The 288,358-nt window shown below is 43.8% G+C and overlaps 6 protein-coding genes and 1 long non-coding RNA gene across 8 annotated transcripts in view; 2 read left to right on the top strand and 5 right to left on the bottom strand.

Moving 5' to 3' along the window:
- Nucleotides 1-86,053: 86,053 nt before the first annotated feature.
- On the bottom strand, nt 86,054-164,501 carry sorl1 (sortilin-related receptor, L(DLR class) A repeats containing). Its single transcript, XM_030109335.1, has 47 exons — nt 164,160-164,501; nt 145,044-145,160; nt 142,379-142,513; nt 138,866-139,027; nt 137,830-137,897; nt 129,546-129,726; nt 115,867-115,968; nt 114,613-114,782; nt 112,951-113,143; nt 112,211-112,328; nt 109,636-109,709; nt 108,916-109,004; nt 106,572-106,750; nt 106,173-106,359; nt 104,932-105,060; nt 104,692-104,777; nt 104,276-104,448; nt 104,053-104,184; nt 103,768-103,859; nt 103,379-103,625; nt 103,164-103,302; nt 102,914-103,087; nt 102,726-102,839; nt 102,517-102,639; nt 102,102-102,221; nt 101,819-101,944; nt 101,395-101,505; nt 100,608-100,739; nt 100,280-100,411; nt 100,062-100,196; nt 99,302-99,643; nt 99,028-99,156; nt 98,651-98,777; nt 98,252-98,421; nt 97,063-97,175; nt 96,267-96,371; nt 96,120-96,186; nt 95,351-95,433; nt 95,177-95,267; nt 94,416-94,606; nt 93,283-93,402; nt 92,714-92,878; nt 92,276-92,450; nt 91,140-91,246; nt 90,721-90,910; nt 90,330-90,542; nt 86,054-89,981 (listed from the first exon to the last, which is right to left on the bottom strand). The coding sequence occupies exons 1-47, from the start codon at nt 164,469-164,471 to the stop codon at nt 89,914-89,916; spliced, it is 6,708 nt and encodes a 2,235-aa protein (XP_029965195.1). The 5' UTR covers nt 164,472-164,501; the 3' UTR covers nt 86,054-89,913.
- A 3,062-nt stretch (nt 164,502-167,563) lies between these two features.
- LOC115401150 (aldehyde dehydrogenase, dimeric NADP-preferring-like) lies at nt 167,564-172,046 on the bottom strand. The gene is made up of 10 exons (XM_030109346.1): nt 171,726-172,046; nt 170,693-170,856; nt 170,388-170,619; nt 170,041-170,126; nt 169,675-169,883; nt 169,380-169,497; nt 169,160-169,301; nt 168,912-169,078; nt 168,721-168,820; nt 167,564-167,942 (listed from the first exon to the last, which is right to left on the bottom strand). The coding sequence occupies exons 2-10, from the start codon at nt 170,846-170,848 to the stop codon at nt 167,629-167,631; spliced, it is 1,524 nt and encodes a 507-aa protein (XP_029965206.1). The 5' UTR covers nt 170,849-170,856; nt 171,726-172,046; the 3' UTR covers nt 167,564-167,628.
- Nucleotides 172,047-173,269: 1,223 nt separating this feature from the next.
- LOC115401151 (aldehyde dehydrogenase family 3 member A2-like) lies at nt 173,270-178,613 on the bottom strand. Its single transcript, XM_030109347.1, has 11 exons — nt 178,556-178,613; nt 178,309-178,470; nt 177,282-177,513; nt 176,921-177,006; nt 176,483-176,691; nt 176,042-176,159; nt 175,754-175,895; nt 175,142-175,308; nt 174,961-175,060; nt 174,647-174,885; nt 173,270-173,491 (listed from the first exon to the last, which is right to left on the bottom strand). The coding sequence occupies exons 2-11, from the start codon at nt 178,468-178,470 to the stop codon at nt 173,471-173,473; spliced, it is 1,476 nt and encodes a 491-aa protein (XP_029965207.1). The 5' UTR covers nt 178,556-178,613; the 3' UTR covers nt 173,270-173,470.
- Nucleotides 176,414-214,456, bottom strand: ulk2 (unc-51 like autophagy activating kinase 2). 2 transcript variants are annotated; one of them, XM_030109345.1, is made up of 26 exons: nt 213,445-214,456; nt 208,846-208,938; nt 208,626-208,667; nt 198,172-198,204; nt 196,214-196,250; nt 194,664-194,837; nt 194,135-194,208; nt 193,953-194,054; nt 193,811-193,869; nt 193,549-193,631; nt 193,396-193,446; nt 193,235-193,323; nt 192,256-192,424; nt 191,008-191,065; nt 186,367-186,516; nt 185,327-185,472; nt 185,167-185,247; nt 184,019-184,284; nt 183,753-183,931; nt 183,100-183,574; nt 182,842-183,020; nt 182,631-182,749; nt 182,169-182,326; nt 181,954-182,089; nt 181,681-181,751; nt 176,414-176,463 (listed from the first exon to the last, which is right to left on the bottom strand). In XM_030109345.1, the coding sequence occupies exons 1-25, from the start codon at nt 213,532-213,534 to the stop codon at nt 181,687-181,689; spliced, it is 3,108 nt and encodes a 1,035-aa protein (XP_029965205.1). In that variant the 5' UTR covers nt 213,535-214,456; the 3' UTR covers nt 176,414-176,463; nt 181,681-181,686. The 2 variants fall into 2 exon arrangements, with proteins under 2 accessions (XP_029965205.1, XP_029965204.1); XM_030109344.1 differs by lacking the exon at nt 176,414-176,463 and having other exon boundaries at nt 180,121-181,751.
- Nucleotides 214,457-251,977: 37,521 nt separating this feature from the next.
- LOC115401152 (galactose-3-O-sulfotransferase 2-like) lies at nt 251,978-258,830 on the top strand. The gene is made up of 4 exons (XM_030109348.1): nt 251,978-252,059; nt 253,297-253,389; nt 255,180-255,702; nt 257,564-258,830. The coding sequence occupies exons 1-4, from the start codon at nt 252,025-252,027 to the stop codon at nt 258,383-258,385; spliced, it is 1,473 nt and encodes a 490-aa protein (XP_029965208.1). The 5' UTR covers nt 251,978-252,024; the 3' UTR covers nt 258,386-258,830.
- A 13,697-nt stretch (nt 258,831-272,527) lies between these two features.
- On the top strand, nt 272,528-276,624 carry LOC115400042 (galactose-3-O-sulfotransferase 2-like). Its single transcript, XM_030107694.1, has 3 exons — nt 272,528-272,531; nt 273,611-273,909; nt 275,809-276,624. Exons 1-3 carry the CDS (start codon nt 272,528-272,530, stop codon nt 276,622-276,624), a joined length of 1,119 nt encoding a protein of 372 aa, XP_029963554.1.
- Nucleotides 276,625-288,053: 11,429 nt separating this feature from the next.
- The window catches only part of LOC115401163 (uncharacterized), a 14,935-nt gene continuing 14,630 nt past the window's right edge, over nt 288,054-288,358 (bottom strand). Inside the window, exon 3 of the long non-coding RNA XR_003932870.1 lies at nt 288,054-288,064. This is a non-coding gene — a long non-coding RNA (uncharacterized LOC115401163). The remainder of the gene's footprint in view (nt 288,065-288,358) is intronic.

Genomic DNA, 288,358 nt, shown 5'->3' with positions numbered 1-288,358 from the left:
AATAAAGTCTCCTGCTGCCACTCCACATGATTGTCAATTCTTTCAGGCTTATTAATAGACGCTCTGTTTTTGTATTCACTCTTTGGAGGTATTTTTAAACCTTTTTTTTTTTTTTTTTTTTTTTTTTTTTTTTTTAACAAAACAGAACTTGAATCAGCCAGACACATTCTCTGGCATGTTTTTTCTTCTGTCTCTCTTCCTCTCTGCCAAGACGTCTTGCAACATGTCCTCCACTGACCACAGAGAAACCAGGCTGCAAATGGACCTAAATAAAGATCCTAATGAAGACAAAGGATGCTGGTCCACATGCTGATGCTGGACACATGGATGTTTGTGGAATGGCACAGTGATACATAATGAATTAATGTGTGTCGTGGTAATTAGACCCGCGTTAATGGGATGAATATTTAATCAGGAGGGTCTATATTGGTTTTATTAGACGTATGCAGATGATCATGAATGTTTCATGAGTCTGAGCGAACCGTCCACTCCATTTGTGTGTTTGTGCCCGAAGGAGAGAAACGCCGACGTCTGCAGTTTGCCTGTTAATACCTCCGTCTCTACCAGCTGCTCACACCTCTGTCTGTCTCTCTCTCTCTCTCTCACTCTCTCATGCTCTCTCTCTCTTTCTCTCACAGCCTGTCAGACCAGGTCAGGACATGTCGGGGGACGAGCTGTGAACATGAGACGGATATGACATCCACACACACACACACACACACACACACACACACACACACACACACACACACACGTGTGTTTTGTTTGTTTGTTTGTTTTCAAAATTAAATTATCCTTTTTAAATGTTGACACGAATAAAAATTTTAATTTTGAATACATTTTCTTGTTTTGTTTTTTCAATAGTTGCTCTTTGCACATGTTTTATGTGTGTTTGTGTGTGTGTGTGTGTGTGTGTGTGTGTGTGTGTGTGTGAGAGTGTGTGTGTGTGTGTGTGTGTGTGTGTGTGTGTGTGAGAGAGAACAGAGTCGGCATGATAAGTTTTCATGCATATGCTTTGGTTTATTCGATTAACAGAATTTTAATAGACGTGTTGCTGTCCCACATGTGAACAAGAGCCAAATAAAGTATAATGTGTTTTCTTATTTATATATGATGATTCACTGGTGGAATTCAACATACATTTAGAAAATGCAAGGCAATGTACAAACTTTCTTAAGTAATAATGACTTTTTTATGTCACATAATGTATAAAGAAGTATAAAGAAGTGTTATTTTCTTATACAGTGCTTCATTATACATGTATTGAATATAAATAAATAATCGTTTGTCGACATGAGAATGTTACCACATTTTCACAAACTCCATTTGGTGCTCTGCTAACCCTTTGAGGATCCTCTGAGTTGAGTACTATGTGAGATAATAAACTGTATTAGGCAGCAGCACATCACATACTATTATTAGTATAAATAATATTTTATCAAGTTCGTTATAACCAATTATATGTAGTTCAAATAGATTCAGTTGAAGAATAAAACTAATAATTTGTTGATTTTTTTGGGGCTAAACAGCCACGTGTTGCTCCAGAGCCGCAGGTTTCTGGAATGTTAACAGATGTTAACCTATTAAGGGGCAACCTTTTAAGTTAGCAATTCAGGAAAGATTTGATTTGTGATGGTTGACCCTTTAGCATGCTATATTTTTTTTATATAAATATATATTCCTGCAGACTGCACACTCTTCAACAGGAAACCTCCACTGTAAGTCTGCCAGGACCGACTGTCAGTTCTGCTGCAGCCGCGGACCGAGGACCTCAACCTGCTCCAGAAACCTGAAAGTGACCCCGTTTCAGTTCAGTGGTAAAAAATTTGGACGCCTTGGCAGAAAAAAAAAAATATTTCTCTTTATCATAAATGTATGTGTGTTTTTGTAAACATGCCTTCATGTGTGTCTAAAGGGTGATTAAAGTGTGAAATGCAGATGATACCATTTTATTTGAGTAAAACCTTCATGACATGTTTGCTCTGATATTTTGATCTTTAATTCACAGTAAGTCGAGAAACACGAAGAAAGACATCCTGCACTTTTTTCTTTCTTTTTTTTTTTTTTTTATGCTATGAAAGACGTTCTGAATAAAATGACTATTAATTAGGCTTTTGGTAATTGTCATTCGGGCCAAGACTAAACAATTTTTTTTAAATATGTACAAAATCAAGCAAAAAAAAAAAAAAAAAAAAAAATCCAATTAGTAAATGAGCAAGATCTCACTATAATCACAGATTTTAGGTTCAACCTGTTAAATTATGTATTAAATCTAATGAAATTTTAATTTTCATTATGAAATTAATCACTTCAAACATCTTCAAAATGGTTTTTCACAAACTAAACATCGAGTCTCTATTCACCAATATAAATGGTAATTAGTTTAATTGAAATTGTGAACTCTCAAACATGCAATCTGGTTCAGTAGGATACTGATAGAACGATTGTGAAGAATTAATCTTTTCTCATTTAAATATTTAGAAAACGGAATTTTAAATCCATATTTTTAACTCGAAGAAAAAGTCAGTCCCGGTTGTGTTTGAAAAAAGTTGTTCATTCCAAACATTTTTCATTGAAATGTTCTTCAAACATCAAGCTCTCTCTGATGACTTGTTAAAAAAGTGTTATTTCCTTTTTCCAGTTTTGATACGCAGCATTGTTTTTCCCAAAAACATGATCTTAACTCTGAGTTTTTGGAAAGCTCTCGTTCTGGGATCAAATACTCCGTCATGGTGTTTGTGACTTTGCGACTGTGAAGCAGTTTTGTTCGTTTTTATTACAAATCTTTGTCGAGTTCTTCCTCGTCTGCGCGTTCATCACAACTTTCACACACGTTTCACAGTGTTTAGCTCAACTCTCATTAACTCAACAACTCGTGTTTTACGGTAACAGCAGAAGTTCTGCAACTGCCACATATAAAAACAAACACAACAAAAGGCCTACATACGGTATATACACAAACACAGGCAAATATATACACATTCACAACAATATATAAGACACACAATCTTAAAAAATAAGTACACAATAGAAAACAAACACAACAGACACTATACACACTATAACAAACACAATGTATAACTCACATCCATTGTTATACTGTATAAAAATACACACATATGAGCACACATATAGACCTATGTATTATTATAATAAACAACCAATAGAATCAATGTTTAGCCCAATGAGACTTTAACATCCACCCACTGTATATGCAAATATTTAAGCACACACATATAGAAATACAAAATATTAAAATAAATACCCAATAGAGTGAAACACAATGTGTAACCCTGTATAAACCCAACGTCCACATGTATACTTTATTTTCAACATTGCAAATATACATACATTCAGATATTTGCACATATATACACACGCAGTAATGTAAAATAATAATATATATATATATATATATATATACTATATATATATATATATATATATATATATATATATATATATATATATATATATATATATATACATCACTAATAATAATAATAATAATAGTAATAATAATAACAACAATATTTAATAACAGCAAAGAGATTCCATCCAGAATCGCTTCAGGTTGTGTTTATTTCTCTTTAAAAAATTTTTTTACATGATTCAGCCGGAATATTCCCCCCAAAGCATGAGTGTCATTCAGAAGAGTTTATACTTTTACTTTAAAAACAATCAATACAATTGCAGAAATACCAAGTGTTTTTTTTATCTCTTCAAAACCCTGAACATAGAAAATATTTTTTTTTTTTTTTTAAATATAAGTGGATTTCCCATGCGATGATTCCTGTTACAAAACAGGGGAATTTCATTTTTAAACCATTTTGTCAGTTTTTTTCCTCAATTTAACCCCTTGAACTTGGACGCCAAGACTATGCGGTCGATAACGCAGTTAGCTACTCTATTGTTGAGTGTTATTCTGTACTCTAACCAAAACACTGTAACCAGAGTAAATAAAAGACCATTTAATTTGCTGCAGTTCATTTTTTCTTTGAGATAGTTTTCCCCTTCAGAGGTCATCATGTCATTCTGACCGATTCAAACCCTCCGAAAGGCCGGTTGTGAACCGCGGGCCTTCTGTTTGACAACACATCCAGTGGATAGCATCTCATCTCTCCGGTCTCGTGTCTCAGATTTTGCCTCTCAGTTCTTATCTCATTGTCCTCATCTCTAATCATGCCGCTCTCCTCTCTCAGTTCACGGTTCTTATCTCTCTGTTCTCTCAGTCCCTCCCGCTCAGCCTCCATCTCTCCATCTCATCCCGTGTGATCTGCTTTTTTCCCTCGGGTTCACCGGTTTCGCCGTGTCTCTCTGTGTGCCTGCAAATCCACGCTGAGATTTGGCTGAAGCTCACTGAAGCGCTCCGCTGCCAAAAAGTAGGCCAAAAGCCACGCGAGGACAGAGCTGGGGGGGCAAGAAGGGAGAGAAGGAGGGATGGTTGTAGCAGTACTTTCAACGTCTGTTCGGCAAATCATGGTTGTTGCTCGATGACACGGCCACACTGTCAGAGCAATTTCTGAAAGTTCCACATTTGGGTTTTTTTTTTCTCAATAAATTGAAAGTTTAACATTTTCTGATGAAATCATTGCCGTGTAAACAGGTTCTTCGTGTCCCCAACATCAATTCCACTCCTCACCAGCATTGATCCACTGATTACCCACACGGACGCTCAATGGATTCATTCATGTGTTGAATAAAATTGCATGAGATGATCTCTCAGACGTCGTCCTCAGACACACAGCGGTGTTTACGTGGACCCAGATAACCTGATGTAAAGTCCGATCAGAGTACAAACCTTCCTGTGAACAGATCTGTCTGCAGATTCTGGTCTGATCGGGTCCATTCAGAAAGAACCCTGGGAGAGTCCTGGTCCCCGTCCATCCCTCCTCTGAACAGAGTCCCTGCTGGTTCAGATTCTCCTCTCTGTGCATGTCTGTTATGTAACGTCACGCTTCACGATGCTGTTTAGAGAAAAATGTGTCTGTCAGAGGAAACGCTCCTCTCAGACCTCATAAAATCGTTTTCTCCTGATTGGACGTTTCCTGATAGCCTTGCTGGAGTTCCGTGGTGGGTCTGATTGTTTTACGTACATGTGAGCCATATATTAGCTCCAGTTCACAACAGACAGTGAACTCATGGCTGGGAAACTGCGCACTACTTCACCAGATGTGATACCTGAAAAGACGTCCCTCTGCTCCCCACCGAGAATCAATTTGCCCCCCTCCTCCTCCTCCTCCTCCTCCTCCTCCTCCTCCTCCCCCTCCTCCTCCTCCTCCTCCTCCTCTGTCTCTCCTTCCTTCAGCTCAGGCTTTCAAGTGCTTGCAGGGTCTCTTCTGGACGTTAAATGCAGCTTTCATTCCAGCCAGTTCCCGCTGTAATGAAACTGTAATGATGCCCATTCACTGCTGTGAGCCCTGCCAGAACAAACCCATTGACCTTGGTAGCGCATGGCATGAAGGCGCCCACCCCCCCCATCCCCCCACCAGAGCTCCGAGCAGGGCTCCACAGAGGGCCACCTGGAGCGCTCTCAGATAGAGGAGGAGTGGGGGGGGGGGGGGGGGGGCAGAGGAGAGCCATATTTCCATCTCAACCCAAATACCTCCCACCTCTTCATATCTTATTTCTGATCCGCCTCCCACTGTCCGTCCTCTTCCTCGCCTCTTTGCTGTTTCACTCAGCTGAACATGCGCGGCGTGCACGTGCATGCATTTCTTTTGCCCCTGCTGTGCAGTGTGTGGTAGCACTTAAGTCAGGGAGCAATATTTTCCATGTCCTCTGCAAGGACACGACTATCCATTTCAAATTGGAATAACTGCTTCCTGTTCCATAATCATTTCCACCTTGGTCTCAGCAACACTTTCTCTGCTACTGTGCACAGACACTCACACACGTACCGCGCTGCGTACAGTAATCACACTATATGGGGAAATTCCATTCAGTCATGAAGGTGATGAAAGCCAAATACAATCCCTTAAATTGGTTCTTATTCTCACATCCAGCCTTTTTAACTAGGGCCCTGGTTACATGGCAGCATTTTCAAGTGAAAACACTAAATCTCTATGGCATTTTGGATGAGTCGTTTTCAGCTCTTCTGCAATTTTAATGTAAACGGACATCACTTTCAAAGCGTTATCGAGAAAATGTGGTTTAAAACCAGTTTTTTGATCCGTCTGCCAGGACCTGTTGGGTAGATCAGATCTGTTGTTTAGATGTCTCCTCAGTGCCAGAGATGATCTGGTGAAACTCCAACAACAGTATGTTTTTATTATTATTATTAGATTTATTTAGTCATCCTTTATTATGCATTGAGGTAAAATGATCAATTCTTAAAAACTTGTCAGTTTTCAAAGGTTTGTGGGACTAAATGAGAAGAACAGAAAACAAGTGTGTCATCTACACAGAAGTGATCCATAACATTTGTTTTATCAGGTTTTCCTCACTGGATTTCTGCAGGAGGTTTTAAAATGTACTTTACATACCTCAAACTGACTAGTGTTACCATCATTCATTTTTTAAACATGACCTTAAAGTGTTTTTTTTTTTTTTGGCTCTTTTTATAAATTATGCCATCTTTTTGTTTTCTCAGAAGGTTTTTATAAGCATTGTTCAATTCAGCAGTGTCATGTTTCATCCAGATTGGCAAAATTATAAAAAGCCTACATGAGCATCACACAGCTATTTTATCATGCTTTTCTATGATCTCCTCAGTGGTAGAAAAGAGAAGTCTTGCCTTACAGCAAGAGCACTAGGTTCAATCACCTGGGCCTTTCTGTGTGGGGTTTGCATGTTCTTCCTGTGTGTGTGAGTTCCCTCAGGGCACTCCGGCTTTCCCTCAACATCCCAAAATAGGTTAATTGGTGACCCTAAATGGCCCTTAATTGTGAACGTGAGTGCATGTGTTTGTCTGTCCTGTCTATGTGTTGACCCTGGAATGGACTGGTGAACTTTCCAGGATGGACCCCACCCTCGCCCGTACGTTACTGGAATGGACTCCAGCACCCCGAGACCCTGGAAAGGATAAGAGTCTCAGATAATGGATGGATGATGCACTCATTAACAGTGAACTGGAGCATGTGGCAGCACTCAGATTGGTACCTCGGTCTACAGTCTACAGTACACGCAGGGCAGTGCATATGCCTTGCGTGCAGTGTAGGCTGAAAGACTGTTGGAGGTGGTTCAGGACAATGCATAGCCTTCACATATCATTTGCATTTGGAGAAAAACTTTAGGCTGCATAGCAATTAATAGGTACCTTTGTATCAGCATTAGCCAATGTTTCGTATGCGTAGTTGTCCTTTAAATAAGTGGTGCTGGTGCATCCCTGATAGGGTGTGTGGGGCGTCAAGGATGGGATCTTGGGAACTTTGGACCTGACACTTAGCCCTCACCCGTGGCCATCGGTAGCCATTATTTTGACAATGCATTCCATAATGGCCACACTCAGCATGAACGACTTCAACAGGTGCGGGAGACTGAGGGATCCAGACCCCTTAGAGACCCCAGAAACACCGAAATTACATGCGAAGATCGGCTCTTTTGTCAGAGACCTTCACTGTTGGGCTCTACAGCATGTCTCCAAGGCCAGCTGTCTTGACCTTATCCTGCTACTGGAATTAGATGATACAGCGCCTCCTTACTATAATCTTATCCATTGTGCATGTCTTCAGTCAGTCGTCATCTTTCATCCCTGAGGAGCAGTGTTGACCTTTGTCTCCTTGCTTATGATCACTGAACCATCCATCCCAATGTGGACTGTGCCTTCTTCTTTGTGCCAACATGCTACATTACCATGCATTTCTCTTTTTATTACTACCCCAACCAAAAGGGGAAAAAAGCATATTCTGGAGAAGTTGTATCAATAGAGTTGATTGGCATAAAAGTGTGTATGGGTCCTTTGCATGCCCCTGATAATTTGTTCTGTGTTAAGACTTTGGCTTGTTTCATATGATCGTAACCCACATCTCAGTGCAACCAGCTGACATTAAAAGGTTGTGAGCTAATGCTACTCCACAGGGCCTTTCAGACTATAGAAACCTGCCTGAGTGCTCACACATTATCTGGACTTCATCCACTCAATGGGGTCAGATGTCTTATGATTGAACTTATAAAACATCTAATCGCTAACTGCATTGGTGATACAATTCAGTTGTTGCAGAAGCACCTGTAATACCATGCCATAGCCCTGTTTATATGATGTTTCAAGTGAATCAATCAATCAGAGTTTATTTTTATATAGCCTTTTACACAACTCAGAGGGTGACCAAAGCACTTCACAGTGAGACATAGGAAAATTACTTAAAAGCAACACAGTAATAAAATGGAGTGAGCAGTAAAATATAGACTAAAACAATAATAAAAATAATGGTAACATAAATATTAAAATAGAAACAGAAGAAAAACAGATAAATAAAATAAAATGTTATCATGCCGCTAGGTATTATAATTCTAGCTGAAAATTAAATCTGATGCAATGTGACAACTTTTAGTTGGAGATGTTGGTGGAGGAGTTTATCCATACTATATGAGTGTGTTACAGTATCTATAGAGATGGAGAGAATGAGAGAGATGGAATTAAAGCAGATGGTCAATTATAAGGTCAAAGCTGTAGGAAAATGAAATGCGACAGAGGACATACAGTAAAGGTTATAAGGACTAAGACGTGTAAAATGCAAAGAAAGTTGACAGATAAAGGTTTTTTTTTTAAATGCACCGATATTGCACAGAGTACTTGTACTCACCAAAGCTCCCTGACAGAACCCTACGAGTATTAACTGATGCTGACCCCAAGAAAGCACGAGCAACGTCTGCGTTTTGGAGATTCTTAAACATAGTCAGCGAGGGTTAATACTCATCGTCCTTCAAAAATGTGGTATCAGTGCATCCCTAATTGAATTACAAAACTGTCATTGTGCTGTGAATGAAAAGCAGAGATGCCCTTTGTGTTTGTCCTTTTTTAAATCAGGTTGGACCCTCGGACCTGATGCTCCTCACAGCCACTGTGGATACAAGCTAATGCTGATGGGATTTACAGTGGGATGGCTTTCATGATACCTTCATCAGGACTGAGTTTGTTTGGGATTAATGATGACAGTACCCCACAAATAAACATGAGTTTAGTGATAAAGTAACAGCCAAGATAATGGCTTTGGCTCATGGTAACAGTAAGCAGGACAGAAAAAGATGGCAACTCTCAAATGGTTTCTGGTAAGACAGAGTGATAGTTTCATAAGACTGACACACTGTACTTACTTCATATGTATATTCACATACTGGATTTTTAATTGCATTAGTGCTGCATTTCTGGCAGGAAGTCGAACCTGTTCCCAGTGCCTGTTGGACTTTGGTAGGGCTGTCTTTTGCCACTGGTTCTATTTGTAATTTTTATGGACAGAATTTCTAGGTGTGGTCAGGAGCCGGAGGGGGTCCGGTTTGGGGACCACAGGACTTCTTCTTTTTACAGATGACATTGTCCTGTTGGCTTCATCAAACACGGACCTACATTGTGCACTGGGGTGGTTTGCAGCCCAGTGCAAAGCAACAGGGAAGAGTATCAGCACCTGTAAATCCCATGCCATGGTCCTCAACTGGAAGAAGGTAGTTTACGCACTCCAGGTGAGACCCTGGCCCAAATGGAAGAGTTCATGTACTTCAGGGTCATGTGCACGAGTGGGGGACGGATGGAGTGTGAGATCGACAGGTGGATCAGTGCAGGGACTGCAGTGATGCGGTCATTGTATCAGTCCGTCTTGGTGAAAAAGGACCTGAACTGAAAGGTGAAGCTCTAAATTTACCGGTCAGTCGTCTGTCCTACCCTCACCTATGGTCATGAGCTTTGGGTCATGACCGAAAGAGAAGATCCCGAATACAAACAGCTGAAATGAGCTTCCTTCGTAGGGTGGCTGGGCACTTCCTTAGGATAGGGTAAAGAGTTCAACCACCAAGGAGGAGCTCGGAGTAGAGCCGCAACTCCTCTGCATCGAGAGGAGCCAGGTGAGGTGGCTCGGACATCTGTTTAGGACGCCTCCCTGGAGAGGTGTTCTCAGAATGTCCCACTGGAAGGAGGCCCCGGGGAAGACCTACCACACACTAGAGAGACTGTTTCTCGACTGGACTGGGAACACCTCGGGATCCTCGGGAAGTCTGGAGGCAGGAAAGTCTGGGCATCCCTACTTAGGCTGCTGCCCCTGCGACCTGGTCCCAGAGAGGCTGTTGAAAATGGATGGATGGATGGATGGATGGAGGGATGGATGGAGGGATGGATGGGATTTTTAATTCTATATTGTTAACACATTTTATCAGCACAAGCATCACATTATTGGATATACAGCATATAGAATTAAAACAGGCTATAATAGGCACAGATAAGGACAGGAGTAACCACAGGCTGTCAGACGCACGGAGACACCTCCAAACAGCAGAACAAAGAAAAGCGTAAAAGCTTGCGGGTGCGTGATGCTGTCATGTGATTTGAGGGGAGACGGCTATTCGCCGCGCTTCTTCTCAGCTCGTTTGACTCCACAGATTGCTCTGTGCTCCCAAAGGTAAACCAGGAGGTCAGACCTCCCCCCCTCCCTCTCTCTCTCTCCCTCTCTCTCTCTGAAGTCACATCCCTCCATAACAAATGACGGCTGAGGATAATAGTCTGCTGTTGCCATCGAAACCAGCCAGCAGATTTTTTGTGCTACTCCACTGTCTCTCTTTCTCTCTCTCCCTCTTTCACTCTGTCTGTCTGACTGCCTGCCTCTCTCCCTCTCTCTCTCTCTCTCTTCCCCCCCACCCCCATCCATTACCCCCCTCCCACCACTCCCCCTTTTCACCCACCTCTCCTCCATGATTCTTGTTTTCACACATCGCCTTTCCCCATTAATTTTTTTAAATCTCTCTCTCGCTCTCGTCGTCTCTTCCCTCCCTTCTCGAGGAGATGCGCCACCATCTCGCACCCCCCACCACCGCCGCCGCCGCCGCCACCGCCACCGCTGCTTCTCCTTAAAGCCTAATCTGTGCTGGCTGAGCTGCAGAGTGCTGCACATGCAAGAAAGCAGGGTCACGTTGAGTTTACGCTCGGGTTTGCGTGCGTTGTTTGTCGCTGTCAGATCCGAGGAGCGAGGCCTGAAATACAATTGATTTTCTGACAATGGAAAAGGGAAAAATTGCCCCCATGCAAGAAAAAAAAAAAAACACACACACACACACACATGCACACACATCATCATCCTCCAGCTGCCGATGCCATTGTCATGCGGACGCTCCTTCTGCTACGTAGCCTGACGGGGTCCGTGTCACTTTTAAGTTTCAGGAGGAACTTTGAGTGTTCTTTCCAGCAGCACATAATGTATCATCAAAGCCAGGATTAAAAGTTTTTTTTTTCTTTCGCTCTCTCTCTTTTTTTTTTTCGTCAAGCAGCAGCTTTGGCTGCTGGAAGATTTAAGCTTATTAGCTTAAAGAGCAAGGGGAAGGGAGTTTTCAACTGATGTATGGCTGACTTCAAAGATGGTTTAATCTGTCAGTACACATGCCCCGTACAGGCTATTTATACTGGGGGAGCCATGTTTCTTCCAAATGACTTCCTCCAGCTACCCGGTGCAGCGGGCTCTTCTGTTTGTCACCGTGTCTAGACAGCTGAGATGGCTCTTCCTGTGCGTTAACACCATTTCCCCCGGCAGAGAGATTTCTCTGAGCTCCCGCGAATGATGAAAGGACAACGCGTTTGATGTACGCCGTTGTTTTGTAAGACACTCCGTGCCGTTTCCAGCTGGTTGCGTAACCGGCACAGAATTTGGGTGGTGCTGGGTGAAGTTCAAAGACAGACAGATGCTTCTGCACCCTGAGTAAACCTTTTTTTTTTTCTTATGCAAATTCTTGATTTGTATATTTTGATTTCACAAACTGTTTAAGTGTTATGTTGCATCAGATCCACCCTGAGGTAACAAAAGACTGTCATTAAGGCCAGCGTGGTTCCCGCCTCTTGCAATCGCCCCAAACAGCCGATATCAATGTGATTGATTGCCGTCATTACGGATTAGAAGTGCACTTAGAGTCAATCCCTGATAATACACCACCCTGATTCATCTTTTTGCTAAGCAGCAGACCTTTAATGATCACTTTTTATAATAGATTACGGAGTCTTACTCTGGATTAACATGAAGATTTTGGGCACAGAGGTGATTTTGACACGAAGTTCACAAAAAGCTGCTGGAAACTGTATTGATAACATGTTCATTTGCTTGAGTTCAGCACTGGCAACCCAAAACAGTAAAACTGTGTATCAGAGTACGCCAGCAAGGAAATTTGAACATAGGGTGAAAAAAATATTCAATATCGGACAATATGTTTCAGAAAGTCAATTAGCTTTGACTTCTCACGGTTTGTTTGTGTTCTTGAACATATATAGCAAATATTCCATATTCATGTAGGCAAACTCAGTACATCAATCGCGTGGGTTATTTTGTGTGACCTTTTGGAGATTGGGTTAGTAATTTATCTTTTTGAATGCACGTCGTGGAGCCAGTTGTACATATTAGCACATAATAGCTTGTCTTGGATCAGTGTTGATGTTTGGGTGACAACCTTGGTGGACAACCTTGAATTGGATGAGGCTTTTCCTGCTTAAGATGTGCAACTATTTAGTCAAGCTGATCCACCAAAAAAGGTGCATCTTCATTAAGTCCGAGCCTCCTGTTGATGTGTAAATGGACCCACAAGATGCAGAGCAACGTTTGCATTTTCACCTGAAATCTTTGTGTAAAAATCCTTGGAACTAGATCTAAACTACCTATAGACACTCATTCTGTGGGATTCTTTTTTAGACACAATTATCCAGCAAACATTGCACATCTTGATGCAAATATACGTCTGCAGTTACTAGTATTTGAGAACTTATTTCCCAGGACTCTGGTCAATGAGCCTCTGCGTACCTGCATGTCACCTAGAATGAATTTTCAGACTTTTCATGGTCCCTCAGAGATGAAGTGTAATTATTTGCTGATCACAAGACAAAGACAAATGAAACAAAATCACAAAAACATTATACAATGAACTTTAGTGTTCACTTTTTTTCTCAGCGATGCAGCCTTGTCCTTACCCACTAATGTCATCTTTGCTCGACTCATATTTCATAATCTAACAAGCAGATTGCTTTGAGATTTTCTGAGGGGCCCATTGATTTGTGGGACCTCATGTCCTCACAGTGTCCTGCTCGTGTAGAGACTAAAAACCATTAATCTGCAAAGCCGGTAAATTTGAATGACAAACATAAGTGAAGACAGTTTGAAGTGTGTCAGTGATCAGTCTGTCTTTTTTTTTTAAAGAGAAATGTCAGACCATTGGAACACGCTATAGAGCGTCTGCCTGTTTATGACTTTATATCATCGTCCATCTCCATGTCAGCAGATGATCTAACACACTGTGTGAACACTACTGATAAAGATTTCATCAGCCAAGTCTTTTTCCGAGTCCTCTCAAGAGTATTCTTGAACAGGTGCTGTAGCTACTATTAAAAGTAATAATGATTATATTTTCCAAATCCATCCTTGGCCTATTCCCCTCTTAGCTTTGTGGACATATTTTACTTAAAACCACCAGCAGTTATTGTCTGCACTCAGATGGTATCCTTTCAGTGACTGTCCCTAAGATTCACATCGAACTTGGCAAACAGGCTTGTTTTTTCTCTGCCCTGCAGCCTGGAATAACTAGCAGGTTGAACTACAGCAACAAGAATTGATCCCGATTGGGAGTTTTAAAAACATGGTGAATGGTATAGAGACAGATGGCCTCCCTTTGCAAAATCATTGCTGAATATTTGAATATTTTATACTTTTGGGTTTTATGATCTGTGTGTGTGTGTGTGTGTGTGTGTGTGTGTGTGTGTGTGTGTGTGTGTGTGTGCATCACATGACTATGAAGAACTGCTAACAGCTCTGAAAATAGAATTGCTTCTTGTCTGCCCATCTCGCAGCTAACACAAACACAGGCAGCTAATTAAACACTATATGAAGGAACCATCATGGCAATGACCGAACTATAGCTACAACACTGACAAGGTTCCAGCAATGAGGAAACCCAGCTGATCACACACCGTTGAGCAGAAACTGGATCTAGTGAAGACCTTCCAAAGCCTTATCTTAATTTATTTTGGAACCTTGATCTCACCGTTTTCTTCATTTATTTTAAGAAAAAAGGCTAGCGGTTCATGTGATCAAAAAAAGAATCTTGAACCTGAGTTGCACACCGGCCAAAGCACACTGTCACATCTGATTTGGTCATTTGGGTCAAACTGGCAAACTACAGCTTTGGATGAAATCTTTTTTTTTTTTTCTGTCCTCTATTTCAGTCTGGACTGTGTGGCTTTGCATCGACCCCAGTGCAGTAGAGGATGTTCTGGTTGCTTAGCTTGTTCAAACAGAGGATCTGATGGTCGTCATCTTATTCCTCCTGGCAGCTTCATCACACCTGTAACTGACTGCATCCAGTCAATGCTGGACCGTCTGGGCAAAGATATATCGCTTATTTCATCTACCAATGAGTCGTAACAGCCGGCAGGATGAAGAAGTGGTCTGTGTGGAGCGCCATTGTCCTGGAATGGCCACTTTGTGTCCTATCAGTTATGACCACCATTATACAGAACTTCAATTCAGTTTGTCGATGTGACCTACACTTGACTCCAAACAATATAGTAACTTGGTCATAAAGATGGTCGTTTCTGTATTTTTATGACAAATGCTGACCAAACAATCTTTACAAATCTTTAGTAGAAGCAGAAGTAGAAAATAATTGATTAATCCTGGGGGAAATCCCTCACAGTATTGCTCTACACAGAATGGTGTAGTTTTCAATGGTATAGTTTATTGTCAACAGAAATATTCACAATAGAAGCTATACTAATGACCAATTGATAGATAAAAACAGTGGGCTCGGACACAAAGGGATAAGAACACCATTTACCCTAACTATGTGCGGGAGCATTGGCGCACAAACAGGAAAGTCAACCTGAAAAAAGACGCCTGAAAACTGTTGCTCAGGTGATGGAGCATGTTAACCACCTATCCTGAACATTGCGCTAAATTAAATCGCTTCTAGACATATAAGCTAAAGGTCTGCTCTATATTCTCTAAAACGTGTGATCTTCCTATTTTTCTCACCCTTCTCGATGATTCTCCAACAGTCCCCGAGGCCGTCCACCAATCAGGAGCGAGCTGTGTTCATGTCGCTTGTATGAATGTGTTGGGGTCAACGGTTAGAAAAATATCTGCAGGAATCAGTTTGAAAGCATTAAAGAAACATATCACTTTCGAAGTACTTGTTTCTTTATCTTGTTTGACCTTTAAGCTGATGGCTTGGTGACTTATGGTAATTTATCATAATGACAAAACTGCCCGAGAGCCATTAGTCATGGATCCACTTACAGTGAGGATATGAATGGATGACAGCGCGTCGCAGCTCAGGAGTTGGATAAGTGATATTTCCACATCGGAGGGTGCAAAGGTCACCTCTATTCTGTCGTGAACTCGCCACTACAGAGGCAGACTTGCTGAAAGATTGGGAGGGCGGGGCTTAACGTGGCGATGCGTGGAGAAACGTAGGCAGCAGTGGAATGTAGCAGACCACTGAACAGAATCGCAGAGGTGTACAGTGACTTGTTCTTCACGGCGTAGTAATCCAAGAATGGAGCAGACTATCAGGTGGTGAAGACCTTTGATCTCTTCACAAAAGAAAAAAATACACTGATTTGTGAGATCAAACTATTTTTTCACACAGTATTAAAATGTTAATTTGGTTTTTGAGTGGACTGAAAAGATTAGACAAAGTCACTGAAGACCAAGGGCCATAAAACAAAAGAGAAAACTCGAATCATGACAGAAAACGGAACAAGACCAGAGTTCAGTGTTGATTGCAGGAAGGTGATCATTTTATCTAAGGATGTAGACGCAGCTCTTCATAGGTTCTCCAGTCGCAGAGCATTTGAACTGATTTGACCTGCATGGGTGGAGTGAAGGTCGAAGTCTTTCATGTGTTTCAGGTAACATGCACTCACTGGTCGCCACAGCTGTACAATCTAGAATGTTCCCATGGCAATACAGTTTATTCTACCTAATGGACTCATGTTGTGCAACATCATCAGGAACATTTTTATACAATATGTGTTCTTTTTTCTTTTGGTTGAAGCTTTCAGTGAGGTTGAGCTGAACGGCTTCATATTGAGTTGTGTTTCTAATATTTAGACCCTCACCAGTAAATGGCAGATTTTCTTCTTCTTCTTCTTCTTCTTCTTATTATTATTATTATTATTATTATCATTATTATTACTATTATTATTATTATTATTATTATTATTAACCCTAACCCTAACCATATGACCTGTTGGGTCATTGTAGTCCCTCTTGAAAAGCCCACCCACCTAAACCTAGATGGTTTAACAAGTGAAAAGCCACTTTATATGCTTTCTTTCTAAAATCCTGAAAAAACTTGTTGCAAGTCAGCTACGTGAGCCTTTATGTACAGTCAGGTTTTTGGAGTTCACTACAGCACAGAGACAACTCCGGTAAAAGTTATTATTGATCTTCTCACAGCCTCAGATAAAGGACTGATCTCTGTTCTGGTCCTGTTAGTTCTCAGTGCTGCACAGACTAGAGATTGGAATATATTGTTGGGATTACAGGGAAACCATTAAACTGGTTTCGATCATGTTTACGTATCGGACAGCTTCCACGTCGTTCATGTCAATGATGACTCTTCATCTCAGACTAAACTTAAACATGAAGTTCCACAGGGTTCTTTCTTAGGAACATTACACATTACAAGGGAAACACATGGGAAACATCTTATGTGTGCCATGCAGTTGATACACAAATCTATTTAACCATGAAACTGGAAGATACTGATCAACGTGTCAAACTAGAGCTTGACTTAAAGGAATAAAAGTCTGGATGAGTGGTAATGTTCTGCTCAGATGAAACAGAAGTTATTAAATTTTGCCCCAAACACATTTTAGCTCTTATTTTGACCTCGAATAACACTGTCAGGAACCTGAGAGTTACTTTTGACCAGGACTCACCCTTCACTCACCAGGATTGTCTTCTGATACCTGGAATGTTTCTAAACTCAGCAACATGTTCACTCAGAGCGACACTGTCAATTTAATCCATTCAGAGAAAACTACTGTCGTTCTCTATTATCAGGGTGTCCAAATAACTGCATGAGGAGTTTTCAGTTAATTCAAAATGTTGCAGCGTACTGACAGGAACTGACAGGAGAGATCACATCAGCCCAATATTAGCTTCTCTTCACTGGCTTCCTGTCAAATTGAGAATACAATATGAAATCCTTCTTTTAACTTGTAAAGCTATTAACAACCAGGCCCCATCATATCTTAAAGAGCTGTTAGTCCCATATTAAACAGCAGAGCCCTTGGTTTTCAGAGTGCTGGCTTACTGGAGGTTCCTAGGTTCTCTAAAAGCAAAGCAGGAGGCAGAGCTTTCAGCTATCAGGCTCCTGTCATGTGGAACCAGCTCCCAGGTTCAGTTAGGGAGGCCGACACAGTCTCTGCTTTTAAGGTCAGGCTGAAGACGTTTCTATTTAATAAAGTTTACAGGATGGTTCAGGACACCCTGTGCATGCAAACATGCATGTCTAATAACCACCTGACCTGACATGAAGCAGTTTCTTCCTCTCTGACATTCACTCCACATGATTGAGCCTGTCTTTTTTTTTTAAACCAGGGAACTGCAAGTTTTTCCTTTTTTTTTTTTCGGGATCTTAAAACTTCTATAAACTGCTGTCACAATCGGTTTGATTTGTGGCTTCCTGATGCCCGTTTGTATCTGATGTGCAACATGTCTCAGATTCCAAGTTGAACATGCTTGGACACGACCGAGAGGATGGGATTTATGCTGAGTTAACAGCTCCACATTCAAACAAAGACCAAGACTGACACAGGTGTTCGGGACATGTGCCATCAAATGTTTGATCTCAGGCCTTCAAAGTGAATCCATTCTGCAGACTCACACATTGTGATTGAATCATACTTTATGACTGTGGGGCTGAAATGAAGAGGCGGTGAGCGCCTCAAAACCCTACGAAACTTTCCCCTACGAAAAGGAAAATAATTTTTCTAATTGCCCCTGATATGTAAAGTTGTACTTTCAGTAGTACTGTTAAAAGTACTTTTTACAGCTGTGCTGCTTTATTCTACTGTCTTAAAGGAGTCAGAGCTGAAGAATTTTTAGAAAGTCTTATTTTTTGTTGGTCACATGACGACAGAGTCGGACCATTTTCAAGAACTCTCACCTTGGAAACTGTTTTCAAAAAACTGCGTTTTCAGTGGCAGGGAGCACTGTTGTCATGTAAATGCACACTCAATACGCAAGAAAGTTTTGAGTTTTTATTTGAAATCATTGATGTGAATAAACGCCCTGAATCATTATCATTGTCATGATTTTTTGGAAGCTGAAGGGAAAAGATGGGAGATGAGAGCACAATGGAACCCTACGAAAAAATCAGGAAAAACTGATTCAGTCTGAAAATGATGACCCCTTTAAAATGTTTGAGTTGTTAACAATGCTTGCTCAAGTTTGGCAGTCAGTTAAATCCATTTCAATTCAGTTCACCATTCTATTCCACATGAATGATGGTAGAAAGCAACAACTCCCTTTTAACAGGAAGACAACTTTGCCGAAGTGGAGACTTCCTGCAGAACCAGACTCCGAGGAGGAGACTCTGACGTGGTGAGGTGATGGAACGAGACGATAGGTTTGGGCAAGCAGACAATCAATGTGCACAGTTAGCCCCAAACCGATGACTTGAGCAGTACCTCCACCAATACGTGTTTAGCTTGTGTGCTGTGTAAAGACAAGCTTCACTTGAACAATAACAGAGATAAAGCCGAGGCGTTGGGCTAAGCTACAATGAGACATCCATGCAGCGCATTACCCTCACCAGCTAATTGTGGGCAATTGGATATTGTAATTCCAAAGCTGTAGAGCCCCAGATAAAAAATGTGCAACAAAAGAAAGAAATCCTTTATAGAATTCAGAATCCCTCAGAGAAATGTGAGTTAAATGACATAGAAGAAAAGTAATTGTGGAATATTGAATTTCTTCAATGCCAATTTAAGCACGGAGAGTTTTGGTTGTTCCCAGTCACGCTGTCACGTCTGACTTTTGCAAATTAAAATCTTTAATCTTGGGAATACTTTGCATTTGCTGTCGCAGAGAGCTTGTTAAATTCAGATTGTGGTCAGAACAGCCTGAATCATGTTGTTCTGACATGGTTCAGCATGATGCTGCCAAGACAGAGCTTCCCCGTGGAAATGGTCTGTCACTGGTTATCTGCTGCGTTTCGTGTCCACCAAACTGGCTTGGCATAAAAACATCCTCTTCTGACAATTTCATCAGACATCCAGTTGACTTTGGAGTCACTCACATCTTTGAGCAAACTTTTACAGGTTGGTAGCTTGAAAAACCTTGACTGGTCAAGAACCTGGGAAGCATGGCTAGAGTTATTGAAACTTTGCTTTCTGTATCCACTAGGGATGCAAATTTCAAGCACTCTCCTTTCTTGATTATTGACAGCAGTATCGATCAATCTTTCATTAATTTCTGTCATTAAAAAAAAAAAGCAAAAGAAGGAATCTGCTTCCTTCATCTTTTTGGTAAATTGTTCCACGCAATTCAACGCATGATTCAGGTGGTCACCAAGTCGCCATTTGCAACTAAACCAATTTTGGCTGCCAACAATCACAAAAGTCACACTGGTTAGAGGTCCAAATATTTTGTTTTTTCGGGCTCCTGGGTTCCAAATTCTAGTTTTAGCCAAGTTAAACAATGAATCATGCAATCTTCGCAGGCGGGGCTTGATATTAACACTTGTCCGATCATGCCGGATCTTCTTCTCCATTTTTTCATGTATTCCTGTGCCAGAGTTACAGCCCCAACTCAAGGCCTGGCACATGTATTACTCATTCTAAGTCATTCTTCCATAGACGAGAAACCTTTTAAGAACCACGAGAAGCAAAAACATGGTTTTGGTTCATGTGGACAGGACTTAGGAGGATGTAATTTTAATTGACTGAAATAAAATGCACTAAACATCTTCATTTGGCATACAGAATAATGATTACACATTAAGGCGCATAACGCAGAATTTAGCTTTTTGGCTACTAAAGGTTGAGTTCGGCTCCCAATAATGTCTAAAAGAACACATGTTGGTGGCTCAATAAGAAAGAGGCATTTGGACCACCAGATCTCTCGGCCTTAAATCGAGCACTGCAATACTTTAATGTCCCCTTTATTCTTTTAAGTTGACACCATCCATTATCAGATTCCAAGATGGCCACCTCACTTTTTTGTTACACAGTATGTAGATCACGTCTTCACCTGGTGGCTTATTGGAACTGCATGCTTTGAAAATATACTATTATTATGATAATTAGAGTTGCTGGAATATAATAGGAGACTGTCACATGCTGATGTATTTTTTCACAAATCGATTTAATCTCACGTGATTTAGGAAATATTTAGTCATTCTTTGATTGATTATTAGCATCCCGGGTGTCCACACAGCTGCTTTTTTTTCTTCTTCATGATATCATTGCAGCCAGATGAATGATGAATCTTCCCGTCAATGCAGTCATTTTGATGATCACCTCATTTATTCAAAGTACGAACACCTCTTTCTGATTTCTTTGAAATAACGCTTCAACGTGGGGAACTGTATGCACAATTGCTCATTGTGCACGTTATATTCATATGTAAATGCAGCGATCTCAGTCGGACACAGCTTGTAAGCTCAGGAGTGTTGTCCTTCAAATCTTTTGATCAGCAGTTCTGTGCTCAGATCTCCGCTGACACCACAAGTTCATCTATTTTCTGTGCTGGATGATTGTGTGTGTGTGTGTGTGTGTGTGTGTGTGTGTGTGTGTGTGTGTATGTGTGAATGGGTGAATATGGCTGAGAGTCCCTTTAGAGTGCTTCAAGTGCTTCATAAGTGAAGTCCGTGCACCATACATAATAAAGTGCATTATGAACTCGGTATGTTTACCATTATTCAATTCATCAAATCAATAAAAGCATCTAACAGGGAGAATATGCTGAATGACAACATTTCAAAGTGCTCCATAATATTAAAACTAGAGAGGCTCCAATACCGAGAATAGAATAGAATAGAATAGAATAGAATAGAATAGAATAGAATAGAATAGAATAGAATAGAAGAGCGTTTATTGTTATCAAACATGTTCAACGAAATTTAAAGTATTGGGTTCTGAATCCGATACTTTTAAATTATGTTCAACTAAAATGTCACGAAGAGGCAGAAGCACGTTTGTGCAACAGCAGTTGGCAACTGTCGGCCCGCGGGCCAAAATATCTGGCCCGCCGGATGATTTTGAGAATCTGAGGCTCCTTCTTCACGGAGGCAGTAACATCGTCCATTAACCTGTCAGAATCCATCTCCTCCTAAACCTCCTTCATTACCTGTGAAACACCTTGAAACCCTCTGCTTCAGTGAACAACCTGCGCCGTGCAGCTCCTGCTGCCTTCAGGGACACTTTGTAAAAGTAGCCTGCTAATAGACGCCACTGTGCCTCAGTCAGAGGTTAGCTTAGCTGTTAGCCACTGACGAACTAGCTGGCTTTGAACAATTCTTTCATGCTCAAACATCAGTGGACGGTACGCGATCTCAACTTCTGAGACGGTGGAAAGAAGATTTAAACGCTGAGCGTCTGGGACAGAATGGGAAAGGTTGTTCTTGACGGACAGTTCAGTTCTGAGAGGAAGTATCTGAGCAGCGTAGCGGCCGCTTGGAGAGAACGAGGGAAATATTATTCTGGTAGGTTCAATTTCTGGGTTTAGCGCGGCTGTTTACTGTTTTACTTGTTTTATCTTCATCTTGTTGTTCAGTGATCATCGTGTTTCTCTCGGGAGTGAAGAAGCTGGTCTCTCAGCTGTGAGACGTTCAGGTTCCAAAGTCACGATCTGGCTCTTTCCAGATCAGAGGCCTGGTAAATACTCATAGTCGACGCTTCCATATGTTCGTTTTTAAAGGGGCTGTATCATGCAAAATTAACTTTTTGTATGTTTTAACCTTGTTATATAGTTATGTACACATCAAAAACACCCCAAAGAGTTTTTTTTCCTTCGTGCCTGTGTGTTTGAGCTTTCCTTGTTTTTCTGCTGCACAGAGAGACAGCCCCTCCCGTACCCGTGAAAACGGTCTGTTTTCCCATGTTGACGTCACACGGAGAAGATGGCTTCCCCTCCCCTTCCCCAGAATTAGCCCTAGAAAGTCTTTTATTTCACACAAAATGACTTTTCCTTAGCGCCAAAAATAAACTATTACCATGTTAAAGGTCCATTAAGGAGTTTTTCAGCCTTAAAAATACTTATTTTCCACCATAAATATGTTACACATTTTTAATGATGTGTACAATGTGCCCTGACATATTCGTTGCAAGTACCGCTAACAGCGCTAAATTGTCACTTGAAAGTTGCAGTGCTGGTCCGGCACCAGAAATTTTTGGGGGAGAATTTGAAAGGAATGACATAATGCGCGCTCCGGCTGGTTAGGTTTCGTTTTGTCCGCCATTACTCCGCCAGATGCTTAGTGAGCGGGGCGCTGTTTCGCATAAAACGTGCAAACTCCTTAATGCACATTTAAGTTTTCTTTGTAAAAAAAGCACATTATAAATAAAAATTGAACTGATGTAATTTGCTTTGATTTAACTTCATGATGTCTCAAAAAAACTTACAGAATTTAAAACAACAAAGAATCGCTTTTGGAAGCAAATCATTTTTCAAAATATTGAATTTAATCATGATTATACAATTGCGCAATAAAACCATTTAGTCTCTTTACGTTGATGAAGAGGCTGTATGGATGTGGCTTGCAGCAATGCACGGTGTTTGTGTGTTGTTTGCATTTGGAGTCTAAATCAGGCTCGATGGGATTTAACTAGGACTCATATCTGCACTCAATATCAGCAAGTCGCGAAAAGTGAAAAAAAAAGTAAAAACTCATACTCATCTTTAAACCACTGGTACTGGAGCATCCATAATTGAAAACAAGCAAAATAAAAGTAAAGTGTATGTTCACCTTAAAGGTGCTGTAGGCAGGATTCGGCATCTCCACCATCTTGCTTAGGGTTACCTAAGTAAGATGGAGATTTGACTCATCTAAGATGGCGATTTGAAACCCAGCACAGCCAATCCTGTCCTGTTTTCTCTGACATCACGCCCTTACGCAAGTTAAGCCCCTCCCACAAGAACGTGCGATGAACGCCCCTCGACCAATCACGGCTAGAGCCTCATGGGCTCTTCTGATTGGTCAAAGATACCTGGAGCTGTCGAGATTCCTTTTCAGCTCAGAACAGAGACAGATAGAAACGCTGCACCCTCGCGGTAGTGCAATTATGCTACACTCCTAAAGGATTATCAATAGATACTCTAACATTTAATCCAAAGAAAACACAGAAAAAATAGCACTGACTAGCAAAATCCTGCCTACAGCACCTTTAATTAGAAAAACATTAAAATATAGTGACGTGTTTCCGGCCTGTGCTCATTATATTTGTAGCTGCAGTCAAATCACAGTCAGTCCAGTAGGGTCCAAACCTGTCTGCTGCCCACATCTCATTACCGTGAAAACAAGTGGAAGGGCTCTAATAAGCTCCGGTGCCGGGCAATATCCATGTGTAAAGTGGTACCTCAGAGGGTGTGTGGTTAGGTTTAGCTCATTTCCACTTTTAGTTCTGCACTTTTGATTGCAACAAGTGTCTAAGGAGCTCTGCTGGAGCCGTGTGAATCCTGGAGGCTCGGCCGTTCGGGAAACAGGGCACCAGTGCCCAGTTTTAATGACCTCCAACTCCCTCCGAGTTCAACATCTCCTCATTTCTACTCACTCCAAAATGTTCCTCTCCACTGGGGGTGATAAACATAAGGCTTGTGGGCCAAAACCGGCTCCAGTCTGGCCCACCAAGCCACCAAATGGCACAAATTTCTAAGAAAACAGTTTGATTTTCTATATCTATATATCTGAACATGTAAATTAAGAAACAAAACAGAAAAGTAAAACATTTGAATTTGGAAAAGTCATTTTAAAAAGACAACATGTGCTAGTTGAAATTTATAGGATTGAAGAGGGAAAAGAAGAATAAACTTGTTTGTCAGATAACTTAATTCATGAGTCAAACAACACGATTTTCTCAATTTTGCAAAAACATACGTCTGATAATATTGTTGTAGTTGGATTCTGTACAACAGTGTTTTTATATGTCGGTACGTTGAAACAACACAACGCAACACAAAAGTCGAATCCAAACTGAGATATCAGAGATGCTGTCATGAAAGCCATCAGCCTTGTTGCCATCAAACTATCCTCAAAGCCGTGCTGTCAGGCTGAGCTTGTAAAAACATGCAGAATGCAAGAGAAGTTTTTTGGACATTTCAATTTGTTTTGCACCACGATGTATTAAAATTCTCTTTATGCTGGGATTGTAGTCAGGAGGTTTTGGTACTAATTGCAATGAAAACGATCAACACAGTCCCCCTGTAGGACTCACAAGACATTACACCTGAAAACCACATGTTGCTCAACGGCCTGGATTTAGGAAAGAGTCAGAAAACTGTTATTGCATAAAAAACTGGAGAATTCAGTGAATTAAGATTCCAAGAAATATCTTTCTATTAGCAATGAACAGTTTAAAACCCTGAAAGGCCTGAAGGTTGTGCAATATTTGACAGCGCAGGAGAAAGCTTGGATGTTAGAAGCCAAGAAAAGGTTGGTGTGTGTGTGTGTGTGTGTGTGTGTGTGTGTGTGTGTGTGTGTGTGTGTGTGTGTGTGTGTGTGTGTGTGTGAATCCTGCGTGTGGCGATTGGCCTTCTTTGATCTCACACTCTCCCTTGTCCCGATTCAAAAGAATCCCTGAAGAAGAAAAAAAAAGTGTGTGTGCTGGAGAGGAAGGAAAAAAAAAAAAGGTAGGGGGAGGAAGACGAGGAGAGGCGAGGAAGGGGGGGGTGAGGACCAGCGAAGTGTGAAGAGTGTGCAACTTTCTCCCACATCGTTCCCTCTCTCACTCTAAGAATGCTTTTATATCTGTGGAAAGTGGGAGAAGGAGCAGGCGTTTGCATCCCTCTCTCTCTCTCTCTCTCTCTCTCTCTCCCTCTCTCTGTCTCTCTCTCTCTCTCCCTCGGTTTCTTAATATAGGAAGCCGGTTCCCACAGGCTGAACAATACGTTAGCCAAGCGGAGCAGCATTGTCTGGCAGCGGGGAGGAGGATTTGGTGCAACAGAAATTATAGCGCCATACATTAGCTGCTTATGGCTGCGGGGGACACGGGAGCCCTATAGTCCAGACCCGGGCGCAACTCTCACAAAGCCCAGACTAACTCATGCATTCTGAGGCTCAGCAGCAGCTTTAAACTCCACAGTTGTAATCTCCTCTATTGTATCTTTTTTAAAGGTAAACTCGCCGAGTGGAAATTTGTTTATTCCAGCTGGGCTCGCACAAAGTTGATAATGTGTGTTTGGGGAAAGATTATTGGTGAAAAGTTTTTTCAGACAAACACGAAATGGAAGAAAAGACTATTAAACAATGCAGATCGGGGCCAAGAAAAATGATCCCAACGCAGCGCTCCGCAAGAACAAGTCTACTGTGGGAACCATTGTTACATTATAAAGTTATACATCAGAGCAAACCCTGCTAAAACTGCTCCCGGCGTGTTGCAGGTTACTAAAGTTGGGCGATTCAAGCCTGAAATATTCCTAAACTGAACAGTCAAGACAACATTCGGTCATGTTTAGACAACGTTTCAAGAGAAAGCACTTCACATTTACACTGCGACATCCTAAACATACTTTTGTGACGATTACTGGTGCTGTTTTACTTTTACCGGTACTTCACTGACATAATGATGCATATTTTTCAGTGCCACAGGATCTCAGTGTGTGCAGTGCTTCATGAGGTACTGAGAGCATCAGTGTTACTGTATCTTCAGTAAATAAGTATATGAAAAAGAGAAATATGATTAGTAGTATAACTGTAGTAACTTATCTTGGTAAGATTTGCCAATAATAACTATGAAGTAAGAATTCTACTCATGAGAGCTCTACATTTAAAATGATCTAATAACTGATGCTCTGAAATATTTCCTACATAAAATCTAAAATATGAAAATTAACTAAGAGACAATGTGTAAACTCCTTGGTTATTAGGGAGCTTACGTTTATTTCCAGTTTTATCTTTGCCAAAACTTTAACATCATTGATTCATTCAGCAGATCGAGATATGTTAAGTTTTCAAGTGATTTGTAAAATCTTCCAGGTTCACGATACGAAGAAGCAAAAAGCAGTTTTTCCAAGTTCAGGAGGTACGTCATCTTAAAAAAGATGACTGTTTGCACAATTTGAAGTGAAAATGCTAAACTCTGTAGCAAATAGATGTTCTTGTAGATATCATAAGTAGATGGTAAAAAGTAAACATCTAACATGAAAATGCAAAATACGCTGCGTACAAACTTGGACTCAATCTTAACTTTGCTTTGTTTTCAGATCATCACAGTATTTTGACCATTTACTTCCAGTCTAATATGAAGTGATGAGATTTTGGCAGCATGCATTCAGGCGACTGCAGCCTTGTGCGTCCTCCACTTCATCCCTTTTATTACGCCGCTTGAAAGTCTTTAAATTTTATTAGGGACTTTGCAGGCATCATTTCTAGCCTGACGGTCTGGCTGGGGAGAACTGCCACGCTGCGGCGGTTCGACTTTATTAAAGAATTTTCTGTGAAATCTCCGCCGAGCGCTTGTGTCTTCCTACCAACGCTAAGCTGAGCGTTTCTTCCTGCACACCTGTTTCTTGGCACCGGATTTACTGACGGCTACTGAAAACCGGAGTCAATTGTCTCGTATGTGTCTGCATGCTTCAGACAATAACGGTGATTGTGTTAAAATCCTGTGGGCTCGAACACAACATGAGCTGTAATGAAGGAGCAGCTGGCGGCTGCAGGCAGAGGGGTTGAAGAGGACATGTTGGTGTGTTGGAGAGCAGCTATATGATCCTCTGTAGCACACACTGAAAGCTCCTTACAAAGACCTTTGTGAGGAAATGCAATTTTCGGCTCTCTCCCTCCTCTCTCTCCCTCTCTCTCTTATTTTCACACTCTGGCTCACAACAGCCAGATCAGAGGCAAGGCAGGCCCGGCCCGTAATAAGCCAGCAGCTGATACATATAGAGGAACAGTGGAGGAGGAAATTACAGATCCTATCAGCCAAGTTCAAGAGCATGCTTTTTTTTTTCTCCCCCTCTCCCTTTCACCTCCCCACCCTCCCTTTCTGTCTCTCGCTTTGCCACCCCCCTTCCTGCCCGCCGCCCTCCTTCCTGTGATTCTTTCTCTCTGCTCTTTCTTCTTCTACGGGCGGCTGCACAGCCAGCAGTCAGCAAGGTATGCGACTCTCCATTCAGAGCAGTCGGCAGGGGGTCCCCCACCGCCTGTGTGAGGGGTTCAAGCTCACCCAGCCGCCACTCCCCCCCCCCCCCCCCCACCCCCACCCCCACCCCCACCCCCCCAACCCCCAACCCGCCTCCCAAACCCCGGTTGGAGCAAACCGCCCCATGTTTTAAACACGGATTCTTAATTCTGTTATCTTAAACAGGAAAGTAGTACGACTCCTTACAAGAGTCCTGCAGGCACACAGACCGTCTGACAGGCTGCTATACCACCGTTTCCCAGTTTGTAATTTGATTTCTGACGGCTTTTGTCACTCTATTCTCCAGGTCTCTGCAGCTTGTATTAACAGCCACAATCCTGAGGAGCAGTTAAGATCAAATTAATTATCAACTTGGTTTTAATTAGGCACTAAAATAATGAAAACACCAGTCGAACAACTCCAGGTAATTGCTTTAAGGAAATCAGCTTTTTTAAAAAAAAACTCCTCCAACTTAAGAAGTTAAGATTGAGTCCAAATTATAGGCCGTCAAACATTTCCCTCTTGAATAATTATACTGCCACATAGAATAATATGGTCATTAGTCATGGATTAGGAGAAATTCAGGCTAATTTTTTAAAGGAAAACATGTCATGGCGGTGCGATGATGATGAACAGGCAGCGCGGGCTTTTCAGACGGGGCTGTAATTAGTTTGAAGCCCGAGCCCGGCGCATGAAGTTTTCAGCTAAAACATCGGTAATAAGATTGAATTCAGCATTAACTCTGTGAGTGGCAGATTTGTGGAGCCACCTGGCCCGGAGAGTCGGCTCATTCACACTGTAGCGGACTGCGATTGTGCAACAGCGCCGCGTTTCATCTCGGTCTGCAGGCCTGAATGAAGCCCTCCCTCAACGACATAATAGGGTTTTATTTGCCCCTTGAGAACCGGTGAGGAAGCCCAAAATGCAGCTGCGGGGCTGCAGGAGAGCCGGCCACCCCCCAAGACTTTAGAACAGGGGATTGAATGAAAGAGAAAGGAGTGTGTGTTTGAGGTGCGTTCGTTGCTCCACCTTTGGGGAACACACTGATCTGCAGCTTCACATCAGACTGATGGGTTGGACACAGGTACTGTCCTGGAAACAGGAGCCACTGAAAACGCAACTTTTTTGCGAAAGCGTATGTCAACCTGAGAATGTGTGCTTTAGCGTGTTTTTGTGTGTCTACCACAGTCTGGCTTCATTTTAATATCTGAAGTCTCAGTGTTTTCTGAGCGTCAGAACATGCTAGGACACTGTGGGCTTCCTCACGCTGCAGACTCTCAGCGTCCTGCAGCGAGCTCTGAAGTCCACGCTGCACTGAAAAGCACAGCTTGTGAGCAAGCTGTCAGCAGGAGCTGCAACCACTCTCTAAAAGCTGAGAGAAACGTTTTAATCCGCAATGAAAATAACACCAGTGTTTAAAAGTGAATGGCAGAGAAAGCAGACTGGCGATGTCCAGTGAGCAGGTAGCAAGTGATCAATTTGTAAAGTATTGGGATGTAACAGTGCTCTTTCTCCTGCCTCTTTTGCAGTTTGTTGACTTTTTCCCTTCTTTATTGACTCCTGGTCGGAAATCCCACTTAATCCGGTGCAGGGTCACAGAGTGCTGGAGTCCCAGCCCACTGTGGACGAGGACAGGTCCACCTGGACGGGTCTCCAGTCCATCAGAGGACAAACACACACTCTCACATTCACACTTCAGGAAAACACTACTGCAAAAAACTCAAAATCTTACTAAATTTCTTTTGTTTTTAGTTAAAATATCTCACTCCACCTGATTTAACATAAATTCACCTAACAAGCAATATTTCATCATGATCAAGGGACTTATTTTAGGATCTTACAAAACCTCACTTGTTCTATTGGCAGAAACTTAAATCATGTGGGATGAGACATTTTGACTAAAAACTTGATAAATATCCTTGGTTCCATTTCATAGTGACCTTCGGGTCATGAGTTAACTTACATGTTTTTAGGCTGTGGGAGGAAACCAGAGTACTGAGGAAACCTCCATACACACAGGGAGAACATGCAAACTCCACACAGAAAGGCCCTGGTCGGTATTTGAACACAACTTTCACACTGTGAGGTGAGGATCACTTTCCCACTATTATTTATTTATTTTAGTTAGTTAGTGCATTCTTACCGGTTTGATTGCCCTCTCTATAAAACATATTATTTGTAGAGCGAACCAACTGAGTTCGCTACATAGATCACATTCATGAGGGCTATAAAAATTTGTCATGAATTTTGTTTCCCTGAGTTGAATATGAGAAAAGATCCAGGTTTTTACCTCTGAGAAACAGTATGAAAGCACTTCGCCTCAGGTAAATGTGTCTGAAGCTCTAATCACATCCCTCAAATCACCAAATAGCATCAAAATGACATTCTGTTTGCAAAAATGTTGATATGTACTGTTAAAACATGTTTTTAGCAACAAGAATGCACGCTTTAACACTCACTCAGCTGGCTGTCATCTAAAGTTTTTCCGTGAGGTTTTTATTGAAGAACCTCTAAAATCCAGAATCTGTCACTGAAAACAGGAAAATAACAAACAAAAAGCCTGAATAAGCTGTTACAACTTGTGTGAATGTGAGGAAAACTAGAGGCCTTTCCTCTGAATGCTAACAGCGTTTCAGTTGAATTGAAGGTTTCTTCATTTTAAAGGTTTTAATGCAGACGGACCTGCAGTCAATATGGGCTCCATACACTACACGTAAAGACGACTGGTTCTTCTTTTCATTTGAGTTTTAAACACTTCACAGTCCAACGGACAATACATCTTTTCACAGACTTATCGTTTTATTCACAATATGTGATGGAAAAGAGAACCAGTGCAGCTTTATTCACTTCACTCTGAACGCTGAAGGTTTCTTTATTTTCTTTGCAAAACTGTAAAAAATTCTGTGTGGCTGGAATCAGATGCGAAAAGTTTCTTACAGTTGATTTTTTTTTTTTTTCTCACTCAGCCACACCACAGAATTATGTTGTAGTTGTTTTTAAATCACTTCACTTGTCTGGACCTTCTGTTTGTTCTTCCAGATGCTGTAGTTGCTTTCCAGATTCTCAGATTCCAGATATTGTTCTGTGTACATTTGGCCTCTAAGGCCTCGTTACACCACGACGTTTCAAGAGAAAACGCATCAATTTGGTGTTTTTGTTTGAGAAAAGTTTAATCTTTTACACACCAATGTTCTGAAAAGGACGTCCGTTTACACGACAATGGCTGAAACATTTAAAACAGTGTAGTTTACATGTGGGTGCTTTTGACTGTTTTTCTAATGAAACCACACACACGTACACAGAAAAAAACCACTATGAACATTTACAATGAGGCACGCATATTTGTATGGACAGATGCCCAAGTTGAAATATTGTTACAGTGAATCTTAAGAATAACACTATCAAATCCCTGAAGTTTAACGGGCGTGTTTCCATGAAGTCCTGATTTGAATACAATAATCTGCTGCGTAGGTTCCAAGTTGACTGAATGCACGGTAAATCAGCCATTATTTGTGTCCTGAACTCCGTCCTGAACAGCAGCAGCAGCCTTCAGGCCTCATTCAGTCTGTCACACAGCGGCTCAGCTCTTCCCAAGCCTCTTACCACGGCTCATCCCACCCAACACTCCCACTCCGAGCGTCCCAGACCCCTGGGAATCAGCTCTATTGGCAAATTCAGTTTGAATTACTGACATCCTGGCTGATGCAGGTTTATATATCTGTGTCCCCAAGATGAGATTGAAATCCAGTCCAGTGACATTATATAAATGAACAATGCCATTTGGAAAATGAATTATCCAGCAACTGTTTTACAAATAATGTCAAGTTCTGACTTTTGGAATCCTATGCACAACAATTGAGTAAATATGAAACTACGATGCCTGTAACATTTTATTTACCGTCTGTCCTTTCAGAAGCACCTGAACCAACAAATGATTTGATCATTTCCTTCATGCTTGAATATATATTGAATTGCACGATTTACCCAGAATGCAGTTTTTAATAAAACATTGGTGTCAAAATATAAATCTCCTGAAGTCAGAGGTGAAGTTATGTGTTTAGTTTGTCTAGTTTATCCTCGAATCGTCATTATCAGCGTCAACACATCCATTCCACCCTTTTCTCTTTCTGTCCTTGAACAACAACAGAAAGATTCTCCATTTCTGTGACAGTGAAACATCACTCTATGTACCTCGAGAAAGGAAGGAAGCTCAGTTTAGGTCTCCCAGCAGTCTTAACCTAGAGCAGCTTCACTAGAAAATGGTCCAGTTTGTCCTGAACCAGCTGTCAGCTTTATTCAACAGAAAACTCTTGAGTCTGACCTTAAAAGCTGAAACTCTCTGAAACTGTGAGCTGGTTCCACTTCAGACCAGTCAGGGCCTCACATCCACATCTCCTCATGACAACAGATGTATGGAAAATGTTCAACATTATCGGGTTATTATACTTATTTTGCCAAGAGTTCTTCAGAGCTGAAAAATAATTTGTCAGGTGGTGTGAAGAGGCTTAAATGCTAATGTACAAAAATAATTGTTACTTCGACTGAGTTTGCTCTTAAAATACGAGCAAACGAGAAGCAGTTATTTTGTCTTTCTTTACTCCAGATATGTGAACTGATTGGAGCAAGGTGATCTACCGCTATGGAGATTCTGAATAGCGTTCAGTTAGGAGTTCTGAATCAAGGACATTATTTTTGTTGTTTTCGTTACTTTTTTGTCCAATGGAAATCTCTTCAGCACCAAGGACAGTTTCCTCTTACCACTGGTTGTTAATATACATTATACCTCATGGAGGTAGTTTGCCGTGACTTCTGTGTTCCCCATTGCAGCCAGCATTGTGGTAATCTTTGGCAACATTGCTGATTTATTTACAGCCAGTGAGCCGCGGTGCTTATAAAGTGGTGTCGAAGACTGATGGCATATTATGTCAAATTAAAAGAAATAATTGAGCAAGTGATAAAATCTACAGTCACTTCAGTAGTTGTCCTTTAAATGAAGGAGGGAATGCAAACTTACCACATATTCTCACTTTACTCTTGAATTGCAGATCGAAGGATTTCAGTCTGCCAGCGTAGTGTTGAATTCAAACTATCAACATTTTTGCCACCAAATTAAAATACTGCAGGCATGCAGCTAATATAAATCCAGATAAGGCAGTCTGGTGATTGATCATGTGAGCTTTCACCAGTTAACATGATTTCAGTGAAAAAGTAACAGTTCACTTTCACGCCAGATAATGCACAAGCGAAAGCCAACAGGTGGCCTGGTGAGGAGGACAGGCAGAGACAGCAGGTGTGTGCTTCATTACTAACACTGACAAGAATAACATATTAGCGTGCACACATTCGCACACACACATATGCACGCGCACACCAACACACTGCTGATTTTAGCTGTTCAACATCTCCACGCATTGTTGCGTCCCGTCAGTCCTCGCTCTGCACATCTCCCCTCACTGATAGTGCTGCCCGAGTTTTGTTGATAACAGTTTGTGTGGAGAGACTCTGGCCGCCCACGAGCAAGCTGGGCCATGCAAGGCGGCCGGCTGCAGCCTGTCGGCCGACAGGCTGCAGCCGGCTGCGCTCGCTTGCAGACGCTGTTTGTTTTTCTTACCAAGAGGTGCTGAGGTTGTTTAATGCTCAGATAAACCACACAGTCCGATACAATCGCAATGTGTGTGTGTGTGTGTGTGTGTGTGTGTGTGTGTGTGTGTGTGTGTGTGTGTGTGTGCCATGAGCAGGGTAATTCCACCACAGCCAAACCATAAAAGGCCTCATATTACAGACTATTTATATCCAATTGCGTGGAACTACATAAACAGTCTTTGCCGTGGGTGTTTTGCGGCCTTTTTGTTGTTGTTGTATTTTTCTAATCTTGCCTGCCCACAAAATGTGCCTTTTCAACCCACCCACATAGAGATAAGTGCAGTCACAGGCCACTTATCAGTCACTACAGACACTGAGGAAACCCACAGAGACTTTATCCAAACAGCCACTTGTCAGGCAGATCAGACTGTTCCTGCAGGTATTCTCTCATGTTTCCACATCCACATGGTACAGTAGGCAGGAGGCCACACACACACACACACACAAGCACGAAAAGCAAGAAGGATGGTTTCTTTCATTTTAAAAAATCAGACAAAAGTAAGACTATAAATTATGTTCTGCCAAAACATCAAGTGGATGTGAAAGAGAGTTGGTACAATACCAGCAACTGATTAAATGCTGCTGAGGCACCTTTGGAAGGAGAGACCAAACCCCTCAGACACACAAACTTTCCTTTCCAATGTCCTGAGCAGCACCTGCTCAGACCGAGGCAGAAAGTCCTCCAAACCTTGTGGACATAGACACACTGAAACTCCAGCATTAAGATGGGTACCAGCTTGGATCATTTCATTGCTTTGACATTTGCATGTTCTTGCAATGCCTGTATGCCTCCCGTGGCTCTTTAGGGAATCTGTGTGTGTTTCTCTCTAGTTGTGGACTGGCTGCCTCTCTCAGGTGTCCTGTTATTAATTCAATGGGATTGGGTGGTATAATATTAAATAGGAATGCACCGATATCACTTTTTTCAAGGACAAGTACTAACCTTTAATTGCTTCCTGTTACCAAGCACCGGTAATATACCAGGATACCAGTATTTATTAAACGCCATACAGCTGAATTTATTTCCATTTGCAAACAATATGAACACACAGGGCCATTAAGTAGCCGTAGCAGTTCAACTAACGAGTCGCTGCGTTCGCTCAGCCTGTACAGTCGTCACTGGTGATTAAGCCGCTGGCGTTGTATGAACCATCTTTCCCTCCTCTTGCTGTTTTGGCAGAACATGATTTACAGTCTGTCTTACTTGTGTCATTGTCATTCATGTTTAAGATTCGCCAAAATGTTGCAGATGCATGATGTGGCATAATATTTGCCAGGTTGTATCAAGGAGCTTTGACTAATACGAGAATCGGACCAGATATTTGATCTTGGTATCATTATCGATGCATCCCTTACCTTAAATACAACAGAAAATAATAAAATAGCAATTAAACTAAATGAATGCAATAATCACAAAGCTGGTTTACGTATTTCTTTAAAACTAAAATTGTAAAAAAAAAAATAACACGATCTATATTGAATATAAATAAACATGCTTTGTTCTGCAGTGAAGGCTGTGGTATTTGGCCATATTAAATATCTGGATAATTATTCATCACACACGATGTTGACCTTCACAATCAAGTGTCTTTTCAGCTGCTGGCTTTTAATCACAGGAAACCAGCCTTGCATGTTCCCATGAAAGCGGCGCAGTCTGCCTGGCAACAGGCTCACACCCGGCTGCCTACCTGTGGCTCCTGCCAGTTTTGGCGTGTGTGTGTGTGTGTGTGTGTGTGTGTGTGTGTGTGTGTGTGTGTGTGTGTGTGTGTGTGTGTGTGTCGCTGCCCTGTGGGAAATTAACTCATGTGAGTGGGGAGCAGGTAGGAGGTGTGTGTGCATTTGATATGTGTGTAAACAATTAATTATGCCAACCCCTGCCATGAATGGAGGATGTGATTGCCTCTCCCTGTCTGGATCCGTTACCTCCTTTATGGGTTTTAATACATCTCCCGTGTAAACTGTCAACACGTTTAGACAGTTACATTTGTTTTTCTCGCTTTATTTCCTCCATCTGCACATTTTCTTTGATGCTAATAATTGATGTTTGAATGTCTCAAGGCTGTGGTTTAATTTCATTAGATGTACACGTGTACAAAGCTGTAGCAGAGGTGATCAAATTGATTTCCATCAGGAGATTAAAGTGTGTGTGTGTGTGTGTGTGTGTGTGTGTGTGTGTGTGTGTGTGTGTGTGTGTGTGTGTGTGTGTGTGTGTGTGTGCGTTCTTGTATTTCTATCCTTGTCGGGGCCAAATGTCCCCACAAGGATAGCAAAACGTGGAACGACGTGCCTTGTGGGGACCTTTTTCCGGTCCTAAGTAGGAGAAACAGTGTTTTCTTGACCATGTTGTTGTTACTGAAAAAAGTAAAAGTGCAAAAACATTTCTTTAGGGTTAGGCTTTGTTGTGGTGTGGGTTAGGGTTAGGGTTAGGGTTAGGGTTAGGGGCTAGACATGAATGGGAGTCAATGGATGGTCCCCACAAGGATAGAAATACAAGACTGTGCGTGTGTGTGTGTGTGTGTGTGTGTGTGTGTGTGTGTGTGTGTGTGTGTGTGTGTGTGTGTGTGTGTCTCAGCATGGAGGGGTCGTTTATGCCTCATTAGGTGTTTACATGTTTGCATTCATTCTGGATGGTCATAAATTTCTGGACTTGTGCAGATGGCGCCTCCAGAACCTCGTGGCCATGAGCAGATGGCGAGACTTACATCACGCTGACCCCAGCCAGCCTTTTGCAGATGTGTTTTGCAAAATATTCATGAAGTCATGAAGCAATGAGCAATTACAATCAAGTTTCGGAAGCACGTTGCGCATTTCCACTAAGAAAATTATAATGATGAACATGTTGCGGATATGACTTCAGCTGCTGCCCCCCAGTGGTCAAAAAAATATTGAGCGGTGAATTGGTGACAGTGATTGGCTATCACTGTAATGAGTGAATGTCTGCCCTTAAAAAACTGAACCTGATTGGTTCACTGCTTCATAATCCGATGTGGACTGTCAGGTGTGTTTTTTTTTTTTTTTTTTTTTTTTGGGACGAGGTTTGACTGATTTCTAACTCATAATAACTCATGAAACATTTGATTTTCTAGCTGGGCAGTGTAGCTTGGAAAACTTTCTGCCTTTATTTCCCTCCTTTTTGGACTTTTTTTGTTTTTTGACAGCATTCAAATTAGTTTTTATTAGATATGCATGGTTCATACTGTCATTAAATTAGATCAGGTGTGGACCTCATGCTGAGCCTTGGGAGGAAAGCTGTCACTACCGTGGAAACTAATGGGGATCTCTGGGTTATGTGCTATAGGTGTAGATTGCTGGTAGAACTTTACTACACTCCATGTTTCAGAGGAACTTCTATCCACTAACTCCAGTCAGAACAGCAGAAAGATTCCTGGATCTGCAGGTTTCTTCCAGTTAAAAAGGGAGGTTTTCCTTTCCGCCGTCTCCTCAGCTTGCTCCTGTAGACTTGTAGGATTTCTCTATGAAAGCATTTTGAAATGACCATGTTGTATTTGGCGCTATAGAATTAAAACTGTCATACAAAGACCGGACGGCCCTTAACAAGGGGCCCCGGACTCCGTATTCCCGGAGCACCCCCCACAAGACACCACGAGGGACGCGGTCGAATGCCTTCTCCAAATCCACAAAACACATGTGGACTGGTTGGGCAAACTCCCACGAACCCTCGAGCACCCTATGGAGGGTATAGAGCTGGTCCACTGTTCCACGACCAGGACGAAAACCGCATTGTTCCTCCTGAATCCGAGGTTCGACTATCGGTCGGATCCTCCTCTCCAGTACCCTGGAATAGACTTTCCCGGGGAGGCTGAGGAGTGTGATCCCCCTATAGTTGGAGCACACCCTCCGGTCCCCCTTTTTAAACAGGGGGACCACCACCCCGGTCTGCCAATCCAGAGGCACCGTCCCCGACCGCCACGCGATGTTGCAGAGACGTGTCAACCAAGACAGTCCCTGCACATCCAGAGACTTGAGGTACTCAGGGCGAATCTCATCCACCCCCGGTGCCTTGCCACCGAGGAGCTTACCAACCACCTCGGTGACTTCAGCTTGGGTGATGGACGAGTCCACCTCTGAGACCTCAGCCTCTGCTTCCTCCACGGAAGACGTGGCGACGGGATTGAGGAGGTCCTCGAAGTATTCCTTCCACCGTCCTGTGATATCCCCAGTTGAGGTCAGCAACTCCCCACCTTCACTGTAAACAGTGTTGGCGGAGACCTGCTTTCCCCTCCTGAGGCGCCGGACGGTTTGCCAGAATTTCTTCGAGGCTGACCGATAGTCCTCCTCCATGGCCTCCCCGAACTCCTCCCAGACCCGAGTTTTTGCCTCCACAACTGCTCGGGCTGCAGTTCGCTTGGCCTGCCGGTACCCGTCAGCTGCTTCGGGAGTCCCATGAGCCAGCAAGGCTCGATAGGACTCCTTCTTCAGCTTGACGGCAGCCCTTACTTCCGGTGTCCACCACCGGGTTCGGGGGTTGCCGCCACGACAGGCACCGGAGACCTTACGACCACAGCTCCGAGCAGCTGCTTCGACAATGGAGGTGGAGAACATGGTCCACTCGGACTCAATGTCTCCAACCTCCCTCGGGACATGAGAGAAGCTCTCCCGGAGGTGGGAGTTGAAAACCCTGCTGACAGAGGGTTCCACCAGACGTTCCCAACAGACCCTCACAATACGTTTGGGTCTGCCAAGTCTGTCCGGTTTTCTCCTCCGCCAGCGAATCCAACTCACCACCAGGTGGTGATCGGTCGACAGCTCTGCTCCTCTCTTCGCCCGAGTGTCCAAAACACGCGGCCGAAGGTCAGATGACACGACAACAAAGTCGATCATCGACCTCCGCCCGAGGGTGTCCTGGTGCCAAGTGCACTTATGGACACCCCTGTGCTCGAACATGGTGTTCGTTATGGACAAACTGTGACTAGCACAGAAGTCCAATAACAGAACACCACTCGGGTTCAGATCAGAGAGGCCATGCGATCCAATCACCCCCTTCCAGGTCTCACTGTCGCTGCCCACGTGGGCATTGAAGTCCCCCAGTAGAACAATGGAGTCTCCAGTCGGAGCACTGTCCAGCACCCCTCCCAGGGACTCCAAGAAGGCCGGGTACTCTGCACTGCTGTTCGGCCCATAAGCTGAAACAACAGTGAGGCACCTATCCCCGACCCGAAGGCGCAGGGATGCGACCCTCTCGTTCACTGGGGTGAACTCCAACACATGGCGGCTGAGCTGCGGGGCTATAAGCAAACCCACACCAGCCCGCCGCCTCTCACCGCGGGCAACGCCAGAGAAGTGGAGAGTCCAGCCCTTCTCGAGAGGTTGGGTTCCAGAGCCCAGGCTATGTGTGGAGGTGAGCCCGACTATATCTAGCCGGTATCTCTCAACCTCCCTTACAAGCTCGGGCTCCTTCCCCCCCAACGAGGTGACATTCCATGTCCCTAGAGCTAGTCTCTGTGTCTGAGGATCAGGTCGCCGGGCACCCTGCCATCGGCTGCCACCCAATCCACATTGCACCCAGCCCCTACGATTCCCTCGGCGGGTGGTGGGTCCACCGGAGTAGGAGTCTGGTCCGCATTGCCGGCAGTAAGTCGGACCTGTTCCCGGTGCATGTTGGACTCCGGCAGGGCTGCCCTTTGTCACCGGTTTTGTTCATCATTTTTATGGACAGAATTTCTAGGTGCAGCCAGGGGTCGGAGGGGGTCCGGTTCGGGGACCACAGGATTTCATCTCTGCTTTTTGCAGATGATGTTGTCCTGTTGGCTTCATCGAACCAGGACCTACAGCATGCACTGGGGCGGTTCGCAGCCGAGTGTGAAGCGACAGGAATGAGGATCAGCACCTCCAAATCCGAGGCCATGGTCCTCGACCGGAACAAGGTGGCTTGCCCTCTCCAGGTAGGTGGAGAGACCCTAGCCCAGGTGGAGGAGTTTAAGTATCTTGGGGTCTTGTTCACGAGTGGGGGACGGATGGAGCGTGAGATTGACAGGCGGATCGGTGCAGCGTCTGCAGTGATGCAGTCGTTGTATCGGTCCGTTGTGGTGAAGAGGGAGCTGAGCCGAAAGGCGAAGCTCTCGATTTACCGGTCAATCTACGTTCCCACCCTCACCTATGGTCATGAACTTTGGGTCATGACCGAAAGGACAAGATCCCGGATACAAGCGGCCGAAATGAGCTTCCTCCGTAGGGTGGCTGGGCGCTCCCTTAGAGATAGGGTGAGGAGCTCAGTCACCAGGGAGAAGCTCAGAGTAGAGCCGCTTCTCCTCCACATCGAGAGGGGCCAGCTGAGGTGGCTCGGGCATCTGTTCAGGATGCCTCCTGGACGCCTCCCTGGGGAGGTTTTCCGGGCATGTCCCACCGGGAGGAGACCCCGGGGAAGACCCAGGACACGCTGGAGAGACTATGTCTCTCGGCTGGCCTGGGAACGCCTTGGGATCCTCCCGGAAGAGCTGGAGGAAGTGTCTGGGGACAGGGAAGTCTGGGCATCCCTGCTGAGACTGCTGCCCCCGCGACCCGGCCCCGGATAAGCGGCTGAAGATGGATGGATGGATGGAATTAAAACTGAAATCTGGCCCTGAAACAACAAACAGTACGCACTCTGGAATCTGCTCTTCACGTTGAAATCTTCACCTCCTGACACATTTTTAAACCTTCAATATATGATATGAAAAAAAAATATAGAATTTATTTCCACATTTGCTTTATATAAAGGATTTTTGTGGATCCCTCAAAATTAAAAATTAAAAACATTCATCATTCCACTTATCAAAGTGCCATTTTTTTTTCTCTTTATTTCTGTTGACTGTAAATGATAAATGAAGTGTCCCCTCACTGACGCCACTGACAGATTGAGCAATGATGGAAATAAGTGTTTGGCGCAGCTGTAAATTGAACTTTCAGACAGATCTGCTGCCGTAGAGTATTCTCTGCAGGATACTTTACTGACTTGGCACTTCACTAGTGTAACACTGTCAGTTGTGATGGATCAATGCAGCAGATGCAGAGATATTGTGTTTTTAATTCCATGCATTCTTCTCTCTTGTCAAAGCTCGGCACCAGCATTCCCCACGGTGCAAATGAGTCGTTTAGGGAAAATATTAACCAGCGCAGACGCCAGAAGAGCTCCTCACTCAGCCCACCAGTGTTTTAGTCAGTTTTAGTCAATGTGAGGACCATAGAGGGGTTAATCATCACAATCAGAAAGCTAAATTCAGACCGAGCAGATAATTACCGATTTATTCATTTGCTTCCTAAAGCAACACATTAATTTCAAGGCTCGTTTACAGAGAAAGCCCAACAATTTGAGTACAACTGAAAAGTAGTTTGGCTGTTGTTAGAATAACTTCTCTGTTCATAATCTCTGACACAATGTATTAATTTTTTGTAAAACTGGTTCACCAGCTGCAGAGAGTGAAGATGGGAGCCACGCCGCTGCTCGTCTTTTCAATAATTCAACAAAAAAGCAGCTCCAGCTAGAATGTTCCATTTGAACAGTAAGTTTGGATTATAGACTGATCTGCAAGTTCATCCCAAGTTTCTCTCATTTAACAGATTACAGGGTCATTAATTGGAATCGATGGAATACGGTGAAACCTCACCCACTACTGACTCACTGACGTGTAAACTATAAGCTCTGTACGTTTATGGCAAAGTTGTTTGACTGGACCACATTCAGCTGTACAAGTGTAACTCATAAAGCGACCACTGAGCGTACATCCAGAAATAAACACGAAATGAGAGACCGACATATAAACCAAAGCCTGCTCTTCTTATTTTATGACACAGAAAGGCGTGAATGTTGCAGGAAAATTGAAGGGAGAGAACTGAGGCACGCACATGAACCAGGGGAGGGCTTAGCAGTGTGAATCTGGCCAGTTGTGCCAGCCAGCAGTACTTTAGGAATGATTATGTTATCTATTCAGACAGATCTCCGGGGGGAAATATTTGAAGCCATAAAACTGCCAGTTCTCTGTTCTCCCCGCCTTGGTGTGTGTGTGTGTGTGTGTGTGTGCGCGCGCATGTGTATGTGTGTGTGTCTAGGCGAGCTGGGTGACATTGCTGAGTGCAATGAGCCGATGGCATCTGAAGGCTATTAGCATGGGGAGAATACATTCCGGAACTGGCCGGCCAATACAAACACTCGGCTCGCCGTAATGAGGTGTGACTGGACTGCTCGGTTTCCGTGGCAACCCTCAACACACCGGCGTCTCTCGCCCTCTCTCTTTCCCTCTCGTTTCTCACTTTTAAACACCTATTTTGGTGGATCTCATTTGCAGGCTGGAGTAAAGGCCGGGCTGCTGCGGTACGCTGTGAGGAGGAATCTGCTCCTCTCCTGCGCTCACAGATACACCCCAGATTCATGACTTTACCTTGTTATTCCACGTTTTTACAACTGAAGGTGATAAAACAGTATCAACGCCAGCATCGGGTAGCGCATGGTTCTGTCCAGTGCATTACATGACGTTATGCATCGGCAGCCAGGAGAGCACGAGAGATGTCAGCGGTTTGGAGATTCTTTCATTTTAATGACAATGACGGACATAGAGCAGACTTTAAATAACATTCTGCCGAAATATCAAGAGGAGAACAGTAGTTCAATGCAATACCAACAGCTTCATCACCAGAGATTCATCCGTTTAACTGCTCCGTGGATCCGGGAGGGTGTAGCTACAGCGAGCTCCGTCCCTTGGTCTGCAGGCTACAGTATGCATAGTGCAGTGTGTAGATAGACAGAACACAATGAGAGGCTGTAGTTCCAGTAGTATACTGGATCCTTCAAGGCTGTTAGAGGTGTGTGTAACTCGACGCAGACACTGTGTTGGGCGACACATAACCATCCCCTGTCACTTAGCATCAATAAAGCTGAAGGGTGTTTAATAAGTACTCGTACTGGGACTTGTAATCAACAAGTAGCCAAAGTTTAAGACTCATACTTGTACTCATCCTTCAAAAAAAGTGATATTGGTAAAATTCAATATTTAGTCTTTCTCGTTTACGTTATGTAAGTTCTCAAAATTATTTCTTAAAAGTATATTTCTCCATTTTTATCCTCCAGTTTTTTTTTTCTGTAATGATTCACCTCCATTAAAAAAGAAAAAAGACAATGAAAAGCAGCGACTGAATCCTTTAGGAGACTATTTGACTTTTATTTGTTCTGCCATTATTATTGCTCAGCACTGTCACAGTCAGTTGGTGCCTTTTCTGTCTCCGTCTTCAATAAATCTTCAAGATCTCTTTGGGACACACCTGACTGAACACCTCGAACCAGGCCAGGTCAGTGAGGGATTTACTCCGGCAGGTACATTCCAGCCTCTTGGCCAGTTTTGTGTTTATTTCCAAGGAAGGCTCTTTTTCCCAGGTCTCTCTTGGCCTCACAGCAAAGGCTCTTGGCTGAGGGCCATGCTGCACAAAGGGCCCGGGCATTCCAGCTGTCTGCCTTTAATCCAGTGTGTCAGCTCGTGTTAATGTTGCAGCGTGAAATCTGAGGGCGCAAAGCGGCGTGGAATATCTACAAGAAGAAAAAAAACCCACCCTAAGAATTCCTCTGGAAAAGGCCACCTTGCATCGGCGGCCAGCGGGCTGCTGGTGGTGGACGTGATGGGTGGTGGACGGAGCAGGTTCAGGTCGATCGTCCGGGGTGTGTGTGTGTGTGTGTGTGTGTGTGTGTGTGTGTGTGTGTGTGTGTGTGTGTGTGTGTGTGTGTGTGTGTGTGCGTGTGTGCGTGCAAGCAGCAGGGGAATAAGGTAACATTCATGAATGGAGCCGCCTCACTGTCAGAGGAGGATGTTGGGGGGGGGGGGAGCTGTGCCCACGGACTAATGTGAGACTAAATCAGCATTTCCGCTCCTCCTCAGGACCCCCGCGGTCCACTCTGACACACAATGGAGGAATGACACGCTTCTGTGGACGGTTAATTATCTTAGACACACACACACTCTGACACCCGCTTCCACTCACACACACACACAACACGTGCATGGATGAACATATGCATACGTCGCACGCACACACATTCACATAATCGCTCCACACCCCTGCACACATCTTCCTCGCCTCCCTCACTTCCACCCAAATCCGGCTTTATTCACCCAAACTCATTGTCTGCAATATTTGCTGCAAGCAGCATCTATTCAGCCTTGGCATAACGTTTTGTGTGTGTGTTTGTGTGTGTGTGTGAGTGTGTGTGGACAGGAGACATACCCCTCAGGTGATGGGCCCCCCACTGAGGTCCCGATGCCACCCAGGAGGTCCTGATGCTGCCAGTCGGTGCTCATCCCCGCCACAGGGGGCTTTCACACATATTTGGATATTATCACTTCATAAAGCAGCTTTGCTTTGCCTCCATTCTTTCATTGTGTTCACCTATTCAAACATATTACAGTTTAAAATACAATGAGTTTGTGCAGCTTTTGTCAAGCTGAGTGCAGTGCTATAACTTTACCTGTCGTTATCAGAGGTGATGATACCAGCTCTGGCTTTACTCAGTATAGAATCATAAAGCAGGTCAATGAACACACACTCAGTAAAAACATAAATCACATGGGTTGGTAACCGACTCTTCCTGCTTTGCATTAGTCGAGCTCTTGTCATATTTTGATAATGATGAGTTAAATAATAATCCTTGAACACAGCGATGTGTTCTCCTCCCACGAAGCACTCAGCTTTACCTTTGTCTTCAGTAAATAAAGGCTTAGGTGTCCACATCCTGTCAAACGTTTGACAATCTGTTTTAACGCTTTAGCGTGTTGTGGAGCCATTTTGTGTTTTTTCCACAAATAAAATTTGGGTAAAGCAGCTTCTTTAAAGGGTTTTGAATAAATCAGTTTTATTGTAGGAGTTTGAGGTCAGTAGGAAGTTTTGTCTCATTGAATTCTTTCTGATCGTGATCCGACTGTCCAGTTACCTAAACTTTAAAAGGAAGTATTGAAGAAGGTGTGCTAGCTGGTTTTGTTTATTTAGAAAGTGAAACACAAGCAAAACACCATGCATTGAGATCCACGTGGTGATTTATGCAACAGACATACGAAAAGCTCCAACAGTGGGAATCATAAACAAAGCTGCACCACCTTCTCTGATCCAACCGTAGTTTCGATCAGAAACAGTCAATCTAATCTGACAGTAGTTTGTAGATGACCTGACTCACTGTGATTACTTTCAGTTCATGTAACCACTGCGAGTGTCTGGTTAGCGACTGGTTTGGTGGTTGAGCTGTTTCTGTTCTTCATTCTCAAGTTTGTAGGTTAGATTTGCCCATTCGCCCTTCTAATGAAATGTCCATGACACCCAGACTGCTCCCATCAGATGGATCGTGCAGCCACGTCCATTGGTTTTTTGATTCTTAAAGAATTTATCACAGGATTTGTATTCTGTTTCATTATATTCTGTAGAAACGTGGGACTGTGGTCAAAATGTTCTGGCATGATGACAATGTGGACTTACTTACTTTTCTTGTGAAAAAGTGATCTTTATAAATCAAGACACATTGTGTGACAAGTGCAAAGGATCCATTATAAACACTGCTGATGAGTCATTTATTGTCAGTCTGCTTCAGGATTATGAAAAGAGCCACGAGCCAGTGATTGATGACTTTGTACTCCGTTATGAGGACTTTTAGCTCTCAGTTAACATTAAAAAAACTAAGTGAAGTTTATTGATTTCAGGAGGAAAACTCACCTCAATGCAACCTGACGAGAGTGAGGAGTCTTCTCAATGCATCGTACTTTGTACAGCCTTTGATAGATGGACGTATGAATAGATGGACGGAGATACAGACAGAGATATAGCTAGCTAGCTAGCTAGATAGCCACAACAAATAAACCTACACAGGAGTTTGAAGAGTGAATCGCCACTGCTTCTTCTGTTAACACCGTGGTCTTTGTTCCTTTGAGAGTGGAGCACAAGTGGCTTGAAGTGTGGCTACGAATCAGACGTGTATTATGATTGCTTCAATAAACTGGAAGAAACAATGAAGCTAAAACTTATACATCAGTAGGCGTGCGTGAGTGTTCCCTGAACCCAATGTTGTCCTGTCCTTTGGAAAGACTTTAAAGGACATTGTCCCTCATTTGTAGTTTGAACAACTAAATGCAACAAAAAATTTTGGCATATTCTTTGGGCAGTTTTCGAGTGACACTGCTATAGGTTTGCTATAGGTCTCGACCTACACTGAGCTTCTTTTCTTGCTCGGTAAATTTCTTCCTTTCCACCACATTCTCTGCTCGCTCACACAGAATTGATTTTCCTCTGTTATATTGCTTTGAGTAGGCCGTGTTGGTGTGATTGATGCTGTAAGTAAAGTTGAATTAAATATAACATCATCATTTAGCTTAATGAAGTCATTTTATCTCAAGAAGCGCTAACGTCCAGATTATTGAGCATCTCTCTGCGGCTGACTGATCATTTATTTTCTGACTGAGTGCTGACATGTCAGCTAATATGTCAAAGTAACACGAAAATAATAATGATGTGAAAAATCAAAAGAACACGCCAGTTTTCTATTGTTTATTTTCTGTAACTCTTAAGGAACTGAAGTGACAAACACAATATTTTTTATACTCTGACAAAAAAAAAAAAAAAACGTAACTGTGTCATGACTATCGGTCTGCTTCTGCTTCTAGATGGAGAAAGACGAAAGTGAAAGAATAAAATGGAGGAGTGGCAGTGTGTGGGAGTTGCAGGTGTTGAAAGCGTCCTGGCAGGCTAATTAAATGCTTAGTGTGAGCAGATGGCGGCTGATTTCTGATGATGCTGCAGTATTTTCAACTTTTTCTTCTACTGCAGGGTGAGCTTTTCATTATCACATCAGTGTCATCTTCCTCCAGCCAGATCTCTCACTCTTACACATACACACACACACACACACACACACACACACACACACACACACACACACACACACACACACACACACACACAAACACACACTTAACATTTCTTTTGTGTCTGGAGTAAAGAATTTCTCTGGTGCAGACATATATAAACACCACATGTTTGCACGAAAATTTTTTCTTTTTCTTTTGCAAGAGTATCAATGATGCCTCAAAATTTCAGTAAAAGAAAAATAGAGGTATTCTCTCGTTTTTCCTCTCTCTTTTATTTCTAAGTAAAACAAAAAAGAGATCAAACTTTCTCATTTTATTTGGGCTAATGTGAAAATATAAATAAAGGATCGAAATCAAAGGAAAATGAAATAAAAAGGCAGAATGTTCTTCATTTTGCTTCCCATTCAGTCCTCTTTGTCTTTCTTGCAGATTTGGCTGAAGAGCTGATCTTTCCCAGGAGTTTCCTATCATTCATTTTCACGATGAACAAGAGGGATATTTCCTCTGCAGGTTGTCTGGAAAAATAAAATTCCTTCTCAGCGCCCACTTCTACATTCAGTGAAGCTGAACTTCGTAGTTCTGTATTTTTGTAAATTTATCAAGTGTTATCTGACTGTAAACGACACCATTAAGGTCCTCTTAGTTCCTCTTGTGTTTCTTTCACCTTCAGTCGGTCTGTCATTCAACAAGCGATCTTCACTCAGACACGCTGACCTCCTGCTGAAGTTTTCCACTAAAAACTAAAGATAAGTAATTGTGCCTGTTTGTGATATTTTCTCTTGAACTTTGACAGTTTGCATAAAGTGCTTTGGGTTGCTGCCATGTGAATGTCTTATTATTATCTTTGTGAGCAGGTGTATATGATATTTGTGAAGGTAGAATGTTTGACCCAGATGGGAAAAATACCATCTTTTCATGTTTTAAACACTCATTTATTTCATATTGATCAAGGCTGGAAAAACAAAACAGCTGTTTTTTTTCCTTTGAATGACTTCATTCTAAGACTTCATTTTCCTTTGAATGGCATATTTTGATGAAAGTTAACTGCTGCACGGAGGACGTCAGCTTTGTTTGTACAGCTACTGGGGCCTTGACACGTTCACGGAGAGGCTGACTTGCTGTGGCGATGGAGGCAGTGAGAGGCTGAAAATGTCCTTCATGAGATGAGTGCTAAACAAAAGAAATACAGTAAACAAGTGAGTGATGGAGGAATAACAAAATATCCATTCAGCCTGATTATTAGGCTAATGCATGCAATTAGGAATGTCATGGCTAAGTGGCCCCCGTCTCCAAAGAATCCGTAACCATGGCAGCAGAGGGCATCTTCATGCTTTTGTGCAGGCATCCTTTTTTTTTTTCAATTGCATGATAATGTCCCTGTCTTGATCATGTGGAGCGTCGAGGTGTCTCATGCCTCCCGTTGCTATCAGCGTTGATCTCATGCTTTCGCCTCCCGTGCTTGCTGTAATGAGATCCGGGCTTTTCAAGGGCGTCTGAACCGAAACCTGTTTTCCCCGCCAAAACGAAGCACGGAGGAGCGCGGGAAAATATGACCTCACCCGGCGTAAAGCGCTGCATATTCTCACCCTCCCAATCGAGCTCGTCAACCATCTCCTCTTTGTGTGCTGAAGGTCGACAGAATGTTCTCAAAGGCCTAAATGTGCTCGGCTATCGGGGCCTCTCATCTACGCTCTCGATGCCGACTAAAGCCAACCTGCTCCAAACAAGAGAGAGAAAAAAAAAAAGGGGGCGAGAAGGTAGAGGGAACGGGAGATGGAGAAACAGAGCCAGACAGGACAAAGCTGGGAGCGGGGAGAAACTGAACACAGTGTCTGTTGTGTGTTTGAAGGGAGGACTTGGCACAAACACTGGCCAGTCTGTAAGAGTATCCTGTGCTCCCTGCTCCATGCCTGCCTCCTTCAATACTGTCTTTGTCCTCCCACTGTGCACAGTGACACTGAGAATCCACACGCAGCAACACCTGGCCCCTGCAGCACTCCGCCGGTCCTCTGCCGCAGGACGCGACGGGGGAACGACACCGGCCGGGACGAGGACTCACCTCAACGGGGGTGGGGAGGAAAGAAAGAGGCATGGCAGTTCCTGGTCCAGCTGTACAACAAGTGCATTTGAATTAGCAGGACAAGCCCCCTCTGGTGGCCATGTGAGGAACCAGCTCAGTTCAGTTTATCTTCGTAGAGGTCATTTCAAGAGGCTTTATAGAGAAAAACCCAACAGTTTCACATGAGCGGTGAGCAGGAAAAACTCCCTTTAACACTTGAAGGCCCAGGGTTTTCTTCACTACCCATAAAACCCAAACAGGGGCCAAATGGCCTCTGATTTTAAATGTGCAACTCAACGGCCACCGTTAGCCCTTCTTTTCATTTGTAGATGCAGCCAATACCTTCCAGCTTGTTGGTTCATGCAGACCTTTTAGGGGGAGGAGGAGGCTTCAAAAGGCCAGGAAGTACTTAGAGCTTTTCTTCTGCATAGAAGATTCGTTCCAAACACACTGAATTTTTTTTCAGACATCACAAACAGTCTAAAAAGCTTTTGACCTTCCAACATTTTCCACTTACCTTTGATTTAAGTGGTTCGAGTTTGCAAAGCCATCGAAATATTGTACAAATAGCCTGCATTACAGCCAGATGTGATCCCAGATGGACGGTTCTATTCTGGCCAAAATACTGTTTTATCATATATTTATTCTGCAGATTGGTTGGATCTTTCAACCCTTTACCAGGAAGCAATACACAGACATGATTAAGTCCTTTTTTTCTTCGTTTTAGTGCAAACGACGTGCAGCGCTGCCACGGCCCACAGACAGAGGAGAGGAAGCTTATTTCTGTTTCTTCGTGCTTTTGCAAATCTGTGGTTTAGTGGTAGTAGTTATAAAGCTCATAAATGAAAGACTGCCTTGTACCTTGGAAGACCACTCACTGGTGACTTGACTGTATGCTTGATTTTATGATAAACCAACAATGTATGTGCTTCCTTTTCTCTAAATAATCTGAAATTGAAGAGCAGATAAACAGCTGGTGGAGCCGATATAAATGACATAAAAATAAATCAAATAGTAAAACTTTTTCTGGTATTACTACTCTGTGATAACAGAGATATATAAAGGGGTATGAGTTGATGGTTTTCTGTGAAAACTTGCTTGTTTTGTTGTTTTTATCAAAACGGTTTGTGTCACTGACACCACAATCCTTGCGTTTACACGGGACTTTTTATTCCTCTATAAATCAGAATTTAGCCTAATTCCGCTGTAAAATGACCATGCAAATGCCTGAAACTTTAATGATGTTTGAATCCGATTAGAACAGCGGGTTTATTCCCCTTTGGAAACATAATTATATGTAAATTAGGTGACAAGGTAGAAAGACCAAATGACCCCTCTCTGGAACTTCTATGCCATAAAGCCTATTCATAGCCTTCAATTTAGGCGTTGTGTTTCCATGAACCACCTCCGTATAGTTCTCTGCGTCGACGTTACACACACTTCCAACAGCTCTGAAGGCTCCAGTAAACGGTGTGTGTGCTATACGCACTGCTCCATACTGAACGTACTGCAGGCTGAAGAACCAGGGACCCAGCCCGCTGTCACTGAGTGCACCAGTCAACATGGAGCATCACTGGTGTGTGTGCACTGAAACTCTGACATGTAGCATGTAGTTGGGCTCAGAGTAAATCCTCCAGGATCCACTGAGCAGTGGAACATGACAGCTCAACAAATCTCAGCTGCCTCTGGTGGCAGCGAACCTGTCATTATCTACGTTAGCGGGTGGGATGTAAGTATTACTCTGATTACTTAGAAATGTGTTTTTTTAGTCATTTTATCGATTTTTTGTTGCTCTTCTGTTCGTTGTTTGATTTCATTTGACTATCTGATTGACAGCTGGTCTGAGGAATAAAGTTACTTTGTGATATTTTGAATTAGGAGTGCGGAGACTAATAACAAGTCATTTAATTTTAGAGGAAGACTGCTAATATTTTCTCATTGGGCCCGCATTAGTAGTTAGCTTTCTCACCTCATATATCCCCGAACATCCCCGGTTGAAGTCTAGCTGATGTGGAGTTTGCATGTTCTCTCTATAGATGGGTTGCTTCTCAGTTTCCTTCCACAGTCCAAATAACATGCGTGTGAGGTTAGAAGGTGACTGCAGATCTGTGCAGGGATCAGCTAAACTCAACAGGTTACACAAACCAGGACACAAGTATTTTTCTTGTCTTTGATGAAAGCATCAGGTTTTCTGTTTGAATTAAAGGCTGCATTCAATGTTCCAGGTGAACAGAAACTTAATCTTTGCAATGTATTAGCTTCCAAATAAACTTAAGCTTGATCCGCTTTTAAAAATCACAAATCTGTTTGCAGAATTAAATATTGGATTGTGACCCCTGTACTGTTAAATGTTTGAATCTGGTGAAGACACAGCCTGAAAGCAACACATAGTGTCCTGCTGGTGAGGCTCTGCTGTCCTGCAGCCGTGTGGAGTCAGAGAGAGCACACTTTGAACAGAGCGGGGAAGAAACAGATTCTCACTGCCACAACAAGGACAGAAAGGCTGTAATCAGAGCAGTGTGTGTGTGTGTGTGTGTGTGTGTGTGTGTGTGTGTGTGTGTGTGTGTGTGTGTGTGTGTGTGTGTGTGTGTGTGTGTGCGTGTGTGTGTGTGTGTGTGTGTGTGGAGATAGGAGGGTTAGTGGCGGGCGGCGTTCTTCTTTTAGCAACCTGATCTGAGCGGGGAGCGAAGCGGGGTGAGATAAAAGGAGAAAGGAGCGTTGTCCGAGCCCGGCTACAGGAAGAGGACGATTAGAGCAGAGCCTGGTATCAGGTATGCAGGCCGGGCCGAACCAGCCAATCACACCGCGAGTCCACGAGGGCCAGACGGCAGCTTGACTCCACTGCACTAACCCCATCGCCCACCCCTCCACCCCCACCGCCCCCCACCACTCAGTCTCACTCTCTCTACATGTTGCGCTTCTCTGTTCGTCCTGTTGCTTCCATCCAGCTTATTGATCCAGGCCACTGAATAATTCATATCAACTAATCAAACCAGGGTATGATGGCTGATATTGATAAATCTAACATATCTATACCAGAGTCTATTGTGATTTATTGTTGTCTTGGTGACAAACGTCAGAATTTGCAGACATCAACGCAGTATCCCTAATTTATGTTGACAGTGTTATTCAGCTTGTGTGTCTCAGATCATTATAAAGGAATATCTGAACTACAACAATTATGGATGAAAGTTCAAATGTCTCCTCAGGTAACTGCATAATCCTAAAACCATTCCTATTTTTTAATATTTTTAATCTCGTTTTAAAAATTGGCTGCTGACGACTGAGGCACATCACACAAACTGCCAACACAAAGACGGACTTAGCGTTTGTATACTGAGGCTTTATCTCTGCGCTGTCTGAGGTATCCAAGTCAATGCGGATCCTCGCCGTTAATCCCAGTCCTGATCCGAACAGAAGTCTCAGGAAGTTGGATCCTTTCAGCTGGAGTTTAATGGGTGAAGCGTTCCATCTGTCCTCAAAGTCATTTTGGAAATATCATCCACCTCATTAACGGCTCAGTTGCACAACAGTGACACTTGTGACTCATTTAAATTTCCATGACTGTTAATTACTACGTCCAAATGTAATTTTGCTTCGGGGAACGTCTGCAAACGGAATCATCTGAGAGCTCCAGAGGAGGATTCTCTCCGTGTTGTCTTCTCACAGCAGTAGAGTTCGGTCCTGTTTACTTCAGCTTTCAGCATGGAAACATCTTCGTCTGCGTAGAAGTCGACGTAGTTAGCTGTGAAGTTCTGAAGTGAGTCTTGAAAACTTTTTCTTTTTCCTGAAGGAAAGTTCATTGAAATGCCACAATAAACACTTTATTGCTGCGTTTGTACTTCATGAGTTGATGAATAGATTTTTAGTGCAGAAAGAACACAGACATTCGTATGGACAGAACTGTTTTCCCAGGTGACTCTCAACTAGAAAACTTCCAAATCCCAGGAGAGTATGGACACTGAAAGCAATGATTGTTCATCTAATCACATATGTGCACAAGAATTCTTGGTAGCACTTTATAATACGGCCCGCGTCTTACAGAGTAACTTCCCTTCTCTTACAGTGTAGTTTCCTCAACTGTGAAGGTAACTGTCGGACATGTACAAGTTATTTCGCGGAACCCGAGGAGTAGGGGAGAGCGGGGTAATTTGTGCCAAGGGGCAAGTAGTGCCACCTCTATTATTTAGAAAACCATAGTAGTTTTTGGTCATGTGACCACATATTTTTGAAGAGGCGTCCATTCCGGTCATCTTGCAAAAAAGGGAGACACATGGCTTGAGAGTTAGCACAATTAAGTTCAAAAAACATGTTTTTGCCCTTCAAAGTAAAATTTCTATGGTTAAGGTTTTTTGATTGCTGTGTTTGAACAATTATAGAAAACTCTGAAAACATTTCACACATGTTTTATTGCTTTAGTAAGCTACTTCATGAGTCTATACAGTTAACATGATGCTAGGTCAGAACAGCTGGGGGAAGCATTTTTTTTCAAAATGGTGGGCCTGGGGTAATTTGTGCCACTGGTACAACTTACCCCAGGTCCTTTGGCCTGGGGTAAGTTATGATTATTTACGTGTTATGATTATGATTATTTATGATTATTTACTATATATGGCTTTTTTTGTATTTTACTGTTATTGTACATCTTATTCTTCCATTTGATCACTCAAACTATGTGTCATTCTTAATTTCAGATCAAAATCCATCATGTCACGCAGATACAAAAGGAAGACAGACAGGGTTCCAACTTTTCAAAGTTTCTGAAGCAAAGTGATGCGGCCTGTTGATGGAAAGTCCATCTTCACATTTAGAGAGAATGATGAAGGAGTCATCCCTCGAGGTGATGTGCTTAAAAAATTTCCCACACCATAAAAGCGTGGTGACAGAGCCAGAAGGGAGCGCAAGTTCATATTCCTCTGCAGCAGTGACAAGTGGAACGTCCAGCAGTAGGTCGAATCTGTGAAGATATTCAGATGCAGATGCAGTCAGGTGCTCATTTTTGATTTTTGATTTTGTTCTTAGCATGTGTTCATGTGGCACTAGACCTTGTTGAAGCAAATTGGCCTTTGATTATGTTAAAACTTTAATAAGCATTAAACAAGTACTTTTGTATTTAATTTGTTTTGTTTTTATCTAGCATTATCATTTTTATATAAACTTTATTTCAGACACAGGTCCTCCATATGAAAATACAAAAAACATTACAAAACACTAAATTTTTTATATTAAAATTATCTTTTTTACTTCAGTTATCAGTGGTATCAGTTATCAATTTACCCCAGTGTATTCTGACTAATGGCACAATTTACCCCGCACTTGGGGTAAGTTGTGCCACAAAACCACTTTTTTTTTCCAAAGCTATATTTCTCACACAGTTTATTTAAGATCCAAAGTGATTGCTCCCAGGGATGCACAACATCCTAAACTATATGAACATATTTTAGTTGCAGGCATTCCTGTTATCCCCTTGTGTAAAAGGCACTTTAAGTAAACATTGGCACTACTTACCCCGCTCTCCCCTACTTACACTTGTGTCTGACAGCGTAAGTGCAGTTGTCTTACAGTGTAGTTTGATGTGTCTTAATAGGTAATTTCCCAAAGTGTGGAGGTAATTTTCATAAATGTAGCATGACATTTTACAGGCTTTTATGGGGTACTTACGTTCGTGTCTTACAGTGTAAGTCCTGGAGTCTTACACGGTAGTTTCCTGTGTTTTACCATATAGCTACTTGTCAAGACAGTGTAATTTTCCTGAACATATGTGTTGCTCCCGTAGTCCCCGGCAATGAAGATCCACGGGATGGATTTTTAATAGATAGATTTTATTTTCGATTCCGAACAAGATTCATGACGTCTCGTCAGCTTCAACTGCTCTCCGACACTCTCAATGTGTAGTTCAAAGACGCACGTTTTTCTGTGAGGCATTCAATGACATTCAGTGCCTCCAGAAACAATGAAATAAAATAAAATAAAAACACAGGATATGAATTAAACAAATATGGGGTGCCTACGAACAGCAAAAAACATTAACAATGGTTCACACACTCTTAAAATGGCAAAAACTGTTCATATCTCTCACATATGCTTTTACTGTACAACCTTGATGTGCCACTTCCTCTTAAGAATCACCATGGACCCGACAGATTGTGTGACCAATGACAAACTGAAATACTGTAACGTATTAATTAAAATGTGTTTCACATAATAATGACAAGACATGCAGACGTACAAAACATCTTTATTTAATGTCTTCATTTTTCAGATACACCAATTCACCTTTTAAAGTTACCCAGCCCTTAAGATCACCCCTGTCTTTCTTTACTGTCTAACTATCCGGTACTTCCACTGCAACTACCGAGTACTTACCTGTAACTACTGCTCAACGACAGGGAACCGGGCCGTATTCTAAAGCGAACACTTGTCGGCTTCACTTACTGTGCAACTACTGAGTACTTTGCCAGTAACTACCTTCCCTACCTATGCAGGTACCGGGTACTTACACTCTAAGTACCCAAGACTTACCTGTAAGTACAAAGGGTTATGTGACATTGTTTCCATTGTTAAAGAAATTTATTTTGAAAATAACCAATTCACAAATCAGAGTAAAATAATCAAAACATGATGCATTATTGATAACTTTTACTTTTAAGAAAAAAAATATTATATTTATTTAAACTAACTATAGGAAACTACTACATAAGCTAAACCACTATATAAATAATATTCAACTACTATATATGAAAGTACTGCTAATTTTCACAAAAAACATCACTGTGCCCAATTCGCCAAAATGAAAGTGCCACACAAACTCCACTAAAACATCGAAAATAACAACTGCAACAATAGTTTTTCATTCACATAGATAGTCTACTTCTTAGACCTTTTCTTTTTTGATTTCTGCTTTTTCTTCTTTTTTTTCTTGGGCTTCTTCTTCTTCTTCTTCTTCTTCCTTTCGTCCTCTGATGAGAAACTTATTGATGACGATCTAGTTGAGATGTCTTTTGGTTTTGCTGTTGTGAGTAGAAAAAAACAATACATCTTAATTAATGTCATTAATGTATTACAGATTGATCAATGACCACATCACATGTTTAAGGCTTACAAGTATGTGTGCTTCTGTTACATCCTGTAAAGAGATAGTAAAGGAAAAACACAGACACGCTGCTTCTTGAGTCATATCCAAAGTATCTTTATAATGACTTAAATCAAATTTAAACTATACAGTCTGAGTGTTTCGTATGAACTGACATTTTACATCTGCTTAAATTTACATATACCGTAAACTGAAAATATCAATCTTAGTCATGTATAGCTGTCATAACCAAAGTAATATCAGCGTTTTACCCATAAAATATAAACACAGAAACATGAAACATGAAACACATTTTCTTATTAAATATATACTCATCAAATGCTTAACAGTGCACAGCAAAATAAGCATGGCTCAGAAACAATGCTGCTTGTGCCGCCAAGCAGTCAGCAACGAATCTGCAATGAGTGTGACGTTTTGTGTGACGTGTGACTTTGACTCTCAAAGTTACTGCAGACACCAGTATCTTACTTTCCACGTTTCTCTCGACAAACAGAAAACATAAATACTTCTACACATGCATTATCATGACGTTTCTTACCTGTAAATGGGGACAATAAAGGAAAACACAGACAGCGGGCAGCTGTCTGTGTTTTCCTTTATTGTCCCCATTTACAGGTAATAATATAATAATATTTTTTTCTTAAAAGTAAAAGTTATCAATAATGCATCATGTTTTGATTATTTTACTCTGATTTGTGAATTGGTTATTTTCAAAATAAATTTCTTTAATAATGGAAACAATGTCACATAACCCTTTGTACTTACAGGTAAGTCTTGGGTACTTAGAGTGTAAGTACCCGGTACCTGCATAGGTAGGGAAGGTAGTTACTGGCAAAGTACTCAGTAGTTGCACAGTAAGTGAAGCCGACAAGTGTTCGCTTTAGAATACGGCCCGGTTCCCTGTTGTTGAGCAGTAGTTACAGGTAAGTACTCGGTAGTTGCAGTGGAAGTACCGGATAAGTACTCGGTAGTTGCAGTGGAAGTACCGGATAAGTACTCGGTAGTTGCAGTGGAAGTACCGGATAAGTACTCGGTAGTTGCAGTGGAAGTACCAGATAAGTACTCGGTAGTTGCAGTGGAAGTACCGGATAAGTACTCGGTAGTTGCAGTGGAAGTACCGGATAAGTACTCGGTAGTTGCAGTGGAAGTACCGGATAAGTACTCGGTAGTTGCAGTGGAAGTACCGGATAAGTACTCGGTAGTTGCAGTGGAAGTACCGGATAGTTAGACAGTAAGGAAAGACAGGGGTGATCTTAAGGGCTGGATAACTTTAAAAGGTGAATTGGTGTATCTGAAAAATGAAGACATTAAATAAAGATGTTTTGTACGTCTGCATGTCTTGTCATTATTATGTGAAACACATTTTAATCAATACGTTACAGTATTTCAGTTTGTCATTGGTCACACAATCTGTCGGGTCCATGGTGATTCTTAAGAGGAAGTGGCTCATCAAGGTTGTACAGTAAAAGCATATGTGAGAGATATGAACAGTTTTTGCCATTTTAAGAGTGTGTGAACCATTGTTAATGTTTTTTGCTGTTCGTAGGCACCCCATATTTGTTTAATTCATATCCTGTGTTTTTATTTTATTTTATTTCATTGTTTCTGGAGGCACTGAATGTCATTGAATGCCTCACAGAAAAACGTGCGTCTTTGAACTACACATTGAGAGTGTCGGAGAGCAGTTGAAGCTGACGAGACGTCATGAATCTTGTTCGGAATCGAAAATAAAATCTATCTATTAAAAATCCATCCCGTGGATCTTCATTGCCGGGGACTACGGGAGCAACACATATGTTCAGGAAAATTACACTGTCTTGACAAGTAGCTATATGGTAAAACACAGGAAACTACCGTGTAAGACTCCAGAACTTACACTGTAAGACACGAACGTAAGTACCCCATTAAAGCCTGTAAAATGTCATGCTACATTTATGAAAATTACCTCCACACTTTGGGAAATTACCTATTAAAACACATCAAACTACACTGTAAGACAACCGCACTTACGCTGTCAGACACAAGTGTAAGTACTCCTCGGGTTCCACGAAATAACTTGTACATGTCCGACAGTTACCTTCACAGTTGAGGAAACTGCACTGTAAGAGAAGGGAAGCTACTCTGTAAGATGCGGGCCGTATTATAAAGTGCTACCGAATTCTTTACCACAGCCATGTTGGTCATGATCAGTAGCAGAACTTCCACCTTCTACTTGAATTGAGCCTGATCATTTCCAAAAAGTGTCATTTTCGCCCGTCTACACGACAATGGAGCCCAAGTCTTTATCGAAATGTTCCACCTTGGGAACCCCTATCTTGTAAGTTGCATCTTCAGCAGCTCCAACCACCGTTGTCTTGCAAATGGAAAACCAAAACACATCCAAAGTTTTGCATTCTCACTTGAAATCCTTTCCATGTGAACGAGCCCTCGAGGAAACAGGATTCTGGTGCGAATTCTTTAGTGTTGTTGCTGGTATTTTGCTTCCGAACCCGCTTCTTCCTTCTGTGTGCTGTATTTTAGAGCAGTGGATTCCAACCTGGATGTCCAGAGATCAAACTATAAAGATGATAAGCTATGCACATGTCAAAGAAAACTATAATAAGACACTTTCTAAAATCTAGAGCAGCTCTGATGTTGATGTTATGGGTGTGTCTGCCAGCGTTTGGGTTCACTGTAATGTTTCAGGAAACGAAAGATCAGAAAAGGGATTCAAAGCCTTTCTGAGAGGCAGTTTTTGGCAGCATATGAAAAGGTTGACAACCGCTGAGCTTGATCAAATGAAACATTTTTAATCAACGGGATCTCACTGCGAAGTCATTTTCATACAAGCAATAATCACGCAGGATTAAATGAAAGTTCTGATAGCATTCCCCATCTTCCCCGGTAAGAGTTTTGTGAGAAACAAATTAAGAGCCTGTCTTTTGTAGATGTCCTGAATACAGTTTAATGCAGTTCAATTCTTTGAGGTTTCACTTGTTACAAATGAAATAATAGGATAACAATAAAACAAAAAAATAGAATATGATGCATGTTGCACTTAACCAAAACGTTTCCCCTGTTTTTCTTCTGTTTTAAACTGAGGCCACACCCCTATATAACTGATGAGTCTACAACTCTCAGAGATCCAGAACTTTCCTAAGTTGCTTGTAAGGAGAGGATCTAGAAAACTGGATCTGGATCATTCAATGGATTGGGATGATCCAACATCCATAGTGAGGTTGATTCTGCACAATTCCTCCTCATTTCAAAGCAGTTCATTGCAATTTTGCTTTGGAATATGTTTCTGTACCATCAAGACATCATTATACACCTGGGAGAAAATGTTCTCATCATATTAACGATGGCCCACTTTTAACTCCTGATCCCTCTGAACAAATTAAACAAAAGGAGAAGGGTAGGTTTGGAGGCTTTGAGGAATCCCGAGCCTTTCAATCATATCACATGACCCTCAACAGCAGATCAGGTTCAGGCTCTGTCAGGCCCTTTAAGCCACATTAAGCCACTCATCCTAAAGTGAGCCTCGTGGTGGATAATATTTTCTCATTTTTAACAGTTATATAGAGGACGCTGTTTGGCCGCTCAGTTGGGTTTATCATTTATTTCAATAATATACTTGATCTGTATTCAACATCATCATTAGTTAAAGGTAAAATGCAGTTGGTTTGTGAGTTTTAGGCTTCAAACCTTGTGATTAGATGCAGTTAAAGCAAGCTCAAGACCTGTTGCCATTGCTCTGGACTGCTGTCTCTCACTATTACTGAATTTATCATCATCATTCATTTTCTACATTTTCACTTTTACCCTAATAGCTCCAACACGTCGATGCAGATGTTCTCGCCCGTGATTCTGAAGAAGATGGGAAAAAGTACTGAGTGTGTATATTTTTCCGTGGTTGCTTCTAAATGTCGGCAGAGTGTCTTGAAAGATGTTATGAGCTTTCTCTTTTCTATTATCACTTGGAGCGATGTGAGGATGACTGCACGTGGCAGCTTAGGCTTTGGCAGTTTTATCAGTTCATCATCCCCCTGCCTTTGGCTCATCGTGGCATTGCAGCAGTGCAGGAATATTTTTCAGCAGCGTCTTCAGATAGTTTTACAATGTAACAGTGAATTTGTTCCCAGATGTATTGCAGGAAGGGGGAAAAAAAAGTAGAAATGGTGCATAAAACCCCCAGCTTCTGGCAAGTTTAACTTTGACTTTACCAGGTTGACACCCAGTTGAGTTGGTTTACCCAGCTAGAATGATAATTTCTGAACCAGAGGTTCTCAAAGAATTATGAGTGGTTTCACTAACAATGAAGAAATTATTTCCTCATGTATTTCTTCAAAGTCCTGCAGCAGATTCAGATACTGACTGTGAACTGGTCAGAGGAGCGATAAACCGAGAAACACTGCAATGCCTCACCTGTCGAATGCAGCTTAACGTCCTTATATTTATATTTGGCTTGCACAGTTTGTAGTAGATGTTACTGAAGTAAACAGTGTACCGAGTATTGCTCCCTGTGGTACCCCACCTGTATATATTTGGCAAACAGTATCTCACTGCCTGTATGTAGTTATTACTGCAGAGCACAGCTGCTGTATCCAGCGGTCCAGCAGCTTCTCTCCATCTAATACTGATCTCGGTATCCCTGCACCTTTCTGTCAGGTGGCCGTCTTAAGTCATATGCTCCATAAGCCCGCCGCAGCAAATGAGGTGTGGGGTATTCTCAAAGCCACAGAGCGCCCATTCAACTGTCAGTGGGAAAAGCCAACAGAAGGCTTCCATCTGTATCCTTTCATCTATATCCTATAAGCCTTAAAACTAATCACATCAACTCAAGCATGATGTGTCTGTGGAGACGCTTCCCAGAAAGTCCTGTGAGAACAAAAGAGGATGAGGAGGGGCAGAGCTGGAGAGGAAGGTATACACCAAGTCTTTGTCCCAAAGTGTGACATCCGACAGTCATTTTCAGGCTGCAGAAGCACAATTAGTCATGTTGGACTTTCAGATCACCATTTTGGTTTTATCTCTAACTGAGTTTGATTTTTGTTTTTTGTTTCTTTTCTTCCCTGAGGTTAGAAAAGAGCCACTCCGGAAAGTCTGTTTACCAACTGTTCTGGAGATTTAAAAACACACACAGTTAGTCACGCTCAAGTCAAAAGTTGCTTGAAAGATTAATTTTGCTCCTTAAGATCAGCACATCCTGAAAGTCAAATGAGGGAAAAATTGTCATCTTAACGGTTTATAAAAATAGACCACAATCTGCATGTTTCGGGAATCCCTGCCCCTCAACCTGAGTCAGACAATCTGTCTGTCTGCCCGGTGCTTTTCTTCCCTTCTATCTCCTAACAGCTGAAAGGCTTCACCTCTGAGTCTTGTTCTGCAGGTTTTTTTTCCTTTGAAAAGGGAGTTTTTCCTTTCCACTGCCTCCTATTCTTGCTCCTGTGGAATTGTTGGCTTGTTCCTGTAAAAGTGTCTTGAAATAACCGCGCTGTATTTGGCTCAATAGAACTTAAATTGAAGTGAACATTTTCTTGATCTTGAAATACATGATATAATATAAAGCCTATTTCTAAGGACATGGTGAGAATACTGATGGGATGTAACGCAAAATAAATGTACACTGATCACTGATGAATCATGAAGCTACAAGTTATATTGAACTGTCCTGCAAATGCATCAGTTTCACTATTTCCCAGGTCACACAAAATTGTCCTCGTTACCAGTTTTTGCATCTTGATGCAGGTTTTTCTGTCTGACTGTCCTGATGTGGTTTCTTTTACAATGAACATACATTTATACAGATAAATCTTCATTTCATGATTATCGAGACAATTCAAAGTGATCAACGTATGACAAGGAGAAGGAAACAACTTCTTTAAAAATGGTTTAGACATTAAAAAAAGCTCAGTCCGTCGGTCCACAGTACAATAATGGCGGTGTGTATGTGTGCTGTAGACGCAGCAGTAGCTATATGCTGGAGCCTTCAAGGCTGCTGGAGGGGATCATCGCGTCGACACAGAGGAAGTGTGGAGGTGTCTCACAGCAACACATAGCCTTCACATATTGTATGCTTATGGAGTATCAATTGGATTTAATGGCATTGATTTAGTACTCGTATCGTCACTCTGTATCACCACAGAACTAAAAGTTAATACTTGTACATGTACTTGTCTTTTAAAGAAGTGGTGTCAGTGCATCTCTTGAAGTTATAGTTTCTAAACCACCGGTTTACTTTTCCCGTGTGTGTATGTATATATATATATATATATATATATATATATATATATATATATATATATATATATATATATATATATATATATATATTTATGTGCGATGGAAGTGCTGCGTATGCTAATGATAAGAGAGACTGACAGTATTCGGACTGTGAGCTCTGCCTCGTCTGTTCAGTTCACTTTTCTGTGCAATTATAAAGCAAAGCTCCCATGCAACTTCTACTTTTACTGAATTAGAGTTTGTTCTCGGGGCAAACTTTTCTGCCATTACAAAGCAGAATAAACTTCCGCCCGTGTGTGTGTGTGTGTGTGTGTGCGTGTGTGTGCGTGTGTGTTCGCGTCTGCCTGTCTGACCGTGTTGTGTTCCAGTAATGACATCGGAAGCTGGCAGAGCTTCGTGTCTCTCTGACTGCATTCAAAAGGGACTAAGCAGCCCCCCCAGGCCGGGCTGTCGGCAGGGGGGTGGGGGGATGGGGGGGGGGGCGTTGTAGGGTGGTGAAGGGGGAAACGGTCTGAGCCACTGAATTGGCAAACAGAGGAGCAACAAAAGACAGGAGATAAGGGAGGAGACAGAATGATGGGAAAGAAGGTGCAAACAGGGACGAGTGGAGCTGGAGAGTCGCAAGTAAGGCAGGATGGGGGGTTGGCGGTGGGGGGGGGGGGCAGTCAGATGGACACCAAGAGATGTCGTGTTGGAGGGCCGCAAATTGTGGACAAATTGAGGCTGTGGAGGGGGGAAGAATATGTCAGATGAGGGATGAGAGAGCCTGAGGAAAGGGTGAGAAAGTGGGAGGCAAGTCAATGGATGCCGAGGAGTGATGGGGGGAAGATAGAAGGAGCCCAGCGGATATGGAGGCGGAGAGCAGAATAGCTTTGGCTGACATTCAGACATGTGGAGGGCCAGGAGGGTGACAGGGGAGTATTGTAAATGAGGCAAACAGGGGAGACGGAGTGGCAGGGAACAGAGGGGAGAGCTCGGGTGAGAGAGAGCGAGCGGGAGTGAAAGTGGGGGTGTGGGCCGGTTGGACTTGGCTGGTATGACGGGGGGGGGGATGATGATGGGGATCTTGCCCAGACCAGCTAAACAGTCTGTTATGTTTTCATTAACCACAGGAGATTGTCGGCGAGGCGGGGCGGCAGGCTCAGAGTGTCTAAAATTAAATGGATGAGGGTTCATCACCGGGGAGAACTTCCCTCATTACACAGCCGGAGCTCACACGGACAGGGCCATTGTTCTGAAGCAGCAGAGCCCGGTCATGTTAACCCGCAAAGCATCCACAGCATACTGCAGCAGGAACAAAAGAATCAAAGCTCCCACTGACAGCAGTCGCTCACACATTTAATCAAATGAGAATCAAAATGAGGCTCGCTCAGGTGATGAAGCTCAACAGGTTTTATCAGTTAATTCATTTGTCTCAGCCTTCAAATTCCTTGTGACTGAACACATTTCTTGGAAAGTTGGATTCAAATATTGAAATCATATAATTAATTTTTAATTTATTCCTCTGTGGATTTTGCTGAAACAGGTTCAATTTAAGTGATGTCCTCACATTTTCCTCCACAACCTGACCGAACAAAACTGACAGAAAGACTAACAAGTCATCTGACTGGCCGATCGACCGACTGTCCAACTGATCAGCTGACAGAAACACTACACGAATGATCAGCTGATGATTTGACCAAACACCAGCCAATCGAACGGACTGACCGACTGATCCACTGACAGAAATAATGGAGAAACCTGAATGAGCCACTGACGTGTACCGCCAGCTCAATCAACCAAGCAACCAACCAATATCAGTCAATCAATACTTTGGTAAATAAGATCAGCACAAAAGTTTCCATGGATGCACCAATTCTGTCACCAGTATCAGGTATCGGGTCTGATACTACACAGAGTATTGACACTTGTACTTGTGAAGGAGCCTCGAAACAATCCGGTGAATCAGGAACGTCTCCCACAGGTATGCAAGAAAGCCCGAGCGATGTCTGCAGTCTGGAGATTCTATAATATCAAAGAGAACGAAAAAAAGTGAAGTACACGCCACATACTGAAGGGACATGTTGCTCTCCTTTGGAGCTCACACACCAGTGATGCCACAAGCTACATAGGATTAAAGCATGACTGACTGAAAACAGTGAGCTCAGTCCCTCAGTCGACAGTCTACATAGACATTACGCATAGAGGAGTGTGTAGATTATTAAAACTATGCACTGCACTATATACTTGAAATACAATCCAAATACTAACTTCATTTTAAGCATTATTCTCCTGTTTAAATGCCTCTTTTCTTTTAAAAGCTCTTTTATATTCAGTTTTGCTTTGTTTCTATGATTTTACAGTAATGTATTTCAGTGTTTTTTGTCTTTGTAAAGCACTTTCAATTTCCTTGGGTACGAATGTTGCTATCCAAAAAAACTTGCCTCGCCTTGCCATATGCTATGTGTACCGTAGACTGTAAAGCTGCTTGAGGTGCGCGTAACATCTGTGCAGAGGTGCTTTGCTTTGCAGAAATACATGACCTTTGCATCTCATTTGTGGATCATGAAGTAGGCTGTAGGACATTAAATAAGTACTCATATTGGTACTCAGTAACAGGGGGTAGCTAAAGGTTGCTACTTGTACTCGTGCTTTTCTACAAATTTCCTTTATGCACTGTTTAAACAGTTGAATAAACGTAGTGCAGAAAAACAATTGAATCACTAACTGTTCATTAACACCAATCGAGAAGAACATTTCCACTACTGAAATAAGCTTCTTGGCTTCAAAGAAAGAATTTTAGAGGACCTAACTAGACTCCATGATAGACTCCATTGATTCATTCCTCGAAAAAATGTTGAGTCACTGCCTGTTGATTGACTGTAATGTTTAGTCTTCACATCAAATAAGTCATTATCTTAAATATTTGGGACAGATTTGTTCTGGTCCTTGATTAACTGACAGAAGTTAAAACTAGTGAGTATTTTCCACAAGGTTTCACGTTTGTGGGTTCAAGCCCATGCCTCTCTCTCTCTCTTTCTCTTTCTCTCTCTCTCTCTCTCTCTCTCTCTCTCTCTCTGCATGGATGATTCATCCAGATATTCCAGTTTCTTTGTGAGCAGCTGAATGTGCTTCAATAGTCTGATGAGAATGACTGAGGAGAGGAGCTGCTGACATGTATGAAGAGAGAGGCAAATCTTCCTTTTCAACAGAAACCACAAAACAATGATTTCCTGCTCATCCTGTTCTCGTAGGGCTCAGGAGGCATTCACCGGGATTATATGTGTATGAAGCAGAATTACTTTACAGCCCGGCGGATCACACACACAACATGGCGCTGGAGCACCTGAGTTCCCAGGTTTCAAAAACCGGAGTCTTGAGAATCATGTGTTGGGTGGAAACACCGCCGAGGAAATGAAGGGAATTGAAGCAGACACCATTTGATTTTTAGAGAAGTGTGTCTTAATTACATGACAAAAAATGAACCTCAGCCCAAAGTGATCATGAAAGGATAAGCAGGTATTTTGTGTGAGCGGCTTCCTGGAATATCATAACCACCAATATGTTATAAACAAGTTTTTTTGTTTTGTTAGCTGTTTTTTTTTTTTTTTTTTTTAATCTTTATTCCCACAACAGACAGGTTACTACTTTTGGTCCTTGAGCATGACTGTATAACTTTCCAGTGAGGGAAGAGAGAGAAATATTTTTGTTAGCTTTATAAGAAGGATGCATATTTGTGTTTGATTATTCTTCATTATTTGCTCACACGTGCGGGTGGTTGATGCGTGTGGGAGGGATTTGTGTATATAAGCTTGCCGTAAGGGGGCGTGGTTTGTGGTGCGTTCATTGGGAGGTTTTCATTCAAGAGTGTACACGGTGTCGGTGAGTTAAAAGTTAAGAACAATCATGGCATAATGGGGCACAATATTTCATGACTGATGTGGAATTGTGGGGTTTGTTTCAGGTTTGCAACCTGCAAGATCATCAGATGCATGTGTGAAAATAAAGTGTTGATCTGCGAGTTACCTCCGCCGTGCATTCTTGGCAGCCCTTCCAGAGGGCATTCCGCTAATTACAGAAGGTAGTTGGTCGAAATCTGGACAGTTGCAAACCGCCGTCGGAGCCGCAGAAGGAAGTAGACGGCCCCGGGCGGAGAGCGAGCAGCGCGCCGAGTGGAATTGAATGGGCGGCCGGGAAGTAGACGCATCCCGGCGGCACCAAACGGCGCGACGAGAGCGGGTAAAGCCACCAAAACCACCCAAGCAACGGGGGCTGAAGCCACGAGCCGACGGGACCGTTGAGGGCAGTGAGTAACAAGGCGATCACTGTAAAACAACCGTTTTACTGCGGTTTGTTTCACCCGGAATCCAAGATGGCGGACGACGAGTATGACTTGGAAAGTCTGAAACAGAGACGCACAAACGCACAACGGGCTTTTACAACGCGTGTTAACCGTCTAAATGTCAGTGCTGATAGATTAAATGAAACTGAGTTGTCTGAAGAGTTATCAAGAGTGAAAGAAGATTATAATAAACTTCTTGATGCAAATAACAACTACATTGATGCACTGGAGGAGAAAGAGTCACCAGGGGGCGATGATGAGTTACAAGATGCTGTGAAAAAGAGGGCCTTCTGTGAGCAAAAGTACCGTGAGATTGAGGGAAAGCTTATGGAAATGTTGTGGTCCAAATTCTCAGATCAGAACATAGAAGAACTTGTGACACAATTTAAAGCAGCTTTTACTCTGGCTGAGAAACAGTGGAAAGGCCAAGTCGTGCCCTGGGAGCAGCAGAGCATTGAGTCCAGTAAACTGGACAGAAAGCTCTCTGAGCTCACTCACATTGTTCATCCCTGGAAAGACTATCGCCCGCACGGTAAAGAAAGATGGAAGCTCTTGTCGTCATTAAAGGAGGACAAGGAGCAACTGATGGATGAATGGAGATTCAAGCGTGATCATGAGAGTATGAAGAGGGATGGCACAGAACATGGGAGTGATGACAGCAGCGAGGAGGGTGAAGCTTCGGAGGGAGGCGGTGTGGTTAACGAACCTGCTACTCTGGCTAAAGCCAGCCCAGCATCCCCACCTGTAACCACTACCTGTCTTACCTCACCTACCAAAGTTCTGCCTACCGCCGCTAGTGGCGCAATCCCCAAAGTTACTGCTCCACAGATTGCAGCCATTACATATCCTCCAAAGAGTGGTTATGTTGCAGCTACTGTACCCAGTATGCACCCACCAACCCCACAGCCCACACTACAGACACAACAATCTGGAGGTGGGTTCTATGACGGTTCTGCTGTGCCCCCAGCCATCACATTTCCACCATTGAGTGCCCATGCTGCACCTTACGCCAACCTAAGCGTGAGGCAAGATAGCAACATGTTTCAAGGTGGTTCCGGGGCATATGATGCAGGGAGTAATACCTTCCAGTTTGCCCGGCCCAAAATTAGACTCACGCCCATAAGTTTGCCGAAGTTCTCCGGGGATAGAAGAGACTATTGGCGCTGGAAGGCTGAGTGGGAGTGTATTCAAGTGCAAGCAGAACCAACGGGGTCACGTGAGTGTAAAAAACTCCATCTACTGGACAGCATAGATGATGTTGTGAAAGACAAACTCAGGTTGATGCGCTGCAGAGATGCAAATGACATTTTCAGAGAGCTTGAAAACCATTATGGTGATAGAGCACAAACAGCAGAAGAAATCGTGTTGGAATTACAATCACGACCAGCTGTAAAGAACCACCAACCAAGAGAGATGTTAGAATTAATCCTAGCGGTGGAAAGAGCAGCACAGGATCTCAGAGACCTGGGCTGTGTTGAAGCTATGCAAAACCCGCTTGTGATCCGATCATTGGAGAGTAAACTCCCTGATGTCATGAAAAGAGAGTGGCTTATGTGTGCACGAAGCACCAGCAGCAGTGTTTACCCAGGTAATTATCTAGATCGGTTCTTATTATTCCTGGGTGATCAAAAGTCATTACTCGTGAGGTTGGAGCAGCTGCTCCCCAGTAAGCCATGGTCTACCAATGCTCCTGAGAAACCGAGCTACCGGGAGAAGATGAGTGACAGGAGGAATGTAAAGACATCATTCACTAAAACTACTGCGAGTGACACCAAGAGAAACACCCAGCAGTCTCCTTGCGTTGTGTGTGGTGATGTGGAACATGGAGGAAGGCTGTTTCGGTGTAAAACTTTCAGGAAAGCTCACCTGACGGAGAAGAAAGCTCAGTTGAAGAGGGCAAAAGCATGTACAAAGTGCCTGGGTATTCATGAGGCTGGCGGTACGTGCACGCCAAGGTTTCTCTGTCGTAAAGAGGAGTGCAGGGAAAATGGTAATCCCGCAGACCACCACTACTTTCTCTGCCCAAAAGCACAAATGAAGAAGGTTTCTGTGATGGGAGAGGACGAAGGAGAGAAGAAGAAGAGAACCTGCGGTCCAACAGAGGAGCAAGAGGCTTTGTTCGCGGAGCTGGGATTAACTCCACGGCAGCTCGAAGCTGTTCGCAGAGCCTGCACCAACAAGGCGTCAACAAAGCGTCCCGGTAAGAACTTGGTCGAACAGAGTGGTCTAGGGGAACACCCAGTCCTCATGATGCTCGTCCCTGTCACAACAAAGAGAGGTGACAGCCTCGGGGCCTTGGTAGATCTCGCCTCTGATACCAACTACATTACACATCAAGCTGCAGAGAGCCTTGGACTAACTGGTGAATCCATCTCACTTGTTGTGTATGGTGTTGGCAGGATGAAGGTGAAAGTTAAAACGAAACGGTACCTTGTCACAATTAAGGTGTGGACATCTCGAGGTACCTTGAGGCTCCATGAACTGATCTGCTACGGGATGGAGGACATCGCCAAAGTTCATCGTGTAATAGCATCTGACCAGCTGGAGAACTTTTTCCCAGAAGTTAAGCCGGGGGAATTAGCTCGTCCAAAAAGGATCGACCTGCTCATCAGCATGAGAGAAGGACGTCTGGCCCCACAGAGTCTGCGGAGAGTTGGCGACCTTGTGCTGTGGGACGGTCCTCTTGGGAAGATCGTGAGTGGAACGCACCCTCAACTCTTCGAAGAAATAGAGGTAACCACACAGCACTCAAAGACTCATTTTGCATGTTCTATGAGGTCACTAGCCGTCAAGGTCGAAGAGCGTGCCGTGGGGAAGACGGGAGGTCTCCTGGAATGCGAAGGTGAGCTGGAAATCTGTTCAACAGCAGTATGCAACACGGAAATCCTCGAGTGGCTGAAATGGGACAGCATTGGAGCTGCTTGTAATCCTGCTTGTGGGGGATGTCGGTGTGGGAAGTGTTCTCCGGGTGGGAAAGAGATGTCCCTGGCTGATGAGAAGGAGCTGGAGGTAATAAGGGCGGGCCTGACTTTCAGAGAAAGTGATTCTCACAGCGATCAGCCACACTGGGACGCCAAATACCCATGGAAAGCGAACCCAACCTCCCTTCCTCACAACCGGAAGGCTGTGGAAGCTACGTTTCTGAAGACAGAAAAGCAGCTCATGAGAGACCCCATTTGGAAAGAGGCTTATGTGAGGCAAGTCCACGAGATGGTCGAGAGGGGGGCTGCTGTGAAACTCACAAAAGACGTGTTGGACAGCTGGAACGGTGCCACATGGTGGGTGAGTCACCTGACAGCACCCAACCCCCACTCAGTGACCACGCCCGTGCGCCTCGTCTGGAACAGCAGTCAGGAGTTCAGAGGGGTGAGCATGAACAGTATTCTGCTCAAGGGCCCGGATGTTCTCAACCCCATCCGGGCGGTACTTCTCAGGTTTCAAGAGGGGGAGCATGCAGCCATTGGGGACATCACTAAGATGTATAACTCAGTGTGGCTGGAGGAACAAGAAGTTCACGTGCATCGATTCCTGTGGAGGGACTCCCCAGAAGAAGAGATTGAAGATTACGCCATTGTGAGAGTGAACATGGGGGACAAGCCTGCAGGATGCATCGCACAGGTGGCCATGCGGGAGACTGCAAGGTTGCCCCAGTTTTCAGACATGAGCGAAGAAAGAAGGATCATCGAGGAAGACTCTTATGTCGATGATCTCCTGACATCACACAATGACCCGCAGTGCCTAGACAAGATCCTAGATGGGGTGGAAAGGATTCTGAAGACAGGAGGCTTCTACCTCAAACCCTGGGTCCGGTCTGGTCATGGTGGGAGGCAGGAAGAAACAGTGACCAAGTCAGTGGCGTTGGTGTTGCCCAACCAGCTAAGGGAGGGAGATAACAAAGCCCTGGGGGTTGGGTACCTCGTGCAAGACGATGAGCTCTTTGTGATGGGGTCCATTAACTTCTCGAAGAGGAGGAAGAAGATGAGGACTGAAGTCAACCTCACAGAGGAGGAAGTGGATGTCCAAACACCGAACCCATTGACTCGTCGTGGTTTGTTGAGCCAAGTCGCCGGCCTGTATGACCCAATTGGATTGGCTACACCTCTGAAACAGAAAGGTGTGATCCTTGTGAGAAGAGCCTTCCAGGAAGCTGGCAAGTTGACCAGGGACACCTGGGATGAGCCCTTATCTGACGAACTCCGTGGGAAGGCCATAGAGCTATTCAAAGAATACATCCGTTTGAGTAGAGTCAGATTCCACCGAAGTCTCACACCCTCTGGCTGGAGAGGTAAACCTTGGGGGATCACATTCTCTGATGGGAGCTGTGAGTCCTATGGTGCTGTGCTGTACCTAAGGTGGGAAACACCTGATGGTGTGGTTACTCGACTGGTGGAATCCAAGGCCAAGCTGACGCCACTTGACCAAAAAGGTGATGCAGTGAAGGCTGAAATCTGCGGGGCTGTCTTTGCCACACGCCTGAAGGATTATGTGGTGAAGCACGGTCGAATAGATGTGGAAAGGTGGTACCACTTCGTTGACAGTCAGACGGTACTGGGAGCCATCCAGAGGGAGAGCTACGGATTCCAGACCTTCTTTGCGAACAGAGTGGGAGAAATTCAGAAGGCTGGGCCCGTAGGTGACTGGTGGTGGATCCCCGGAGAGCTCAATATCGCTGATTTGCTCACAAGAGGATCCTCTCCTGAACGGCTTGATGGAAAGAGCACATGGCAACAAGGCCCCGCATTCCTGTCTGGTCCAGTCGAAGGATGGCCAATGAAATCTGCTTCCGAAGTGGCGGCTGATGCTCGAGAGACTGTGAGCAAACTCCAGAGAAAAGCCTTCTCTGCCACTCTCACAAGAGCCCAGGCCAAGAAAGTGGCCATGAGAAAAAGTCCCGTCAGTGATGCTCAAGCAACCACAGATGGAATCAGTGAAGTTTCAGATTCAAAAGTAAATAAAACAGATTCAACCTCAAATGAATCTGACGAACCAGAGGCAATGTGGGGAGCTGCACTCATCGACCAAGTGAACCCAACGAAGTACAGCTCTCTAGCTAAGCTCTGTAGAGTAGTTGCCTACGTTCGCAGGGCCGTGAAGAAGTGGTTGGCTAAGGTTAAAAAGATCCCTGTTCCAGCAAGGTGGGAGGTAGCCCTGACAGTTAACGAGCTCGAAACTGCATTCCAAGACCTGTGCCTGGCCTCCCAGAAAGGAGTCACATTTCCTGTAACAACTCTGAACAGACTCGTCGTCAGCCAGAGCAAAGTTTCAGGACTCCTGTGGTGCCATGGCAGGGTCCAGAGTGTCTGCCAGTTCAAGACGAGAGTGCCCTTGGTCCCTTACAGAGCATGGATTAGCACCCTCATTACACAAGAGGCCCATGAAGCTAACCACGAGGGTGTTGCTGGCACGGTTTTGCGGGTGAGGTCTAAAGCCTGGGTAATACAGGGGCCAAGACTGGCAAGAAACGTCATTGATGCATGCATGCACTGCCGGAAGTCCAGAGCTAAGATGTGTAAGCAGGTGATGAGTGAGCTTCCACTCGAACGCACAGAACCAGCTGCACCTTTCGAGTTTACATCGCTGGACCTCTTCGGTCCTTATATTGTGAGAGACACTGTGAGGCGAAGAGTGAAAATGAAAGTTTGGGGTGTGGTGTTTAGCTGCATGGCGTCAAGAGCAGTGCATGCGGACGTCGTGGAAGATCTATCAACCGAAGGGTTCCTGAAAACATACCAGCGTTTCACAGCGCTCAGAGGTCACCCAAGAAAACTGTGGTCGGACCAAGGGACCAACTTTGTGGGCGCAAGACCAGTGCTGAAAGATCTGTATGACTTCCTCGACAGCGTAGACAAGGATCAAATCCAGCAGAAAGCAGCAACGAAAGGAACAGACTGGGTGTGGGTTTTTCACCCAGCAGACTCCCCTCATCGCAATGGGGCGGCGGAGGCAGCAGTCCGTGTACTGAAGAGAGCACTAAGTAGTGTGTGTGAGGAAGGTAACCTGACGGTACTAGAGTTTCAAACCTTCCTCTATCTAGCTGCCAACCTGTCAAACGAAAGACCTATTGGCGCTAGGGCCCAGGTGCAAGATGGGGCCGTGGAAGTCATCACTCCCAACTCTTTGCTACTTGGTCGTGCTGGGCCCAGTGGAGATACTCGTGGATTCGAGTATCCAGCCTACCCTGTCGTGCGTCTGAGGGCCATCCAGATTGAGGTGGACAAGTTCTGGAGGCGATGGATCCAGCTGGCAGGCCCTGGACTGTTTGTCCGTCAAAAGTGGCATGCACCTGCTCGGAACGTCAAGATCGGGGATCTGGTGTGGTTGGCTGACCAAAACGCACTCAGGGGTCGGTTCAGACTGGGTCGAGTTGTGGGGGCATGTCCGGACAACAAAGGTGTTGTGCGGGATGTTAAAGTGAAGACATGTCAAACCCTTCCCGTCTTCTGTGGCCGGTCCAAGAGGAGCTGGGCAGTCGGATAATGCCCATCTACCATCCTACACAGGGACGTTAGGAGGCTGGTAGTTTTGTTACCAGTGGAGGAGCAATAAAAGACCTCCCCACCATGGTGTGTTTCGGTAAAGGATTCCCCGCCATGGTGTGTTTCGGTTGTGGATCAAGACCCCCCCACCACCATCCTTCTGAGAGGCTGGTGGTGTGTTTCGGTGGAGGACATTAAAACATTACAAGACAGTGTGTTTGTTATGGGTATTTGATTATGGGCATTTGGTTATGTCCTCAAAGTTATTGTTGAATCTCATTTATAGTTTAGTTTGTTTAAGAGATTGTAGTGGTCCTCTTGGATTTGAGAAATCAGTGGACCAGGTGGGAGGTGTATAACTTTCCAGTGAGGGAAGAGAGAGAAATATTTTTGTTAGCTTTATAAGAAGGATGCATATTTGTGTTTGATTATTCTTCATTATTTGCTCACACGTGCGGGTGGTTGATGCGTGTGGGAGGGATTTGTGTATATAAGCTTGCCGTAAGGGGGCGTGGTTTGTGGTGCGTTCATTGGGAGGTTTTCATTCAAGAGTGTACACGGTGTCGGTGAGTTAAAAGTTAAGAACAATCATGGCATAATGGGGCACAATATTTCATGACTGATGTGGAATTGTGGGGTTTGTTTCAGGTTTGCAACCTGCAAGATCATCAGATGCATGTGTGAAAATAAAGTGTTGATCTGCGAGTTACCTCCGCCGTGCATTCTTGGCAGCCCTTCCAGAGGGCATTCCGCTAATTACAGAAGGTAGTTGGTCGAAATCTGGACAATGACCCTTAACCCCAAGAGCTCTATGGAGTGCTGCACAACGGCAGCCCACCGCTTCAAGTATGTCCAGTTAAATACAGACAACATGTTGGAAATCCCCCTCATGGAGCGCCTCAGAACGAAGGCTGACATCTGATCCATATCAGTAAAATAACCTTAAACCAACTCAGGGCTCGTTTAATCGACAATGATTTTAAATGAGAACGCAAAGCTTTTGTTGGTTTTTGGGAGTGTGTGTGCATGACACCGGTGCTCAGAGCCACGAAAAGTCCCGAGGTGGAACCTTTTAAAACTCTTCAAGTCTGTCGTCGTGTAGACACTTTCTGCCGTAGTATATAATATTAATCCACAATCTGTAGAGTTGTCAAAATGCATGTTTAGTTACAGTGATTCAAATATTTGGTTTTTAATCTCACATCCTTTGAGTTTATTTTAATAATTTATTTTCAATCGCAAGCTCATTTAGTTTATCACCAGGTTAATATTCAGAATGTAACAGAATTACAAATGTGTAGCAAACAGAGAATGACTGTGGAATGTCATTTGCATACTCTACATATTTATATTTTTTCCAGGGAAAAAAAACCTGCAATACCTTGATTGTGACTCCACAAAGGAAACCGTCCACCAGTAACTCTGAGTATTCAATTGAAAGCTGTGATTACACTAAATTGGTTCTTTTGCATTTATTTGTGAACATATTTTCAATTATGTCTCTACATCATTCAGCTGTTGACCTCAGTGAAGACTGAGCTGTGCAGAAGGAGTTCAACTCCCAGTATTTCTCCTCTGTACCAGAGGAGGACGAGGACGGGGAGTCTGTGGCGAAAACCCAAGGACACGCCGCTGGACACGCCAGCAATCTGAGGAACCGTCAAACAGAGAGAAGAAGCCTTCAGGGTCTGGTTGACTCAGGGGACTCTGAATTCAGAAGATAGGTATCAGCAGCAAAGGGAGGCGGAGTTTGACGATGGGACTGGCTGCAGAAACGGACAAGCTGCTGCTGGAGTTTGCTGTGGTGAAGAAGGAGCTGAGCTGTAAAGGAAGGATCTCTGTTTACCAGTCGGTCTACATCTCTAGACTGGTTTTGGGCTCCGAGTTCCGTCAGTGGTGCTGGAACACATTGTGGGGGACTAAGCTGAAAAGGAGATAGATGGATGGACCTTCAGTTTCTGTGTTGCCACATAACCTTGCCCCTCAGATGTTAGACTTTTGTACCAAATTGCAGCGTTGTGCCGGTATGTGTGACACCAGTGATGGCTGGCCTGGGGGTCTCCACACTTCGGTGTGCGGGTTCCCCTTGGTCTGGCGGGGTCGGGGGTCGAGCGCTGGGGCCCCAATATTAATGACCTTCGCCTTCTCCTGGTGTGAACGGCCCCACTGGTAGTGTTTTCCCATGATGCTTAGTGCCATGCCATGTCTCCTCTGCTGTGTGCAAATAAATCAGAGAGTGTGTGTGTGTGTGTGTGTGTGTGTGTGTGTGTGTGTGTGTGTGTGTGTGTGTGTGTGTGTGTGTGTGTGTGCGTGCTCTTGTATTTCTATCCTTGTCGGGGCCAAATGTCCCCACAAGGATAGCAAAACGTGGAACGACGTGCCTTGTGGGGACCTTTTTCCGGTCCTAAGTAGGAGAAACAGTGTTTTCTTGACCATGTTGTTGTTACTGAAAAAAGTAAAAGTGCAAAAACATTTCTTTAGGGTTAGGCTTTGTTGTGGTGTGGGTTAGGGTTAGGGTAAGGGTCAGGGTTAGGGGCTAGACATGAATGGGAGTCAATGGATGGTCCCCACAAGGATAGAAATACAAGACTGCGTGTGTGTGTGTGTGTGTGTGTGTGTGTGTGTGTGTGTGTGTGTGTGTGTGTGTGTGTGTGTGTGTGGTGTATATTTATTGACGGTGCGTTTTTTTATTCTTTTGTTTTTATGACTCTTTTTACTGTTCAGCACTTTGCCTTGTTTTTATAAATATGAAAAAGTGCTCCACAAATAAAGTTTGGTTTGATTTTGATTTGATTTTACTTACTTGATGTGAAATAAATTCATTGGTGTCATAGATCACTACCAGAACACTGAGGTGCACAATAAAGAGAAGCCAATGCTTTTAATGTAAAACTACCATGTACATTCACTTTTGACTGAATAAATCTCATTATGCATTGCACCAGTTAACGCATAGACACACATTTTTTTTTAAATCAAACTTCAAATGGCATAGCTCATTTCTGTCATCATTTTGTTTTAGTTATGCTTTTTAATGCTGCTTTCATTAATGTTCTTGTTTTCCCTCCAGCAGCAGTGCTGGTGCATGTGACAGACATGCATTACTGTCCGTGAAGCCCACCCCGGACATCTTAAAAGGTGTCTAAAGATGACAAACGACTTTCCTTCCTGCTGCTGATGAGACTTACTGTAAAAGCTTGACTCAGTGCCGGGACCTGACCTGTTTGATCTGTGACGCACCTGCAGCTCTCCATTAAAAGCTTCTCTTTGATCGTAATTGCCGCTCGCATGCTGACGATACGTGTCCATGACAGACAATTTAAAGGTCAAGTCATTTTTATACATTTCGTTAAATAATTGGCTACTATTGAGCCATTTGTCTGCATTGCCTTATGCTCTTGCTTTCCCTCACACAGTTTGTGCTTTTTCGAGCATTCTGGGAGCTGTAAATATAATCCTGCTGGAGACACAACAAAAGGCAGGAAATCAAGACTGAAAAAAATAAATTTTTGTGTTGTCATAGTAACTGTCACTGTCATATGCTTTGTGGAATTTGCCAAGATTGCAGGAATTATGTCGAATTAATTTTAATCACCATCAGATAAGGAACAAATTAGAAAAAGAGAAAACATGTAACTACGACTATCAATAAAATGGATCGTTCAAAGGAAAAAAAGTACCCGGGGATGGTTAGATGGCCCTTATATTATTGCTATTAGATGAATGGATCTTTAAAGTTTCACAGTGTGATCACATACATTTTTTTTTTTTACAGTTCAACCCCATAGCTGGGGAGGGAAAACAAAAAAAAAAAAGCCCAGGGATTTTAATTTTCTGATTTTCTGGTAATTTACTGTGAAGAAGTCTCCCGTAGGTGGTTGAGTTCTGCGTTTCTCCACCTCCTACAACCTCCATCATGACACAGTGTCAAATAATTCACAGGCTGCACAAAGGAAACGTGGACACACCACATCAACCCTGCTCATGCTTCCCCCCCCACCCCCCCCCCCCCCCCCCCCCCCCCCCCGCCCCATCCAGCTAAATCATGCCACTTCCTCCCAACCTTTGTTTGTTTAATTCTGTCTGCGACATCCATCCCACGCAGCACAACATCAGACTGATCAATCACCAGGCTGCCACACACTGCTGCCATTGTCAGCGCCCTCCCAGAAGAGGCAAGGAGGAGCACACTGACAACCTCTGTTCGCAGCCTTTCTCCGGGCCTTGAGCAGGGGGCCGCATAGTCCCCTCTTTGTCCGCCCCGCCCGTATTGACGGAATCTGAAAGTAAGCAGATTTGCAACGGATATTAACAGTAGGCCGGCAGAACAATGGCGCGGAGAAGCACGGCACAAGGTTGAGAACAAATGTGTCCTTTATGTCCAGCGGGGGGGCTTGTTTCTGTGGCGGAGGGGGGAGAGGATATGGAAATGCACGAGGAGGGGTATATTCTCACACTGCAGATGGAAATGAGAATATCTGCACACACACACACACACACACACACACACACACACACACACACACACACACACACACACACACACACACACACACACAAAGTCAGAGTGAGACTCCAGCGTGAGCTGGTATTGACAGCCAGAGTCTCTCGGAAGGCCTCGCAAGCTGACAGAGATTAAAGGAGGACATAATACACACACATATACACACACACACACACTCGCACAAGCATCACACATCAAACATGCCCTGCTCCTCCAAACAAGCAGCTGGGGAGTCGAAGTCGTACATCTCTATCTTCAGCTACAGTAGTCCTTCCTCGCTCACAGCCAATAAGGGAGGCTTCACTCCTCCCATGATGGCTCCATCCTTCCATCCCTCTGACAGCGACGTGGGGGGTGTTATTGGTGGTAGCTGCAGGGAGCCTCTCCATACACTCTCACACACACACACACACACACACACACACACACACACACACACACACACACACACACACACACACACACACACAGATCCGTCTCTTGCTTGCAGTAACGTAACACCGCCGTGTGGTCAGGAAAGTCACGCTGACTTGTGTTTATGTCTTCCTTACTGTAGCGACACCACAGCAGTCTGACCCGCTGCTCTTTCACATCAAGCTTAAAACACAGTCAGAATTATTGAACTTGTTTTCCAGTTGCTCTCAGAAGTTATTGTTTCAGTGCGTCTCTGAATGTGATTGATAATGTGAAATACTGAGGCAGTGATAATATGCTATTTGAGTCACATCCGCCCCCACTATAACCTCCGAGCTGTTCATGTTCACATTTCTAAATCTAAATGTACTAATTTAGGGTAAATTGTCCATTTGTTGAAGATTTGACCTCACTCACTTACCTCTCCAGCAGGTTCAAAGCTCTTTTGACTCGGTATGTTTTATTTTTGGCTGTTTTTTTGCTCTTTTGCACATTTTAGAATCTCTCTGTGAGTTTTCACTTCATTAAAGAAGCAGAAAAAAAAATATCTCCGAATGACCTCTGCTTTAGTCCAGATTTAAAAGTCTCAGCGTAAGCATAAAAACTATAATGATGACGCTGTAACAATTGAAAGAGCACAATCACCGGGACTCAGGGGCGTCAGCCGAACAAAAAGAGGGAGTCGGGCTGTAGGAGGATTTGTACATGACAGGCAGCTCTTTTCCATTTAACATCTTTTCAAACAGAAAAGCAAGAGTTATTCCTCAAAAGCACAGCTGGACTCTTTAAAGCAGATGTGAACTCTGGAGATTGAACCCAGACTCAACATTTGACCTTGACTCTTCAAACCAAACCTGGACTTCTTCAGTGTAAGGCCCAGTTTATGTGACAACATTTCATGTGGAAACTTGTCATCATTGTTGCATTTTCATTTCAAAAAAGTTCCACATTTACACTGCAAATGACGTAGTAAGCATGCCAGGCCACCAGTTGGTGCTGTTGTTTGTTTCTGCAATCAAACTACACGTTTAAAGTAGAATGTAAATTCCTTTTAACTTTAACTCTATGAAAAGCAGACGTGGATTAATTGAACGAGACCTACAGCCTTAAAACTACAGTTCATGCTGAGGCACTATAGTTGTGGACGAAGAAGCATTTTACATGAAATATGACCAGTTACTTCATCCCGGGACAAAGGAGAACTGAACTGACATCTTCCCACTGAGCTTCGATGTGGATTTTAGTTCATGTGTCATTTATCTTTATGACCCTCTTCCAGTCACACAATGTGAAGAAAGGAATGAAAAAAAAAGAAATCTATAGAGCAACGACAATGAGATAAAGTTAACTGCTGCTCTTGTGATCATTATTTCACTTAACACTGATCTCAGTGCCACTTTGCAGCCTTTCGTGGCAATAAGTGGAGAAAAAAAAACACTTGGAAGTGATTTTCTAAGTAAATGAGCTGATTTCTATACTAACCCTCGATGCAGTTAACCTCTGTGACTCAGTGAAAAAAGAGCAGTAAACATAGCATTTAGCTTATATAAGAGGAAGTTAAACCGCCACTATTGAGCAGTGTGTATATTGCATGTGTCTTCAACCTTTCACAGACACATAGAAAAGCTGTACAGTGTAATCCTGCCATACTGTAAGAACAGACAACACACAGCTGCTGAACTGCTGCTCGGAGAGAGCTGCTTCCAGTCTTTTGTATCAGATCATTGTAGAGAGGCTGCTTTAATTCTGGTTTTTATTCTTCCAAAGAGCTCGTCCTTATCTACCTCAACCTCAGATGTGAGGGGATCAATTTCCAGCTCTGAGAAGTTTATTTTTTGCAAAGATTTTTCCTTTCCGTGTTTGACAGAGGGTGGGGTTTCAGATCCATGAATATTTCAGTATGCAGCATGTTGATCATGATTGATTTCAGTTGCTGTATTTATCAACCTCCGATCAGTAGAACGCTGAGATCAGGCAGATACAAAAGTTTCACAAATCCCATGGATCAGCCCTTAGATCTGCACCTGTTTCTGCGCAAGATTGATAAATGAGAGCCACTGTATGTTTTCCCATAAAACGTTGTTTGTGCTTGTGCTAGCGACCATTCAGCAATGTCAAAGCTCTCTGCTGATCAGTGAGTGTAGATGATACTGAGGTTAGAGTTCTGGTAATTTTGTAGAAATACAGAAGTTTCGTAATTTATTATTTCTTAGTAATCTCTGTAGGATAAGGAGAAGCTTATATAATGCACTCATATGATGCTCTTGTATCCATGGAGCCCTAACATAAATGTTGGTGCAAGGTCCTGATCTGGGTCTGATATAAAGTCCCTCTCCAGGGACTTTATCAAAAAATCAAGCAAAAAGAGTGATTAAATAAAACCTCCCTTCTCAAAATAACTGCTGATCGACTTGCTTGCTTTCTTGGGTCTCCAGAAGTTTCTGCACGCTGCAATACCCATCAAAGTTTAAAAACTTTTAAGTCCTCTGAATCTTTGCGAAGGGCAGAAAGGCAAACTCCCAGATCCCCAAGGGGCCTGAGGGAGGAAGAAATAATGATTTCTGCGAGTCTCTCCCTGCCTCTTGACAAGGTCAGAGCAGCGATTCTTCAGGCAGACAGCGAGAGTCTGAGCTCAGCCCAAAGCAGCACCCAGCTCTGATACTCCCAGAAACACAGAATACACATATTACACAATGTCAGCGGCCTCTGTGGAGGCAGTGAGCGCACTGCCGCCGCGAAGAGAGGGAAACTGAGCTGTGGAAAGTCGGCAACACATTCCTGTAACGTACAAAATAATAACAAGCCATGTGTGTCTTATTGTGATTGCAGGTGCAGATGTAGTTTTCTAGGGACGCACCAATGCAAGTATCAAGAATCCGACCTGATTCTCGTACTGGTACTCCTGGAAACTCCCTGACTCAACCCGGCGAGTAATTTCTGCAGAATCCTTGAATTCTAGGACAGCGCATAGAAGGATGCTAGTTGAGAATGTGTACTTTGCACTCAGGATGATACTAATTAACTAAAAATAGTGGATATGAACTTATCCACTTTTCCACTTGTACTGTGAAAGCTCAGAATACAGTCCATTAATCTGGATGTTCTTATGCAGATATTTAAAAGAAACTGTGAGGTAACGGTCTGATGCTGTACCAGCATTCTGCTGCACAGTTTGGCTCGCTCCCCTGAAAGAGAAGAGTCACTGTAAATCAATACTGAGTTGTTGAGAGCGATCGCCTCCATCTCCTGGCGTTACGTTTTAATCCAGACTGAAATCAATGAAGTAGCTCTGGCAGCATGTGGTGCATCAACTTTAAATCAGTCCCTCTTTGACACGTTTCCTGTCTTCTCGCTCTGTTTTTATGAATGTCCTCAGATTCCCTGAAGCCTCCTGCAGTCAGAACAACCATCTTTCTTTGTTTGCTGAAGATTCTCCCTGTTCTGACACTGCGCCTGACTTTTTTCTTCTATCATATTCACCATAAATCATTTTTTTCATGGCTACAGCCACAGTCAAGTTCCTTTGTGAGACTGGCTCTTAATTAATGTCGCTGAGTTTAAATAAAGTCGCCAGCCACAATACCTTGATAATACCGTTCACCTTGTCAGCAGAGCCTGATAGAGAAGCCACAAATAATACTTCTTTCTGCAAGTTGCTGGGGCCCATTTAAACGTTGGCAATTTCAAGTGAAAAAGCAATGGATTGTGTTTTGGGCTTCCGTTTTCACATCAGTGATCAGAGCTACTGAAAATGCACCGTTTTGATAGCAGCTCTAAAGGTGGAAATCTTCAAAAATACTCCATCTCTGTGAAGACTGGCTGCAGTAAATACAGCTTCTGTCAGTTTGCCAGAAGATGGACAAGAACGACAAAGTTGCCTCCAGAGTGTCATGACTCCAAGTCCATATTCTCCTGACATTTGATTGTTTCATGGATGAAAGTTGTCATTATAACAAGTTTGTCGTCTGTCCATACGAATGTCCGTGTTCGCACTAATGTTCATGTTTAAATAATCAGTCCTTCCAGAAAAATGCAGACAATTTTTGTGATTCCTGCAGGCAAAAATCTCTGATTATATCATGTTTTTTCAAACAATGCGGTGGAATATGTGGGACATTTATGCAATTTTATTCATTGAAATTGTAGCAAATTGCAAAACGTGTGCAAAAAACAGCAGTTTGATGGGCAGGAAAAAACAAATTCCCCAATTTCACCAGACTGTAAAGCATCTTTTGCCTCCAATGCACAAAATGAATCTCCTACTCTAACGTAACATTTTGCTTGGTCTTTTGAGTTTATTTTTTGTTGGCAAATGAGACTGATTTGTGGACGTCATCACAGTTTCTTTTTTTTTTTTTTAAATTTAACTTATTTGCAGAAACTGATTATATACAAACAGAAAGACATACGAAGCAAAAAATAAATAAATAATTTTCTGCAAAACAATAGGTGAAAATATATACCCTGGGGGAAAAAAGAAAAGAATGAGATAAAAACAAGCAAAGTATAGAACAACAAATCAATTATCAGATCACTTTCAGAAAATATTATATCAGGTAGAAATCTGTAAAGATTTCAAGGGCTTCTGATTTTTAGATAAATGGATAGAATCCAAATAATCCACCACAAAAGTTAAAAATATGTCTTTTTTTTTAAAACTGCTTTTCTGAATGTGAAATCAACTAATAAAGAGTAGCAAGTTAATTAAGAATTCCATTAAATTTTTGTTGTTACACTGAAGGCCAAACAAAACCTGCTTCTAAAATAAATACATTTTGATAATTTGCAACAGATGAAATTACAGAAACGTTGCCAAAGCAGTTTGTAGTGAGGAAGAAGCCAACATAAAGGAGGAAGAGTCACAATATCTTTTTGAATGAGGGCTCTAATAATGTTCACGTAGCGGAATGCAACTCCATAACGTTCTGAACACAACAGGACATAGTAAAAGCAAAATTTTTAAACTTTCTGCGGCGATATATGTGAACAAAAAATACAGTGATTATGAAATCATGCAAGTCCTGTTTTTTTTTGCAAGTTTGGTGCAGAAATCAATGATTCATGCGATGATAGCATGGCCTCTGAAAAAAATGAGGGCCCCATATAAATATGTGGACTTTGGCTGATGATGCATTGAATGATGTGCTCACATAATCGCGTTTTTCTGGAGGGACTGTTTAACGTATTCTTCTGAGTGTGTATGTGTGTGGCTTTATTGAAAAAACAGCCAACATTATCTAGTATGTTGGGCCAACATGAAGACTGCAACATTTTCCAAATTTCTACACTGATGTTCAAAAAAACAAAACAAAACACATAAACCTTTTTAATTCAGTCCAAACCTTTTGAAATTCTGAAATAAACACAGAATGAAAGGAAGCTTATGACCCAGAGAAATCAGACCTCCTCTGGTCCGGTTCTGATGGAGACTCCTCAGACCTGCTCTGGCCTCTGTTTCCTGTTCTCCGCTGACAGCAGAGACACCTGTTGTGGTCTTCATCAGCTTCAAGTTTCACCTTGTTCTGTGTGCAAAGATGATGAACCTCAAATTTCAGTTGCGTCCAGTGGTTGTTTGAGCTCTTGTTGCCTTTATGTTGTTTCCAGGCAGACACTTCCCCTCTCATCAGTCTTCTTCTATCGGGGTCTGTTCGTGTCTGTGCATTAAAATCTCAGCAGGATTTAAAAGGTTTGTCGACACTTACACCAACAACCGTGATAGTTTCACTATGGCCGCTTCATTCCTGTCCTGATGCTCAGTTTGAACTTGAGTTGCCTGTCTTTACCATGTCTGCATGTATAAAAGCAGAGGCAGTCTGTCCTGTGAGGCTGGAAGTTGACCAGGCGTCCCTCATGCTGTGCATCATGAGGGTTGACCTGGAATCTAGAAGCTTCATGATTTAAATAAAATGTGCAATTCTTTCTTATTACTATCCTCTGCAAAATGATTGATAACTTCATACTTTAAACATAAGGACTCAACCTTTAGCCTGCTAATATGCAGTAACAGATAGCCCTTTGTAGCTACAGCTGAGTGCATCTCCGTCTGTTTTTAGTTGAATGTACTCTTATCGTTTTTGTGCATGATGTGTCTGATTCGTGCTTTCTTGACCAAGTTACTCCCACGACGAGAGACTCCTACCTCTCCAGGAGGTACCTTGTTAAATAAAGGTTAACTTACACCATCTAAATACACCCACAACACCACAACCTTCATCCCAGCTCTCATTTTCTTGCTTTGCAATTCCCTTGTGCACCAGTGAGAACACAATGAAAGACCTGCGAAGCGCTGTCAAACCTCCATTCCTCCACAGAATACTAAAAGAGCCGAATCGACTGGAGGAAGGGCTTACCTCTCAGAGCGTGAACCACATCGTGCCCCCGAACCACCCAAACTCTCATGCTGCATAAGCTCTGTCAAGATGTGGCAGAATGTCGACGTCTTGATGTTTGACAGCATTATCACACAGGGCCGGGAGCTACTGGGGGATCCATCGGCAAAACATCCATCTTCAGTACCACTTTATGCAAGTCAGGGTCACAGAGCGCTTCAGCTGATCCCAGTTTACAGAGTATGAAGAGGCGAGACCAGGACATCAAGACACTGAGACGGAGAATTAAGACAGAGAAAGACTATAATGACAGAATTTTGAGCAATTACTTCACCTATTAACAGTGTGCGGGAGCTCCTGAGGAAATTCACTGAGAGATGTGATTTGGTTATTTATTCCTTATTATGACTGTTGACATGTTTGAGTGATGGATGAGATTATTATAGATGATCAGATGAAAGGTACAGCTTGTGCAAAGTATCCCGTGGTGAGGTGACGTAGCGGACATGCCCGAATTTAGTGTTTTTACCCGTCCGTGTCTGGATCCCAGTGCAGTCCTCATAACACCCGTACCCAATCTCATCTTTCTCTGGAAAGCTCTGGAGGAAGAAGACGCCGCTGGTCGCCTCACCACATGATAACCTTTATGAGGGATTTCAGTATTCGGGTTCTGTTCACAGCACTGTCCAGCAGTGGACCTGCTGATGGAACCAAGACCGATAACAAGCAGTCAGACACCTCTTGACCTGCACTGAGCCAAATGAGAGAGGGGCTCATTTTAGTGGTGTGTGTGTGTGTGTGTGTGTGTGTGTGTGTGTGTGTGTGTGTGTGTGTGTGTGTGTGTGTGTGTTCTCTTTATGCCTTTTAAATCCTGAGAGCACCTGCATTGTGGAGTCTAATGTACTACATGGAGACCAGAATGCTTGACCTAAAAATCATTCTGTGTAGAACGGACCCATCCCAGGTAGATGCGTCCATTTCTAAAAGATGCATTTCAGGACAAATTCTGGTCAAAATAATGTTGCATTATGTAACCCTTTCACCAGGCAGCTCAAAGAGAGCAGTTCATCAATAAGTGAGCTTTGCTTCCTTCCCAGCATAGATACTAAGGCAAAAGAGACATTCCAATGTAAAAAAAAAAACAAAAACTATGCCTTGTAAGTGTGATTCTTACAAATGTTATCAAAACAAGTTCCACCAGAATTCAAAATAAGTCAGTGTCCAAATAGCTAAGCTAATCCTGCTTGTAAAAAGGAAATGAAAACCACGCAATAATGCAGTGTGATTATTCATTAATAAATTAAGGATCAAGTCAACATAAAATTTCAAGTTCCAAACAGAATATTGCAAAACAGAATTAAATTCAAGTTTCATTAAGTTCACTGTCATCTTTAGAGTGCACTCTGAATGTTGTTTCAAGCAAGCTTGTAGTTATATTTGACGGCCCGTTGAAGTTCACAACCATTGAAACACGTGGAAAGCGTGATGCTACCAGTCTGCAGGAAGAATTTTCTTAGTCATGTAATGAAACTCCCACAAAAATAAAAAAGGCATCATTAAATCATTAAACATCTCAGCAAACCAAAATATGCTCCTTTAGAAAGTCAGATTACTACAATTACATTTTTATTATACAGAATTGTTGGATCTTTTGGCCCATTACTACGGAAACCTTAAAAGGACATGGTTAAATATTTTTGTATTACCTCCGTTACCTGTGATCACGAGCTAATTTCACTTGTCTTTCTCAAGATCTCCAGTGTGATATTTAGCCTCCTAATGTAGGGTGCCTATAGTTTTATGTCATTTTTTTTTAACTCACGAAGCTGTTTATCTGCTTGAAGATACAGAACAGTTTTTGATTTACATGCATCACAACTCAAAAATGTGCAAAAGCACAAAGAAACAGAAGTAAGCTTCACTCATCCGTGTCCATGGGCCGTGGCAGTGTAGCATGTGGCTGTCGCCAAAAGGTAGTCACTTCTAGATCGCTATGAAATGATGTTTTTTTCTGTGATAAGGTCATTTATTTTTTAATGTTGAAGAAACCAACCAACCAAAAATTTTTTTTTTTTACTACTAATAGCATCAATCAGGGGTGTCCAACATAAGGCCTCTGGGCTAGAAAGCAGCCACAGACACACAGACTAACTAGAATGTGAATGTAACCTTCCTCTCATGGATTCAGGATGAGCAGCAGCTCTCTGTCACACCCTGCTGGTCATATTTTGCAATTTCAACTGAACCTCATTTTTCTCTCTTTTTTTTTTTTTCAAATGCAGCAGTTCTGAAGTCTAGACTCATGATGACACAATGGACCGGTTCAATGCAACGCGCTGATGCTATTTCTGTAGAGGTCAACAGAGTGGCACAACGGCAACGTCTCGCCTGAAAGTCCTTATAATGATGAAACATGCTGCCAATAGAGGGCAGAGAAAGTCATCAGAGGATGTGAGGAGAGAAGATGCCTCATAACTGAGTTGATGAGGATTTCCATGCAGCTCACAGTGACTCTGTAAAAAGATCAGCTTGAATTGGATTCGGAATTCACTTAGTCATTCTTGTAAGTTATCTAATTTATTGCATGACTGTAAAATATAGATGTATTGATGCTGAGCAGAGGTGAGTAATCCTCGCTCATCAGAAAGTCCCTACATTGATCCAACCCCTGGGCTAAGTTTACCTCATAAAGACATCAAGAAATGTTGACTTTTCAATATGTTTATTTCAGTATAAGTGGTTTTTAAAACACCTCACACTGTTTTTCCAAACATCCCATTTTCTTGCAGTCTCCAATACAAGCAGGCAAGACATGGACATCTTCAAACACGGCGAGTCCAACGTGATGAGAAACTCAGTTTGAAGCAAACTAAGACAGGTGGGGAACAAACAGTCAGACAATAATCAAAAATGAGACTCTGTACACTTGTAAAACCTGACTGAAAACATGGAGTGGCCGGCGGGCGGCGCACCAAGGAGCAGTGATCTGACCCAGACAGTAAGTTCCTCCTCAGCCTCGTGTGCAGGTGGATGCATGCGTGTGCACTTGTGTTCTATCATACAAACATCACATAGAAACCCAATGTGGTCCAATAAGGCATTATGTGGCAAAACACAGAGTCAGAGAAGACAAACTCCACAAAACACAGCAAAAAAAAAAAAAAAGAATCAGTTTTTAAGGCCAGAAAACAGAAAAATGGTAACATGATGAAGAGCTGCAGAAATCAAGTGCACAGTTTGAGAAAGTTTAAAAGGAACCCGGACTATATTGATTTGTTGCTGTGTATTAGTGAGAATGTGGTGATTTGAGGAAAGACAATATAGTATATGGAAATAGATCATGATTTAAACTATAGTCTTATTAATTTACAGTGACAACTTTAACCCTGCACAGTGTAGTTTAAGAAACGGATGAGCATCAATCACTAGAACACTGAAAGTTACTTAAAATGAGCCTTGGGACAACTTGTTTACTGTGACTCAGCCGTTTGTATATCGAAAGCTGATTCTCATCAGAACGTGTTGGAGCTAAAGTGGCAGGAGAACTTTGACCTCGAAGTCAGAGGATTAGATAAACATCTCAAAGTGATCACATATGCCGTTTGATTTTGGACTTGGGGACCTTTCTGTCACGACTTTGCACAGGTTCTTGATTCTCTCGTCTGTACCGTGATGGGCTACATGAACCTTTTTATGTGTTTTTATAGTCTGGGTTCCTTTCCAGTGTCAGTATCTGGAACGTTTGAAGATCCAGGGTGAGAATGAGTTGATAAAAGACTGTACCCGACACAAATGGTTCCCATGAGGCTGCACGACATTCTGCCATAATTATAACCGTCCACATCGAACTGTGAGTAAAGACGCTTCCCTGCACTGTGCATTCAGAACATTGTGTTGACAATATTTCACTTCTTTATTCCAAAATTTCATCAGACCTGGTAGCTTCAGGCCAGAAATCAGAAGCACAACAAATTAAAAAGACGAAAACATTAAAACAGGGTCCAAGAAAAACAAAGACCATTTTGATCTGGAACCTCGTATACTTGAGTCTTTATCACAAGTCCAATCGCTCGATACCATATATATGGCATTGCATGGATATCGTGCAGCCTGGTTTGTGGTCACTGGTTGGTCCACTGGCAGCAACATGAAAGCTGTGTGGAGGTTTACAAACTCACAGCCACAAGGAAGGAGGGACAGGAAAAAAGAAGAAAAAAAAAATTCACAGGAGCTAACAGTAGCATCACGAACTGGGACCAAACCTTAAAAAGTACAAAATACATTCATGAAGACATTTTTTACAAACAAAACAAGAACACGATCAATAGAAGGCGGGACACCATCACTGGAGACGGCCTGAGGCGACAGACCGAGCCCTCACTCCCTCTGCTGCTGAGCCACCTGCATGTTACCTTCTATTTGGCCATGTGCAGAAATCAAACCAGTGAAATAAAAAGTGTTCAGGTGTCCGTCTATAATTAGAAACCTCGAGATATAAATAACCGGGCTGTGTTCTGTCCAGCTCAAGCATTGGTTCAACATTTCCACTGATGTGTTGTAGGTCTGACTGATGAACTTGACCTCAGTCAGTCCAGGAGGTCACACTCATGTAGATAAGAGGATTCAAGGGGGTGAAACTGGTTCTATCAGAGCAAAACAAGTCCTTTTCTTTAGTGCAGACAAATACCAAGGCAGTTAAATTCAATTAAAAATCTTAACTGAAAATTATCAATAACACACACAGTAAAAATCCAGTCAATAATCTTCTTGTTGCAAAATGATTTTGTGTCTCAGTTTTCAGCAGCTTATGGTATGAACTCACTCAAAAGCTAATTTGACAGAAACCTGTCAATCTGAGTATTAAATCGAATCACTACTGACACCTGATGCTCAAAAGGTTTGCAGAACTTTGACACACTCCATCTTTAAATGACATGAAGTCAGATGGTCAGAAAATTATCCACCTAAAACCAGGTTTGGAGGGTTTTATGAAAACTTGGTTAAAAATAATTCTGATTACTTTACTTTGCTTCACTTCAAATGATACTCAAAAGTTGTTAAATCACCTTCAACTGTTGCAGTATCAGTTCCTTAAAAACAAGGACAACTGGACATTTTTATGGCTTTAAGAAAAAAGAAAACCAGATGAAAAAGATTACTCCAAACAAGATAAAATCGATCACACACACAAGGACGGCTGCCGTGCAACCAACAGACTGTTAATGAGCAGAAGCAGCGTCCTGCCGACAAAAGACAAAGTGCCACCAATACGCCGATGACACCTGACTTTAACAATAAGACGCTCATATGTGTAAGTACAGGAAAGTTGGTCATTTCTGAGAGTTTTGGTTGGAATAATTGCAGCCATAGCTTTGGACTTGTTCATAAATATGATAAACCATCCGTATGTGTGTTTTTATTTACAGAGACTGAGCCAAATAAAAGCAACATGTCAGTAAGACTCCACACAAGCAGAGGGAGGTAAAAACACGGCTGAACATCCGTTTCAGACCCCGCTGAGCCGGTTTCCACTCAGACACGGTCGCACGGACAAAGCGGTGGACCGTGGTGCCTCGGCCGTGGCGGTGATGACGGCGGCGCTGCGCCGGTGTCCGCTCCGACACACTTCCCTGAGAACCCCAAACACACGTCTCTATCACTACAGTTATGGCGAACAACGCTGGGGGCGATAACTGGTGGTCCTGAATGATTCCAAAACAACAGAAACGAGACGCTATGGAACGACGTGGTGCAGCATTGCGAGGAGAGGACACGTTAGAAGCCAATATTTACAGACAGTTGGGAGGATCCCAGCAGGACGGGGCGTGGCCTCTTCTCATGGCGTGCTGCTGGTGGGAACTAAACGTGGATCTGTGAGGACACGACGTGGCGCCGGCCGGCTGTGTTTGGTTGTGTCAAAGACTTTACAGGAATCAGCAGCTTTGGACAAGACCGACGTGTCAGACGCTGGAACTCTTCTCACCCTCGTTACAGACACTGCTTCAGTACAGACGGCACTACCAACATATGGAGCTATAGTCTGATAGTTTCTATTTGTACAGTTTGTATACAGCATGAGTCTATATATTGGTATTTTTCCTCATTGTGTGTTTTTGCATTCTATTTGCAGTCTCTGGATGCTGATTTTGGCTTTAAGCAATGGACCACTCCTATGGAAAGTGAGTTTGCATTTCAAATGGGGTCTGTCTTCCACCGCTGCCCTCGACAAACTCAAATCCTTCACAGTTTGCTTCAGAGTCCGCCTCTTCCTCCCGCTCTGCATTTTTTGACCCCATATATATATTTAACATTATAAAAAATAAGTTATTGCGCATCCAAAAAAAGTGCATTGTATATTTGAAAAATATCTCTTTCTCTCTTTACACTTTTCCTTTTTTTTTTTCCTCCTCCGGCTGATGTGATCGGGCGGATTTCCGTCGGAGGACTGTGGGGACGGCGGCGAGGTTTTTCGCTCCATCGTACTGAAAGGAGGGTTAAAGGAGGCGTGAGGGCAGAGAGGGGAAGAGAGAGAGAGCGAGAGAGTCGGGTGAGAGAGGATGTGCTGCTACGCGATGACCATGGGAACGTCGTCTGAGAAGCCGCTGATCATGGGAGCATCTTCATCATCATCACCTGGTGAGGAAGAGGAGGAAGAACAAAGGGTGACTGACCTGTCTGGCTTGAAAATCAAGTCATCATGGAATGATCGGCTACAGAATCTGTTCACGTAAAATCAGAAGATGACTGCTGAAAGAGTGTTTTTCTACACGCATGCGCAATCAACGCTTGTAATTTGACACCAGGCTCATTTCATGGTGATGCCTAACTTCTGAGTAACCCATGAATTGAAAGTGGGGATCATAAAGGTGTTTTAGACAATGTTAACAGGTTCAAAGGGACTTTGTGTGTGTGTGTGTGTGTGTGTGTGTGTGTGTGTGTGTGTGTGTGTGTGTGTGTGTGTGCGCGTGTAGCTCCAGTTACCCAGTTCATCCCCAGAGGAGAAGATGGCTGAGCCCAGGCGGGAGTTGTAGTGTGAGTTGGCGAAGGCGGTGAAGTTGTTCTGCAGCCGTCTGTGCCTCAGGTAGAGCGCCACCAGACCGCCACAGACCCCCAGCAGCAGCAGGAAGAGCACCGGGACCACCACGGCCGCCATGTCCCCCGAGTGGCCCTCGGCGCGGGAGGCGTCAGTGGCTCCTGGAGAGGAGGAGAACCACACACAGGGTAGGGTTCGATCTCAGTTTGGAACATTTATTGGTTCATGCTGGAGATCTACAGTGTGATGAAACAGTAGTTTCCTGATTATCCATCAGAGGGCGCTTTGAGAGCTCAGAGCTCATGCTGACATGTTGTGTGTATATGTGTGTGTGTGTACCTGTCATCTGTGTGTACAGCAGCATGGCCGGCTCTCCACACAGCTGCCCGCTCACCAGGCAGCGAGCCTGAACGGAGAAGCTGTAGTTGTGTCCGGGCTGCAGGCTGCTGATGCGGAAGTACGTCTCCGTGGTGTTGCCCAGGAAGGACGTCTGGTTGGTGACGCTGTCAAACACGTGCACCTCATACCCCTTCAACCAGAAAATGGATTCACTCTTTAGAGGTCTCACCTCCAGATACTCAAACCTGAAGAACCACTCCTTCTCATCTTCATCACTCTACAGCTCAAATAGTCTTACAAGGCATTTTATTTAAGTTGTGTTGACATGTATAATCTAATCCTTCCTGATGTTTCAGCATTCTGACTCTCAAACCGTGGTCCCTGTCCCCGCTGACCACATGTGGTCCGCTCGGTCTCACCCGGCTCTCGTTGAAGCCCTTCTCTCTCACGGCCAGACTCTTCCAGAAGAGGAACACGTGGTCTTTCTCCGTCAGGATCTTCAGGGCCTCGGGAGCCGGAAGAGGAACTGAAGCAGAAAGTAAACCGTCCACAGGTCAGAGGTCACGCACATCAGGAGAGAGAAGCAGAAAATCAACCCTTCTCCTAGTACAGTATAACTCCACCACAAGCCCTCAATACAATGTAGTTTCAGTCATCATAACCATAAAAGTATATTTGTCTTAATGAAATCAAAAATACATACTATAATTGTAGTTATCTTTAATAATTTACAGATCATCACATGGTGGTGTTGTGCCTTTGATAGTATTGATCATAAATGTCAATGTCAATGTTAATGTAAATACTGATCTAATCGTGATAAATCATCATTAAATGTAAATTAAAAAAAGAATTAAAGCATTTTGGAATTTACAAAGTGACTAATGTTCAATTAAGAAATTGACAACAGGCTGTTTGTATTGACGATAATCTCTGCTGTGAGCTGCACAGAAAATATCAAAAAAGGATTTATTTGGAGTATAAAACACGCAACTTAAAGACATTGCACATAAACGTTTTAAAACAAATCTGTCAGAAACTTCTGGATCTTATAAATTGGAAATCATGTTCTGCATAAAGTAAATAAAAAATGGACCCAAAACTTTATAGAAATGGTTCAAAGTTAAATGGTTCAAAGTTGGAGAATGTTTCCCGTTTGTGGAATTAAACTGGAATCATGCTAATAATCCAGCTGATGCACATCTGGATCAGATTAGGATCTCCATACTTCCTGATGGATCCAGAATGTGATCCAGATCTCTATCTCTGTTTCATCAGTTCTTCTTCGCATTTTATCTGTTAGTCTGTCAAATGTGATCAACATTTTCTATTAACAGACAAACAGCAATAACGGCCTTATTGTGGAGGTGATATATTTAAAACCAACACTAACTGAAAGAAGCACTAATAGATGGAGACAAATGTTAACAGGAAAGAGGCATCTATTTTCATTAAAACATGTGTTTCAGCTGTGGTTCTTTCTTATATAACCTGTAATTATCTCTGACTGGACCCTGCCTCCGTCTGAACCCCTGGCCGTGCCTCGGCGCTCTACCTGTGCTGAGAGAGAAGCTGGCCTCTTTGCTCATGTTGCGCAGGCGGACGGAGACGCTGTAGCGTCCTCCGGGCTCCAGATCCTTCAGAACGTACTCCACCGTGTTGTTGGAGGTGGTCAGCTTGTAGTCCCGCTCCACCTTACGAATCACGTCCCGCACGTGGATCGCATACGTCTGAACAAATCCAAAACAGGAAGTGGAAAGTCTTTACAGAAGATAAATGCTGGTCCCTTCTAGAGCAATATACTTAAGCTTTCATTAGAAAATTGGCCGAAGTTCGAGATGAGTGCTTTAAAATGTCGATCAATGTGGACAAAATGTGGATGTGGATGAATCAGCTTTAAAAGTGACAAAGTGTAACGATGGCAAAGACAGAAAGTAACTGGCCAATCAAACCACCATCATCATCATCACAGACACAGGAAGCGGGCCGGTACCAGGTTTGAGTTTGGCGTGTCGAACGGCGGCTGCCACTTCAGCGTGGCCTGGGTCTTGTCCACCCTCACTCGGTGGAGGTTTCTGGGCGGAAGCCTCTCGTTGGGAATCATCTTCACCACGGCGAAGTCGGAGGGAGGACCGAGGAAGGGAGAGACGACGCGCACCTGAAGAGGAAACAGGAGTCACATGGTTCTGTTCACAGCTGAAACAGGAAACCTGTGAATTTGTTCCTAAGCGTTTCTTCACGATCAGCCGTCTCTGCTGTTATCATGGCAACAGTTTCTTTTCTCCCTCACTAGTTTCTCTCACACTCTGAAGACTTATTTCATTTTGGAGACTTGTATTCTTTTTGTTGACATGTCAGAAGCTGCCCTGAGGTACTGCAGCCTCTTTCAGTGGTGAAATATAGACATCTAGTGGTCACAGGTGGTATTTACCGGAATATTTTAATATACAAGTCATATTACAAGCTAAATGACTGAAAAAAGTGTGACTTAAAGTTGAGAAAATATGTTATGTTGTGTTAATCCTGTAAACCGTCAATCTAAAGAAAAATTAGAAGACCCACCAGGAAGAGGTACTGCTCATCGCTGTCCACGGTCACAGTGAGGCTGACGGAGGAGGTTTGGACCTGACGAGGGCTGCGGTACAGATCCAGGAAGGAGGTGGCATAAAACACCCCGTACACCTGAAGGACAACATACAAAACTGAAGTGTACCACATCCACTTGAAAAAGATTTCCAAAAAGCTTTTTCTGCAAAAACAAACTATCTGCAGTTTGTTTTACTGACATGTCTCTGAAGGGAACCCGAAGCTCTGCAGATCTGATTCTTCTCATGAATTAATAACACAGACAGTTGGTTCAAGCTGTTTGGTTTTCCTCCTGAATATCTTTAATTAATGTACTCACTGACATAAATTAAAAAAAAAAGTTAGATTTTTTTTCTCCCCTCTCACAGTGTTATTGGAGGATATTTTTAGATCTGAAATCACAATTTTATTGAGTCCATCGTGTCAACAGAGGTAAAAATGTTTTGGAATCAATACGTCTGTTTCTACTGACGGTAGGACGACCCAAAGTTGTCCCTGTACGAGACACCGACGACATCAGACATGATGACAAAGTACAGGCTGTCTGCACGGCTGCTTTAATTCAGATCTTTTAAAAGAAATTCAGGTTTTATCTCATGTTTTTAAGTTATTTTCTGATTTTCTATTTTTTTCAGGTTTTTCACTCCCCCCCATGTTTCCGGGAATTTTTTCAGATGCACTTTCACCGTTACTTATGTATATACTTTACTGTTATTTTTATCCTACTGCACTTTAACAATCTTTTTATTGCAGTTTTTCTGTCTTCAAATACTGATATGCACATTCATCTGTATTCTCTGTTCGTGTAATGCTGCTGTGTGCCTCTGGGGACAAACAGAGTTGTTTTAATTGAATTCAGATATTCTCTGATTTCTGTTTCTGGTTTTTCAGTTTTTGTAAGGTTTCCACAGTTTTCTCATGTGTTCTAATTTTTCCTCAAACTTCCTAATTGTTTTCAGCATTTCTCAGGTTTTCTAACCTTTTGTCATTTTTTTGTCTTGCTTCCTTTAGATTTTGTGTTTTTGTGGGGTTTTTTTCTCCCCATCATATCATCTCAGGATTTCTCAGGTTTGCCGTTTTTCCAGTTTTATCTGATTTTGGGCCTTCACCTGTGCAGCCGAGGCGCTGATGCTCCACGTGCACTCCACGGCCGTCTGGTTGAGCGCTCGAGCTTTGAGGCTGGGCCTCTCGGGCTGCGAGCCTCTGGTCTGCTGGTGGGACAGGGCGGTGGGGCTGTCTCCGATGCTGGTGTGCGCCCACACCGCCACCTCGTACAGCGTGCCCGCCGTCAGGTTTGTGGCTGCAAACAGTCAGAGGAGTCAACAGCTTATTCATCAAGGTTACTGGGACCAGATTTATCAAACATATATCAACAAACAAGGAACCTGTTAGTGTTCTATTCTGGAACAGCTTGAAAAAAGTATCATGTTTAAACAATTTGATGCATCAGTGTGGTGTAATAATAGCCTTAGTGAAGTTTTATATCATTAACATAAAACACTGGAAAGTAAATTGAAAAAACAGATTCAGTTTACAATAAACCACGAGAGACATTTAACACCTCCTGAGCTTCCGAGGAACCGTGACAGACTATTCCTCCACAGATATTAAAACACGGAGAGAAACAATCCTCCAAATCGTATCACATGAACGTATTTGGAGAAATGTTATGGCGGTGACACTGTGAAGAGTTCTTTATGAATGACTGAAGATTTCAAGTGAGTTTTATTGACTGTGTGACAATGAATGACACATTCAGGTGTCTGCTTTGAGCCAATCTGTCTGCTGTCTTGTATTTTCCTCGTATATTCTGACAACCGGATTGCGAGTTTTAGCCGTGGAGGAACTTGAGATCCGTCCGGGTGTTCACCTCTGAGGACCGAGTCTGTGACGGTGTAGTTCCTGCTCTCCTTGACGTGCGTGTCGAACTGCCAGGACAGAATCACAATGTACTGCTTCACCTGCAGCGAAACACAGAGAGTCAGAGGGCGAGTGCTTCAGGTGCTTCAGAGAGCGTGCTTCATGTGCTCCAGAGCACTCCCACCTTGTACTGAGAGTTGAGGCTGAAGGACAGGCTCATGGAGTCGCCGGTGATGCTGTCGGCGATCACAGACGGAGGAGGCAGAGCTGCGGACGAAACCTCTGTTAGTCCATTCTTTCTGCATTTCCACTTCAGCTGTGAATGAATGAAAGACTGCAGCTTCCCTCAACAGCATCAACGTGGATGAAGCGGTTGGATTTTCTAACGTGTGCTGGAAGATCAAAGTAGCTCCGTCACTTCATGTGGTTCACTTATGAGTGTTGAGTTTAATTAAAAAAAAAAAAAAAAAAAGGCAAAGCATGTGTGAAAAGTTCTACCTATAGAAGCTGTTGTCAAAAAATTACATTTTCAATCACGGATCCCTAAAACACAAAAAAAACTTTGTGTTTTTCTACATTTACACATGATGGTTTTATATGTTAATATATCTAACTGTGGTAATTTCATCTTCTTCCAGCTGTTTTTGTTTCTCCCTGGAACTGATGGTCTTGATTTGGAGAGTTTAACAGTGAAAAGCGCAGTTTCCTGAGGCTAGAGCGCGCTGACCACGTGCTGCGGTGCTGAACGGAGCGGGAGCTGCAGTAAAGCAGCAGAGGAGCTGCTGGGGATGAGTGGAAACATGTGGTTTGTGGTTCACACCAAGCGGAGCTAAGTGCTTTTCCAGTTTGGGGGCTGTTTCTAAAGGAGCAGAAACATCTGGAAGCTCAGGACTGAAGTGGGATAGAGAGAACCTGTGGGCCAGCAGGGGGCACTGCAGGAGCTCCTCGCTCACCTTTCTGTGGAGTGATGGACTTCACTTCGGTCCAGTTCCCCACACCTCGACTGGTCACCGCGGCCACCTGGGAAACATCAGAGATCACACACCGAGCAGGCAGTGTGCTCCACACTTCACCACAGGGGGGCGCTGGAGAGCTCTTACCCTGAACCGGTACAGCGTGTCGGGCTGCAGCTCCTTCACCTCAGTGCTGCAGCCGGAGGAGCGCTGGGACATCCAGTCCACGAGCAGGCCCTCGCTGTACTCCACCTGACACACACACACACACACACACACACACACACACACACACACACACACACACACACACACACACACACACACACACACACACACACACACACACACACACACACACACACACACACACACACACTTTGTTATCAGAATAGACTTGCACATACTATCTGGGACCACTAGGGGTCACTGTATGATAACAGAAAGCTGGCACAGCACTACCATGAAAAACATAATTATTTCAATGAGTGTTTTTTTCTTTTCTCTGTTAAAATCTCCAGAAAGATGTAAAATCCTCCCGCTGATGTTTTTATCATCTTCATCATGTTTTCAGATTACAGCAAGAATGCTTTGCAAATCTACGTTCACTTGCTCTGAGATGTTATGTCTATTAAATGGTTCCAGGAACGAAGTACAGTCATCCCATTGGACCTTCTGATGGTCTGATTTCGGCCCACAGGCCATATGTTTGACACCCCTGTTCTGTTTTTCTTTGGCGTGTTTGTCTTCTCCATGATAATCTGGAGAGATTAAACACAGCTGTGAACCTCCGAGTGTGTTCAGAGCTTCTGTTCTCCAGGACGTGGCTGAGGTGGTGGGGTGGATGTCTTTGGATCTTCAATGTTGGTGTTAAGCACATTACAGCTCCGAAGAGCTCTGGGCCTGTTTACATGTAATCTGATTACTTGACTCCTTGACTCACGATGTACTCTCTGATGAGCCCGTGACCTTTGTCCGGAGGGTTCCAGGAAACCTGCACGGCGCCCTCCTCAGCGTTATCACAGGACAGCTGCAGGTTCCTGGGAGGGTCAGGAACTACACGCACACACACGCACACACACGCACACACACGTACACACACGCACACACACGCACACACACACACGCACACACACACGCACACACACGCACACACACACACACACACACACACACACACACACACACACACACACACACACACACAGATGACTGTTAGACACCCTCCCCTCTACATTATCAATCAGTAATAATGTGATCAACTGACATCGTGCAGCCATGCATCAAGACAAGTGTTTAAAGACGATGTGTTTTTAATGTACGGTGTTAGCAGGGTGTGTAACACGTCACGGAAGGGACAGTGTTTACCAACATGCTGTGGTGTGTTGCTACACTTTAAAAGTCTAAAAAGCCCGCTGCTCTTCAAAGAGCGCCATCAGGAGGCCGTGAGACACATTCTGCCCTCTGACCTCGTGAAGGTCACGTTCAGTGAACGAAAACATGATGATTTATCATTGAAAGAATTGTACACTGGTGTGTGTGTGTGTGCATGTGTCTGTGCGTGTGAGCAAACTGGAAAAAAATCCATTTGATGGTTAAAAATGTGCTTTCAGCAGTAACACCACAACAACGTCCATCTGCTGATGTGAGTCACCGGGAAAAACACGCCACACGTTTTTCATTCCTTTTCAGAAGCTGTTTTTAAATTGGTAGAAATTCTGACAAATCCTGATGAAATCAAACAACGGAGCACGAGTGGCTCATATTCTGGGAAAAACCACAACCGCATGGTGTGGTAGAAGCACACGAGCAGATTATTAAAACCACACAATGCATCTTCATGTTGGTCACAGTGGTTTCATCTATAGCAGTGAGTGAGTAAATAAAAAAGACTATAAGTAGATACTACAGTGGCCATTTTGGATGAAAACGCTCTTCTCCTCTACTATTTCTACTGGCATCGAAGGAAATCTTCACACAGTTACAATCATCAGAACTCCCTGGGTTTCCACCTGGAGTAAAAATGTAACCTTTGACAATAATATACTTCAATGGAATAGGAACAGTGCAGGTTATGTTTGATGCTTTGATGGGAAAATGTGAATTTTCTTCAGACCAGCCGCTGTACTCACGTCCCTCCGGCGTCCGCACCGTGATCACCTCGTTGGTCTTGTGCAGCTTGCTGAGACACTGCGTGAGCACCTTGACCTGGTAGGTGGTGTCGGGCTTCAGCACGGTCAGCTTGTAGCTGGTCTTGTTGCTGTGTGTGTCCATGATGGTCCACTGCTGCGTGCCCACCAGCCTGAGAACCACACACAGCACAGAGTGAGCTTAACTGGAACAAGAAAAATGCTGCAGGAGACCTTTCAATACATAATAATATAGATTTAGATTTAGTTAAGTAAGTCATGGACATAGCTTGAAAATCTTGACATTTCATTGGCCAATTGGTAACTTCCTCAATTGTTCATGTTTCCTCTCAATACACATCAATGAGATCCTCGGTCACGACTCAGAGGCTTCAGGTTCACCTGTAGTAGATCAGGAAGTAGCAGGAGTCCAGCGGGAGGTTTTTGGGTCGGGACCAGGTCAGGGTGAGGGCCCCGGAGAAGTCTGGTGTCCACTGGAGGTTCTGCACTTTATAAGCCAGGGTGTCCACTGGGAAAGGAAGAGGGAGGCCGGGATTAATGTTAACGTCCAACCAGAGGGAAGCGAGCACTGCGGCAGACTGAATCAGCTGCTACCTCAGGGAAATGCTCAGGATCTTCATATTTCATGCACTTTCCACTTAATCTCTAAAACTTATGAAACTTGAAACGTTACGACTCAGATGGACCGCGTTCATACTTCTGAGGGCGCAAATCTCCATGAAGTCCATGTTCTCAAAACACATCCAGCCCCTACTTACAGGTGCAGTCGTCCTCGTCGCTGTGGTCGGAGCAGTCCAGGAAGCCGTCGCAGCGCTCGCTGTCCAGCACGCAGGCCTCGCCATCAGAGCAGCGGGTCCCGTTCACACACACCAGAGGACCACGAGTGGCTGCGCACACACACACATAGGATTCAATTCGAGGGGAGCACCATTGGAAGGTGTGTCTCAATCTGACCCTGCACACTTCCTGTTTGTCTTAACGGTGGGGTCAGGTTGGGGTCAGGTGTGGTTCAGGCGTCGCTCAGACACTCACGGCAGTGGGCTTCATCCGAGCCGTCCTGACAGTGAATCTGGCCGTCGCAGCGCTGCCAGTCGGGGATGCACCTCGGGGGACGGCGGCACAGGAACTGCCCCCGAGTGCAGCGGCCCGGGGCGGGAGGCGGCGGAGGGGGCGGGGCCTGGGTGGGCACCGGGGCCGGCGTCACGGAGCCGTTAGCGGCGCCGGTGGGACACCCCAGCTCGTCGCTGCCGTCGGGACAGTCGGCGTAGCCGTCGCACACCCACGTGTTGATGATGCACGCCCCGGAGCCGCAGTGGAAGCGGTTGGGGGCGCAGGTGATGGGACCGGGCGCCACGGTGTGGGGGGTCACTCCGCCTGGGGGAACGCGACAAACACAACCTTAACAACCAGCGACGGACCGGACGCAACCTCGTCCAACAATAACTTCAATATTTCATCATCTAACAACTTTAAAGGCCTTAATGAGGAGAAAGTAAAACATAAACACAAACAGCATGAAATGGTAAAAAAGAATATTTTCACCACAGGAAGAATCAATGACAGCAGCAATTTATAGACAAGTTAAAGAGAAGTAAAGAGGTTCAGATCATTGTTAAACAGGTCCAGATTGTTTTTTTACATAATTCATTTAAAGGTTGAAATCAATGTTAAAACCCATTCTGAACTAAAAACAGCTAATAATACTTCTCTGGTACTTTCAAGACAGCATGCACCCTGATACTCCTGACAGGATCCTGACAGTCCTGACAGGTCCAGGGGTCGCGGTCCTGACCTGTACACTGAGCTTCGTCAGACCAGTCCCCGCAGTCGTTCTCTCCGTCACACTTCCACCACGTCGGGATGCAGCGTCCGTTTCTGCACTCGTACTGGAAATACCTGGAGCAGCCGGGGAGCTCCGTGGGAGCAGCTGAAAGACGGAAGGAGCAGAGCCGAGAACATCAGAATCTGTGTGTGTGTGTTTGTGTGCGTGTGTGTGAACGTGTCCCTCACCACAGTTGGCCTCGTCAGAGTAATCCCCGCAGTCGTCCATGCCGTCACACTTCCACTCCAGGCTCACACACACTCCGTTGGCACACTGGAAGGTGTAGGCATCGCACACTTTTCCAAACTCAGACGGCGTGGCTGACGGAGAGCGGAGAACACACACGGGAGTGTTACAGTCCCTGAGCTACAGGCTTTTGTTTACTGTGAGCAATCACTGGGAAAACACAGTGGAGTTAAAAAAAAAAAACTGTCAGGACAAACAAAACATTTTCTTCAGCGCAGTTCCTCTTCTTCTACCGGATTTAAAAAGCCTGGGTCTCGTGACGCTGCTCACCACATTCAGCGTACTCCGGGTCCTCGTCTGATCCGTCCTCACAGTGTTTGATCCCGTCACACACCAGAGACTGGAACAGACACTGGGCTCTGTTCCTGCACACAAACTCCATGTAGCGCGTGCACAGCGGGTCTGAGGAGGAATTCAACTACCGTCAGCATCAGAAACACACACACTGAACACACGGCCGCACAACACAGACTCTAAAACTCTAGTGTGGTGTGTTTCGTTTAGTGAGAAGGAAAAGCTCCCCTTTCTCACTGTAGGACTTTATTCTGCAACAATTAAATGAACCCTATAGCAGCAGAGGGGAAGGATTAGCGAGCTGGTGGAGTTGGCGGAGTTAACTTTCATTAGGATGTTAATTCAATTCTCATCAAAACGACTGAATTCATTAAAGCAGGGTTGACTTCATGGTTCCGTGTCTCTCTGCTGGTATGGAGGGGTCCCCCACCATTTTCCACATGGTTAATCTAATGTATCAAAACTTCATGTTGTGATCCCTCCATATTTAAGATCTGCTGTTATTCTACTGAGAACAGTCAGAAATGAGACGCGGAGTTCCTCAGGGTTCAGTCTTTGGCCCACTGTCTTTCTACCAGTGTCATGGTTCAGCATCACTTCAAATCCACATATTTTGTTATTTGTGCAGTTTGACAAGAGGAAATGAGGATTTGGTGCACTTTGACAATGCATTTAACATATTTTCTTCTCCAAATTATTATTATTTTTTTTTTAATCGACCTTGATGAAACCTTTAACCTCACATCATACGGCTCCAACTCACCACAGTTGTGCTCGTCGGCGCCATCCGGACACTCCTGGATGCCGTTGCAGTGTGCCGTAGCAGGCAGACAGGTGTTATTGGAGCAGAGGAAGCCTTTACAAAGAGTTCCCTCTGAAACACAGCAACACATGGTTAATGGTAAAGTGTTGTTTTTTATTCATTTTCTATCAAAACCTACGAGTATGCATGCTATTTAAATGTAAATGGTGAAATAATCATAAATACCAGTGTGCACTACCCCATATACTGGCATACAGCTGCAGTGTAATCAGATTAAACTGTAAACAGGATCATTTTGCTTCTTGTGGTTTAAATGAAACCAGTGCATGCTGTGATCCGGTATTATGAAAATGATAAACACATATTTTGAGGAAACAATCAGCTACCACACATCAGACCTACTACGGACTGAGGACGGACTCACCACAGATCTGAGGGTCTTCGTCAGAGTCGTCCTGACAGTCGTCATCACCGTCACATTTCCAGCGCTGTGGGATGCAGTGGCCGGTGTGACACTGGAAGCTGCTGGGCTCACAGGTATGGTGACCCACTGGGGACAAACAAGACACGCCCAAGGAGGAGGGGAGTTGATACGGTGTTTACCTCAAAGACTAAATGACGTGTGCTGGATAAATGATCACACAGGTCATTACAATAAAATCAGGGTGGAGCACTTCAAATTAAAGAGGTAATTTAACACCGGCCACCTGTGCAGTTGGTTTCGTCAGACCAGTCCCGGCAGTCGTTGTCGCCATCGCAGCGCCACGCCTCACGGATGCAAACGCCACGGGCACAGGTGAACTCCCCGGGACCGCACTGGTGAGACTCTGAGAAACGCAGCACAAACACACCTGAAGTGAGATGATGAAGGATTCCTCAGATGGACTGTAGGGGGAGCAACGTGGATCATTCAGGACTATGGAGGACTGTTCTGTCTATTTTCCTTCTGCCTCCTGTGTTCAATGATTTTTCATATTTGTTATTTTTAATATTGGAATTTTTCAATATCTGGAGCCGAATGTGGCATGAATAACATCTGATCTTTTTACCCTCATTTATTGACTTTTCACTGCCATCATTGACATATTAACGCGTGCGAGCCGCAGAAGCATGTCTACGTACCGCAGTGCTCCTCGTCGCTGTTGTCTCCACAGTCGTCCTCGTGGTCGCACTTGAAGGCCAGCGGGATGCAGGAGCCGGACGCCACGCAGCGGAACTGATTGGAGGGGTCGCAGGTGGTGGTGGCTGTGGGGCAGGTGACGGGATGAGGGGAGGCGCCGTTTACGTCTGTGGCAAGAGGTTAATGTGAAGTATCGGAGGTGCGGACTTACGGCACTCCTGCTCGTCGCTCATGTCGCCGCAGTCGTTGTCGCTGTCGCACTTCCAGATGCTGCTGATGCAGCGGCCGTTGGAGCAGCGGTACTGGTTGGGCAGGCAGCTGTGCTCTGATTGGAGGAGAACACACAGACATGAGGACACTCTCCTCTCCGAGGGGTTCGGGACTGGGCCTGAGTCTCACCGGTCTTCACACAGGAGTTGTTCTGCAGCTGGTAGCCCAGCGGACACTGACACTGCAGCTCGCCGCTCGGCATGCTCACGGTCGGGGCGCCGTCGGGGCAAACGCAGGTGTGCCGGTGCCCCGGCTGGGGCAGACACAGCAGGCTGCACGGCTGGTCGGCACACGCGTTATGGCCTGGTGGAGCCATGCAAGATCAGAGTTAGATAAAAAACACATTCCTTCATACATGTTCCCTGAGTCTGCTCCTCACCTCTGTTTTTGCCTTTGTAGAAGATCTTGAGGTCCATGACTCCGGTCAGCCTGCCCACGATCAGCTCGTTGTTCTGAGACCCGGCCTTCGGAGCTTTGAAGATCCCCATTCTGGACCAGTCGTCCCAGTAAAGATCGTTCTGAAAACAGTCCGACAGAAGCGTGTGAGGCCCGACCGGCTCTGAACTCAGCGTGTCCCACAATCCCCGCAGGTACCTTAAAGACGGCGATGGCGTAGGGGTGGGGCAGCCCCTCCATGAGCACGCTCCTCTGCGCCCCGTTGAACTCCGCCCTCTCGATCCGGTCGCTGTAGGCCTCGGTCCAGTACAGCCAGTGGTCGTCGGCCGTGATGCCGTTGGGCCAGCGGACGCCCTCGGACACGATGCAGGACACGTTGGACCCGTCCATGTAGCTCCGGTAAACGCCGGCCGCCTTGTCGCCCCAGTCCGTCCAGAACATCAAGCTGGGGCAGATCGGAGCAGAAGCGATGAACAAGTAATCAGAGAAATCTTTCAGTTTTGTTGAGGATCAAACTTTGGACTCAATGTTTCAAGTGGGATGAGAATCTCAGAGGCATGTTCAAATTCATTCAGGAGTGTGCTTACCTCTCTCCAGGCAGCAGAACCAGAGCGCGGGGATGCTCCAGGACCGAGGAGTTTAGCAGAGTGTGGCGCAGGTCTCCGTCGGGGTTAGAGACCTGTCACACACACGACAACACAAAGAGTTTTAGTGAAGGATGTTGACACAGTATCTGGTTTTAAGGATGAGGTCAGGACTTCTCTACCTAAAGTTTGCAGTCAAAGCTGGCTCAGGCCACCCTGGACCATTTTCTAATGAGGCTGCAATAGGCTTTGAGTTGTCTGTAGAAAAAAGCTAACAGTAGGACACACCTCGATCTTTTGCGCTCCAGCGTCGACCCAGTACAGCAGCCTGCTGATGGGGTCAAAGGTCAGGGCCTCCACGTTCTGCAGGTCTTTCCTCACCACGACCTCCTGACCCGTGCTGCCGTTCAAACACAACCGCTGCAGGAGAGACGCACATCAATGACGCCACAATTCGGACAACAGGCCTAAATAAAGTGTGAACCGTCTGCACGGAGCGGCCGTCACCGACCTGGATGGTGTCCAGAGAGATGTCGGCCCAGTACAGACAGTTCCTGTCGTAGTCGAAGTCCAGAGCCACGGCCTCCCGGAGGCCGGCCAGCGGCAGCGCCTGGTCGGTGCCCGTGGCCAGGTCGTAGCGGTGGATGGAGTTTCTCACAGCGTACAGGATGAACTCGTTACTCTCTGCGACAACAGACAGACACAAATCTGATTTCCTGAACAAATCTGTAGCAACACACTAACACAAAACTTGCTGAGCAGCTGTGATGAACTTTTTGACTCATTTGTCAGGAGGAAGATTAATATTATGAGCCAATGAAACAGTGTGTTTTAGAGAAGGTGGATGGATGTTTGTTGGGTCTATGACCCACACACTCTGTAAGGACCACCTCATGGGTGCAGCCACCCGCCCTCATGTCAGTTTACCTCCAACAGGACAGGGCAGCATCTCTCCATCCAGCCGGGACTCCACGTCTCCCCCACTGCAGCTGTCTCCCGGTACCTTCCTGTATCTGCAGCAGCAGCAGCAGCAGCACAACAGCGTCAGTTTCCCCCAGCTGGACACCGGGTGGCGCTCCCAGCAAACAAGAACAAACAAGACGCCACAGAGAAAAGTCCAGACTGCTGACAAACTATCCTCATCAAGAACCACTAACAGCAGGTTACCCTTTGCTCCGCCTGTAGGTGGTCCCGACAGGACAGGGGACCGGAGGAGCGTAGAGGTCACCCAGGAATTCGGGGTCAGGCACGCACACTTGTAGAGATAAGTCTTCACTCAGCTTGAAGCCGTAGTCACTGTGAGGAGAGAGACAATCAAAAGATGATTAACAGACAGTCAAAGTGTCGCTGCTCAGGTCAAACCAATCACTGAAATCCAGACATGACTTCCAAAAAAAAAGGTCTTTGTTTAGAACTGTGAGGATTCTTCACAGACAGACATTTTTTACAATCTGCTGTTTAATTGATTGTTTTACAGGACTAAACAGTGCCTTAACTGTTCCTCCTTTTATTGCCTGTGATCAATACATTTAGGCTTATTTTGACAAATAAAAACAACCCTTGAGAACCCTTTTTTCTTTGTTTCAGTCTCAAAGCTTTCTACGCAGATCAGGCTCCAGATGTTGGATGTAAAAACAGACCAGGGTCCAGATGATGTACTTAAAAAGAGATAACGTAAAAACAGATCTGAGTACAGAAGTTGGAGGTAAAAACAGACCAGGGTCCAGATGTTGGACTTACAAAGAGATCAAGGTCCAGATGTTGTACATAAAAACAGACCAGGGTCCAGATGTTGGACTTACAAAGAGATCAGGGTCCAGATGTTGGACTTACAAAGAGATCAGGGTCCAGATGTTGGAGGTAAAAACAGATCAGGGTCCAGATGTTGGAGGTAAAAACAGATCAGGGTCCAGATGTTGGACTTAAAAAGAGATCAGTGTCCAGATGTTGGAGATAAAGACAGATCAGGGTCCAGATGTTGGAGGTAAAGACAGATCAGGGTCCAGATGTTGGACTTAAAAACAGACCAGGGTCCAGATGTTGAAGGTAAAAACAGACCAGGGTCCAGATGTTGGAGGTAAAAACAGACCAGGGTCCAGATGTTGGAGGTAAAAACAGATCAGGTGAATTTCCTTATCTTGGACATGCCACATTTAAAGTCTGATGAATCTGTTTTTGAACGTTTTCCATGGGGAAAAAAAGGAAAACGAAAACACGCTTTATCCAGGAGAGAGTAAAGGAGTTTTTTTCCTTCCATTCACATTCATTAAATTGAGTCAATGTCCACACAGAAAACCACATATTAATGTCAAAGCATATTTTCCTCTGAAATAGGATGACAGCTCCATGTTATCAGGTAAAGCTCCAGACCCTCAGACAGATGATGGCCGTGTGTGTTTTCCTCTCACCATTCGTAGTCCTGCCGTGTGCAGGAGCAGTTGGAGACGGTCACCGGCCTGTCGAAGTCCTCGCCGTTGAAGCAGGTGGCGTGAGGCGCCCGCCTCTTGAAGGTGACCTCCCGACCCAGCAGACATTCGTTGCCGTGCTCGTCTGACGGGGACCAGCGCTTGTAGTCGGCGTCGGAGCACGGCACGCCTGAGGACGGACAAGGCTTCACAGCTTCAGCCAGGTTTTCCTCACAAACGATCAGTCTGACAGAATATCATGTATCTGTTCTTTTATCCTTTTCTCTTCTGACCCTCTAGAAAACTAATCTTCTGTGAAAAAGTTCAGTTTTTTTGTGCCTCAAACCTTCAGATGTTACTATGATGCACTGAAATAAGAGTAAAAGAGTGTCTGCCACGCACCGAGCACGTCGGATGTGTTGACCTGCAGGATGAGCCAGCTGTGCCTCTGCTCGGCGTACGAGCCGAAGATGGTGAAGATGGTGCTCTTCTCGCCGGGCTCCGTCAGCAGCTGGTAGACGTACACCTCTTTGTCCGAGAACTGGAAGTCCGTCCACGTCTCGCCTTCGTTGGTGCTGAACCTGCCAGGAGCACCACTAACATTTGATCTCTTTCTCATCATTATCTACCTCTGACAGCGGTTCTTTTTCCCCCCGCCGCGTCCTGCGTATTGCTGACGGCTCCATTTGGGAGTCCGTGCTTTTTGATCACCAGGGTTTCCATTCACATGCTGACAATCCAATTATATTCTCAGTGAACCGCGGCGAGAGAGGAGAGATAAAACCATATCCAATTTACAGAGACTGTGAAGACACTTGCTGAATACGCTCCTCAGCATATTTAGACCCCATGAAAAGAATTCCACCCGCAGGATGTTTCCTCCCTTCGTGATAATGTGAATGAAATCAATGTTGATAGAGTTTACTACAGATTTATGGTGGAACTGAGGTGCTTCAAATGAAATGAATGTCCTGGTCCTTCATCCCTCACATCGCTCTACAGGTTGGAACCAGTACGGTTGTTTTTCAATGTATCTACAACTGTGATGCTGTCAAGTCAATATGGACCAAAAACCCAAAGATTCCAGAACCTTGTTGAGTCTCACACACAAAAAATGAAGGAAAAACAGTTCCAACCGAGAAGTGAGGTATATGAAAGAAAAAAATCTGTCTGATTAAAGTTTTGCCACCATCGACTTCAAACTACCCAGCATGTGCAGTGACACAGTTTCCTGTTCTGCTGCCATGCCTGGACAGCTCCCTGGAAGTCCTTTTCTCCATCTGGCATTCGCTCTGGAGCTTTTTTGCAGCGTCACAGCGGCGAACCTTCAGTTTGAACCTCGTCTTGAAATAAACAAGCAAGTCTCCAAGAACCAGATCCAGACAGGAAGTGGAACAGGGAGCAGTGACTGTGTTGGTACAGGTCAAAGTCTGCTGGTTTTCAAGGCTCTGCGGGCAGAAATATTGATCTGATCGAGCACACAACCGCTCAAAAGTGACATCAAATTTACATCAAGAGGTCAGAAAGAAGGTTTTCTTTGAAAGCAGCGAAGACATTTGGGATTGAAGAGAGACTACAGTTCATCTAGAGATGAGTGACACTTGAAAACAGTCTGTTGAGATTAAAACGGAGCTGTCAGACCAGAAACACTGCATGAAGCATGGCGGTGGTAGCATCATGCCGTAGGGATGCTGGATTACATAGACAGTAAACTCAAAGCAGTAAAACACTGAGAAACTTCTGAGGAAAACCTGAGAGACAATAAATTTCAGAGGGTTTTTTTTTCCCAGCAAGACAAAGGTTCAAAACATGACGTACAGTAAAAGAAAAGACTGATGGCAGTGAACGACGATGTTTCCACTGTGAATTCATGCTCTCATTCTCTCAACTATAAAGAAAACCTGCTGACGACAGAAGTCAGAAGAACAAGTCAGAGTGAAGGAGCTGCTTCTCTTCTCACACACTGACGGAAACTGCAGGTTTCCTGCAGTGTGGTGAAATAAATTGAACAGTTAAAATTGAAAAGAGAGAGAAAATGGTTCATTGGAAGTACAAATCCAGAAGCTTAAAGACATCAGTACCATTTAATCATTTCTGAATGGTACTAACCTTCAGCTACTTGTTGATATTGATTACCGAAATGAGTATTTAATTAATGCCATAAAGCTTAATTCATACTCTACATGCAAACAATATGAGAAAGCTCTCTCCTTAAATCCTTCAATACACATAGTGCAGGTAGGGAACCGAGCCTGCAACCCACTGAGAGGCGACAGCCCAAAATGTGACGGTTATTTTAACAAATATCTCATTTTTTGGCTGATATTTATGATTTACATATTTGAAATAAGATTTTTTTAAAAGAAATCTAAAATACTCAACAGAGTTGAAGGAAAGTGGTGCAGATGAACTTCAGAAATAACTCCATCCCGGTGATGTTGGTATAAATGAGAGGACAGGAAGTGGACCCAGCGCGTCACCTGCACACACTCATCTCCGTTTTATGACGCCTCGGTCTACGGGGGGTGCGTTTCGTTCTTAACTCCAACAAGCTGCTTCTCATTGGCACGATCTGCTCCTGTTGACTAATGAGCTCGGTTCTCCAGACGTCCCGGAGCTGCTCGGGGATTTCAGATGGAGCCCTTCCAGTCACTAGTGAGCCTCTGCGGGTCTGATCGCTCTCAGTTTAAGTCTGATTTATTTCCTGTGTGTGGACGGCATTGAAAGAGAGGCCGTTTGGACTCACTTAAGATGCGTGGTGGCGCCTCCCTGTGCGATCGCCATCAGAATACCGCCGTGGTCGCCCCAAGTGTAGAAGTGAGGGCCTGCCAGCGCCTGTTAATGAGAGGAAAGCTCAAAATCTCCAACTTATTACACATAGCAGGGAAGAGAATAGAGAGAAATAGTCCAAAAAAATAGACTTCATGTTGAGATTGTTGTCATTTGTGAAAATATAGACATTTTCATCACGTGTACTCTGAAAATCAATATAATGATGGTCGTCTTTTCGTCACAGGAGTTTATGATCAGCATGTTTGTATTTGACTGACTATGTCCTACCACTGCTCCTCAATTTAAATTAATACAATCAATAATTTGAATGTACAAAAACAGCTGTCACCTCGAACTGCTGGATTTTCAACCTGGATTTCTGCCACCAGATGGACGACATCTTTAAAGAGTCCTAAATCCTGTCAAACACTGCCAGAATATTTGCTGTGTTTTAATGAATTTGGGTTTTATCAGCTTGTTCAAGTTGTGATCAGGAAATGTGTTGGAGCCGTTTCCAGTCTGCAAACCATCCGTGCCAGGAGTTCTGCAGTCTGACTGTGTGAGTGGGCCGTTTCTCAATAACCATCATTCTCCAGCTCATTTCTGAGACAAGCAGATGCTCGTGTTCCTCTTTATTCAGGAGCGGTTTCAATAGAGCCAATAGAGCCATTTCCAGGCCGTGTGCCGGACTAACCTCTCTCCACCGCGCTCCGGCGCTGCTCGACACGTACACATTGGGCTTGTTGGCCAAATTCCTCCCTACAGATCCTGCAATCAGAGGAGAGAAAGATGTAGCGTGCAGTAAGAGTAGCGGAGTGGAAAACCTCCCAGGCCGGCTGTGTCCTACAGACAGATGCACGCTCACGTCAGACTACGGAGGACCTCTCCGGTGTCCTGAGTGTCTGCAGAGCTGTTTTCTTCCCCCGAGACGCTCTCCCTCCTGACCACACTGTCTGCATACATTTGTTCTTCTTATTGACAGGTTTGATTAATCTGTGGAGATTATATTCCAAAGCGCTGGACGGACAGATGGATGGATGGATGGATGGTTGAGTCGAGGTAAACCATTGATTCTGCCTGTTTTAGATCGTCGCTGTAAAGTCTCATTATTCTCACAGTGTGCTTTTCTGAACTAACAGCAGCGAGAAGAAAAGGATCATTACAGCGGTGGATTGGGCGAGAGGAGAGGCTATGTTTAGAAGCAGAGGTAATTAAATCAAAGAAGAAAGGAGTGAAAAGAATCTAAAAGGTTCGGTTCAAGTAGCTTTTATATCGCGGAGCTCCGACTGCGCACTGCAGGTATGACTGGATGTGGTAATGAAAGAGCTGTTTACGAACGTCCTTAATCACGTATCCATCCATCCATCCCCACATGCATCCATCAGGGACCGCCGAACGTCTGGACAGGGTGATCAATGCAGCGCGTTCTGCCTGCGACGCCGGCAAACACTCAGACTCGGCTTCACCCCACGGCCATCAATCCTGCTTATCAAACATGATTCAGCGCCAGTGACTCAGAGGGGCCGATTACAGCACGGCCGCCGTGTCTCCGTCCAGGGCCGAAACAATGCCTCTGGGGTGAATCACGCCCCGTCGCCATGTAAAGCCAGCGAATGACTCCCGTTAAATATCACCACGCAAGAGGCCGCGGAGCCGGGACAGTAAGCAAACGCCTCAGGCTGCAGACATTTTTGTGTTTTCACTTAAGATCATTCAAGTGTAATCACAATTTTTGTTGGGTGATTTTTTTTTTTTTTTTTGCTGTTGTCCGTTTTGTCTAAAAATAATTTTACCCTCTGAATTATTCTGATGTTTCTCCAAAGACACAAAGATGCAGGTAACTGTTTGCTGAAGGTCTCAGGGAGAAAATACAGGAAGCTTGTCTGTGTTTACTGCACGTGAAGAATTACTTCACCTTTTGTCGTGTTTTCTTTGCAGAGTGTTTCTGTGTCTTGTCTGTTTTTGCGAATCCATTGTCATGTTTCTGGGGCGTTTCTAAGGTGTCAATGTGTTTTGTGTTGTCTGGTGTTCGTCTGGTGGTGTTGTTTTGTGTTGGGTGGTGTCACGGTTCGTGTGTTGTGTGGATCTGGTCTGTATTACCGGGTGTTGTGTTTCACCAGACACAGGCTTTGCGTTTCATTGCGTGTCGCTGTTCTTCGTCTGAGGCCGTCATGTGAATCTGACGTTTTGTTTCAGTTGTTCTGTTCCTTCTTAATGTTCTCGCTCTCTTTTATAACGTGCCATGTGACTTGGTTGTTTGTCATCAGAGTCAGAGAAAGAAAACACTGTGGAGGCAACATACACTCAGACAGAATCTTTGAGGATCATTTCCAGTGACTGTGGAGGAATATATAATCAGTCATAAGAACCACTGTGCATGTAAAGATGTCTGCGCGCGCACGTGTGTGTGTGTAGGGCTGTATTCACGAGTGTGACCCGTCGAGTGCCCGCTGGGGGCTGCAGCAGTAATTAGCCCATCTGTTTGAGAGCGATAACGAAGCAAATAGCAGGAGCGCTTGCCAGCGCTCCTCCCTCCTCCTCCCCTCCTCTTCTGCTATCTTTCCATCCACATTATGTAATAAGGATTTAATTAGAGGGCCTGTCTGGGAGCATGGGAGGGAGAGCCTCTCTCCTCCAGCCTGGGATGAAGCCGTCCTGCAGACGTGTTGACAGCTCTCATGTGACACCTCATCCCGGTTGTAAGACGTTTTCATTTGCGGATTCTGTCACACCTGATCTGAATAATGTGTGTCCATCTGCACCTCTGACACACTCTAATGACCTGTTTGGAGACTCTGGTGCAGGATGAAGCAGTATTTCCTGTATTTGGAGCAATACAGGAAGTGTATACTGACCCAAAGGGACACAAAGGAAGCTTAATCACCACAGAGGAAGACATCAGCTGTTTCCTGCACAGCCCAAACTTCTCTGTTATCAGTAAAAGAGGAAGTCAAACCATCCAACAGATGGCAACCAAAGTCCGTTTGGTAAAAAGATCACTGGTTTTATAGAAGCGTCAGGAAGGTGTCACCATGGCTCCTGTTGGATTAGATTAAACTTCATTGAAGTCTTTCGTAAAATCCTTCATCAAACTAAAATTCGAGCAGATACACAATGTTTTTAAATATGTAATGTAAAGCTGTTTTATTAGCAATGAGGCAGCGAGCGTTCAACTCCGAGTCACTGATGTTATTCCAGCTTTACTGAAATGTTGCCCCCGGTGGAAACACTATGAACAACACCCTCCTCCTTTCAGTGTGTGGTCTGACCTGTGGCCATGATGAGTCCCGGAGCCGAGTCTTTGGATAGGATGGGCATCCTCCTCAGCTGGATGTTGAACAGCTGGCTCCAGCGCTGGGCCAGGTGGAGGGAGCAGCCTTTATTGAGCTGAAGACGGGAGGAGAGGAAGAGGAGAGAAAAGATGAATGTGGGTTGTTTCCTTCCTGTACAGCTGCTGAAACAGAACCTCGTGGAACCTGATGGAGGTCGTCAGAACCAGCTCGCTCTTCAACACTCATCTCCTCTGCACAGCTACACTGACACTGAAATGTGAAACGATGCATTTTCACTTGAAACGTCGTCGTGTAAACGGAGCCTGAAGGTGAAAGTTTATGGACCCGTGTGTCCTGTGCTGTGTTCAGTGTTTAGTGTCGGAAACGTGCTGTGTTGGAAACGTGTTTAGAGATTCTGCTCCAGTCCTTCATGTGCTGTTAAAGACAGAGAAGGTCAATAACGTCTACAAGACATCTGCTCCGAGATTCACCAGCTGGACTGAAAACAGGCTACACTTTTAAATTTAAATCAGAGCAGATGAGACACCAGGAGGCTGAAATATTTTCCTTTTCATTACTTATGTGCAATAATTTTCCATTAAGATGCAAAACCTGAACTGCATCTACAAGTGTTTCACAAAATAAACTAAAAAAAACGTCTTGGTTTAAGGAAATCAGTTACTCCAACATTTTCTAACAATTCACCAGAGACGTTTGAACCGGCCCTGGTCCGGTACCTGACACTCCACGGTTCCTCCTAGGCTGTCCTCGGCGGGCGGCTGCAGCAGCTCCCACGTCCCGCCTTTGTCGAAGGTGATGACGGACCTCATGTTGTCCTCGCTGACGGAGCCGTTGATGAGCGTGGCGACGAAGACGCCGCGCAGCCCCTCCACGCGGTGCAGGTCTGCAAACGGCTCGTTGGCAAAGTACCTGGAAGGCAGGAGGGGTAATTCAGGACCTCGGACTGGATGACACTTCTGAACCAGCGGCACTTTAACTACACACGACGAGATCATCATCACCTCCATACATGTCTTAATCACCGGTTTGCATGTTCTCCACGTGCATCAGTCAAGACGAGCCATGTGTGTTTGGTTCATTAACTGTCTGCAGGTGAAAATAAGTGTGTGCTATGGATTTATTTTCATTTCTTTAAGTATAACTGATTTGAAAGTAAGGAGTGTTCTCTTGAAGCTGGTACTTTTGATCTGTCTGAATTACATCGTATGTTGGTTCTGTGAAATAAAAAAAAAAAAAATTGTTTAAGCAATTCAAATTTATTTCAGAATTTCATTTTTCATCTTGGTAGCAAGAATTTTTGCTGAAAAAAATTTAAAATTCATAGGAAAACTGCCAAGTATATATTTTACACCTCAAACTGTCAGAAAAACTCAAATGCAACATTTTTCTGAAATCGCTGAGCCCCGACATGCAGTACCAGTAAAACTTCAGGTTTTCTGCATGATTCGGTTCATGAATGTGATCAGAAAGTCAGAAATGAACACGATGTGCTCAGAAATCAACAAACCCATAAAACATCCACAGTCAAAGCTCACTGAGCGGCAATGAGAAAAATGTTGTGAGCTCCTACAAATCAAAACGTGAAATTCTAATAAAACTGATGAGGAACGAGGAAACCCAGCTTGTAATCATCACAGATTAAAACCTGGCTGATTCCCGGTACAAAACCGAGTCGTTTGCAGACAGTTAAAAACATGTGAAGCAGAGAGTTGGTCACAGAAAAGAAAATATTTCACATTTACAACAGGAAGTCTCTGCAGCTTACTGTTCCAACTTTAATTAAACCAGTGAAATGCACCCTAACCTGAACATGTGACTCTGTTTCCACACACTATGTATTAATGGGATCAGCTGACTCTTCCAGTAAAAAAGATGGTTTGACACCGAGTTTCACCATTTGATAGTTTTAATGAAATCTGGACTTCCGATCGTTGAATTTGATCCATGAGCCGCGCCGAGACGAGCGGATAACTTCATTATCAGACCACGCAGGTGGGGATGAACACCTGAGCCCGCAGCATGTTCCTGCTGAGCCTTGGCAAAGCGCCTGACACTTTATTGAACTGGGAGGCATCGACTCCACACCGTCACCAAGCGTCTCTCACTCCCATCAGGAACAACCGAATTACGAGCGAGGCTGCAGGGACCGTAGGGCGGCCCACATGAGGCTGGTCTTCACACACAGGGACAACCTTCCTCATCCTGACTCTCATTTATTTAGCTGAGAAAAATGATGCTTATTCTTCTTCTTCTTTTTATTATTATTATAAGAAAGAAATTCAGAGAAGAGGACTTAAAATGGGAAGTTTTGAGGTTCGAATCCCAACACTGACCGGTCACCACTGAGCAGGGTGTGTGTGTGTGTGTGTGTAGTTCACCTGATGAGCGTGTTGCTGCCGGACCCCTCAGGACTGTAATACAGAACGTTCTCCAGCGACAGAGAGAAGGACAGGCCCTGCGTGTCTGAGATGTAGAGGTGTGTGACGTTGTTCAGGTGGTTCACACACACGAACACCTGATCCTCAGAGGCATCCGCGATGTAGTACTCCTGAAAGAGGGGGGGGGTGAAGAGAGAGGGTGGGGTCAGTCAGAAACTGGTGTCACATCTGTAAAAGCACTGGAAGTGAAAACACGTCTGTTTACATGACGACGGTGCTTGGAGCCACTGAAAACACCACTTTTTGGACAACAACAACAATGTGTCACGACTCTGGGTCCATATTCTACTGGCACTTGGTAGTTTTATAGTTAAGAGTCACTCGTAGCAGAAATCCAACTTGGTCACCTGTTTACATCAATGTCTCATTGTCAATGTTTATAGCATGCTGTTCTCTGGAGGTGTGTGTTCGTGTTTTCATTGCAAAAACAATAAAAATGCGTCTACCAGTGGCCTGGCATGCTAGCCACATCGATTTCAGTGTTTCTGCTGTTTCCATGAAAATGGACATCGTTTTCAGAACACTGCAGCGGAAATTAACATTTTTTCTGAAACAAACATGTTCACCAATAGAGGGGGATACGGTGTCAAACGGCAAACTTTTTTTTTTCTCCACCCAATCACTGCAGCAGGTAGTCGATCACTGAAATTCAACATGCAACAACGGGAATTTATCCAATCAGCACTGTTGATTCTGATGCCTTCAGGGTGTAAAATGTGAGCAGGTTGAGAAAGTGGCATCGACAGTTTCTGCCACAAGGGGGCAACATAACAGTCAGCAGGTTTGTGAAAGCCCTCTTCTTTGTATCCAATTTAGTTCTAGACTTGTATTTGTGCAATATACTATTTACAGTATGTTTTGTAAGAGAATGCCTGAAGTTATTAACGCTGGTAATAAATAATCACTATTTCACAGAGTGCTGGTATTCAGAGTTTATGTATGTTTAATCGAAACTGACTTAATATCGTATAAAGGTCATGAAGTGCAGCCCCGCCTACAATATTTTTCACCAGCCACCACTGGTTGTTGTGAAAACAAGGCTTGACATTCAATGCACTGCCAAATTTCAATCTTTTCTCAGCGTGACTTCTCAGTGAAATAAAGTCACTTGACTGAATGATCACTGACTTGACAATAACCTGAAGAAACATTATTTTACTGGGGAGAGCACGTGTAAAAGCAGAAAGCACTCACCGTTATTGGATGACGGGTCATGAACTGAGCTGCTTTCATTGGCTGGCGGTTGTATGAGACCCAGAGCTGCACGGATGAAGGTTCATGACTCCCAAACAGCTTCTACGGAGGAAAAGGACATAAAGGAAAAGCAGGGTTCACTCAGGTGATCCTCATCATACACAATTCACTCATAATGGTACAGGGTAGAGGACAGAGTCTGCATATTATTATTATCATCATTGTTACGACCATCCAGAGGGCAGAACTGTCACATGTGCAGTCCATGTCTGCGAATAAAAACAGGAGTGAGGACACTGGGGAGAAAAGGAAGAGGCTTCGGTTATCTGCGGACGTTCGAGGATGGTTTTTTTTTGTCCTAATGTCCCCGTGGTCCAGAACCACACGCTCACATCACACAAGATTAAAGCAGCGGACTCCAAAAGACTCCCTGAGGAGGACAAATTCTGTGCATGAGCGTGCCAGGAGGAGGGCACGTCTGTACTGTGATTACAAATACATTAGGAGGCTGTCTGCTGGAGGGAGAACAGCTCTGATCTTTTATGAATCACAAGCGTGCAGAGCAGACTGAAGGCTGGCGCACGTCTGGTCTGAGAGGAGCTCAGGCTTCCCCTCGTCACAGTTCTCAGCAAAAACAGAACATCTGAAGAGTGCTTGGTCGGTTTTATAAATTTCATCGTGGTCAATATCAGAGGTGAAAACTCTCCACCGAACCCAGTGTCATACGTCATCAGCATGAATAGATGGCTGGACAGTCTGGAGAGTCACTGGTTCAAAGAGAACTCTATACATATCTGTATGTTTTCAATGATTATTATTCCTCAAAAATTTCTATTTCATACAAATCAGGCTTTGCAAAAATGCTTAATGCAAATAACATCAAGAGGTTGTAATTTCTTGCTCTGAAACGAAGGAAATACTAGCATGTTGGTCCACTGGTGGGTCCTCAACTCGGAGTCAAACCACTCTGGAGGCTGCCATTGTATATTGTCCATCTACTTGCACAGGTTCCCACCGTCTGCATGAAGATGGAACCGGAGTGCTTCCAGAAAATGTAATTTTCCCTCATTTATACTACGAGTTGGAGCATTTTCAAAAAGTTCCAATGTGGGAGCCACTATCAAAAAGCTGCATTTGCATACAAGCATGCACAGAGAAGAGCAGGATGGAAAGCTGTCAGCTTTTTCTCCTTGACACTTCTTCGTGGTAAAGGTCCACTCAGTATCCGTAGGAAGAAATATTCTCCTTGTATGCAGATGATGGTGTACTAAATGTTAGGAAATGTTCATTTTTCTGCAGGAGAGCTGTTAAATTCTAATAAACACTGGATCCTCCAAATTCAGTTGACTATAAACAAACGTCCACAATGATTAAAGCATGGCATTTGAAAAGACTGACATGCAAAAAGAGCCTTATTGTGGGATGTTGTGACGTTTAGTGTGACTCTCCATATTGGTATGAGAGAAAGGTCCTCTCCCACATGGATTTTAAAATAATCAAATTTAAATATTTTCATCTGGTCTGTCAAGGAAATCTAACACATTTCTGAACAGAAATCCTTCAGACTGAGGTTTTCTGATATGGTTCAAAACATTTAAAGCCACAATCGAAACTGTTTAGCTTATGGGGAGAAACTGTATCTAAAAATCACGACGGATCACACAAGAGAGTGTGAGGAAGGCACAAAGTTTGGCATCCATCAAAATTTAACTCACTGACAGTGAAACCGAGGTGGGAAAAGTAAGAAAACTTGGAAATCACGGTGGAGAAAAAGGAAGATCTGTGTAGGATAACAAGGGAAGAGTTTGACTTCAGTCCAATGGAGTGTTCAGCTGAAAAAACTTCACCAGAACATGAAATCGTTCAACTGCTGGAGACAATGTGAGACATCTGAGATAAATCACATGTATTCTGATAGGAGAAAGAAATTCCTTCAAGATGAAGCAAGCAGAAATCCAGTTAAGGTGGCAAGAATCAAACTTAGGACTCACTGCCAAACATAATTTAAAAGACATAATGTTTGAACATGTCCTTTTCTGGATTCAGCAGCTCCTTCCCCACAATCCTTTGACTCGATGTGGCTGATGTGGAGATGACGTCTGCCCGATGCTCAACATCTTTAGGTCGGTATCCAGTATTTTGCAGCCAGATGCATGAGTCACTGTACCTTCTGAAGTCTGTGCATATAAATGTAAATGCAGCCTGGCTAGACGTTTCCTTTAATCCCTGAGAGCAATCAGTTTGTTTTCTCTTCTAATCTGCGGTCGGAGCAGAGAATTCATCAACCCTGTGTGCTTTCCAAGGCTCCTCTCTATTCTCCTAATTACACTGTCTTCACAGTTTATGTATTCTCTCCGTCGTCTCACCCCTCGCTCTCCTGGCTCCACATTCATTTTTGCAACTGGGCTCGACTGAAGCTTTCTACGCTATTTTACTTTAGATTAGTTCAGACCTCCCTGATCGAGGCTCCACAGTGGGAGAACGAGAGAGTGAAAAAAGGAAGAGAGGGAGGGAGGGCCATCAGTAAGTGTGAGGAGGAGAGGGAGGTCGGCTTCAAAGACTCAAAGGAGACGCAGTGGTATTTAAATGCAGGGCTGATAATTCACTAAAATCCAAAGCATATACGACAGTCCATGTTATTAAGATTCCAGACTATGAGTGTTTGGCTTCACTGTAATGTTTTAAAGATCCAGGGCGTCCAGAACATTCAGGGCTAATGTCACATGAAGCAGGTAAACAGGTGTGTAGTGCAATTTTAACCATTTCCGGAGCCATAGCATGCTTTTCCAAGCCTGCCAAAGTCATCTACATTAAAGGTATAGTGGACGATGTTTTTAGCCAATGAATTGCGTGACGCGAATCTCAACTATTGGTCCCCCAACATGTCAATCACGTTGGAGAAATGCTTGCGTAACTCCGTCAAGTGCGCTCGTTCCCGTTATCTGCGCATGCGCATTCAGAGTGTTAATGTAGCCCGTGAGCTTCGGTTTCAGGCAGTACTTACCGATGGCGAGTATGACATAATGAAACTGTAACTGTTTCGGAAAATAAGCTTTATGAGCGAGGCCGATTGCAGAAACTGTAAACAGAGCCGTGCACGCCTGGGGAAGATGAGCTCGCGCTCGCACGCTTCCGACACTGATAGGCGTTTCCTCGGGAGGAGCAGTAGAGCCGGTAGGATGGTCTGGCGTATGCGCGTTTTTCCAAAAGTGAGTAACAGACGTTTGGCTTCGAATTTTGAGAAAACCGTCCACTATAACTTTAAATAATAAGCTATTTTAGCACCCCTAACACCATGGAGTACTTTTGTATTACAAAATATTAGTAAATCTTAAACTAAATAGAGCTCTGACTGAATATTCATATAGGTTAATCTAATATGCATGAATGTAGAGAAACACAGACTTAACTTAAGTTTTTATGAGGTAATCACACGCTAACAATGTTAAAAGCTCATGAAAGCCAATTTTTCACAATAGGACCTCATTAAGACAAACAACAACGCAATGCTTTGAAAGTAATGCATGTTTACACAGCAACAGCAGAAACGCCAAATGGCCAGGGGTTGGCACTGTTGGTTGCTTTTGGAATAAAACCACACGCACACACACACACGTGTGCAGAGAACAATATGATACAAACTTCACCAATGGTGCGTGCATGGACAATCGTATGAACAGGTGACCGAGTTGGATTGTTATTTCAGGTAAACCCAAATTGCCAAAAAAGTTTTCACTTTAACTCGCGGCCGCGTGAACGCGCCCTCACATAACCAAGAACAAGATCAGTTCTGATGGAACTCTGACGTTAACTATGAAACGTGTTGCAGTACCTCAATCCAATCTACCGTAGAAAGTTAATGGAGGTGGTGAAATCCCCTCTCAGGAACCTTGTGGGCTTTCTTAGTCTCAACAGTGTGCCGTGAACCTTGAAGAAGGCAGTGCGTGAGTGCCCTCGTCTTGCTCCTGCGTCCTTTGTTGATCATCTCCAGCCTCCGGCAGAGAGGGTCAGCCTTTTCCATTCAGTTTATTGATTAACCTCGGCCGGTGTTGCCATCGAGCGTATGGTGTGATGTGAAAGCAAAGCAGTGAACAGCCCTCAGAGAAACTTGTACACAAAAGCAGTGAAAAGGCTGAGTGCAGTGTAGGGCTGGCTCGAAAATCAAATCACTACATTTCATTATTTTAGCATTGAACACAACATTTCTGAGAGACCTCTGCAGAATTCTCCCAGGTATAAGACTGAGGCACTTTTTTTGCCTTGAGAAACAGAACGAAAGCTTCTTCTGCATTACTCAAATATCAATTTAAAGAAAACCCCTAGAAAACGGTTGAGTGGTGTGCAGCCAAATTTCAAGGACTCGTCAATTTGTGGACAGTGAAGTCAAAAGCTCGGTGACACACCAACAGAAAAAAGAGCAAAGGGAGGCTTTCTGGTTTGCCCTAGACTATTATAACTTTGCTATTATAGTTTCGCCCGAAAGACTCTGAAGATCTGCAGTGGTATCAGAAGATCCTTTGAGTTCTACAAGTTTTGAAATGAGGCAATAGATGAACCAATAAAGAGACTTATCCACAAAAGATCCTGTTAGTGTGCAATCTAAGAGCCCGTTTGCACAACGTTACAACAGGTCACACTTTAAATCTACAAATCTGATCTTGAACATTTCTGTGAAACACGAATTAATTGTAGAAATGAAAATGATTTTCAGGGGGAAGCACCATGCATCAATTTCTTTAAATGAAAATGGCATATTGCTGGAGTTGGACTGACAAATTCTCCACAGTGACTACAATAATACACTCTTAAACATCACAAGCCAGAGTGTTGTTTGACTTGTGGCTTTGGAGCTGAGCGTACTTCTCCACACGTTAAGATCAGTTTGCTCTGTGAGTCAGGGAGGAAAATTGGAAAAGAGAATGTCTACTCCGTATTTTCACATGTAAGTGGCATGGAGATGATATATTTTTCCGCTCAGACCACAGATTGCACTCCGACGGCAGTTGTAGGTCAGCGGCACATTCCACATTGCACTCATGTTCCCCTCAAACTGATCCTCTCTAAACTCGCAAATCCCTGAAAATCAGACGTGGCTCACGGGCATGAGAGCATCTCGGGGCGGGCGGCAAGCAGACACAGTGACAGCTGCTTGGATCGGAGTGGAGACGACTGCCGCACAACATGAGCGTATACAGCAGAGAATCAAAGTTTATGAGCTCGTCTTTCCACAGTATTTTATAAAGGAGGGGGAAGCATGAAACCTCTGACATTTAGCACTTTTTGGACTTCGAGATCCAACAATTTCAATGGAAATGATGTCAATTTCTCCTAAAATAGTACAGACAAAAGCTGAAAGTAGATTTTTTTATTCACAAGAACACATCCCCATACTAGCAAAAAAACAGAACATTTCAAGAAAGCGTCATCGGCAGTTCACACCACAACAGATTCAAACGTTTTTGAAAAGTTTCCCTTTGTGAGTCAAAAAGTCACATTTTCTGGGGCTGCGAGCACCGCTGCTGTGTAAACCGACCCTGAAAACACATCAAAAATGTCGCATTTTCACTTCAAGTTGTGTAAACAGCCCTTCACGCGGAGTTTACACCGGCAGCATCTCTACATTTCTTCAAAATGCCCTTCAAACTCACTTTGACCAACTTGCTTTCAGGTGGTGGTGTCTTTGGAAGACTTGTGATTAATTGTTCCTTCGCCCATCATGATAATCCCATTATGAATGTCAATTTGTTTTTGATCACTTCATTTTGAAAGTCCTTTGGAAGAGATGCTCTATAAATAAAGGTGATGATGATGACGGACGGATGGATCTTCACCTCTATGTCTTAAACCTTCAGTCAGGTAAAACAAAAGTGTAGCATTTTTACTTGAAGTGGTGTGAATGACCAATTCAATTCAATTCAATGCAGCTTTATTTATATAGCGCCAATTACAACACATTCTGGGCATCTTCCACGGAGAAAACCCAACAAGATTTAATAAAAAACCGTAGTGTAACTTTAGACCATTGGCCATTTTTTGCTGAAACAGGCACACTTGCATTCAGAAGCTGCCTGAACATCTAAATGCATCCTGGGTACCGCATGTGTCAAAACCCCCCTCTTGTACTGCATCCAGCCCACAAGGTGACATTTGTTAATGGCCGGCCCAGAGGAGGAGCACATGTTCCCTGTTGTTTCACTCTCTTTTAAGGCTGACATTAGCAGAAAGAAAAGTACCTGCACAGGCCGCAAATGTCACAAGTCAAACCTCGGAGGCAGAGTCCTCCTTTCACCCAGCTGCTGTTCGGTCGATTCCTATCAGACCTTTCCGTGTTTTACAGTTCAGGCTGCAGGCACTCCATCTGCATCTCAAGGATTACCCACCGGCCCGGTGGCGCTCTGATTCAGATGGGTTTGTAACAAATTCCTCTTTCCTTTCATTTCTGCAATCTGTCGATCGGAGAGACGATGAGGCGCTCCTGTGGGAACTGTTTCTCTCTTTTCCATGAATACAGTCCGCTAAATAGGAGCAGCTGTAATGAGTTTTTTGTCCTTCATTAAATCTGATGAATGGTAGTCACATATTCATAGAACACACTCCACTTTCAGCTTGTATCTTATATTTGAAGTGGAAATCTTCAATGTTCAAAGCACTGCATTTAGATCCAAGAAGGTTTCATATTCTAGTGCTGAATGAATTTTTAGGAGTCTCACACGGCTTCAAAGTGAAACATCAAAGTGAAGTCATTCACTGAATGCTTGAAAATCAACCAGGACGCTTCTCTTTCTGACTTTTGATTCCTATTCCACTAAATAAAAAAAAACAAGCTTTTGTCAGTCAGAGGGACACAGGAAATCAGAGCTCCTCAGCAGAGATACACTGATACTCCGTGCATTACCGGATCCAACGCAGGGATCAGCAGTGGTGCGTCTCTACTCTCCTCAATCAAATGGAAACCGACTTCTGCCTTTAACAACACACGACTTCTTTAAGCTTTGCTTCCTCAACACATCAAATCAGAGGCTCGTATTAAGACCACTGATTATAGAATCCACAGCTGAGATCTTCTGAAGAACACCTTGGATGGATCTATCAGAGAGCGGGACACCTATTATTTTGTAAATGAACAATTTAAGGTGTAAAACCATAGAACACAAAACATCTTGCGTCTGGGATGATGGTGATCAGAAGTCAAGGATGATTCCTCCAGGGGATCTGACCACCATCACCTGTACAGAGGTAGAACCTATGGAAAACTGGTCATCTGCATTAAATTTCCTACTTCAAGAAATCCACGCAATTAAACATCCACTGCATCAGCAGATAGCTGTAATGTGTCCGCCTGCCACTAGTGGGAGCTACAGAGCGTCAGGAGACTGGTTATTAACCAGCACCAAGCACACTGCTGTCAGTCTGGAGGCCTGAGAGGAAGAAAACACAACTCATTGCCGCAGTGAGCGCAAAGACCTCCTCCACTTCACTCACTGAAGCTTTCAGGAAGTTTCTGGAAGATGCTGAGTTTGAACACACTGCAGGGAGCGAAGAGATTGCAACTTCAGCAGACTTTAAAATCTCAGAAAGTTGCTGAAGGTCGTGATTAAAGACTTCAAATCGACAAGATATTTCAAGGAACGTTTAAGATAAATTATGTATGGATACATTATGATCTATAAGATGCTTGTGATCAATTTTAACCGTCTTCTAAGTGTTTTTCAAACCAAGCTGAAGGAAACTTGATTTAGTTGACAGGGAAATTGTTCACCACATTCCTCATAAGTGTACTTCATGCTCTAACCTCTGAGCTATATGATCGATAAGTTAACACAAGAAGGAAATCTTCTCTGCTCTGAGTTATTTTCTGACATCAAACAGGACTAAAGTTCAGAGAGAAAATGAAAGCATGAGAAAAAAAAAGACTGTGTGACTCTTTGATTAGAGGAAACATTCCTCCTTCTTCCTGTTTGTCTCTCTGTCTGCCCTGAATTGACTCTTCATGAGGTCGGTGATCTCAGTTGGAGCAACCATGGAGACCAAATCACTCTTATCGGCAGCACGTTACATCTGCTAAGCTAGTTATCTTTCAGGACCTTCCACAGAGGTTTTCGGGGGTTTGACGAGCGCTCTATTCCTCTGGATCCCAACAGCTAGATAAAACTCTCCATTCCTGGCTCCTTAATTAGCTTAAGCAGATTGGTGCTGCCAAAAGCACTTGTGATATTCCATTATTCTAATCCTATTAGAGCGAGCCAAAGACAGAAGACGGGAGAAAGTAACTGAGACGAGACCAAAGGAGAATCTGTTTTCCGGCCTGCCGAGCGCCTGCGGTGGCAGTAAGAGGCTGTCAGAGCTGAACGCACGGTGACAGGTCGCCGTGCGTCTCCGAGCCCCGGAGACATCCACCGCTGTCCTCGTCTCCGCGGCGCTCATCAGCTCGGTGGGTCACCGACGGGTCAATCCCAGCACGCTTACAACCTCTCTGTGCCACTTTAGAAGTCAAAACGGGGGAAAGTTTTCCTCCTATTTTCAGAGAAATCATCCAGTTGACTTCCCTTCAGCCGGATGACATTTCATTTCATTTCCATTTCTGGTTGGCAGGAGAAACAACAACAGCCCTGAACGAGGCAGAGGGAACGGCTTCTTTGAAATGATCCAAGTCAAGCAGAAAACAACACAATCAACTAAAAAAAAAGCAGTTTTCCTCAGTGTCACCTTTTAAAAACTCATTGTCAAAAGTGGGAACATGTAGGGGGATAAATCTGTTCTGCCCGACAATGAGAGAGGTCACATCTGATGTTTTATGAGCTCTACTAAACATTTGGATACTCTGCTACACCCAGAGTTACTGAACACACTGGTTCTGCTGTTTTTTGGAACCGGTTGCTTCTCTGCTAACCGCTCAGACCCCGCAAAATCAGCTGTTGTTCTGCTATAAGTGGCTTCACTCTGTTCTGGAACTGAATGTGCTGCTGATGCTCTATTAAACACGTTGTCGCTCTGCTAAACATGCTGCTGGCCTGACGTACGTGCTGGTGCTGCTGCACCGCTGAGCACAAATATAAAGGACACCAGTACAACTGGTATTAAATGTTCTAACTTTCCTGTCAGATTTGAGGCTCTGGCAAAAAAATACAACATTCATTCACATTTTGTAAATCCAAAACAACCTGATTGACAGCATGCAGCATGTATTACAACCTTCTGGACTTAGTTTTCAGGCTATTAGATAACCTAGAGTCCTACTTAATGCAAACTGTAACAGATTTATCTCTATTTCCAAGAGGATGGACAGTTAACTTCCAGATCACTGAACCATAGATCTGCAATGTCATTCCATCTATTTTATCTCCCCATTAAATTGTTCCTGAGTTTGTCATCAGATCGGAGATGTTCAGAGTTTGCCCCGGATTTCCTCCACTGCAGACGGCGGTGAAGGGCCGCTACAGAGATTGCCATCGTAACACCATAAAACCCGAGCCGGCACAGGGAGTGCTGGTAACAATGTGTCTCCCTGTTTGTCCTCATATCCTCTTTGTCTTTTCCATGTCAGCGAGCCCCAAATGGATCAGTATCAGGTCACAGACTAATTTGAGAAGGTTTTGTTCTGCAGTCCAGATTCAAATTTGGATTCGAGACATTGTGATCGAGGGAAGACGCTCCGGAAAGAGTGGCAAAAGAAGACATCCTTTAAAAATCTGTCGCCACAGGTTTATGATTTGTGATCGGTTACAATGACAGAAATGTTTTTTCACTACTTCTGGTGACAATACAGCTGTGACCACAACTAATTTCAGTTTGTGTTTTCCTGGTTCATCGTGATCATCGATCTTTTCAGAGTGATTGTGCAAATTAGGGCTGCATGATCTGGAAAAAAATATGAATCACAATATTTGTGCTGAGAATTTAGATCAGGATTCTCTGAAATTATTATTTTTTTCTTAAACTGCTTATTACACTTTTTAACAGCTCTAACAAAAACACTGAAATGGTTATTCCAGTAACCTTGAGATGTCTTCAGAATGTAGAGCATGTGTTTGTTCCCGTTACTGACGTCTGTCTTTGCTTCTTGCTTTGCACAGCTTCATCATGCTGTACTTTGTGGTGACGAGACTTGTGGTGTTGCCGAATAGTACTGCAACCAGGGTATAAAACACACTTTACAATGCAGCACACACTGTCATGGCGCTTCTGTGAGGGGGTGCGTGTGGCGTGTGGCAAATTCACCGCAGCATTTAATTTTTGGTGTAATTTTCTAAAAACACTAAAGACCTGCGGTTGAGAACTACTTGAAAACAAACAAATGTACATGTTATCTCTGTGTATGAGGGATGCAAAGCAACGACTTAAGAAAACTAGACAGAGATGCATCGTGCAGTCCTGGTGCAAGTAGACTTCAAGTGATCCTTTGTGGACACAACGGGTTGAACAAAGCACACCTGAAGCTGGAAATCATCTCCTGATGCAGGAAGAGGAAGAATTCTTTGTTCCCTCTGAGTTAGAACTAGATTAGCAACCTGGGAATGTCGCCTGAAACAAAAGCAGCTTGAGAAGCAGCACGAACAGAAACAACACGATCGTGTTGTGAAACCCACAACAGATAAGACACTTCCTCTATCACAACCCTTCGGACGTGCAAACCTGGCGAGGCCTGCTGCAAACAGAGCTGACAGCAGATAACAGCCTGCTGCTTCGTCACAGCCGGTGTCAGATGTCTGTGAGCTCCGGTTCATGGAGGCAATGAACAAACTAAACGGGAAAATCTTTTGTCAAGCTTACAGCACATGGTAAATTATGAAAGCAACACTTTTGGAATACATCATTTTAAGAACCAATTGACACAGAAACCATTTCAAGGACAAAAACAAAGGGTTTGTTGCGTTTTGGGTGGCGATGCTGTTTGGAGCAACTAAAAATGCAACTTTGAAAAAACAGCAACATCTCCAACACGCTGGGACTTCGTGGCAGATGAAAACGACGTGCTCAGGCTCAGGGTCTGTGTAGGAGGCAGAAGGTGCATGTGCATCATGGTTGTTGAAAATAGTTCTGCAGATGCAGATGGAGAATAACAGTGTTTGCCTCCAGAGTGTCAAGAGTCCCAGTCCATAGTCTCCTGAGATTTGGTGGAGTTTTAGTTGAGAGTGACCGGGAAAACCAATCCAACTTGGCCTTCCGTCCATATGAATGTTCGTTTACTCCCAGAGTTTGTGTTTATGATGTATTGTGATACGCGTACAACTGGGTGCGGTTTCGTTACAAAAACAACGCACGGCGCCAACTTGTGGCCCGGCACGCTCACTACATTGTTTTCAGTGTTTCTGCCTTTGCTATATAAACGAGCATCATTTTCAGAATATTGCCGCGTAAACATGAAACTTTTCTGAAAGGAAAATTTTAAATACGATGTGTTTTCACAATGTGTAAAGTGAACATTTACTATCATTTCTCTGTCTTTCTCCCAAAATCCAAAGACATATTGATGAGATGAACTGGTGACTGCAGGTTAGTAGCAGATTGTGCATCTCTCTGTGTTAACCCTGTGATGGATGTTAGCAGGGATAGCACCAGTCCATGCAACCACAGATGAGATAAAGAAGGAACAGAAGATCATTCAAAGTTGTGATGGGGGATTGCTGACAAACCAAAAGAAGAACAAAAGCCATGGAGCTGTTTTTATTTCTATTTGTATTAGCCAGCTGCAGCGGTGCCATGTCCTCAGTCTGGTTGTACGTAGCAGTACTCGGTTGATGGACGAACAGATCATTCCAGAGAAAGTTTCTCTCATTTTGAAGTCTCTCGGACATCCTCGTCATTCGTATTAGTTCTCTCCAAAAGAGATTAACCTATTTTTAATTTGTTCCTCAACTGGCGAATTAACTTAGTGTAATGGCATTCGTGTGACTGTGCCTCTTTCATTTGTCCCGTTGTAAAAACGCCCCGATGAAATCTTGAGCATAGACGTTTCATCCCGTGGCTCGGTCAACTCTCCGACTAAACGCTTCCTCACTGGGACAATTCACTCAAGGCTGAGTTTTTTTTACGAGCCTCAATCAGTACAGTAAACAGCGCCACAGCGGAGAGTGTTTGAGGCTAACCTCAGAGCCTCATCGGACCACATCAGTAAGTGGGAATGAGTGTTCCTCATTAGGGTCAACCGCATGAGCCTCTGCAGTGTTGGGACTCCACAGCCTGCCATTTGCTTTGTTTGTCGCTCCATTAACACTCCGCGGAACGTCTCCCCCTCTCAGCCTGGCTCTGTAAGTCCTCCACGTTTCAGTCTGGTTCTACAGTAAGTGTGAGTTTACTATGTAACATAAAGTTACCAAGATCAGAGTTCCTCACTTCACCTGCCTGTGGTCATAATGCTGTGGCTGAAATGTGGAAGAGGCCATAAAACTCCTCCACTTTCTTCTCAGAACTTGAAGCGACGAGCCTTCTGCTATTAATCATCGGTCGGACGGCTCCCATCTCAACAGTGGAGCATCTTCTGCAGCATGCTGTGGCTACAAGCTGCCTGCGGCCCACGCCGGCGCCGCCACAGAGGAGGCAAATCTGTCCGAGGCAGACCGCGAAACAACGGCGGAGAGCGGTCCAAATCGCAGTGGCCATCTGCTCCGCGACTGAAGCTGCGTCTGCACGAACACCGGAGGCTAATGATGACAGACAGGCTGTTGATGTAGTGCCTGTTAGGCTGGGCTCATTATGCCGAGGTGGGAGGCCGGCTGCTCGCTGCACGGCTTCACCACACGCTAACAGATGTAACGCACCACGTTCTTCGAGGAGCTGTATAACCTGCTGCAGCTTCAACGTGATATTTATTCACCAACGGGGAAACCAGGAAGCAACACGAGCTTCAGAGTGAGCAGGAGGCTTTAGCTTTCACTCACGTTCACCTCCTGCACACACTGCTCCGCTGACAAGAAGACAAGTATAAAAGGCCCCGCTCGCGGCTGCTTTAATCAATAACAACAATCCACCAGACAGATAACCCACAACAGGATCTCAAATCATCTGTAGCACTAAACTCCTGCTTCATTTGTAAGTCCAGAAACAGGTTAGCAACTGCTTTATTTTTCATAAAACGCACCAGAGCTGGGCCGTCCTGCCTCAGGTCAGATCGTCATCATCCCAATGCCACCGGCTAACATTTCGCTTTTGGGGATTGTCTGACTTTCAACGAGCGGTTTGAATGATTCACACCTGTGAGAGAACGCCAGACGACAAACCTCTTCAGACATGTTCACACCCTGATCAAGATCCTCAGCTAAAAGATGCTGCTGTGGCAAAGACCGTCGTCGACCTTCCAGAGAGAGCGCTGTTCAAACACACCAAGTGGCATGGCAGCAGGCTTTCAGTTTCATGAACACCGCTGGTCAGAGTGCAATGAAAGTTCTCCCAAAGTTAATCTGCACGAGGCTCTATTTCACCGTGTGTGTGGATTTTGGAAACGATGTAATGAGGTCAGCTGGTGTTTATACAGCTGCTCTGACTACACAGCATTGCTGGAGATCCAGAAAATCCCCAAAATGTCAACGTTACAAAGTTGTTCAATCATTTCAACATAACTGAGGCCAACATTTTCCAACACGGAGACAGACTTTACTCTGAGTGAATCTCAAAACATTCGGGCTGAAACTGACTGCTGTCATCTATCATCCAGCAGAGCAGGAAACATGCCGTCCTCTTACCCGTGTGGTGGTGGCAAACATGTACTTGTCCCGGAGCTGGAAGCTGTCCACCTGCTCCAGGATGACTCTGCGGTTCTGTTCGCTCTGGAAGAAGTCGGTGCTGCTGAGGATGGTGGAAACTCCCTGAGGCTCGTGTCTCTGGACCAGCACCGTGGTGGGGGGGTCGTGGGGTTCCACACCCCTGTCGGGTCGGACAGAGAGAGAGAAACAGGAAGGTCAGGACGCAGGGAACAGTTTAAAATGATGGAGAAGTCTACTCTGTGTTCTGGCATGAGGCTTTTGACGTGAACATGAACACTTGAATTTTAACTGACTGAAATATGTAAGATTGGTTTTTAAAGTCCATGTTGCTGGTAAGGGACAGTTATATAATCAAAAATTTTAAGACAGTCTTTATGTACTCAATCACTTCTTCACTGTCATAAAAAAAAAAAAAAGAAATCACATTGTTTTCATAATTTGTCAGTGAATTCCTAAAATCATACCCCTCATTGAAGACTCCCTCACCTGTTGTACTCCTGGCTTGGATTACAATCCAATGTTGAGTTACTTTCAAAAGGACTTTGGGAATATAATGTCTAACTTATGAGTTCCACAACATTACCTCTGACAGAAGCTCTGAACCCCAGACAGCTGAGAAAGCTCATGTTAATCACATTCACCCATTCACACACACAGCGATGCAGCTGCCATCAAGGAGTTTTTCCATTTATTGGGAGAAATTGGAGTTGAATGTCTTGCTCAAGGACAATTTGACATGTGGCCCGGGAGAGATGGGAAATCAATCTTGCAACTTGCAGACAACCACTAAACCAATCAAGCCTCAGCTGCCTTTACCACTTCATAACTAATCTGAAAAAGTATCAATAAATGATCAAAAAAGGCATATTCATAACCAGGACTCCATCATTATTCGATGAATCATGCAGCCAGTTTAAGAACAAACTCTGTAAAACATGACAGACATGATATTTAAAAAAAAAAAAAAAAAAAACCAGCTGGAGAAGCCAAAGACTAATTATCTTTGAAAGCTCTGTTTGATTGGCAGCATTCCCCAAAGTTGAACTCAATGCAAATAAACTTGGTGGATTTACTTGGTGCCCTCAGGCTAATCCACTCACTCTGAATACAGTTTCTAAAAATAAGATGATTACCAGGAAAAAAAAAGTGTCAAAAAGCTCAAAAAAGAAAAAAAAAAAAACAACCTGTCAGAGATCACAGTCAACACTCCACACTACCTGATACAAAGCTTACTCTTCTTCAGGGCCAGTCATGTCCGTGTAAAATTTAACTGCAGTGTAAGAAAGGCTGAAACCCTGGAAAGAAAATCGAACTTCGCATTCCGTCATTAAGAATGCAAATCGTTCAATGCCATTGATTCCTGAAGATTTTCCACAATAATCAGATCAGGGTGAGGTGTTCTAATTATGTATCAGTGAAGAGTAGTTAAGTAGACAGTCTCATCCTACTGCTACAGACATGAAGAGTGGCTCGAAGCGAATGAACGCAGAGCGAATGTGCCGGCGCAGACAGACGTGTCCTCTGCTGCTCTTCAGCTCCAGCGAACAGCAGAAAGCCAAAGGGCGACCGGTCCTCCTGACCGACTGGCAGAATTCAAATGACCCATCTGTCTGGATTTAAAGGCAACAGCTGGGGAACAAAATAGTTTATGGGCACCGAGTTCAGAACTGATCTAGCATGCAAACAGTCGACTGTCTGTGTCCAGACAGTTTTGGATCAGCAGACACAGCCTCAATGTCCTGCGATAAAAAAGCATTTATGATTCAGATCAATCTTCTGGGTTATTGTGGACAAAAAAACTCACATGGAATAAAGAAAACTGACTGAGCAGGGCTTTCGCAAAGTGAATAAAAATGACTCAACAATCTTAAACTCTGTATTTCACATCCACATCTTTCCCACCTCATTCACAGACTTGAGATTCTCAGACGTCTCAGTCATTTTGCATATCTGACACAAACGCTACCACATACACTTCATCCTGTTTTTGCTTTACTGGGAGTCTCATTTTCAGTATTTTACACTGCTGCACTTCCAATCATCAGTCCTGAGACTTTCAGCTGGACTTTTTTTTAACAACTTTTAAAAACATATTTTGCCTAAACCGACGATAGTGTGCCCAGATATTTTAATCTCATTATATGTTCGTCCTCTGGCTTGATATTGTCTTGTTTTTAAGACTTTGCATGAGTTCATTAGGTTTCTTTCCTCTTCAAAAATGTAAGTCCTTCAACTTTTTGACTTTAAATAATCAAAATAAGGCCGTTTCTCCAGCGAGGACGTCTCCGGTGGTTTTCCTCAAGACGCTCCAGCTTGGATGAACAAAAACAGCGTGAGCCCTTCCTTAAAACACTCAAACAATACCCGAAAACCTAAATTATTCTGGCTTTCACTGACAAAGGATCCATGTCATTTTAGGACAGTAAACGTCAGCACAATGAGCATGTAGCGACCAAAAATATCCATCTGTGTGTCAACCTCAGCAAACAGCCTTGGTGAAGCTATTTGCGGCCCTCAGAGGACAGAGAGCCTGGCACCAGGAGTCAGGAGGATGAATGAAGGAGCTTCAGCGCGTCTTATCGCCGAGTGTTTTCGTCGGCAGTCTGGAGAGGCGAACAGAGGCAGCAGTGTGTCGGCCTGGCTTCGCCTTCTGTGGCTTTCTTTCAAAGGTCCCCGTTCGACTGATGGCTGCTGTCTGGACCCGGAGTGCATGGGGAGCTATTCGGAGACCGTCTCTGCTCCGTCCTTTCAATTCATGTCCGCTCCTTTCAGACACTTCCACAACACCCTTCCCCATCACACTTTCTGGGTCGTTTCTGTTTTGGCATTCCGCTCAAGCCTCCCCGAAATGTTTCTGAGGGAAAATATCACCTTTTTTTTCTTTTTCCACTGGGCTGCCAAGCACCAGTTGTTCTGTTTTTCTTGAAATAGATGTGCCAGTTCGTTCAGAACTTGGTATTATTTGGTAAAAAAAATAACATTTTTTTAATCCAGATATGCAGCCGTTCATTTGTTCTTAATGCAAATATCCAAGCAATTCTTCCCTCGAGATGAGTTTTTAAATTGCTTTGTGAAGGAGCGCTCAGGCCCTGCTTAAAGGGCAATGCTTCAAGTGAAAATGCATTGCTTTAGCATTTTCATTTTAAGAAAGTTTCATGTTTAGTCGACAATGTTTTGAAAACAATGTCTGTTTACACCGAAATGACAGAAACACTGAAAATGATAGCATGACAGGCCATGAGTTGGCACTGCTGTTTTTTTTTTCGTTTTTTTTTTATTACAACAAAACCACACACAGGCATGCAGAGAAGAGTATTCTTGTAAAGTTTCACCTTGGAAGCCGTTTTCAAAAATTTGTGATTTCGATGGCGCCGAGCACCGTTGTCATGTAAACAGTCAGACACCTGACATCCTGTTACCGACCACTGACCAGTGAGTTTTGAACCAGCAAACCACTGGTAACAAGTTTGCTCTCTGGCCTCGAGGCTGAACATGAGCAACTGGTCAGATTCCCCATTGAATCAATCTTTGAGAAAACAGAAAATGTACATGGATAACAGCGGAGTTTTCAGAGTCTTGGTTCTGTTCACCCTTTAGAATTTAACAGCACTCCTGTAATAAAGTGAACATTTACAACCATCTCCTAGACATTTCTTACATATAAGTGGACCTGTACAATAAAAGAGACAGCTGAAAGGAGACTGAATGAAGTGTGTATGGCTGCACTGCAAAATGCAACACTGACTGGCCTCAGAAAAGGTGTGATAAATATTAGAAACCCACCAGTTTCTTTTACTCTGCAACAATTCTGTGGAACTGAAACAATGAACTCTGATTTATTTCACAGAGTTGCCCATTAACATTTTTCCACCACGATAAGAATCTTGAAGGAGTCCTCCCTCCTCGTCCCGTTCCTCGGTAACCTCTTCCTTGATCCCTCTCCTTTTCTTGTCGTTAACAACCCTTTTGTGCAGGATTTACTTCACTGTGTGTAATCCAGAAAGAAGCAGAGATTGAGCCTCTCGTACGGAGGATTTTGCCTCTCGGTCTGTCTCCTAGCAGCACGATCGCAGGATTAGGAGCTGTGTGGGTGGGGGCTGCCCATCAGCCGGGCTCCGTCTGATCACATCCAGCGTGGCGTTTCTTTGGCTTTCAGCGCTTTGAGTCACAACAGCAGCGGCTCCCACTAAAACTACGACAAACAGGATTAATCCCAAATAGGATGGAGCCACAGAAGCCGGGAGAGTTGAAGATTTGTGCCGCCCATTGTCCTCAGATCATTTGCAGTGGCCACATACCTGCTTCACCACACAAAGGTGTAGCATTAACAGGCTGTGTCCGCTCTCACAATCAAAGGAAAACTTTGCTGCTTTCAGTATGACTGATTTGATTAGTAGTAAAATACACATATTTGCAAAGTTTTCCATGATTTGAGGAAAAACTTCTAGCTTGCATTACGTCCCCTATTTTTAGGAAGTCATGGCACCGCATTGAAGCCACGTTTAAAGCAGTGGGTATTCAGACTCCCTCTCAGAATCCAAACGTCTGTGGAAACCTCAAGCTGGATGTATCTCGATGCTTTCTTGATAAGCAGCCACACTGACAGGGAGTTATTTCTGCTGTGGAAAACAACGTCCAGAAGTACGAGGTGAGTCATACGTGAGTCGTGACATGATTGTCTCTGTCATTTCTATGGTACAGCGCAATGTCCATGAATGCACAAGACTGCTTCGGCCCAAACAGCAGATTACTCAAACAGATAAGACTCATTGACATGGAAAAATAAAGTTTCCTACACTATAATTCCACAGATTTTATTCAAAAATCGACTTCTGCTGAGACTAAATCCAGCCCTGTGCCAGTAGTTCCTCCACTTGACATTTGCAGGGTCCCTCTCACACTCACTGCTGACGTCTCTCCGTCTGAAAGTCTGTATATTCCTAACTTTTTACTGAAAAGTATCAAGTCTCAAGGCTCAAGGTGCAACAGCCAGCAGTGAAACATACATGAAAGGAAACACCAGTTACTGAGCAGACGAATGGCGGCTGGAATAAAAGGTTCCTGTTGGAGCTGCATGCAGGTAAAGGTCTCCATGTAGGCGGACCAAACCGACAACCTGATGGCAGCAGGTGAAACTCGAAAACCAGAGGATCGCCGCGTTTGGACAGGATCAGCTGATCAGCTTTTCAAGGATCTAGTCTTGTCTGAGTCATGAACATGGCTGAGTGGGTAAAGTGTGATTTTATAATAACTTTTCCCTCAATATCATGTTCAGGTCTGAGCTCCTGATTCACAGGTGGGCCGCCTGTTCTGAGGTCAGAAATGTTAGAGAAAACATGAATATGAAATTCTCAAGAGCACAAAACAGACTTAATAAACTTCCCATATATTCATGTATAATGTGTATATTGATATTTTGAAGCCTAATTAGAAAAGAAAACCTTCATGAATCCCAAGGCAGAATTGCTGAAAGCATTCATTCACACAGACAGGAACTGAAATCAAATAGAATTAAATATTTTCTTTAAAAAATGAAAATGTTGAATAAGTCATTACAATAAGTCTCATGTCTCAGATCCAGACAGTCTACAGTGGTAATCCATGTAAATCTCACTGTGTGCACTTCAGACCAGGATGTGGACACAAACTTCCTCCTTCGGCTCGGCTTCACTGCGTCAGTATGGTCAGCCGCCGTTAGAAGCTCTGGCATGCAGGCAGGAGCGAGTGCGAGTGTGTGTGTGTGTGTGTGTGTTCTCTTGTTATCAGTAGCTAAAGCTCATTCAGAGTAATAAAAAAAAAAGAAAAAGGTAATTTTTCTGGTGGAGGAGAGGCTCTGAGGGCGACTGCACCTCCACGTGATCCGTCTGAAGGAGCGTCCATCTGCATTCTCCTCAGACTGAAGGAGCTGCAGAGACATTTCTCCTTCTCGATGTCCAGGGGTACGATGTGTCTGTCAGCTCTGCCTTCTGTGTTCCACCGATTAGGCATACTTATCATCAACAATGAAAGCAGAGAATATTTAAAATATAATGGGAATGAATGGCGACTATGAAGGTGAGTGATGTAAAGTTTTTGGAAATGTCCAAAACATGGAGAGCATGCAGGGGTGGTAAATGTGTGGTCTGTGGACCAAAATCGGCCCAACAAATGAAGGAATCCAGCTCATAGCAAGATTTGGAAAACTATATATATATATATATAAAAAAAAAATAATGTGATGATATTTCTAGAAGGTTTTAATAAATGCAGATTAATATTCTCAATTTACAGTAAGGGAAGAGACAAATTAGCCAGGTGCTTTAACCGCTTGACTGGGCAAGTAACCGCATCTTGGAACTTCCTCATTTCTTAAAAACTTCCTCCTTACTAAGAATTGACTCAACTCCGACCACAGATAATATGAAGAAAAGCAGGGCGGCACATTAAAAACACAACATTTGTGTGAAGATTCACAATTCTGCTTTAAGTTCTGCATATGTCCACGTTGATGCTGATGTGTCATCGCCGTTTTTCCTTTGACAAAATCGAATTTACGTCCAGTTAGAACAAGTAAAGATGTCACGGTCAAAATTAACACATTTGTGAGAATGATTGTATTTTTGCTTACGGTTTGTTTCATAGATGTGAGATTCGATCACAGAGCTCCAGTTATCGCGAGCTGAGTTTGAACATTTCCAACAATTCACTGGACTTCAACCATTTCAATTGTAATAAATAATGTAAAAAAATTGCTGGGGCCTTTCTGCGCAGGTGTCCGTTTACACGGCAATTGTGCTTTGGAATCAATCGCTTTTACATGCAGCCAAAACAACAGATCAATCAAACTGTAGTAGCTCTCAGCACAGATCATGAATATAGAAAAGGCATTTTTCCTGTCTAGATGCTGTTTAAAAGTGAGAGAGAGAGAGAAAAAAAAACATGTCCAGCTGTTGAGAAAACAATTCAAAACAAAGGTTCGTGATCAGGACTACTGTACACACACTGCATTTATGCATCTCTCCATATGGCTTAAACCCACCAATAGCATGCGAAAGCTAAACGTTACAATACAACACGCCGAAGACGGGATGCGTCTGCTCATCCTTCGCTTGTCAGCAGGCGCTCCTTCCGGGTGACGAAATGCGACACTCTCCAACAAACATTTACCAAACACCTTCGGGTGTCCTGACAAACAGAGTGAGAGTCAACACAGGCTGAGTGATGTGTTGCTCCGTGCCAACCTCGCACCTTCTGTTAAAGGAGTTGGAAAAACACGACGACGAGGACGACAGCAAAGATGGTCATCTTCATCACACTCTCAATCTACCCCGTCCTGTGTCCTGAACGCAAAGTGTCACGGAGAACAGCGGAGATTGCTTTTGTGCCACAAGCAGAGTTTAGATAGCAAGACAAAGAGCGTCGAGTGTCAGGCAGGGTGTGAGATATCAGGGAAAGTAGGCTTTGCTTTTTTGGTTGCATTGTCTTGAAACATGTCAGCGGCTAAAGTCTCCAGCTTCATTGTGACACGTGCTTAAAAGGATCTGGTCTGACAAAGGCCCGGCTCACACGGCAATGATTTTAAACAAAAACACCAAACTCTCATTGAATTCCGGCTGTCTGTCTATACCAGTGGTTCCCAACCGTTAAGGCCATTGTTCGCCGCGCCCACGTGGTTTATTTACAGAAACAACCAACAGCAACCACTGGCATGCTAACTGCACTGTTTTCAGTGTTTCTGTCGTTGCCGTATAAACAGACAAAAGCTATCCTGGCATACTTTCCTAAACCAGCGGCTGCTCTCCTAAACAATCAGCTGCTCTTGTGAACCTTGTCTTGCTCCATGAAATCTGCTAAAATCTTCTGCTAAACCAGCAGCTGCTCTGCTGAAAGCCACATTAAATGACGTCGGCCACCAGAGGACCCAGAGTGAGCTCTGTCTGCACTGAAAGTAATGAGTTACTGAATAAAGAAGGGTCGTAACTGTACTTTATGTTCAGTTTAGAATATTTATGGTCACAAATGAATTTCTGAGTCATGCTGGTGCAGTTGGTCGGAGAGAGAATGAAACCAAACTCCATAACATCGTATTGAAATACATCAGGTACATCAGAGGGGGGGGGGGGGTCAGAATGTGCTGATTTAAACTATAATTTTCTGGCGTTTTGTGCATGCTCTTGCTTTTATAAACCGTTCCAGTGAGCACAGCTCATTGCTCAGGCTGCTCCTCACCTACAGGAGTACATACACCCCCCTCAGTGTGGATCTGAGGCAGCCCGTGACTTACCAAAAGTAGGTCTTCACGTGCTCCTGGATCAACACCCACGTCTCCCCAAAGTCGTCTGATTTCCACAGCTACAGAGGCAGGAGAGGAGGGAAGTGAGGGAGGAGGAGGAGGAGGAGGAGGGGGAGGAAGAGGAGGGGGAGGGGGTGCACTGTTAAAATGTAGGTCAGGCTCATTCCTTGGTTTTGGCTCTTGTACATGTGACAAGGAGAAGACTGGAGAGACGCTCGGTGCTATTGTGCTCAAACTAACACCAAAGAAAGCAGAAAGGCTCCTAATCTGGTGCAGATGTAAAGCAGCTCTGGAGGAACCACCAGTCGAACAGGCGGTCAATGAAAAAAGATTCAAAGCAGGAATGCCGGGGTCCCTGCAAACTGCATGTCTATCAATTAGGCCCGAGCAATTTGAGACAAATATCTAATTGTAATTTTTCTGACAGATATTCGTCTTTGTGATTCAACTTGCAATTAAATATTTTTCAGAGTTCACCTGCCAACCATTAGCAGTGCAAAAATATCAATATGCAGAGACAAAACGGATCCACCTTCAGTCAATGCTCCTGACGGATAAATAAGGCTGGAACAACTGAGAGGACTGACAGGACGGAGACATATTAAAAGTGCAAACACTGTAAGAGTAGCAACAGTTTCAAGTGAAAGCATATCAGTCTTGCATTCACGTTTCCACTGCAACATTCTTAAAGTTGTTTGTTTAGATGGAAACTGAAGAAACAGAGGAAAGGATGTTTTTGGCACTGTTGGTAAACAGACACTCAAAATGCTGTAAAAGTTTTGCATTTTAACTTGATATTGTTGTCATATAATTGGACCTGAAATTCACAATTGCATTTGCGTTCAGGTATCTAAGTTTTTTGCGGTTTACATTCTTTCAAAGTTTACTTTAAATGAAGCTTTTGTGAGGCTCTCCATTCCCTTTGTGTTTCTATTGACTGTCGTGTGAAGCTGCTGCAGCTGGGTTGATCCGGAGCGTTCCTGTGGTTTCACACAAGATTCCTTATCAGGAAACAAAACGGCCTCACCTGCTTGTTTGGGTGCGAGCTGTCGTAGCCGAGCACCAGGTTGGAGCGCCGAGTGTGCAGCAGCAGGTCGGTGGGCTTGAAGGGGAGAGAGAAGCCCTGCACGCTCTTACAGAAGTCAAAGGTGTTCCAAAGGTAGTTGTTGGTGGAGTCCACAAAAAGATACTGAAAGAGGAGAGAAAAAGACTCTAGTCAGGACAACATGGAGCTGTGAGTTCAGACATTTTCAAACTGAAATACGATGTAATCAACAGGAATGTGGAGATAAGATTCAGGGAAAAAAATGATAGGCATGGAAAACATTGTCAAGAATGTCATCTTCAACATAATCCCATTTTTTTGGAGTGATAAAACTATTTAGTGGAAGGGTTGATCTTCAACTTCATGTACATACACATTCTCCATCTTGAGCTTGTCCAACTCCACTGTAATAACTGTGTTATTACCGTCAATGACAATGTTGGGATTATTTGGCCTCCTTCAGTTTCTGCATTGAGTTCCACACACTGTGGGGTATTCTTGTTTCCCAGGTGCATCAGTAACGTCCGGGCACAGTGTGGCACTAGAAATAACTGCCAGTTCGGTAATGTGCAGCAGAGCATTTCCAGTTGATCCCACAGGGAGCCGAGGCTGTCGGACCTCTGATGGGCTGCATTAAAACTGTGCAACAAGAAGCAAATTAAGGCTGGAGCTGCTGGAAAAGCTTTACTTTGCATCAATTAGACGATCTATTTTTATAGCAGCACTCTGTTTAACTGAGCTGGTGGCTCACTCAGTCTGAATACATCAAGACGATGACAGTGGTGCTTATCTCATATAATTAGAAAGTCAGAGTTTACACTGTCTTAGATACATCCTTATAATAGTTTGAGTATTTGAGATGGTGTTTTTTTTTTCTGGGTTCTTTGGCCATTCTCTCCTTGTGGACTTTTTAACAAAGTAAAACAAGACCTCTTCGACTGCGGGAAACTCAAGATGACATTTTCCACCAATACTTGGCACTTTAAACACTGAATAATTGAGGAACAACCATTTTATAGAAAGACTGCCAGGCACAATTTCAGCCGTCGGTCTCAAAGAATGGGTTCAAACAGTCCCTGCCCATTCGGACCCTCCTGTCTTCACTCCAAGTTTCCTTTTCAAAACTGCCAACGCAGTGCCAGGTTGAACAACAATCAGTTTTCAACAGCTTTTATCCACAAGTTCAAGGTTCATGGTTTGTCTGAATGTTCTAGAAAATGACACGCAGGCAGCATGTAGGCTGAGTCAGAAAAAAAAACTGACATTTCATTCACTGGAGAAATCACAATGAAGCCAATGCTTCAGATATCAACCTGCACCAACCCTGCTGCTGCTGCTGCTGCTACATGCTACGATCAGGCCAGTTTGCAATGCTGGAGGTATGAGACGATAACACAGCTCATCGCCACAGTGATCTCAAAAATCTCTTTCATTTCAATTCCTTGAAGCTTCAGGAAGTTTCTGCAAAACGTTGAGCCTGATTAAACGCTGCAAGGACTTGATGCTAAATGCTAACCACCAGAGTACTGCGGGGAGCGAAGAGCATGCAGCTTTCAGCAGCATTTAAACTTGACATAATTGTAAAAGTTGGTTATTCAAGGCTTCACTGAGCTTTCAATAAGCACACAATATATTTCAAGGGGAACTTTTAAAACACTCAATTATAAATTGTGCTGAATACTCTGGATATACTGGATTTGAGTAGTTGAAATATTATTTTGTTGACAGAAATGACTCATCCAGAGGATGATAATTCCTGGTGACTCATTTCGTCTTATTTTACATGTAAAAGCTGATTTTCTGTTGCAGTATTTTACCCAATTTTTTGTTTTGCTTTAATTATTTTTGCCATATACCTTTACAAGATTTCCAAGACTTGCAATCCCACAGCATGATGCTGCCGCCACCATGCTTCCCACTGGGGATGGTGTGTTTTTGGGGACGTGCAGTGCTTTGTGTCCAACAAACATGGCCTCTTGTTTTGTGTCACATTTGGCCTCATTAAACCAAAGAACCGCCCGACAGTTGGGTTTGGGAATTCTCAAATGTCTTTAGACAAACTCGAGAGGACATTTAATCTCCGGTTTCTCCAACAGCAGCTTTTTTTTCACTGTTTTCTCATATTCATTTGACCAGTGAAAAATCCGGTCAACGCTTTTTGGGGAATCTTTTGCCACGTTCTTTGTAGGCCTGTTTATGAATGGTGAATATAACTGAACTCTAGAGAATTTTAAGCGATATTTACATGGTTTTGAAATGAAGGGATTTATACTTTCAGAGTTGTTTTGTCCTTGTGGTGCCATTGTCGCAGGAATGCTGATAAACCAGTGCATGCACTTTCCACCGTTATACTTCAGACTAACAGCACTGATCAGCTGCACCACGATTGAATAAGGCTGTGGAAAATCAGTTTGGATTTTTAAAAATGAAGAGAATGTATAATGAAAAAATGTTAAGACAACATCGAAGCGGCTAAATTTTATACTAATTGTACATATATGGACCTCTTCTCCCTCACTGCCCAAAAGGTAAACTCTTTAAATCATAATTATCATTCACAGATTATCCAGTTTCAACATGTTGAGGAAATAAAAAGGATGCTTCTGGCATCTGTGGCAACAGAGAACAAAAGGAAGCTCATCTCCAGGACACAGGATAGAACGGAATTAGATCTCAGTTGGCAAATAAAAGCTTCAGCGTGCATGTCAGAGCTGCACCAACCCTAAACAGCAGTTTGTTATGTATCACGGTTCTACAGAAGTCCAAACAGGCTGAAAAAAGCTTCATCTTTCATAAAAATCTGTTTCATAAATGTACATTTTGCCAAATGAATGACTTGAAAACACTCCAACGGGTAGGAAAGCCTCTGGTTCCTCACTTTCTATATACTTATCTTTGCTCATAAATATTTATTTGCTACTAAAAACAAAAGATCAGTCCTTCGTTCATAGTTCCTCCGCAGAGTAAAATGAAACAAGACAATCAAACAGAGCATCATGTAGCTTTTCCACTGGTGTGGCCGGAGCTTTTCATGTCCATATATAGTCCCCATATATTTATGGTTCCTCTCATGATAGAAAAAGGAATGCATAAACAGTAGTGTTATGTAGTCCCGTGGATCTCGCAATGTTGGGGCCAAATAACGTGCATCCATTGTTTTGCATCGACCATGAATGTCTCGACATCAGGTTCCCGTTTTAAAAAGGGGAAAGTTATCACTGCTCAAAAGTCCTGATGTGAAAAACACTTAACAAGGTCTTGCTACCTTTGATCATCTGATTTAAAGTCTTCACTAAATACATTTATGATCATCAGCAACATCAGCTACGGTGGACAACGTGTGAAGGATCTGAACACCATGAAATATTTCCAAAGCAAATTCATGAGTACAAAATCATAGTCAAATCAATTCCCAAGAAGTCCTCAGAACACTCAGATGTTTTCATCTATTCCGGCCAATCAACACCAAGCTGGGGACCACGTGTTCGGACTCACCCTCCTGTTGTCTGCAGGACTGTGGTAGAACTGGGAGATGACCTGCTTGGCACCGTCCTTCACTTTGGCCCCCACCAGCTGGAACTTCTCTGAGACGAGAGCGAAGGTGGTCCCGTAGTCGTAGGACACGTATACCTGAAGGCAGGCGAGGGAGAGGAAGCAATCAGCACCTGCACTTCATTAAACAACACAGACCACTAACAGAGGAAGCAGTTTGACTCCGACTGAACCCATATGTGTGTGTGAACTCAATCAGCTGCTTGAAGTACAGACCGTCAAAGTGGAGCCTTGTGGACCCTGTGAGTTTTTGGGGTTTAAGCAGGAAGGGTCAGAAAGGTTACCACAGGTTAGTTACACCACTGATGATGTGTTGTTGCAATAGCAGCGTTCTCTTTTCCAAGGCCAGATCTCCTGAATCCATATACCTCCCATTATCTATATCAGAACCCCGACTCTGAAATGCTCTCTCCTGTTTCAATCCCTCCTTCACCCAGCAGTTCAATCACTCCAACTATGTTCTGAATATCCTGACATTTGCTGCCATCTTCCAGTATTTATATGGAAATCAGATCAGATTAAGCTTTATTGTCATTTGGCAGCAGTGCAGGCAAGATGAGAGAGCACTTCTCCAGGATACAATTAAAGGCAATTAGGTTAAGAGCACCCACACTTATGCAATCACACACCCAACACACAACCGTAAACACACACATATTCACATCCCAAAGATGTTTGCTATTTAATTGGCATAATTGATCAAATTGGCAGTGAATTGTTATTATACGTCCACAGCAGCTGTGTGACGTGAAGTAAACAACAGTTTAAGTGGCCTTGTGGAATGATAAATAATTTAAATACTGAAGCTACAATCAGGTTAGCGTGCAGAGATCTGTGTGTATCTGGATCAGTAGTTCAGCATTCTGACAGCTTGTACAATGAAGCTGTTGATCAGTCCGGTTGTTCTGCTTTTAATGTTCCGGAAACGTTTGCCTGATGGCAGCGGTTCAAAGAGTTTATGGAGAGGGTGTGAGGAGTCCTTCACAATGTTCAGTGCCCGGCTCCTGCAGTGGCTCTGAAGAGTTCTTAGATAGAGGGAAGGGACCTGGGCTTTTCTGTCTGCTGTACTGCAGCCGGGGTACCGTGTGGAGATGCTGTATGACAAAATGCTCTCGACCACATCCCTGCACAAAGTCCCAAGGATGCTGGCAGTGTGTAAAGAAAAGCACAGTGTAAACAACGATCGGCTGGGCACAGTCTTGAGATCCGGTGCTCAGCATGACGGAGGAGGAAATGTTTTTTTTTTTTTTTTTCTGACCTGGACATACTGGGATCTTTCATTCAGAAAGTCCAGGACCCACAGACGCGTGGCAGCATCCAGACCGAGTGTTAGGAGTCTCTGAGTCGGCCTATGGGGGATGATGCTATGAAATGCTGAGCTGAAATCAATGCGTAGGTGTCGTTATTGTCCAGGTGGGTGATGGCTGAGTGTGAGGTGTTGGATATCGTATCCTCTGTGGACATGTTCGGACGGTAAACAAACTGAAGGGGGTCGAGTGGTGCAGGGAGGCTGGCTGTGATGTATCATTTGACAAGCGGTTCAAAACACTTCAGTCAATCGGTGTCAGGTCCTTCAGAGCGGACACTAGTGATTTCTTTGACAATGGAACAATGGTGGAAGTTTTGAAACATCTCGGGGAAAAAGGATTGACTGAGCAAAATGTTTAAAATATCTGTCAGTACATCGGAGCTCACATCCCGGATGCTGTCGTTGCCGCTTTTCATGGCGGGACCCCGGTTCGAGTGATCCATGTGTCTGCTGTGTTGAGAGTATATCACGAATGATTTTTGAACTTATATTTATAATATTAGGGGTTGCTCATTAGGAATTACTCCACACATTCTTTTTTGATTTGAGATCGAAGAGGCTTGTATGAAGCCCCTGACCTATGATATGGTTGAGAATTCAGACTAGTAGCCTGGTATTTCATGGCTCTGGACCAGCAGACACAGTGACACCAGGCACTGCTACACTGTGATGAAAGTGTTCCATTAATCTCTAATTACCCCAAAAAGGGCAAAAGTATTTCTCCCACAGTCCTCTCAGGGGACAATTAGGAATTTAAAAACTCTTTCAAAACATTGGCTCGACAGTTGTGGGTGTGTGAGATAAGGGATAATTAAAAAATATCCATCAGCCTTGCGGCGTAATTAGAACTTGGAAGCATTTAAGAGGAGAAGCGTTTCAGATTAACCAGTCAATGGGCTCAGGTTTAGTGGCTGTTTAATCAGAACAGCCACTAAACCAATGGATAAAATCAGATTCTGTCTAGTTTTGAGAGGATGTCTTTAACTGTTTAGCAATTCAAAAAACCGAAAAAGACATTTTAATGAGCTTTTCAGGGAAAACAAGCAAACAGGTGGGCAAAGACAGGTAGCAGGGGAACAACTGATATGCTGGGACCAGTGTGTGCAGCAGATGGAGGGATTAGTGGGAAGCTCCACAATCATAGCATCACCAGGAACACCAACATGTCCAAACGTGCACGGCTTATTAACTGGGACTGGTGCAAAACTAACCAGCACCGACTGAAGACTACCTGAATTTTGGATGAAGCTTTGGATGCAGCTTTATCTGCACTGCACGCATGTTTTCAGGCGTACTCACAGAACTGGTCTTGGTTCCAGTGGCTCCGGCGCTGTCCCGGGCCAAGGCCACGATGACATTGCTCTTCTCACCGGCCCAGTGAACCACCATCTGGTTGTGAGAGTCGTTGAGGTTGGCCTGCAGAGCGAACAACAAAACAAAGCAGCCATCAGAGAGGATGCAAAGGAGTAAGAGCTGAGTAAAGATCCAAAAATTAATAAACAGGATATAATCTGTAATGTGAATCAAAACACAGGTCAGATCAATAAAATTAACTATAAAGAAAGAGACACACATATGGAGAGTAGCATTTTGAAAATGACTGCATTACACAGACACACAAGAGTTTTACACTGGAGCCAGATATGCATGTAAGTTTGTTAAATTCTGACAAACACAATGAATTCTCTGTTGTTATTCACCACACATTTTCCAGACGCTTTATGTCAAATTAATCAACAAGGGCTTAAAATACAATGAAGATATAATTGGTTTATTGAAATAGTGTTTATCACTAAGTGTTCAAGTAGCATAAGATGAAGATGACAAACCCAGACAAAACATGGGAGGAACTCCAGTTTCCAGAAGCTGTGAGACTCATGAACGATAAACCTAAAGTCTAATGCTCCCCCATGCCATCATAACTACTCCATTTATTGTTGTCCACAGTGCTGCACCTCTTTAATAGATATTCCTATATTTTTATTCCTTTTCATTCTTTTATCCTTTCATCTTTACGTCCATGGATGCTGCCAGTCCTGAGAGATAAAATTTCATTTACATGTGAACACATGAGAATAACAAAGATGTTTAACCTTGAACCGTCACTCTGATAGTCACAGAAAGACGTTTTTAGGATAACAATCAGAAACTGATTAAAACACCGATACAGTTTAGCGAATGTTCTTCTCCATATCAATGATTGAAGACGGTATTGCGGCTTTCGGTGCATGGAGGGAGCTTTCTGCCCGTGGAATGCTGCTCCAGTTTAGCACCATGAAGATAAACGAGTTTACCGATGAGCTCAGAGCCCTCGTTTGTACGTGCACCAGACTACGTTGTATTTACTGTAACACAATGAATTGGCCCAGATATGCCCTGCTGGCATTACTTAATTCCCTTCTACTTGCTTTAAGGAGTGTCTTTCTCATGACAAACAAAAGTATGAGCAGTGCATTGTCACCACTTCCTGTTTAACACCATGTCGCACTGACAACAGGCTTAACAAGTCGGCCTGGTCATGTCCACAGTCACATAAACAGGTGTAAGTTCTCCATCAACACAACACAACACACAGCCTGGATCCGAGTCTAGAACCACTGCGGTCGCTTGTCCCAAAAGACTATTTAATGACTTGCAGCCAGTCTTTATTACTGCTATAAACAAAACAAACTATTAAAGAAGCAGAAGAAATTAAGAAGCGTGACCACACCACAGTTCAGTTATTTACCATTACTGATGATAAACAGATCAGGATCAATTGATAAATCATTAAAAGTTACAGTTACAGATGGAACTATACCACAGCATTTACAGTAGTAAACAGCCGATGGGCATATATCTAGGAGAAGATAAATACTTATTAGCAGCGAAACAAAACGAAAGAAAACACATTAAATAAAGTCTGGCTTCTGGACCAACTTATAATTTCCTTTGGTGCTCCTAGACGACTGCCGGTTTAACGGCTGATTTTTATAGCTGGGATTTTACTGGTTTGTGGACGACTGGGCTTTGACATATCTACGGATAGTTTCTGAGTCTGTGGAGTTTAGGCTGCTGAGTGACTATTTTTAGTTGTGTTGCATTGTCGTTCTAGTCGTGTTGCATTGTTGTTCCAGTTGGTCAACTACTTTTCCAGTTCAAATGCAGTTCAGCTGCACAGGCTGGATTCATGACTGTATTTAGGTCATGTTTGTTTTGAGGTTTTGTTTTGTTTTGTTTTTTTGCTTCTGGATTGACATCAGAAAAAACTGTCTGTCACTGTCTACAGGTTTCTTGAATAAGTTTCCATCATATAACATTCTTTGGACTACATTTAAACAACATTTTAATTGTTTTTCTAAAGTCCATATACAATCCCTAGTGATTATTAAATTGTATCGTCCCTTAGCACACATTCAAGATCAGTAAGATGAAAACCTTCAGACTTGATCATACAGGTCCACTCAGTATATGCAAGTAAGAAAAGTCTCCACGTATATAGATGATGGTGTAGTAAATGGCATTAAAGGTACATCTTGTTCGGGGATAGCTGTTAAACTGTACAGGACAGTGCAAACACTCCGAGTCCCTCATTGTTACTGTTGATCGATTCACACCATGAGCAGAAAAACTACTGACTCTCACAGATGTACAAGTACTCCATGTTTCCGATAAGCTGCAGCGTGTTTAGTATGCACAGAAACAGAGAAAGGGACATTTAGTTTTTGCAATTGGGAAAACATTTCCAAAAATGGCTTTTTTTTTTTTTTTTTGTAAAATAAAAACAAAAATGAACACAAATTTACTGATAAAACATTTTCAGAATTTTTGCGTTTCGACCAACAAAGTTCATCATTTCTACAGGGAAACACTGTGGAAATGAGAAGAACATTTTGGATGTGTTGGAGACGTGTTTCCAAATAACTGTCTATTCAGTTTTTAACAAAAATTTTAAAGCTGCAATGCAAAAAATCGTCATGGAAAAACTATACCATGCGCACAGAATCCCTGGTTTACTTTTGGATAATAAATCTCCATACAAGTTATACATATTTCTTTTTGGTCTGGCTCCCATCCAGAACATATCCTGCTGCAAAGAAATGGGCTACTTCATGTGTTTGGTTGTCACTGCTTCACCATCTCATCCCTGCACTGCTTTTCTTCCCTTATCTTTTATTGATGATACTTGGAGGAGGCAGGGATCTGAAAGTCTTCCTTTTTGCTTCAAAGGTTTCCTTTTTCTTAGCTTTCCTGGCAGTTCACAATGTGGAGCAAACAAAAATATATATATACATATATATGCTTTGCTTCTTTTTCAGCAGTGATCAGACACAACCCACCCTACACTTCTGCTTTCTAACAACTTCTGCTTTTTCACACCACAACACTGTAGTCAATGACAGTGCCAAACCGACTGCTGTGTCTGCATAAAGTATAGAAAATTAATAAAACATGCAGGCTGAGACTTGTCAGCTGTTAAGAGACAGTGCACAGCAATTGTCAACCCTGCGAGTTGTTAACATCGGTGTCTCAATTCAGCACTTTCCAGTGATGTTAAACAATAATCTCACAAAGGCAAATAAAGCAACGAGACAGCAGTAGCCCACAGGTGCCTCAGAAATCTATAAACCTGTGCAGCATCAGCATATATACTACATAATGGTTGAAGAGGGGTTGATCTTCACAGACGTACAACACCAACTCTGCACAGTTATGAATGACTGCTTCACTCAGACATATTCTAGATATTATAAAACTAAACTGACAAAATAAACCCTTAAATAGACACTCGTGCAATAAATATCATCTGAATTGAGAGCACTTGACTCTAGACTAGGGATGCACCTACTTTTTTCAAGGACAAGTACAAGTACAAGTACTAACCTTTAGCTTCTACCAAGTTTCGATTCGAGTACTTACACAATGAAGCCTAATTTAGGCCATATGCTGCTATGAACCACCTCCGCACTCTGCAGCTACGCCACACTCACCTCCAACAACCCTGTAGGCTCCAGTAATGACTCCGTCTGCAGCACGCACAGGGCATAGCATCTATCTACACACTGGCCAATGCAGACTGTAGAACCAGCTCATAGCTTTGGTGCACAGCCTACATGTTGCCTGCCTTTCATTTTCTGAACATTTTGACTGTGCCGGTTGAGTGAGACATTTCCTCATTTCCAGACAGCATTGTTATAAAACTGCACTGATGGCACTGTTGTACCGATGAGCAGCGGCCGGGTGCATGGCAATTAGGCAGAGTAATGTACATGAATAAAACATTACCAACTTTTTAGTGCTGACTGGTAAAGTGGCAGACGTTCAACCCTTTAGTCGTACTCATTCGTTACTTAGGAGTCACCGATTCAAGTAGAAAGCAGGTTTTTTTTGGATTGTGCCAGGAAGCTGCAATATTGGAGAAAGAAAAGCCATGTGAATAAAAAAACCACACAACCACACAGAAATTCTGAGGACTGGAAGCGAGCCCAGGTCTGCTCAATGTGAGGCAAGAGTGCGAACCACAAAGCAGGTTCCACCTGCCAAGCCATAACCAGCATCTACTCCATCTGGAACTTTTGATTGTAATCTTTTGGATGTGAGGCACAGACGATTGTCCATTCAATCATTCATCTTCCACACCAGTTCGAACACCGAATGGTCGCAGGGGGCTGGAACACTTCCCAAATGGTGTAGACCATGAACAATACTGCCACTGTACGACAGACACACACACACGTTCACAACCAACAGCATAAACTCATGGCCCGGCATGAACTGGTGCTGTATACAGGAAGATGAACAAACACAGAAAGGCCCCCAAGTGCAGGACTGAACCGGGGATATGTCACCGTGAAGCAAGAGAGCTACCCACTACATAGCCGTGCAACCCCTGCTGTCCAACGTGTCAAAAAACAAGTTATCATGTGATGTACTTACTTCTTTGCATGACTGTAAAAGGCTGCATTTGTCCATTAAAATGTCACAATCAGGAAACACCAACATCCTGCAGGGACAGACTGTAAGTCGCCAGTAAGAAACTAATTTAACCTTTTCCTCTTGTAATTTCCAACAAAGGGACGACTATGAGACGCTGTCACGAAGCCAGACTCTCTCATACACAATTCTCATTTCCATTTCTTGCCTTAGCTGTCGTCCTGCTCTCCATCTTCCTCAGCCCGCCTCCCTGTAGGGCAAACTAAGTAAAAAGCCGAGCCCGTCTGTCAGGCTGAGGTGCCGGCGCAGTAAATCCCAGCATTTTAGGCCTCATTGGGTGCAGTGCCAGTGGGCCAAGAGGGTGCCGGCAGCTGTGCTGACTGACACAGCTGGGTCCGGACAGCGATGACGACTGTGAAGAACGAAACAATTGGCCAGGTCGCAGCAAACTGTAGCGAGAGAAGGTAACGCAGCCGGGGTCCAATCCGTGGGTGATCACTGCTCTGCTGGGGGTGGAATAAACTGGAGGCATCACAGTTATTTTCGCTGTAATGAGAAGCATTTGTGCGCTTTAAAAGCTCCCAGTTATCTTCTTAAACAGCACGACATCTTTTGTTCCAAGCTCCGTGAAACGTGCTGGTTCGGCTCACAATGCTCCCGTCAAGCTCAGCTGACCTTTACATGACCTTCTTCACGAGTGCTGTAAATCACCGAAGAACGGATCGGAGCTTTACAAGCGTTTTCCTCATGGGCGTCCTGATAGCTGCGCATTACAACCGACGGCAGCACTTTCACCCCCCGCCGCCACTTTACAACATTTCTGTGGCCTATTTGAAACGCACAGTGCACCGTTTAAATCCATCCAAAGAGATAGCTCCAACATGATGGCTGCACCGTGTGCCACCAGCTGGGAACTGAGCTGGACTGCAGCTCTGTAACACTCAGATTGTCCAGACACTTCAAGGTTGTAGAGCATCTTCCTCCACTAACATCCAGATAATAGAGCAGTGTCATCTCATTAACTGACATAACATTAAAAATCCAGATCATAGAGCATCTATAAATATAGACGGTTACAAATATAAAGCAAATATCTGGGTGATATAATGAATGCTTTCAGAGCTAAAATCATCTGATGCTGTGCTGATAATGACGTGCGTCTCTCTCCGGTACATGAGTGAATACTAATTATCGCACAATTTCATGGTGTTACATAAGCTGCAGAATGTCTTCGCTTTAGCATTTAAACAAAGAGTGGAAGCTGTAAGCAGACGCTAATGTAGCCCTGAGGTCACAGCCCTGAGGTCGTGTAATAAAAAAAGCACTCCGTCAGGAGAGCATTTATCTCTTTTTTTGTTTTTCCTCTGGTCAGACGCTGCAGTGCAACATGGCGGGCAGTCCAGAGGTGGCTCTATAAGTGGTGGAGAGGTGTTCTTTATCTGCGCCCGTCCATCAATCTCTCCGACAGCTTTGTGGTCTCCTGGGGAAGGAGGAGTGAGGCTGCAGGAAGGAGGACCGGAGCTGCACACACTGCGCGTCAACACACTCATATTCATCATGCATTGTGTCTCCAAATGCCGGCCTGTGCTGAACCTTCATACCTGACGGAGCAGGCGGGATTCAGGAGGGCCAAAAAACCTCTGAGTGCACAAGCACAAATGAAAATCTGTCTCTCTCCTCGGCACTCCTTAACCGAACCTTGAGAGCTGACGGGCTGGAACTGGAAGTTTATGACCGTCATAACAGCTCCCCCACTCGCTCTGTCAAATGACGATAGCTACAGATATGAATCTGAGCAGCTAAATTCTGCTGATATACTTCCCCATAGGCCTGCATGATATTAACAAAAAGGACACATGCAACTAGTCAGGTCGATGGTTAAACGTTTAACCCCTGACTAGTCCACAACATGAGAGTCGATTAGTGTTTTATTTAGAAACAAGGCATCACTGGACTGCTCTCCACAGAGACCGACACTCTGGTAAACAGCAGCTTGAAACAATGAACAACCACATGAAGCTAATACTTTAGATATTAACCTGCACCGTAATGCAAGACCATAATTTAAAAAAAATATTAAACAAAATATTACTTAATGTACCTTTAAAGCTCGTGTCCGGTGTTTCCGTTTGTTTCCAATGTACTATGTATCATTTTTCAACAGAGCTTAAATGTGTTAGTCTGGTTCGATACTATAACATAATATTAGCATAAAGCAATATAAAAATTTATTTATGAACTCCGCCTTCCTCTCATAGACCCCCATGTTATCCGAAAAAGCGCCGGTCAGCTTCAGCCAATAGATTTCGAGCTTCCGCTTTGTCATGCTGTCAATCAACGTGTGCGCAGCCAGAGAGAACGCGCACTCGCCCAGGCAGAGGTGAGTTAAGGCCTCAGTATGTTTCCCCGTCGCAGCGACATCGCTCCTACGCCGGCAACCTACGCCGCCACTGAACATATCTTGCTTCTGCATCAAGGGAACGCCCTCCTCTGCAATTTCACCGCCAAGCCGCTAGGCGGGCGTGGCGGTGTCTTTGTTTCGCAATCGGCAGTCACAAGAACAATGCAGCTTCCGTAGCTCCGGCTTTACCTAGACATAGATCTATAGACATAGATATCTAGACATGCGTGCACTTACTGAACATATATCTGCATATACAACATATCTGGCGACACCGGGCTGTCGTGGAGGAGAGGCGTGAGTGGACCATGATGAAATATTGGTGAAACTAATGAGTTTTTGGATGATTAAAGCCGTTTTAGGAGCGGCTATACACAAAGCCCCATCTGCTAACAGTATAGGGATGTGCGCCGCTCAATTTTGGATCTAAATTTCTCCCGAAGCACTGTTCGGATCAGAAAAGCATTCGGGTTGTGTTCTACTTCATTCTATAAACAACGCAAAAGCGGACCAATCACAGCCCTCGACGTTCACGTCACCACGCGTCGTGTCGACGCGAAGTCAGTATTTTTGGGAGGTGCGCGTCAAGCCCCAGCGTAGGGCCGACTTAGGGCGCGGCATAGATGTCGTAGGAACGACGTCGCGGTATACTGGCGGGGAAGCATACTGAGGCTTTAGCTATGCAGCAGCCGCCCCGCTTACCTCGGAGGACTCGGAGGCTCTCATTTTCACCCGACGGATAATGCCTGTGCACAATTAAAGGGGCGTGGCTTGGTCGCTCATGAAAGCAGAGGAAGGGCGGAACCTCGAGACGCTGGATTAAAAAAAGCTCACACTTTCAAAACTCCGGACACGAGCTTTAAGGTGATGCTACTGAACTTAGCTGTGCAACATGATATCAGCCATACACAGCATGCAAAAAAACAAGACTGTATTTCCTCATTGAGAATCACAGGACAGTTCATTAACACAGCAGCGTTTCAGTCAAGAAATACCTCATGAAGTGATAAAACCACCAAGTGCACTTAATGAGACGCTCGTTACCAAGTGGGCCTTTGATGAGCTCTTGGGGTCTGCTAATGGATACTTCTCACTGTACACCCTTTAAATACAACCACCGGCTGTAAATGCGTCCGTATGAATCGTGGTTGAAAAACAAAACGAGAGCTCTCTCAGAAGCCGCGCAGGAGTTCAGAAAAAAATGACCCAACAAAGAAAACAAATGCACCCTTTAGTGGGAGCCGTTCAGGTTACGTGAGCCAGAATAGAAAGTTTGAAAGCAGGTTTCGGTTTCTCCGCCTCCAAAGTAATCACATCTTTGAAAGCCTCCACGAAAAATTCTCCAATTCCTTCCTGTTAAGGTGTCGATTTCTACTTTCTGGTGGCAACACTGGTTGGTGACAGTTGTATTAGTGAGGAGTCGGATGCTTCAGTTGAATGAAGTGGTCAGACTCATGATCCCACACCCAGCTTTAGCTGGAAGTGCTCCAGATGATTTGATAGCTGGACTAATGGAGCTGGGTGTGAAACCCTCTCTATTCAGAATCTGAGCAGAAAAAGAGAACAGTGCTTTTTTTTTTTTTTACTGAATCCTCCATCCATATTCCTAACTGAAGCAGTGTGAAGCATCACATGGTGACGTTACGTAGCATTAGAGAGAAACCGACTCCACTGGATTTGATATTTGTGGCTATTCGAAAATGAAGAAAACAGTACAGGTGCACTGACATTGTTTTACTCTTTTACTTTCTATTCTTTGAATTAAGTTAGAAAATGTCTGTCAAAATATAAAGCAGCTCAGTATCTGTCTGGAAGACATGAGTCTCTACGTATGCAGATGACAGTGGAGAAAACGTAGGAAATGTTCAGTTTTTCAGAGAAGAGCTTTCCGACTAACAAACACTGTGAATTCTTCATTGGTAATGTTCATCTGCTCACACACAAGGAGAAAAAGTATTGACTAACTGCAGTGCTCGTTATGCAGCACTACATACTGATATCAGTATGAGGGATGAGTCCGATATCACAGGGAGTACTCATATTTGCTACAACTTTGGAACTCATGCTTGTACTCATCCTTTAAAAAAGTAATAGTAGTTTAAAAAAGTAAGTCTGCAAGAAGAAAAACATTAAGGACACATTACGTGCTGATGTTCTGTCGGGAAATAATGCTAAACACTAACAATGCACTGTACATATTCCATTGTTCTGGTAGATATCTCAGATCAGTTCTTTCATCTTATTTGTTGAAGAAAAAGCCTGGGAACTTTCAGTTCATCGAAGAACACACTGGAACGCTGGAGAGGATAGTTTTGGAGAGTTTGGGCTTTCCAGCGCTGACCCAAACTACTTTCCAGCGATTTGCTGCATTCCTGCTATTCCTTCCCACCCTTTTGGCACTTTGATATCCTTTTAGTCAGCGTGGAGGAGTTGGGCTCAGTGTCTGGTTGTACCAAGGAGCGGAACACAGCAGCACAATGCGCTTGGGCATTTAGCCGACTCCCCACCCTCCCTCTCTGGCTCTGAGCTCTCCTTTATTCAGCTTGGTGTGTGTGTGTGTGTGTGTGTGTGTGTGTGTGTGTGTGTGTGTGTGTGTGTGTGTGTGTGTGTGTGTGTGTGTGTGTGTGTGTGTGTGTGTGTGTAGCCTGTCTCAAACAGTGACATCATCTCTGCAGGACTGGCAGGCGGTGAAGCCTGGCTGCACTTTCAGCTCTCCACCGGTGCATGAGCAGGTTGGCCCGTGCTGTTAGCGATCGGCCGTCTTTCTGTCGGCACCCAGGGTTTAACAATCGAGCCACTGTGTCCCCTCTCGGTGCGACTGCTGCTGCAGCGGCCTGCCCCTGTCTGAGTCCTTCCCGGCTATGGAAAACAAGATGGAAACGCAGTATAGTGTACATTTGTAAGGGTGAAAATTGCATGAATCTGATGCGTGTCAGTGCATGAGGGGAGGTACTCAGGGGGAAATGAAAAATCCACTCTGTTGTTAGAAATTTGCTTGAATTTTCTGAAGAAACTTCTCCCAAAATGTCGGCTTGGTGGTATTTTGAGCCAGGGATATGATGGAGCCACATTTCACGAGGCAGATTTAATGTGCACTGATGTTGAAAGCTTCGCTTCCACCTTTAAGATGGATCCCACACAAAGTTTTATAAATAAGACCCATGCAGAGGGCTGGTTTTGAAGCTGAGGCTTTCCAACGCAGACTCAAAGCATGAGACAAGAAAAATTCCTTGCACTTGCATTGGCACACTCCACATTTCTGAAGAAATCTGGAGCGTGCCAATGCAGCTGCTGCCATCTGATATCTCCTTCGAACATTCTCAGACTTTACAGACCCATGCAAAGATATTGAACTGATAAAATGCTCTCTGAGGAGCAGGAGATCCTGGAGTGGTTTGCCTAAAACCGCATGACAGAGGTAGATTAAGGAGAAACACACCAAAATATCTTTCCTGACACCACACACTAAAAGTAAGAGAGAGCACTTTTATTTTGTAAAGATCGTGAGCATTCTGGAGTTCCAGATCCATCATGACTTAAAGCGATACTTCAACATTTTGGCAAATTGGCCCATCTAGGGCAATTCGGTAGTCATTTAGAACAGCCTACTTACTTTTTTTGTGAGGGCGATCTGTTGTTTATTCAGCGGTGCGTCTGAGGAGAGCTTCACGGCGGACATAATGGAAGTGGACGGTACAGTTGCTTCCCTCGTCAAACTCATCAAATACACAATCCAACAACCCCAAAACACACTTTGGTGGACACGTTATAATCCGCACATTCACTACGCTGTGGAACACCAACAAATAATATTGTAGCATTACGACATTGAAGCAAATATTGGGAACTACTTTTTCTTTTGAGATCACTACGCCCAGACGCCATGTTTAGTAAGTAGTTCCGTCTTAGCAATCTTCGCAAAAAAACGCTCAATCTCGTAATTTTGCATTAATATTTCACAGCGTAGTGAATGTGGGGATTATAACGTGTCCACCAAAGTGTGTTTTGGGGTTGTTGGATTGTGTTGGATTGATGAGTTTGACGAGGGAAGCTACTGTACCGTCCACTTCCATTATGTCCGCTGTGAAGCTCTCCTCAGACTCACCGCTGAATAAACAACAGCTCGCCCTCACAAAAAAAGTAAGTATGCTGTTCTAAATGACTACTGAATTGCCCTAGATGGGCCAATTTGCCAAAATGTTGAAGTATCGCTTTAACACTAGGGCTGGGCGAAAAAACAATAAGGATATGCTGTATGTCGCAAATGAACTCTTCCTCAAAGTACAGAAGAAACATGGGCGACAGACTTTTCATTAGAGTGCGTTTGTCCATGTTTTGATGTAGTTTGCAACAAGCACAGTAGCAGCGAGTCACAACACGTGTTACAAGTTTGTAATGCTGCAGCCGTGCACCTCAGCAGAAGGACGACCACCCGTCCCGGACATGCAGCGCCCCACGTTCCCCTCCACCATCCCGGAAGGTGAGACCGCACTCCACCTGAGATTGTTGATATCGATTTAGCTCTTTGCGTTTAAATATTATTTTTAATATTCCACATTTCTTGCCTGAATACAGCCTCTCTCACCCCGATGCACTCGCCCCGCTCACTTCTCAAGTGTGCAGACAGGTAGAGCATAGCGAAGGACAAAAATGATTCCAAAGTTTTTGGGTGACGGCAGCAATCTACTGACGTAGATGACTGTGTAAATAATGGAACCATAATTAGGGCACTATTCATTACACTGCCACGCAAACGTGCAACTTTTCTGAGAGAAAAATGCAGAAACCATGTATTTTCACTCTAAATGTCATGTAAATGGGGCCTTAAATGCCTGGTTTGTGTTTAGTTACGAGTTGTTCATAAAAATGATGTTTGATCAGCATCTAAAACATAAGTGTAAAAAAAATGGGATTTTCTTTACCCAACATCACGACACAAATGAAATATCTTTGACTTAAAACTCACAGAGAGTTCACTGGATTCAGGAGTCAGCAAACATCACCTCCAATCAATAAAAACACACTTGAGCCAGCAGCAGAGGTAGATAAACACTCAAGACTTTTACAGTTCATAGCAAACATCTGCTGGGCTGAGGAAAAAAATGTTCATCATGGTTGGAAACAGTAACACAGTCATAAAGAGTCTTTGGTGTTCCCAGTATGACAGATGAAACCCCCACATAGAGCTGTGGTTAATCTCAATGGAAAGTTGGTGGTTGGCCACACTCACACCAAAGTTCACCACAGAATGCAGTGAGTACAAATCAGTGGCAAGTAAAGGTCTGAAGGAATCACTGGAGCAAATTAAAATGTCCATTTGAGAGTCTGATAAGCAACAGAGCAAGCAGAGTGCTCATGGGAGTAGTCCAGACTGCTGTCCAAAGGGATCCTTCACATATAACAGTGATGAAAAAGTGTGATGGACTGGTGGAATTGAGTGGTACTGTTGGGAAAGAACACGCAGCTCGATATGTGTGAAAAATTGATTTTTGAGGTGAAGGCAGCATGATGATCTTGAGCTGCTTTGTTGCCTCTGCTCAGGACGAGTGAGATTAGGTCTGTGCTGCTTGTGGCTTGTACTCCGATCACATTTAAAGACATGGGGCATGGAAAGAGATTGTGTAGTGTCGGGGCTTTGCACATCGTGTTTGCCCACTTTTGACTTAGATGCAGACCACCTCTGTCTTCGTAACCCCTTCAGGATATAAAAACTGGGATATTTCAAAGACTTCTTCTGGTCTCTGTGTTTGTAGGACTGCATGAGAATTGGGCCAAAGTTGTTCCACAGCACGAAAGCTCTGCTTGAAACGTCTTGACAGCAGCTGCACAAACTCGACCAGACAAAAACTAATGAAGATGTTTTCATACTAGAGCTGAGTGCCTCGTTACGGCGCACACACACACACACTCACACCAACTCAGAGGGAGGAGGGAGAGTCTAGATGAATCTTTGAAGAGGCTCAGAGGATCACAGCAGAGTGTGTGTGTGCTCATTTGGAGATCGATGGTCCGTTAACACTCCTCTCACTCCAGGTGAATGAGTTGTAGCTGTGACGAAGCGAGCTGAACCCAGACCGGTCCGTCCAGCGCTGGGACGTGATTTGGGACACAGATTTAAAATGCTGACATCTAAAACAAAACTGATGTGGGACAGAGATGTCAGTGCTCATGCTGCAATCCAATGCTCCATCCTTTCAGGAAAATACAAAAATCTAATAAAGAAAAGTTATATATACTAACATGTGAAATAAGTCATTCTGAATCAATTCAAACAGTAACAGGAAGTACATCCACCACAGGTGTGATTTCATGGTCGAAGGGATAATTCAGAAGGTTTAGGTCAAATCATCAGGGAGAGAAATACCTGGAGTCGAAGGCAAGGGTTGCCCACAAGTGTAACTTGAATCACTTCTTTCTAATTTGTTTTCCTGTGTAGCACTTTCTACACTTTGTGCAATTCCCAACATGCTACAGGCTATAAAATACATGGAAACCCAGAACCCGTTAACACGGCAATGATTTATAGCAGAAATACAAAACATCTGTTGCATTGGAGCTACATTTACATGACAACGGTGCTTGGAGTCCATGAAAATGCAACTTTTTGAGACCAGTTTCTGAAGACAACAGCAGAACAAAAAACACAAAAACTAGTTTTCACTCAAAACAGTCGTGTAAACACACAAACCTTTTGTAAACCTACTTTACACTGGGGCTGTTAGAGAGATATCAACAATTAACTCTGAACTGTGATAACTTGTGCTTCCTGCACTGTGTATTCATGCTCAACAAACTCAAAACAGACAGAATACTAACTATGAAACAAAAGAGTGATTAAACACATTATGTTAATGAACCATTAACAAAGACGCCCAAATATTTCATCCCTGGCAGGAGCACAGCATGAGCACAAAACCCAAGAAAATATAACCAAAAACAGCAAAAGTAAAAAGACTGTTCAATCTTCAGTGTTCGGATAGACATAACACCTTTTTCCCACTGGCCGAAAAACCTGTTTAAAACCGCTAATAATCAGCTCACCTCATAGCAGTGGGAACGGGTTTTAATCGGAATCAGCGTGAAAGAACCCCGGGTCGACGCGGTAATTCACGTGATGACGTCGACATAAATTAAAGCAGTCAATGAGTCAAAATAAAGACAACCGTTTCACTTTAATGAGTGAAAGGTTTACAGTGAATTACATATCTGTGAACAAAATTTGAAAGACTTGACATATTAAAAGGTCGATTTCAACATTATGCCATTTTTAATGTTGCCTCGCCGTGCTGAAATGGAATGACAAAAAAAACAGAAGTCATGTCAGTCTATACAAAAACGGAGCAAATGTCTCTTCTGCTCCTGAAGCCAAAGCTTCGTGCTGAGATGATGAGCTCTCTCAGCCCTTCGGCCCGGGCGTCGGTGTGGGATTGTGTCTGATGATAGTTTTATTGAACAGTTCATGTTTTTTTTGTCATTTTTACAGCGAGCGCTGTCATCCTGCAGACAGATTGGACCGTCTGGCAGGCTGCTTTGGGCCCATAATCCATATGTTTGACGGCGCTGGTTAAATGACTCGCCGCAGACTTTGGGGTTTCCAGAAAAGGATAGCACCTAAAACACATTTTTCACAACTGGATCCAACCATCCAAAGACAAATTTACTTCCGCCTTGCAATTGTGGGATTTCATGTCCGTATAAGTGTCCCCTGATTAGACGAATGGATTCATGATTATGCATGCAAACTGTACCCAACTCACAACCGAGCCATTACGGCTAATTACAAAGCAAGATCAATCTCTTTAACAGGTCTAGTCATACCACTACAAGCCAACAGGGACATCAAGCAGAGGGAACAGGCACTCAGACAGCTGAGCATTTAATAACAGCCCCCCCCCACCTCCTCCTCCTCCCGCCTCGTTTCATCCACTGGTGACGAAACCCGATCTCCATCCGACTCCCCGGAGGCTGTTTGTTCTCCCGGCGTTGTGTTTGGACTGCGGGTGTCACCAGACGGCGACGCCTCGGTCAGCGGCCGATGACGGACGGCGGAGACACGCTTCTCCCCTCTGCCGGCGAGCCTCTCTCTCCGGACGGGGATTATTTCTGCTCTCACCTCTTCGGCACAAAGCTCACTCTGTTCCCATGCTGCCGCTCTCCGTCGCTGTTTTTCCCACAGCAACCAGCATGAATGAGCACTAAATCTTCTCGAAACTCGAGAACGCTCTCAGAGAGGCAGTAAATTGTTTGTGATTTCCAGTGTTTTTTAATATGGCCAGCGCTGCTGGTGAAGGACAGGGCTCAGCCTTGAACCGCGGCGACGAAGCCGGTCTGGCTGCAGAATAAAGTCCAGGAAAAACACTTCAGATTGTGAAAAATTGGGAAGAGTCTGGACACCATCGAAACCAGCGGGGAGCGGCTGTGTCTCTGCTGGTAGAGCAGGTCGCCTTCAGGTCACGAGGTTGGCAGTTCAATCCCCCAACCATTATCTCTCAATATGCAGTGTCTTTGAACAAGATTCTGAAGTGGTTCCCGATAATGTGTTAGTGCCTAACATGGTCGTCGTTACCAAAACTGACGAGATAAGCAATGTGCGACCTGCCTTCTCAAATGTACCTCAAACAATGTCACTGTTTTAAAGGATGAGTACTAACCTTTTGCTACTGGCTGATGCCAAGTACTTATTAAATGACATAAAGCCTGATTCACGTACCGGATATCGTTTGTGCTCTGTTGCATACCCACAGGCGATGTTGGTGAAGCATAACATCTCATACTTCTTGCCGGGTTGTATGGGGGAGTTTAAGTACGAAGTAGTGAAAGAGAAAAGGCAAAATAATGGAAAGCTTTAAACTCAGTCAACACATTTTCACCAGACCTGAACAAGACCAAATTTTCCAAAGAATAAATGCTCTGTTCTGACATATCTTTGCCCTCTGTCCTCTACCTGTGGCTTGTATTTTCCCTTTTTGCATTCAAACATGAGAAAAACAAAATTGAACGAGTGTTGTATTTGAGAAAGCTGCTCTGAGTGAAATACTGCGAGGCTCAGTGTTTTCATGATAATATGGAAAACATTATTCATCATATTGTACGACCAATTTATTGCATCGAAAGATCAACATGCTGAAATTTACACTCTGCAAACACACCGGCTGAACTGCGATACGTCAGGTTACCAAGCACTGCTTATGTGTGTGTGTTTATTGCACATCATATTTAAATGGTGTGTTGACCTGCTCTCGTGCAGCACAGGACATCCGTCCATCGTCACAGGCAGGATTTCATTTCATGCTACACAGTTAATGCACTGATATTTTTACCTATATACTCGTTATCAAGTTCTTCCTGTTCCTCTCTTTTGAACAGTGGATTCTCTGGTGAATTAATGATAGAGAAAGCAGTTGTCTTTGTTTGGAAAGTGAGTTCATGTTTTCTCTGTGAAGCATGCCGACACTGCTGGAGCAGCAAATTGACCTAAATGTGTTAAGTCCAACGACAAGTGCGCTGGAAACACCTCTGATTTCTGTGACTCTGCTCTTACAGTTCAAAGTATTCCTGCTAATGTCTAAACTGACCGACTGTGTGTGTGTTTGGCTTGTGGGAGGACACCGGAGTACACAGGGACAATATGCAAACTGAACAAAGAAGCAAGTCAAACTTTGTTTTTCTTGTTTTGCTTGGAAGCATCACTTTAAACCTGGGTACTGATGAACCTCCAGCTCACAAAGTTTCAAGCAAAAATGCATAATTTTGTGCACTGTCATGTAAATGGACCCTCAGTGAGAAGCCTCATAACCAGACAGCCCTCACAGGTTTGGCGTTAAACACACCGTCACTCACTTTGGATGTTGTAGTGTTCAACAACAGGGATAAAAAAGCTCCGAGGCGCTCCTTCATTGTTTGCACTGCCACCAGTGAACAGGTTTCCCGGCCCATATCGGCCCTCAGAGGATTTCACAGAGACAAAGCGTTAACTTTCTATTTGCTGGAGGTGAAATATTTTTTCAGACACTGGCAATTCTTTTTCCGTTGGTTCTGGGACGCTTCTATCGGTCTGCATCGCGGCTGTATAACACCGGGAGGAGAGCTCAACGGCCCCGCGCAATGCGTTACGCTCCTGCCATAAATGTCTTTGTAACGAACGGCAATGCAACACTTCTAGTAGCGACACACCAACCTGCTAAATCCTGGAGTCTCTGCTAACAAAGAGCAGGACGCCGCTGTGGAACGAGGAGGTTGTGGATCGTGGACGTCTTGGTGAAGTGTGTGGTTATGTTTGGCCAATTTGCTCAGAAAATGACTTTGTTTCGCATCGACTGGATAAATAAACAGCAGTAGCAGCAGCTTCTCTGAACAAAGACACGCTTCATGATGAAATAAGACCTGCTTTCATATTTATAGGTCACAGACCTGAAGACACGATGTGATGGCTGCTCTGGGCCATGAGTGGAAAGACTACAACACAACAGTCCTGCACAAACCAGATGATTTTTTTGGGGTTAAAGTTAATTAATTCTGCACCGAGCAAAAAGAAAACCTCCTTAAATGCCCTATTTGGTCATGAATGTTATCTGATCTGCACCTCAGCCACAAACACAATGTGCTTCACCTAATAACACATTAGCAGCTCTAAGGGCTCGCTTACACGGCAGTGACTTTAAGAGAAAAAGGGGAAAACTTCTGCTGCGTTTTGAGTCCCCTCTGAGTCGGAGTGTTTTCTAATAGTTTCACCTTGGGAGACGTCTTCTGTTAAACAACACAAAACTCCACAACGTCACTGGGTAAATGTTTAGTGGAGTTAGAGAACAACTGGAATACAGCATAAACGGGACCAAATAAGCACATTCAAGATAATTCTTGTGTGCTGATAGAATTAAAACACACCTCTGAAGACAAACGTCTGGATTAGGCTCATTTCAACACAGTATTGAGACAACATACCGGTACTTATTCTTTGTGCACAATAAAGTTCATCTCATACACTACTTCCTTTAACAAGCATTCGTGACCCAGTAAAACAGCCTTTTGTCACGTATTGGCAATGCCCTCTCTGAACGTCCTCACCTTCTGACCACATATCCTCAGTCATGCATGCAGCGACTGGTAAAACCTGCCCACAGAGTCAGATGATTCGGATAGCATTGGCATTCAGTTTATCTACGTATCATTAACTAGACCTGCATCACTACGTCAACACCGACAACACAAATATGGACAAAGGCTGAGTGGAGTTTAATAAATGGCGTGTTCATAGATGTGGCTGACTGGATGGAGCCTACAACATGGCACTGAGTGGACCACATAATTTACACCTTATATCAAACCTGGTGGAAACAATATGAAACACTAACATCAAGCACACCAAGTAATAACTAAAAAAAACTCGATGCAGTAGATTCTGGTTAAAAACTACAAGCACAAAAACAACATCACCCTGCATCAAGTGTGTATTTATCCTTTCCACAAAGCAAATAATGGCATGATGCAGGTTTATTTTTCTAGAAAGCCAGCCTGATGTTTGATGTTTGGGGGGGAATTCTGGACCTTCTCCAGGATGCAAGCAGGCTGTAGGCAGGCTGCAAGATGCAGGTAGGCTGCTAGCAAGGCTGCAAGAAAGGCTGAAATCAAGGCTGCAGGCAGGCTGCAAGAAAGGCTGTAGGCAGGCTGCAGGATGCAGGTAGGCTGCAGGCAGGCTGCAAGGCAAGTTGCAGGCTGGCTGGGCTGCCTGGATGTAGGTAGGCTGCGAGGAAAACTGCAAGCAGGCTGCAAGTAAGCTGGAGACAGGCTGCAAGAGCAGGCTGCCATGAAGCCACTGCAGAGGACAGCAGGTCCCACAGGTCACATGAATTCCAATGCAATGTGGACCAAAGCCTGAACTCAGGCTGCAGGGTTACATGGAAAACAGACTAAAAACAGACTGGTTCCAGTGTCCCTCTGTCCCCATCCACCCAGCAGCACCACCCCCGGGGACAGCCGAGCAGAAGATGGAGAAGTGATGTGAAAACAACAGCTTGTGTAATGTGGAGCTCCCGTGAGGCTCCGGAGCCGCTAAGGTCAGACCGAGGTGATGCACGACGAGCGGCGGGATGCGCTGCGGTTACCTGGCCGTACACCCTCGGCATGGCGGACTCTCCGGGGCTCCGGCGGCTGCGATGCGGCGGCTGGACGCCGGAGTCCGAGGCGCCGTGTGACGCTCGGCGAGCGGCCAGATGCGGCGGCGGAGCCGCGGAGCCTCCTCCATCTCCGAGCGGCGGAGCCTCATTCGCCTCTATGGTGAAGAATCCGGCGTCCTGCGGCTTGTAGCGGGGCTCCGGGTGCAGGTGGAGGCATCCGGCTCCGGAGAGCCCCGCGACCAATAAATACAGGCAGCAGCGGAGAGAGGACCGCATCCCGCCGGGCTGTGCTATCGCCATGTTTGTGTACGTTTGGCTGGAGGAGGTGAGAAGAAGAGCTCCTTCTACCGGCGGTGATGCTCCGCGGAGCCGCGTTCACACACCGAGGCAGTGTGGGAAAACACAGCACTCCAAGCTCCACGTCCTGGAGGGTCTCACCCAAAGACAGACAAGCAGCCCGCATAATGAGTCACGAAACTTCACCAAAACAACCGAGGTGTTTTTTTTTAATAAGTCCTTGAATAAATCACAAAACTACACTAAAAACATTTTTAGGAGTTCCTGAATGCATCACAAAACTACACCAAAACAGCGTCCCTGAATGCATCACAAAACTACACCAAAACCAATCTTTAAATTCCCTGAATGCATCACAAAACTACACCAAAAATTAAAAAATGAAGAGTCCCTGAATGCATCACAAAACTACACCAAAAAATAGAAAATGAAGAGTCCCTGAATGCATCACAAAACTACACCAAAAAATAAAAAATGAAGAGTCCCTGAATGCATCACAAAACCACACCAAAAAATAAAAAATGAAGAGTCCCTGAATGCATCACAGAACAATCAGTAATTTCTTTGAAATGTCAGTGAATGCATCACAAAATGACGCCAATGTATTGCGTTAAGACTTCCTGAATGCATCACAAATAACTACCTCCTGAGACCTAAAATGTAGCCTGTTGTTCATTTTTATTTATCTTTGCTATTTGGAATAAGTAGGACCTTATATGTAAAATAACCTAATAACTTTTTGGGATCAGAAAAGTCCAACTACTAAAAAAAAAATCATAACTCTCTTATAGAATATTTTTTCTCAAAACAAACAAACAAAAAACACCTATTTATGGTCATATTTAAAAAGGGGGGGAGGGGGATAGCATGCTGCATAAACAGTTAATTATCCCAACTGACAAGTTTAACAGTAGTTTGAAGAAGAACTGAGACATTGTGGCAGGGATTCTTCAGACATTGAACTAAAACATCCTCACTCATTGAAAGAGCGAGACACCAAGACTGCTGGTCCAAAAAAGAGGAACGTCTCATCAAGTGAAGTGTTGAGAGATCTATCACTGTCAGCCAGTGATAGCCAGTTTGTCCAGTCAGCGAAGAATTTCATCAGCTCTGAGTTACTTCATTGCTCCACATAATTCAGTGGCTGCTAACAAGTTTGCTCAGCTTTCAATTCATCATTCTCATCCTGAAACTGGACTAATTTAGGGTGAATGGAGCAGACTTTCAGCACTCCACATCCAATATTTCTAGGATCTTCTTTGCTATGAGCTCATGATGCACTGTAGGGGAGAGCAGGGTAATTTGTGCCAAGGGGCAAGTAGTGCCACCCCTATTATTTAGAAAACCTTAGTAGTTTTTGGTCATGTGACCACATATTTTTGAAGAGGCATCCATTCTGCTCATCTTGCAAAAAAGGGAGACACATGGCTTGAGAGGTAAGCACATTTAAGTTCAAAAACATTTTTTTTGCCCTCCAAAGGACATTTTACTTTGGAGGGCAAAAAAATGTTTTTCCATGGTTGAGGTTTTTTGATTGCTGTGTTTGAACAATTATAGAAAACTTTGAAAACATTTCACACATGTTTTATTGCTTTAGTAAGCTACATCATGAGTCTATACAGTTAACATGATGCTACCCCAGGTGGACCTGGGGTAATTTGTGCCAAAGGACCTGGGTTAAGTTGTGCCACTGGCGCAACTTAATCTAACTTATGATTATTTACTATATATTACTTTATTGTATTTTATTGTTATTGTACTTCTTATTCTTCCATTTGATCACTAAAACTGTGTCATTCTTAATTTCATATCAAAATCCATCATGTCACGCAGATACAAAAGGAAGACAGACAGGGTTCCAACTTTTCAAAGTTTCTGAAGCAAAGTTATGAGGCCTGTTGATGGAAAGTCCATCTTCACATTTAGAGAGAATGATGAAGGAGTCATCCCTCGAGGTGATGTGCTTAAAAAATTCCCACATCATTAAAGTGTGGTGACGGAGCCAGAAGGGAGCGCAAGTTCATATTCCACTGCAGCATTGACAAGTGGAATGTCCAGTAGGTCGAATCTATGAAGATATTCAGATGCAGTTAGGTGCTCATTTTTGATTTTTGATTTTGTTCTTAGCATGCGTTCATGTGGCACTAGGCCTTGTTGAAGCAAATTGGCCTTTGATGAAGTTAAAACTTTAAATAAGCATTAAACAAGTACTTTTGTATTTAATTTGTCTTGTTTTTATCTAGCATTATTATTTTTGATATTAAAATGATCTTTTTTACTTCAGTTATCAGTGGCACAATTTACCCCAGTGTATTCTGACTAATGGCACAATTTACCCCTCACTTGGGTTAAGTTGTGCCACAAAACCACTTTTTTTTCCAAAGCTATATTTCTCACACAGTTTATTTAAGATCCAAAGTGATTGCTCCCAGGGATGCACAACATCCTAAACTATATTTAGTTGAACATATTTTAGTTTCAGGCATTCCTGTAATCCCCTTGTGTAAAAGTCACTAAGTAAAAATTGGCACTACTTACCCCGCTCTCCCCTATTTGTACTACATTCAGTATTGTCAAATTTCTTTTTGATTTTCATCTTCAAACTTCTTCATCTGAAACATCTCCTGGTGAATAATCACCTTCAGAGTCACCAGGTTGATGTTCTGGTCCTGGAGGGCTACATTCCTTCTCGATTTTTACATTTCATCACAGTTCATATGATAGTATTATTTGCTTGAGCCACAGCGCCTCCTGGCGGATAGTTTTCGCAGTGCAACACCTGGGTGCAAGGTTTCAGGAGTTCACGGTTTTTCAGATTTGAGACATATTTAAAGGCTGTGTAAAATGAAAATGTATAAAGTTTGCATATTTATGCTATGAACCATTTTGAAGAGAATTAAAGAACTGGTTGAGTGAAGAAATTAAACAAACCAACAAAACTTTTATTGTGACTGAAAACAAGCAGAACACATCAGTGTTTCTTCAAGAAGTAAATGTTATCTTCCAGTGTAGGGAATGAACAGCGACTTTTCACCTCCTTGATAAAAACAGACACACAGTAGACACAGGTTAGAACAAAGAATTATCTTAAAAAAACCTCAGAATATCAGGTTGGATTCAGAATGTGTGCTGGCATGGCGCTGGTTCTTTGGCTGTGTCTCTAGTTGTAAAAGCCCCTCCAGTACCAGCAGGTACAGTTGAGGCCTGCGGCTACGAGCAGGATGATCATCAGGGTGATGAAGAGGCCGCAGCCGATGACGGTGGCGACGACGGCCCAGACCAGGGTCCTCTTGGACATGTCGATGAGGGGGGACTTCAGGGCCATCCGGACCCTGCGAGCCCTCCGCCGGTCCTGGGGAGGGTAGCGCGACAGGTTGACGTGCTCCATGGCCAGCGAGCGCACCAGGCAGGCCTTGTGGTGGCTCAGCTGGTCGAAGGTGTGTTTTCCGTGGTACCGGCCCATTCCACTCTGGCCTGCGGCAGAAACACACATCAGGTTCACTGAAAAGGAAACTTCAGGGGAAAATGGTCCCATTTAATATGATCATCCATCATTCTGTCCATTCAGGCGATATTTCTGACTACAATAGAAATATTTCATTCTTCCAGAGGGAAACTCTGCCATGCAAGGTGCTCCATTCATCCAATGGGAGCAGTTTGGGGATTAGTGCCTTGCCCAAGGACACTTAAATATGTGGAAACAGGTTCACGGCATTTTCTGAGGCTTTCGGAGTAAAGATGGACTTAAACTCGTTATTTGACAGTCGATCTTCATATCCAGTGCTACTAGCTCCAGCCGTAGCATCATTTCATCTTCTTTTAGGAGAAAATCAGTTCATCAGAGTGCAGGCAGTGCATGCTTCTTCCACGCCATCGTGATTTTTACTGAAGACAAAATGTTTCCAAAGTCTCCTCTTGGTAAGATAACCAGGATTAAATCCAAATAGAGTCTCAGAGGAAAATGGAGAGGTTCACTCACGTTCTTTCACCTGCTGCTTTACCTGGAGCTTTGAGATCAACGGAGGAATTCAAACCATTCATTTAATGTTAAATAGTCACTGTAAACTGCCCGTAGGAGTGAATGTGACTGTGTTAGGGATGTACCAATACCAGCATTGGACTGTAATTTATATTCTGGAGATCTGTCCAGGGCGTAAGCTGCTTTCACCTAAAACATGTGACTGTGGAGGAGTCCAAACATCCCTTAACCGCTTTACATTCAGACCTCAAAACAATCCAGAATCATTCTCACCAACGCCGCCGAACGGGAGGGAGTTGAGCGTGTAGTGCATCATCACGTCGTTAACAGTCACTCCTCCACTCGTGGTCTCATCGATCATCTTGTTTATGGCCTTTGAGGGAAAGGTGTAGGACGGAAACACTGTGAAGCCGCCCCACGAAGAGGAGCTGAGGAGAAACCTGCCGGGATGCAGCCGTTCTCACCTTCTTGTCGGAGCAGAAGATGTAGAGAGCCAGAGGTTTCTCCCTCTCGTTGATGAAGCTGATGGCGTCCTCCATGTCGCTCACCGTCACGATGGGCAGCACGGGGCCGAAGATCTCCTCCTGCATCAGCCGGGAGTGTGGGGGGACGTCCTTCAGCACCGTGGGGGCTTTGAATACAACAATCACTGAAGAGAATCACTGTATAAAGACGATATGTTCGCTAGTCTGTGAAATTGTGTTTTTCCTACCAATGTAGCACTGTGAGGAGTCGCTCTGCCCTCCGATCACCGGAGTGTAACCCTCCATCAGACTCATGATTCTGGTGAAGTGCCGCTGGTTGATGATCCGACCATAGTCAGGCGAGGATTTTGGATCAGGACCGTAGAACTCCTGGGACGGATGGAGAGGATTGTGAAGAAGCTCTGGAGTGTTTCATCCGACAGGCGAGCTTCACAGCTTCGGTGTTACCAGCAGGGTTTGCCGGATGCAGTCCACCACCGGGCCCTGGATGGAGGGCTCACACAGGATGTAGTCCGGGGCGATGCAGGTCTGGCCACAGTTGGTGAACTTTCCCCACGTGATCCGACTGCACACAAACCAGGTTAGAGGACACAGGGATTAGACACCCATCAGATGAAACTCGACTTCCTTTGGCTCCAACACAAATCATCTTCAAAAGTTCCCTCTGAAGCTGGAAGTGGATGTGATCATGTCTGTGTTTGACCGCTGTCGGTAATACGAGGGACTCTGATGAGAGGTTTACCGGCAGGCCACTCTGAAGTTGCAGTTCTTGTCGATGTAGGCGGGGCTCTTCCCCCCCAGCTCCAGGGTGACCGGGGTGAGATGGTGAGCTGCGGCCTTCATCACCACTTTACCCACTGTGCCGCCGCCTGTGTAGAAGATGTGGTCAAACCTGAGCGAGAGCAGCTCCTGAGTCTCCGGCACGCCACCCATTACCACTGGGTACAGGTCCTGAAAACACATGTTTTACAGACGCACTGATGAGAAGAAAGCGGTGGTTCCCACAGTGACTGCTTGGTCTTGAAGTGACAGACGCATTTTGGAGCAACTGTGTTGCTACAAGGCTTTCTAACATTATTCCAACAACAATAGCAGCTGGTGTTCAGACCGTGTCCAGATAGCGAGGCAGCAGAATGTGGAGCAGGCGGGACGAGTGCTCGCTGAGCTCCGACGGCTTCACCACAGCTGCGTTGCCTGCAGAGAGAGGACACGAGTTGGTGTGAATGGAATGAGATCAGCCAGTGACGCAGAGTCAGAGGGGAGGAGGAGGAGGAGGAGGAGGCCGGGGTCTGAACGCCAACTGTCTGAACGCAAACCGCAAAGGCAACACGATCTACACATGCTAGAAAGTACTGTTTGTCTGAATCACTCCTCATTCTTTCATACTCTTCTTCACTTTGTCTACATCAGAGGCTTCATCTGTTTACTGAAAGACTGAAGACAAAGGTGTCATACCTGCAGCAATAGCCCCAATCAGCGGCTGGAGGGTGACGCCCCACGGGTAATTCCAGGCCCCGATGATGAGCACCACCCCCAGCGGCTCCGGCTGCACGTAGACCTCATCGGATATGGTGAGGAAGGTCTTCTCCACGGGTCGACGGGCCGCCCACTTGGCCAGCTTCTCGGTGGCCAGCTTGATCTCGTTCTCGATCCCGATCAGCTCCAGGAGCGGCGTGTCGTACTGGCTCTGCGTTGAAACAGGTAAAACACCTCAGCCCGCCTCACCCCACGCGACCTGCGGCGCCAGGCAGGTGGCTCACCCTCCTGATGTCCTGCTTGAGAGCGGCGGCGATGTCCGTCTCTTTCTCGGTGATCATCCTCTGCAGGGCGTTGAGCTGCTGCAGTCTGAACTCCAGGGGTCGAGACCTGCCGGTCTGGAAGGCCTCTTTGGCCCGCTGCACCGCCTGCCGCTCCATACACACACCTGCAGCATCACGTGACCAGTCACCGGTCAGAGGTCAAAACCTGAAACCTACAGCCTGAGTGGTTCTGACTTCCTGGACAAAACCGTGTACACCTACAACTGACTTGCAGAATCAAGAAGACAGTTTTCGCCATTAGTTTTACAGTAAAATGTTTTATCTAGATTATTAGACATTCTTAAAGCTCCACAGTGACTGAAACACACAGACAAGCGCAGCACTGCTCCATACCAGATAAATATGCAACCATAGTGCTGAGTGTTGCAACACCAAAGTAATTTACTGTCAGTCCAAAACACTTTCCCACTTAGAGATCAGCTTATCCATCCAACAGTGCTCTTTCTCTTGCCCCTAACTCATATGCCCGGGCTCTGAGTCATACATTTATATGCGCTCTATGTTTTTCAGAGGAACACCAGGAAGTGAATGTGAATGTCTCTCCCTTCTTTATTTTATCTGTTCAAAGAAGTGTAAACACCAACTGAAACTTTCTTCATCACACACTCAGGTGGTTTAAAATGATTTGGAAATGATCAGTGTCACCTCACATCTCTCTTGGTGAACTTAAAGACTCAAACTCAGGGTCACAGAGGTCAAGAAGAGAAGAGTGTGAAGGTATAACATGCATGCACACACAAGCGAGAAAATTTTTGCTTGATTATGATTTCACTTAGGAGTATCTAAGGTCATTTTAGTACCTTTAGCTATTGCAAATAGACCATTTTAGACATAATAAAGCAAGATGAGATATATTGCATACATACAAAGGAGACTGGTTAAAAAAATGTCACTTTGATGAGGCATCTGATCTGAGTTTTTTTTTTTTTCTTCTTTTTTTTCCACTATCCTGACAGCGAATCATGAAACTCACCGCAGTAACGAGAAGCTCCACAGGGGGGTTGACAGAATCCAGCGGGTCTCTGCTGGTGGTCTGCAGCGGTGCAGAGCTCTCACTGCCTCCCGGCCATCGGGCGCCCTGCTTTTACGCTTTCACTTTTACGCACCAGCCGGCAGCCTACACGGTGCTTTGCAGCCAGTCTCTGCTGGTCTCAGTGGGTCTCTGCTGGTCTCAGTGGGTCTCTGCTGGTTTTCTCTGGTAGTCAGCAGCGGTGCAGAGCTCTCACGTCCTCCCGCTCACTGCGCGCCCTGCGCCCGGATCACTTTACGCTGCAGCCTGCAGCCTCGCTCCGATGGGCTCAAACACTGGTAGCTTTCACGCGCGCACACGCCCACTCCGCAGACACACAGGCGTGTGCACGGCATGATTCTATTGAGCCAGACCCGGTTTGTCCTTTTACAGCCCGCAGCTGAAATAACTTTCCACACTCGTGACCCCCAGAATGAACGAGAGCGAAACTTTAATATAAGTTACTTATCAGCTGTTTATCATTCCATATGAAGGACACGGACCTTTGGATCTGGTTATATCGTGTTTATAGCATCTCAGAAAGCAGCTCTGTTTCACTGGTTTAAAGAACTGGGATCTGTTTTAAGATTCTGGTGTAATTTAAAGAGTAATCCAAAGAGTCCAGGGCTGGTTTTGTTTTTTAAATCTGGGTTATCTTGTGTAAGGCCTGTTTAGGATTTGAAAGATTCACATTTGAAGTTCAGTTCTGGGTTTGGTTTGTAGACTTCAGATCTGTTATAAAACTCTTTTTTTTTTTTTTTTTTTGTTTTTCCCAGATGTTGTTAAAGTGGCAGGTACTGTATGCGATATCAGGTGAAAGAAGGCCTGGAAGAAACATTTTGATCACAGGCCGATACTCCTTATCATCAATTCCGACATATTTAAGATCACTGACTTTCTATTATCCAGCTAGGGTTGGAGTTACACGGCGAGAAGCCAGGGTCTCCATGGGCAGATGAGATTCAGAAAATCATTTAGAAAACTTAAGCAAACCTAAGTAAGAAGAATGGTGGAAACAGAAAACGAGAGAGAGCCAGGAATAATCTGACAATTTCTGTTTAAATGTAGTGAAGAACTGGCACAATGTCTTCTGAGATGAATCGGCACCTTGTGTTTTTTTTCCCTGTTTTTCAGTCTAAAAAGTGTTTCAACTCTCCAACATCCTGCTTTAAAAGAGGCTCATACTTTGCTTTGTAGTTGGAAAATGGTGAAACTCCCTTAATGTATAATCTCAGGTCTATTAGTCCGCCTCTACACCCTGCCACCATGTGCTGGACCGTCTCTGGGGCATCTTTGCACAGGATGCAGGTCAGGTCTGATCTACTAAACCCTGACCTCTGTGGGCCTTGTACTCAGTGCCTGTGTTTTCTGTCAGTCCATTATTTTTTAGCCATTTGTTGATCTTCAAGATTTCAGTCACTTTACTGGCTTTACTCTCCACCGCACTGTGGTCGTTCCTGAGATTTGTAAAAAAAAAAAAATTAGGTGAAAAGACAAACAGGGTTTTTGATAAAACTAGTCATCTTTTTAATAAGCACTTTTATGTGTAACAGAAATATAAAGTAACAAACACGTTCCTAAAGAACAGGCGGTAACAAACAGGTCTTCAGATATGGGAAGACGTGGCACAGCAGGAGGTCTGTGTGTCTGTACAGATGTCCATGAGGCCATCCTGTCCCACAATCCCCTGTGTCAGGAGTCCAGAGCGCTCAGCCTCGACGCAGGAACCTCTGCAACACACACACACACACACACACGCACGTTGAATGGTCACGGGAGACAACAAGTGTGCATGTCAACAAAGGTGGTGGAGTCGGCCAAAACAATGGAGGCCATTTACTTTGTGTGAAGCAGGGCATGCTGGGTAATTAAAGGGAGGGTAGATGAGGGGGCATTATGTGGTTAGATTTCCCGGACAACGCCACACATTGTCGCCAGAGACAAAGCCATTGTTGTGCGAGGCTGCAGGGGAGTAGGACTGCGAGCATGTGGAGGGAGGAGCTCTCATATCATCACTACGGGAAAACGCCGGTGTTTTCATTTACTAAGCTGTAAACAGGCACCAGGACAGAGTCCAACAAAACAGAAATCTGTGTGAAAATATCCGTGTCACTGATAATGATTCAGCAGGTAAGGTCACCGTCCGCAGTGGACCTTGGTCATGGATAAGCTCATTGTTTGATACAAGCTCACTTTATTGGCCCTGCTTCTTTTATGGTGTCAGACTAAACAAGGCTCTGATAGGCTCCTCGGACGTTCAGGTTCATATTAACTTGATAACTTCTCACAGTAGCTGCAGTTGTAAACGTCCATGACGGGAATGTCTTGTTCCTCCATCTCCTGTGGAGGTGTTTTCAGTCCAGAGAAACCAGTATGAGACGGTTAGATCTTTGACCACTGTGATCATGAAGGGGTGGACGTCCTCAGCTAGACTGGAGTTTCAACCTGCTCAGTTTTATACTCAGAAGCAGAAATCCAGCAGATTGCGAAATACTCAGACCAATAAAGTCCAGGGTGACTTCAATCACTTTCCTCCATCATTCTCAGGCTCAGTTCATCTTCATCCTCTCTACATGCAGAAACACTCACGCCTGCTCACATCGGACTGGAGGAGCAGTGAACAGCTGAACCTGATACAGTGGTCATAAGAGAACAATGTGCCTGGGTTCACTCTGCCTGACAGTTCTAGTCTTAAACCAGTACCGTCGGCTCCTGATGGGCCAGTTTGTCCCGACTGTCTTCATGAAGCACCAGAAAAAAAAAAAAAACAACCATTTCAGCCAGTTGTGCTGAAGCTGGTTTAAAACCTAAACAGATATGAAGCACTGTACAGTAAAGTCAATGATTTATGCTAAAACCAAGACACGGAGGAGTGAGCGGGTTACCTGCACGACGAACGCTGCCACGCTGAGCATCATGGCGAGCAGCGCCGCCCGGCGCAGCCTGCCCTGCTTCACCTGCAGCAGCAGGAGCCGCCGGGTCCAGCCGAGCTTGCCGGCGGTGTGTGGCGGGTAGCGCAGGCTGTTCACCGCCTCCAGGTTCAGCTGCTTGATGAGGCAGCTGCGCAGGTGGCTGAGCCGGTCGAAGGTGTGGCGGCCGCGGTAGCAGCCCATCCCGCTGTTCCCTGAGGGACAACACGGTCTGCGTCAGTCCTGCAAGTCCTCACAGGAGACAAGCGAGGACGGGCGGAGACACTCACCAACTCCTCCGAAGGGAAGGGCGGGGATGGTGAAGTGGACCAGGCAGTCGTTAGCCAGCAGGGATCCGCTGGAGGTCTCAGCTTTCACTCTCCCGATCAGCTGTTATGACACAGAAACAAGGAACTCACATGAAAACCGGGGTCAAACTCCGTCCGGCAGTCTGAGGGTTCGGAGCGGTACCTTGCCGTCACTGGAGAAAACGTAGATAACCAGCGGCTTTTCCCTCTCGTTGATGAAGTCGATGGCCTCATCCACACCGCTGACCGAGACGACGGGCAGCACAGGACCAAAGATCTCCTCCTTCATCACATCAGAGTCCCCGGTCACGTCCTTTAACACTGTGGGAGCTGCAGCCAGGAGGGACGGAGGTGACATGGCGATCAAGTGGAGTTTGCACTCCACTCTGATATCATAACAGAAGATTCTGAGATGTGCTCATTGACATTATTCTGATTTTAATTTACAGTTTTGATTTATTACCTCCGACAAAATAAAAAAAAAGAGACATGTCTTGCAAAGTGACTGAAGCAAATAATGAAAAAAAAAAACCAACAAAAAAACAACAAAGACAGCAAACTTAAGTGTTGAAGTGGCCACTAGATGGCAGCAGAGACGTTAACCCTCCAAGCAGAGAGAGTACATCCAAACATCAGCTTGACAACATGCAGTGAGTCAACAGGCTGGTCAAGAGAAAACAGTTCCCAGGTGAAAAAAGAGGGTTAGGGTCAGGTGAAAGGTCAGAGTGCGTCCTGTGTGTTAAGCTCATCTCATGTGAGAGCAAACCCCGCATACCAATGTAGCACTGCGACTCATCAGCATCTCCCCCCACAGCCACTGTGCCGCCCTCCATCAGAGCCAAGACTCTCTTAAAGTGCCGCTGGTTGACGATGCGTCCGTAGTCCTGGAAGGTCTTTGGATCATCGGTGTAGAAATCCTGCAGGGAGCCACATGGAAACAACACTGAAACCAAACAGGATGAAAACTTCCCTCGTCTGATGGCTGCTGCTCATTATAAAGTGTACTGCAGTAAAGTTAGGTCCGTGTTATCCTGATTCTATGAGACTCTGCTGTTCCACAGACCTTGATGCTCCTCTTCAGTTCCTCCAACACTCGGTCCTGGATGGAGGCTTCGCACAGGATGTAGTCTGGAGCGATGCAGGTCTGGCCACAGTTTACAAACTTCCCCCATGTGATTCGACTGGAACCCAACACAAAACAAACTCATTCATCTGTGAAAAATCTGACACTGTAACTTTAGCAAACACAGTCTGTTGTGTCAGGTCTGACGAGCTCCAATTCCATCAGCTATGATGAAAACTTTGAGACAGTCCTGGAGGGTCTTTGCACAGCCCCATCAAGGCATCAACAGTTTAAAAAAGTTAAAGCATGCATTCTGGTCTTTTTAGAGATTAGATATCTTTTTCTGTTATATGATAGTGTGTGTGTGTGTGTGTGTGTGTGTGTGTGTGTGTGTGTGTGTGTGTGTGTGTGTGTGTTTGTATTGAAGAGAGGCAAACTGACCGGCAGGCCACAGCGATGTCGCAGTTCTTGTCGATGTAGGCGGGGCTCTTCCCCCCCAGCTCCAGGGTGACCGGGGTGAGGTGGCGAGCCGCGGCCTTCATCACCACTTTACCCACTGCAGAGCCGCCTGTGAAGAAGATGTGGTCAAACCTCTGCTTCAGCAGCTCCTGGGTCTCTGACATGCCGCCCGTCACCACCGGGTACAGGTCCTACACACACACACACACACACACACACACACACACACACACACACACACACACACACACACACACACACACACACACACACACACACCACACACACACACACACACACACACACACACACACACACACACACACACACACACACACACACACACACACACACACACAAATCAAAAGAGTGAAGGTGTGACGCACACACAGGAAGAGCAGGAGGCGGCGGGAGGCTCACCTTGTCCAGGTACAGAGGGAGCAGCTCCTCCATCACCCTGGCAGAGTGAGAGCTCACCTCCGAGGGCTTCACCACTGCTGCATTACCTGAAAGACACCTGGATGGTGACCAAGACATCTTCACAGATCAGATCAGATCAGATCAGGAAACTGTGGAAAGGAAGGGACTCTGAGCTGTTGAACTTCAAACCTCATCTCCAGAGAATTTCATCAAAAATACTTCTGGGTACGAACTTAGTTGGGATAATTTCTCAGTCCATTACTGATCTAAATCAGAGGCGGATGGCTTCAGTTTTCACACGGTAAATAAACCCTGATCACAGCTTTAGCGCTGCTTGGAAGTGCCTGGGTGTGTGTCGTACCTGCAGCAATAGCCCCGACCAGCGGCAGGAGGGTGACGGCCCAGGGGTAATTCCAGGCCCCGATGATGAGCACCACCCCCAGCGGCTCCGGCTGCACGTAGACCTGGTCGGATATGGTGAGGAGGTTCTTCTCCACCGGCCGGGGGGCCGCCCACTCGGCCAGCTTCTCGATGGCCAGCTTGATCTCCACCTCCAGCACCAACATCTCAAACAGCTCCGTCCCATTGTCGCTCTGAAGACACAAGCAGAGACTACGTCCAGGGTCCAGACCCAATCTGCTCCTCTGCAACCTGCAGTCAAGTCTGGTTTCATCAACTCAGAATTCCTAAAACAGACTCTTATTCAGCAAATGAAAGACTGAATTTAGAATTATAGTTAAATGTGCTAAAAGGCAATTAGTTAGTTATTAGTGACTTGACTTCTTCAAAAATGTAACAGAGTTATTCACTAAGTTACAATGTTTTAAAAGCAACCAATTACTAGGCAAAGTAACAACTGAATTACTTAAAAACACATCAGAATTTTTATCTCCTCTCAATAGAACTATAAGATGCATGTTCAATTAGTTATTATAAAACTGAACATGTGATTAATGAAATAAATGGACACTCGACAGAATAAACTACAAACACGAAACGATACGCTAATCTAAATTATCCAAATGTTGCTGTGTGATACGAGACTGGCCACCAATTAAATTTAATTTGTAAGTGTAGCTAACATTTCTGTCATTAGATGTCTCTGTGCTCCCATTTAAAATCTGCCTTTGAACGACAAACACCCACCACGTGGGTTTGTTTTCACCCAAACCGGAAGTGACGTCACCGCAATGACGCCCATTCTATAACTGTGTAAAAGGTGAGCGAGTTGTTCGCATTAAACAGAGAATCACAGCCCCTGCACGGAGTTCCCTCCGAGGAGTCCCAGTTTGAGTCAAAACAACATGTTTTAATGAGAAGCAGGCAGTTTGAAGCTGGAGCTCATAGCAGAGCGGGAAGAGTCAGCTCCGTCAACACCCTGAAACCACCTTTCCGAGGTCCCTCCTGGAGGAGTCGATGATGTCCCTGCGCCTCTCGGAGAGGAAGCTCAGCAGGCTCTTCAGCTGCTGCCTCCTGTGCTGCAGCGGTCTGCTCCTCCCGGCTCTGAAGCTGGTTCGAGCCCGCTGCACGACCTGCTCCTCCCGGGACATCTGTAGCACAGGACAAGGGCCGCCGTGAAACCGACATGAGCTTTATGAAGCGAAGTTTAATCCAGGTGCATTCTTAAGGGGTTACCTCTGAGGCCTCTCTCCCACAGGCTCAACTCCGAGTCCGGAGCGACAAGCTAACTTGCTGCAGTTAAAAAAAAAAAAAAGTTTACGCAGCAGCCATTGGTGCATTTTATATGTCAATCAAGAAAACAGCCAATCAGAGGCAAGTTACGTCACTCAACCCGCCCCTCCAGTCCATCCAGACTCACCTGCGGGAGAGGGGGAAAGGAGAAAGGGCGTTAAAAATGTCTGTCCAATATATTATTTTATTACCTTGGCGTTCTTCATAAATATTCAGATTGGACTGGCGTTTATTCTGTTTTAGTTACTTCATTTTTTTCATACTTTATCACTGCTTTGCATTTGATCGCTCTGACACACAGTTAGCCTGAACTGCAGTTTTACACGCTTTATGCACTTTATTGCCTCAAATATTAGTTCATCGCTTTAAATCATTGAATTCAGGTGTTCCATAGCTCTTCCATGGTCAAAGGTGTACAAATTCCAGAAAAAATTCCCACATACACACTCCTAAAGCTTGTGGAAGGCCTTTCTAGAAGAACTGATGCTGTAAAGTGAAAACACTTTCCCCACGGTGTCCAAATACTTTTGGCAGTATAGTATGTTTTATTAAAAAGAAAAAAAAATAAATGAATAATTCTATGAAGACTTAACATTCTTTATGAGATTAGAATGCACTCATATAAAACCTGCACAGAACAAGAGAAGCTCTGAAAGAAAACAAAGCACAATGAAACAGTAGATTTTTAATAACAAAGACTTTATTTGAGTTCCATAAAGAACAGAGCGGCGCCCTCGCCGGGAGACACAGTATAATACTAACATTTCTCTTTGAAAAACTCGGTGCTTGGAAAGTGTTGCATCTTCAGGTTGGAGAATGGCGGGAAGGAAGAGGGGGGTTCTTCAAAATGCAAACAGTTCAAGCTGGACAGATAACAAGAGGGTGCATACATTCAACGTTCTAGAAGGTTCTACAGGGGAAGATGCAGACTTGGTGACCATGCTTGAGTGCGGAAACAGTCCATCAGTGTGAGGCGGCTTCCTGTCGGGCGTCCCTCTGGGTGCGGTACAAGGCTTCATGTGGTTCAGAGTGCTCACCGCCAGGACGAGGGGGGGGAACCCGGATATGTCTGGAGTAAAAACGGTACACGGGAGGAGCGGGCCGCCGGCCGCCCGTCCATGCATCTGTACACATCTGTACAACTGAGGAACGAAGGTATTCACACCTGTACAAGAGGAGAAGGCCTGTGTCTGCTGTCACAAGAAGAAGGCACCTCCTTTTTTCTGTTTTTGTTTTTTTTCAACCGCGAGCTGGAAACTACTGGCCGTAATGCACACCCGGCTGAGTGTCTACATACATATATACACCTCTAGATACAGTACCTACAGAGGGAGGAGGGATGGGGGGAAGGGGGGGGGGGTCTGCTCGGGCAGTGCACATCACAAAAAACGTCAGCGAGACTCCGTGACCTCTGGTAGAAAGAGCTGTGTGGAAAGTTTGTGGAGCTGCCGTGAGTTTTACTGCAGTCTTTGGCACGCTCCCGTGGCGCCGACGCAGGTTTCTGTTTCAACATATCAAACCCTTGGCAGACATGAATAAAATCAATATAAAGTCATCATGTATCTACATATAAAGATTTGTGCTCTTTGAGTGACCACACACTCCTCACATTCACTCACACACACACTTGTTCATGAGAGGTTTAGAGCCACACAGATATATATTTATATCTAGAAAGATTGTTCTGAGTTTCTCAGAACTTTAATAACAGCTTTTTTTTTTTTATATTTTTTTGTGTGGCACTAATCCTTCTCCATACGATTATTTACATGGTTTGCAAACATCAAGTTTTCTTTAAATTAAAAAAAAAAGCTACAGATTCAGACAGAACTTAAAAGTTACAGTTTTTTCTTATTACTTGGGTAACTTGTCAAGTGAGTTTCAGTGGTCCGGCGTTAACAGAGGACTTCTGATTGGTTTGAATATCTAAGACCACCACCAGCCACCCCTCCCCACCCCTCCCCTCCCCTCCCCTCCCCGCTCCTGTATCGTGGTAACTGAAGGGTTAACTGGTCAGTGTGAAACAGGCTCATGGTACAGCTTTGATCAGGTTTGTTCAAATCAGCATGGAATTAATAAAGCAAAAGAAAAAAAAAAATCTACATTTAATTCATTAGATTTTTACAGATCCTGAACAAGTTGGCATTAAAAAAAATGATCTTTTAAATGTATCAGAGAAGTGGAGGAGTGCAGAGGGATGATTTATACTCCTGAAGAGCAGTGATTCCCAACTCAGGAAAAAAAACTCTTCTTCAGAGTGTGAAAACAAAGATTGTTCGACTTAAAGCGAGATGGTTTTACCTGGTTAAATAAATAAATAAATAGATATGAGTTGCTTGTTTTGAAACACTGTGGGCTGTGTTCACACTGACAGGTCCATCCCCACCCTGACCCGGGGTCCATGGTTCCCTCTCGACCCGCTGATGGGCTCACAGAGCAGGAGTGAAGGAAAACCATCACCCTCCACCTCTGTCTTCAGACATCCGACTCCTCCCCTCACGTCTTTAATAAAGTGCTTGAGCTGACAAGAAAAGTCAAACTAAACAGAAACTGTCCAGGTTGTGTAGTTTGTGTAACACGTGTTTGATTCTGGAGTCCGTGTGAGTCGGCTCGGTTTTCTCCCCCTCCCATAATACTCGAGGTTTTAAAGACATGTTCATCTTAACCAATAAATAAGAACAATGACAAAAGTAGACAGAGAAAAGCAGGTCTGGGATGGAGGACCGGAGTCAGTTTGAAGCCCAGATCATCGTCTCTGAGTCCCGTTGAGCTTCTCTTTCCTCTGGGACAAACAAATGATATTCAGAACCGGCCTGTTGATGTGATGCTGTCTCATATCACAACAGAACTACAAAAAAAAAAAAAAAAAAAAAAAAAAGTCGTGTGAAGGTTCACATCTCGATGTCCACGTTCAGCTTTCTTCCACTTCTGCTGTCGTCTTTGGTTGTAGAGTTGTGCCTCAGCTGGAGAAACAGCAGCCGGAGTCCAAACGAAGCCAAACCAGTCAAAGTGCTTGAACTGCTACAGGAGGGATCTTCCACAGCTTCAGCCTGTGTGTGTGTGTGTGTGTGCTGCTACTCGTACAGGGTGACAGTACAGTAGCACAGAGCGGAGATCCTGCGGTCCACACTGGCCTTGTCTGCAGGGAAACAACGAGAAGGAAACATCGTCAGCGCTTCACAAGGGAAGACTGCTGCTGGGAAACTCTTTAAATCTGCAGTCCTTCAATCAGATTATCAGGGATTACTGTTACACATGATGCTGAAGCTCCACCAAGTTCTGTTAAATCTGTCCATCTGCTTCCTTCCTCCCTGAGCCTGAGTACCTGAGGCTGTACTCACATTTGACCACGTTCTCGATGTCCGTGGGGTCTTGCAGGATCTTGGACAGGCCGTCCAGCAGCATGGCGGCCTTGCTGTAGCGGTAGGCGATGTCCTCCGTTTGTTTGAACATCTCGTCCAGAGCTGCGGACTGAACCTGGGACACATAGGCAAATCGGGTCAGAAGCCCTCAGAGCAAGGCAGCACCGGGAGCTTCACCGCTCCGTGACGCTCACCATCTCCACTGCGTGGTTGTAGATGAGCTTCTCCGCCGTCACGCTGTTGATCTCGTCCACGAAGCGCTGCTTGTCGGAGAAGAAGTGGTTGAGCTTGTCGGTGAGCCGCCGGCAGAGGGAGATGCAGCTTTTGTATCGGTCGTTCAGATTCTTCACCACTGGAAGAAAAGAGGAAATGTGAAGCGAGAGACGAACAGACGCTCTGGATTCGACCTCTTGTTTATTTTCCTGAGACACGAATTGACTCAGACAGCCACTGGATGTTTGTCACTTCTGAAATAGTTTCCATTTATTGTGCTGTATGTGGCCTCTGGGGCATAACATTTTGTCACAGCTTAAAAACAGCCTGTGTACGACTAAAACTGCCTCAGCAGAGAAGCTACTGATTATGATGTGAAATGAAAGGATAATAAATGTGCAGAGTTCCATCCTGAAGCTGGTGTGAGGAGGGAGCAGCCTCACCCTGCTTGACAGCAGAAGACGGGTTGAGTTTGGCAGATTTGATCTGCGCCTTGGCCAGATGGAGGGAGGAGGCCAGGAGCTGGGCCGCCTTCATGTAGAGCACCAGCTGCTCCACCTGCCTGTAGGGGGCAGCACAGTCACACAGGATGAGCGGACTGGACTGCAGCAGTTGAACAAAGGAACGAAGTGCGAGCCGGAGGTCCGTCCTCACCCCCACTCTTTACTGAGCTGGCTGATCTGGTCCACCACCACGCTGTCCTGGGGGGGGTAGAGGGAGGCGGCCGACACGCCGAGCTCCGCCCCCCCGGCTCGGATCGCCGCCATCTCCAGAACGCAGTCGGTGAAGGAGAGCATCATCCGGAGGTGGATCAGGGTGTCTGTGTGCTCCCGCTGTGGCGGGACAGAGAACGTCAGTGAGGCGCCAGCGAGCAGAGCCGGGTCGGGTCTGGGAGGACCCCCTCTGTCTCACCTCCATCAGGGTCTCCTCGGGCAGCTCGGGGGCCTCGAAGGTGATGAAGCCCTCCAGGCTGGGAGGAGACGTCCCGTAGGGGACGTAGCGCAGGCTGCTGGGGGCCCCGTCCATCACGGGGACCGCCGGCCCACCGCCGAAACCTCCCCCGGGAGGGGAGGAGCCCATCGCCATGCCGGGAGGAGAACCCACGTAGACCCGGCCACTGGTGGAGCACAGCGAGCCGGCGGAGCTGTTGGAGCCCACCGAGGTGGTGCGTGGTCGCGTGCCCAGGTGGCTGCAGGTGGGCGGGGTGCTGCTGCTGGGGGGCGAGCCCACCGTGAACAGGACGGTGCGGGGGCTGGCCGAGCCGCAGCCCGCGGGGGCGGTGTCCATGGGCCGCTCGGTGTTCAGGCTGTCCGTGCTGCCCTGGTAGGCCTGCCCACCCAGAGTGATCCTGATGGGCTGCTCCGACAGGCGGCCCGTGCTCACCGACCTGCGGGGAAACACACGGCGTCAGCGCCGGGGAACAACGCAGGCCGTCTGACGTCAAGGACAGCAGAGAGGGTCAAAGTGGCACAGACGTCAAACAGGACTATAAACCCGTCACCGCTCAGCTAACAGCAGGGTGAATCTGAAAAACAAATGACAAACAGTCTAGAGTGAAGCCCTACCTGCCAAAGGTCCGGCTGGCCTCCGGCGCGGCGGCCCGTCCGGCCAGGTACGGGCTGCAGTGGTGGACGCAGATGTCCCGGGCGTCCGCCAGCGTTTTGGTGGGCTGCGGACCGTCTACCAGGGCCATCAGGTTACAGGACGCCTGCGTTTTGGGGATCTTGAACGGTGCTGAAATGGTCTGAAAGCAGGAGGAGAAGTCCAGCGTTAAACTAGAGCTACTTGAGCTGATTCTTAAAGCTCTGCATCCTCTCTGACGCGCTCTCACCTTGGTGGGGGACCCGATGATGGTGGGCAGAGGGGACTTCTGGAGCCAGTCGGACGTGCGAGGGGAGGAGCCCAGCAGCTTGGTGGGGGAGGAGCCCAGGTTGGCGGGGCGGCCGAGCTGAGGGGAGTGGCTGCACGAGGAGGAGGACGGCTGCACCGGGTCCGACAGCTGCTTGTGGAGCTTCTGCCTGGTCTGGTAGACCTCGGTGAGGGTGGGGGCGCTCTGCAGACGAGCCCCCAGGAGCTGAGAGGACGGGACCGGGGAACCTGAAAAACAGAAAATAAACTGTGATTCTACAGAGGATGGACAGAGCGGGTCTTGGCAGTGAAAACAGGAGACAGAACGTTTCAGCGGCTTTAAATAGCAGTCGGAGTGACGCTGCTGCTGGGGACCGTGTTATGAGCTTTCTCCAGGAAGTGTTTCCATCAGCAGACGAGAAATAGCCCGGAGACTTTCCACTGACCCTGAGCGTTGCTCATAAAGTCTGTTGTTTGTACAGTGTAGCTTCTGTCTTCAAAAAAAAAAAAAAAAAAAAAAAAAAAAAAGAAGGCCCAACGGTCACCATAACAGTAAAACCTGCCGACACAAACAGTGGCGGAACTGAGAGACGTTTTCAATGCGACCATAAACACAGAGGCTGAAAAAGCTCCTGACTCAGAGGACCGGATCAAAACAGAGGCTCCTCCCGGCTATACTTTAAACACATGACGTTACACTGCACAGTAATTTGGCTTCATGATGAACGTCTAACTGCTGACAAACAACCAGAGTTCACAACATTTCAAAACCATCTGTGTAGGGTTAAGAGAAAAGAAAAATAACTATTTCTCTATGATTTAACTGTTTGATCTTTTTTATTCATTTGGCCTGAGCTCCATTTTTAAATAATCTCACTGATTTTCACCAATTTCAGAAATGGTTCCTTAATTCGTCTCCCTCTACTAACACTCAGCGCAGTCTTCTGATAATGTGAATAAACTGTGTGGTGAATAGAGGAATGCTTGAAGGGTTTAATCTCACGTCCTTCTGTGTGTGAGGCATGTCGTGCTGGGTTGATTTTAGTTTGTGCTCTATGAGCTGACGGAGTGATCGATTCGTCCCTGTCGGAGCATTACAGCAGTTCCCGGTGAAGTTTCTCCCGCACTGACCTCCGGAGGAGCTGCGGCTGCGGGACTCCTGAGCCTGCAGGTGACAGCAGCACTGACCCAGCTGCTCGGGGATGGTTCCCACTGCCAACACAAACACACACACACGCTTAGTTTTCCACGCTGCCACTGGACCTCAGCTGAGCCCCACACAGCTTCTTACCCAGAGGAGAGGGGGAGTAGGGCCGGGAGCTGCCCGTGGAGAGGCGCCGGCCCACCGTCTGAGCGATGTCTGCGGCGCTGGGAGAGCCTGAGCCCACTTTAGGAAACCCCATAGGACTGGTGTTGGAGCGCCGCACGGTACCAGACCTGAAAACACACAAACGCCGCTTTAAAGAAACCACTGCAACTCCAAAAATCACCAAGCCGAAACACTTCCAGGAATCTTCTGTCCTGGCCTGCTACCTGTGTTTCAAGTCTGAAACAATGCATCACACACACCGGACACACTCAGAGTTACGACCACCTCATGAGGACAGACAGGAGCGGCCGGCAGCTGGAAAAACAACGCTACAGAAGTCTGAAGTAACAACAGCATGAGGAGCAGGAAGAAACAGATGAAAGATTACATGAGCTGTGAGGTATTCCTCTGCACATCACTGTGACAACAGGAAGCGTTCCTCACTGACATGGCGCCTCGCTCCACTCCTCTCTTCCTTTCTCTCCACATTAACCTCAGAAAACCCTCCGGGAAAACAGACGCTTCGCTGATGTAATACCAGTGAAACTTCGACGCTGATGAAACGAGTTTTTAACCCCTCGGTGAAAACGTCAGACTGGTGACTCGGGCATTAGTCACTAACCAGCAGGTTATCTGTTCGCTCATCAACTCCGACAATCAAGCATAAAGTAACCAAAGTGTGATTTGATTGGAGGTCCATAAAAAGCACAGAGTGTAAACAGCCCAGCAGCAGTTTGGTTCACAATGAACTCCCTGACACAGACTGGCACATGGCTTTGTTTGGATTCGCAGAAACATGGAGGAAACCGAGGAGGCTCAGTCTGAATAAGCTCCTGTTTTTATTATTTACGCTGGATGTGAAGAGACGCTGCTGTGAACCTGTTTTAACAAATATATGACAGAATATATCGAGCTTTCGTTCATGGATCACTCTTTCCAGGTAAGCCTTGCTTGGTGTCATTTCCATCCTGTAAGGTCAGGCTGATGGGATCCCTGAGGTGTGGGATGAGCAGAGCTCTTACCTGGGCGAGCTGTACAGCGTGGTGGTCGGGCTGCTGGACAGGTTCTGCTTGATGCGCTGGTAGTTGCGGACCTGCGTGGGGACGGGGATGGGAGTGGTCTCGGCCCGCGGGGACACCATGGGGGTCTGTCCCGACGTTAGCTGCGGCTGCCTGGGGGCGAAGAGCGGAGGGAGGAGTGAGACGAGGCGCTCGGCTCGATTCCGGGGCCGCCGCTGTCATTTCTGCAGGACATCTTCCAAGGTGTCCGCGCCCATGATCGCTTCAAAACAGGACAGAAAACGGCTTGTAGGCGAAGCTGAACATAAAACAGAAGTTTTTCAGCCTCAGAACAGAGTCAAGTCGAGGAACAGAGAGGGAGGGCCGGAGGAAGGAGCAGGGGCCAGGCCTACATGTAAACACAGAGGGGACAGCCAATCAGCTGGCAGCCTCCAGCTCGGGGGGCCGGCCTTCAGGGAGGGGGCCGGCTGACGGGCACGTGTGCGGCAGTCCGCTGAAGGAGGGGGAAGAGACGGCGGCTCATTTGTATGCTTTTGTTATACGGGGGGAGACAAAATGTTCTGGATGGAAACCCATGACCGTGTCACCCACAGCGGGCATGTGCAGACGTATCGAGTGAAGAAAAAAAAAAAAAAAAAAAAAAAAAAAGGAAGAAAAGAGGAGTGGAGCTAACGGTCGCTGGTTGGAAAGCAGTGTTATGTAACGGCGGAGGGAGGATCTATAGGAGGAGACACGTGAGGCGCAGACCGGTCTAGACAAAGAAACAGCAGCGGCTGAGTTGGGTTTCTGCAGGTCTGACTGTCACTTCTGCACTTAGTACACATCAAATAAACACACACACTCTTCTCTCCTCTAGGTAGACGAAAAGCTCCACTGAAACAACCCTTGTCCTGGTAATCAGGAGAGAAAGGGAGTTTGTAGGTCAGTGAACAGCTGCTTTTTAAAAAGAGGCTGAAAGTCAGCTGCTTCTCTGCTGACCTGCTTTAACAGCAAAACGCCGGGCAGAGGGGGATGGGATCAAACTATTCCTGCCTCCAAACACCAGCCTCTTGGGTTTTTTTTCACGCTCCGTCTCTCTCCGTTCCTCTCCGTTCTTCAGCGATCCTTTGTCTCTGCGATGAATCGAGGACATAACCAAGGCTGTGATTTAGGAGCTCGTGGAGAGCGCGTCTGCTGTAATTGAGAAAAAAAAATGGGTTCTTCCTGTGTCAGCGGTTGACTAATTCATGTGAGGGGTGAAGACTTTGTGCCGAGAGGAGGGAGGAAGCAGAAACAAAGAGGGAACAGTTTGACACATGCAAAGCACAGCGAGGCAGGAAGAGTGAAGCAGAGCGAAGCAGCGAAGTGATGCACAGCGAAGCAGAGCAGTGAGTGAGGGCAGAGAAGGACAAGCAATATTGAAACCAAATGTTACAGAAACACCATTTTTTTCATGGATTCTAATGCAGATAATACAGCATTTGGCAGCAGGTGCTGATCAGTATTGAAGGAGGAATACCATCAAGGACACAACTTAAAGAAGATCTGGTAAATCTGGATGAAAATGAGTCTCTCAAAATTTATTTTCCTAAAAAAAAAAAAAAAAAAGAAGACGGTTTGTGTGTTGCTGTGAAACTTTTCTGAAGCGAATGCGATGCGTTTTCCGTTGAAACGTCGTGGAATCGGAGCCTCAAACTGATCTTTAGAACGAAAACTTCCAAAGTGAAGTTTAAAAGCAGCAGCGGTCAGATTCACTGACATTACGGAGTGAATGAGATCAAAAAGCACCGGCTGTATTTTAGTTCACTTCTTTGTTTCTATCGTTACACCAAAAGAATAAACAGGCACTTTATGATGCACATTATGCAACAGAGCTGTCCTCACCTCGACAGCAATGCCGTGAGCTGGAATAAAGGCACTCATGGGATTATTGTGGAGGTATTTTTACCAGTTCAGAGCTCAACAACAACCTATAAAATATATAAGTGAGTTAAACCAGCCAGGCATGACTCTGCAGCACACACTGGAGATTCACACACGTCAGATTCAAACTCAGACCAACTGAGGGTGTTCAAGGTCTGTATTCAGAAAATGTATTTATTTGATAAAGGGATGTGTGAGGACTTCACTGGCATTGTAATTGCAGTTCAGTTTTTGATACGTTCAATTCAAACTGATTCCTATAGGTGAAAAGAGTTTCTGTAGACGTACAGATCTTTACACAACAAAAATACACAGTAGCAATGACCTTAGACTTAGCTAGAGGCTACATGTTAGCATTGAGCTGACATGAAGACTTGAATTTCTTAGTGGTGTGTAAATTCGTTGCTTTTATCCACATTTCTAAAGCTGAAACTCTCTTGTTTCATCCTCTTATCTGTTAGTTGCTAAGCTTAGCTTGCTGGAGGTTCATACAGTTCACAGAATGTAAGAACGGTTTTTCCACAACCAGACTCCTCTCATGTGGAAGCAGCTCCTCCATTTCCACCAAGTCAGAGCATTCTCATAATGTTGCATTTTTCTAATGGCTCAGGGCGCTGTTGTCTTGTAAACGAACACCCAAAGGGCAGCAAAAGTTTCGAGTTTTCACTTGAAATTGTCGTGTGAACAGACCCTCAGTTAGATTGCTATACTTTCACCGTACTCTTCCTACATCCAGATACATTTGTGTGACTCTAAATGCTTTCTGATTACAGCCAGTTGGGGCTGATGTGATCATTGATCAAATCGTACGTTTCTGAATCCAGAACGACAACAAGCATCATGAACCAGATGATGGGTGTGCAGCTTGAGATCAGTGTAAATTCATGATTCAACATTCACAACAGCACATTCAATGAAGTTTGACTCCTTACTACCACAACAGCATGCTGCACCGTGAAACAGGAAGTTTACACATTGATCAGGAATCAATAAAAAAGTGAAATGACAAGCAGAATCAATAATTACATTGTTATCAATAATTTAATACCTTAATCTGCAGTGTGTGGATAAGCTTCCTGTTTTTCCTCATACTATTCTCAGTAACTCCAACCAGTGTGAGCAGGAAGCTGCAGTCTGGGCCTGCTGGAGGTTACCGCGATACGGTGATGCTGTAGCTTTTGTCACACAAGAAACAGATTCACTGGAAATTAAACTGAACTGAAATTATCTCAGGCATATAAGGGTTAATATTTTGTTTTTTTCTTTCTTATGGAGCCTAATAATAAAGACCATGATTCACTTTAACCTCCATTCTGTTCCAACCGCTGCTCTGCTGAATGGATCCCCGCCGTTCCAAATCAGCAGATTCTTTATATAGCAAATCAAAATAAAGACGTCACACATCCCCATGGGAACTACATGTAACCAGGGGTGTAGTTTGTGAAAAATCACAACTCCAAAAAACTGCAGAAAGCCTTCAGAAGCAACAAACGTGCTGCAGAGAAAAGCTCGAACAGCAAGTGGTGTGTGTGTGTGTGTTTGTGGGGAGTCAGGTGCTGTTTTTAGCTGTTTGGCTCACAGTCTGATTCATAGCAGTGTAATGATGAAGATCTGTAGAGTGTGTGTGTGTGTGTGTGTGTGTGTGTGTGTGTGTGTGTGTGTGTGTGTGTGTGTGTGTGTGTGTGTGTGTGTGTGTGTGTGTGATTTGTGGTGTCAAGCTGACAGGAGGCTGTTTTCCTCTTTTAGTCACAGAGTCAGAAACAGGAACATGAAGAAACAAAGAGCCTCACTGACACCAACACAGCCGCACACATAATGTGACCTTACACACATCGCAGTGTGTGTGTGTGTGTGTGTGTGTGTGTGTGTGTGTGTGTGAAACACAACGTGACACACCACACCACACCGACCCGACCCGGGCTCCGTCTCCGATCCAGTGGTACGAGCTAGTAGCTCTGAGGCTTGATGTGCAGATGGCACAGACTTTGACAACATCTTCCTTCAAACCATTTCCCATGAATCAAAGTGAGCATGGTCCCATCTAGACGACGACGTCTCCAGTGAAAACACCGTCTTTGCATTTTCATTTCAGAAAGGTTTTGTGTTTACACGGCAACGTTTTGAAAATGATGTCTGTTGACACGGGAATGGCAGAAATGCTGAAAATGATGTAGTCAGCAGGCCACGGCTTGGGGCTGCTGTTTGTTTGTGTGATGAAGAGACACACACATGCATGCTATCGTTGTTCTTGTCCATCTACTTATTTGTGCGCGGAAGAACTATTTACGACAGCCGTGGTTCACATGCACAAAAAGTTCAATCTTGGGAGCCATTTTCAAAAAGTGCCGTTTTCAGTGGCTGCAAAATTAACACCAAAGTTTTGCGTTTTCCCTTGAAAATGTTCTGTAAATAGGATCTAAAAAATACGAGTTTTTGACAACAAACAAAAAGTAGAAATACACACTTGTGTTTCAGTCTAACCACACACACATCTGAACATCACTTATTCCATATTGTATATTTATCTAATCTGGTGACATTACAAACTGTCAAAAATATCATTAAAAAAAGTTTTACCTGCATTTTCTTTACTTAATTTTCAAATAAACTGATTTATTCAAAGGAATTCTCGTGTCAGCATAGTGCCGGTGTTGTATTTTCAGCCCAGATCTCCCAGTATAGGAACTCCTGAATTCCTCCGACACTTGGAGAAGCATTGAAGGAGTTTAGTTTAGCACTTACCCTCCACACATGAGAAACTCGCTGGACGGCCGGCGACCCGCTGCCATTGGCTGATCGTCTGAGGAGGAAGGAGAAGAAGCAATGACGCTGATGAAACCCCGACAGATGCATCAATGAGCAGTTATCAGCCGATGAGTGACGGCCAACACTGGCTTCACGGTTCACCGTGCCAGAGGAGGAGCAGCAGGTGTATGCGTGTGTCGCGGCTGGTTCACTTTACCACACTGGAGGGGAAACGCATGTGTGTGTGTGTGTGTGAGTGTGTGTGAGTGTGTCCACTGTTGGTGGAGCGCTGTCTACCATTACAGCCTGAAATGGTTAGCAGCTGTCTAATTTAATGGCTACATATTCGGTGACATGCGTGGCCGTACTGTAGGGATCACTGGCAGGGAAACGCTGTAGTTTCACTGCTTGTGTGTTGACGTGATAGCCTGTTGATTATGTATGCTGGTCAAAGATACGTGTGTGTTAGTCTGCAGAAACAATGTGACAAGCAAAACCATCTTCCAAGTGATAAACTGAAGAAAACCATTGTAATAGAGAGAGTCACATAAAGTAGAAATTTAGGTCATTTATTACATTTCTGGCTGCAAAAAAACAAAAGATACAGAATTGAATAGAACTAACCAAAGAGGGAAATTCTTTATATGATGATGTTTTGTGGACGTTTCACTGTTTTGTGCCAAAGAGACGTCACTGAAGTGGCATCACGTTAAACTTTAACTTATATTTTCTCTTATTTCAGGTTCAAGCTATGTGAGAAGAAGCTTTTTTCAAAATGCAGCAGAGCTTCTTTTGAAGCTGTCAGTATTTAAAGGGTGAAATGCTCGCACGGTGACTCTGGTCCAGCAGACAAGACCGTTTTTGGTCGATGCATCGTTCATTTCGGCTCCGTTTACGGGACAACGCTTCAAGTGGAAACGCATCGTTTTTGTGTGTTTTGGGAATGTTTTGTGTTCTGAAAATGGCAGAAACACTGAAAGCATTGCAGTTTTCATGCCAGACCACGAGTTGGCGCTGTTGGTTATTGAAACCACACAGAGAACTATATGCTGTCGTTATATCAACAATGAAAGTTCAAAGAATTTTTGGTTTTCACTCGAAATCATCGGCGTGTAAACTGGCCTAATAGTTCTTGAACATTTCTCTGTCGACTCTTTCTCAGTCCTCTCATGATGCTGTTAAAATCTGAAGCTCCTCTTAAACAAAAGTCTCATAACAGGCTGCAGTTTGACGTGCTGCACTTACAGCTGTCTGCAGAGATGTGTGGCACCAGCACAAAGTCGTCAGTGTCGCAGGACGAGTTCTTACTGCTGCTGCTCCCCGCAGACTCCTTGGACAGCTGCAGGAAGTTGGGTGGGCCGAGCGGCGGGGACGAGAGGCCGTCTTCTGCAAGAGTCTGCATGTCCGGGAGGGACTGGAGCAGCAGGAGGAGGAGGAGGAGAAAAGAAAGAGGATTAAGGTCTGGTGTGGCTCCGGAATGATGCCATTAAGGCTTCCAGGCAGTTCAGCGCCGACTGCCAAACTAATGTAATCACACTGCTGAAGGGAACTCAGACATTGTGGGAAATGGACTTGCTCTCTGTTCCCACTGCCGCTGTGAGAGGAGCCGCCGGGCAGAAGGAGCGTTAGAACTGGAGGTAGAATAATGCAACGTGTCCCAAAAGGCTTTGTAAAGCGCAACCAGCTCATTTGGCATGATGAAGTATTCCTGCCAGGCTGCACCTCACTCATCTCTAAACTGAAAAATAGTCAACTAAGAAAATTAATTAGCACGTCAACGTTGAAATTGTAATTGGTTATCAGAATAAACCAACCCGTGAACCTTTCAAATCAGTTTTGACATCTAACATCTGTTTCATCCTGAAAACCTCCTGAGAGACACGAAAACACTCTGGAAGATTTTAACTATTTCCAACGCCTTTAATTCAAGAACATTAAGTCGATTTGCCACATGTTCACAGATCGGCACAACGTGTTTATCTTCTAGTATGACTGATCAGATTTCTACTTTATTTAATAATCAGAAAGTTGAAGGCATGAAACAAATTCTAAGTTATCATCATTGAGGATCCTGGAAATATTTCAAACAGTTTCTAGACTTACAAATGGCTTCAGGTTGCAGGATTTCTCTGCAGGGAGATACCTGTTAATATTTGATGACCTGAGAGCCCGTGCAGGAGTAATCCCCTCCGAATGAGGACTTATAAAGAAATATCAAACTCACAGGGGGGGAGTTGTAGCGGATGCACGGGGAGCTGCCACAGGAACTGTCCGTCACGGCGTTGGAGGCGATGGGCACCGGCACAGGACACGCTGAGGGGAGCAAACACACACTGAATCACTGCTTCAACGCTGGAGTGCAGCGCGGGGAGTTTGCACACTCACATTTTTTGATGGTAGATGACGGTTCCAGGAAAGGATGGCTGAAGAACGTGTCTGCAGAGAGATGGACGTCGTAAAGCACAAACCAAAACGAAAACTTACAAACAATGGCCTGAGAAAATGTCTCTTCCTCATGTGGCGACTGAAGCAACTCACCGAAGTCCATCCTGTCTTTCTGGTTTCTCTGCAGCAGCCCCAGCAGGAGGTCACTCAGCGGTGGAGACGTCTCCCGCGGGATTCTGGGTAATGAGAGTAAAGAGAGTAGCTTCTAAAATGCCCTATAACATCTGGACTTTGACTGCTGTTTACATGAAGCGTGTGGGATTCACACACGTCTGCAGCACATTCAACAGAAAAAAGGGTTTAGAAAGAAAAACAGGATCACCACTATCAATAAAACAGCAGAAGAGTGTCTTACATGGGTTGCAGATTCTTGTTCTTCTCATAAAACATCCTCAGGTCCTGTGGACTGTTGGCCTGAATGGACCAGAGATGACATTAGACACACAGACACAAATCAACAGGGCATCAGTGACCGAGTCATTGTGTCCAGTATGAACCTGGAAGGGGGGCTTTCCGACCAGACACTGGTAGATCACGGTCCCGATGCTCCACAGGTCGGCCTTGGCGTCGTAGTTCTGGGACATGATGACCTCTGGAGCCTGAAAGGTCACACATTAAGATCAGAAACCAGACACTGAAGGACGTGCGGACGCGGCGGAGAGGCGTGAAACACACTGACCATGTACATGGGCGACCCGCACAGCGTGGCAGCCATCATGTTGCTCTGGAGGTATCGTGCGAAGCCGAAGTCAGCTGCAGCACAGACGACAGCACGCATGTTATTATTACCAGAAACACACACCGCTATTGTCGCAGTGTGTGCACATGCGAGGCAGACACGAGGAACAACCACGCACGCAGAGGGAAAAAAAATACTGATAAAGTGGAAGCAGAGCTGTGAAACACTGCATGTGATTATTCAGGAAACACAAAGTGTGTGTGTGTGTGTGTGTGTTAACCTCAGTGTGTGATGGTCAGAGGAAGTCATCCCCTATAGATCCACTAATCTAACTAATCAAGGTGCTTCTGACTGAGCTCCACACAATTTGGTGAGAGCTTCATGGAGGAGGTGTGAGGGTGTCGAGAGAAGGAGCAGCAGCTGTTGACATTTTTGTTCTGGATAACAGCATTTTCAAAAGGAACGCTGACCTGTATATAAAGCACATTTCACTTTACAGCGAAGCGTAGAAAAAAAAGCAGAGTGGTACCGATTTTGATGCGGATGCCGCTGATGTTGGACTTCTTGCGGCCGGCATACGACAGCAGGATGTTCTGGGGTTTCAGGTCACGGTGGATGATTCCTTTGCTGTTGAGGATTCTCATTGCGGCGGCAATCTGCTGGAGGAAAACTCTCAGAGTGTCCTCTCTCAACGTCCCTTTAGCTAGAAAAGAAAACAAAAAGAGGAGCCAAACATTGATGGAGGTGATGGATTCAGAGCAGTTTGCTGCCGGCTGACAGTTTACATTGTGGAAAAGCCTCGAAGGAGCTCATTATCCTCGCTGGGTTAGAGCCGATAACTAGCATATTACAGTAATAATCCTGAAGTAAACAGAGTAAACTGGGGCAGTGAAGGTCCTGTTCCCTGGTGGTAGTGAAATGAATCTAATCCGATGTGAAACTAAGAGGATACTGCCCCCCCCCCCCTCCCTCTCATTCATTCTCTTTCTCCATCAAGCCTTTGTGATTACACTGCAGATCAAACCAGTAACCTTCTCAGCATTAAGCTAGGATTTGGGGTCTGCCCTTGATCCCCTTCACAGTCAACATTCTGACGAGGGAGAAGTTGTGTAAGTCGACAAATCATTGACGGGAAGGATCCTCTTACATAATTGGAGTGGTGGGACACAGAAATCAGCCAGTGATAAGAGCACTGACATCTTTACAGCACAACCACCTGCGTCAGTCGGGCAGCAGAGAGTCAGGGTCCAGCCCCGTCTCTGAGGAGGGTTTGACCCTGACCCAGTCTGTAAACTGCCAACGGGACATGTGGGGCAGGTGAAACAGGCAGAGCCGCCGCGATAAGCGAGCAAGCCCAGCAAACACAATCAGAGGTGGAAGCACGTGTGCTTATCTAAGAGATGTGTTGGCCGGCTGCCCGTTACGCAGAGAGTTTTATGATTCCACAAGCTGGCCTGATTTTAAAGAGGACATATTTTGGGGATAAAATACATTTTTTTCGAAGGAATATATATGTGCATGATCGTATTTGGTTTGTTCTACTGCCATTTTCCCAATGACAACATTAGGATGGCTCATGAGTGTGTCTTCCAGACGATTTTCAAGTTTTCCTTTCGCTGCTATGTGAACCATTTCAATCCCAACACCGGCCGCTCTGTCCTTTATGAATCACTTGCTCAACAAGCAGAAATGCCGACCTTCTTTACAAACCGCCACAATGACACAGACAGTGTGCTGACTGTGAGCGCAGAGAGAAGCGGACCTTTGTCTGGAGCTGCAGCGGTTCCCACACAAACAGAAAACATGGAGACCCACACGCACTGCTTAACACGGGAGAGGGTTATGTGATTCCACAAGAGCTCGCCGTCACACACGGATGACAAACGCACGATCACATTCCCAGACCCACTCTCAAAGCAAGCTGCAGTCACATGGCCTCTCCTCTGCGGCATTACTAACTTTGTTGTGATAAATAAGCTGTGTGTGTGTGTGTGTGTGTGTGTGTGTGTGTGTGTGTGTGTGTGTGTGTGTGTGTGTGTGTGTGAGTGTGTGTGTCATACAGATTAGTACGACGCTTACCTTGCAGATAATCGGCGAGATCCCCTCCATTACAGTACTGTGTGGGGAGACAAACAATCACCATGAGCAACTATTACACCTCAGGCTTAACAGTGTAAAAGGTGCACATTTGAATCTGTGTGTGTGTCTGTGTGTGTGTGTTTGTGTGTTAATCTGCCTGATTAGTGCTGCAGTGCAGCCAGTTCTCCAGAGAAACGACACCAGCATACTGAAACGTCGCTTACACGAAGATTCAAACGAAGACTCTGAGTTATTGAGTTAGAACTGAAGAACTAAGAAGTTAAAATGAAGAACCATTTACTCAAGGCGTTTTCAAAAAGTCCACTCTGGGAGCCATTCTCAAAAATTCTTGTATTCAGCATCTCTGTGCACTGCTGTCATGTAAACAGACACCCAGAATGCAATCAAAGTTTTGCAATTTCACTTGAAATTATCGGGTAAACGGGCCCCGAGAATCTCTTGAGAAGTTTGACGTACACAAACTGTCCATCAAGCACAGCTATCTGATGTTTACAGGCTGGTTTGTTTGCGGGCAGGTTATTGTACAGGTCGGTTTGTTCCTTTCCAGAGACGTGACCTCAGCTGCCCTGATGCTCTGTCTGACAAACCAAGACCTGACTTCACCCCTGACCGCACCACAAAGCACAAACACACTGACACACTGCACATCCACCGTGTCATTTGTGAGGCCTTTGGTAGATAAGACTGGGATTCATTGTCTTCCTTAGCGACCAGGTGTAAAACGTCTGCTTGAATGAAAATGAAAATGTAATACCTTTGTGGCGTTTTGGGTGTCTGACTACATAACAACAGTGCTTGGAGACACTGAAAATTCAGCTTTTTGAGAACAGCTCCCAAGATGGAACTTTCTGAAAACGCTCTGAGCCGTTGTAGCACAGACAGGTGAAAATGACACTTTCTGGAAATGCTTGGGCTCCGTTCTGAGGCCAAGCACCTGAGTCCGTCTTCTGTTCATATCATTTTACTCGCAGCTAATCACTGTGTAGGTGGTTGTCTCTTGGACGTTTGGTCCTGATGGTGGAGACTCAGATCAAGAAGGTTCAGGAGGGGAATAAATCCAGGCTTCAGTTCATGGTTTTCTCTACTGCTTTTGATACATAATGGTTTTTTGATAATCTGCATATATGCTTGTTTGTTGTTGACCTGGTTAAAGTCAAAAGGAATTAAATTTTAACTCAGAAAACCGAACAGCATTTTGCTTCAGCTGGCAGAGAAACATGGCGTCACGAAACCCGTCTGCAGTTCATTGACAGCATAAACATCTCAACACTCTCCAAACTGTGTGAAGAAACAAAAGCTACAATAATTGTTCCCATATATGAACTGTGTCTGTTTCTTCTCAGGGAGGACTGCACCTGGCTCGACACACTCATCTTTTTACTGTTTTTTTCTTCTTTTTTAATCTGCTACTTCCACACAATGTTTGCGCAAGATAAGCTTTAACCTGAAAACATGGCGTGACACAGATTTATCTGAGAACACTACACAAACAAAATGACATCTGGAATGTTTCCAACTGCATTTGAGGAAATTGTGAAAAAGGTGGATCAGAAAACAACATAATCATGTTAAACTGTTGTTGCTTGATGTTATGTCACAATGTGCCACACAGGAATTCAAGAACTTATCTTATAGTTCAACCAAAACGAAATCTGAAGCAGGTATTCAGGGAATGAGGTTCCTAGAAACCAGCGAATGTGTTCTCAGAGTAACCTGATGTGAAGTCACGGTTTGTTTTCCAGCTCAAAGTATTGCGTAAGCAGAGCAGAAACTTGGGCAGAGTGTGGTGCCAGAGGTTGTCAGGAGGTTAAGAGAGGACTGAGCTACTGTTTGGGCTTTTCCTCTTTGACTATGACAGAAAACAAACCTCCTCTCTAGAGGAGGAAACATGAGCTCCTCGAGGAGAAGGAGCCAGACAGTCACATTTCTATACTTACCTCCATAACCAGGAAAACGGAGTTGGGCGTTTCCTGGAAGAGAGCAGACGGACAATCAGAGACCTGGACACCATCCAAACAACATCATATTAATATCAGCACATGCTATTTCTGAAAACGAAGAGTGTGCTCAGATTTGTTCTAGGTGTGTGTGACACTGTAGGAAAAACATCCACTGTTTTGAACACCATAAAAGCATGATTCCAGCAAAAAGAGTCAGCAGATAATTGAACAATACCATAAGCATCAACAAAAATAACTAAACACTGCAACCAACTAACCAATTTAGAAATTCCCTCCCTTTTTTTTTTTTTTTTTTTTTAAAAACTGGCCAAACACATAAGAGGATTGATGTTGAACGTCTTGGTGAAATCTAAGACATGCTAAGTAATGAACAATGGTTCAAGTCTGGATTCCTCATTAAAAAAGATCAAATAGAGCGTGTCAAATAGAGTTACATGTATGTTGAACACCCATTTTTCACGACAATGATTTCAACTGAAAACGCAAACCTTCCTCTGACTTTCGCAACAAGACAACTGTGCTCGGAGTCGCAGAACGGCTCCCAGAGTGGAACAAAGCGCCATTTCAGTGTAAACACATGTTTTACACACTTTACCATTTAAACTCAAACACTTTTCTGAAAAGAAAACGCAATACTGACGAATTTTTGAAGTACGAACTTCTCCCCGAGTGGCAGCCATTAAACGGCACTGGTTGGTTTAATCTAATGTCATTCATAAAGTCAATTAGTGATTGGCTGAATCGCTCCTAAAGCGAGTGAGTATTCCGACACTTCGAGCTATTTATCTGCTCTTTCATTGCAGATTATTTATAGAAAATGAAGCTCACAGATTGTCAGTTTAACATCATTTAGTATTAGAGTCTATTTTATATATTTTTTCTGTCTGTATTTTGTAACCAAACTCTGCCAGTACTTTCGTAGAGAAACTTAGGCGTGCACGTTCTATTCTGAAGAATCAAGAGCCTCTCCATTCTTTACCAGACAACCATGAATCTGGATAGGAGGTAATCTCTATTTTTACAGTAGAGAATCCACAGTCTGCCTACCATGACGACCATAGAGAATAGTTTTGTCTTTAAGTTCTCTGTAACATTTAATTTGAATCACAGCTGAAAGAGGTTTCCATCATATTTCCATCGAACAACAACAAAAAGTCACCAACACGTGACTCCAGCCAGTCAGCCAACATGTGACCTCCAGTGTGTGTGTGTGTGTGTGTCTGTGTGTGTGTGTGCTGGGGCAGGTGTTGGTAGCGGTGGGGGATGGAACTGAAGTAGCCGCTCACTGTATGTGTGTGCATGTTGAGGAGGGGGACCGGGGGGGATTATGTAATGAGGATGTCTCTTGCAGCACACTCTTGGGAACATCGTGGACGCTGAGAGTCCCCTCAAGGCCAAGAGAGGTCATACGTCACTGGACCGTCACAGCAGACACACGGTGTGTGTTTGCAGACGTTGGAGAAAACGGGAGGTCAACAAATAGAAGGGAGTGAGGTTACTTCGGAGAAATCGCTCGGTGGGCCGCCCAAGTGCTCAGAAGCAAGATGAATTTCAAGAGGCAGGTGGAGACGGCAGGACAGAGGGCTGCCTTTGTTTGTCGGAGCTTCAGAGCAAGTAGCCGCACGAGCTTATGAAAATGGCGAGCGCTCAAAGCGTTTTACAAGAACAAATGTTTTCTGAAAGGAACCTGTTCACACATCAGCAGCATCTGACATGCAAAAAAAAAAAAAAACTGGGACTTTGGACTGGCCAGCTGCCAGATGAGGGCTGGGCTCCAAAACAGTCAGTCCAGCACAAAATATTCCAACAACAGCAACATAAATAGCTCACTGTGTTTTCATAACCTTGTCACAGCCATGTAACGTTATCAATCGGTTTCACAAACAAGCAAATCTGCAGGCAGGATGTAGGGATGAAAGCATTTTACTATCCCGGGACAGGAAAACACACACACACGCACACACACACTGAAGAGCCAGTGCAAAGCAAAACAACAGTGTCTGGTTCGCTGTTCAGTTATTGCATCACAGTAACTCCAGGAGTGCACGGTTATGTAATATTAAGGGGGATGGGAAACGGCCAAACTGGAGAGGGAGGGGTGTGTGTGTGTGTGTGTGTGTGTGTGTGTGTGTGTGTGTGTGTGTGTGTGTGTGTGTGTGTGTGTGTGTGTGTGGGTGTGTGTGTGTTGGACTAGGGGGGATGGTTAGGTGTTTACAGAGAGCTGGCAAGCTTTTGTCACGCAAACGTAATCTGGGTATTCTGAGTAAACTCCTGTCAGTTGGGAGTAAAGTCTGCGCTTTGACATAACAGCAGTGTGCCCACACACACACACACACGCGCATACACAGAACAATGTGTGTGTTGACCACAGCAGCAAAGACAAAAACACAGCAATTACATACCGAGGACAAAAGGTCAGAAGTGCTTGATGACTGTGACTCAAACTTGGCCACAGAGGGAGAAGATGTTTGTTTCCATGTAGGAAACTGTAATCTCTTCTCAAGCAAACAAGCTGCAGTCACAAAGAAGATCTGACTCATGCGCCAGAGGTCAACTGCTGCCTTCACCAGTGGAAAACTCATTAGATATTTTGCTGATGGAAGCACAAAGCCTGCCATCTGATTTACCAAAAATATCAGAATCTGCACTTCCACCCGAGTCGTGAGGGAAGTGAAACGATGCGTTGAAGGAACCTGCTGGTTGTTTACATCCATTATTTTCCCTTAAGATGGACATAAATGATACATCCAGACGGCTCCTGCAACTGATGAGTTTGCCAGACCTTTTTAATGCGGTCAATAGTTTGACTTTTGTCATGAACTTGTTAGTTTTAATTCCAGTCCGAAGACCTTCAAACATTCCAGAGGTTTTTAATCTCAAGGTGCAAAAAAAGAAGTCTTTGGTCAAAATAGATTTAAAACATCAGGAAAGAAATTCCTGTCTAGAGATATGATGCCATGTAATACTGAATGAAAGTGAAAAGAGACAGAATAACTTCCAGAGCGAAAGGGCTCATGTGCACGATACAGACTTTAAGTGGGAAATGCAAAACTTCCTTTGCATTTGTGAGTAGATTCACCTCTGAAAACAACTTTTTAAGATTAACTACCAAGGTGGAACTTTTCAAAAACATTCCAACTTTTGTTTAAATAGGTGAAAACGAGACTTTTTGCAAACGCTTGGGCTGAAACACTGTCTGCGTCTGCACACCATGGTCGTCGTGACTTATAAGACCGCAACTTCATTGTTTTTGGGGCGACAGTAGCTCAGTTGATAGAGTGGGTCGTCTTATAACCGGAAGGTTGGCGGTTCGATCCCCGCTCCCGCAGGCGTAAAACTGGCGCTGTGTCCTTGGGCAAGACACTTCACCCACCTTGCCTAGTATGAAAGTTGTGAGAGTGAATGGTTGGTGGTGGTTGAAGGGCCGATGGCGCAGATTGGCAGCCTCGCTTCCGTCAGTCTGCCCCAGGGCAGCTGTGGCTACAATAGTAGCTTACCACCACCCAGTATGGTGTGAAAGGTTGATGTGATATTGCAGTGTGAAGCGCTTTGGGCTCTGTCATGCAGGGTAAAAAGCGCTATACAAGTGTAGTCCATTTACCATTGTTTGTCCAAACGAATGTTGTGTATTCACCTTTGTTAATGCTATAGCTTAGTAGTTCCTAGTTGTGAAAGTGTGTGGTTTTATTACAAAAACAAACAACATCCCACTAGTGCCCCAACATGAAAACTGCTTTCAGCATCTGCTTTCAGCAAAATGCAAAAATCTTGATTCACTTCAGTTTGTTGAGTTGTACAAAAAGCCTCCAAACAGCGCTCACAAACACTCCAAAACATTTACACAGAGTCATGTGAGTGTCCGCTCCCCCCTTGTTCCACGTTACATGGTTCCGACATGTGACTGGGAGTGTGTCCATGTGCTCCAGCGAGCTGTAACTGTTTTCCTCTGAGCCGCCGCTCCTCCCAGCTCAGTGTCTGGAAAGCAAAGTCATGCGGAGGAATGCAGGGGCCGAGGCCGAGTTTTCTAGGAAAGGATTCAGTGACACTCGGAGGCTCATTCACTGTGTTTTCAACTCAATTCATGACAATTCTGTCAATACCTTAGTGAGGAAACATACATATATGTGAACGTACACACACGTGCACACGCACGCGCACACAGAGTGGGGGCTCCTGTCCAGGCCAGAACATGATGTTCTTTTGTAGCAGATTTTGCCTTTTTGCGACTGACTCACCCAGCAGCTCACAAACAGAATTCCACCTCCTCTCTCTCTGTTTATCTGCACACCAACGCTCCTGCTCACCTCTCCGTCGAGTATCCTTACACGCACACACACACACACACGATGTGGGACTTTTTACTGGTGACAGCAACTTGTTGTGTAAACTTGTGTAACTGCTACAAGTAAGTACCGGGGACGGTTATTATTCATTAAAATGAAAATGAAAAGAAAAAAGGTCCAGTCTAGGACCGATTCACACATTTCTGGCTAACTTTGACAGTAACAATGAGCATGTTCATGAAAAACAGAGTGACTGACTAGTTCTGGAGACAATCATGATATCCAGTTGAAGATTTGGGCTTACTGACAGATTAAAGCGACCAAGAACAAATGTTTTTAGTCCTCCTTACACTCTAGCAGAGGATGAAACAGAGACTCTCAATGAGGAACAGGTGTGTTCAAAACTGTTTCGTTTCGAAGCTGCATTTAGTGTCTGTGGCTGCAAGTGGAGTTTGGTGTCTTCCTGAATCTTCACAAAAGTAAGCTGTTGATTAAACAGAGCCACTGACAATGAAGCAGGGTTTTCCTTTATGAGTACGTTCTTTACGACCTAAGTTTAATTTTAACCTATAGGACCGAACAGTGAAATGTTTTTCTGCTTATGTGTGAATTCATGTGTGAATAGATGAACAGCAAGAACTGGGGATTCAAAGCACAACTGTTTCTAAAACTTAACAGCTCTTCCAGAACAAAGTGAAGATTTCTTAACATTTACTATGCCATCATCTGCATACATGGACAACATGTCTTCCATAGAGACCAGAGTCACCAGCTATACCACTCCATTATTTTACACTGTGTTTAAGAAATGTGGAGCATGATCCCCTTACCTCTGACTTACAGAGCAGCTTTTTAGTGAATGATTTACACATTAAGCAGTATTTGAGGTCAGCCTCACAGGTTTAAAGGCAGATTCCAGGTGTTTTCCTTTCAGCTTATAATGCTCAGACGAAACACACTCCTTCATGTGAGTGTGTTGTCAGTTCAGGAGGATCCGAGCAGCAGTGCGGCATTATCAGGGAGGGAGGGAAGGAGAGCAGGCCCGACACAGTACACCTCATAATTAGAAGCGTCTGCCTCACGCTGCTGCAGCTTGCTTAACATTAGTGGCCGGGCTCAGCAGTGTGTTTAAGGCTGTCATTAAAGACTCCTCCAAACTCCAGTGCCGCAGTCTGTCACAGGTCCACACACTCCCACTCCCAGCAGCGCCGGCCTTTGTCAATGCACAGCTATTCTGGGAGGTGAGCAGCCAGCTGCTACGTCTCTGAGTGATTCCCACACAGCCACATTCATGTCTGCTGCATTCACAAACCGTAACACATCAACAAAACTACTTCACTGTGGAAAATACGGATTTTACCGCCTAAATCGTTTGCCTGATTAGTTTGTCTTACATTTTAAATCCAGCTCAGCCTCCTATTGCCGATTCTCAATAAATCTGCAGGGGTTAAGTCCACAGAAATATTTCTTTGGTGCATTCTGCATCAAACACCAGCAGTGCTGAGCCAGCAGGGAAGAGGGAGGCTGAATTAAATGTTATGTCACAGCGTGGATGGAGAGAATTAACACTTCCATTGTGAACTTAAATCAAATATACAAAGGGACACAGGCAGTTCTGTGTTTATTCAGGCTCCAGACCTGCACTACAGAATCCAGTATCTGCTGCTGCTGTGGACACATAGTACTGAGGACAAACAGATAAGATTGAGAGCACCAGGAGGAAAATCAATGAATTTAGGTAGAAATTCAGAATATATGTTTACAAAGTTGATTTTATAGGATTTTGTGATTCAAGTCCTTATTTTCATTATAATGGTCCTTCATGCAGCTTGTTAGTTTCTTCCTCTCTGAAGCCAGCTGCTTCCATTTCATTTTTCACTTATTACCAAAAAAATGAAACTTGTCACTGGGTGTTTTTAGATGAGCTGGTGCATGAGTCACAGAAACAATACTGATACAATCAATGCTGGAAGACTGTCACTGGAATTAAATATCCTAGCTTAGCACAGAGGTTCTCATAATGTTTGCGGGATTACCTCTTTTCACACAGTTCACGGCCCCGTTTACACACCGTTATCTACCCACAACCAATAAAAAAGTAGAATTCTGCTTTACATATTGTCTATATCTTATAGACAATACAAAATACAATACAAAAGTACGAGTTTAACAATACTTATAGACTATAAGTATAGTTAAACTCGTACTTTTGTACAATAGCTTATTTGATAGTTGATAGTTTTCTTTCCACTCATTTGCTTTCATCAGCATTTCGTCTCATTGATTGAAGAAAAAAAAAATGCATAGAAGGTGTTGCCATGCTTTTCTTAAGAAGCACTTAACACAGTGAAGGAAACAGGATTACGGTGTGAAGACAAAGTCAGTAGAGCAGCGCTATTAGAATTCACTTGGAGTTTGAGTGGAGGCTTCTGGGCTCTACGGCATCTAGTAAAATGTGAGCACTTCGTGAACGAGCGCACCGTGCAGGTTGCTTCCTATAAGGGCTCAAACCTTCTCATCCTGACCTCCTTTAACAGCACAACCTCCCTCAGTATCTACACACAGGTCAGACACAACTGCTTTTCAGGTCACCGGTATCATGTTTAAGTAAGTCACTCCTCTTCTGTAGCCAGTAGCACTGCTAGACTACTGAACATGACTTGTGAGAGGAGCTCCTGCTTCTTTGTGCAGCCCATCAGTTCATCCTCTATCTCAGCTCCTGTCTCTTTAAGACTCCCCTCCCTCTAATCCCACTTTGTTCTGATTGACTCGCTTCCAGGAAGCCTCCTTTAATAGCTCTAAGCCAAGTAGGACTGTGTGCTTGTAGTTTGACACCAGCCTCACTGTTTAACAAAGAGGTAAGTCTAATAACCACCTATGAGTCAAAGGACAGCAACGAGCAGATACCAGTGCTCGCTACTTTATCTTAATCCAAAGAAGAAAAAAAAGAAGGCAGCTCAGATTGGACAGTTTTACACTTCCTGCAGCCCAGAGTCACACGCTACATCTCCAACCACAGGGAGTGAAGCTCAACATGTACTGTATTGTCTACAGTATATACATCGCATCAATCAGTCACATAAGTCGCACTGGACTCCAAGTAAGGACATTTAATTTGGTAATGTAAGTTACTCAACTACATAATAATACACACAACAACAGGCTGAATACATGTACAGTGTGTTAACATAATACATTAACAGTTATTCAGCGACACAGTCGCATTAAAAACAGACCTGGGAGGCTGCTTACAGCGAGCAAACAAATCAAAAAATAAAGGAAAAACAGCGAGATAACACTGTCTGTAACTGCATTCACATCACAGACAGAATAAACAGAAGACGAAAAACACAAGAAAGAACCAGACAGAGTGAACAAAACTGACAGAGTGCACTCAGAACGACTAGAATCACTTTAAAATGCTCGATTAGTGTTGGTCTTGCTCCTCAGAGTGAGGTTATGACAGGGAAAATACCAATGCTATTATTGATTCCTGAATAAATATCATCTCCCTAAAGCATTCAAAGAAACACAACATTCGATATAAAGTGTTCATATTTATAGTCAGTGTACATTTAAAAAAATACTTCAGGATTTATGCCTCATTTTGTCAGTCAGATAGGATTAATACTACTGTGAGGCCTTTTTAACGGAATGGTACTTCCTAAAGCTCGTTCAGCTCTGTTGACACACCAATGATTTCGAGTGAAAACGCAAAACTTTCGTTATCTTTTGGACGTCTGTTTACAGGACAGTGGTGCTCAGTGTTACTGAAAACACAACTTTAGAGAACAACTCCCAAGGTGGAACTTTTCCACAAAACGCCGATTCTGTCTGAAGAATCAGCTGAAAATGGCACTGAAGGCGGTAGTGCTGTCACGACCTTTAATACAACAAACTTCAAACATTTGGGAAAGCTTAACATTAAAGAGTACAGGGACTTTCAGCCACGGACAGCAAAAGATCCTACTGTACTTGATTTGTCTTAGTGTGTACAGTTTTGTTTAGTTTCAAAACCCTTGATTTGTTGCTGCCACATGAACAAGAATGTACCTCATGTATGCTGTTCAAATGAAGCAGCCTTTCGTTTTTTTTTTTTTGGAGAGGCCTACTGTAGTGTTAGAGATGTTTACCTTTTGTGTGTATGGGTCATGAATAAAAAAAAAAAAGGACAATGTGAAACAATTACAGTGGCATATTTGTTTTTTTATTTTTCCTGTTAGCAGGATTTCCTGTTTATCTGGTTTTCTTTTCTCACTTAAATTGATCTTCAACTTGCCCTTAGGGACACACAATTGTACCTTTCATACTTGCCTGTAGAGAAGAGTTTATCACAGCCTCATACAAATTTAACTCCTGTGATAACAATCATAGAGCTCTGGTATTAGGAATAGCATCGATATCGGAATATATCCAAATTCGGGTATTGGAAAGACTGTACCATCGACTTAAAAATGGCTCACTTGGTCCATAAGCATCAGAGACCAACCATACAACACAAAATACACACCACAACTTAATAAAAGACCAACACAAACTGACACATAGAAATATCTGAACCCTGCAGAAAGACTTTCATTGCGCTGTGCAGCTGTAGCCTGAAGGAAACACACGAACCTCTGATCATATTCAAACTATCTTCTTCTAGCCTGTGTGCTGCTGTGAAGAATGTTTAATTCTAAAATGCAATTTAACCAGCTGATGAGAAGAGCAGATTTGATAGAATATAATAGTTCAGACTGTATGTCTGTGTCGGTGTGTGTGTGTATGTGTGTGTGGAGGCTGCCTTCCTGTTCAGGGCTCTGCTGCAGTAATTACATGAGCAGGGTGGAGAGAGGAGCACATGGGTGGACAGGATGAGCAGCACCGCTACACAGGGAGGCCCACGCTCACACAGGAAGTACCGCTCCTCTGTGGGAAGTGCTTCATCATCGCTTCAAACGTTTCTGCCTCGTAGCGCTCCACAGTGGAAGTGCACTCACACGTAAGAGGCTGCATCTCAGCAAAAAAAAAAAAAAAAAAAAAAAAAGGTGCATTTTCACCGTATACGGCATTTTGAAGAAGGCAGATTCTCTTAATTTCCACAACTTTTATCTGGTTCTCATCCACCATGCTGCACGTCACCCAGTGGGAGGCCTGATTACCAAACCTATTTCTATAATCTCAGCATGAATGCAGCTATTTAAAGGGAGTCAGGTGCTACTTGAAGAGCTACGAAAACAAACATTTATTTCAGACCACATGGGGTGTATGCCAGTCAAAAAACCAGCATGCGGCATGATAGTGTAAAAAGGATCGACTGCTTGACCAGGAGCCAGTGAAGTCGCTGTAGGGTGGAGGTGACTTGATGAGATGAGCGAGTTTTAGTGACGAACGCCAGCAGAGTTCTCCAGCTAGAGTTTGTGGAGGGACTTTTGAGGGAGGCCGAAGAGGAGGGAGTTGCACTAATCGAGGCGGGAGGTAACAAGACGAGGATGGCAGAGGAGGAGGGGGTGAGGGAGGGGCGGAGACGGTTTATGGAGCGCAGACCGAGTTCATGATTGCACAGCAGCCGTTTTGTTGAAATGTAACTATCTAATTCTGTATATGATAAGATTTTTTTGTATTGTGACAAAAGTATCATTGAACTGTCAACTGAAATAGAAAAGTAGATCAAGAGGTTCCAACTTGTACGTGGTTTCTGTAAAGCTAACTGGAGTACAAGAATGAGAAATGCTTGTTGATAACGAGTATTGTTGCAAGTAAAAATTAAATGCCCAAAAGCCTAATTTTATACAAATGACTTGTGAAGACTTCGACTCTGAGCTCACTGCGTGCCATCACACATTCCAGTTCACCGTTAATGAGTGTAGCAAATAGCAGTCATACTATAATCACGTTCAGCATGTAGCATCGCCGGTGTACGAGTCCTGAACATCTTTAACACGAAGCATGCAGCACGGCTCGAGAGGAAAATCCTCCAGGATTCACTGAGCAGTTTAACTCGTCAACTGTACCAAGATGGACCAGAAGTGTTTTTACTCAGCGCTACATTCAAGGACCAGCAAGGAGAACCTCTAAACCTCTGAGGACAGTGAAAAGACTTACAGATGGACATTCACTTAACTGTCAGTCACATCGATAATCCGAACACATGAAAAAACTCACCTGGACGTCATAAAGTGCTACAATGTTCTCGTGCTGCAGCTCCTGAGGAAAAGCAACAGAAAAACAAGATGCATTAGTGGGAGCATTAACAAGGCCGGAGCGGCTAATGGGATCCGTCTCATTGATATTTCTATCAGTCGACAGTGCAGAAGGTCAACGCCAGTTCACTCTTTAAATACGCTCAGAAAATAAATGAGGGGCAATTAGAAGTCAGGCTCACCTTCAGGATTTTGATTTCCTTGCCAAGGAGGATCTGGGACTTGGACAGGTTCTTCTTATTAATGCTCTTAATGGCCACCTCCCAATCCGTCTTCTAGACAACAATAAAGACAAGACGTCACATTACAATGTGGGCAGGACGATCGCAGGTGTCTCTTTGTAACGGTTTCTGCAGGACGTGGAGGACACAGCGGGGTCACAGTGAAACAGACCAGCTGATGTGATGAGCTGCGCTCACAGATTCTGTAACCAGAAGACACACTTCTGATAATTCCTCTTCATGTCAAACAGCTTTAAAGCCCCGTTTACACAAAAAAAAAATTTGATAAGAAAACTCAAAACTTCAGAAATGGCATGTCTGGAGAAACCTCACTGCGACCATCCAGCCTGCTCTTCCTCTACTGACACCGTTTGTGCACGTCGGCCTAAACTGCACTGTCAACACTACCGTGTGAGAACAGCTGGAAGGACAAAGGAAACCTTAGACATCCCAATAACGGCAGGTCAGCTGTGTCTCCGACAGGCTGAATGACAGCTCCGCCAGCAGCACACTCAAAGCTCAGACTGAGGCGAGGGACCGATTTTATTTCTTCCCCGAGCTGAGATAATGTTTCCACATGAGCTGCTGCGGGCTGCGGAGCAGGAAGAGGCTTGTGCCGCTCACGTGAGCTCAGACGCTCTCAGGACATGTGCTGCAAGCATGCCACTAAGCCCTCAGAAAAACACCAGGGAGACCGGATTCCTGCTCTCTTGAAGGAAAACACACACAGGGGCTGGTTTAAAAAAACGACTCAGGCAATCAGAAAGAGTGCCAAGACAAGAAATGATAATAAAAAGACAGGCGATCCAAATGTATCTAGGTTAATAGGAGATGTTCCTGATCTGCGGGAGCAGTCCGCCTGAAGCCTGGCATCGAATCCAGCACACACTGGTGACACCGCATGTGTGTGTGTGGCATCCATCCCCGGCTCACTGACAGCCTGCCCAGTCAAGTGTGACTGAGCTGCCAGAGCTACACCCATAGAGGATGGGGAGGGGGGGTCGAAGCGACCCGACTGGCCTGTCACGTAACGCTGGAGGGGGGGAGGGTGGGGTGGAAACTTTCTAACAACCCACATTAACGGTGGGCTGGTGTGCCACATAATGGGGAGCTAAGTGGTGTAGAGTAACGCTGCTGTCAGAGGCTGAAGCGAGACCTCGTTTTCCAGAATAATGTCTGAGCTCATGGATGAATCACAGCTGATTACAGGCAGCACAGACTTCAGAGGCCGGATGTGGCCCGACGAGGACCAACATTCTTCAATGAGGTCACGAGGGCCAAACCAGACATTTCCAGGACTGGGTCACTACATGTGTTTGTGCACCTTTATGTAACTGGACTCCCATTCCAGAGCTGATACATTAACCTCAATTTCAGCTTCAATCAATTTCATTGTTTTCATTCTTGTAAATATAATTTTGAATACACCTGAAAGCAGACTTCAATGTTATCGTGAAATAAAACGTTACCTTTAAGACAAATGCAGCTCCTGATGAGTGATAACAGTGATTTGCAATCAGGGGGGACATTTCACTGTATTTTGCAAGCTTTATTAGGACTGGCTTTACGATTAGATTGCAGTCATATTTTCCATAGTAATTGTTTGGTCTTATAAAAATATCAACATTTTACAGTTTAAATTCATTATTATGGCACTACTTGACTAGTTCAGCCCATTCAAGATTCATACACAATTCACAACATAAAATTCATCCCAATTTCTGACCTGGCAGTATGTGGCTCCTGAACTACACGAATCTGACACCCCTGATTTAAGAGGTACTAAGTTTTTTCATATCTGAGAATATCCGAGTCTGATTTTATTCATTTTTATCTCAAAATGACTAAGTTTAAAAGTTTAACTTGTGCTTACGTGGAAAGTGTAACCGTTGGTCAGATACAAATGCGTATCATGAGAATCTCTGGAAACAAAAGCATTAGTTTGTGAGTGACTGCGAGTGAGAAATATTCCAAAAAACAACCCGTTTTTTTTTTTTAAATACTGTTCATAGATTAATTCTAATCAGTTAACTATCCACACCATGTAACGTCTACACCAAGACATTTTTGGAGTTGTCAAATAATCAATCATTAAAAACCATTTAAAGTCAGAAATGCAAGATTCAGGCCTTAAAACTCATCATGAAACAACATGATCCACGTAGATGAGTTCAGGTGTTTTATTTGTTTTTTTTTTAAACAAGGAGAATAGCATCATTGACCTATATAATTATAAATACAGTGATGTAACTAAGCAGCAGTCGAAGTATTGTGATTCATGTCTGCCACTGCAGGCACAATGTGAAGAGTCAAGAACAGATGCTTCATGAACTCTCCTCCCATCCGGTGATTTGGTTCCAGCGTGTGTGTGTGTGTGTGTGTGTGTGTGTGTGTGTGTGTGTGTGTGTGTGTGTGTGTGTGTGTGTGTGTGTGTGTGTGTGTGTGTGTTTGCCTTCACTGTGATGTCCTCAGAAATCAGAAATCCTGGGAGGTATCTGTTGCTTTTTGTCAGCCCCATTTACACAAGAATGGTTTCAAGTGAAAGCACAAAACTTTCAATGTGTTTTGGATGTCCGTTTCCACCACAACAGTGTCAAACACTTATACTCCGTCATTGTGTTAATGGGCAAATACAACACTTTTTGGAAATGCTCGGGTTCCATCCCAGGTAGATGGCAGAAACACTGTCACTGCGATATGCACCACAGTTATATTAAATAGTTCTACTGCACATATGCAAATAGTTCGACAAAAACAACAATGGCGCCCTCCCGAGTGTCATGGCTCCCAGTCTATATTATTCTCTTGGGACTTGGTCGTTTGATAGTTGAGAGTCACCATAATAGCAATCCACCTGTTGTATTCGCCATCGTTAATGTTTATGAGGTATTGTTTGTGTGTGTGGTTTCATTACAAAAACAACCAACAGCGTCAACTTCTGGCATGACGTGCTCAATAAATCATTTTCAGCATGTCAGCCGATGCCATGTAAACGGACATCGATTTCAGATCGTTCCTGCATAAACGAACAACGTTTCTGAAACGAAAGACCAATGATGTTTTCACTGGAAACGTCATCATGTAAACAGGTTCTTAAAGCCTTTCTGAGCAGCTTCAGGAGGTAAGAGGTAAACAACCACTGCAATAGACTACATCATTGAAGCCAATGATGTGAGGCTATTTATTCCATGATTATAACTGTTAATTCATTCCAGTAATCAATCTAAAGTGGGACTGTCAAACTATTCGGGGTCAGTTTGATGTCAGTGAGATCATAGCATCGTCTCTATAGACTAAACTCTTCTCAACAGCTCTGACTATGCCTTTTTGCTAAAATTCAAAATTAGTGAATTAAAGTTGATGTTTCCTGTGTCACTTTACACTTTCAAAGTCATCCTAAGGCCCACCAAGGACTGATTATGGTCTGCATACCAGACGTTTGACACCCCTGAGCTAAAGCTAGAGGTTATAAAGTTGTGTATGCTTTTCAAGGAGCTGTAAAGCGTCATGCCATTACAGTTATGACATGACATGACATCAGTAGGTTATCTATGACCACTGTTGAACTAACAAAGCAAACACCTGCTGGGGAAATTATCGAACTGTACTATCTTATCTTTTAGGAGCCTTACATAAGGAGGTCGGACAACGGGGTCACAGGAGGGGTTATGTATGTCCAAGCAGTCCATGAGACCTCCTGCATGCAGGTGGCTCTAACCTTCCCACTCCTTCGAGGTCAACACAATCCTATAAATAGGCATGAATGGCATCCAGACGATAGGACTTAATGCAGAGATCACATGCTGTCTGTTTTAACATGTTATAGAGGCATGTAAGGATTGTTTCCACGGATGAGCAGGTGACTGTTTGCTGGTTCTGAGTTTCCAGTCTCTGAGCTGGTTATCAATCGAGGGAGTGACAGGAGCTGGTCTGGTGGTGCTCCAGCAGGGGAGCGTGGGGAAGCTCTAATACGGCTTTCATTGAAGAGTCCCGAGACCATCTGTTTCACACCAGCAGCAACGGGGGCACCATGACGTCCTCTCCTGCATCTCGATTACAAATAAACACAATCCTTCTGTGACAGTAAACCACACCCTGCTCAGAGGCACTGATTTGTTTCTAAGCAGGATCAACACACGCTCATGCATATGTGTGAAGGTGAGCTTGTGCAGATGTTGCATAACAGAGACTTCTATCCTTAAAAAGGCAGAGAGAGGGGTTAAGCTCTTCACCTCATCCTCCCTGCTGCCTCAGTACGTCAGCAAGTCATTCAGCAACGCCTGACTCATCCATTTCATGAATGAACAATCCACAGAAATACACTTACACAACTAACATTGAGCTGATGAAATGACAGTGAGACGATCATTTAACGCGACCCTGCATCAGTGCAACACATCAGTTTGGATGCAGGTGTTTACTAATAATAAAAAAGACAGAATAGATGACAAGCTCTGTATGATGCTGCAGCATCCTCCACCACCACAGACTGACCCAGATTCTTGATTTTTCCTGCAAGAGAAGAGAGACAGAGAGAGGAGAAGACAGCAATATATTTACCTTCCTGTGTCTTCCTTTGAACACCACAGCAAAGGCTCCATGTCCAACCAGGTCCTTTCTGCTGTACTCAAAATCCCCCACAGGCTCCATGGTGATGGGCTGCAGGTCCAACTGAAGCTCAGATCTGGGATGGAGGCTGTAGTCCTTCTCGATGGGTGAAATAAAACAATCCTGGAGTCCAAAATATCCCCGGGATACTTCAACAGTGCAGCTCCTGCTTTTCGTACTGCGGGATTATTTCATGACATGCAGCCTGGGCATGGTGCATTCAGGAGTCCGGAGGTCTGTGACCCACCTGGAGAGGCGGCTGGCTAACACACTGCGCTGTCCCAGGACAACTGAGCTGTCCACGGCCACAGTCTACATGATGGCGAGTCTGCAGGACGGAGCATGGAGGCAGACGGAGGAGCGACAGACTCGGAGCTATCTGTTAGCCTGGCAGTGACATAACCCGGAGGCTCCAGCCGGCCTCATAGCTGCCCTGCTGCCTGGAGCAGGTCCACACAGACCGACTACCAGCTGAGTAATCCCGCCCTGAACCACACGGAGCTTCTAAACTCGGATTATTATCGGGAATGTAGAAGCGACGACGCTACCATTAGTCTGTGTCAGTGTTAGCTTACAATAAAGATGCATTACAGTCCCCACATCTGAAGACGGTAGTCCTCATAATCTGTCCTCCTCCAGAAAACGTCCTCTTAATCATAATAATCTATCACCCTCGAAGAAATGTCCTCGTAATGATAATAATAAAATATGTCCCCGAAGTGATGTCCTCTTAGAATAAAAATAAAAAAATTAAAAAAAGTCGTGAACCTTTAATTTCATCCGTGTGACGAGGAAATGTCACTCCCGTCGTTCCGTTTCGCAGTGAAGTCTCACAGTTCAGCCACACCGGGCCGGATGTGGATTTAATCTGAGATCCACGGACAGTTGTAGGAGATTTATAAAAGCTGCAGATGTAACTACGAGGTTTTATTCACATTTTGAATGAGAGCAGTTCCCTAGCCTGCTCTCCTCAACAATACTGACAGCAGCTGCCAGAGCTGCTCTTTTATAGCAGATCCCTCCGCCAGCACCATCCTTCCGCCGCGAGAGTTAGTCCCTCCAGTCTGTCTCGGCTTGACAACACTGATTAAGGTAAACATAAAACTAATCTTCTGAAACCAGTAACCTAAGTCGTCTTGTGATTGTTTTCTCCTTCAGTCTTCCATGCTTATAATACTGTCAGCCTGGAAATGAAGAGATCAGGTTGTTTTACCTGTTTCTAAAAGCAAACAAGAATTTAATTATTAACATATTTGGTTGATTTTTTTTTTTTTAAGTAGACGTTTATTTCGCTCATTATCAGGACTGATCGTATGAATTAGATTAAAGATACAGTAAAGATACAGAAAGTAACCATTCTGGAGCATGTGTAGTCCACTTCCTGTTTCCAGCAGGTGGCGCTATAGTGGATTCGGTTCAGGTGTTTTACACTGCGCTTCCTGCACTAACCTCTTTTCTATCAGTGGGTCAGATTTGAGGTAATTTGGAATTACCCTCCAGGACGAGTTTGCGATGGAATATTTATAAATGTGGGCCAAAATTGGCTAAATAAATAAATAAATAAATAAATAAATAAATAAATAAATAAATAAATAAATAAATAAAATTTAAGCCACATTTCAGAAAATGACAAACTTCCTGTTTTTTTGTTTTTGTTTTTTTTTTTTTGGGTATGTGTGCAAGAGATGTTTTTGTGCATGTTGGTGTGCTAAATATGTGTTCCAAATTTTGTATTTATAAGTGAACATAATCTGTTGGCTGAATTTTATAATTTTTCAGATGGCGCTATTGAGCCATTTTGCTCATCATATGCATATCAAATTTTTTATCTATTCATTAGCAATGATGACCTCCATGTGGTTGAATCGCAATGGAGGTTTTTCCTTTTTTTTTTTTTTTTTTGAGCTTTTCATTCCTAAGTGCCTTCACCAAAGCGTCCAGCCCCTCCGGCTAAATGAAGAGGAGGTCAGCTGGATTCTGACTTTATCCTTGAATGTAAAAGTGCTATTATTGTCCTATTCCTCCGTAATATTAAAATGCATTTGTGCATTTCATTTATCAACTGATTTTTTGTTTAGAAACACTCCCCAGAATGATCTGTTCCCACCGTGGCTCGTGGACTTGATGGCCAATTTCGAGGAGGCTAAGAACTCCCCAAGAAGGCCTCCATACAGGAGGCTCAGGCCAAGAGGGAATTCCATATGACAGAGGCTACTGATGTGATCCAGTGTGAGGCAGTGGTTCACACCTCTGCTGTGCAGCTCGTTTGGTCCTGTGGCCTGGTGTGGCAGAGCTTTTCTGGCACTCATTCCTGTTGTCCAGCCTTGGGAATTCATTCTGACGTTCTCTGTTGAACTTCACCTCCACATGTTGGAACTCCTCCGTCTCTCAGAGTTACCCCATTTCCTGGGACTCAGTGCTTTTCTCTTTCTCCAGAATGCCAGCCTGCTCAGTGAGCATCCTCTGCTCCTGCTTCAGGTATAGTCTTCAGTGAGCATTCCCTCAGAGAAGGATGTGTGTCCAGGACTGCATCCTGGACACACAAGCGTGAGGACCAAGCTGTTTATGGACTGTCAAACAGCACTGTACCATTATTTTAAATTCTTCACATACACAACATAAGAGTACAATAAAAACTGATTAGTAACATTTTAGTGAGACTACTATGTCTAGCGTCATGACTTCTCTCAAAAGCTCATGTTTTTTATCTTCATTAGCATTGAATGCTTCATGTTAAGAAAATGAGCACACTAAAATCAAAACAGCTTTGATCCAAATCTTAAATTTCAAGAAATTTAATGAAATCTCACATATTCTGTGCACTTCCTGTTTCTCTGTCGTAGACCGTCCTGCTACTGCCACCTACTGTTCATGTATGTGAACTGCACCCGCTGTGGCAGATCATTGTCTGCAGGAAACACAAAGAACAAAGATTTATTCAAGGTGATCAGGTTGATCTTTGCACTACTTTTAGCAAAATAAACATACTGTCTATGAATAAACTATAAATCCTGTGTACAAATGGGTTGACAGAATTCTGTCAAATATCTGGATCCATAGTTTTACTCCCTAGACTGCAACATTTCAAAGTAGTGCACACCTTCTGATTTATTTAAGTGTAACTTTACCCTTAAATCATAAACTGTCTCTCTTTCAAACAACAATTTCCAGATATTACTTGATAATTAGTCATCCTATGCCTTATACATGATTCGAATAGTTTTGAACTCCACTAGGTCAATGAACTTTAAGGTATAGACTCAAAATAATGGATTGTAGTGTTCACAAAAAACAACATTGTGAATAATTCTCTTTTTTTTTAATTTTCAACGTAAAATGTTTTTGAAATATGTTTCCACATACCTCCACACAATCAATTAAATAAGGTAAAACTGGTGAATTATAAGTGATTTTTTTTCTAGCATTTCTTTGACTTTGTTTGAGCTGATATTTATATATATATATATATATATATATATATATATATATATATATATATATATATATATATATAGTGTATATATATATATAATATATATATATATATATATATATATATATATATATATATATATATATATATATATATATATATATATATATATATATATATATATATATGTACATTTTTTCACCATTACTCCAAAAAATTTGTTTGGATTCACCCTCTCTATATCTGCACCCTCTATTTTTACATTTAATGGTAACTTATCTTTGACAAACCTTCCATTCATTTTTTCAATTAGAAAGAGATTAAGTTCAAAACTTGTTGGAAATCCTCACCACCTCCTAAAATATTTCTGCATCAGCAAATAATATAAATTTCATTTGTTCAGATACTTCACATTGATATAAAATACAAATAGTTCAGGTTCTTGTACTGACCCCTGTGGGACGCCGCCACACTCTATATTGAAATGGTCTCAATAACAGTCTCCCATCTTTATAAACTGTTTACTTAATAAACTTGACTCTATTTATTTTATTTCTCTGTGGCTCCTTGTCAACAATAGGATCGACTGTGAGATTCTTTCATTAGTTTATAAATTTCATCATAGCCTCAGTGTTACCTATATATTTGCTTTATTATTATCGTATGAGCCCTCTACCGCCCTCAGATTTCCATGTAGTGGCATTTTGAAAATCTTGTATTGTTGCACCTCATGTCTCTGGAACAGTCTGAAGAGCCGAGAGCAGTGCAGAATACAATATCCCAATGCTAACTTTAGATGCACCTTTATTTAAAGGCTTTTAACCAATTTATTTTTAATATTTTTAAATTAGTCTTTAATTCACGTAATATTTATTATTTATTTCACTCGCTCTCAGTTCCTTATGACAAAATATTATGACTATTATTTTGTTTTCATTTGCTTTTATTTAGTCTCCTTTTGTTTTTTTTTTTTTGTTTTTTTTTTGTTTGTTTTTTGTGTATTTTACAAGCCTTACTGTGACTCCAAAGTTTCCTCGTGACAGATGTGGAATAATTAACTTTTTCTTTTTTTTTTTTTTTTTGTAATTCATGAGTGTGGTTGCGAGATTTGCTTTTTGCTTTTTTTTTAATGTGTGAAGCACTTTGTGTTCTATTTTTTTTATGAAAAGAAATAAAAAATAATAATAGATTATGGCTGAAGTGTTTCCCACCGTCTCACTGGGATTTGAGATCATTTACTGGCGTACCCACCTCCAGGGGTTCAAATCCCAGCTGGGTGATTTCTTGGTTCCAAAACTCCCCTTAACATTATCAGACTTCCATAAGCAGATGCTGCTCTTTTGGAAAATGGCATTTTCTCATAATTTTACACCACACAGCTCCACCTTGTGGAACAACAGAGTTATTACTATAAAAAATAAATTATTTTTAAATTAGAATGGGCAAACAATGGCATTTTTTTCATTTCAGATTTGTTGGATAAGAATGGGGAATTACTAGAGTTTAATCATTTTGTTGGCAAGTTTCGCCTGAAGTGTTCATATAGAGAATTTAAAACTGTTTGTAAAGCAATTCCACCCTCCCTAATGCAGCTCATCAAAAACACTTTGGTCTATTCCAAAGTGACTATTAAACTACCTGAATTAAAAATTGAAGAAATAGAATTAAAGAGAAAAACTTTGTAATAATAAAGTTATCAGGAATGCCTTCAAACGGAAACTACTTACAAACTATCACAATCCAAGAAGGGTGGGGTTGCTAAACTATACTATCCCAAAAAACTCTGTTTACAAATACTTGAAGTGGCCAGTCTCACCCAAAGTTAAAGAGACTCAATTTAAAATAATTCATAATTTTTACCCTGTTGCTGAAACTTTGAAGAAGCAGTTTAAGTTTGAAGTGGAGTTGTGTGTCTTTTGTGGAGAGGGAAGCGAAACAGTAGAACACCTCTTTTTTTCTTGTCCTTTTTCTTTGAAGTTTTGGGAGGAAGTTATCACCTGGTTTAATTTTGGTCATAACTTTGTTTTGGATCTCCAGGAAACACTGCTGTATGTCGAAGCTGTCCCTCAAAAATGCCATACTTTAGTGAATACTGTTTTCATTTTAGGTAAATATCATATTCATTGTAAAAAATGGAAGAACTGCTTGCCCTCTGCAGCTGGGTTCAAAAACGAACTGATGAAGTATTTCCAGTGTCTGGAATTACTGTCAGAAAGAAACTCTATAATATCCAACCTGCTCATTCTTGCTAAAGACTGTCTTATGCTCTAAATTGTTATTGTCACAATTGCCTTACAATATGGTGCTATTGCAATCCCCTTTTTTTCTTTTTTTCTCTGTTGTTTCTGTTGTCATTGTTGCCTCGACTCTGTTGTAGTTCTATTTTGTCATTGTAAGAAAATGAATCCCCTATTGGATGTTGTATCATTGTTGTTACCAATAAAGTATTAAAAAAAAAAAAAAAAAAAAAAAATCCCAGCTGTGAAGACCCTCCAGGTTGTTTTTCTGGCTTTGTCCACTGGGGGTCGCTGTGGCAGGATGGAAAGCAAACGAGGCCCTGTTGTCCTTTCACCAGCTGCTCCAGAAACGGGTTAGAAGTTTCTCCCGATACTGTCTTTGGTGCGTCTTTTTTCCAAATAATGCAGGCAAGACCTAAATTAAAAAAAAAAACAAAAAAGAGAGAGAAGAATGTCTGATTATTCTTTTTAAATTTTAAATTTGACATTTCAAATTGAATTTTGCTACCTATTTGCTGGGGAATGTCTTAAAAATTAAACCTTAAATATAATTTTCCTTTACATAAATTTGAAACAATTTTTAGTGGCCAGAAAAGTAACTTCACAGTAATGGCTTCTGTTTGAATTTCAAATAAAAATAAATAAATAAATAAATAAAACTTTTAAAAATAGATTCAGATTCCTGACTTGATCGACACAGACTGGTACAGATAGGATGTAGCTGGAATCAGGGGAAATTTCATGGCATGTTTGGAATCGCTTCAGTTTGATGCAACAAATGACTTTGTATAATAAGTAAAAATGTAGCTTTAAGCAATCAAACAGGTGAAATGGCAACAGGACTGAGTTTAAAAGAGACATTTGAGGTGCACAGGAGGTGCATCGACGTGTGAAAAACCAGATCTACCAATTATGGAACTATTTCACAAAATTGTTGATCTGAAAATTGAAAGAAACTTTGAAGATCTCTCAGTGAAAAGTCCGAAGTATTTGGGGGAAAAAATCTCTCTGGAATGTGAAAAATTGACAAATTCTCAGGTCAGAATGGGATGTTAGTGAGCTTCAGGCCGTCAGGCGGCACTGCCTTAAGAATGTTAAGAGTTAATTCTGGGCTGAAATCCACTGCACAGGTTCAGGGACAGGTCTGGTGATCACTGTCTGAACACAGGTTAGGTTTTTGGGAAAACACAGATGTCATGCCCAGCAGAGGAGATAAAGGAACATCATGTTTAATGGTACTGAGTTGTGTTAGAAATTATTTAACAAGTACAAATAATTTATGAGAACATATACCTTAAAATACTCTTTTTCAAAGGGATTATGTTAGATATTTAAAAAAGAAAAGCATGCTCCTGGATGCCTTGACAACTGATGCTTGGTGATGCCATCTCTGCAAGGTTCCTGGAGAAGTGGCCCACAGTCTACAAGAGGAAAATGTTTCAACAAAGCCGTGGCCTCACACAGTGAGGGAGGAGTTGTTTTCAGGTGTGTGTCTTTATCAGGACAATAGTCCTTCACAGCAATATAGAGGGTCAGAACAGATATGGGAATTTTAGAACCACCAATTTTAATAAAGTATCCAAAGATGCAGCACTCAAAAGAGCAGGAAATCTCAAGGGAGGGAATGTATTTCCTGTTTAAGAAAGTGTTCTGTGGCATTTACTGTTTGCATGTGTATATATATCTATTCATGTTTGTAAAGTGGTTTTAAACTGAGCTAGGTCATACAACAGTTTATGGCATTTGATTATCAATACTGTACACCACTGTTAATGGATTTTGAAATATTGTCTAAATTGTAAAAAAAAATCTCCATAGAGTCTATGTAGAAAAGATAATTTCTATGTTTCCAATTCACCCATTTAAAATCTTCATCCCATTCAAGAAAATGTTAAATTCATGTTGAGATCAAATGTATTTCCTCAAACTGCCCTGCCCACTATAAAACACACACCTGGTAAGAATTGTCTTGATGAGAAGCATTGTCTGATGTGCACCATGGCTCGCTCAAAAGAGCTGTCTGAAGACCTGCAATCAAGAATATTTGATTTGTATAAAGCTGGGAAAGGATACAAAACCATCTCTAAAGGTCTGAATGTTCATCGATCGACAGTCAGAGACTTTGTCTACAAATGGACAGAGTTTGGCACTGTTGCTTCTCTCCCAAGGAGTGGCCGTCCACCAAAGATGAGTTCAATGCAGAGTTCAGCGCAGAACACTCAGAGAGGTAAAAAAGAACCCTAGAGTGTCTGCTAAAGACTTACAGAAATCACTGGCACAGTCCAATATCTCTGTGCACATTGTAAAACAATGGCCAAGAATGATGTTCATGGGAGGACTCCACAGAGGAAGCCACTGCTGTCTAAAAAAACATTGTTGCTCCTTTAATGTTCCCAAAAAGGCACTTGGACACTCCACAGAAGTTTTTCGCAAAATATGTTGTGGACTAATGAAGCCAAAGTTGAATTGTTTGGGAGGAACACACAACGTCGTGTGCAGGAAAAATGGAACAGCTCACCAACATCAACACCTCATCCCCAGCGTGAAGCATGGTGGAGGGAGCATCATGGTTTGGGGCTGTTCTGCTGCCTCAGGGCCTGGACAACTTGCAATCATTAATGGAAAAAATGAATTCAAAAGTTTATCAAGATGTTTTGCAGGAAAACCTGAGGCCGTCCGTCAGACAGCTGAAGCTAAAAAGAGGATGGATGCTGCAACATGACAATGATTCAAAACACAAAAGTAAATCAACTTCAGAATGGTTTCAGAAGAACAAAATACACGTTCTGGAGTGGCCAAGTCAAAGTCCAGACTTGAACCCCATTGAAATGCTGTGGCATGACCTCAAGACAGCGATTCATGCCAGACATCCCAGGAATCTGACTGAACTACAGCAGTTTTGTAAAGACGAATGGGCCAATATTAGTCCTGATCGATGTGCCAGACTGATCTGCAACTACAGGAAGCGTCTGGTTGACGTTACTGCTGCCAAAAGCGGGGCCACAAAATATTAAATGTGATGGTTCAGTTACTTATTCCTCCCCCTTCTGTCATTGTTTGCATGCTATCCTCATTAAAATATGAAAACCTATAAATGTTTGGGTGGTTTTAGTTAAAGCAGACACTGTTTTTTCATCTGTGTGATTTTGACAAAGATCAGATCACATTTGATGATGATTTTATGCAGAAATGTGAGAAATTCCAAAAGGTTCAGACACTTCTTCATACCAGTGTATGTGATGGTGGTGTGGAAGCTATTCACATGGCAGCTATTTTCTTCTGGCGTTACAAGAACCCCTTTGAACTGTAACATTTCAGCTCTTTAAATATGGCTTGATGCCCTCTGGATTTTCACTGTGCACTCCCTCTCCAGCTGCTGATAGTTTGGTGTTACATTTTGGGGGAGAAGTCATTCCCATGCCCTCCATTTTATTCTCTGAGTATTCTTCTGCATTTGTTGGTGTTTGTCATTGAAAAACTTTTTACCTTCTTGTTGAAATATGCAATACAAGTGAATTGTCCAAGTAGAAACAATTCCAAATGACACAAGCCCCAAGAACAGAACGATTTTTGTGAAAATGACACCATATAGTTGAAAAATACAATTCTTCGCGAATAATGTCATGTTTTTGTGTTGCCTAGTAGGTAATAAATGTGAGTATATTCTCCAATTCATAATGACAACACTTTGTAACTCTTGTTGCACTGATTTATTTTATGTTTTTATATTTAATCTTTGTTTTTAGAGATGCCTCCGTCACGTCCCACACATCATCGTCCTCTTAGGGGTGCTGGGTGGTTTCTTGTTTTGTTTTTCAGGTGGGTGGTGCTGGAAAGGCCTGGGACCAGGTCATCAGCAGGATGACTTTTAGCTGCTATCGTCTCCGTCATGATTTAAGTGTCATCCTGGCTGGAAGTCAGCGCTGGATCGTAACATCTACTCCTGTGTGTGATGTGCGCTTGTACGTTTCAGCATTTGTTGTCACTCGTGTTAACTTTGTTATCCTCGTCCTCAGTTTGGAGTCCCACTCTGCTCACCGCCTCGCCGAACAGCTTCCTGCCTCTCCAGCCGCCTGCCGGCCCCGGACTGACAACTAAACTCTGATCCTGGACTGCTTCCCCGAACCACAGCTTGGACCACCTCGGTACTGCGAACCACCTGACCTGCTGCCCGGACTCAACGACTTCTGGACCTATAAATAAACTAACACTTCCAGATCCGCCTCCTTGTGCTGTCTGTGTCTGAGCCTCCGTCCTAACCGTAACCTCCTCAGTGTGATTTACACCAGGATCTGTTAAATCAACTGTGAGGAAACTGCAGGGGTGTGGCGTCTTCTGGCTGACATATATATATATAGATGTATGTGTTTGTATTGCATCTTTATACATTGCATTTATATTAGATGACATTCTTACTGCATAGGTATGCAGATATGTTTTATTAAACATTTTGATAGGATTAGGACACAATTATATAATGTTGAATATTGGAGAAGGGGTAGAATTAAAAAGCTTCTACTTGAAAACATGATGTAAAATGGTCCTTTGTGCCAAAAAAAGGCAAAGAAAAAGGGAACATCCTCTCCTCATTTAATTTTGGTTAATAATACACAAGTTAATACCATAACTAAAAACAATACTTAATAACAAAATTAAATTAATACTTAGAGCTGAATTTGACTCATATTCAGTCTCTTTGACACCACGCTGCTTTTCACACACACCTCAGGTGGATGGAGAATGAAGAGCAAACTACTTGACAACGGCCGGGGGGGGAGGGGGGGATATGCTTCGGACCATTTATATTTACAGTTGGTCTGTACTGCTACTAATACTGAAAGTATGTCACAATAATAGTATTAACAACAATTTCAATGTATATTTTTCTGTTTTTGCCAATTATTTTAGTGGTGCTTGAAATATTTCAGCATGAGCACCCCTACAAAATGGGCTCGCCTTATCCCAGGCTCTGGTGCTATGCTTGCGTCATCCAGTTTTCAAATGATCGACGGAAGATGGCAGCATTGCTTCGCCACACAGAAGTTTACAGCTTTTTCTGCTTTTTCACCGTGCTTTTCAACCTTCGCAAAACCCTGCCCTCAGAATGAACATTCTCCAATCATATCCGAGAGTTGCGACGGGACCAAACAGCGTGAAATGCCCAACTCCCAGTTACATGCACCGAAGGTAAGGCTAAGCTAGGCTAACATAGCCTGAAATGTACATTAAGGGAGGTTGTTTTGGGTTTAAAAGTGGTTTTAGACACCTGAATTGTTTTTTTCTGTGATCTACATGTTCAAGCTGTGAATAACCACTTTGTAGCAACAGTTTAAACCTTTGCTACAATGTTTCAAGCAAACCTTCAGGTGTCTGAGCTTATGTGTTTTTTTTTTTGTTTTTTTTCAAATAATGGACTGTGCATTTTGCTTAGTTTTCCTAGGAAAATGCAAGTTTGAAGTTCATTTTTAAGACTAAAGGTTCTGGAAAGCATATGGTGGATGTGATGGCATCATTGTAACTTATGACTTATAACAGAGCGTTTTCTCTTCCGGGTTTCAGAATTAGCCCCAGAAAATCTTTTTTTTTTCACACAAAATGACTTTTCCTTAGCACCAAAAATAAACTATTACCATGTTAATGCCATTTCTAGGGTGTGGTCGAGCTAAAAAAGCATGATACAGCTCCTTTAATAGAAAACAGTAACATGGCAGCGACGTGATACGCCATTTTGCACTGGAGGCAGCGTTTTTGTATACATACTGGGCACAACATGTACTTGAATGTAATAAACCGATGTTTGGGCAGAAATCCGGGCCATCGGACCGTTCTTTATGCATCTGAACCGATCTTGGCGCCGTGGTCCGATCCACTCGGATCTTTTATGTTACAAAACGATAACCGATCCAAAATCGGTTATTGTTACACCCCTGGTATTTAACCCTTTAACTACCCCACCATGACAAAAACTGTAGAGAAATTTTTACTTTTTTTTTTGGCTATGGGGGTGTCATAAGCAAAATAAATTTTAAAAATTTCAACAGACCTTGTGGTTTTTAAAATATTGACTTCTACCAAACGGTTGAGATATCATTTAATGGTTTAATGGCTTTCATACAGACAAGGAACAGTGGAATAATCTCTAACTGAAGAACCAGAACCAATGTTTATACTTCTTTAACAATACCTTCATCTGAAAAAAGTTAAGCAATTGAACATTTTTACACTTTTTCCATGTCTTCATCACTCCCTTAAATCTCCTGCTCAGTGGGAGAACTGAGCTGCAGCTTGCCCTGCCAGTGCTTTGAAATGAGGCCTGAATGGTGTCAGGGCCATTCTCAAGCACATTTGGAGGTGCTCGTTGGTGAATCTGGAACGGTATTTGGTTTTAACTATGTTCATCGTTGAGAAAGCTGCCTCACAACTGTATGCTGACCCAAACATGGACAGCATGTGCAGGACTATTTTCCCCAGACATGGGAAACCAATCTCCGAGACCATTTGGAGCCAGAAAGTTGCAGCGTTGGTTCCTCTGAACTGTTCTTTAAGGGCCACATCCACCTGGAGATCAACCAGTTCCATCTGAAGAGACCCAGCATTTGCCCACTTGAAGTGCTGTGTGGCCTCCTTTGAGAATTCCCTGACATCTGTGAGGAGAAATGGGTTCTGAATGAGGATACTCTCATACTCTCAGAGGTTCTCTGTGACGGATACTTAACTGTAAACAAACCGGAAAATGTTTTTCAATTGTTTTAGGATATTTTGTTGTTTTGTTTGTTTCGTTTTGTCCTGTGTTTTGCACAGCAAGCGCCTCTGACTTTGGCGCATTGTAGCAACAGTTTAAACCTTTGCTACAATGCTTCAAGCATACTTTCAGGTGTCTGAGCTTATGTGGTTTTTTTGTTTGTTTTTTCGCCCCAATTATTGGAGATTTCATTTTTTCTTAATTTACCTAGGAAATTGCAGGTTTGAAGTTTATTTTTAACTGTAGGACAGATGTGATGGCATCACTGTAACTTATGTTATCTCTTTTTCTCGCACATTTTTTTCCTCGTTTCTCGGTTGTCGTGGTACTTCCTGTGAAGCAAGGGGTTAAAGGTTTGAGGTTCCTCGGCGTTGCCGATTCTTTAGTTGTGTTATTGTGTATGTTGCATAAATCAGCCTTAACTGGAAAGCCGCTTGTTGAATTTAGTTGGTATTCCTCAATAGGTTGAATGTGATCTCATTGAATTTTTCTTTTGTGTGTTTTATTTCATAGTCCAATTTTTTTTTTTTCAACTTAGTTTGTTGGATATGGAGCTGTCTTCAATCTTGTTTGATGTCAATGACAGTCCACTTTGTTTTTCTTTTCTTTGTTGACATTTGTCTTCATGACGTGTCTGAATGTTAAGACGGGTGTTCCGTGGCAAATGTTGCTGACTGTTTTAATTCAATGGTTGTTTTTTTTTTTTTTTTTGCCATTGCATTCTTTTCCCCCTCAGGCAGTCAGGTCAGGTTGTTAAATCTGCTACTGGTTAACCTGTAATCCAGTACTACCTGCTTCAGGGTCGAGTTACCGGCGACTAAACTGGTACTCTCCCAGACAGTGAATACACTGGGCTGTGGAGGTGGGCGGCTGGTCGTCCTGACGAAAGTTGAAAAGAAAGATTCGTCAAAGGCTTGAGGTTCAGGTTGAGCCGTTGACAGCCATCTAGATATGGGAGAGAACCCAGACAGAAAATCCTCTGTCCCGTTTGTGGACAGTTGCGTATCCGTCACAATGTTTTTCGGTTGTTTTACGTTACTGTATTGTATTGTTTGTTTTTTCTTGTCTTTTGTTTTCCACAGCAAGCACCTCTGACTTTGGTGCATTGTAGCAACAGTTTAAAGCTTTGCTACAAGGTCAGGTCAGGTTGTTAAATCTGCTACTGGTTAACCTGTAATCCAGTACTACCTGCTTCAGGGTCGAGTTACCGGCGACTAAACTGGTACTCCCCCAGACAGTGAATACACTGGGCTGTGGAGGTGGGCGGCTGGTCGTCCTGACGAAAGTTGAAAAGAAAGATTCGTCAAAGGCTTGAGGTTCAGGTGAGTCGTTGACAGCCATCTAGATATGGGAGAGAACCCAGACAGAAAATCCTCTGTGACGTATACTTAACTGTAAACAAACCGGAAAATGTTTTTCAATTGTTTTAGGTTATTTTGTTTGTTTCGTTTTGTCCTGTGTTTTGCACAGCAAGCGCCTCTGACTTTGGCGCATTGTAGCAACAGTTTAAACCTTTGCTGCAATGCTTCAAGCATACTTTCAGGTGTCTGAGCTTATGTGGTTTTTTTGTTTGTTTTTTCCCCCCAATTATTGGAGATTTCATTTTTTCTTAATTTTCCTAGGAAAATGCAGGTTTGAAGTTTATTTTTAACTGTAGGATAGATGTGATGGCATCACTGTAACTTATGTTATCTCTTTTTCTCGCACATTTTTTTCCTCGTTTCTCAGTTGTCGTGGTACTTCCTGTGAAGCAAGGGGTTAAAGGTTTGATTTTCCTCGGCGTTGCCGATTCTTCAGTTGTGTTATTGTGTATGTTGCATAAATCAGGCGTCACTGGAAAGCCGCTTGTTGAATTTAGTTGGTATTCCTCAACAGGTTGAATGTGATCTCGTTGAATTTTTCTTTTGTGTGTTTTATTTCATGGACCAATTATTTTTTTTTTCAACTTAGTTTGTTGGATATGGAGCTGTCTTCAATCTTGTTTGATGTCAATGACAGTCCACTTTGTTTTTCTTTTCTTTGTTGACATTTTTCTTCTTGACGTGTCTGAATGTTAAGACGGGTGTTCCGTGGCAAATGTTGCTGACTGTTTTAATTCAATGGTTGTTTTTTTTTTTTTTTTTTGCCATTGCATTCTTTTCCCCCTCAGGCAGTCAGGTCAGGTTGTTAAATCTGCTACTGGTTAACCTGTAATCCAGTACTACCTGCTTCAGGGTCGAGTTACCGGCGACTAAACTGGTACTCCCCCAGACAGTGAATACACTGGGCTGTGGAGGTGGGCGGCTGGTCGTCCTGACGAAAGTTGAAAAGAAAGATTCGTCAAAGGCTTGAGGTTCAGGTGAGTCGTTGACAGCCATCTAGATATGGGAGAGAACCCAGACAGAAAATCCTCTGTGACGGATACTTAACTGTAAACAAACCGGAAAATGTTTTTCAATTGTTTTAGGTTATTTTGTTTGTTTCGTTTTGTCCTGTGTTTTGCACAGCAAGCGCCTCTGACTTTGGCGCATTGTAGCAACAGTTTAAACCTTTGCTACAATGCTTCAAGCATACTTTCAGGTGTCTGAGCTTATGTGGTTTTTTTGTTTTTTCCCCCCAATTATTGGAGATTTCATTTTTTCTTAATTTTCCTAGGAAAATGCAGGTTTGAAGTTTATTTTTAACTGTAGGATAGATGTGATGGCATCACTGTAACTTATGTTATCTCTTTTTCTCGCACATTTTTTTCCTCGTTTCTCGGTTGTCGTGGTACTTCCTGTGAAGCAAGGGGTTAAAGGTTTGAGGTTCCTCGGCGTTGCCGATTCTTTAGTTGTGTTATTGTGTATGTTACATAAATCAGGCCTAACTGGAAAGCCGCTTGTTGAATTTAGTTGGTATTCCTCAACAGGTTGAATGTGATCTCATTGCATTTTTCTTTTGTGTGTTTTATTTCATAGACCAATTTTTTTTTTTTCAACTTAGTTTGTTGGATATGGAGCTGTCTTCAATCTTGTTTGATGTCAATGACAGTCCACTTTGTTTTTCTTTTCTTTGTTGACATTTGTCTTCATGACGTGTCTGAATGTTAAACGGGTGTTCCGTGGCAAATGTTGCTGACTGTTTTAATTCAATGGTTGTTTTTTTTTTTTTTGCCATTGCATTCTTTTCCCCCTCAGGCAGTCAGGTCAGGTTGGTAAATCTGCTACTGGTTAACCTGTAATCCAGTACTACCTGCTTCAGGGTCGAGTTACCGGCGACTAAACTTGTACTCCCCCAGACAGTGAATACACTGGGCTGTGGAGGTGGGCGGCTGGTCGTCCTGACGAAAGTTGAAAAGAAAGATTCGTCAAAGGCTTGAGGTTCAGGTTGAGCCGTTGACAGCCATCTAGATATGGGAGAGAACCCAGACAGAAAATCCTCTGTCCCGTTTGTGGACAGCTGCGTATCCGTCACAATGTTTTTCGGTTGTTTTACGTTACTGTATTGTATTGTTTGTTTTTTCTTGTCTTTTGTTTTCCACAGCAAGCACCTCTGACTTTGGTGCATTGTAGCAACAGTTTAAAGCTTTGCTACAAGGTCAGGTCAGGTTGTTAAATCTGCTACTGGTTAACCTGTAATCCAGTACTACCTGCTTCAGGGTCGAGTTACCGGCGACTAAACTGGTACTCCCCCAGACAGTGAATACACTGGGCTGTGGAGGTGGGCGGCTGGTCGTCCTGACGAAAGTTGAAAAGAAAGATTCGTCAAAGGCTTGAGGTTCAGGTGAGTCGTTGACAGCCATCTCGATATGGGAGAGAACCCAGACAGAAAATCCTCTGTGACGGATACTTAACTGTAAACAAACCGGAAAATGTTTTTCAATTGTTTTAGGTTATTTTGTTTGTTTCGTTTTGTCCTGTGTTTTGCACAGCAAGCGCCTCTGACTTTGGCGCATTGTAGCAACAGTTTAAACCTTTGCTACAATGCTTCAAGCATACTTTCAGGTGTCTGAGCTTATGTGGTTTTTTTGTTTGTTTTTTCCCCCCAATTATTGGAGATTTCATTTTTTCTTAATTTTCCTAGGAAAATGCAGGTTTGAAGTTTATTTTTAACTGTAGGATAGATGTGATGGCATCACTGTAACTTATGTTATCTCTTTTTCTCGCACATTTTTTTCCTCATTTTTCGGTTGTCGTGGTACTTCCTGTGAAGCAAGGGGTTAAAGGTTTGAGGTTTCTCGGCGTTGCCGATTCTTTAGTTGTGTTATTGTGTATGTTGCATAAATCAGGCCTAACTGGAAAGCCGCTTGTTGAATTTAGTTGGTATTCCTCAATAGGTTGAATGTGATCTCGTTGAATTTTTCTTTTGTGTGTTTTATTTCATAGACCTTTTTTTTTTTTTTTTCAACTTAGTTTGTTGGATATGGAGCTGTCTTCAATCTTGTTTGATGTCAATGACAGTCCACTTTGTTTTTCTTTTCTTTGTTGACATTTGTCTTCATGACGTGTCTGAATGTTAAACGGGTGTTCCGTGGCAAATGTTGCTGACTGTTTTAATTCAATGGTTGTTTTTTTTTTTTTTTGCCATTGCATTCTTTTCCCCCTCAGGCAGTCAGGTCAGGTTGGTAAATCTGCTACTGGTTAACCTGTAATCCAGTACTACCTGCTTCAGGGTCGAGTTACCGGCGACTAAACTTGTACTCCCCCAGACAGTGAATACACTGGGCTGTGGAGGTGGGCGGCTGGTCGTCCTGACGAAAGTTGAAAAGAAAGATTCGTCAAAGGCTTGAGGTTCAGGTTGAGCCGTTGACAGCCATCTAGATATGGGAGAGAACCCAGACAGATAATCCTCTGTCCCGTTTGTGGACAGTTGCGTATCCGTCACAATGTTTTTCGGTTGTTTTACGTTACTGTATTGTATTGTTTGTTTTTTCTTGTCTTTTGTTTTCCACAGCAAGCACCTCTGACTTTGGTGCATTGTAGCAACAGTTTAAAGCTTTGCTACAAGGTCAGGTCAGGTTGTTAAATCTGCTACTGGTTAACCTGTAATCCAGTACTACCTGCTTCAGGGTCGAGTTACCGGCGACTAAACTGGTACTCCCCCAGACAGTGAGTACACTGGGCTGTGGAGGTGGGCGGCTGGTCGTCCTGACGAAAGTTGAAAAGAAAGATTCGTCAAAGGCTTGAGGTTCAGGTTGAGCCGTTGACAGCCATCTAGATATGGGAGAGAACCCAGACAGAAAATCCTCTGTCCCGTTTGTGGACAGTTGCGTATCCGTCACAATGTTTTTCGGTTGTTTTACGTTACTGTATTGTATTGTTTGTTTTTTCTTGTCTTTTGTTTTCCACAGCAAGCACCTCTGACTTTGGTGCATTGTAGCAACAGTTTAAAGCTTTGCTACAAGGTCAGGTCAGGTTGTTAAATCTGCTACTGGTTAACCTGTAATCCAGTACTACCTGCTTCAGGGTCGAGTTACCGGCGACTAAACTGGTACTCCCCCAGACAGTGAATACACTGGGCTGTGGAGGTGGGCGGCTGGTCGTCCTGACGAAAGTTGAAAAGAAAGATTCGTCAAAGGCTTGAGGTTCAGGTTGAGCCGTTGACAGCCATCTCGATATGGGAGAGAACCCAGACAGAAAATCCTCTGTCCCGTTTGTGGACAGTTGCGTATCCGTCACAATGTTTTTCGGTTGTTTTACGTTACTGTGTTGTATTGTTTGTTTTTTCTTGTCTTTTGTTTTCCACAGCAAGCACCTCTGACTTTGGTGCATTGTAGCAACAGTTTAAAGCTTTGCTACAAGGTCAGGTCAGGTTGTTAAATCTGCTACTGGTTAACCTGTAATCCAGTACTACCTGCTTCAGGGTCGAATTACCGGCGACTAAACTGGTACTCCCCCAGACAGTGAGTACACTGGGCTGTGGAGGTGGGCAGCTGGTCGTCCTGACGAAAGTTGAAAAGAAAGATTCGTCAAAGGCTTGAGGTTCAGGTTGAGCCGTTGACAGCCATCTAGATATGGGAGAGAACCCAGACAGAAAATCCTCTGTCCCGTTTGTGGACAGTTGCGTATCCGTCACAATGTTTTTCGGTTGTTTTACGTTACTGTATTGTATTGTTTGTTTTTTCTTGTCTTTTGTTTTCCACAGCAAGCACCTCTGACTTTGGTGCATTGTAGCAACAGTTTAAAGCTTTGCTACAAGGTCAGGTCAGGTTGTTAAATCTGCTACTGGTTAACCTGTAATCCAGTACTACCTGCTTCAGGGTCGAGTTACCGGCGACTAAACTGGTACTCCCCCAGACAGTGAATACACTGGGCTGTGGAGGTGGGCGGCTGGTCGTCCTGACGAAAGTTGAAAAGAAAGATTCGTCAAAGGCTTGAGGTTCAGGTGAGTCGTTGACAGCCATCTAGATATGGGAGAGAACCCAGACAGAAAATCCTCTGTGACGGATACTTAACTGTAAACAAACCGGAAAATGTTTTTCAATTGTTTTAGGTTATTTTGTTTGTTTCGTTTTGTCCTGTGTTTTGCACAGCAAGCGCCTCTGACTTTGGCGCATTGTAGCAACAGTTTAAACCTTTGCTGCAATGCTTCAAGCATACTTTCAGGTGTCTGAGCTTATGTGGTTTTTTTGTTTGTTTTTTTCCCCCCAATTATTGGAGATTTCATTTTTTCTTAATTTTCCTAGGAAAATGCAGGTTTGAAGTTTATTTTTAACTGTGGGATAGATGTGATGGCATCACTGTAAGTTATGTTATCTCTTTTTCTCGCACATTTTTTTCCTCGTTTCTCGGTTGTCGTGGTACTTCCTGTGAAGCAAGGGGTTAAAGGTTTGAGGTTTCTCGGCGTTGCCGATTCTTTAGTTGTGTTATTGTGTATGTTGCATAAATCAGGCCTAACTGGAAAGCCGCTTGTTGAATTTAGTTGGTATTCCTCAACAGGTTGAATGTGATCTCGTTGAATTTTTCTTTTGTGTGTTTTATTTCATAGACCTTTTTTTTTTTTTTCAACTTAGTTTGTTGGATATGGAGCTGTCGTCAATCTTGTTTGATGTCAATGACAGTCCACTTTGTTTTTCTTTTCTTTGTTGACATTTGTCTTCATGACGTGTCTGAATGTTAAGACGGGTGTTCCGTGGCAAATGTTGCTGACTGTTTTAATTCAATGGTTGTTTCTTTTTTTTGCCATTGCATTCTTTTCCCCCTCAGGCAGTCAGGTCAGGTTGTTAAATCTGCTACTGGTTAACCTGTAATCCAGTACTACCTGCTTCAGGGTCGAGTTACCGGCGACTAAACTGGTACTCCCCCAGACAGTGAATACACTGGGCTGTGGAGGTGGGCGGCTGGTCGTCCTGACGAAAGTTGAAAAGAAAGATTCGTCAAAGGCTTGAGGTTCAGGTTGAGCCGTTGACAGCCATCTCGATATGGGAGAGAACCCAGACAGAAAATCCTCTGTCCCGTTTGTGGACAGTTGCGTATCCGTCACAATGTTTTTCGGTTGTTTTACGTTACTGTATTGTATTGTTTGTTTTTTCTTGTCTTTTGTTTTCCACAGCAAGCACCTCTGACTTTGGTGCATTGTAGCAACAGTTTAAAGCTTTGCGACAAGGTCAGGTCAGGTTGTTAAATCTGCTACTGGTTAACCTGTAATCCAGTACTACCTGCTTCAGGGTCGAGTTACCGGCGACTAAACTGGTACTCCCCCAGACAGTGAGTACACTGGGCTGTGGAGGTGGGCGGCTGGTCGTCCTGACGAAAGTTGAAAAGAAAGATTCGTCAAAGGCTTGAGGTTCAGGTTGAGCTGTTGACAGCCATCTAGATATGGGAGAGAACCCAGACAGAAAATCCTCTGTGACGGATACTTAACTGTAAACAAACCGGAAAATGTTTTTCAATTGTTTTAGGTTATTTTGTTTGTTTCGTTTTGTCCTGTGTTTTGCACAGCAAGCGCCTCTGACTTTGGCGCATTGTAGCAACAGTTTAAACCTTTGCTGCAATGCTTCAAGCATACTTTCAGGTGTCTGAGCTTATGTGGTTTTTTTGTTTGTTTTTTCCCCCCAATTATTGGAGATTTCATTTTTTCTTAATTTTCCTAGGAAAATGCAGGTTTGAAGTTTATTTTTAACTGTAGGATAGATGTGATGGCATCACTGTAACTTATGTTATCTCTTTTTCTCGCACATTTTTTTCCTCGTTTCTCGGTTGTCGTGGTACTTCCTGTGAAGCAAGGGGTTAAAGGTTTGAGGTTCCTCGGCGTTGCCGATTCTTTAGTTGTGTTATTGTGTATGTTGCATAAATCAGGCCTAACTGGAAAGCCGCTTGTTGAATTTAGTTGGTATTCCTCAATAGGTTGAATGTGATCTCGTTGAATTTTTCTTTTGTGTGTTTTATTTCATAGACCAATTATTTTTTTTTTCAACTTAGTTTTTTGGATATGGAGCTGTCTTCAATCTTGTTTGATGTCAATGACAGTCCACTTTGTTTTTCTTTTCTTTGTTGACATTTGTCTTCATGACGTGTCTGAATGTTAAGACGGGTGTTCCGTGGCAAATGTTGCTGACTGTTTTAATTCAATGGTTGTTTTTTTTTTGCAATTGCATTCTTTTCCCCCTCAGGCAGTCAGGTCAGGTTGTTAAATCTGCTACTGGTTAACCTGTAATCCAGTACTACCTGCTTCAGGGTCGAGTTACCGGCGACTAAACTGGTACTCCCCCAGACAGTGAATACACTGGGCTGTGGAGGTGGGCGGCTGGTCGTCCTGACGAAAGTTTTAAAGAAAGATTCGTCAAAGGCTTGAGGTTCAGGTTGAGCCGTTGACAGCCATCTCGATATGGGAGAGAACCCAGACAGAAAATCCTCTGTCCCGTTTGTGGACAGTTGCGTATCCGCCTGCGCTGTGAAGTATTAATGCAAAATTATGAGATTCAGTTGTTTATGCGAAGATTGCTAAGACGGAACTACTTGTCTGGGCGTAGTGATTTCAAAAGAAAAAGTAGTTCCCAGTATTTGCTTCAGTGTCGTAACGCTACAATATTATTTGTTGGTGTTCCACAGCGTAGTGAATGTGCGGATTATAATTTGCCCACCAAAGTGTTTTGGGGTTGTTGGATTGTGTATTTGATGAGTTTGACGAGGGGGAACCAAAATACCATCCACTTCCATTGTGTCCGTCCCGAAAACCTTCCCCGACTCACCTCTGAATAAACAACAGCTCGCCCTCACAAAAAAAGTAAGTATACTGTTCGAAATGACTAAATAATTGCGCTAAATGCGCCAATTTGCCAAAATGTTGAAGTATCGCTTTAAAACTGATGCTGTTCCAAGTCTCTTCAGCTGGAATGAGTTCACACCGCATCCTACCAGGAGTCCGTGTACGGCCGTTGCTCCAAACAGCAGTTTGTGGAGCTGTCTGTCCAGGAACTGGAGAGCAAACAGAGAGAAACTGCAGCGATGGAGGATAAACTGGACCATGACTCTGCAACCCGCCTCCTGCAGGTAAGAAACTCCATCTGTTGTAAACAGATTACATATACATTTTATTTTTCTTATATAAGTGTTTGTGTGTCTATGTCTGTCTGTCTGTGTGTGTGTCTGTCTGTCAACAGGGTCTGTTTTAATAAATTGTATAAAGACCAGAATTAATCTTTCTTCTGAATCACCACAGGTGTTCTGGATGAGGTGGCAGATGACATCAAAGACCTGGAAGCCAAACTGCAGAGTGTTTCCCTGCCATCCCCAGCCGTCTTCAGTCGAATTGATGTATAAATAAAGTTTGATTGATTTACATGAAACACATTCTTTTGTTACTGTTCCTTTGTGGGGATAGGATTTGAATTTAGCCATGCAACCACATTTGAAAAAGTGAAATCATACACACTGCAACAGGCACAATTAATTCAACTGAGGCTTAAGATATTTTATCAATAAGCATTCATTTGATTTAAACACATACACAGTACAATATAGGCCAAGGCTATATTCTGAACAATTTATTTAACAAATGAAATATCAAATGAGCTGTGTAACTAATCACCATGTGTGCATTTACAAGTATGTACAATGTTCGATCTCTATGCAAAACTGTAAAATAATCAATGTGATAAAATATCAAAATAATCATGTTACAGCAGTGCAGCAAATATTTACAACAGACAACAGAAATAGAAGTTAGAGAGGGAATCCTGAGACCAAGGAAGAGGAAGAACTGGGAATTCAGGAGCCAAGTGGCGCTGGATAAGATCACTGGATGTTTCAGGTGGACAAAGGTATGATATGGGGCATCCACGTGGGACAGGGCCATGGAAACTGCTCTATTTCAGACAAGCCATCCAACACAGGAGCAATGAGGGCTGGGGTTGTTCCTCACGCAGCTTGGGTCCAGCCGCCATCAAGTCAGGGTCCGGAAACGGTCCTAAAAAAAGATACATAAAGCCTCTACTTATTTATGCTTCTATTTTGGGAAAATGTAGTTATAGTAGTTACATTTGACCATCATTACACAAAGGCATTAGCATTTAGCTGTCACAAAAGTGAAATGTTGAATATTATTACCTGCATATGCCTGGTACAATGTGGACTGAAGACCACTCCTGCCGGGTGTTCTTGGCTTTCGCACCACCACATCACTCACAGGTTCTAGATTAATTCCCTGAAACCAATGGTGAAATATGTTCATTTTTGCAGAGAATTGTAGTAATACACAGTCTGTGTCTGTGTGTGTTGTTTTTTTTATTAATTTCAGGACACAAACAGAAAAGACAACATATGGTAAACACAAGCACTTAATGAAAACAGAGTAAATAAACTACCTTATTAAACACCCACCTGAGTTCTTGCTCTATGCCATTGTTGTAGACTGCTTGTACAGGCCAGAGATGGAGGGACAATCTGCCTGGCCATACTGTGTATAATGCGCTGTCTGATGAAGTAGGGCCACAGTGTGGTTGAAAAACCCTCTTCCTGCTGCACAGCTACAGGAAAACGCCATCAGACATCCACTGTCAACAGCAAGCGTCATCTGTACAAAAATGGAGAAGAATGATGAACAAGACATCATGAAGATACGTCACTGTTAGTGGTAATAGATGGTAACAGCTGATGACAAGGGGATTTTGTAGTGCACCCACCACGACCCTTTTTTTTCCAAAATAACTAACTTTTACAATATATTTTCACACACACACAGACACGACTTTATTCAGTACAATAGAAATACACCACGCAAAGCTGGTTTGGTTGAGTGGGGATGCACTCTTCTGGCCACAGTTCTATTATAGAAGCAGATAACATAGCAGTAGAGACGTATAACCTATGGAATGAATTGAAATAAAAGGACAAAGAAAAAGAGCGGAGTCGAGGCTCCTGTATAAGATAAGGCTGGGATGGACAGCACGTCAGCAGAGAGCTGCAGCAGCAGCAGCAGCTGTAACTTCTGCTCTCTGTGGTTAAACCTCTAGTTTATGAGGCTCCTCGCTTTTCCTCTGTGACCGGCAGCACCTTGCCCTCACTGTCACCTGGCTTTTTAATGCATTTGATACTACGATGACGATAAGACACGCACAAAAACACGTTAGCAGAGCGCTAACGCTGTTAGCTTTTGGGCTAATCCATGATAGCATTCGTCTAATATCATATCTGAAAGACGTTCACTGAAACAGCCAGAAAGAGAACAAACGGTTGTCGTCATGCTGCAAATGAAACTTAAATGTTCAGATACGGTCATCAGGCTCTACACATGAAAAAGTATGCCTAAATATAGTCGCTAGGGTTCAGTAGCACTTAGGCTAACATGCTAACTCTCTACTTACCTTCGTGTTTTTCTATGAAGTTTTCATGGAAAAACTTGTATCCTTTCTTCATCTTTGACTTTTTTGTCACCGATTTCTCTTCCACCATCCTTTCCACATCAGCGAAGGAAATGCTGGGGAAATGTTGGAGACAAGTACTGAAAACGCGACCCATCTCGGAGAAAATGAATGGACTTGGCGCTGGACCGGAAGAAAAGTTACCCACTGATTGCGTATTTCCAATTTTTGTGAAAAAGGTCTATTGTTTTTCCATGTTATTCTTCCCTTGCGTCACTTACTTTTAAGTATAGTGTTGAAGATTTGAGGATCCTCGGCCTTGCTTGATTGTTTATGTGTTTTTATGTTGATTACAACAATATGTTTCAGCTGCTGTTTATTTCTGATAAAATAAATGTTTATTTACATGTACAGTGGGCTCCATGTTCCTCATTACTTCCACCTGGAGGTAATCCACAAATCCACCTGGAAATCCACAAAGCTCGAGGTTCACAGACTGCACCTCAGAGACTTAATGTCCTCCTTAAAATAAAACCATTCAGGAGGCAAGATCCAAATACTTTGCTGCCCTGATAACATCTAATAAGAAAGGATGGAAATAGCCTGTCATGTGCATGTGCATGTGAATGCAGCGGCCCGGTGCTCTCCACATTCCAGCAACTTTTGTGCTTTATTGTTTGTTCTCAACTTTCTTTTTCACTACGGACTCACTGTTGCTCATGTACAGTACAGCAGAGCAGAGCTGATCATGGTTAAGGACAACGTAAACCGCTGCTTGTTTACAAACAGCAGCTGGGACTTCCTTCCACCAGAGATCCGGTTGACTGAGGATTCTGCTCACACCATCCTCCCGCTGAAGTGGCGCAGGCAACGGAGGCATCGCAAGCAAAAGAGAGGGAAGAGAGCCGGGCTAAGGGCTAGGCTAAATGCTAACCCTCACAAACCGCCCATTCCAAGTCTTTTTCTCGCCAACTCCCGGTCGCTCAACAACAAAATGGACGAACTACGACTGCGGATTACCTCACACTGTTTGGATTACTGTGCGATGGTAATAACAGAGACTTGGCTGGACTCTCTTATCCCGGATGCCACGATCGAGCTAGCAGGCTACGCTAACTTCCGAGCGGACAGAACAATGGCGCCCGGTAAGATACGCGGCGGAGGACTGTGTGTCTATGTGAACAATAACTGGTGCACTAACTCCACGATTAAGGACATTCACTGCTGTCTGGACATAGAGTACTTGATAGTACAATGTAGACCTCTGTACTCACCACGAGAAATAACATCTGTCACCATAGCAGCAGTTTATGTGCCGCCGCAGGCTAATGCTAAGGTTGCTATGGATACGCTACAACGTTCCATAAACCAGCAGCTATCGGCGCACCCTGACTGTGTTATGATTGCAGCAGGTGACTTTAATCATGCCAATCTCAAGTCAGTGCTGCCAAGATTCTCTAAGAATGTGAACTTTCCAACAAGGGAAAGCAACATTCTGGACCAGGTCTACACAAACATTCCTGGTGCCTACAAAGCGTCCCCCCTGCCACATCTGGGACTCTCAGACCATCTCTCTCTGTCCCTGATCCCTGCTTATAGACCTAAGATCTGCAGTCAGAAACTGTCAACAAAAACAGTTCGTGTATGGACTGAAGAAGCCACCTCAGCCCTGCAGGACTGTTTTGAGACCACAGACTGGGGGATATTTGCAGAAGGGGCAGACCTGGAGAGTCACACATCTGCTGTGCTCTCCTACATCAACTTCTGCTCCGAGAGTGTCACAACAACAAGGACTGTTAAAGTGTCTCCAAACCAAAAACCATGGTTTAACAGTGAGGTGCACGCTCTGCTGAGAGCACGGGGGACCGCCTTTAAGTCAGGAGATCAGCAGGCTTATAAAGAGGCACGGTGATCCCTGCAGAAAGGCATCAAAACGGCTAAGCGCAAATACAAACAGCGCATTGAGAAGCACTTTGACAACAACAACACCCGGAACATGTGGCAAGGGGTCAAGAGACTCACCGGCTATAAGGATGGTCAGACAACATCAGTTTGCACAGACAGCACTCTACCAGACACTCTGAACCAGTTCTTTGCCCGTTTTGACCATGTAATGGAAATTTCTCATGTATGCATGCTTTTTCTCACTTGTAGTGCTCGCAGAGGTATTTTTGTAAACAACCGGAGCTCACACACTCAGATGTGTGGGGAACCATGAATGCTTTGTCTAGAATTTACTTTTCCTGATAATCTTAGCGTAGCAGCTGCGGCACTCGTGGGAGTCTTCCTGTGTCCAGCCTACGGCTGGGTGCAGTCAAGGCCCCTGGGAGTGAACGTAGCAGATAGTTATTAGAGGCTTGCACGCCCCTGCGAGGGCAGAACTCACTCTGTTACTCTGTTGACTGCGTGACTTCTCCTGCTGTACAGCATAATAAAAGATACCAAAACGAACTCACCGGCGGAAGCCCTTTATTAAATAAAATTGCCATAACAACCAACACAATGGACAGGCCCCCACCTTGGCTGCTCTGCCCGAGAGGACCGACACCCCCATCCAGCTGCAGCAACATCAGGTCAGAGACACCCTGAGCAGAGTCAATGTGAGGAAATCACCGGGTCCAGACGGCATCCCAGGAAGAGTGCTAAAGTCCTGTGCTAAACAGCTGGCAGAGGTTTTCACCACCATCTTTAACCTCTCGCTGGTACAGTCTGCAGTCCCCACCTGCCTTAAAACAGCTACCATCGTCCCTGTGCCTAAGAAGAGCACAGTGAGCTGCCTGAATGACTATCGCCCTGTTGCTCTAACCCCCATCATAACCAAATGCTTCGAAAGACTCATATCTTCCCATATTAAGGCTGCTATTCCTCCTGACCTCGATCCACATCAGTTTGCATACAGGGCAAACAGGTCAACGGAAGACGCCGTCATCACATCTCTCCACACAGCCCTCACACACCTGGAAGGGTGTAACACCTACGTGAGAATGCTGTTTGTAGATTTCAGCTCTGCCTTCAATACAGTTCTTCCTCACAAACTGGTTATGAAGTTGAGCAACCTGGGGCTCGGCACCTCACTGTGTTCCTGGATATTGGATTTCCTCAGTAACAGACCCCAGAATGTCAGGATCAGAAACCACATCTTCTCCACTCTCATCCTGAACACCGGCACTCCTCAGAGGTGTGTCCTCAGCCCGCTTCTCTACTCCCTGTTCACACATGACTGCTCTCCTGCTCACCCCAGCAACACCATCGTTAAGTTTGCAGACGACACCACCATCATAGGACTGATCAGAGACGATGATGAATCAGCCTACAGGGAGGAAGTCCAGCATCTACGACGATGTTGTCGTCACAACAACCTGAGCCTCAACACTGGAAAGACCAACAAGATGATTGTGGACTTTAGAAGAGCAAAGCGAACTGAGCACTCTGTCCTCTACATCGATGGGGAGGAAGTAGAGAGAGTGGAGAGCTTCAAGTTCCTGGGGGTCCTCATCTCAGAAGACTTCACGTGGTCCACCCACATCTCACACCAGGTGGGGAAGGCCCAACAGAGACTGTACTTCCTCAGGAAGCTGCGCCAGGCACATCTCCCCGTGAAGCTGCTCACAAACTTCTATCGCTCCACCATCAAGAGCCTCCTGACCTACTGCTGCGCGGTGTGGTTCAGCTGCTGCACTGCGGAGGACAGAAAGGACCTGCACCGGGTGGTAAAAGCAGCAGAACGGGTGACTGGGTCTAAACTACCTCCCCTCAGTGATGTGTACACTGGCAGACTTCAGAGGAAGGCCAGGGGAATCACCAGAGACCCCTCACACCCAGGACACTCTCTTTTCTCCTCCCTCCCCTCGGGCAGACGCTACAGGACACTGAGAGCCAGAACCAACAGACTCAAAAACAGCTTTTACCCCCAAGCTGTCAAACATGAAACTATCATAGCTACAGTAAAACAATATGTAGTTTACATTAACGTTACCTCAAGCTCCTGATGAAGGATGGACATCCCATAACGACCACGTCTCCTCAGCCATTCATGTACCCAAATCCTTTTCTTTTTTTTTCAGTTTCAGCACAGAAGACAGCGCATACAGCTGCAGCAACTTGCTGCCTGCTCGCCGTCTTGTTGTCATGCACGCTGTGGTTGTCATAGGAACACGAAACCTTGGTCTTTCGTTGTTTACACTCGAGCACGTCGTGCTGTCACATGCCGACTGACGCCGTGGTTGTCAATAATCCTGACCGACAGCAGTCGTACAGTATGAGTGCACATGTCGCAGGGTCAGATAGAGTACGAGTGACGAACCCAATCGTGCAGTGGGAGCATTTCTCCGACAGTCAGATTTCTAAAATCGCACAGTGTCCGCCCAGCATTAGCCAATCACATCATGTCTGAACCAGCCAACCTGCAGTGCGGTGGTCCTCAGGGCTCAGTTCTGGGACCCCTCTTGTTCCTGCTGTGTGTCCTTCCTCTGGGCCAGTTAATCCAGCAGTTCAGTGATGTCGCCTACCACCTTTTTGCCGACGACCTGCAGCTGTACTGCTCCTTCAAGCCCTCAGAAATCCATAAACTGAGCTCGCTAATGAACTCCCTGTCACAAATCAAGCAGTGGCTCAGAGACAACAGCCTCCAACTAAACCCAGGAAAAACGGAGACCCTTATCATCGCCCCGGACAGTGCCATTCCCGCCATCAAACAGCACCTTGGTGACCTGAGCCCCTCAATCAAAACTGAACTGAGGAACCTTGGGGTGATATTTGATGGCTCCATGTCACTAGACCACCATTCTAAGCAGCTGGTAAGAAACTGTTTCTTCCAGGTCCGCAATATTGCTAAGCTCAGACACATGGTGTCAAAAAACGAGCTCAAAATGATCATACATGCATTCATATCCTCGCGACTGGACTACTGCCACAGTCTGTTCACCTGCCTCAACAAGAAAGAGCTGGCTCGTCTCCAGTACGTCCAAAATTCAGCTGCGAGGCCGCTGACCAGCACCAACAGGAGGTCCCATATCACACCTGTTTTAAAATCCCTCCACTGGCTCCCTGTTCTGTTCCGTCTCCACTTTAAAATCCTGGTGCTGACCTTTCGAGCTCTACATGGCCAGACACCCATCTACATCAGAGACCTAATTCAGCCATACAGCTCGGCCCGAAGCCTGAGGTCCGCTGAACGGAACTAGCTGAGAATACCCTGGACTCACTTTAAAACTAGGGGTGACCGCTTGTTCATGTCCACTGCGCCTCGCCTCTGGAACGAGCTCCCCCTAGACCTGCACTCCCTGGACTCAGTCAATGCCTTCTAAAAACATCTAAAAACGCATCTGTTCCAGAAGGCATTTCAGACTCACTGACAGAATGTGTCTTGGCAGCACTATATACTGCCTTCTAACTCTCTGCTTTTATGTCAGAGCAACCTCTGATCTATTTATTACATGATTTTTGAATGTTCTTTTTCTTTACACAGCATTTTGTTTTTGTTGTGAAGCACTTTGTGATTCTGATCTGTGAAAAACGCTATATAAATAAATTGTACTTACTTACCTCACGACAAGTCAATTCAAATGACCGCATAGCTCATTAATTCATGATACACATATTGATCCATGGTCCAAATTACGACTAAAAGGTACATTTTAAAATAAAGTGTCTCTTATTGTTCATGTGAATTATGTCACGGAGCACCACGGACTGCCGGAGGTTTTTTTTTTTTATTTTAAACAGAGGGCGTTGGTCCGAGACGGGAATAATGACTTCAGGTAGACGTGCAAGAATTTTAAAAACATAGCAAAATTGAAATAGTTTCTGACACAGATCAGAAGAAAGAATATGAACCATAAAAAAAAAAAGACTAAACAAACTTAGAAGTCTCTAAATTGTAATTTACACAATACTTCTCGAGAAATAGATGTACTTTTTTTTCTTCATATTTTCCACTCGGTTTATGATTGTGATCTGTAGTTTTTTGTGTCACTGCGCAATCTGTCTGTTTGGCCTGATAAAATGCCGCCCAGCTGGTTGTTAGGCTTTTGCCGAGGACTCTGAACTCCGACCCGGAAGCACGTCACAGACTGATTTTTTTTTTTTCTTTTTTAATGGAGCATGTCTCGCTGAGACACGAAGCCTGTTCTGACATTTGACCTCTGTTGCTCTATTGCTTTTATTTGACCTCTACAACAGATACAGACCTGAAATTTGAACTGCGAGGCCTCTGGGAGCTATAAAATCACGACCTCTTGGATTTTTTTCATAAGCTCCTCCCAAACAGGAAGTAGCTTTAGGAAGGAGAAGGAGCTTCCAAATGCTATGTATGACTTTCTGGCAGAGGTGTGAACACATCCTACAATTCTCATCTTATTTGGAGCAAATTTGACCAAATGATCATGCTTAAATGATTCTTTTAACTGGACATTGCGGCGCCCCGTACGGACAGCAGAAAGCACTTAGTGGACTCAAACCACCACAGATGTGATCCTGAGGGAAGACAGAACAATGTAGTACCATTTCAGCTTCCTAAGTTGAATGACACTGGCGGGACTGAGAGTCTGTGACCTTTACACTCTCAGAGCCTTTGAGAGCAGCCGGGATCAAATTAGAGGCCCAAACGTGGTCTCAGACAAACCCCAACTAGAATGAGCAGCTCTTCAAAGCCTGGCAAAGTGTTCTCCTCAACTCCTCTCTTACAATTTCAATTTTCTGGGTAGAAAGGCAACATTTTATATCAGAACCTGGATTTGATCCTCCAGACAGCTCACAGAGGCTGTGAGGGAGAGGGAAAAATTTTTAGTCACAGTCGTCATTTGACAATTCACAGTAGAATTCACAGACGAGAAGCCATACCTTTGTGAAACTTGTGGGGAAAGTTTCAGTCGGCGTTACTCTTTTACCGTCTACACAAGAACTCACACTGGTGAGAGGCCATATTTTTGTGAAACTTGTAGAAAAAGTTTTAGTCTGAGTCGTAGCTTGTTGCAGCATACAAGAATTCACACAGGCGAAAGGCCGTATTGTTGTGAAACTTGTGGAGAAAGTTTTACTTGCAGTAGTAATTTGACTCTTCGTATGAGAATTCACAAAGGTGAGAAGCCATGATGTTGTGAATCTTGTGGAAAATGCTTTCGTCAAAAGCATTTTCCATTTTATAGTGTAATCCAGTCCAGGGCCGGCTCTAGGCATAGGCGAACTAGGCGGCCGCCTAGGGCGCCACGTCCCGAGGGGGGCGCCGCGGTCATACAAGGGGCGCCACGACGCTCTGTGTTCCGTGTGCCCCGCTGTGCAGCGGTCCGACGCACCGCGCTCCTTGTCCTCGGCGCTGCCCGGCCCTGATCGGTATTGTTCGGCATTGCTCCTCAGCGCACCCCCCGCTCAACAAATGTCGGGACCGCTCGAAAAACACGCTCCCAAGGGGCGCTCGTCTCGGGCTCGCCTAGGGCGCCTCTGAAGCCCGGGCCGGCCCTGATCCAGTCTTATTGTGGTCTTCTGAGGAGTGGTCCTTCACACTGGTGGTTTGATCCGGTTAGTTGCTGGGAGGCTTGCTGGGCATTAATCCTTGTAAATAAGTAGCCTACTCACTTAAGTAATTCAATTTGAAATGTTCCTGTTGATGTGCTCTCATTTAATTTTGGTTAAATGTTTTTTCATTATAATGCCCCATTTTTTTTGTTTATTCCGGCATCATGTCACGTGACTCTGATGAGTGGATTGCCCACAGGTGTGTTCTGTTAATCAATGAAAGAGGTGAGCGCTGCTGCGTGCGCGTCTCTCCCTCTCAGCATGATACGGCTTGGTCGTGTGTTATGTGTGTTCTCACGTTTAACGCTGTGCAGAAATGCGCTCTACTAACAGGTTATGGGCCCAGAGTAATCCCATAAAATGAAGTTTGCATGATCAGCCAGGTGAAAGTCGCAATCTGAACTGCGCGGACCTGAGAGCTGGAAGGATGAGCAGAAAGGAAAAGGAGACAACAAGCCACTAAACGAGGCTTGTGTTTGATGGCAATGAAAAGAATTATAAAATATGGGAAACAAAGTTTTTGGGCCATCTCTGTCTGTAAGGTTTAAAAGACATGATCCTGATTGAACCCTTCGATGGTGATGATGAAGATGACAAGAAAAACGCAGAGGCTTACGCAGAGCTCATACAGTTTTTGGATGACAAGAGCCTGTCACTGGTGATGCGTGAAGCTGCAGATGATGGACGCAGAGCGCTGAAGATTCTCCGTGAGTATTATGCTGGGAAAGGAAAGCCCAGGATAATTAACTTGTACACAGAGTTAACTTCACTGCAAAAGTCGCCAACCGAGAATGTGACAGAGTATGTGATCAGAGCAGAAACTGCGATCACAGCCCTGAGGAGCGCAGGTGAAATGCTCAGTGATGGACTTCTAATAGCAATGGTGCTGAAGGTGTTACCGGAGTCATTCAGACCTTTTGCCGTACATGTAACCCAGAGCGAAACCGCAATGACTTTTGCTGAGTTTAAAAAAAGCTCCGCAGTTGTGAGGATGTTGAGAACATGCGCGCATCTGTGTCTGAAGACAATGTGATGAAGGCAAAAGCGCAGTTCGGCACAAAGCGCTCGCCCGTCGGAGCAAGAGAGAGCAATCAGATGGACATTGTGTGTTACAGATGTGGTGCAAGTAAGCACGTAGCCAGATCCTGTTCGCTCAGGCGATGGTGCCATCAGTGCAAGAGTAACACACACAACAGTGCCAGCTGCAGACGAAACACGCAGCGGGATAGCGTGCGTAAAGCAGCGGACGAGACTGGAAGCAAGGAATATGCATTCCGGATATGCGACTCTGAAACAATACCGGACGTCAAGCGGAAGAGCCTGATGGTGGATGCAGGTGCAACGTCTCACATCATCACTGACATCGCTAAGTTCAAGACGTTCGACAGCAGTTTCCAGGCCGGGACTCACTCTGTGGAGCTGGCGGACGGCTCCAGATGCAGGGGCGTGGCCAAGCGCAGAGGTGACGCGGAGGTGTGGTTCATCGACAGTGGGGGCAGGAGCGTCTGAACAACGCTGAGGGGTGCCCTGCATATCCAAACATACCTGCAGGACATCTTTTCTGTGAAAGCTGCCACTTCCAACAGAGCCACTGTGACCTTCAGTGAGAAGATGAATGTGCTGCTCCACAAAGACGGTACTGCATTCCCCATACAAGTACACAACAAACTTTATTATCTGCACACATCGGAAAACATGAGTAAAAATCATGACCAGTGTTAAAAAAAACCCTTGATTTGCAAAGCTGGCATGAAATTTTGGGACATTGCAATTATGCAGATATAATGAGACTGAAAAACGTAGATGGGATGGACATTACAGATGAAGGTAACAAACCTGTTTCACAGTGTGAAGTATGCACTCAGGGGAAGTTTGTTCAAACTAGGAACAGATCGAGGGCCTGACATGTGGGCTAAAGCACCTCTGGACATGGTACACACTGACCTAGCCGGTCCTGTAGATCCAGTGTCAAAAGATGGTCATAAATATGCACTTTCTTTCACAGATGATTACTCTGGTGCAATCTTTGTTTACCTTTTAAAACACAAAAGTGACACTGTACAAGCCACGGAAAAATTAGTTGCTGATGTTTCGCCCTATGGCAAAATAAAATGTATGCCATCTGACAATGGCACCGAGTACACATATAGAGAGTATCAAGCATTAATGTGTAGGATGAGTATTAGGCATGAGACTTCCGCCCCATATTCTCCACACCAAAATGGTACAGCTGAACGCAGTTGGAGAACCCTGTTGGAAATGGTCAGGTGTATGCTAATAGAGAGCAAGCTGCTAAAGATGCTGTGGACCTATGCTGTCCGGACAGCTGCTGTGGTAAGGAATAGGTGCTTCAATAACCGCACAAAACAGACACCTTACTACAGGGCATGCTGGGTATGTGATGGACGCCCGGGAGAAGTGGAGGGGTGTCACACACCTGGCACCACTGTCCGTCAAGGTCATTTTGGATGTTTACATTTTCAGATTTATGATGATCGGCCTGCTGCTGATTGGCTTGTGCTGCAACCTGATCTTCTGGAGGATTAAGAAGACCGCCACCACAAAAGACGTCCAAGGGAGGACGGTCCTTTCGAATCAACGGGCAAAAGCTGAGGCTGACCGTGTGTGCGAACTCTTTCTTAAGATGGACAATTTGAGTTGTAGACAATTGAGACGCTAGTTGGATGTCATCAGCACCGAGAGGGTTAAACCAGCTTCTGTCTGAATAAGTGGAGAAACCGAGCAAAGGAAGGTCAAACAGTTCCTTCCACACCAAAACAAGATAACTTCTGATTATGTCTGGCGCCCCTGGTAGACTAACATCTCCCTGAAGATTCAAGGACAGATTGATTGCTTTCTCTATCTTCCCTTTCTCTCTCTCCCAGCTGCAACCCAAGTTCACCTTTTGACTGCTTCGTTCAAGGCCGTCCCGGCAGCTACCATCCGAGCTGGAGCGCAAAGGGGAGGCGGGCCAAACCACACACACACGTACATGGACTGATGAACTGAAATGCCACACACATTCCCTCCCCGACTCTCAACGTCTCCACCACACTTTTCTGCTGACGACTAGTGGTGATGACGTGTTCACTGATGATGTGGCTGCGACCGCTGATCCGTTAGTCTGACAGCAACTTGTCTCACGTGTCTTTCTGTGTATGTGCGCAGGTTGGCTTTTTTTTTTTTTTTTTTTGGTCTCTCACTTCTAATCATGACTCCCTTTTGGAACCGTGATCTGAATTGACGTATTTTTTTTTTACCACCACCGTTAGCTACCATCCGAGCTGTCTGAGTTTCTTTAACTCTGTTTCTTTTTCAAGATGGAGCGCCGTAATTGGCTGCCTGGGCATCTTTAAAACCCAAACAATTTCGTTGTAACTTGTAACTTCGGTAACTTGTTGCGATGACAATAAAGACTATTCTGATTCTGATTCTGATTCTGTTCTCTGGACTTAACTGGTCATTAAGGACTCAAAAGAAATTACCTGAAAGAAACATGGTTTTGTATGCTCTGATCCTGATGTAGCCCACCTCATTTTCCATTTATATCTGTAAGCTTAATTTTACATGCTGGTCAACTCCCTGAATGTTATGATGACCCTATCTGTCTGTTGTTAAATGTTCAATTTCTGTTGTTTTTGTATTGTAAAAGCAAAAATATACAAATAAAGTTTAAAAAAGAAATAGGTTCAGAAACAGATCAAACCCAGCTCAGATTCAATTGATATTAAACATTTAAATGACGCTGAAACATGGTCAGTTCATGAAAAAACATTAAATGAACGTCAAAAGAACATTGAACACCAAATGGTTGAAGTTGTGTCATTAACTCACTGTGGATTCAACATTGAAATAGCAACTTGTTTTTTTGATCGATGTCTAATCATTATTTTTACAATAATGACTTTTTAACATTTTTGCTGAAATATATCAGTTGAAAAATAAAGCTACTTCTTTATTTCAGGGTATAAACTCAACTTGGACAAGCGCAAACTATTCCCTTCACATGATGCAGCTCGTAATATTGTACTGAATTTCCCATTCTGAGTTGTCCCATTTGGTTTCACATATCCTGGTGTTCAGGTCACAGACAAATTTGAGGATCTCAAGCTGCCAGATTTTAAGTTTCATTACTGGGCAGCCACCTTCAAAGTAGTTCAGTAATGGATCCTTCTTGAAGGGACACTTGTTCACCCTTCCTGGTTAAATATGGGGGCATCGTCTACTAAGCCTGTTTCATTGACAGCAACTTATTCACAATCCACTTCATTATGCAGTCTCTCTACTGTAAAAATAATTGAGTCAAAGCTTCTCTGAGAATTTGGAAACAATTTCAACGTCATTTTGGTCTGCAGACGTTCTCCTATCATCACCAATTTTAGATAATCCTGTTTTTCATCCCTCACTTCTTGATAGAACATTTTATCTGTGGGACATGTCTGGTATAAAAAAAAAAAAAAAGTGATTTATGCTCTGATAGCATGTTTGCTTCATTTCAGCAAAGAGAAGCATCACTTATATAAAAAAAAACAAAAAAAAAAAAATTCTTTTAAGGCATTTACAGCTCCCTATACCTGCAATTTCAATCTTATATTTGACATGTTATTGATGTTTGAAATACACTTTGTAATAATTGTGGTTTAAAAATGTAATAAAAAAAAACTTGAGCAAAAAATAAAAAACAAAAGATCAATTACAAAAATTGACTCTATTGGCATATAAAGTAGAGGAACCGGCTGACACTTGTATGGAACAACTGAGCAGCGTGTTCACATGACACGTGAGCGTTACGAGATAAAGTAAATATTAGAGCAGATGTCAGATATCATTGTCACATTGCAGCCTCGAGCTGGGAATATTCAGGACACCTGCAGCATGTGTACAGAGATTACAGAGTATAGCATTTTAATTACATAGATATAGCATTTAAGTGGAATTAAAAGCTGTAAAAGCAAATATTTAGTTGGAGGACTTGTTGGATAATAGCGCCGAGTAGTGGAAACTGCCACTGCCCATGCGGCAAAATAAGGCTCTACTTCATTTTTCATCTCTCAAAAAGCTGTCAGGCACTGCTGTACTTTTGATTTAATTTCAATGGGAAAAGACCAGATGGGTGTATTTTTTTATGTGAATGTCAATCAGAACTGGTTCGCTTGCTTCCTTTTGTCTGTTCATGCCTCCACCTTTAATTTCTTTTTCTTTGTCTCTGTTTATTGTCTGGTAAAGATAGAACTATATCCAATAAAAGAGTCATGAACATTTAAACGGTGAGATTTCAAATATGTATTTGTCTGTCAAACTATGATGAAAAGCAGAACTTCATCGTCAATGTTTACAAAATCTAAACTAAAGTCTACTTTAATTCATTGTTGAGAAACATGACGTTGCCATTTTAACAGTTATCCAACAACCATGAGCGGAAGACTGAGTACCCGGAGGGAACCCACACACACACACACACACACACACACACACACACACACACACAGGGAGAACATGGAAACTCCACACAGAAAGGCCCCGAGCCCCGGCCAGCACCTTCTTACTGTGAGGCAAGAGCGCTAACCACTGCGACACTGTGCGGAAGTTTTTTTCCTGTCACCATTTCTCCAAAAAATTAACTTCTGTGCATCAAATTACAACGTATGTTTGATTTTTCTAAATATTATAGTATCATAAATATCCACTTTTTTAATTACTTATTCAGACGTGTGTATTCATACTGCATTTTTGTTCCTCTTCTGGTGTGAATCAATCAATAAATCAATCTTTCTGTACAACATTGCATTCCTTTTTCGAGTGTTTTGTTTATATTTCTGAAGATTATGAAGTGTTGACACAACAACAACAACAGCAACACAAAATTAAAGCTGCAAGCGGCATTGGTCAGGACCGAGCCCTCTGGCAAGGTGGCCTGACTGAGGCCGTCCTCGTACCTTGATGACTGAAGTCCAGGTCACTGGGAACCTTGCTCCTCCATAAACATCCATTTTCATGACTTGACCTGGGGCTTTTATTTTGAAGGAATTTTGGGCTTGTATTTTGGAAAAGTAATACATGCTTCCACTGACACTCTTTGAACCGAAATTATGAACCCGCTTTGTTAAAAATGTCATTTTTTGCAAAACGTGAATTTTATTTTGAAGAGGTCTGAGGCTTTCATTTTGAAAGTCATGTGTGCTCCACTTTAGCAAACACCAATATATCCATTTGAGTGTCAGAGTAGCATGATTCCATACATCCAATTGTCTGTCTATGCATCCATCCACCTGTATATTAAAGGTGCATTAAGGAGTTTTTCAACTTTAAAAATGCTTATTTTCCACCATAAATATGTTACAAATATTCAATGATGTGTACAATGTGCCCTGACATATTCATTGCAAGTACCTCTAACAACGCTAAATTGTCACTTGAAAGTTGCAGTGCCGGTCCGGCACCAGAATTTTTTGGGAGAATTTGAGATGATGTGACGTAAGCGCACATTACGATCCAAGCAGAGACACACTCACCTGGCTGTGCTTGAGTTTTCTTTATGCCAAAAGGGATTTTTATTTTCCAGTGTTACTGCTCATGTCTGTTTTTCAGCTTTTCTTTACACATTAATTCACCATAAAGTGCAGTGAAATGACTGTTTATGGACTTAGCACTATAGAAATAATTCTTTGTTCGGCTGGAGCAGATGATCCTGGAGTGGATTTTGAGATAATTGCATTTGAGTAGAGTTGACAGCTCAGGAGGAGGAGTCCACACAGACAGGTACACCTGCACATCAGGACAGAGAGGCAGGTGAGAGCAGGACTCTGCTGCAGGTGGAGTTGGATCTGGATCCTCAGGTCTTGATAGGAAGATGTCTGCTTCAATCCCACGCACCCCTGCAATCTTGTAAGTCCATTTATCTTAAGTCCATCTATCTTTATCTATCGTCGGGTTTAATCACGGTCTCTTATTAAAAGTCTCTCAGCTGGTAAATGAGTCAACCAGTTCTGTCCTGGGCTCCCCTCTGTGGAGGATGTGGGTGAGAGGAGGATGTTGGTTTCTCTACTGGATGGTTGAGGAGCTCAGCAACTCCTTCAGTGGCCGACTGAGACACCCTCAGTGCAGGAAAGAGCAGGTCCTTCATCCCTACTGCTCTCAGACTGTACAACTCCACTGTATAGAATATGTGCAATAATCCTGGACATTATAATATCCTGCAACCATGGTCACTTTATAACCCCCAGAAGAAATCATTGATACTTTCTAAACTACTCATTCTGCTGCACTAAAAACATGCTTGTATATATTTGTATGTATTATAGTTCCTGTTATATTTTAAGATTTATGTTGTACATAAAGTTATCTTTTCTTTCTGTAGCTTTCTATTATTCTGACTTTGATTTGCACTATTACTTATTCTTATTCTTTATTTGCACCTTTCATTACTTTTTGCATCCCGTTTGTCCTACGAGCCTCTGTACCTGCCAGTTTCTCCGCTGTGAGATCAATAAAGTCTATTCTATTCCATTCTATTCTATTCTATTCTATTCTATTTTATTCTATTCTATTCTATTCTATTCTATGCTATGCTATTCTATTTATATTATGAGCACTTCAAATAAAATCATCTTGACTCTATAGATAATAAGATCTAGAAGAGTTGCTACATGACATCTAAATAAACAATAAAAATGTCTTTAAACTATATGTTGGGATTTTATGTCTGCTCACAGGGGGGTCAAGACAGCTTTTTTTATTTATATGGAAATATCCAGTATTTTCAGTATGGACACTCCTATTTGTTTCTTCTGTGTGAGAATTGATATAATTATGTTTAATCAGATGACATTGTGATCACTTAGTCCAAACTTAATGTGGAATCAATTATTTATTAAAAATAAAAATAAAAATAAACAATCACAGTAATTGTTTTGTTTCCACATAGATGTCAAAAGAAATCCTCCATGACATGTTTACCAAGTTATCTACAAACTGTTGTGCTGTTTTTATTTTAAACCTGTTTTCAGCTTATAAGTTTTCTGTGTCATCGAACTCATTTGAGTTCTGATACCACTGTCAAAGTTCCAGAGTCTTTGTGTGTGTGTGTGTGTGTGTGTGTGTGTGTGTGTGTGTGTGTCAGTAGACGTCTGCGGCGCTGGCGTTGCTCTCTGTGGATCCTTCTCACCATGCTGGTGGTCGGTGTGACCATCCAGACTTTTCACATCCAGCCCAAAAGGTGAAGTCAGTCACACAACCTCCCTGTCTGTTACCAAACTTCAGGATTATTTTCCAGCTGTCCAAACAAACCCGCACACCTAGGCAGGATTAACATATCTCTGTGTTATCTGGCTTGAGTTAACAAGATATCCACGTACTGCTCTCAATCACAGACATTAAGAAATCAGCTGCGATGGTCACTGTCTTACCATAATTTAAAAAAAAAACAACAATGGAAAAAGCAAGGAATGCTGGGATAAGACGGATAAAAAAACTGAGAAAAGATTGTTTACATTCATTAAACTTACGAAATTGAGAAAACAATCGCCAGAAAGCACCAAAAATACAAAAAACCCTGCAGTTTGCAAGTCAAGTGCTCATTTTTTTTTTGTTATGCATTCAAATACACATGCACACAATATTACATCCAAACTTTAAAATATCTTTCTTCATTGGATATAATACTTCGTCCCTGCTTTACGGAAAAAAATGTGTCTTCACATTTACAAATGATGGTGCAGTAAATGCACACTTCATTGGAGAAGCAAAGTTTAATTCAAGAGTGAGCAGCACAGATGGTACTCCAGCCTCTACTGTTGTTATTGTGTGGATTTTTAACTGAAGTATAAGCAGATAAACTACAAATGTTGACTGCAACTGTGGTGTGCATGTGCAGAACTCAGCATTTCAGAACAGATGGGTTTTCATAGGTTTGGACCGTGTTTGTTCAAATAAATGTTGCACTCTGAAAGCCATTTTCATAAAGTGCTGTTTTCAGTGACTCCCAATGCCATTTTTGTGCAAATCAATCCCCAGCGGGCATCAACACTTCACCGTGTTCCACTGAAAACATCTCGTGATCAAGGCCTAAGTATAAGATCATAGTTAAAAGCAGTCAGTAGGCTGAATATATCATAGTAATCATCCCCCAACCCTCCAAATGAGTCAAAGGGAATGACAGAGTCTTTACAAGAGAAGATTTTACTATTTTCTGTTTGTGAAACCTTTTATGCTCTGCTGCTCATCCCACAAATGCATGTTCCTAATGTAATGTAATGTAATATAATGTTCCAAATATAATCCCACTTAAAATAGAGACAATTAATCTTATCAAAAGTATAAAATATATTGAAAAGAAGCATTTTTGCATTAAAGCTAGGGTAGACGATGTTGTCCAAAAGCACTTTTTGTCATACTGAGTGAAATGCTCCTTGCCCCCGGGAGAAGTCAATACATTATGTGGACGGAAAAAGGTGCGGAAAAAATCTGACAACTGTAGCGACCACAGGACAGTAAAAACTCCGACCAATCCTAAGGCGCGGACCGCTCTTAAGGAACCAATCAAATCCCTTCGCCGTTCTACCAGCCGCCTGCGCGTACATTTCAATGACGTGCACTGGTCCTGGTTCAGTGCGCGCGTGCGTTGCCAAGGCGGTCTCGGCGCTCGCGGCTTGCGTGAAAAATAGAACGAAGCGGAGCGGGCACGCTGCGCTCCTATGCGCATTGTGTGCGGGCAGTCAGAAAGGTTAATGACATTGGAGGCGATCACAAACTCCGTGCGCGTGGTGCTTCCACGTCCAGTGCGTTCGCTCAAAACAGGAGCTCCTCCAATGGGTTGGGAGCTGGGCAGAGCCTTGGGAGATGCTACATTCGTGCTACCTGCTAGTTTTCCAAGATTGCCGACCCTAGCTTTAAATGACTGATTCGCTACATCTTGTTCTTTTTTCTTGTCTTACTAATATAACTTGATAGTCTTTTTTGTGAAAGTTTACGGTGTGTTATCGGTGAAACTACTTTTGACTTTTACAGAGCACCTGTGACGCCTCCTGTCCTCAACGGAATTGCTTTCCCTGCCCTGGAAAACTTCTGGGAAAATGACAACTCAGAGTCTCAGAGAAATAAATTCCCTGGCGCACCTCATGGTCAGAATGAAAGTCCTCTTCTCTTGTTGGTCAAGCCAGTTATGAAAACTCCACCAAAGGAAGACCTGAAAGAGACTCGCCGTTGGAATGAGGGAACTCCCCCGTTGGTCCAGTGGAATGAGGGAGCTGGAAAGCTGTCCAGTGGTGGGAATCAAAACTTCAAGAAAACTTGCCAACCGAAATCTCACATAGTTTTTCTGAAGACTCACAAAACAGCGAGCAGCACGATCCAAAACATCCTGTACCGGTATGGTGAAAACAGAGGCCTGACCTTCGCCTTGCCCCGAAACAAGCACAACCAGCTGTCTTACCCCAGATATTTTGACACGCGTTTTGTGAATGGCGTCGAAAGCAAATTGTCAATGCCTTTTGACATTCTGTGCAACCACATGAGGTTCAAAAACCCCGAGGTGAGCTTCTACACAACTTGATTGCAGTTGAATTTTCGTTATTTCCACATGTGCATGACAAACAATTATCTGTCAAAGTAAACATAACTTGTGCGGTTCACTAGAAATCAGTATTGATTAGTTAGTAGTTAACTGTTTAAAAAGGAGTAGAGTTACATTGCTAGTTCCTCACAAAGCATCTCTTCTGTAGTCATTGTCCAGCTTGGTTATGCCTGTCTTATTATTTTTGCTCATTGGTCAGAGGACCCTAACACGAGACATTAAAAGCAGACTTTGGTACCTGGAGAATGAGTTCAGTCGGCAGAGGTGAAAACAGGGCCAAAACCACAAGAAGACATGGATGAACAAAGACGTGATCAAAGGCTGAAATGTGACTCAACAACTGATGCAGAGAAACACTGGCAAACACTGCACTGCAACATTCAAGTGATAATTTAGCGCTGTTAGCGGTACTTGTAATGAATGTCAGGGCACATTCTACACATCATTGAAAATTTGCAACATATTTATGGCAGAAAATAGGTATTTTTATAAATAGCACACCATCTTCTGCTATTTTTCAGTCACGTCATATCGGTCTCAGAAGCCCAAAAACATAGTATTTAAGTTTGTTCGCTCTAAATTCATCCTTTGTTTGGAGTTTCAGCGGTCTGAAAAGTCGCTCTGAGGAGCCCTCTTCAGAACAGGCTGTTTCAGATTCTGCTTTCCGTTATGCACTTGAACGCAACGGGCCATGCCAACTCTCTCTCTCACACACACACACACACACACACACACACACACACACACACACACACACACGCAGTCTTGTATTTCTATCCTTGTGGGGACCGTCCATTGACTCCCATTCATGTCTAGCCCCTAACCCTGACCCTTACCCTAACCCTAACCCACACCACAACAAAGCCTAACCCTAAAGAAATGTTTTTGCACTTTTACTTTTTTCAGTAACAACAACATGGTCAAGAAAACACTGTTTCTCCTACTTAGGACCGGAAAAAGGTCCCCACAAGGCACGTCGTTCCACGTTTTGCTATCCTTGTGGGGACATTTGGCCCCAACAAGGATAGAAATACAAGAACACACACACACGGTGGGGGCACAGTCAGGGGGAGGAGTTAAATCATTTGCTGATGTCATATAGGGGAAAATTCCAAACCAAGCTTTTGAGCACACATTTGCTGAAAGGTGGAGCAAGCAAAAGAAGGAGAGAATAGACTTTTCTCATTTTGGGGGGTTTTGTAGACAGGCTCGGGACACATATTATTGTTACAAAACCATTGTAAAGTGAATTTCGCATAATATGGGAGCTGTAAGTAGCAATGACACTGTGCACTTCCAGAAACCAAACAATCAGCAAACCCAGAAATCTAGCGTTCAGTGAGGTCTCATACCTTTATTTCCATGGAATTTTCAAATCACATGAAAAATTGAAATAATGATCTATGGTTTAATGTTCTTTCAACTTCTCTTTTATCAACACACAGGGTGCCACAGGGACATGGGTGACAACACTCGATAATGACAATAAGTGTGCTGAAACTGTCCAAGCAGTGTAATGTTCTACATTTAAAGTGAAGTCCATTTAGCATTCAAACATCACACTGAAAGCTGCAGGGCTGTGTTTACACACACAGTTGACAGTGGATCCATGGATGACCAACAATGTACAACATTAAGAGCATACAGTGACTCAGATAACAATACTCACAAAGCTATTCCACCTAATAAGGTGACGAGAAATACACAAACCTTTCTGCCCAAAATCCAGGTTTGGCAAAGTGTAGTTGTGTATTTGAGACATGCATGACACAAAGGAACTTCATTTTCATTCATTTTTGCTTCTTGATTTCTGTTCCAGGTGAAAAAACTGATGCCCCAAGATTCGTTCTACTTTTCTATTGTGAGAAATCCTGTGGCGATGATGGAGTCCATGTATATCTACTATAAGTACCTTGGAGTCTTCAGGAGGACCAAATCCCTGGAGGACTTTCTAGACAATGGGCTTAATATCCTATCGTTGTTGCACAACTATGCTCACAACAACCTTGCATTTGACTTTGGCTTTGACAACATTGCCACAGCTGACACACCAGACCTGGAGACGATAGTTAATGAAGTGATCACTGGCATAGAACAGGACTTCCACCTTATTCTTATCACTGAATACTTTGACGAGTCCATGATCTTGCTGAAGCACAGTCTCTGCTGGTCCCTAGAGGATGTTGTTTCCTTCAAGCTCAACAGTCGCCATGACCAAAGTCGTAAGTCTATTTCACAGATAACTGCTGAGAAAATCAAGAGGTGGAATGTTTTAGACTGGAGGATTTATGAACACTTTAACGCCACCTTCTGGCACAAAGTGAGGAGTCTGGTTGGGGAAGAGGAGATGAAGCGGGAAGTGTCTCAGCTGAAGGAGCTACAAGCCAAGTTAACAAGCATCTGTCTGGAAGGTGGAGAGGCTGTCAACCCAAGACTGATAAGAGACGAGGCAGTGATGCCTTTCCAGTCGGGAACGGCAGTCATTCAGGGCTATAACCTCAACCGAAACCTAGACATACAGACCAAAACAAAGTGTCAGAGACTGATAATGCCAGAATTGCAGTTCACAAAGCTGTTGTATGAAAAACAGTTCCCAGAAACTGGTTTGAAAGTAGAGCGCAAAAGGTGGAGAAAGAACTGAAGACTGACTTCGTCAAGTCTCATGATGGATATCATATTAAAGATCTATCACTGTGAGACCTCAGATTATCACAAAACTTTGCTAAACCCCGAAAATTCTACCTAATCCCCAAACAACAAGTCGAAGACAGACTATGAGACAGAATCTCTTTCACCATCCAGACATGCAGTTGTGCAATTTCATAACGCTGTTGCTGGTTTTCTGTTTGTCCCTGTGTACGTGTTTGGTATTCCCTCATTTTACCTGATGTCATGATTTACTTGTTTTGGTTTCAGTCCATGTCTTGTTTCTCGCTCTCTCCGTTTCTTTTACTCCACCTCTGTGCTCCCTCTTCTTCCCTGACGACCTTTCATTAGCTGAGCCTCCCTCCATAGGACTGTCAGTTCATTTGTCCTGATTGAGATGTGCTTGATCTGTGTCTCTTATGTTTCTTTTCACCTCTTTTCACCACTATTGGAGTTCAGGTTAGACATTGCTTTTGGCCCTTGTGTCAAAAAAAAACCTTTTGTTTTTGGATTCATCTTTCATTAAAGGTCTCCATTTGGAGAAATCTTGGTGCATCTTGTTTTTTTTTTTTTTTTGACAACACTCATCCCTTTTAAAGGACACAGGGAAGAGTGTAGGCACAGAATGTGAATGTCCTGCTGCTGAGCTGTTGTCCTCTCACAGCTCCCTTGACCTCCCAGTCTCCTGGCAGCTTCTCTTGTTCTCGAGGCACAGAAACACCTGAGGAACTTCAATGGGCTGCAAATATCACCTCATGGTGATTACACTGGAAAATGTAAAAAGCCAAGCCAAGAATCAACCAGAAAGGACACAGAGAAGAAAACAGTCTGTGCCACCACCTGCAAAACCAGAAACCACACAGTGCCTCAGCCTCATTCAATTTGTTTATCATATTGTGTAGACATAGAAAGGGACAATGTGTCAATGTGGGTTCATCATTATTCAACTCAGTCAACGGAAAATAGCTTGTGTTATGCCCCTTTCCTATTGAAACTAGTGTTTTTTAAACACGGGTCGACCCATTGACAACCAGCAATTGAGTCCTTTCCCTGCAGGCGAGCTGCGTGGTTCCGTTTTCCCATTTCATCAGCATGGACCATGAGGTAAACAATCAACAGGAGCACAGTCCTGGATAACTGTCAATCAATTCGTGCTTCCCCACAGATCAAGAGAAGCTCTCTGATCTCGCTATCTTTCCAATGCTGGGTCATCTTGACAAAAGATGTCTCCCACTGTGTCCAAACACAACAACGAGCGCGCTAACGTAGGCACACTACGTTGACATCATCACTGCATTGACCCAGGTCTGGCTTTCACACTGAAGCCGATCGGAGGCGAGCAGATTAAAGCCCAGGTTGCTTGCAGGGACAATCAATCTGGGTCGAAATGCCGTTTAAACCCTTTCCCACTGCCATGAGGAGCCGATTATTGTGGGGTTTAAACAGGTTTTTAGGCCAGTGGGAAATCGGTATTCGTCAAAAGTTCTAATCTTGGAGATGTGAGGAGTGTCCTGTTGCATTTCAAGGTTGAGCTGATGTGCAGAGCAGTGGATGAATAGGGGATTTGGATGCACATCTTGAATTCTGCTCTGAACTCCTGAAATGCCATGGCACTGACTCCATCATGAGCCTGGCAGATGAGTTTATTTTCCTGTTCCTCAGGAAGAATGGTGGCGAGCCGTTCTTTAAGAGCCGCAGTGATAGACTCAGCTGTAGCTGACTGCAGGGCAATGAACTGAAAAATACTAAACAGCGGATTTTGCTACTTTTCAACCATAACACCAGATTTATTTCATCGTAAGTTAAGCGTGGAAGACTCACCTTGCTGCTGATCTGCACTGTGTTTGATAAATACACTGTCAGTGGATGAGCTGATGAAGATTCGACTGAACTGGTTTGTAAGCAGCATGTTTTTGTTTTTTTTTGTCCTGGCTGTCATCAGCAGTCTTTGTTTGAGTATGATATGTTTTCCTGTGCCCAAGTGAAATTAGCTTCATGACGCCTAAAGCATGAATGAGGCTTTGTTTTAGAAACGCACCCTGTCCATCATTTAACCGTTCCCACTGAAAATCCCAGCATGCAGTTCACCAGGTGCTGAGGTGTTGTTTGAAGTTTATGTCAGTTATCAGGCGGTTTGTTTGCTGGAACTGTCTCCTTCATGCTTTCTGCATTACTACATGTATTGAACAAAAGGAAGGCTGGAAAGAAAAGACATTTTGCGCATTAAATGTGATACATATGTGAAGACGTATGGTAACAACTTACCAGGTGTTTGTTTTTGAAGAGTAGACAGGATGTTTTGCTGAAACTTTAAAAAGAAATACAGTCAAATAAGATTTCTTATCTACCAATTTGCATTTATTAATTGTTAATTGTCACGTCCATACAAACCAGGGATGGACAACTTAAATGATGGAGAGGACACAATTTTTTTTTTCAACACTACCAGAGGGCCGCATAACACCGCACACTTAACCAGATATGATAAAACTGCCATTTTACACGTTTTTATAATATATATTTACTGGCCCAACACACAGTACAATAACTTCACATTTCCATGCTCAAATGCATGTATAAAAGTTGTAATCTTCTTTGAAAATGAGAATACAAAAGGTTTGAAGCCAACAAAAAATAACCACTTACTGTTTTTTTTTTTTTTTTTTTTTTAGTGCAAAGGGCTCTTATGAATAAAACATACAAATCAACCCTTTTACAAAGATGGCAGAGAGCTGCAGAAAAACATAACATTAATTGCAATTACAGAACTTATTTTGTGAATTTTTAAACAACACTCTTTTTTTTAATATACATTTTAACATTCTCCATGAAGACATGGAAAATACACATCAACCATCTCAAAGGCGAATGGCAGGGAGGCTTTGTTTTGCGCAGCATATTATAGTGGCGACATAAATTAAATTCTTTCATTGCAGATAGGGTCTCTAAGCAGCCCAAGCACATAGGTTTGCCTTTACATTCTGTAAACAGATATTCTGCTTCCCATTTAACCTGAAAGACACGGTTTTCCCGGTGTAGTTTTCTTTTTCCCTCTCCTTCGCCATGGCGCTGTCCCTCTCTTCCTCACTGGTGGAGAACGCTGCTAGAAAGAAGGGCTTCTCCATTCACGGTGCCATCTGGTGGCCAAAGTATGCCATTACAACCGAATCAGTGCTGCAAAAGACATGTTTACCATTTTCAAAAATGTATTTAAGGGCCATACGGAGTGAGGGTGCAGGGCGTATGCGGCCCGCGGGCCACTAGTTGCCCATCCCTGATACAAACAAACACGGGAAGACACAAACTTATGTATACAAGCACAAACCACAGTCCAGATACACAAATATCATGACACACAAAACTTGACACACAGGCACAGCTAGTCACACACATAAATCATTTTTGCTACTGTAACAGCCACGTGCTGCTTTTCCTCCTTGTCTGACCTTCTGCTACATTGTAAGGGTTAAGGTTAGGATTTTTTCCCTTTTCTTTCTGAAATTCACAGGCCATGGTTGTCACTGTGGACTACCCAGCTGATCTCCAGGATCCTGTAGATGTTTGTCATGTTTGTTGTTTCACAGACACACAGCCCTTTTGACTTGTCCTTTTTTTTTGACAGTCCTTTCCACCGTTTCCTCCGTGGCAGGCCTCCACAGCTTTACCTGGAAGCCAACACCTCTCCTTGCAGTGATCACCCACAGGTGCCAGATCAGACTCACTGTTTCCAGCCCAAACTTGGCGTGAAACCAGCCCAACTCAATAAAAACCAGTCCAAATCTCAACGCAATGCATGAAACTCATGTTAAAACCATAAAATTTATATTTGCATACTAAAGAACACGTCATAAGCGCAAAGCTGAAGTGAATAAAGAAAGACAGAAGGCAGTCAAACAAGCTTAAATTCACTTGTTTGATAAATATGCACCATATCTTATGAAAACACTCGGGGAAAGCCTATAGCCTGGAAACACACACACTGGTGTGACACATCTCATCTTCTTGTAACATCACACTGAACGTCAGAGACGTTTTCCAAGGCTAGATGGTGTGGCATGGAGAGATTACAAGGTGTACATAAAATACGTGAAGAGCTTGAAAGGTTTCATCACAGGTGCATCCTTTGCAGTGTTTGAAATCAAGGCTAAGCTGTTTTTACATTTAAAAAACTGAAATAATGTTGCAGTGCCACTTTAAATTTGCATATGAAAACCTTGAGCACAAACATTTTTCTCAAAGATCATGTTTTTGTGTGTTTTAACCAGGTTTTATGTTCAGGTTAGGGAACATATTTCCTGAAAACCACCCTCATCTGGTACAGTAAGCCTCTCATCTCTGTGTGAGTGAGATGAGACCCATCTTTCAGTACCTCATTCATGGTATATGACGCACACTGCACCCATTTCACATGTTCTCATTGTGATAATTAGACAGAAACAAGATTTGTATTCCAGAACATTGTACAGTATATTACAGGAAGACGTCCACCTACATCTCCTCCACACAAATTAAAATACCACTTGGTTTTGAATCATCTGTTCTGTTCAGAAATATACCTTCATGTAAAAGCAAGCATTATTTTAAACAGAGAGAACTCATTAAGCAAAAAACTTACCAATACCAAACCACCAACCATCTCATGCGCAGCACTTCATCAAATACAAAGGGAAGCTGGGAATAGAAAAAAAGAAAAAAAATGTTGCTGTTGTGTGTCAGATAGCAGAACAAACCCAAAGCTGCCACTCGGAAGCTGGTTAGCATTCTTCTTTATTGTCTTGTGGCTTTTAGCTTCAGGCAGTTTACTTTACTGTTAAATCTGTGGCTTTGTTCATTGCTGAGAGCATCACTGCAAGTGACTGAAAATGAAAGACGCTCCCTTATGAGGACAGAAATGACGCTGTGGTTCTGCTGATCAGTTCATCTCAGGAAAACTGATTTTCACATTCAAATTCAAGCACAACTCACAACATGCCTACGCACCAAATCTGGTGGTAGAGTCAGTGTTCAACAATATGAAACTTCACGTTCTCAGTTTCCTCTAGTTAATGAAAATTTGCAATTATTACCTAAGTAAGCATTTAGAATAATTGATATGACAAGTTATAAAAGACAGCTGTGCCAGGACAACCTGAAAAGAAAGCTTTAAATACAAGTATCATGGCCTCTCCTGAAATATCAGAGGATTTGGAGAATTCTGCTACAGCCGGCCCTGATGAACTGTGGCGCCAACCCCAGGACCCCCCAAGAGCAACCCTACAACCGGGCCCGTGCACACACAAGAACAGTTGTTGAAAGCGCAGCTGACCTGATAAAAGGCCAATGACTGTCTTTCCACTTCAGTATGAGCCTGAAAAAGTCTGCCCCATCATCTTGGTTTGGTGTGTCTTCATAAATTAGTCATCAGACGAGGCGTTGAGGTTTTCTGGTGATGTATCGTGCCACGAGATCTTACCACACCCCTGCTTCTCCTTGTAATTAGCTTCTTTAAAATATTCTAACTAATTTACCAACTCAGTTACTTTCTTGAAGAAGCAACTTGTAAATACTACTGTCAGCAGCAGCTGGCAGGCACAAAGTAAAATTTCCTCTGGAGTTTTCTAGTGTATTTCATTTTCGTAGCTTATCTGTCATGCAGTCTATATGTGTAAACTGCTTTTCTGTATGGACCCTCAAAAAGCAGTCATGTTCGGATGTGAATCAGATATCGACACCGCATTTCATTCACTTAGATTCTGGTGTCTGTTTGCATTCTGGTGTTTGTGTTCCCTTTAGGTTTCAACCACAACAACTCATTGAGCTGTGGTACTTATGTTCACACCAGAGACTGAAATAGGGGTTGCTGGTCCTCCTCTTCTCCCATATTTGTATCTCCCAGTGATGGAAGGACTTCAACAGCCTCTATTGTGCTCCATTTTCCTTCCAGTTTTACGGACTTTTTTCAGAGTATGACATGAATGAATGAAGCTTTATCTTTTCCTGCCTTGACACACTGTTGTAATTGCATAACAAGCAGGTGGCTGCAGTCATCACGTCCAGGCCCACCGACAGGGGGGGACAAACGGGTCTGTTGTCCCGGGCCCAGGGTTTTGGGGGGGGGGGGCAGAATTAAAGGTGGGGGGGCCCATTCAGCACCCTACTCACGGCTTCCGACGCAGCATGCAGGCACTGCACCGCTCCGCGCCTCCCCACCCCCCCGTCCAACACCGCATTCAGGCACCGTGCCGCACCGCGTGCCGCAGCACTCCGCAGCACTCCGCAGCACTCCACAGCACTACGCTCAAATAACTGGTCACACGAACACACACCCTGTGTACGGTCAATATAGGTGCGTAGGCCATAGAGCTGTAGGTTGCAGGGATGACCTGCAGGGAGGTGTGTGGTCTGCTCCAGAGCGACACCACATACTAGAAGATCAGGAGAGGCAGATGGGTGCGATCTGTCTTCTGTTGTCTTCTAGTGTGTGGCCTCTGCATCGGGGAAGATTGAAAAAATGCTGTAGTGTGTGCTGGCCTTAAACTGAGCCAGAGGTTGACGTGACCCGCCCATTTTCCTGCCGGCAAAAACCAAAACACAGACGATAGAACTTCCGGGTCACGGAGATCGAAGAAATTGAAAAATCACATTAAAGTCTGCTCTGTGGTCGTATTTCAACTTTCCTTTATTTGAAATGTCTTAACAAACGGGATACTGAAAAGCAAACCAATTTTCATTTATTTGTTTTTATTTCAAAAATAAAAAAAGGAAAAACGACTCATTTTTCAAAATATTGTTTTTTGATTCTTAATTGAATATCAATTGAACGAATGATACACGGATTCAAAGGCATTACATTTTTGTTTATAGCTAAATGGACCTACACCATTGTATTTGTGCCCTGACGCCTCCAAATAGTCCATGTGGACGTCACTGATGTGTCTGAAGGTCAGAGGTCATTAAATCCACCCCCACCAACTGCATGTTGTGACATGTCAAGACATTATGTGTTCATAGCAGAGATGTTTTATGTTTAGGTTTACATTGTGCTCTCCTTATGTCGATAGTATTCAACTGCAAATCTATGAAATATTGATATTTATTCGCAGTTGATGTATAACTGGACTGGCACGTCGTACGGTCCGGGAGTCCTTGTAGTGCAGCTGCTGGTGTACAGCATGGACCCCAACCACCAGGCAGTGGACCGGTACCAGTCTGTGGATCAGTCGGCACCAGATTTTAAAGAGAGAACAAAAAGTTTTATTTTGAAAGTGTGTATTTCAATTTCTATTAGACTCTTCTGAGATTTATTTTGAAAAACATTCACTTCCCTTTCTTTGCAGGGCTTGACTCAGAGCAGGTTTTGTCATGTGTTGTTTGGACCAGAGCCAGCCCAACCCAATGTGGTGCACCGTGCACAAGGCAAGATTTCACTGTGGTGCACCCTCCCATTCGAAATTTACATACACTTACAAAAGGAACTGAAGAGCCTTGCTTATTCCCATGATCTTTAATTTAAATGATAACATGTCCCGTTCACACGATTAACAAATTATAAATAATAAATAAAAATAAACTATAAAAACCCTTCCTCTAACTAGACTGTAGATACATGAGTTAATAATGGAAATAAATTACAAATACAACAATTAACATCACTCTTTGTAACCACACATTTTGCACACAGTCACTATAAATGAGCTACATTTACACTGTGCTTTAATTCTAAAACTAAATGCAATAACTCTTGGCAAAAGGAGTTATGATGTGAGATTAATTGACCATTTCTTTAAATTTGAATTCATGTGTCTTTTTCCATTTTAAGAGTGAATAGTAACTGGTTTTAATATAATTATATTGAAGGTGGATATTTTTCTCCCTGATTTGGTGGTTCCCACTGGAGGCCACAGCACCCTCAGCCGGGTCTGGTAAAGACCGCAAACTAACATCAAGCAAAAGTCACAGAAGAGCTTTAAAAGAGAGGAAAGGCCGAAGGGTGAGACCAGAGAAGGCTCCCAACCTGCCACCAAAAAGAAAACTGTATTTCAAAGAAAATAGAAAAAATCCCAGTCAAATTATGGCTTCAAGAGGTGATTCTCGTGGTAATGGGTTGTCTATCAAAGTCATGAAACCTTCAAAGGTGCTTCACCACATTGAGACAAGGCAACATGTTTAAAGTATTTCATGCTTACATGCAGAAGATTACAGAAGATTCTTAATTCCTTGCTTTCATGCATTTCCTTAATTTCTCTGTAAAACTTTGTTGTATTGCTTTGATTTCTTGGGGAAGCATTGTAAAATGCCTTGTGTCTGAATTCTGCTCTATAAATAAATGCATCTTGCCTTTTTGCCTGAAGCGTCACTCTGCCTTCACACTGTGGAGACTCGTTTCAGAGACAACAGTTCAAACCACCAAGCACATAGTCAAACAAACAAATACATGATAAAATTATTGTTTGACAGCTTTGATTTTAACTAAGTTTCTAACATTCGTTTTAACCAGTTTTTTTTTCTTTTTTTTAAACCAGGAATTTCCTGTTCTTCCTCTTTAGTTTAATGAATCCAAAGAATCTGCCTTTACCCATAGAGAGCGAGGTATATCCTGAAGAGTCTTCTGGGGATACACACACACACACACATACCCACACACACACACACACACACACACACGCACACACACACTGCACATGCAAGTACATGAAATGAGGAGACTAACTATGGAAAGAAGGAGTAGCAAAAGCATAAAAAGTGCTTGTTATGGTAGACAAGGAAGGAGAGGATAATTCAGAAATGTTAACATGAATGTATATTCATACTTGTAGAAGAAGAGATTATTTGAATTTTATTTGTTTCATTTGAAATTATGATCTTAAACTATTGTTTGCTTTATTGTAATTTTAAACAATATCTGCAATAAAACAACACCACTGGAGAAATAACTGTTGGTAGTGGCAGACAGACACTGTCAAAGTGAAAGTCTGAGTTTGTTGTAAAGAGTCCAGGTCACATGGGAAACATCCAGGATTAGGTTACCTCTCCCAGTACCTACATCTTTTAAGTGTACCCATCTCATCTTGATATCACTCTGTTCATTTTCCTGTGAAGAAGACTAAATAATAAATTATCCCCTTAGGGATATCCGTATTCACTCATCCTGTATCCAGGATGTGTTGGGCAGGTGCATTAAGGCTCTCTGGGGAGCTAATGGGGGTCAAGGGCCTTGTTCAAGGAGCCACCCTGTCAGCTGTGGGAGTCTAACTGGCAAACTACAGATGAATTGATCGATCTACAAATGATGGTTCTAATGCTGACTGTGAGGGAATTTCAGGTGAAATGTTTTCTTGGGAGCGGCTCTGGTTCAATGAGAAATGACGACTCAGAAGGAGGAATCCACACAGACAGGTACACCTGCAGATCAGGACAGACGGGCAGATAGAGGAGAGCAGGAGTCTTTAGACAGGTTCAGCAAGAGCTGGATCCAAGGGTCTGGATAGGAAGATGTCTGCCCCACTCATCTCTGCAGGATTGTAAGTCCATCGGTCTTTATCTAAAATTGGGTTTAATCAATCTCTCTCATTAAAATCTGCTCAGATGTTTTGGGGTTTACGTTTGGTGATTTGTATTAAATTACTAAAGTATGGATTACAGGAAGTAATTATTTATGTTAAATAATTTTATTACGCAAGGGGACACGAGGCAATGTCTATTGTGCCGCTCCCAAGCCCGGATAAATACAGAGGGTTGTGTCAGGAAGGGCATATGACGTAACACAAAATCAAACATGAATCTGATGTATGACTTCCATACCGGATCAGCCGAAGCCCGAGTTAACAGCGACCGCCATCAGTGCTGCCCACCTACAGGGTGTCGGTGGAAAATGGACGACTGTTGGTTGAAGAAGGAGGGGAGAAAGGTGTGTTCATAGGAAGAGAGAGAAGAGGAACACCAAGAGTCCAGGACTGAGAGTAGGGACTTTGAATGTTGGAACTATAATACAAAAAGGTAGAGAGCCGGTTGACATGATGCAGAGGAGGAAGGTGGACATACTGTGTGTCCAGAAGACCCGGTGGAAAGGTAGTAAAGTTAGAAGTTTAGGAGCAGGGTTCAAGTTGTTCTATCATGGTGCAGATAGGAAGAGAAATGGAGTCGGAGTTATCTTGAAGGAGGAGTTTGTTAGGAATGTCCTGGAGGTAAAAAGTGTCAGATCGAGTGATGAGCCTGAAGCTAGAAATCAAAGGTGTGATGTTCAGTGTTGTTAGTGGATATGCTCCACAGGCAGGATGTGAGCTGGAGGAGAAGGAGAAATTCTGGTTGGACCTTGATGAAGTAATACAGAGTATCCCTAGAAGTGAGAGAGTTGTCATTGGTGCAGACTTCAATGGACATGTTGGTGCAGGAAACAGAGATGATCAGGAGGTCATGGGCAGGTTTGGTATCCAGGAGAGGAACGTAGAAGGACAGATGGTGGTTGACTTTGCAAAAAGGATGGAAATGGCTGCAGTGAATGCTTTCTTCCAGAAGAGGTAGGAACATAGGGTGACCTATAAGAGTGGAGGTCGGAGCACACAGGTAGACTACATCTTATGTAGACAGTGTCCTCTGAAGGAGATCCGTGACTGCAAAGTAGTGATAGGTGAGAGTGTAGCCAGACAGCATAGGATGGTGGTGTGTAGGATGACCCTGGTGGTGAAGAAGATGAAGAGGGCTAAGATAGGGCAGAGGACCAAATGGTGGAAGCTGAAAAAGAAAGAGTGCTGTATGATTTTCAGGAAAGAGTTGAGAAAGGCTTTGGGTGGTCAGGAGGTGCTCTCTAGATGACTGGACAATTACAGCAAATGTGATCAGGGAGACAGGTCGGAGAGTACTTGGTGTGTCATCTGGAAGGAAAGGAAATAAGGAGACTTGGTGTCCTATTATGTTACGGATCAAATTGACCCGTTTTAAAGTTTGAAGATCATGGAAAAGTATTTAAAATTATTTTTTCAGGATGAAACTTCTTCTGCTTGCCTTAATTAGTCTGATCAACATTTAAAGTGAAAATGGGTCATTTCACATATTTGCAAACACCCCATATATTTATATGACAGAGATACTGTTGGGGTCAATTTGACCCGGCAGTCAAACTGCATGTAAAAGGGTGTCAGAAATGTCAGATTTTTTTCTTTATTTGCATTGAAACTGTGAGACATATTTCACCACAATCACACACACACACACACACACACACACACACACACACACACACACACACACACACACACACACACACGTGCCGGTGTTTTGACATTTGACAAGAATCATTTATGTTCTCGCAGGAAAACTATCTTGAGCTAAATTCTGATTGTAATGATTCTGATTTTGAACCACATGAGGGGATTTATATTCCCATTCCCCCAAGCAAGACACTCATGTCAAAAAATGGTAAAAATACAGTGGTGCTCATACCCAAAATGTGCATCAGGCAAAACTGTCTGCAGGAATCATGGAGACAGTGCCAGGGCTGTGAGGAAGCTGGAAGCCTCCCCTCACTAATCAGGTGTATTCTGCCACCCACATTCTATTATGTACATTTTCATTTAGTTTCTGTCTTCACACATTTATTTAGGTGTTCATTTAGGTTTATACATTGCATTTCTTTTACAGATGGTTTTGTGTTAACTGAAGATTGGATCCTTATTTAGTTTTCACATCCATTTGTTTGTGTTGACTTCTCACCAGTTCTCTTTCTTTGAGGTGATTGGCTGGGGCACTGGCATGGAGGCGTGCCCATGTGGGTGCAGGCCAGCTGCACATCACCCTGATTGGACTGACCCAAGTGGAGCCCAAGGGAGGGGAGATTGCACTTGGGGATCTGCAATGTATGATTTTAAGGGAACTTAAATGTATTTCTTAAGAAGGAGAAGATAGGACTATTTGTTGTTGTACAGCGTGAGTGTTGAATGATGTAAATAGAATACTTAATTGTAAATACCACGAATTCAGTATCTGATGTAATTGGGCACAGCCCTCTGCACTTTGGTGGGGTGGTTTAGTCCCGGGGTATTTAAGGGGTTTACACACACACACCTGTGTTGCCTGTTGTTTGTGGAGGGGAGATGCTGCCACTGTGTCCTGGTGTAAAGAATGAATGGGAGAGCTCTGCAAGACTCTGGGCTGTTCATTTCTTGTCCTTGGATGTGCTGGCCATCCTGGGCCCGTAAGAGCCATCACGACGGCTGAAAATCTTACAGGCCCACTCGGATGGCAGTGACTGGTGTGACAGACATCAGTTCCGCTTTTGAGCTGGTCATGCCTAATTCAGTACAGAAAATCATTCTGGATCTGGACTAATGTAGGACTGAGGTGTGTTTTTGGGGAGAAGTGGAAGGAGTTGGACTGTATTGTAAGTGTATAGTGTGTAAGTGTATTTGGGGCTCCTCATCCTGGCTGAGGTCAAAGGATGAATCGACAGCCAGTCTGTGGGATGCAGAGACAGGCAGGGCCAGATTTTGAGCCACAATGTCTCTGGAGACTATTCACATTTTCTCCAAAGTAATCCGATTTGATAATGGAGAGACAAATGCTGGTAGACAGGAGAGACAATCTGGGAGCTCTGAGGACAGTTTGGGACAAGTGGGTAGAACCACTTCCAGTACTCTACAACCCAGACCCTCATATCACAGAGGATGAAAGGCTGGAGGCATTCAGACGTCACTGTCCATTTAGGCAATACATGCTTTCCAAGCCATCTAAATACGGGATAAAAAACCAGACAGCATGTGATGCAAACACCATTGAACATGTAGGTTTACACTGGGAATCCAGTTGGAGGAGCCCCAGGGAAGAATCAGGGAAAAATTCAAATGTTGTGTTTCAATGTCATCTAAAACTATTGTTTTATTCGTTGGTCTTTCAAAAGTAGTTAAGTGGTGAAACAATTAAAAAAATGTTTGTACATATATTTTTTCTGAAAAAAACTAGTGACTTATCCTAATTGAATCATTACCTGTGAGAGGTAAAGAACACCATTGCACTAAATATTGAGAGAATAGTTAGTAATGGAGTTAGTAATGACGGGCTAACAATGATTGTTTGGATTTTTTTGGTTTTGGACATCTTTTGGATACTTAAATTTTCAAATTGACCCGGGAACATCATCGCTGTTCCGAGCAAACAAACATAATAGGAGGGTTAAGCTTTAGCTTCACTGTGAGTTCAGGACAGTGTATCATACCTGTAGATGTTTCTTCAGGTTTGATGATGAGTCCCTGGATGTTGAGAGCACAGCTGGGAGTAATTCAGTTGCTTAATTGAGATGTAATAACAGGTTAAGTATACTGACCATAAAACATTTAAGTATTGAAATATCTAACAACTTGGGGTTAAAATATTGAGGTCACAGGCATTTCAGTGACTTATATGAGGTTAATGTATAATGAACGCATAGCTATAACCTTTGTGTTTCAATTTTGTGTCAGTTTGTGCAGGCCTTTGCTGCTTCAGCGTCGCTCTCTGGGGATCATCCTCATCCTGCTGGTGGTTGGAATAACTATCCAGACCGTTGACGTCCAACCTTCTAGGTGAAGTCAAAACACCATCGCTGTCTGTTGCTGCTCCTTTATGAGCTGATTATGCAGTTCTTATCAAGCTCCAAAGGTCTGACACAACTGGCAGAAGAAAATGTTTTTCAACAGAACCTTTGAATTGTGGGCGACATGGTGGAGCAGTGGTTAGTGTTCTCACCTCACAGGTCTGGTTTCAGATAGGTGCTGAACCATTCTGTGTGGAGTTTACTTGTTCTCCCCGTCTGTGTGTGGGTTTCCTGTGTTCTGGTGACCCTAAATTTCCCCTAAGAGTGAATGTGAGCAAAACGGCAAATCGATCTGGCTCCATTGGGATGGCTGGCGCCTTTCTCTTCTTCAACTGGAAACAGGTCCATAGCAGGCTCTTGATAATTTCCTTTGCACTTTCACATTTGATTAGATTGAAAAGAAACTAAAAATCTGAATTTTTTTCTGTCGGGTTCAAAGACACTTCAAACGTTAAACAATCCAAACAGTGAACACTCAGAGACGAGATTTGGGTTTTGGCTGCATCTGCAGATGGGGTGAGAAACTCACAGACTGTCTCCGACCCCCTTCTGGTGTCTTCAGCTTTTTATTGAGTTGGAAGAGCAAGCATAGACATGGGTAAGCATGGGCGCATCCGCCCACAGACATTTAAAAACATTTCAGCGACACCCGAGAGTCTGGGTTGTCGGGTCCACATCCTCTTGAACTTTGGTTCACTTCTGTTCACACCTTGAGGGTGGGTTCCACTTCTTCTGCACAAACAGAATGAACCAAACGTATTTCTGCGAAACAGGTGTCTAGACAACATTTTCCAAGAACTGAGTATGGCGAGACTTTCCGCGCGCTGTGCAAACTTTCTGCACAGTTACAAAACATTAACTCACACAAGCACTTTGCACAAGCATTGAAGCAATTATCTTACACTTTCCAATATTATTGACTTTCAAACATTCTCATTCATTTAGTTTTTCTCATTAAGATTGAACACCGTGCCCCACTTCTTGCCTCCCATAGGGACTCAGCATTGAAAGCAGTTACATTTTTAGTATGAGGAGTGATATAAATCTGAACAGCAGAAGAGGGATTTTGTTCTTCTGTCCATCAGTTCGTTTATATGAGAAGCACGCACAATGGCAGGTCCAGAGGGTTGGGGGATCTGGAGCTGTTTACCTTCCAGCATTCTATCGTCCTGATGAACTTGAAACATTTGAAGAATGCATCCACAAGGATTGATGGTTGCAAATTACCATACTTTCAGCTTTTCAACATTGTATAGTGGAAAGCCAAGATACATTGGTAACACATCAATACAAACTGGCCAACACAATTTGCTGTGCTTTTTCAGTTAGTATAAAGTGTTGTGCTTGAATGCTCTTAACCTTGCACATCCAAAAAGTCACAGTGATGTTCTGGTGACCTAAAAAAAATAATTGGGTAAAAAGAAAATTCAATTTGATTGACTTTTTGTGAAAATAGAGTTTGCTGTGTTATAGTTACAATATTTTTGACTGTTGACTGTTACAGTGCCCTCTTGAAGCTTTTCGTTCTCAACTGGAGTGCTGCACTGAAATACTTCTGGAGAAACAAAAACCCCACAGAGCCTCGTCTCCAGAATGAGGGATCTCCTCCACGGGTTCAGCAGAACTTCACACCCCAAAAGGAAAAAGAGCCAACAGAGTGTCCAACTCCTGCTCAAGGATTCCAGCTGAAAGACAGCTTTGTGCAAAATGAAGAAGCTGGAAGGCTCAAGAAAGCCTGCCAACCGAAATGCCACATAGTTTTTTTGAAGACACACAAAACAGCGAGCAGCACGATCCAAAACATCCTGTACCGGTATGGTGAAAGCAGAGGACTGACCTTCGCCTTGCCCCGAAACAAGCACAACCAGCTGTCTTACCCCTGGTATTTTGACACGCATTTTGTGAATGGGGTCGAAAGCAATATGCCATTGACTTTTGACATTCTGTGCAACCACATGAGGTTCAGAAAACCAGAGGTAAGTTTCTCCATAAAATGATTCCTGGTGAATTTTCGTTATTGCCACATGTGTATGACAAAGAATTATCTGTCAAAGTACACATAACTTGTGCGATTCGCTAAAAATCAGTAACTGATTAGTTAGTAGTTAACTCTTTTGAAAGGAGTAGAGTTACACTGCTAGTTCCTCACAAAGCATCTCTTCTATAGCCATTGTCCAGCTTGATTATGCCTGTCTTATTAATTTTGCTCATTGCTGGCGACCAGAGGACCCTAACACGAAACATTAAAAGCAGACTTTGGTATCCAGGAAATTAGTTCAGTCGGCAGAGGTGAAGACAGGGCCAAAACAAGATGAAGACAAATATGAACAAAGACGTGATTGAAGGCTGGAATGAGACTCAGCAGTTGATACAGAGAAACACTAGCAAACATATGAACTCAGGACAGAAAAAAAAGAAAAAAAAAATATATATATGAACTGATGGTAGTGACAAGTCGTTACATATATCAAAATGAGACTATGGTCTGTTCTTTTTGCAGTCGATTCAATTTTATTCCTGCTGGAAGTGTTGGAAAGCTCATTATGTTAAGTAGCAATGACACTGTGCACTTCTCAAAACCAAACAATCAGCAAACCTAGAAATCCAGCGTTCAGTAAGTTCTCATACCTTCATTTCCATGCAATTTTATTCTTTTTATTCTTATTCTTATTTATTTTATTTCAGGCCATATCAATACAATTTAACACAAAACTGACACATTTATAATCAAAACTTCCTGAATGATACCTGAAAAGGAGTAGGAAGAAGAAATACTTGTTTTACTCCCACCCCTGTTCTCTGGCAAAATCATCACATAATTTTTTTATTTTATGTTGTTTCCTGAACATTCAGCAACAACTGACTTAAAGCATTTACAATGGACTTATAGAATTACAATCAACTCAAGAGTGGTTGGCCCGAATTCAAACAGTTACAACGGTCTCAAAATTGTTACAATGGACTCAAAACAATGACTCAAGAGATAGAATATGGAGATGTGATCTTAGGCAATAATTACATTGAGACATTGATTGCTTACCAACAATGGTAAGGAATAGAATTAAATACCAATAGTAATAGATAATAATAACAATGCAACCACAATACCAGCAATGGTAAGGACAGTACACTGATAGAGATAATCAAACAGTCACATAACACTGGTACCAAATAATATCAGTATGAGCTTGTTGCATAATCATTTTCTTTTTTCTTTCTTTTTTCAAATATTATTTTGGCCATTACTGTTTCTGCTGAATGGTTGTTCAAAATAAGGTGTGCATGACTATTCATTCACTGTGTGGTGCTTTAAAAAGCTGAGTTGTGGATCAGCTGGCCGAGGATGTTAGTCCCCAGACAGCTGACTCCCAACCCGCTGCCCTCTGTAGTTATTTTCAAATCACATAGAAAATTTAAATATAAATCTATGTTTTAATGTTCTTTCAACTTCTCTTTTTGAACACACAGGTTGCCACAGAGACCTGGGCGACAGCACCCAATAATGACAGTGTGCTGAAACTGTCAATGCAGTGTTCTACAGTGACGTCCATTTAGCATTCAAAAGAAACCTATTTGTAGTAATTGTATGGACACTAAACACAGAGATATGGATCATGCTGAAAGCTGCAGGGCTGTGTTTACACACACAGTTGACAGTGGATCCATGGATGACCAACAATGTACAATATTAAGAGCATACAGTGACTAAGATAACAATACTCACAAAGCTATTCCACCCAATAAGGTGACGAGAAATACACAAACCTTTCTGCCCAAAATCCAGGTTTGGCAAAGTGTAGTTGTGTATTTGAGACATGCATGACACAAAGGAACTTTATTTTCATTCATTTTTTGCCTCTTGATTTCTGTTCCAGGTGAAAAAACTGATGCCCCAAGATTCGTTCTACTTTTCTATTATGAGAAATCCTGTGGCGATGATGGAGTCCTTGTATATCTACTATAAGGGCCTTGGAGTCTTCATCGAGACCAAATCCCTGGAGGACTTTCTAGACAATGGCCAGAATAACGTATCGTTGTTGAACAACTATGCTCACAACAACCTCGCGTTTGACTTTGGCTTTGACAACACTGCCACAGCTGACACCCCAGACCTGGAGACGATAGTTAATGAAGTGATCACTGGCATAGAACAGGACTTCCACCTTATTCTTATCACTGAATACTTTGACGAGTCCATGATCTTGCTGAAGCACACTCTCTGCTGGTCCCTACAGGATGTCGTTTCCTTCAAACTCAACAGTCGCCATGACCAAAGTCGTAAGTCTATTTCACAGATAACTGCTGAGAATGTCAAGAGGTGGAATATTTTAGACTGGAGGATTTATGAACACTTTAACGCCACCTTCTGGCACAAAGTGAGGAGTCTGGTTGGGGAAGAGGAGATGAAGCGGGAAGTGTCTCAGCTGAAGGAGCTACAAGCCAAGTTAACAAGCATCTGTTTGGAAGGTGGAGAGGCTGTCAACCCAAGACTGATAAGAGACGAGGCAGTGATGCCTTTCCAGTCGGGAACGGCAGTCATTCAGGGCTATAACCTCAACAAAAACCTAGACATACAGACCAAAACAAAGTGTCAGAGACTGATAATGCCAGAATTGCAGTTCACAAAGCTTTTGTATGAAAAGCAATTCCCAGAAACTGGTTTGAAAGTAGAGCGCAAAAGGAGGAGATAGAACTGAAGACTGACTTCATCAAGTCTCAAGATGGATATCATATTAAAGATCTATCACTGTGAGACCTCAGATTGTCACAAAACTCTGCTTTACTTTAATCCCCAAACAACAAGTCAAAGACAGACTATGAGACAGAATATCTTTCACCATCCAGACATGCAGTTGTGCAATTTCATAATTCTGTTGCTGGTTTTCTGTTTGTCCTTGTTTACGTGTTTGGTATTCCCTCATTTTACCTGATGTCATGATTTACTTGTTTTGGTTTCAGTCCATGTCTTGTTTCTCGCTCTCTCCTCTTCTCCCCTGACGACCTTTCATTAGCTGATCCTCCCTCCATAGGACTGTCAGTTCATTTGTCCTGATTGAGATGTGCTTGATCTGTGTCTCTCATGTTTCTTTTCACCTCTTTTCACCACTATTGGAGTTCAGGTTAGACATTGCTTTTGGTCCTTGTGTTAAAAAAAAAAAAAAAAAAAAAAGTTTTTGGATTCATCTTTCATTGAAGGTCTCCATTTGGAATAATCTTTGTGCATCTTGGATTTTACTGACAACACTCATCCCTTTCAAAGGAGACAGGGAAGAGTACGAGGGGGGACCCAAAAGAAACTGGAATTTGGTCATAAAATACTAATAATCAGTTTCAACTTTTGGCCGTCAGATGTGCTACAGGTAAGCCTCGTGCATATCTGTGAAAAATCTAAGATCCCAGAGTGACACTGACATGTGGCACGCGCTATTCATAGTAACAGAGTGCAGCGCCCCTCTGCAATTTCTCCACAATGGCGACATTGACTGGAAAGCTAGAGCAGCGCGTGAACATTAAATTTTGCTTTTTGCTTGGAATAACAGCAGCAGAAACACTCACCTTGTTGCAGCAAGCCTACAAGGATGATTCTCTGGGGAAGCCGCAGGTCTGCTCGTGGTTCGGGCGGTTTAAGAAGGGCCAGATGTCCACTGAGGATCAGCCCACATCAGGACGGCCCTCCACCTCCCGCACAGCCAAAATTGTCGGGGAAATTGAAACTGCTATGATGGCAGATCGACGCCGGGGCATTGGAGAGGTGGCTGATCTGACGGGGGTCTCCTGTGGTCCCTGTCAGAGGATCATAAGCCAGGATTTGGGGCCGCGCCGTGTCTCTGCCAACATGGTGACATCACGCAGTTTCTGGCGAAGAATGGGATGACTCTCCTCTCCGATCCAAATTGTTCACCGGATCTGGCCCCGTGTGACTTTTTCTTGTTCCCCAAGTTGAAGAAGCAGCTGAAGGGACAGCGGTTTGCAGATGTGGAGGAGGTGCAAGACCCTTAAAGGCACAATTACGCAGGAGTTTGCTGACACAGTGGGAAACACGGCTGGAGCATTGCATTAATGCGAATGGAGATTATTTTGAAGGCGACAGTGGTGTTTTATTTTGAAATGTAAGAAATAAAAAGTTACAACCAAATTCCGGTTTCTTTTGGGTCCCCCCTCGTATAGGCACAGAATGCGAATGTCCTTCTGCTGAGCTGTTGACCTCTCACATCTCTTGGTGTACCGCCCTGTCTCCTGGTACCTTCTCTTGTTCTTGATGTCCTGGGAGACACAAAAACGTCTAGCCTGAGAAACTTCAATGGGCTGCAGATATCATCTCATGGTGATTACAGTGGAAAATGTAAAAAGCCAAGCCAAGAATCAATCAGAAAGGACACAGAGAATAAAACAGTCTGTGCCACCACCTGCAAAACCAGAAACCACACAGTGCCTCTGCCCCACATGTAAACTAAGAGCTGCAGCAATAGAATAAGCTATAGCTGACTGCAGGGCAATGAACTGAAAAAAGCTAACGGATTTTGCAATTTTTCTACCATGACACCAGATTTACTTTGTAATAAGTTAGGACTGGAAGACTCATCTTGCTGCATATCTGCACTGTGTTACTGTAGCCTGGCACGCCAGACTGTCTGTCCATGATCAGAGATACATGGGGAAACAGTCTGGGACTGCACGGTTTGAATCTGATTTCTGCCTGGCAAACTTCTGCCCCCCCCCCCCCCCAAAACAATCATGATGGTGGCCGCAACACAGCGAGGTCTTACCACGGCTCCGTCTTAAATTTTGAACGAACTTAATTTGTCGCTGAAACCACAGCAAGAATCTGCTCTGAAGGCTTTTCTTTCCAATCCCTAAATTCCACCGGATGCGAAAGCGCCTTGAAACGTACTGCCCAGCACTTAGATCCCATTCTCTTCTATGAGACAAATTCCACCAGTGCCGCCCCATGTCCCAGAAGTGCCAGTGTTACGACGGATCACCAGCGCACGCCACAGCACTGGTGATTGGCTTCAGGTCTCTTTTCTGCGCCGCCGCTTTGAAACGGCTCGGCGTGGCGCTGCGCCCCCAGTGTCCGTTGACTTCAGGAACAAGACGCCGGCGTGGCGCTTTAGCGTCTGGTGGAATTTGGGGGTAAAACAGACGTATTCACCACTCTCCCCACTCGTAGATTTGTACGACAAAAACAGCAGAAGTCATTCACCGAAGAGTTGTCTCAACCACATGCCACACGCCACAGCACTGGTGATTGGCTTCAGGTCTCTTTTCTGCGCCGCCGCTTTGAAACGGCTCGGCGTGGCGCTGCGCCCCCAGTGTCCGTTGACTTCAGGAACAAGACGCCGGCGTGGCGCTTTAGCGTCTGGTGGAATTTGGGGGTAAAACAGACGTATTCACCACTCTCCCCACTCGTAGATTTGTACGACAAAAACAGCAGAAGTCATTCACCGAAGAGTTGTCTCAACCACATGCCATGCAGATCCCATGTTTTGGACAACAAAATGACTGCAACAGAGCGCTGTGTATAGCGCATTGTGGTTGCATCACAGCCTTGTTTCTTGGATTGGTTCTCTCCACTCAATAGTCCCCCCTCTCGTTGCCAGTTTGAAATGCTGCCCCGATTGCGGGGTACCAGACTGTCTTTATATGTGTGTAATACATAAATAAAGTCAGTCTGGCATGCCAGGCTAGTGTTACTGTGTTACATGTGTAACCCAGTTGTACTGTGTGGCCAGTTGTACTGCGTGTCCACTCTATGCCAGGCACCTCTCCACAAAACCTTTGTAGATCTGCATTGTGTTTCTTGTAGTGTTTGGATGGGATTACAGTCAGGTCGGCACCAATCCAAGTTGGCCCTGCCCAACTCGACACCGCCCCCGGGATACAGTCAAGTCGGCACCTAGTGAAGTCGGCATCTAGCCAAGTCAGCACCTAGCCAAGTCGGCCTCTCGGGGCGCGATGATTTGCACAGTTTTTTTTGTGCGCCGCTTCTCCTCACGTAGCAGGCGAGAGATTGGAGGACAAACTGTGTGATTATGGTGACAGACAGGTTAGAGGTGGATAATGTACCCGGAGCTTCATGTTTGACGTTCTGTTTGAACCGAGTAACCCCCCCCCAGATACATCAGTCTGAAGCACAAAGGGACGACTGTAGTCTGGGCAGCCTAACACTGATGCCGTCATCAGCCTGTCCTTCAGAGACTGAAATGCCCCCTCACAGTACTCAGTCTACTCAAAGGGTGTGTCTGAGACCACCTTTTTCCCCCTTTTCTTTCATTTGTGGTCATCAGAGGTGAGGCGATACAAAGGGCTGCCAAGGAACAATAGTTCTTCACATACCGCCTGTTGTAGCCTGCAAAGCCCAGAAACTGCAGTACTTCTTTACAACTGGCAGGCTTGGCCCAGTCCTTGAGTTTATTGATTTTATCTGGATCCTTCCTGATCCCTCGGTAGACACCAGGTGGCCTAAGTTCTGCACTTCTTCCCTAACAAGCTGGCACTTGGAAGGCTTTAACTTCAAACCATGCTGATTCAGGCGGTCAAACACCACCTGTAACCTCTCTAGATGCTCGGGAAAGGTCTTAGAAAAGATGGACAGATCATCCAGGCAGATTAGGAGATGAGTAAAATTCAGATCTCCAAAGCAGCATGTCATTAATCTCTGAAAGGTGGAGTGAGCATTCAGCTGTCCAAAAGGCATTTTGTTAGCCTCAAAAACCCCCATGCGAGTACTGAATGCTGTCTTATGTTTGTCATGTTCAGCCACCTCCACCTGCCAATAACCTGAGTTGAAATCAAGAGTAGAGAAATATTTCGCTTACCCCAGAGACTCCAGAGCAGTGGTCGGCAACTGGCGGCCCGCGGGCCAAATCTGGCCTGCCGAACCATCCAATCCGGCCCGCGACTGGATTCCAACACATGCACGCATGCACCCCCTCGGGCTGGAGAGCGCAAGCCCCCCGAACGGACTGCTCCCCCCTCCCCGGTCCGCAGACATTTTCCGCCGCTGCTACCCACCGCTACTGGTAGCTGCTACCGCTAGCCGCTGCTACTGCTAGCCGCTGCTCTTGCTAGCTGCTGCTCCTACTAGGCGCCGCTTCCACCATTTTCCGGGGCAATTCTGAGATTTCCATTTCACAAAGGGAGAGAACTCAAACCAGAGACAGAGGAGTAAGCCTGTTCCACATTGTGGCTAAGTTAGCACAGTGTCAGAGAAGAGCCAAGTGCAGCAGATCCCATCAGAGCCGACTCAGAATGCCTCTCTGCTGGGGAGAGGAGCTCCAATGTTCCCATCTGAGCTAATTGTGGCTAAGTTAGCGAAAACTGTCAGCTGATCCACCTGAAGACGGTAGACGAGCTGACTTTATGATAACACGATTTTGCAGAGATTATGATAGCACAATTTTGCAGAGATTATGGGCGAATCCCAATTCTCTGCTTAATCCTCAATCTTACTCCTCATTTCTCAAAATGCGTGCTCCCGTGAAGTTAAAGGTTTAATACAGGATTTTCTCGAAAAGATGAAGCCAAACGTCTATTACTCACTTTTTGAACAATGTGCATGCGCCAGACCATCCGCCCGGCTATCCTGCTTCTCCCAGGAAACGCGGAAGCATGCAAGCGCGATCTCCTCTTCTCCAGACGTGCACGGCTCTGTTTACAGTTTCTGCGATCGGCCTCGCTCATACATAAAGCTTGTTTTCCGAAACAGTTACAGTTTCATTATGTCAGACTCGCCATCGGTAAGTACTAGCTCAGAAGCTCACCGGGTACATAAACACTCTGAATGCGCATGCGCAAAAGGGAGAAGCTTATTGGGCGCAAGCACGTGGAACCGCCTTATGAAACCAGCTCGTCAGATTGATTGACAAACAGACCAACCAATTATTTAGGTGATCCACCCAGAAATCAAAATCCTGTATTCCACCTTTAAGTGTTGTCCCATTCCTAAACAAGTTGAGGAAAGGAGTGAGATGAAGGGGCGTTATCTCCCTTAATTTTGAGATTGTACGAGCCCTCCCTTGGAGTTAAGGATAACCCAGAATGCTTGTTAAATAGTTTGTTTTGCTGTTATTTTATTAATAAAAAAATGTGTATATTACTTTGGGAGTAATTGTATTAAGTTTCTATTACAGATAATATTTACAAAGGCTATTAGAAAGAAATCAAGAAAATTCAGTTGAATGCATTTATTAACAAGGTCACACATGCAAAATGTTAAACATTTCTAATGCAGGGCACATTACTTACAATTCTGCAGCGCCCAGACAACGGAGAGGAAAAAAATAAATAAGAAAACAGCACTCCACGCGTGTGCGCTCTCTCTCTCCTTCGGACGGTCCAAAGAAGCATCGCGCTAGCCTCTAGTAGCACCCTCCCCACGGTCCAAAAACTCCACCCCCCCCAAGCCCGCCGCCGCCGCCACGGACGCAGCCGCCACGGCCGCAGCTGCCTTAAACACTGCACTTCTGGCTTTCTTCTACCCTCTTGTGCAGTGCTGCCCCCTGTGGTCCGAGGACGTAACTGTCTTTAAAGGTTGTCCCATTTCCAAGTGACTTTACATTCCTTAACACTCATTTTTAGGAGGCACTTAATTTGAGATTGAGGATCAAGGTTGAGGAGTGAGGATTAAGCAGAGAATTGGGATTGGGCCTTCGTCCCGCGCTGAAGCTCCCTTGCCGTGGCCCCCGCTAAATCGGTTGGATCTAAATAACTTCTGGAGGACTCCGAGCTGCACCATGTTTGTCTGAGTGAGTATATGAGCATGCACACACCTATAAATAAGGTCCAGGTGTCAAAAAACCGGAGTTGCCCTTTAACAGCTGTAGTGCACACAGTGGGTGACAATAAAATAGACGCAGCTTCCTGAGAAAGTACAGTCTCTGTTGGGCCTTCCCCACCTGATGTGAGATGTGGGTGGACCATGTGAAGTCTTCAGAGTTGTGGACCTCAAAGAATTTGAAGCTCTCCACTCTCTCTATCTCCTCCCCATCAATTTAGAGGGCAGAGTGCTCAATTTGTCAAACAGTAGTTGGGGTGACAGTAGCTCAGTTGGTAGAGGGGGTCAGTTTGTCAAACAGTAGTTGGGGCGACTCAAAGCGTCTTTGAGTGTCCAGAAAAGCGCTATATAAAATTAATGCATTATTATTATCAGTTTGCTTTGCTCTTCTAAAGTCCACTATCATCTCCTTGGTCTTTCCAGTGTTGACGCTCAGGTTGTTGTGATGACACCATCGTTGCAGATGCTGGACTTCCTCCCTGTAGGCTGATTCATCGTTGTCTCTGATCAGTCCTATGATGGTGGTTTTATCCACAAACTTAACAATGGTGTTGGTGGAGTGAACAGGACAGCAGTTGTGTGTGAACAGGGAGTAGAGAAGGGGGCTGAGGTCACACCCCTGAGGATTGCCGGTGTTCAGGATGAGAGTGGAGGAGATGTGATCTCTGATCCTGACATTCTGGGGTCTGTTACTGAGAAAATCCAGTATCCAGGAACACAGTGAGGTGCTGAGCCCCAGATTGCTCAACTTCATAACCAGTTTGTGAGGAAGAACTGTATTGAAGGCGGAGCTGAAATCCACAAACAGCATTCTCACGTAGGTGTTACTCCCTTTCAGGTGTGTGAGGGCTGGGTGGAGAGATGTGATGACGGCGTCTTCTGTTGACCTGTTTGCCTTGTATGCAAACTGATGTGGATCAAGGTCAGCAGGAATAGCAGACTTAATATGGGAAGATATTAGTATTTCAAAGCATTTGGTTATAATGGGGGTTAGTGCAACAGGGTGATAGTCATTCAGGCAGCTCACTGTGCTCTTCTTGGGCACAGGGACGATGGTAGCTGTTTTAAGGCAGGCGGGGACTGCAGACTGTGGTAGCGAGAGGTTAAAGATGTTGGTGAAAACCTCTGCCAACTGTTTAGCACATGACTTTGGCACTCTTCCTGAGATGCCGTCTGGACCAGGTGATTTCCTCACATTGACTCTGCTCAAGGTGTCTCTGACCTGATGCTGCTGCAGTTGGATGGGGGTGTCGGTCCTCTCTGGAAGAGCAGCCAAGGTGGGGGCCTGCCCATTGTGTTGATCAAAACGGGCAAAGAACCGGTTCAGAGTGTCTGGTAGAGTGTTGTCTGTGCAGACTGACGTTGTCTGACCATCCTTACAGCCGGCGAGTCTCTTAACCCCTTGCCACATGTTCCAGGTGTTGTTGTTGTCAAAGTGTTCCTCAATGTGCCGTTTGTATTTGTGCTTGGCCGTTTTGATGCCTCTCTTCAGGGATCGTTGTGCCTCTTTCTAAGCCTGCTGGTCTCCTGACCTAAAGGCAGCCCCTCCGCACTCACAGCAGAGCGCGCATCTCGCTGTTAAACCACGGTTTTTTGGTTTGGGGACACTTTAACTGTTCTTGCTGATGTGAAACTCTCAGAGTAGAAGTTGATGTAGGAGAGCACAGCATATATGTGACTCTCCAGGTCTGCGCCTTCTGCAAATATCCCCTAATCTGTGGTCATAGGTGAGGGTGGGAACATAGATTGACCAGTAAACCAAGTAAACGCCTTTCGGCTCAGCTCCCTCTTCACCACAACAGACCGAAACAATGACCACATCACTGCAGATGCTGCACCGATCCACCTGTCAGTCTCACGTTCCATCTGTCCCCCACTCGCGAACAAGACCCCAAGATACTTGAAGATACTTGGGCCAGAGTCTCTCCACCGACCTGGAGAGAGCAAATCCACCTTCTTCCGATCGAGGACCATGGCATCGGATTTGGAGGTGCTGATCCCCATCCCTGTCGCTTCACACGTGACTGTGAACCGCCCCAGTAAAGATTATGAACAGATCCGGTGACAAAGGGCAGCCCTGCCGGAGTCCAACATGCACCAGGAACTGGTCCAACTTATTGCCGGCAATGCGAACTAGACTCCTACTCCAGTCATACAGAGACCGGACGGCCCTTAACAAGGGGCCCCCAACTCCATATTCCCGGAGCACCCCCCACAAGGCACCAGGAGGAACGCGGTCAAACGCCTTCTCCAAGTCCACAAAACACATGTGAACTGGTTGGGCGAACGCCCACGAACCCTCCAGCAGGTCCAGTGTTCCGCGACCAGGACGAAAACCGCATTGTTCCTCCTGGATCCGAGGTTTGGCTATCGATCCAATCCTCCTCTCCAGTACCCTGGCATAGGCTTTCCCAGGAAGGCTGAGGAGTCTGATCCCCCTATAGTTGGAGAACACCCTCCAGTTCCCCTTTTTAAACAGGAGGACCACCACCCCTTGACAGGTGCCTTGCCACCTGCCACACAGCTTACCAACCACTTCGGGGACTTCAGCTTGGGTGATTGGTGAGTCCACCTCTGAGACTTCAGCTTCTGCCTGCTCCAAGGAAGACATGGAGATGGGATTGAGGAGGCCCTCGATGTATTGTTTCCACCATTCTGTAATATCCCCAGTTGAGGTCAGCAGCTCCCCACCTCCACTGTAAACAGTGTTAGTAGAGTCCAAAACAAAGGTTATTTTTCAAAGACCAGAGAGGTATTTTATTATTTACCTGACGGTTTCGGCAGCTGTCAGCTGTCTTCTTCAGAGTGTCACGTGATGTTGTTGTGACGTATCTTGTCAGCTGATTTATACAGGTTTTGGCGCTATTTTCCCACTAGTGGAAGTGGGAGAACAGCGCCATCTGCAGTCCGACTTCTTGAGTACAGCATCCCAGGTGTGTGAAAGCAAAAAGGCCCCCTCATCCCGGTTCACTGTCTCGGGGGCACGTTTCCGAATTTCAATAGCCTCTTTTATCCAGCGTCGGTGTTTGTTCTCTTCTGTTCCGATGACTCTCGCTCCATCCCAATCCATAATGTGATTTTCTCTTTTGCAATGATCTGAAATGGCCGACTTGAGTTGTTCCTGTTCAGCTTTTCTTTTTGTTGCTCATGTTAGTGCTGTTGTGGTTTCTTTCTCACATTCTGTCTTGTGTTCCTTTTTTCGTGTGCTGAAAGCCCTCCCTGTCTCGCCAATGTATGTTTTGTTACATAACTTACATGGGATTTCGTAGATAATATTGCATTTTTGTTCTGGTTGTATTCTGTCTTTGGGGTGTACAAGTATTTGTCTGAGTTTCCTATATGGTTTTACTGGAGTATTGATGTTATGTTTTTTCCTTGCTCTTTGTACTTTCTCTGTGATGCCCCTGATGTATGGGAGGGTTACCATCGTGCTGCTCTCCATCCGCTCTCTGTTGTTTTCTTTTGGCTTGGGTCTCTTTTTCTTCTCCTGAACCTGCCTTCTTCCTTTTTTACACGTTACCCTGCACATAGTGGGAAAACAGGCTATTGAAATTCGGAAACGTGCCCCCGAGACAGTGAACCGGGATAGTGAACCGGGATGAGGGGGCCTTTTTACTTTCACACACCTGGGATGCTGTACTCAAGAAGTCGGACTGCAGATGGCGCTGTTCTCCCACTTCCACTAGTGGGAGAATAGCGCCAAAACCTGTATAAGTCAGCTGACAAGATATGTCACAACAACATCACGTGACACTCTGAAGAAGACAGCTGACAGCTGCCGAAACCCTCAGGTAAATAATAAAATACCTCTCTGGTCTTTGAAAAAGAACCTTTGTTTTGGATTATGACTTGGAAGACCAATGAACCTTTTTGGACTAGTGTTAGTAGAGACCTGTAAGACCTGCGAGGGTCTTGTTCAGGAAGCCACCCTGTCAGCTGTGGTAATCTAACTGGCAAACTACAGATGAATTGCTCAGTCTGCAAATGATGGTTCTAATGTTGACTGTGACGGAATTTAAAGTGAATTGTTTTCTTGGGAGTGGCTCTGGTTTAATGAGAAATGACGACTCAGGAGGAGGAATCCACACAGACAGGTACACCTGCAGATAAGGACAGATGGCAAACAGGAGAGCAGAAGTCTGCAGACAGGTGAAGCAGGAGCTGGGTCCAGGGGTCTGGAAAGGAAGATGTCTGCCCCACTCACCTTTGCCGGATTGTAAGTCCATCTGTCTTTATCTAACACTGGATTTAATGAAGGCCTCTGATTAAAATCTACTCATATGTTTTAGGGTTTACTTTTGGTGATTTGTATTAAATTACTAAAGTATGAATTACTGGAGGTAATTGATTATTTTAAGTAATTTTATCAAATTATTAATTTGACTAAATTGTCATTTACTAATTAATAATTACAGATCATTACGTGTGAATCACTAATAACAATCAATTATGACGTAATAAACTGTTTAATTTGAGGCACAAAGTCCAAAATCAGTTATTAATCGGAATAAACTGTTATCTATTCATTAGTAATGCAAGATAATCAGTTATTTGGGAATGAATGAATCACAGAGCAATTTTACCATTAAATCAGCCACGACTCGTAGTTCTACAGTACAGCAACAGCACCAGGAGCCATACTGAGAGTGTGAAGAGACATTTATATTATGGCGTGTTTCCAGACTCGGCTCTACCCTGCTTATGGGCGTTTCCACCAGCGCACTTTACTGTAACCCGGGTAGGTTTTCCGCCCTGTTCAACAGCAGGGGTGGGGCTATCAAGTGGCCGAGTTGGTCAGTGCCGACTTGACTGTAAGATGCTTACCAACTCGGCCAAAAGCTTCTTTTTTTGTTTAATCACGATGCCGGCTGCACCTCAACGATTTGCACAGTTTTTTTTCGTGCGCCGCTTCTCCTCACGTAGCAGGTGGGAGACTGGAGGACAAACTGTGTGATTATGGTGAGTGACAGGTTAGAGGTGGATAATGTACCTGGACCTTCTTGTTTGACGTTCTGTTTGAACCGAGTAGTTTAGCTACGAGCGGCTAGCGCCTGTCTGGTCATGTGACCAGATCATGTGACCAGGCGGCATTCGCAGATCGCCGTCTGATCAAACCAGTCACCTGCATTCTCCACCCCTGAAGTTTGGTCAGCCAGTACAATTAATTTATTTTTACCCTATCAGTGGAAACCTAGGAAGACTGAAGAAGTTGCATGATGAACTCGACCACTCACTGTGGCTCCAGGACAGGAAGAAATCTGGACTTCACAACCACAACATAATACTTGTACTGCATTATGCTTATGCTGCTTTGTTCATTTCTGATCAACATTGTTCGTTTATCAATCATTATTCTTTAACAATCATTTTCATTTGCAAAAACATGTACTTTGTTGTAAATGTTGTTTGCCTGCCATCTAGTGTGCATCAACAGTAATAGCAACTGGGACTGTAAGATCAACTTTGTAATCCAAACGATTACCATCAGTACATGTTCAGCTGTTCATATGGTTTATTGGTGTTCATAAACTCATAAACGTAACCCGACGTTCAAACCCCAGAGAGAACTACAAAATCCATGACGTCATCAATGGAGACATGTGAGGCTCACCTGTGTGGATTTTAAGAAGAGACCCAAATGACAACAA

The sequence above is a fragment of the Salarias fasciatus genome, chromosome 14 (genome assembly GCF_902148845.1).
Source record: "Salarias fasciatus chromosome 14, fSalaFa1.1, whole genome shotgun sequence".
NCBI classification, from domain to species: domain Eukaryota; kingdom Metazoa; phylum Chordata; class Actinopteri; order Blenniiformes; family Blenniidae; genus Salarias; species Salarias fasciatus.
This window is presented reverse-complemented; position numbering and strand designations above follow the sequence as displayed.

Bases quoted from the DNA above. Each gene is read 5' to 3' on its own strand.
- LOC115400042 (XM_030107694.1), top strand. The intron at 273,910-275,808 runs GTAAGTTTCTCC...TTTCTGTTCCAG, and splicing joins TGAGGTTCAGAAAACCAGAG to GTGAAAAAACTGATGCCCCA.
- LOC115401151 (XM_030109347.1), bottom strand. From the start codon at position 178,470: ATGTCCCGGGAGGAGCAGGTCGTGCAGCGGGCTCGAACCAGCTTCAGA. The intron at 177,514-178,308 runs GTGGTTTCAGGG...TTGTGTCTTCAG, and splicing joins CCAGGAGGGACCTCGGAAAG to AGCGACAATGGGACGGAGCT. The intron at 175,896-176,041 runs GTCTGTGGAACA...GGCTCCCTGCAG, and splicing joins AACTGAAGAGGAGCATCAAG to GATTTCTACACCGATGATCC.
- ulk2 (XM_030109345.1), bottom strand. From the start codon at position 213,534: ATGGAGCCTGTGGGGGATTTTGAGTACAGCAGAAAGGACCTGGTTGGA. The intron at 194,055-194,134 runs GTCAGTGTGTTT...GTGACCTTTCAG, and splicing joins GCGGGTCGCCCATGTACATG to GCTCCAGAGGTCATCATGTC. The intron at 186,517-191,007 runs GTAAGTGCTAAA...CTTCGCCCCCAG, and splicing joins GAGTTTCTCATGTGTGGAGG to GCAGCCGCAGCTAACGTCGG.
- LOC115401152 (XM_030109348.1), top strand. From the start codon at position 252,025: ATGTCTGCTTCAATCCCACGCACCCCTGCAATCTT. The intron at 252,060-253,296 runs GTAAGTCCATTT...GTGTGTCAGTAG, and splicing joins CCACGCACCCCTGCAATCTT to ACGTCTGCGGCGCTGGCGTT. The intron at 255,703-257,563 runs GTGAGCTTCTAC...TTTCTGTTCCAG, and splicing joins TGAGGTTCAAAAACCCCGAG to GTGAAAAAACTGATGCCCCA.
- sorl1 (XM_030109335.1), bottom strand. From the start codon at position 164,471: ATGGCGATAGCACAGCCCGGCGGGATGCGGTCCTCTCTCCGCTGCTGC. The intron at 106,360-106,571 runs GTGCGTGGCAGA...GTCCGTCCTCAG, and splicing joins CAACACATCCGACGTGCTCG to GCGTGCCGTGCTCCGACGCC. The intron at 103,626-103,767 runs GTAAGCACACTC...GATCTGCCCCAG, and splicing joins GTTCTGCTGCCTGGAGAGAG to CTTGATGTTCTGGACGGACT.
- LOC115401150 (XM_030109346.1), bottom strand. From the start codon at position 170,848: ATGGAGCGGCAGGCGGTGCAGCGGGCCAAAGAGGCCTTCCAGACCGGC. The intron at 170,127-170,387 runs GTATGACACCTT...CTCTCTCTGCAG, and splicing joins GATTGGGGCTATTGCTGCAG to GCAACGCAGCTGTGGTGAAG. The intron at 169,884-170,040 runs GTCTGAACACCA...ATGTGTTTTCAG, and splicing joins TGCCTCGCTATCTGGACACG to GACCTGTACCCAGTGGTAAT.